Source organism: Sapajus apella, unplaced genomic scaffold, assembly GCF_009761245.1.
Source record: "Sapajus apella isolate SASKATOON/1434 unplaced genomic scaffold, GSC_monkey_1.0 scaffold35, whole genome shotgun sequence".
Lineage (NCBI taxonomy): Eukaryota > Metazoa > Chordata > Mammalia > Primates > Cebidae > Sapajus > Sapajus apella.
In genome coordinates this window covers 20,164,323-20,452,680 of record NW_022436975.1, presented here as the reverse complement: position 1 = coordinate 20,452,680, position 288,358 = coordinate 20,164,323, and the positions used below count along the sequence as shown (strand labels likewise).

At 40.3% G+C, this 288,358-nt stretch overlaps 2 protein-coding genes across 7 annotated transcripts in view; one reads left to right on the top strand and one right to left on the bottom strand.

Annotated features, from left to right (window-relative positions):
- The window catches only part of SLCO5A1 (solute carrier organic anion transporter family member 5A1), a 154,655-nt gene extending 113,878 nt beyond the window's left edge, over positions 1-40,777 (top strand). For both annotated transcript variants that reach the window (XM_032296297.1, XM_032296298.1), the window contains 5 exons: positions 9,653-9,851; positions 30,607-30,766; positions 33,323-33,564; positions 36,533-36,597; positions 39,788-40,777. In XM_032296297.1, the coding sequence (XP_032152188.1) occupies positions 9,653-9,851; positions 30,607-30,766; positions 33,323-33,564; positions 36,533-36,597; positions 39,788-40,245 (1,124 nt within the window). In that variant the 3' untranslated portion in view covers positions 40,246-40,777. The remainder of the gene's footprint in view (positions 1-9,652; positions 9,852-30,606; positions 30,767-33,322; positions 33,565-36,532; positions 36,598-39,787) is intronic.
- A 10,541-nt stretch (positions 40,778-51,318) lies between these two features.
- On the bottom strand, positions 51,319-242,688 carry SULF1 (sulfatase 1). Of its 5 annotated transcripts, none has more exons than XM_032296296.1 (22): positions 242,361-242,688; positions 205,428-205,522; positions 142,695-142,767; positions 142,159-142,390; positions 129,819-130,058; positions 120,016-120,167; positions 117,390-117,559; positions 105,924-106,074; positions 104,784-104,959; positions 103,040-103,168; positions 102,704-102,760; positions 101,422-101,551; positions 84,984-85,200; positions 82,045-82,297; positions 80,655-80,751; positions 80,099-80,193; positions 79,734-79,799; positions 78,286-78,458; positions 72,540-72,682; positions 72,327-72,450; positions 70,426-70,459; positions 52,132-53,686 (listed from the first exon to the last, which is right to left on the bottom strand). In XM_032296296.1, the coding sequence occupies exons 4-22, from the start codon at positions 142,328-142,330 to the stop codon at positions 53,656-53,658; spliced, it is 2,610 nt and encodes an 869-aa protein (XP_032152187.1). In that variant the 5' UTR covers positions 142,331-142,390; positions 142,695-142,767; positions 205,428-205,522; positions 242,361-242,688; the 3' UTR covers positions 52,132-53,655. The 5 variants fall into 5 exon arrangements, with proteins under 5 accessions (XP_032152184.1, XP_032152183.1, XP_032152185.1 ...); XM_032296295.1 differs by lacking the exon at positions 242,361-242,688 and adding an exon at positions 214,707-215,085; XM_032296293.1 differs by lacking the exon at positions 70,426-70,459 and having other exon boundaries at positions 51,319-53,686; positions 242,361-242,683.
- Between the last annotated feature and the right edge of the window lie 45,670 nt (positions 242,689-288,358).

Below are 288,358 nucleotides of genomic sequence, written 5' to 3'. Positions count from 1 at the left end.
ACTATTATTCTCCTGTGAAATTTCCTCTACAAAGGCCCCTACCTGCCTTTCCAGTAGTTTCCTTAGAGCTTTTCACCTTCAGCTTCCCAGCATTAGGGAGATCGGAAGCAAACACTGAGATTTTTGCATTTCATCATTTCAAGTGGTTTTTGCCCTCTGTGGGTTTATCGCTTGGATGCAGAAAGTTCTTTTAGGTTTGTAAGCCATAAAAGATGAAATATTAATTTGATTTGATTTTTGAATCCCTTTCATAAAACAGCTCAGCATTCTCTTTTATGCATTATTTCAGTCAGAGCTTTACAGAAACCTGAAGTGAAAAGCACGGTTGTTTTCTCTGTTGAATGTTCCTTTTTATTACCTTTCCTTCAGTGATCCCCAGACCTTGAATCCTGAGATTGGTTCTCATATTTCTCTCCTACTGCACAGTATCTCCCTGTGTTGGCAAAGAGTTGAAGAAAGGGTTACTATGGGTGAATGAGATCCCTTTGGCCTCAGAGGAGTTAAATGTGGGCTTTATATAAATAGCTCCCTGTTGAAGTCATCGAGGCTAAGGTTTTTAGAAGTGTGTAATTCCTTTGAAAGCCTTTACTAAAAATTTCAGCAAGGCTATGCTAGAAATCTAAGGACATTTTGCCTTGGTTAGCTGTAAGTGGTCCCACGGGAGCCACACTGTGATTGTCACGGGGAACTTGTTAGAGGACACTGAGGCTGATGAAGTCTACTTCTGTCTCTTCTAACTGAAGTTATAGAGGGGCAAAACTGGGGACAGCTGGGGTGCAGCAGCTTTGAACTAGGTGAGCTATCCCCCCAGCTTATCTGTCTCAAAAGAAAATTCCCAAAAGAGCTTACTGTAAGTTCTTCCACTATGCTTAAAGGCTTCTTCAGGCACTGGCAGCTCTGATTGTAGCAAATAATCAACACATACAGGCTGCCTATCCTAATCCAACGTCCCAACAGGGGGCTTTGCTACCCCTCCTTTAAGTTTTGGCTTGAGGCTATGCCATGAAATACTATGGCTTTAAAGAAATAGCTTGTTCTCTGTCTTAAACAGCCACTGAGTTCAAAGAAAAACGTACCTTAAATTAATTATAATGATACATGTTGTTCATTTATGAAGGGATTGCTGACATTTTTTACAACAGTAAGACTGAGATATACCAAAGAGAAAGAGATATACTTTGCTTTTATACTTTGTGGAGTTAACGTATACTTCGTGAGAATACATTCTTACAGTACTGTCTGTTCTCAGAGCAGTTAAAATTTGCTAGCTTCAAGGTTTGGATTTTTAAAATAATCTTTTTAGTTGTTTCCTTCTGACAGTAATTGATACTTATTTCCTATAAGGAAATGCTTGCAAGAGAAAGTGGAAGCTTAAAAGGGCAAAATCATTTATTCTGAGCAAGAGGAAAAGATGTCTTTTGAAGCATCGGGTTAGAAGCTTAGGCTTTAGAAAAGTGAAATAAACTTGGGTTGCTTTCCCTGGTCTAGCACTCTTTATGTGTTTCTTCCTGTGTGATGTGGAGAGAATGCTGTGTTCCTCCTTCCAGTCTAACACACCTTTGCTGGCAAGGTGCACCATTATTTTGAGTTGCTATGAAAGAAAAATGCTTCTAATTAGATCATTACATAAGGCTTGTATACTATTGATTGCAAGACACACTTTGGGTTCAGAGCATAAAAATCTGTAACATTTTGGGAATTAAATGAGATACAATATTTAGAGTAGTTATTACACTACCTGGGATGTAATCAACATTTGTGTGTGTATGCGGTTGTTTGTGGGGGTGTGTGTGTGTATGCATGCCTGTGTGCACTTGCACGTAAAAAGAAAAAGGGAGGAGGGCGGGGGGGGAGAGAGAATGAATGAGTGAATAAATGGTACTTCTTTTCTCAGCACTCATTCTTTCTTGCCCCTCCATATGCCCAGCCAGGCAGCAGCAGAATCCACATGTCATAATGGCTTACAATGATATTCCGTATTTATGGATAGTCTCATGCTTGCAAGCCATTTATTTTCAGCAGAATGTAAGGAAACTTTGGCCACAGAAAACACCGAAAGGGCAGTGTAACTAGAGCAAAGAAGTGAGAATGTCTGAGATTCTGAGAGCCTGTCTGTATCAATTTAATTCACTATGGTGGGACATTCTGCATTCCTGTAATTTCACAACAGAAAAGAGGTTTCAGAGACCTGATATTTTACTCTTTGTTTCCTTTGGGGACTTCGCAGTTTAAGCTTTTGCTAATAATGTTCAATTCAGATTCTTGGTAAAAGATTTTTCAGGCATCAATCTAGATATTAAGTGCTTATCAGTTTTCAACTGATTTTAGCAATTTATTTTAATCTCAAATTAGATCTTAGATTTTCTGTTTGTAAAATGGGATATAGCCTAGTTGCAGGAATAACTGAAAACAGAAATTAACGAGTAAATCATTTGAAGATTTTATATATTAAGTTCAAAGTTATATAAGATTTTATATAATAAGTTCAAAATGAATGTTTGTTTTTTTTACCCAAACACAAACACATGGTGTTGGTCAGTGCTAAAGAAATAGGAAGATGCTGAAAATATAGACAAGAACCTTAAAGTAAGATAACAGAAAGACTGGGAATAAACACAATAGGAGTGGCAGGCGTGATGACAGGGGCTGGCACTGGCTACCATAAAAGCACACCATTGTTATTGTCTTAACAATAGCAAGGACAGCACAACTGAAGCTCCCTGAACTTATAATACATTCCTGATAATGAATGGGTTGCCTAACTTTGTTCTCCTCTTCTTTGGTTCATTTTCCTGTGCTCCAAATCATGCTTTAAGCTTATATGTATTTTCTGTGTCTATTTACAATATACAAATTGGCAAAAATTGGAGCCAAAGAGGAAAAATTCAGCCATTAGCTTTTATATTTGGTAATTAAATAAATATTATTTTTCATAAAGACCTTTCGACTTCATGCAGCCACAAAAGGCAAGCAATATTGGGACCCAGAATAAAAATGTCAAAATCTAATGTTGCGGCATAATAGTGCTTGACAGAGAAAGAAAGGAAGTAGGACAATTAATGTCTATTTGCTTGGATAAATAAGTAGACAACAGATTTCCAGCTGGAAAGCAGCAAGATATTCCCAGATCCTTTACGAGCAAAGCAGAATCTTCTGCATTGTCAGCACTTAATGTTGCAGTGAGTTCTTTAGATTCAGATAAAAGACACGCTGCTAAATATCTAAGAGAGGTTTATGTGTTAAGAACACATGGTAAGTAAATATCAAAGGTTTGTGTATTTCAAGAACATGCTTAAATTCAGTTCTATAGATTAAATAGCATTTGGGAAGTTGCCTAATTATAATTCTGACATATGTGTGCTGAGTTAAACTCATAATATGAGGCAGATAATGAAGTTCATGCTTGTTAAAATGATGATGATGATGGCCAGCATTTGTTGATTGTATGCTATGGATCAGACACTGTTCTAAGCCTTTCACAGGTCTTAATTCATTTAATCCTAACAACCCTAGGAAGAAGATACTATTATAATCCACATTTCAAAGAGGAGAAAATCTGAGGCCTGGAAATTTTCAGTAACTTGCCTAAAGACATGCAGCTTTTAAGTGGCTGAGCTGAGATTTGAACTCAGGGGATCTGGCTACGGAGCCCATACTCTTACCCGGATCTGTCTCTTGAACAACTGGAATTGCATTGGGCTCTCTCCTCTACGGCTGGCACCTTGGGCCTCGGTTGCCTGGGCTTGGTGCAGGCATTCCCATCTTCCCCGTTCTGTCCCCCTCGCCCTCCCCATTGAACATACCGAGGTGTCCTTGGGCATCCATCCATCCATTGATGGCCTTTTCCCCACCTGCTTCTCCCCCACGCTCCCCAGGTCTTGGCCATTAGAGGGCGCGGAAAGCAGGAACTCCGGGGTCCTTCCGAGTCTGGGAACCCGGCAGGGTCAGGGGCAGAGGCACAGAGAGGTGAGGGGTGCAGGGGTGAGAGGTGCAGCAGGCTGACTCTCTGGGGTCTGGGGACAGAGTGAAGGGAAGGAGGGCACCAACCAGGGACGGGAATTTGAGCTCAGAAAACAGAGCTAGCGGGAGACAACAGACAAAGTAACTTCTGCCGGGAGAACCCATCTTTTTTTTTTTTTTCCTTTTTTTAATTGCATTTTAGGTTTTGGGGTACATGTGAAGAACATGCTAGATTGTTGCATAGGTACACACATGGCAGTGTGATTTGCTGCCTTCCTCCCCTTCACCTATATCTGGCATTTTTCCCCATGCCATCTCTCCCCAACTCCCCACCCCCCACCGTCCCTCTCCTATTTCCCCCCAACAGACCCCAGTGTGTGATGCTCCCCTCCCTGTGTCCATGTGTTCTCATTGTTCAGCACCCACCTATGAGTGAGAACATGCGGTGTTTGATTTTCTGCTCCTGTGTCAGTTTGCTGAGAATGATGGTATCCAGGTTCATCCATGTCCCATCTTTTATATTAATTTTTTCCAGCCCCAACAGGGAATGGGCAGGCAGGGTGGTGGGTAGAGAAACTGACTACCAGCCCCTCCATAAGCTCACCCAGAACTACTACTACAGCTGCTGTACTTGGAGCCAGGGGCTTTGGGGGTGGGGGCGGGCAGAGAGAAGGCTCTAACTGTCTGACCCCATCCCCACTGCTCTTCCCAAGATGCGTATGATTCCCCAAAGCAAACTTTACATCATTCTCTGACCGGGGATCCGAGCAATGTCCATATTCGCGTAATGAGTGGTCAGATCTTTCTATCTTGATAGTGCAGTGAGATGGAAATGATGGAGGCGCAGAAGAACATTTCCATGGGTTTTCACTCTGTTTGATGTACCCTCATATTTACTGATGACAAATGTTCTGTTTTTGAGGGCCTAATGCTAATTAGGATGCATAGGCAAATAAATTCTGCTGCTTTTTAATCATGACTCAGCTGCCAGCATGGAGATTTGTTGTTATCCTGAGGGTCTAGTACGGTATCTGCCGCTCCATAATTGCTCAGTTGAAATGGAAATTTTATGAATAAAACATTTTCATTCTAAAGGCAAATTAATCACATTGATAGTATGTATACGTTTTCTTGGTGAGGAGGGTACTTTCCCTCACCAGCTCATCTCACTCCAGAGCTCTGGGTGAGATTTCACGGAGTGGTTGGGTGTAAGAGGCAGCTGTGATAATGTGGGCCCAGTGTGGGGCTGGGAACGAAAATGTCAGTTTCCATCCAAACTCTCCCTTTTGTGCTGTGCATTATAAATATAAGCAGGCCACTTTCCTGAGCCTTCAATCTCCTCATCTGTAAAAGGGCCATTGCCAGCCAGGCTCACTACTGTAATCGCAGCACTTTGGTAGGCCGAGGTGGGTGGATCACCTGAGGTCAGGAGTTTGAGAACAGCCTGGCCAATATGGTGAAACCCCATCTCTACTAAGAATACAAAAATTAGCGGGGCATGGTGGCCAGCGCCTTTAATCCTAGCTACTTCAGAGGCTGAGGAAGGAGAATCACCTGAACCTGGGAGGCAGAGGTTGCAGTGAGCAAAGATCGCACCACTGCACTCCAGCCTGGGCAACAAGGGTGAAACTCTGTCTCAGAAAAAAAAAAAAAAAAAAAAAAAAAAAGCCATTGCCGATTTCACAGGACGCTGGTGAGGATTACAGGATGAACACTGGGTGCCAGGCAAAACTGGCTTTCAGTTAAGCTCCCTGTCTTCCTCTGCTCCTCTTTGTGGGTTGCTGAACATGCCGGAGCATGCAACCGTGCACGCGAATGCAGCTGCAAACTTCTGGTGTCCAATATCGTCTGGACCTGTGTAGTTCTGATTTCACTTTCCCACCATGGTTTTTCCAACCCTTGGCCACATTTAAAGTTCTCAATATCTCTTCCTTCTAAGAGTTGGTTTTATTTTCAATTGTACAGAAAAAAAAAATCAAAGCTATAAAAAAATGAATCTCCAGCATGTTATGAATTCTCAGACGAAAAGCGTCTGCAATGAAATACGCCAGAATGCAATCAGTGGATTTTTGTTCCTTCCTATTTTTCTGTTTTCCTTCTTACTTTTCTGTGTTTTTCTTCCTACTTTTCTATGTTTTTCAAATGTTTTGTTACAGCATGTACTACATTATGTTTACAAAATAATGGGAAAACATAACAGAAAAACTAACACTGTAATGCTACTACTCACCCATGGATTTAACCTCTGTTCTAGCCCAGATGAAGGAGTCTCTCTCTCTCTCTCTACTAAGGGCCAAGTTGATTATCTGTGCTGTTAATTCTATATTATCCTGACTTCTCAAGGTCTTGCATTGCCATTCCCTAAACTTTCCCCTCCACATTCAACCATTCATTTCCTTTTTAGTTTATTTTCCTCAGTATATAAATATGCTTAAGTCCTCTCTGCATCCTAGGAAACAGATAAAACCCTCTAAACCCCAGCCCTACCTTGGCCCCAGCCTAATTCGAGACTCATATCCCTTTTACATGCAAAGTTCTAGAAAGGGCTGTCTGGATTCCCAAACTCTAGGTCCTTGTGACTGACTACTCCTGCATGACACTCTTAAAACTGCTCTTGTCAGAGGTCCAGTGACACATTGTCTCACTTCAGTCTTTCTTACCGGACTTCTCTAAGGCACTTGATAATGTTGTCATTTTCTCCTTGAAACTCTCTCCTAGGTTTCTTGGTTTTCTTTCCTTTTCTTTTTTCTTCTCTTTTTTTTGAGATGGAGTCTTGCTCTTTCACCCAGGCTGGCATACAAGGGTGCGATCTCAGCTCACTGCAACCTTGCCTTTTGGGATCAAGCAATTCTCCTGCCTCAGCCTTCTGAGTAGCTGAGATTACAGGCATGCACCACCAAGCCCCGAGACAGGGTTTCACCATGTTGGTCAGGCTGGTCTGGAACTCCTGACCTCAAATGATCTGTCCCCTCGGCCTCCCAAAGTGCTGGGATTACAGGCATGAGCCACCGCGCCCGGCTGAGCATTTCCACCTGATTGTTCCTCAGGTCCTTCACCATCAACAAGTCTAGAGTGGTGGCCATTGAGCTGCTCTGCACACACATTTCCTCCTCATATTCCAAATTTTTCCCACCATCTGGTGTCATGCAGGCATCCTTCCTGTCTCCCTGTCTTATCTAATTTATTGGGCCATCTTTGTAGGGCCCTACTGTGGCTCACAAGGACCTTTGCAGTCATCCTCCTGACCATTTCTCTGAGTCGAGTTTTGACCCCATCTAAGCTGTCTTGCATCTCACTTCAGAGACGATCTTTGTAATACACAGCTTCCATCCTTTCAATCACAGCTCAGAATTCTTCAGCGGCCTCCTTTGTCAGAGCTACAATCTAAGCTTCTTTCATGGTCTCCTTTTTCCCTCTCTCTCTTCTCCAGGTCTTTCCACCTCCCAGCTGCTTGCTTTTCATACTCAATATTTTGGATTGTGTTGAATCCTCAGCTTTGTTATCTCATGCCTCTGTGCATGTATTTTCTTTGTGCAGATACTTTCTTTGTGTGGGACTTTGTCTGTGCTGGTTCATTGGGCATATTCTATCTCATCTATTGAGAGTCAACTCAAATACTGCCACTTGTGTGAGGCCTTCTTGGATTTCATCCAGGGAAGACTCTTCCTGCACTTCATGTAATTATTTTATTTCATTCTATTCCCTATTAAGTAGTTTGTTTCTCTTTTAGATTGTAAGGTTCTTGGGGGCAGGCATCATGATGATTTCTTTATTTTATTTTATGTTTTTGAGATGGAGTCTTACTCTGTGGCCCAGGCTGGAGTGTAGTGGTGCCATCTTGGTTTACTGCAACCTCTGCCTCCAGGGTTCAATCAAGGGATTCTCCTGTCACAGGCTCCTGAGTAGCTGGGATTACAGGAATGTGCTACCACCCTTGGCTAATTTTTGTGTTTTTAGTAAAGATGGGGTTTTGCACGTTGGCCTGGCTGGTCTCCAGCTCCTGACCTCACCTGATCCGCCAGCCTTGGCCTCCCAAAATGCTGGGATTACAGGCGCCAGCCGCTGTGCTTAGCCAATTGCTTTATTCTTTACGGTGAAAAAATAACATACCCAGAAGTACATTAAACACAATTTAGAGATAATTATAAAGTGAACACTGTGTAACTGTCTTAGTTCATGCAGGTGGTTGTAACAAAATTACCATCCACTGGGTGGATTATAAACAACATAAATTTATTTCTCACAGTTCTGGAGGTTGGGAAGTCCAATAACAAGGCCCTGGCAAATTCAGTATGTGCTGAAGGAGTGCCCAGTTTCTTACAGAAGGCTGTCTTCTCACATGTAACCTCCCACCATGTAACTTCACATGGAAAGGCGAGGTAGCTCTTTCAGTCCTCTTTTATAAGGACACGAATCTTATTTATGAGGCCTCCCATTCTTGTGACCTAATTGCCTTCCAAAGGCTCCACCTCCTGATCACCTTGGTGATTAGGATTTCATCGTGTGAATTTTTGAGGACACAAACATTCAGACCACAGCAGTAACTATTACCCAGGTCATGGCATGAAGTATTTTTCAGCACCAGAGGAACCTCCTGTATCCTTTCCTGATACTGTGCATCCCTCTACTATCTTGGCTTTTATGTTAATTACTGCTGGGTTTTCTTCGCAGTTGTACCATCTGTGTGTACATTCCCAGACAATGCTGTTTAGTTTTACAAGTTCTTGAACTTCATACCAGTGTAGTCAGGTCATGTGCATTCTGTTGCATTTGGTTCCTTGTGTTCAACATTGTCTTTGTATGATTCATCATACAAAGTTGTGTGTAGCTACCTTTCTTTCCATTTAATAAGTGTATAGAAGCACTCCTTTATATGGATATACTGTATATGATAAATCTATTAATGGACATTTGGTTTACTTCCAGTTTTTTACTATTATGATGTTTCAAATATCTTGTCCCTATCTTTTACCCATGTGCACAAGTGTCTTCAGGGTATAGATCCAGGAATGGAACTGATTGTCACAGGGCGTGTATATCTTCAACTACCAGATAATGCCACACTGTTTTTCAAAGTGAGTGTTGTGATTTACATCCTGCCAATGTGTTGAGAGTTCTTAATGTGCTACATTTTTAACCTGTGGTATTGTCAGACTGTACAGTTGTTACCAACATGATTGGTGTGTAGTGTATTTCACTGTGGGTTTTACATTAAAAAAATTATTTTATACATTATATTCATACATATTTATGAGGTACATGGGAAATTCTGTGACATGCATAGAATGTGTAATGGGTATTTAGGGTGTCTGTCACCTGAGTATCATTTCGATGTGTTAGGTGCCTCATCTGTATTTCCTTCTGTGTAATGAGGTTGAGCCTCTTTCACATATTTATTGTTTGTCTGGATTTTGTCTTTGGTGAAGAACTTGTCGAAGTTTTACTCACTTTTCTAATGGGTTGCTTGTCTTTATTTTCTTGCTGTGTAAAAGATTTTATTGAAATCTGGATGGGAGTTCTTTGCTGATTATATGTGTTGAAAATTATCTTATAAAATCACACACAATGAAGATGTATTGATTATAGTGGTTTTTGATTCTTTACCCTAGTACTGTGAGCAAGAGACAGAATAGATAAGATGAATAACAATATACACGAGTGCAAATTAACTCTCTCCTTCTCTTCTCCCCAGGGGTTATTATCGTCCCCAGTGCTGGTGTTGGTATTGTTCTCGGAGGCTACATTATTAAAAAATTGAAACTTGGTGCCAGAGAATCTGCAAAACTAGCAATGATCTGCAGTGGTGTGTCTTTACTGTGTTTTTCAACCCTATTTATTGTTGGATGTGAAAGCATTAATCTAGGGGGCATCAACATCCCTTATACAACAGGGTAAGTACCTCTTTGTTTTTTTTTTTAATAGTTACCAAAAATATATGGTACCTTATTTGCTTCTTTAATAACATACTAAGTAATAAGATTTATTGGTGGATCTGATAACTACCATTATTTCAAAGTGGTGATGGGTGTAAATGCGATTTTGAGACATCTGCAATAACAGTAATAAAATATCAAAACATCTGGGATTGCTATCAGTATTTTTACACCCTATTTTGATTTGTTTTATCATTAATTATTACCTATTGCAGATATGAATGTTCCCTGTATGCAAATTATATAAACAAATGTCTCCTACTTACAAAGGTGCATAATAATAATACTAATAATTTTTATACCTTAGCTTTTTGGTGTGCTCTAAAAATAGTCATAGAAATCAGGTCTGCCTAAGAATACCAACTTTTTGTGAGAATTCCAGAACCTTGTATCTAGAGATTACATTTTATTTCGCATAAGGACTTGAGGCCTTTCTTTAGCGGGAACGGAGTTTGATTCTGGAATAAGAAATTTGGGTTGATGAAGTGTATCATATTGCTATTATATGCATTTCGCTAAGAAATATTTATAAGCTTTTTTTTAGAAAAAATTTTTAAAATTGTGTTTTAGGTTCTGGGGCACATGTGCATATATGGCAATGTGGTTTGCTGCCTCCATCCCCCCGTCACCTATATCTGGCATTTCTCCCCATGTTATCTGTCCCCAACCTCCCCACCCACTGCTGTCCCTCCCCCTAAATCCCCCAACAGACCCCAGTGTGTGATACTCCCCTCCCACAACTTACCCTCCCTCTTAAGGGTAAGTACCTCTTAAGAGCCGCCTCATATCTGCATGATGGAAGCGCAAGCCCTGTGGTGTTTGTGCATCCGCAGTCAGACTCGTACCTGTCACTCCAAACTGTCTTCCCTGTGTGTGCTTGGCATGCTCTGCCTCTCCAAGTGGAGGACACACTCCTGCAGGGCAGAAGCCAGGGTCTCGCCTTCCTCTCTGTCCCTTCTGACCCTCACAGAGGGACTTCCATAGCATTTTGATTACAGCGGATGAGGATGAAATGCTTATTGGATTAATGAAAATTGTTCAGTTTTTATTGTAATGTTTTCAATAGGGAATGTGTTTCTGTAGCTCAAAAACATAAAATTCAGTGAAAATACAAGGTACGATGAAACCTCTTGCCCTTACCCAAGTCCTCCATCCACCTAGCTCTTCCCATTCCTCCGACCGAAGATGAAACAGGTAACCCCTTTAATTTATTTTTTGCATATCCTTCCAAGGCTTCTTTATATAAGATGCTGTGGGTATGTATTTTCAGTTGTCCCTCTTTTGTATCTAAAATAGAGCATTCATACATGCTTTGCTGAGCTTTAAACAAATGGAACAATATAGCTTGGAGATTTTTCCACCCTGGTAGTAATAATCTGAAGCATAACCACCTCTTACACTGGCTGTATTGCACGCTGAGCACTCTCCTAAATGCTTTACATATGTTAACCCATGAATCCTCTTAATTTGGCTACAGCGTCTGTGCCCATAAGCACTGCTTTTAACCACTGCATAGCATTCCATTATATTCCACTTTGTATTTAACCTGCTCACCTTTGGGTTGTTCCTAATCTTTAATTTTATTTATTTATTTATTGACATGGTCTCACTATGTTGCCCAGGCTGGTCTCGAACTTCTGGTCACAAGTGAGCCTCCTGCCTCTGCCTCCCAAGTAGCTGGCATTATAGGCCGATGGCACCATGCCCAGTTAATTTTTAGTTATTAAAAGCAATGCTGCAATAAATAATTCCAAGGCATTTATCACTTCTCTTGTGTGCTTTGTATGTGCAGGACAAATTTCCAGAAGTGAGATTGAATAAATAGTACCAAATTATCTCCACAGGTGTTGTACCAATTTTTGCCCTCACCAGCAATGGATGTGAGTGCCGTTTTCCCCACAGCCTCACCAAAAGAAGGTGGAAAGCTCTTCTTTGAGAGTTATGAAAACCTTAACTTTTTTTTTTTTTTTGAGAGAGTCTCTCTCTGTCCCCCAGGTTGGAGCGCAATGGTTCACTCATGGCTCACTGCAGCCTCAACTTCCCAGGTTTGAATAATCCTCTACCCTCATCCTCCTGAGTAGGGAGGGTCTACAGGCATGCACCACCGTGCCTGGCTAATTTTTTATAGAGACAAGGTCTCACTTTGTTGCCCAGGCTGATCTCAAACTCCTGGGCTCAAGTGATCCTTCCGCCTCCACCTCCCAAAGCACTGGGATTCCAGGAGTGAGCCACTGTGCCCAGCCAACCTTTACTTCTTAACTACATGTAGTTTTGTTAGGATCTGCTCATTTAACAGAGCTTCATTGTCCAAGTTTTGGTGCTTGGTGCCAAGGAACACTTCTGTTTCCTTTTGTTTCTCAGTGGGGTTTTATGTCATAAAATGTTCCACTTTGCATTTGAATAACAAAAGCTTTGATTTCATCTAGCCAATTTAGAATGTTTCGGGGGTGAGGAGAAGGAATAGCAAATCAGAGTTTATTTAGATTACAGAATACTGTGCCATCTCTTGTCCTGGGAGTTATTTTTCCACCAGAAGATGTTGGTGTGTATGTGTGTGTGTAAGATGCATGTACTGGGTATGTGGCTTCTTGATAGTGCCTAAGAGGATGGTCTAAACAATAAAATCTTTAAAAATGGAAAAGCAGTATAGCATAAGAGCTCAGGTTCTGCAGTTGAATTTGAATTCGGATCTTGACTCTGCTTGGCTGGTGGCTTAGCACTAAACCTCAATATTACTTCTGTAAATTGGGGTGGTGTTAGCAGCAATCACCTTAGAAGGTTGTGGGCAAGGGTTATGTGTGTAACACATGTAAAGTTCTCAGCTCAGTGTGAGGCACTGAAGGCTAGCTGTGGTCACTAGTCATCACTAATAAGAATAATTTCTATTTCTATCAAATTATTTTTCTTAAAAATAGAAAACACAAATGGAATTAAAAGTTCATAGCAAAAACCCAGCAGTCTTATAGCTAACTCTGATTTGCAGGGGCAATACTTTTAAATTCTTTTTAGCTATTTCTTCTGGATGTGTCTCTGTATTTTTCAGAAATATTATATAAATTATCTGAACTAAGGTATTATTTGTGACTTCCTAGCTTGGCAAATGAGGAGCTTAACTTTCTCTTTACAAATTGTTGTCAAATCCTTTTCTGGTACTTTCATGTGGTATTTATGACATGCGTATTGTCGATGAAAAGAGCCAAACTGTAAAATATTTGAAGAGATTTATTCTGAGCCAAATGTGAATGACCATAGTCTGGGACACAGCCCTCACTCAGGATGTCCTGAGAACGTGTGCCCAAGGTGGTCGGGTGCAGCTCGGTTTTACACATTTTAGGGAGACATGAGATTTAATCGAATACATTTAAGAAGTACATTGGTTTGGTTCAGAAAGGAGGGACAACTTGAAGCAGGGGCGTCCAGCTTATAGGTAAATTAAAAGATTTCCTGGTTGACAACTGGTTGAGTTTCTCTAAAGACCTGGGATCCATAGAAAGGAATGTCTGGGTTAAGATAAAGGACTGTGGAGACCCAAGTTCTTATTTGCAGAGGAAGCCTTCAGGTAGCAGGCTTTAAAGGGAATAGGCTGTAAAATGTTTCTTATCAGACTTAAAGTCCGTGTTGATGCTACTGTCTGAGAGGTCTAATGAGGCATGTCTGACCCCCACTTCCCATCCTGGTCTGAACTAGTTTTTCAGGTTACGTTTTAAAAGAGCCCTAGCTAAGGAGGAAGTATTCAGATGGTTGGGGGGCCTTAGAATTTTATTTTTGGATTACAGTATCATGATTAGATCTCCTCATTTGTGTAACATTGATTTTCCTGGAATTAATAATTGCCTTATTTTCATTTACTTTGTTTTCTTTGAATCTGCATCTAGCTTCCTACACCTTTTGAGAGCTCAAAAACTATCTCAACATGACCTTCCAGCTATTTGATGAGCTCCTGGTTCCATTTCCACTCCTTGCAGTCATCTGTGCAAGGCCCTCAGTCCCCTACTGTCGTCTGGACGCGGCGTTTCTGGGCCGGCTGCCCTGTTGACATCCTGAGAATCCCTTTGCCTCTTTCTGTATTGATCCTTTGTTTTTTAGACTCTGTGGAGCCCTCTTTTTTGATTTACTCCCTCCTTTTGATGGAGTACATCCTCCAGTACCTACAAAAAGTCTGTATAGGCTGTAACTTTGTTCTTTTGGGAGACTTTTTATTATATATATTGATAAATATTACATATAAATATATATATATATACACATACACACTGTTACATTTGATTGCCAAGTTGGCTGAAATTTTGAATGAGTCATTTTTACTCAGAACTTTGAAGTTTTTACCCCATTGTCATCTAATTTCTAATGCTCTTGTTGGAAGTCTGGCTTTTCTTTTTCCCAATGCTTTGTATGTGATGTATTTTTCCTTCCTGGGAGCTTCTTTTTATTACTAGTATTCCAGAATTTTACCATGATGTGTTTTGAGATGGATTATTTTAATTTTTTCCTAGGCACATGATGATTTCTTTCTGACTGAAGACTATATACTTCAGGTCTGTTTTTAAACTTTAATTTCCGTTTTCTCCTTGCCATTTTTTTCTCTTTGTCTCCTTCATTGATCTCTTCTTTTCTTATTCTTGTTTGGAGATACCAGAAACTTTTTGTATGCCTTTGACCAAATAATAATCTTTCTCTATCAGGGAAGGTTGTTCTCTTTGACCAAGTGTGCAGCTTCAGGGGGTTGTGCGTGGAGCACAGAGGGAGGCAGGGGACACCCATCTATCCAGCCAGATCAGCCAAATCAACCCTGACATCAATGTGGTGGCAGGTGTCACAGCCAAATTACTCTCATATCTTCCTTTCCTTATTATTTATTACCTGTTTCACGTGCCCTTTTTTGTTCTACTTAAAAAAAATTTTTTTTTGCATTTTATCTTCTAAGTCCTCTGTTGAATTCTTTATTTTGGCCATCATTTTTATTTTTTTGAAACATAGTCTTGCTCTGTCACCCAGGCTGGAGTGCAGTGGCACGATCATGGCTCACTGCAATCTCTGCCTCCTGGACTCAAGTGATCCTCCCATCTCATCCACCTGAATAGCTGGGACAACAGGTGTCCACCACCACACGGGGATAATTTTTTATAGAGATGGAGTCTCTCTATATTACCCAGGCTGGTCTTGAACTCCTGAGCTCAAGCAGTATGCCCACGTTTGCCTCCCAAAGCGCTGGGATTATAGGCATGAGCCATCACACCCAGCCTATCATATTTTTTAATTTAGAAAGTTCCTGCTTGATTTCAGATTGTTCCTTGTTTCTAGCCATCTTGATTTATGAGTGGAATATTTTCTCTTACTTTTCCAACATTATTTAGAGTTCCTTTTCTTTCCCCGTTTGTCTCTGTGTCCTATGAGTGCCTACTTTCTGTTTATTTTGCTGTCTTGATTGTGTTAGCAGCTCTGTTCAAATTTCTGGTGATCCTTAACTTGCTTTTGGTATTAAAGAATGAGAACTTAAAAAGTTGAGTAGTTGCTGTGTGTGTGAGGGCAGGGCTTGTCATCTGCTGGGTCTTGCTGCGGGAGGTGGATACAGCTGGAGCTTTCATCTGGGTGCTGCAGTACCAGAACCCGAGCTTATCTCTGAGGTGCTTCCATTCCTCAAGAGACAGATGCTCCTTTCTCTCCTAATGGGGCCCTGCTGGGGAAGGCTACAGGAGTGTAAGCCTCACTGCTGGCAGCCTAGAAGTGAGAGTTGGGGAATAGGCCTAAGTTCTCACTGATTATTTTGGGCCTAGGTCTTCACTGATTATTTTGCAGGCTTTTACCTATTTCCCTGTCATCATTCTAGCATCTCACCGAACTTCTCCTTTATGTGTGGTGCTCTTAAGCCAGAGCCTTTGGTTCATTTTCTCCGGAAAACAGGGAATATGAGGGAAGGAGCAGTTACCTAAGTAGAGAGGGGATGGGAATTTGCTTCAAGTTGTGTCAAAGTTGGACTGTATCTTTTTTGTGTCACTGTCTTCACGGTCTAAGGGCCTTTGCTTTCTCTTGCTACTTGCCTTGATCATGCCCATATGTTTTTCTAAGTTCTCAATCATGTCGTCTGTTTTACTGAATCTTCCTCTTTCCCCGAACTCCATCTTCCTGCTTCACTGTGGACTGCTTGCTCTGTTGACGTAACTTACATCCTAGGACCTCCTTTCAGAAGTTTCCTCAGTTGTATCCACTAGTTTTTGTTTGTTTATTTGGTAACTCTTCATTTTGCCAGAAAAAAAACTCAGATAACTTCCTTAGAAAGGGTACATGGGAGGAAAAACTTGCTGAGCTTGTGAATATATTAAAACATCTTTGTTCTTTCACATTGAAGTGGTAGTTTAAGCAGCCATAAAATTCTAGGTTAAAACATTATCAGCGCCATTAAAAAGTGAGTAAAGGACATGAGCAGGCACTTTTCAAAAGAAGACATACACACAGCTAGCAAGCATATGAAAAAATGCTCAACATCACTAGTCACTAGAGAAATGCAAATCAAAACCACAGTGAGATACCATCTCACATCAGTCAGAATGGCTATTATTAAAAAGTAATAAAATAAAAGATGCTGACAACGTTGTGGAGTGAAGGAAATTCTTATACACTGCTGTTGGAAGTGTAAATTAGTTTAGCCATTGTGGAAAGCAGTTTGATGGTTTCTCAAAGAGCTTAAAACAGAATTGCCATTCAACCCAGCAATCCTATTATTGATTTTGTATCCAAAGGAATATGAATCATTCTACCGTAAAGTCTACCATAAAGACACATGCATCACAGCATTATTCACAGCATTAGTCACAATAGCAAACACGTGGATTCAATCTAAACACCCATCAATGAGAGACTACATAAAGAAAATGTGGTACCTACACAACATGGAATATCATGCAGCCATAAAAAGAATGAGATCATGTCCTATGCAGCAACATGGATGGAGCTGGTGGCCATTATCCTAAGCAAGCTAACACAGGAACAGAAAACCAAATACTGCATGTTCTCACTTATAAGTGGAAGCTAAACATTGAGTACACATGAACACAAAGATGGGAGCAACAGACAGTGGGGCCTATACCGGAGGGTGGGAGGAGGGAAGGATTGAAAAACTGCCCATTGAGTACTGCGCTGATTACCTGAGTGACGAAAAATCTGTCCACCAAACCCTCTTGACACAATTGACCTAGGTAACAAACTTGCACATGTACCCCTGAACCTCAAGTAAGCTTAAAAAATAAATTTAAGCAAACAAACAAGTAAAAATAAAAAATAAGTATCTTTCTGGGGACTTGGAAACCATTGTTTTATTTGCCATCTAGCATTTTCTGTTGCTGATAAGAAATGTAATTTCAGCCCTAGTTCTCATTTCCCTGGCTAACTTTATTTGGAAGTTTTTAGGATACTTTTTTTCAAGGTGTTGTGAAATTTCATAAGGAATACTTTACCCTCAGATTTTGTCATGGCTGGACCCTTCTTATGATCCCAATGCCACCTTCTCAGAGAGGCTTTCCCTCTCTGCCAAGTCTAGGGGAACCTACTGTCCCCCCACTCTTGATCACATTATTTCTCCTTCGTTTCCTCATGACACTTAACATGATCTGAAATTATCTCATTTAACAATATGCTTTGCTTTTGTCCCTCGTCTGAAATATGAGCTCCTTGGGCACAGTTTGTAGATCTCTCTCTCTCTCTCTCTCTATATATATATATATATATATATATTATATATGTATATATATATACACACACACACATATATATATACACATATATATATGTGTATATAGATGCACACACACACATATATATGTGTATATATATGCACACACACACATATATACATATATATATACACACATGTATATATACGTATATATATATAATTTTTTTTTTTTTGAGACAGAATCTTTCTCTGTCACCCAGGCTGGAGTGTAGTGGGATGATCTTGGCTCACTGCAACCTCCATATATATATATATTTATTTATTTATTTTATTTTTTAAACCTTGTTTTCTATCTTTACGTACATTTTTTATTATAAGGATTTTTTTTATTTGCTGTATTCTGAGCATTCCCTTTCCTTAGTACTCTGGTGTTGTTTTATGGAGTAGTGTCTTCTCAGATCTCTCTGCACATATAATTAGAATTTTTTTAACTTTGTTTTTATGCCTTGCATTTATCATTTGGTTTCAAGGAACCAGTTCTTCTGTTTGTTTATTCTGGGCTTTGCAGCGGACAACACTCAGCCTAGCTTCTCTCAGATGATGTCTTTCCTCTCCCTATACCTCAAATACCAGAATGAGGGGATTTTATTAAGAGTTGTTAACATCTAGAGTAGAAGTTCCGCTTTTAAAATTTCTTCCAGTTTCCTTAGAGAGGCACTTCCTGATGAATTTCTGGGCTCTAAATTGGAGATTGGAGGGAACGGATAACTGAGACTGGAAGGGCTCACTGATAGTGTTTTCTCTTCCCTAGATCTCCAGGAAGTCCCACAGTTTTCCCTCCACGTCTCATGTTTGGCTTTGTCACATCTGCTGACTTTGAGCTTTGAATCCGTGGAGATTCCAGTGGGCAGGCTGGCTCCTCTTTCTCCAAGGCGGCCTCTGCCTGTTTCACGTAAACCCATGCCTGTCTACTTGCCATTTTTGTGAAGTTTGGTGCCACGCTTTCCTTTTAATCTTACTCTGCTTTTATTTCAAGTGTGTTCTCAGAAAGGAATGCAAGGCACAGTCCACGTCTTACCTGCTTTTAAACAGCAAGTTTCCTCAAGACTCTTAAAGCCCTGGCTTAATACCACGCCTCCCTCTTCCAGCCTGAATGAACTGCTGCTGGGCTTGCCCAGCAGCACTGGGAAAAATTATATAATTGTGCTGATTGGCTCCATTACAAATTTATGAGTTCCAATCTTAGCAGGCCCTCATCTTTGCTGAGCAACCCATTTACTTCATCCCAGTCAGCTTCCTTTCTCATGCCTGTGACAGTGGCTCTGTTTTTATTTTTAAACCCATTTCTTCAAGTCCTTTATCTTATCCTGGCCTTGTTTTTCTTAGCCGACAACCTAGTAGCCAATGTTAGCGACAGATGAAGTTATCAAGAATGAACTTTCTGAACTTCTTTCTTCTATCTCCTCAAACTGATTTGTCTAACACAGTATTGTTTTCAAAGGCAAGTACTGGCTCTATCATTTTCTAGCTGTGTGACCCAGCAAAAAAATTACATAATATTGTTGAATCTTGGTTTTCTCATATATAAAATTGGTGATAATGTCAATCTTTCCCGGTTGCGAGCATAATTAAAGTTCATCTCTCCTGGTTACAAGCATAATTTGCAAATACATTTGGTTGAAAATATTAAAATAGTGCAGAAGGGTAAAAGTAAAAGTCAGTGTCTCCTTCTCTTATCCTCATCCTTTAGTTTATTTATTTAAGACAGAATCTTGCTCTGTCACCCAGGCTAAAGTACAGTGGCACAATCTCGGCTCACTTCAACCTCTGCCCCCTGGGTTCAAGCAATTTTCCCTGCCTCGGCCTCCCGAGTGGCTGGGATTACAAGCACCTGCCATCATGCCCAGCTAATTTTTTTTTTTTTTTAAGTAGAAATGAGGTTTCACCAAGTTGGCCAGTCTGGTCTTGAACTCCTGACCTCAGATGATCTGCTGGCCTTGGCATCCCAAAGTGCTGGGATTACAGATGTGAGCCACTATACCTGGCAACCTTTAGTTTAAATTGTTTGAATATTTTAACCAAATATTTGTAGTTTGGATAATGAGGATTGTAAAGTTTATTCTCTGTAGGTTTATTGCCGAGTTAAAAACGAGGAAACTTGAGGCCAGCACACGAAAATTAGATACTAATTTATTCAGCTCCCGGGTGAGGTTCTGTAGCCCTGGGGAGAGGGGCCAAGGAAGTCGCGCAGGACTCCTCGCAGGAGTGGGGTTTTATAGGGAGTGAAGGCGTTTGATTGGATTTGGAGAAACAGGATGTGGACGGGGTGAGCTGCTATTGGTAGGTGGGTGGGATTTCCGGTGAGCGGGCTAAGGGCTGAGTGCAGAGGGGATTTCCAAGGCGGGCTAGGTGCCAAGTGCAGAGGGGATTTCCAAGGCGGGCTAGGTGCCGAGTGCAGAGGGGATTTCCAAGGCAAACTAGATGATGGGCATATTCTGATAATGCAATTTTCAAGCGGGAGGGAGATGGGCGCGTCCAAACTCCCGGCAAAGAAACTCCCGGCAAAGCAACCAGCCTTACAAGGATGATATGGGGAAGGTTCGCATATTTCCTAGCACAGAATCTAGCACTTTACATATGTTGAAAAAAGGTAGTTTCTTATCTCTACTCCCTTCCCTTCTAGATCATGCAAAGCAACTCCGTTTTCTTCTTTAATAGATGAATGAATGTGTGGCACCTGTCTCTGCTCAGGGATGTTACTCATATAGTGAAGCTGCAACTCTTATGAAATTGACATAAATTTACATCTTTATGATCTAATCCATGAATTATGGTACATCTTTTCTCACTTAGTTGTATTCAATCTAGAAAAAGTAACCTGATTAAGAGTGCTGGAAGCTGCTTCAAGGACCCAATTGTTTAAATATTTGCAGTCTGACTTTAAAAGAAGTTTATACATTGTAGCAAAAGAAGAACCCAGTTTCTATGGAGAATTTGTCAGGTTCCCCAAGTTCTACTAATATAGTCTAGAATGAATGAATGAAAACACCACTGGGTGCTGCAGCTGAGTAGGCATGCCACTTTTAGAGTAGCAGATACCTTTGTGTGAACAAAAATGGAATCCTTTCTCCAAGCAGGGTGTGAGCTACATTTTATCTTTGTTCCCTTAGCTGGGTGCCTTTGTGCAGTGTACAACCTGCTCAACAGTATGGGTTGGCCTGCCTAGTTTCTTGTTCTGCATGATTTTATGACTTGCATGTGGCTTTTTTTCCCTTTGAAGTCAATAAAGAGAAAGATGAAGGGAGTGGCAGCGAAGAGAGGAGTCTTTGTTAGCTACATGTTTGATTCAGTGTGATTGGCACTTACACAAGTCTTATGCTTACAACATCCCTCTACTGTTCATATTATTATCTATATTTTAGTGAAAGAACCTGAGGCTCAGAAATTAAGTGATTTGTCCAAACTCATCAGTTAATAAGGAGTGGAGCCGAATCAGATCTAGATGATTTCTATCAGAGTTTGTGTTCTTTCTGAACACCACACTGAGGTGCTGTTTTAAATTGTGTGTTTTATAGAGGTATGCACTTGCATGCACACACCACCTTCTTGCTGAATGAACTATTGGGGATGTATCTACTTCTCGGTATTGCACAGTTTTCTGGTATTTCAAAGCAGCTGAGTGACAGGCATCATGCTACTTGTTCTGCATGCCTACCGCATTTGCTCTGTGGCTCTCACATCAGCCAGTCTAGATTTTCACCTTAGCCTTGCCACATACTGGCTGTCTGTATATAGGCAACTTATTTGGCTTTCCTGGGCTTGGTTTCCACATCTTTAAGGTGAGACTAGAGATAGCATCTATCTAGTTGGATTGATGTGAGGATTGAATAAAATATTTGGCCAATTCTTTAGGCTTTCTATGCTTCAATTTCCTCAACATTAACATGATCAATAATAGTACTCATCTCTTAGATTAAAGGAAGGATAAAATGGGATAAAACACACAAATAGCAAGCAGTTGATAAATAAATATTTAAGGATATTTTTCTCTTTATTAGTGAGGAGAAAGTCTCAGAGAGGTTAAGTAACTTGCTTGAAGTCACACTAGAAAATGGCTGAGCCAGGGTTTGAAATCAGGTTTCTTTGATTCTGGATGCAACACTGCATACTTTTGATTATTAAACTATTCTGACAGAAGAAAAAAGAAAACAACAAAGAAAGCTACTATACAAGCCAGTTCCATTCATTAAAGTTTATGTGAGGGGCTCCAGGTTTACTGGCATGGTGAATTTTCTAACATTAAAAGGACTTAATGACTGACCTATCTTTGATTAGCATCAAGTACTTATGAATCACCTAAGTACCTGGGATGGAGTTGGGATGTTTTGGGAGAATAAGCTTTTCCTGTGGAGCCAAAATGGAATCATGGTCTTTTGTAGTATGAACCTGATGTGTTATTAGTGGTTTTCTAAGAAAATTCAGATTTGATAGCCAAAATATAGAAACAACTTAAATGTCTATAGACAGGTGAATGGACAAAGAAAATGTATGATCATGCATCACATAACGATGTTTCAGTCAATGATGGGCCACATATACAATGGTCATCCCATAAGATTGTAATGGAGCTGAAACATTCCATTGCCTAATGATGTTGTAGTCATAAGGTCAAAGTGCAATGCGTTGCTCACAAGTTTGTAGTGATGTAAAAAAATCCTACTGTGCTGGCAGTCCTACAATGCTACTGCACATACAATTGTGTAGAGTACATAGTACTTGATAATAAACAACTGTGTTATTGGTTTATGCATTTACTATACTATACTTTTAATCATTATGTGAGTACACACTCTTTCTACCTATTAAAAAGTCACCTGGAAAACAGCCTCAGGCAGGTCCTTCAGGAGGTATTCTGGAAGACAGCATTGTTGTCTTAGAAGGTGACAGCTCCATGCATGTTACAGCTCCTGAAGACCTTGGGACAAGATGTGGAGGTGGAAGACAGCGATACTGCTGATCTTGGCGTTGCGTAGGTGTAGGTTAATGTGTGTGTTTGTGTCATAGTTTTTAACAAAAAGTTTAACAAGTTAAAAGAGAAAACTGTTTATAGAATAAGAATATAAAGAAAAAATACTTTTGTACCGCAGTACAATGTGTGCTTTAAGCTAAGTGCTATTACAACATAGTCTAACAGCTAAAAAATAATTACAAAGTTAATAAAGTAAAAGCTGATAATAAGCTAAGGTTAATTTATTATTGAAGAAAGAACAGCGGGGTTTTTTTTTAACAGTGGTTTTTAATAATTGAGCGTAGCCTAAGTGTGCAGTGTTTATGCAGTCGACAGCAGTGCACAGCCATGTCCTTGGCCTTCCCATTCACTCACCACTCACTCACTGACTCACCCACTGCAACTTCCAGTCCTGCAGGCTCCATTTGTGATAAGCGCCCTATACAGGTGTGTCATTTTTTATTTTTTATACTTTATTTTTCCTGTACCTTTCCTATGTTTAGACACACAACTCCTTGCCATTGTGTTATAATTGCCTACAGTGTTCAGTACACGAACATGCTGTAGAGGTTTTTAGCCTGGGAAAAATAGTCTATACCATATAGCCTAGGAGTGTAGTGGGCTAGACCACTTAAGCTTGTGTAAGTGCATTCTATGATGTTTGCACAGCGGCGAAATAATCTGATGATGCATTTCTCAGAATGTCTCCCTGTCATTAAGTGACACATGACTATATACATACAATGGAACACTATTCAGCCCGAAAAAAGAAGGAAATTCTGCAATATGCGACAACATGGACATTGACGTGGATGGACCTTGAGGACATCATGCTGAGCGAAAAAAGCTGGTCACAGATTTCACTTACATGTGGTATCTAGAAGAGTCAAATTTATAGACTCGGAGGGTTAGAATGGGGGATTGGGATATGGGCTGTTACTAATCGGGAGCCAATACCGTTTTGGTCAAGCAAGATAAATAAGCTCTAGGGATCTGCGGTCCAACATTATGTCTACAGTCGACAATACTGGATTGTACACTTAAAACTTGGTTAAGAAGATAGATTTCACGTTAGGTATTCTAACCTCTATAAAATAAAAAAGAAACTTCAGTCTTAAAAATCTGATGAGTTTTCATTTTGAAAGATCCTAAGAGCTCTAGCAAAATCCTGGCCCATTTCCAACTCACGTAATTACATTCCCAGCGCCCACAATTTCCCTCCAGTTTTAATTAGGAAATATGTTTTTGCTTCCTATCTGTGGCTGCCAGACTGTACTTCACACAGGTGTGTCCTAATCATTTTGGACCCGAAAGAGCTGGCATTGACCGTGAAAACTGGTTAAGTGATGCGTTACATAAATGCATCGTGTAATGTGAGTTATTGCCCCCCACTCTGCCTTTTCTTCAAATAATTGTTTTGAATGGAGTTAAATGTGATGTCTGTGTGAAGACTTTATAACCAGCACTATGTGCTGATACATTGCTTAGTAGTTCCAGCTTTACTGTCTACTTCTTTCATTTATCAATTTCAATCTTTTTGGACTTAAAACAAAATCTATTATATTATCTGGTTTTGTGACTTGAGCTACTGAGCTTAAATCTTTCCAGGGGTGATTTCTTGAGCTACCAAATGACCAGGAAGCATTTTCTCAGTTTTTTGCTCTTGGCAGAGACTGTTGGACAGGATGATTCACTCAGTCCCACCCAGCTCCAAAATTTTTCCCTAAAGTGTCTTCTTTGAGTATAGCTTTATTGCCCCATCATATTCAGACTATAGAAATTAAATGAATACAGTTTGTTAATTCAGACCTTTGCCACTGGCACAAGTCCGCTTCCTCTTCACCACACCTGATTTTACCACAGGACAACACGGTGTCTTTAGACAGTAGACCAGCCCTCCCAGGTGACTTGCATTTCTGGCCAGGTCCGTCCTAAATTCTCCAATTATATCATTCAAACCATTCATCTCCTTGCTTGTGTCTCAGGGGCAGCTTAATCTGCTTAAGTTTTGTTCTCCATTGTTTAAATATTTTGGCACCATTCAAAATCATTTATTGTAGATATCAGTAATTTTCACAGAAGTTTCTGAGAATTAGAGGGAAAAGAAGTTTGTTTGAAAGATCATAGATATACATGTTTTTGAATGATCCTAGCTACTTTTATTAATAGGTTTAGAGTTCATTTCTAGATGTCAGTACATGAGTTCATCTTTTTTTGGCTCTATTTGGAGACACAAACAACATTTGTTTTACTTCATTTCAGGAGTATCAAGGGGATATAAAGTATAAGCAAATTTTCTTTCTGCTAAGTATTACATTTTGTAACCCAGATATAAACAAATCGGCATAACCTCTGTAAGGTGTATATCTTGAAACATGATAAGGCTTTTTATTTAAAAAATACCTATGAATATTATTGAACTTAGGACCAAGTTTGCCAGTCTATACCCTTATATTAACATAGCTGATAGAGAAATGTTTGTTATGTAATGTTATCAGGGGATAAAATAGAATTTAAAACTTTACATATAATCTTGGTAGCAATATATTATTAATGTTATTCTATATGCACACTGAAAAAAGACCAGAACAAAAGATACTAAAAGCATTAAGAGTGGATATACCTGGGTGTAGCACTATGCATAAGTTTAATTTTTTAGTCTTTGTGTATTTTAAAAAATTTCTACAATGAGTAGAAATTTATTTAATAATAAATAAAGGTATTTTGAAAAGCCATATAAGGGACACATTATTTTATTCAAATGATTCTAGACTTAAAGAGATAGTATGTACACATTGTGGGTTATTACATGTAAGTTTCAAGTTATACCTGGTTTAAATTTGTCATCTACAAAGCCGAGGATGCTTTCACAATAAAAATAACAATTAGACACAGTAATCACAACTTCCATGAATACAGTCCTCTTCTAAACCTATGCTAGCACATATGCTATTATATACTGTGCTTTGTTGATCATTCTCACTCTCCTTCATGTAGCCTGGAGGGGTATTTAATAGCAATAGACAGAAAGATTTGGTCCAAGGTCACATAGCTACTAAATGGCAGGCCTGAAACTAGATCTTCATCTAGTGTTTTTCCCACCGTTCTCTTTAGGAGTAAATTAAAAAACTACTTTTTCCTTTTTGAAAGGAAAAATGTCATGGTAGCCTTTTGCACTCCTCACATTTGTGATTCTGTTACCTCTGTTCATTCATGCTTCTGTTAAGTGTGGAAAGACAGCACACCAATATCTCATTGCATATTACGTCCCAGGCACAATGCTGGACACTGGCCATACATTCACCCACCTAACGCCCCACAACAACCGTGTGATGCTGACATTTTGATATCTGTTTTACAAATATGAAATCTGAAGTTCACGGCACTTGTGAATTGTGGATATGACATTGAACCCAGCTCTTTCTGACTCACACTCAGAAACGCTGAAAGCAGAGTGCCAGAAAAACTGCATTAGAACTTTCTCCGGGAAGAAAGCAAAGTAAGCCATCTGGAAGACCTGTGCGAGAGGAAGTAAAACTAGGGACAGTTACACAAAGCTTCCCTGCCAGTGTTGGGGCTTACAGATGCACGCTATGGTGAAATAAAATTGGGTTTAAACCCATTTCTGACCCTTACTAGCTGTGTGACTTTGGCAGTACCTACCCCCTCAAACCTTCAATTTCCTCACCTGGAAGATGGAAGCATGGCAATAATAATGACAATTCTCACAGGGAATGAATGAGACAACTTACTTTGAGATCTCGGGGCGCAGTTCATGGAGTAAAAACAGGGTTCTGCTGATGTTAGTTTTAAATGGTAATGATGATTATGATGATGAGAATAATATTATAAACCTGAAGTTGCATAGCTCTGTAGAGCCAAGGAAGGGTTCTAACATGAAGCCAAAAATTTAAGTGGAGTTGAAAAGAAACATTCTCATTGAAATCTTCTGGAAGACTGAGATAAATTGATGTTAAGAAATTATGAGAAAGATATTAATTTTTTTCTAGCTCATTGGTATATTTTGCTAAAGAGGTTTCTTTCTTTCTTCTTTTTTTTTTTTTTTTTTTTTGTGTGTGTGTGTGAATCATGCTCTTCTAGTCCACATGGCTTGAGCATAGTATGTATGGTTTTCTACTTGTCACATCTTTTAACAGAGAGAAACTTGAAAGGAGGCAGAAGTCCCTTAAGAAAGTTAGGGGACTTCTCTTTGATTTATAGAGACCAATAGAAGTATGTAGTAGAAGTATGCTTAGATGGGGAAGTTCAAGTGTTCTTTAGTCTTGGGGCAGGGTGATGGGACACAATTGCTGGGGTGCGAATGTGGTTTTTTAGGGCCACTGTATTCTTACATACGTAGCTGTAATGGCCCTATCGCAGAAATGGTTTGAATTATGTTTAACAACCATCTGTCTTGCTGTTATATATTACTTTAAATACGTGATGAATTTGACTAAGATGGGATAACAAGATTGTTGTTTTTACTTCTTGTTTTCTTTCTTGCCGTCTCCCTAGGGGTGGTTTTCTTGAGGCCTCAATGATTGTGGGGCTTGCCATGATACCTCTTATAGCTTCCTGTTCTTTGAAGTCAGCAAGTTTGCCGGATTATCTCGGATTTCCTCCCTCTTTCTAGCTCTGTAATTCCATGATTTTTATGTAAAATATTGTGGACCACGCAGTTTTAAGGTATTTGCTATCGAGGCCCTGTGCCTTACTCAAAATTAACACTTATATTGATTCTTGAGTTAACATGTGCCTCTTATTTGGAGGACTACCTTCAACAAGAAGCTTTTGTGCAGTTTTCTATCTTGCCAGAAATGCTTTTTGTTTGTTGGGAAGGTGATGCACCGTCCCTTTGCACAAGGCCGAGTGCAGCTTTCAGTAAGTAGTCCTTGTGCGTTCTGTGCTCTCATGATGGGTTCACTTCAGGCTAATGAGAGATTGCTTGGTGTTACTCAGGTTTAAACTTGCGCTATTATTAGAATCCAGTCTGTTTTCTGGAGAGTGAATGACCACCAGACAGGACATTATTATTCTTAAAAGTGATTTTCAGCACCGTGAAAAGGATAAACCATGTCAGCAGCTTTTTGTGTGTGTAACATGATCACCTTCTCTCCTAATAACTTTTCCATGAATGCCCACTTCCTTCCATTGCTATTTATATTTGTTCATGTATTGATTTTCTTAGAGCTTTTCATTTGGTAGCATTCATTCGTATCAGACACCATGATCTCATAAGAAAAGCAAACATACCCAAGGGTGACCTGGGACTGCGCTAGCTTCCTAAACTCAGGAAAGCTTTTTGCTTCCCTGCAATCACTGTGTTGTGAGCATCTGTTAATATTTTCTTTAGGTTGCTTTCTCTTACATGGACATACTCATAAAGGAGAGGCGTTTGGAATCTGTGGCTATCACAGATGAATGCAAAGCATGCTGTTAACAGGCAATGCCGTATAACTTCTAAATAACAATGATAATAACCACTGGTACGGGACTGTAGCTTGTCATTTTTATGACTAAGCATCCAGACACATAAAAGTGCTTTTATTTGGTTATGACTTGCAGGTTAGTTCTTCAAGTGCTGGTGAAGAGAATACTAATGCACGCTGAGTACTTTTCATGTGACAACAGCTAGCGTCTTACTGACCAGCTTCATAGTGGATCGCTTCGTTTGCTCAGACCTCAATCTCATCATCTGAACAATGTGAAAGTTGGTTTAGAACAGGGTATCTCATCCTCAGCGCTATGGACATTTGGGCCAGATAATTCCTTATTACAGGAGGTGGTGGGGGCCTTTCTGTGCATTGCAGTGATGCAGGCAAAACCCCAAAATTGGGTCTCAGTTTGGGAGGGTTCTTGTCTTTGCACAGGAAAGAATTCAAGAGCAAGCTGGCAGTGAAAGAAAGCAAGTTTATTAGAGCAGCAATGTGCAGCTAAATGGCGCCTCCATAGACAGAGCGTAGGCGGAGTGGCCCAGAGAAGCACTTGTGGACTGCTGGCTGGCTATATTTACATCCAGTATTAATTATATACTACATAAGAGGCAAGTTATTCACAAGCTTTCTGGAAAAGGGGCAGAGAGTTCCCAGAACCATATAAGGGAACTTTCAGGCCATTGCCATGGCATCATTTACAAACTGCCAGGGCGCCGGTGGGAGTGTCTTATGTAAATGTATCATAATTAGCATATAATGAGCTGTGAAGGCAAGTAGAGGTCGCTTTGGTTGCCAATTCTTGGACCTTCTGGTTTTGGCCAGTTTCTTTACTACATCCTGTTTTGATCAGCAGGGTTGTGACCAGGGCTCAGAAAGCGGGTGCCACTGATCTCCTACCTCAGTAGGAACTAGTGGCCCATTAGATGCCAGTAGCACCCCCTCAGTTGTGAGAACCAAAATTGTCTCCTGACATTGCTAAAGGTCTCCTAGGGGGCAAAATTGACCCAGTGGAGACTCACTAGTCTAGAATAATATATTTTTAGGCATATACAAACTTTAAGATGGTATGACACTAGGAGTTTGTGGATGTAATGATTATAAGAGTCTTGCAATAATTTTTATTCTGTGGAGTGACCTGAATGAAAAACAGAATTCATTTGCCTTTTGCCTTGTTAGAAGGCTTTCTTGATAAGACTATAATATTGTTTTGGATTTGTTTTCCCCATTAAAATTTAAGGACTCAATTATCAAAGTATGAAAAAGGCCACAGGAGAAAAACTTTGAGAAAACAACACTCACCGATTAACATGCATGGGTGGGATGAGCTATACTACTGTACACGTGGTACTAGCATAGTCATTAAAGATAAATCTTGGTGGCGGGGGAGGGAGTTGAGGGATGAGAAATTACCTATTGCGCATAATGTACATTAGTCAGGTGATGGGTTCACTAAAAGCCCAGACTTTACTACACAATATATCCACACGACAAAACTGTACTTTTACCCCCTCTAAATCTATTTTAAAAAATATAAGACCTGGTACATAGCAGACATTCCAAAATATTTGTTGAATGGATGGATAAATTGCTAAAGGTCTTTGATAAATGGATGGTTGGATGAAGGATCTGCTATTGCTAACTCATATAGTTTTGGGAACAATATTTCATCTGTGAAACACAAAAATGGTAGTCACAAAAGCAAAGAGGTCATGGGGTATGAGCAGACGGAGCCCTTTCCTTCTGCTGTGGGTCCCCCAGGTGCTCCTCTGCTCTACCACCGCCCTTTGTTTCCACGTCTTTCCCCGGCCCTATATCCTTACCTGCCTTTCTTTCCCTCTTTATTTGTTTCCTGAATTTATTTTCTTCGAGCTTTCCATATGGTATCATTTCTTTGTATCAGACACCACGATCTCAAGAGAAGAAACCCACCATATGTGATTGTGGATCCACACCTGGGCATTCCTAAGTGAAGAACTGCTTAATCTTTATTCTCTGGTTGTTTAAGTCAAACTAGCAATGTGATTCCTAATCATCTTTGAAAATACTTCCTTTTGATTTTTGAGAGTCCCATGTCCCATGTCTTTCTTTGATAATTTATTATAGAATAAAAGTTTTTGGTCAAAGGAACGTATATTAGTAACCGTGACAGATGGCTTTTAACTGTAATCATATGTTCACAATGATGTTATTGATTCAATACTAAAAAGTATTTCCTCCGTTTTATAAGGAAATTGAGGTACAGGTTTGTTAAGATGTAGAGTCAGGTGCCTGCAGTAAGTGACTAGTTATATTAGGGTTAGATTTGCAGAGCCCACATGTTGAGAGCAGGTTCATAGCACCAAGAGGGAGGGTAAAATTGAGGTGAGGCAGTCATTTGGTAAAAAGCATTGAATCTGTAGTACCAGACAGTTAAACATTTTTCTTTCTGTTTTGTTTTAAAGTCACAAAAATAATTGTGGAGGGTGGCTGCTTCAGATATCATGGCTTTGATTTGATAGGAAGAATATTTTCTCTAAATGTACAAATTATTAATTTCAAGACCTTTCCTGTGAGTTTTATTTTGGTAAGTGTTGCTCATGATCTGTTTCTCTTCTCTCTTAGACCTTCTCTCACCATGCCCCATAGGAATCTGACAGGAAGCTGCAACGTTAATTGTGGTTGTAAAATACACGAGTATGAGCCAGTCTGCGGATCAGATGGAATTACATACTTTAACCCGTGTCTGGCTGGCTGTGTTAATAGTGGTAATCTTAGCATTGGGGTGAGTATATTTCACAAGTTCCTCTTCTGTTAGTCCAACATCCTGTGAGAAGGATGTGATGAAATTCATATGCAGCCACAATGACTTCAGTCTTTCTTTTCAAGAGCTTCCAAGTAGCCTACAAAATGCCTCTGATGCAAACCTAAGAGGAAAGAAAATTATGCATTGCTATTATTTTTTTTTTCCCAGGGATGACTGGAACATTTGGATGCAGGGATTTGGTTTCATATCAGCTTTCTCCTACTTTACATTCTGTGCCAACTCAGTGAAACTTGACAAGGTTGAGCTCCAGGCCTCCCATTTGTTTCTCTGACAGTGCCCTTGTGATGGATTTGAAGGTCAAGATGACCACATTTGGTGCTGATAGAAGAGAATAGGAAAGCACCTCCCCTGACTGCAGTCTGTGAAGATGGGCGATGGCCATTTTTCATAGACTATCAGTTTAGTTCAGGCTTAAAAAAAAAACCTTTGAAAGCAAAGATATTTCTGACAGTTCAAGAATAGGCTATTTTGAGAATTCCCTTTCCTGTAAATTATAAATGGGCTATAATGCTGTGGGAGAAGGTTTTCATATTCTACTCAGTTTCTTATTAAGCCTGGTTTGATTCTTTGCGGAAGAACAGATGGTAGGAATTTGCTTTCATTAAAAGGTTCAAATGCACGTGCTTGTTCTGTTCAGGTGATAAGGGACTATACCATCCACTGAATGTCTTGGATATTGTTTTTGAGTCTCAGTTTTAAACTACAATGATAAATTGAGAATTCCTGTTGTTTGTTCCCCATTATATAATTGGTGAGCTCCACTGTGTCGCCATGTTGAAAGAGACAGTGAGATCTGTTCTTTTGGTGGCTAAATCCTTCCTTGTGAGTCAGTGCTCATCCTTTAAAAACTGCCAAGCGGTCTTTTGAGCATGACAGCCAAACAGTGCCCCATCTTTATACTTTTTCTTGCTGCTGCTTCAAGTATTCAAAGGTTGCAATGGGAGCCAGTTCAGCTGATGTCCATTCAGTGAAGAGAAACATAGTAGTAGGAGGAAGGTTATCGGCTTATTTAACATTTGTTGGTTTTGTTTGTTTATTTATTTGGTATCCTGTGACACCCTTCAGTGTTTTATTTGTCTCTTTTTATTTGCCTTAAGTAGAAATTTCGGTAGTTAACACAGAAGACTTGGACTCTTGCTCTTCTGTATCCTCAGTCCCCTAGAATGACACCTGGCATGTTAGTGTAGGGGCTCATGAATATTTGTTGGAAAAAGTGAACAAGTGAATTTGAGCTCATCGTCTGACTCTGTCAGAGTCCAGGAGCAGTACTGGGAGGAGGCTAGAGTAGGTAGACCCAAGTTACATCCTCAGAGTTGGCTGCGCGTCTAGAGGGTGTAGGGCACCAGCTAACTAAAGGGACTAAGAGGATGTTTAAAATGGATGCACCCAAACGTACATTAACTTAGCCACTGTGGAAAGCAGTTTGGAGATTACTCAAAGAGCTTAAAACAGAACACTACTCAACCCAGCAATCTCATTACTGGGCATATATCCAAAAGAAAACAAATCGTTCTCTCAAAAAGACACATGCACTTGTATGTTCATTGCAGCACTGTTCACAATAGTAAAGACATAGAATGGAGCTAGGTGCTCATCAGTGGTGAATCTGATAAAGAAAATGTGATAATATACACCATGGAGTACTACACAATCATAAAAAAGAATAAAATCATGACCTTTGCAGCAACATTGGTACAGCTGGAGGTCATTATCCTAAGCAAATTAATGCAGGAACAGAAAACCAAATGTCACATGTTCTCACTTGTAAGTGGGAGCTAAGCATTGGGTACTCATGGACACAAAGATGGAAACAATAGACATTGGAGACTATTACAGTGGGGAGGTGGGGAGGGAGGTGTGAAAAACTACCTGTTGGGAACTGTGCTCACTCCTTGGGTGATGGGATCATCTGTACAACAAACCACAGCATCACACAATAGACCCATGTACCAAACCTGCACATGTACTCCCATATCTAAAATAAAAGTTGAAAAAGAAAAGAAAATGGAACACCAATGCGATGTTCACTAGTATTGGTGCTGAAGTCATCATGGTTGCATTATGAACTATCTGCATTTACTAGATTGTTTACTTTAGGGCCGACTGTGTGACCAGAGTTGTGCTAGGTTCGTGCTCTGTGAACACAAAGAAAAATAAAGTTGGTTCTGTTTTTTGAGGGGCTTCTCTAATTGGAGAGCCCAAGAGTGAACAGCAATTGAGGCAGAATATAATGATGACAAAAGCAAGCGTGCGGAATGTGAATGGTTTTGAATGTTGAAAGCTTCTCAGAAAAGTTTAGGTTTAAATAATTTTGACCAGCAGACTTTGGTTTTGTTAGACACACACTTGAGATCCTTACTGTTATCAATGAGGAAGCTATTTTCAATGAAGTATTTTGTGTTTTAAAAATTATTCGAGCTATTTAGAGTATTTTTACTTAACTTCCTCTTTACATTCCTATGCCACAGTTAGCTTTCGAGGGGCACACCACTGATCTTTATTTTGCTCACTTAGATACGGAATTATACAGAATGCACCTGTGTCCAAAGTCGGCAAGTGATCACTCCGCCCACTGTGGGACAGCGCAGTCAGCTCCGTGTGGTTATTGTCAAGACGTATCTCAATGAGAACGGTTATGCTGTGTCTGGGAAGTGTAAACGGACCTGCAATACGCTTATCCCGTTCTTAGTTTTCCTTTTCATAGTCACCTTCATCACAGCATGTGCGCAACCATCAGCCATCATAGTAACACTCAGGTGAGAACAGCATTCATCTTCTAGGGTGGGCTCTGTACTTAGAATTTCCAGAGCACATACTCCAGGACAAGGGGGTGATGTGGTAAATCAGAGAGCAAAGCAAAATTAGCTTGTGCAGGAGGGCACTCATAGTTGCCTGGTGAACTTAAGAGGGATTTTTCCCTATCAGGAAGGGAAAGGAAAGTTGTGATGTTTCATATTTTGGAACTTTCTTTATTCAGTTGGGCTATTCTTACTGTGTAATGAAACTTCTTTGGGGTGTTTTTGATTCCTGAAGTCTCTGCCCTATGAGATTCAGCTTCAGGAGTTGAAAGTCATCACTCTGTGAGAAGCTGGACCCCAGAGGAGGGCAGGAAGTAATTTGGGAAAGTTGCTAAGTCGTGCATACAGCAAAGGCTATTATCTTCAACCTTGGAGATAGTTAATACCTTCGGGATCAGTGGTGATTTATGCTGGGCCTGCAATTTGAAATGCTGAGTTCATTAATTTTACTATCATATAAAATTTCAGAGTTCAGAAAAGGGTATATTGGGGAATGTAATTTCTCTCTCTCTCTCTTTTTTTTTTTTTTTTAGTTTTTCAGGCTGTGCTTTCTTTGCAGTATCTTGTTTGGATTTTTTGTTTATAAGAGGACATGGAAGCTACTTTTGTCCTATTAAAAATGATGGCACTGATGTTCCTGGACCAAACTGAGGGTTGGACTGCTATTTTCTGCATTGCAATAATGAGATGCAGATGAACAGGGGAGGAGGAGAGTTTTTATTTCTGCAACTGGTCACAGGGAGAAGGCCTGGAAATTATCCCCAGACCAACTCAAAATTACAAAGTTTTTAGAGCTTATACGTATACCTTCTAAGCTATATGTCTATGTGTAAATGTGCATTCATCTAAAGACATAAGTGATGAACTTCTTTTAATCTATAACTAAGGTCAGAATCCCGAAGACCTTCCTCTGGAGCCTCAGTAAATTTACTTAGTCTAAATGGGTCCGGGTGCTGGGGTGATTACCCTTATCTTGTCTCCTGGTAAATCACGGAGGTTTGGGGAGTTCCTTCATACTCCCAATAAACTTGTCTGTGGAGGCCTGGGGAGTTTTTCCAGATCCCCAATAAAACTTGTTTAATCCTAAATGGGTCCCGTTAAGAATTCCTTCATTATTTTGTCATGCTTTAAGGCCCAGAAAAGGCCTAGAAAAAACTCTTGGTGGGCTTTTTGTTATATTCCAGCCTTTGTATAAGGACACTGGCTTTTCTTTCTTTTTTTTGTTTTTTTGACAGAGACTTGCTCTGTGGCCCAGGCTGGGGTGCAATGGCATGATCTCAGCTCACTGCAACTTCCACACCTCCCAAGTTCAAGCGATTCTCCTGCCTCAGCCTCCCGAGTAGCTGGGATTACAGGCACACGTCACCACACCTGGCTAATTTTTTGTATTTTTAGTATTGTATTGTGTTGTATTTTCACTATGTTGGCTAGAATGGTCTTGATCTCTTGACCTCGTGATCTGCCTGCCTCAGCCTCCCAAAGTGCTGGGATTACAGGCAGGAGCCACTGTGCCCGCCGTAGGCACTGGCTTTTAATATTCAACTTAAACAGTCAGTACTGAAACAGTTGTTATGGAGGCCTGTCACACTGATACATTCACATCAGTGCGTTCATATTTGCAGTAAGGACTGCAGTGGACAAAGGAAGGAACTGGGTGGCGTGGTGAAGCCAGAAGAACACACCCATAGGTCTGGGCAGCTTCAGGGGATTCAGGGGGTACAGTGCAAGGAGGGAGTGAGGAAAGGGAGTCAGTCCTTACTCTTCCTCCAGGCTCCTTGGATGCCACAAGGTTGGGCACCTTGCAGGAGGCGCCTGCTGCGATGTCACTGCTTAGCAAGGGCAGTGGGCTGAGGCAGGCATGTTCTGGCTTCTTTTCTGCTTGGTGCTGAATCAGGCATTTCCCAGCAAAGCTGTTCATTGACAACCAGATAGTAGTGCATGAAAGGCCCACCGGTTTTTTATTCAGTTCTTCCAGCAGCAGATATTTATGGAATAACAACCTGTGTGCAGTGCCGTGCAAATTGCTATGAGAAATAAGGAAATTGGGGAAAAGGTAACAAGGGCACTGGTCTTGGCAAAGTTCCCATTATATACCATAGTCTCATGGGTATGCGATGGAGAGGATAAGGTACTGCAGCATTTAAAAAGATACATGAATCATTCATAAATATACTCAAATAATCTCATTCTTTGCACTTTAATTCTTCAAGAGATGTTAAATAACTCATAGACAGGCTGCTTTTTCTTTCAGTCTTCAAACATGGCAAATCACCAGTTGGCTTCTAACCTAAACTTTCAGAAAAGGAGTGCTTTAATCTTTGCTAATTACAAAACCAGTAGACTTCAATCTTCCTGTCACATGGGAATAACTTGGAGCATAAATTTAAAAAAAAGAAAAAAAGATGCAGTTGGAGGGCTTATGCTTTCTCGGATGTTTGACTTGTTTCCTATATACTTTTGAAGATACTTTTATTCTTTACTCTTTTTACTTCCTGTCCTGGAGGAATTATTGGAGTAATTTTCACTGTACATATCTACTCTTCTGGAAGATGCAGGTACACAGTGAAAAAAAAAAAAAGACCCAGTAGTTAGGATGAAATTCTATAATTAAAAAAATAGATCTGATTTTGGATGCTCAGTTAGGGGCAATTTCAGCTTCTTCAGCCAAGAGCCTTTGACCCCCCTCCACCAGTATTTATGTAAAAACAATTAGAGTTAGTTTCTTTGGTGTCTTCGGTGGGGAGACCTTTATTCAGTGATTTAGCCATCAGCAATCTTGGGTGGCTATTGTTAGTAAATTCTAGTGAATTAAATATTTTGGTATGGCATCTCTTTAGTCCCTGCTCTGCACAAGGGCAGACTTGATTTATCATTCATTTTCTTGGGGCTACTATTTAAAACATTTCTTTCTTTCCCTTCACTGTAGGTCTGTAGAAGACGAGGAGAGACCTTTTGCGCTGGGAATGCAGTTTGTTTTGCTGCGAACACTTGGTACGTCCCTGAATTTCCAAGTGTGCCTCTTAGTTCCTCTTTGCAGATAGCAAATTTTCACTGTCTTTTAAAGATGGCAAGTCACGTCATTTATTACCATTAGTAAGATTTTACAGGTTAGTGATGAGGGTACAACTTCCTTCTTTTCTGATTTGAACTAGAAGCTGACAGGTTCTGTCGTTTGATGAAACAAAGCATAACCAAAGTTAAGTTAGTTTCTTTTTCATTATGAATATAAACTTGGACAAAATTCCCCAGAGTTTTACACAGTAAGAAATACGAAATCAAGCAATGTGTCATGGATTTTTTATTCTGGCATTTTGATCCCTTTACGGGTTAGTATGAAAGCAACAGAAATTGGTGTTTATTTGAGAAGTTTTCAATTCCTTCCTTCTTTATAGTAATTTTATTGGACCAAGCAAAAAGTATACCTATCAAGTTTTCTGAGAAAAATAAAAAACTGTAGAAAGGAAAAGCAAGGTCCCCTAAGTGACATACAGGGACTGCCTTATAAGTCTTTACTTGTCAACAAGAGAAACTCAGTTGTGCTGCGTCCATGTGATAAACCACAGAGTACATGTGTGCAGGAGGAATATGGGTCTTATTTTTACAAACACCACATCACTCTGTGAGTTATTGAGATAATGAATGGGAAATAGTCATGTAAAGTACAAAGTTCCTTTGATCAATTTCAATGTATTTTTAATTGACTTCCTTGTCATCAAGCTTATTTTTCCTTTTACAATTTTTTTAAGTGGCAGTCTGTCATTTTCTTCAGCTGTATTTTCTCCCCAGTAAATAGTATCATTGTCTACAAGACAAAAGAAAATTGTTTTTTGATTCAAATTTCTTATTTCAGTTTTGAAGAGGTAATGTTTAAAAAGGGCATTGTCTGACCCCTTGAAGCACTAATCCCCTGGCATTCTCCATTTGTCATATGTCGTGGTTGACAGCTGAGTCCAAGAATAAGCACTTTTCAACAAGCCCCAGAAGGAAAATGCTTCTAGTTCCATTTAAAGAGTGGCTTGTTTTGTCAGTACTAATAAGACTTCAAGGGTACCATTTTTTAAAAAGCATGCTGTTTAAGGGAAATCCTGACACACTTAGATACAGTTAAAAAGTCTGCCTTGGGCTGGGCATGGTGGCTCATGCCTATAATCCCTGGACTTTGGGAGGCCGAGACGGGTGGATCACCAGAGGTCAGGAGTTCGAGACCAGCCTAGCCAACATGATGAAACCTCATCTCCACTAAAAATACAAAAAAAAAAAAAAAATTAGCTAGGTATGGTGGTGCATGCCTGTAATCCCAGCTACTGAGGAGGCTGAGGCAGGAGAATCACTTGAACCCAAGAGGCGGAGGTTGCAGTGAGCCAAGATCATACCACTGCACTCCAGCCTGGGCAACAAGAGCAACACTGTTTCAAAAAAAAAAAAAAAAAGAAAGTCTGCCTTATAGTTCTTGTTAAAAGTTAAACAGTATTATTTAGAAAGAAGAAGATTTGTTAACCAAAGAGGTGACTCAATAAAAAAAGAAAAAAAAATTTTTGAGATGGAGTCTTGCTCTGTTGCCAAGCCATAATCTCGGTTTACTGCGACCTCTGCCTCTAAGGTTCAAGTGTTTCTCCTGCCTCAGCCTCCTGAGTAGCTGGGATTACAGGTGCTCACCACCATGACTGGCAAATTTTTGTAGATTTTTTTAGTAGAGATGGAGTTTCACCATGTTGGCCAGGCTGGTCTTGAGCTCTTGACCTCAGATGATGCGCCAGCCTCAGCCTCCCAAAGTGCTGGGATTACAGTCATGAGCCACCATGCCCGGCCAGAATAATAATTTCTTCTTTTTGCTGTGCCCCTCTCTGATGCCATGGAGTTGGGGTCATTTGATATGATTTGGAGGTGAGGGTGAGTCGATATATGTTTGCCACAGCATCAAGAATAAGTGGAGGGAGGGCATTTATTATTTAATTCAACTTTATTTTAACTTCTATGGATTGTCTAGTTGGGGCAACAAGCCAATTTTCATTTCCCCCCAAATTTCAAAGCCGAAAAAGAGTTAAAAAAACTTTAGTAATGTTAAAATTAAACCAATAGACCTTATTTTAAATAAAAACAACTTATTAAAAATGTATCAATCACAGTTTCCTGGGTTATCAGCTCACCTATCCTCTCTGCCTTCCTTTCTTCCTGGCTCTCTTCCTCTTTCTCACTTTTTGTTACTTCCTTCCTCCTCCCTTCTCGCATTATCTTCTGTACATTTTTATTGAGGTCCTTGGGATGCGAAGAATAAAAGGCACGGCCCCTCCTTGAAGAAGCTTACGGAGTGATAGATTTGCAAACATTTAAAATACTATGTGATAGTTAATAAAACAGAGGTAGATAAATGCAGTGACCATATGATGGCACCTGAATGAGTCAGGAATTTAAAGGAGGTGTAGATGTTTGCAAGGTGAATGAGTTTGGGAACATTTTGGCAAAGGGAATAGCATGTGATAAAGGAGTCGATGTACTAGGTAGACTTTTTTTCTTATGGGTAAGGAAATGTCTATATCATAGCCCAAAGGATGAAGCCACTATTCATCTTAGATGCTTTATAAGCTTCAAAGATGAAATTTATGCCGTAATAAAGTTTCTTTACAGCTTCTTAGATTTATAAGTGCTGCTATAAAGTTGCCGTTTCATGTGGTGTCTGACTTACAGGAGAAGCGCTTTTCTCATACCCTTCCTGCATCTGAGGACTAGAACCCAACCCACTAGAACTAAGTGTATTGAATTTTGGTGGGTAATAAAGGATTCTAGTGTAGCTTCTTGGATATTTAATGACAAGATCCAATTTTTAACTTTAAAAGGATTCACTAGTTGTATTTTTAGCCATACCCCTTTTTTAGCTTTACTGTGGTATACATGACAAATAAAATTGCATCTATTTAAAGTAAACACCATGGCGATTTGATCCTAAAAATCAACAGCACATTCAGGGTTGCACAGTAGAGTTTGAGTGTTTATCATGTAGTGAATGCTTTTGTGATAAATCTATTGTGATAAAATGTGATGTGTCTTAAAAAGAATCAGGTAACACAAGAAAATCCCCCCCCTCAACTGGTTTGAGAGGACACAAGCTGCTTGCCAGTTTACGACTGTGTTCTCCCTCGTCAGAGGCGCTGAGTCTTGCGTCTTCTTCTTCCCCACCCCGCAGCGTACATTCCGACTCCCATCTACTTCGGAGCCGTCATTGACACCACCTGCATGCTGTGGCAGCAGGAGTGCGGCGTGCAGGGCTCCTGCTGGGAGTACAACGTGACGTCGTTTCGTTTTGTCTATTTCGGTTTGGCGGCCGGCCTCAAGTTCGTGGGCTTTATTTTTATTTTTCTGGCCTGGTACTCCATAAAATACAAGGAGGATGGCCTGCAGAGGCGGAGGTGGAGAGAATTCCCCCTGAGCACTGTCAGTGAGAGAGTGGGCCACCCCGACAGCGCCCGGACGAGATCTTGCCCAGCTTTCGGCACCCAGGGAGAATTCCACGAAGAGACTGGTCTGCAGAAGGGGATCCAGAGCGCGGCGCGGACCTACCCGGGGCCCTTCCCGGAAGCAATAAGCTCCTCCGCAGACCCGGGGCTGCAAGACAGCCCCGCGGCCCTGGAGCCGCCCTCCTGAAGCCTGAGGATGGAAGTGATTCGTTTTGTTGGTTGAGTTGGAAATGGCGACTTGAGAAACAACCGTGCCTTCTTTTCTTTCTTTCTTTTTGTAACCTCTACAGACACAAGCCTCAAACCAACAAAGCTCAGTATACACAGCCGCTATTCATGGAGGGCTGGATACCTCAACGAGACTGAGAGCCTTTCCCCGCTTCTCTCCAAGGAGACGTTCAGCTACCTTTGTTCCCATTTCCGTGGTGTCAGTTTCAAGCCCGAGCTCCCCTACTGTATAGGCTGAGGTACACGGTTAGCAAAATCATGGGTAGGGGAATGGCGGTGCATATCATTACCTAACACTCCAATCAAAGGGGAGCGTGCCTAGGACTCTGCGTTTCCAAATCAAAGTTTTTAGAGATGAACACCTACTGTGAGTTCTGCTGCAAAGCACAAATGAATTTGTCTCAACTATGCAATTTGATGGGGAAAATGTATGTGCAGCATGTTGCGTTTACTTTCACAGAATAAAGCAGATCTGTCTTTGAAAAGAGGAAGCTGAACTTTCCATGCAGTACTGTTAATAGCATTTTAAGCCATAGCAGACTTATAAATCAGGTAGAATTTTTCAAATGCTTCAAAGGAACCATAGGCATAGTGTGGAAGAAGGAACAGCTATTTTATGTCATAGAACACATTCTCTTCTAGTCTGCCTGCCCCATCATAAGATAAAGAGGCTGCTGAATCATAAATCTGATGGCTTGAATATAAACTCCAGTATTCTTTCATAAGGGGCTTTAAAACTAGTGTGCTAAACAATATGGCTAGAAACTGTAATTTGAAATGCATAATAAGGAAAGTAAATGAAGGCTTTCTTATCCAAGGAAATTGTTGCAGAAATTTTTTTTAGCTCTTATGGGCCCACAAAGTCACTGAGAAAAGTCCCACTTGAGTATTTTTGTTATATTTTGAAAGCACTGGTAAATCTGTATGGTTCTTTTTCTGGAGAGAAAATTGCTGTGGTTGCTCCTGAAAATGAGCATTTATATCAGGAAATCTGTGCCTGGGATATGAAAACCACTTGGAGGCTGGGCGCGGTGGCTCACACCTGTAATCCCAGCACTTTGGGAGGCCAAGGCAGTTGAATCACCTGAGGTCAGAAGTTTGAGAACCAGCCTGGCCAACGTGGTGAAACCTCATCTCTAGTAAAAATACAAAAAATAGCCAGGTGTGGTGGCGTGCGCCTGTAGTTCCAGCTATTCGGGAGGCTGAGGCTGGAGAATTGCTTGAACCTGGGAGGTGGAGGTTGCTGTGAGCTGAGATGGCGCCACTGCATTCCAGCCTGGTGACAGAGCGAGATTATGTCTCAAAAAAAAAAAAAAAAAAAAAAAAAAAAGACAGAAAGAAAGAAAAGAAAAAAAAATCAATTTCAATATAGGATGAGGGAGATCTGTGCTCTGGACCAAAATATGATCTTAAGTAATTGTTGAAAATTATGTAAAATAAACCAGTCCATCCTATTGGACTCTATCATAGTTAGAATCGTTTTACACTCCCCTTTGATTCCTTCCTACTGTAGGTTTCCGGCAGTGATTCCGAGAGAGTTTTCTGTTCCTAAATGCACTTTGGGTTCATTATCTATCATTCTTTTCAGTACCTCCCAGCACATCGCTTTGACTTAAACACCATACAGAATGCTTTCTACATGGCTCTTAAGATAGATGCTTCCTGACGCCACTAACGGATTGATAGTAAGTTAGCTCATGGGTTCTGGCTGCAAGGGAGCGTAAGGGCCAAATCCTGATATAATTGTGAATTATTTTCTCCAAGGAGCCTATGCTCGTGGAAGCCTAATTACGGAATTAGCCTGTTTTCCTCTTCCGGTTTACCCTTATCCCCAGAAGAGATGTGATTGACAGGCTGTTCCATGATTGAGGCTTCTGCTGTCCATCCTTGCTTGACTGCACAGGTGGAATTGTGCAAATACTCCTGGATATAAGGCTGTTTTCCTCTCTTCCTAGGAAGGACATTGGTCAAACATTTCTCTTGGTTGCATGCAATTTGTGTTAATACTGTTAGGCTGAACAGTGTCTACAATGGGTGGAGCTAGTGGTCTCAGGGGCTAAGGGCTTCCTTCTGGCTCTTGGGCTTGGCTCTCTGGGAGGTGAGGAGTCTTGCTTGGCTAACACTGTAATTGCAATGGTAACTGTCAAACTCTGGCCAATGTGGCATATATTGGAAGTATTTAAAAAATCTTGCTGATTCAGAAAACCTTGCTGATTGACCTAGTTTCTTCTCTGGGGCCTCAGGGTTCCTCTTTATGCTCTATAGGAGAGCCTTGGTCCTTTAGAGGAGACAGTTTCCTTTGGTGTGGGAGTTAAAGCCAGTTCGGCGATCACTGACCAGGTGCCAGGTATCTTCAGGTGTCATTTTACTTGATTACCATCTGACACTGCATGAAATCCTTTGGGATGATTAGGCCAGAACTCAAAGAAATGGGTCTGAAATGTTCACCACAGTGTGAATATTGTCCTTCCTCAAGTATCTGCTCCTTATAAATAGCAGGCATTTCATTCATGTGTTGTTGGCAAATGTAGACTAAGTAGTAAAAATCATGAGAAAATAAAGTTTTGGAATATGTACCAATTAAGAGTTGTGCTCAAAACACTTGGGGCTATGGTAGCATCTTTGGAATATGACATAGTCAACTGAAGTGACTATTTTGTAGATGATACCATTTAATTGTATATATAGGGTCTTATATGCTTGTTGATAAATTGATTATGTGACTTTATAGTCACAGCTCCTTTTAGAAGTTTTCATGAAGACTCTCCATGAGCTTAGGTTCAAATTACTTGTTTTGGAAAAGGTCATCTTGTTCCTTTATAAACTGTTAATTCATATATTATTTAGCTTTAATATGCAAATACAATATCCATGAGTTCAGCCTATTAATTTAGAAACTACCAGGAGGTTAGATGGGTGGTTGGGGCATATTCTTTGGTTATTTTCATTAGCATGACATCCTTATGCTTTATAGGTGGATTTAATTCTTGAAAATATTCAAAAGTCATTCAGAATCAAGGTGTTGGGGATGGAGAGAAAGGAGAAACAGACCGGAAACAATTTAGCATTTGCTGAGTGTTGACGATTTGTAGAGCATTTTGTCAAGCACTTAATATACATCATCCATTTTAATTCTCTTAATTACCTTGCAAAGATTTGCTTTTTATTTTTTGAGACAGAGTCTTGCTCTGTCACCCAGGTTGGAGTGCAGTGGTGCAATCTCAGCTCACTGCAACCTCCACCTCCCGGGCTCAAGCGATTCTCCTGCCTCAGCCTCCTGTGTAACTGGGATTACAGGTGTGTGCCACTGCACCTGGCTAATTTTCTTCTGTTTTTGTTAGAGAAGGGGTTCACTGTGTTGGCCAGGCTAGTCTTGAACTCCTGACTTCAAGTGATCCACCATCTCAGCCTCCTAAAGTGCTGGGATTATAGGCGTAAGTCACCACACCTGGCCGATTTTACTTTTTTTTTTTTTATAAAACAGATATGAAACAAGTCTCAGAGAGGTAAAAGAACTCATTTAAGATTATACAGAATGGCAAAGTCAGGATTCAGACAGATAAATCTCACTCCATTATTCATTTGTTACACTACAGAATGCATACAGTAGCTTTTGGTTAACAAAGGCAAGGCGTGACTATAAAATGGTAAGGTTAAAGCATTTCATTTTTTTGGGTGCATTACTGTTTCTGAAGAGTAGAGAGGTTTTTCGTGTAAATTAAAAAAAAAAAAAACAAAAAACTCTAGGAAACATCTGTAGGAAATACCAAAATTTAATGTTTAACTAGATTTTCAAGGTAAATTTACATGTATCTAGCTAAGTGTTATATTAAAGTTGTTTGTCATAACATACCTCAAATATTGATTTATAGTTCATATTTAATACAGAACAAATCCAGTCTTCCTGTTAACATCAGGTCTTGGCAGAGTTCCTGAAATGAAACATTATGAAGAACGGTAGTTCAGATTTGTTGAATCTGAGCTTTGGGGATTTCAGGTGTATGATGTTTTTTTTCTTTCTTTCAGAATATTAACATTTCTATTAGTTTTTTGATGAAAATGAGTTTTAAGATTCATAATGAGGGTTTTAAATGAACGCATACAAAATACATATCAAACCACTGATCCCGATTGTTCCCTTCAGTCGCTGTGACATTGTTACCTTTAGTGGCATGCACTTGGAAATGTCAGCCTTCAGAGAAGGGGGAGTTAGTTACCTTGAGTAAGACCTCATGATGTCATGGCAGTCCTCCATGTTCACCAACCACCAGGAAAATTGTTCTTCAGTCCACGATTCCAGCTCGCGTTCTTTGGTGGACGTGGAGCCAGAACGTTTCTTTTTGGCCCTGTTTTGTAGAAATTGTGCATGAACCAAGGAGAAGCTTTAGAGTTTGGATAGAGCTGAAGGGAATTCCCTAGTACACCCAGGAGCAGGAGGCAAGCCCAAACCTCGGGTGGTAGCCAATTTTATTTTGTGATCGTGTATGTTCTTAAAACACAGAGATGGCACAGCACATGAATATAACTATCGATATATAGGGGCATAGTGAGCATTCTAAGTAGCAGATAGATACCAAAATGCTGTCTAATCCCAGAATTGCCTAAACGGCAGGGTTTCTCGTTCTCTGTGACACAGGCCAGTGGGTAGCCTTTCCACACATCCGTGTTTCCTCCTCCCAGTAAGAGAGTGCCGTGGCTGGCAGACAAAGTTACTTGCCTCCTGCACTTTATCTTTTTGTCTTTTTCTCTTCTTCACCTTTTCGGATGCTGCTGACTGTATCTGTCCCAAACTTCTTTTTGCATTAGAATCAAATCTGTGTATGTTTGAGGAGATTTGATTTTAAAGACTTCATTTTTACTCAGCCCTAGGAAGGGTCAAATATGACAAAAGTTAAAAAAAAAAACCAACAAGAAAAGCCCTCCTTAGGCGTTTGCTTTGGCAACATTAAAAAAAATGCCTTGGTGCTAAAAAGTATTTAATGATGCATGTTCACCACTAAAATACTGAATTCACAGTATTTCACTGCTAAGAGGCTGCATGTACTTTGTGTTTGGAAATCTGAAGAATTTTCCGGAAAACAAGCACCCATTACTCTCATTTCAACAGTTAATCCATGAACTCTATGCTGCAAAAATGAAGCATGTAAGGGAGAATACTTTTCTATGGAAAACTCAGTGCTTTTGATATTTATTTTAGCAAGAATAATCAGATGCTAAAAATAATTTCAGAGAGAGGTAGAAAAAATATTTCAGATAATCTTTCCTTATTTCTCCTCCAAAAAGCTGACACCCATGTAAGGTATTTTTTAACACTGGGGTTTTGAAGGTGTTGTCTTTTCTGGTATCCTGTCATTACATGCTAAAATTGAAGGAGAAAAGATTATTGAAAATGAAAGGAATTGTAGGGACACATTAAACCAAAGGGGTGAACAAAAGAGGTTTAAAGTTTGTATCTAGAAATAAAAAATAAGAATAATTAGTAAGACTAGTACAAATTATTGGCGATTGGTAATTGATAATTGGTGAGTAGTACCAAATAGTGGGCGTCGTTCTTCAAATACATACCTCTACCCCAAACCCCACATGTTAATTTAGAATCATGAAACAGGCAGATTATACTCTGACTTTTTTGTTAAAAGAAATGTAATACTGTGTCAACGAAACTGGCATTAGGTTCTTAGTGGAGCGTGTGTGTGTGTGTGTGTGTGTGTGTGCGTGTGTATTGTGTAGACGTGTGTTTGTGATGAAAGGCTGTTTTGCATTGTTGCATAAAGAAGTTTGATTCTGTGATTTTTAAAAGGATATTTATTTGGAAACTTCTTAGGGTAATTTAAAAGATGTATAATTTCCTTGTGTTTAATGAAATCTATTGTCACTGTACTAATAAATCTTGGTTTACAGCATCTTGAATACTTGATAATTGAAAATTAAGAAAAAAATTTAAAAATGAATAAAGTGTGTTGGACTGAAATGAAATTGTTTCTAGAACTTTGTTGTTTGAAGAGATGAAGCAATGAGGCCAATGCAACTGTCCATCTCTCCCACAAAATTAACTCTTTACCTAACTGTTAACTCTACCTCGAAGCAGAATGTTCTAGGAGTATACTTTTAAGAGCAATATCATGTTTTTAAATTGAGTCTCCAAAGATAATAATTTAAAGTAATTCATCAATTATCTATTCAAATTCAAAACAGACTTTGAGAACACAAAGCTATGTATCTTGAATGTGATTTGTTACATTATACTTGTATGACATGCTAACCCTCAAATCTCAGTGGCTTCACACACAGGGCTGTTTCCCATTTACTTATATATCTATTATGGCTCTGTTCCACATAGTCTTTCAGGGATCCAGGCTGACAGAGCCTCCACCATCTTGAAGCGGCAACACCTGGAACTTTCAGGGTTAATCTTGGCTCCTGGAGAAAACAAAGGAAGTGCCCAGAGAATGGGCACTTTCTCAGCCTGAGAGTGCCATGTGTCTATCCTCCCATTTCATTGGCCTTAACTAGTCTCATGGCTCTGCCTAATGGCCTGAGGTCCTGAAAATATAGAGGAGTAAATGGTGAGAATTCAGTGGGTATAATTCTTTGCCACATGGTTGACTTTGATAGATTAAAAATAATTTCCAAAGAAGTCCAACTCATTATTCTAAAAACTGGTGAGCAAAGGCAAAATCTGAAGCATAAAAAGGAATAATTTCCAAAGGAGTGAATATCAAAACTTGATCAACAAAGCCCTTAAAAGGCCCCCTCCTCCTATTTCCTAGTTTGCTACTGAATAGCAAACTAATTCATTGCTAAAGTGGCCCAGAAGCCAGTGCTGTGAGCCAAGAGTAAGAAACCTGCGTATGTACTCCTAAACTTGTGAAGTTAAGAAGAAGAACTTGATCTCAGATTTCACTTAGGGAGAAAAAGAAAAAACACTGGATTTGGAGGTCTCTCCTGACTAACAGTGGAGTTTTCTAAACACACTGGCATCTAAAACTTTGGGGTGAGAGGTGGAAGGAGCTAAGGGAGTCATGACCCACAGACTGAAGCACTATGTGGGTATTTAGAGAGTCCCGCCTTGAGCACTTTCTAGGTGGGAAGCAGCGTAACTGATTTTTCATTCCCTTAAATGAAAGGGTCGCAGTGGCCTAAGCTACATGAGTTATTGGGGGAGGGGAGTACAGACGTCAGTCCTTACTTCTTCCCATGGCTTTCTGCATGCATCAAGGCAGGCTTTTATGCAAAGAGCAAATAGTTACCCCTGCCTGAATCTACCATCTTCTGCTTAATTATGTGTGCATGACTTAGGCAAAAAGATTTCTGCTAAAATTCTTAAATTGGGCTTTAAAAATAGGCACATTAGAAAATGTTTCTTTTCAAGAAATGAGGAGGGGGAAGGGTTATGAACATGGTGACTTGTCTTCCTTGCTTTGGCACCAGACTTGGTACAACCTCAGTTTTAAGAGCTGTTAAAAACCATCCAGTTCTGCTCTTCTTTGTAAAACTGCCAGCTAGGCAGAGATGGCCTCGGCTGCTTCAGCGTGTGGCAGCTAAAAAAACATTTTTAATTGCACAAAGACTTTGGAAAGCCGGGAGATGGATATTCAGTGCTCACTTTTGAATTGAAACGTCAAAGTTTGATGCAGTTCCAATTTAAAATACCAACATAAATCAGTAGTAAGCAAAAACTGTTCTTTCGCCTGCTGGAATGGCTAAGATCCTAAGCACTGAAGAAAGGGCAAGCCTGCCATGGATCAAGTTGTTCTAGATGTGTTCTTGTCAGAACGGTAGCACTGAGAGGCGCCCTGCTGCTTTGGAAATCAAAGCAGCCTCTTTTTTTTCCGATTGCACTGATGAAATAATTCAAAAACTTTATTGACCTATAACCTGATTAGAATATGCCAGATGAGAATCAATATTGTACAGAAAGTTGTACAGAATTTTTTACATAGAAAACTTTACATCTGTACCATATACATTTTATCCATCTGAAAAAATTTTCTACATCCACTTAATACGGAATGCAAAGCAGCCTCTTTGCAGGGGTACGGCCTGGAGCCAAGCAAAGGTGTCTTTAGTTGCACTAGACTGCCACCTTGTGGTCATTACGGAAACCACATGCTAATCTCGGGTCTCCCGGTTCTTGGGCTGGACCAGGTGCTCTCAGCTATGGGGACACAGACTAGGGGGGCAGGGTCGGTCCATGACCTCTCACCTGCTGAAACTTACTAGAGCTTGGGTTGGTTCCGCTCTGGTTCTGAGTCACCCGCCCTGTTGGGGTTGGAAAGTGGGGAAACGTGGGGGAAGGAATGGGAGGCGGGTGACTGTACCTGAGTCCAGGAAGGAGACCCACTGATATGGGGACCAGGAAATTCAAACAGAAGGAAATACCTTCGCCAGCTGAAGGGAGAAATAGTTCGGGTTCCTCTGTCCCCTGTGTCTCTGTAGTGCTTCCCCCAACATGAGGGTCAGGGATTCTGTAGTCTCAACTGAGAAAATGTGATTTTTAAAAGTCATCCTCTCTACCTACTTCACACAGCAGTGGGGTCACCGCAAGGCCCAAGCTGGCCCGTCCTGCGTGTCAGCACCACCGCTGGGAGAAAGGCGGCTTAACTCCACCACAACCAGCGGTGGCCACCTGAGGGTCCGTGTCTTGGCCAGCAGTGGGGAAGGGTGAGGTGACAATCACTGGACTGTCCTTCCATTGGCCGCGGACTCGGTACGACAGCAGCGCTTTCTTACAGGGGAGCGTGTCAGGTAGGGGAGGTGATACTTCCAGGGGTCGGGAGTCCAGGAAGGTGTAGGCAAAAGGAAAAGGACAATTTTGAGCTGATAGGGGAATTAAGGGGTGGACAAGAGTTCTCCAGGTGGAGGTGGGGCTGGAGGATATTATAAACAGGAGAGGAGATGACAGGTGAGAGAAAGTTCTGGCCTAGGAAGGCGGCGCTGACCCAGGAGCAGCTGAGATTCAGGTGAGGCGCAGCGGGAGCAGGAGCGGGCTGGGGGCTGGGTTTCTTCTGGCTTCGAGTCCAGAACACCGAGGGCACTGGGAAGCACTGAGGGCTCCTGAGCAGGAGGCTGAGCTCTGAGCCAAGGCGGTAGAAGACCCCTCAGGCAGAGAGCGTGGGATGTCCCCGGAGTTGGGAGAGGCAGGAGGTGGGAAAGGGGATTGGGGACTGCTCCTATGTGCCCTGGGGGCCTAAAAGCCCCAGCGGGTAGGGCATATCCAGGTATTAATTGCCCTCCTTAATACCTAATTTAATTATCAACTGAAGATTTTTTTTTTCTGTTAAATACCTTTCAGAAATATCAGGCAGAATTGGACTAATTTGGGGAATGGAGGATTTTTAAAAAGCTCAAAAAATAAGTATTTAAAACACTTAAAAAAAAAAGAAGCCAATATATTTAGATGTATTTGGCAAAGGGTTGGAGTATAAAGTACTCATTCCTTCTCTTGGAACCAAAAAACTGCCCATACTGATGATCATAGGTTTGGTTATTTTTAAAGGGCCAGGAGGGTCTCGGAAATGATCTAGTTTGTGCAGGGAGAATTGGTTTTTTTCTCACACACCAATCTTATTCAGCAGCAGGGCTGGCTGGAGACGTGGTTGCCCGCATTGAGGAGGCGTGAGGCCACCAGTGCCCTAGCTTAAGGGTCAAGCGTCCCGTTGGATTAGCCACGTCTTCCCTAGGGACATATTGGGAAAAGAAATTACACATGCTATGTATTTGCCATCCTTGACCCAAATCTCTTATTTTACAGTTGAGAAAGCTGTTTTAGAGAGGTTTGTGTGATTTTTGAAGCTCACAGAAATAGTAAAAATTAGTGTTGGAAGTTAATTGGGGTCTTCTTCAGTTTCATGTTGATGGTTCTTTCCACTAGTCCTTGCAGATGGGGCCCCACGATGGCCTCTCTCTTCCCGGATCTGGTAAGTGTGTGTGTGTGGGGGGGAGGGTGGCGGGGGGCGGGTGTGTGTGCATATGAGTTTAAATGGAGAAAGTGGTGAGGGCTGGCCTCTGAGAGATGTCTTCTTCTTCTACATCTGGAGAAGTCACTCATCTCTTCTGAGTCTCAGCTTCCTCACAGATCAAATGAGGCTACCTGGGCAGTCAATCTTTAAGGGCCTTTCAACATCTGATAAGCAGCTCTGGGAGACATACGGTTTCTCTTATGCCCTTGCTACATAGTAGGCACTCTATTCGCAGCTATTGAATTGAACTAAAATGAATTTTTCTCCGGGACAGCAATATTTGGCCCAGGCACATTTTACAGAAAGGAACAAGGAGCAAGGCACTGGGATGCGCCTTTGGACAACAGTGCTGTTGTCTTAGGCTCTGTTCTCTTGATGAAAACTTGATTTCCTCAATTATCCAAGGGTTGGATTGGTAGGTGCCCTGACTCTTTGCTTTCTTTTTTTCTCCTTCTTCTTTATTTTTAACCTTCTACTCTCTGGACATTTCACAGGCTGTTAGCCCCTCAACCTGAAGGCTACATTTCTTCAGGAGATTTGTAACAGACGGAAGGAAGCATATGGAATTGGTGAATGAGAAAACTCGAGATCTTGACGGGTGTTTAGCTTTCCACCCAAGTTCATGGTTCCCAAAGAAACCCCCCCCGGCCTTTGGTGGGTCCGTTCCCTTGGTTTTAAAAAATTCCATTTTGCTGCTCAGGACCAATGACCTAATTTGCAGGGCCCCCGTGGAAAATGAAAATGTGGGGCCCCTTGTTAAAAAATTAGTGAGGATTTCAAGGTGGTGACATCAGAGCATTAAACCAAGTGCAGGCCCTTTGTGACCATCTCGGTTGCCTGCCAGGAAAGCCACCTCCACGATGCCTCTGCTGCCTCCCCCGAGACAGCAATGAGGTAAATCTGTGGGGAAGTCATTAAGCCCAGAATGTTCTATAACACACTGACTTCAGCTCAGCTTTATAAGCTTGGCTAGTATTCACTCACGTGAATAGAGATCAGGACTCAATTTTACTTGCAAGGAATGGGTGCACCACAAAAACTTGGTTAAGTTCATTTCTCTGAAACAGAAAAAAGTTTAAACACCTTTTATTTGAAGAAATATTGCTTCTAGACTTTCCTGAAGCCAGAATTGTTCTATAAAAGTATCACGGAATATTATACATGATTAAAAAAACACAGTATGCGCCCTAATAACTTGAAATATTTTTACAAGCACATCTTTCTTGACCATAAATATGTTTGTTCTGTCATCCCACTGAAGATACGCACATCAGGTAAGCAGTTAATTTGAACATATGTACAGAGTCGATGATGAAGATTTAAAGTTACCAAAAAGATTCAACTATAACATATTAAATTTTCTTTAAAAGAGTTTACCTTAAACACTTAAAGAAAACATAATTTATCTAAGTGCTTGAATTATCTAAAAACAAGAAGAAAACCACTCTTAAGCAGAAGCACATCTTTTTGGGGATGCTGAATAGGAGGATACTGGTGACTCAGTGAGGTAATCCTTTAGCTGGTATTTAAAAATCTAATACACAACAATAATATTTTCAAGAATACAGATTTTCAAAAGCAATTTTGAACTACGTCTTTAAAAGATATCAGAACTTGGTGAAGACCTTACAAATAATCATAGAACACAATATTAAGAAATTCACTTTCCTTATATTGAAATTGTGGAACATTCATGATTTTATTTTATTGAGAAGTTCCTGGTGTAAATTCAAAACTAACCATGTTTTGTCAACATTTAAGCTTCTTAGCCATGCTAAGGAAACTAAATAAAGATGAAAATAAAAGATCAAATAACTCACAATATAGAAATCTTAAAGATATGGTACACAAGTTGAGTCTAGGCACAGAGAGAGGAGGCAGTCTCATTTTGTTTATTTATTTATTTATTTTCACCACCAGCATTATTAGCCATGCCTTTCTGCTAATCAATTTTAGCAAGTCGAGGTAAAACACATGCAACATTTTCTGGCAAAAGCTTAATGTCAAACAATATGTGACCCATACTGTATGTCGTCCTTGGGGGTTTATTTTACTTTGTCACAATGACAGCCAACAGTGAGACTGAGAAGCCTGTAAAAATAAAAAATAAGACGAGTCAAATAGACATGGCATTTTAATCTCAAAGTGCAAAATCACTGAACTAAAAATGATGTCATTGAAAAATTCCAGTGGTTTAAAAATGAATCAGAACTTCCTTATGCAGGCAGTGGAAGTGTGTTGAAAGATCTAGCAGGGGTGTCAAGTTTTAGACACTCAGAAAGGCACCGTTCTAGCTTCTTGATTGGATAACATGTGTATACTTATGTCCCTACATGGTTCAAAAGATAATACTGTTTTAGTACAAAACAAACGAACAGGCAACAAATCAAAACTAAACCAACCAAAATATCTCCAGCCTTTCTTTCTACTCTTGGCAGATAGTAAATGATGACGATGAGTCTCCGTGTGCAGGCTGCTTGTTCACATGCACACTGTCTTCTACTGCACAAAGGTACCCAGGGTAGCTTGGAATGTTGGTGGCTATGATGACCTCTATTAAGTCTACAAATAAAAACGTTAAAAAAGAAATACTGTGTTTAGGGTAAGGTAGCCATTTCATCTAATCAGAGGAGAATGGAGAGGAGGCGCTGCCTTCTAGATGCTGTGACTTCTCCTTTTCGTGATTCTTCTCCACCTTGGTCAATGTCTTCGCCACTATGCTGGAATTAGCTGGATGTTCTGTGGTGGCCATGGTGAACATTTGAGGAACTGAAATTCTATCGGAATGCACAGGAAGATACAGCTGATCTTCAAAAATGTCCTCTCCGGGGCCACCATCCTGGGCAAGTGCTTTCGGGTGCCTGCCAATGGGCTGCACCCTGCGGCTGGGCCTCCGCACTAGCTCTATCATGCCATCGCCACTGAAATCGGTTTCCAGATGATTGGTCCCCTCATGCCCCATCCATTTTTCAGTTTTTCTCCAGTGTTCGGAATTCAAACGATTAACTTCTGGAATGTCGTTATTCCATTCAAGTTTACGCTCTGGACTTAATGTTGGTCGGTTCAAAGGCAGGGTTCGATGGTTGGCTGGCAAGGTCGAATGAGGTGCTTTCCCAACCGTGTGCCTTGGGTCTTCATCTGAGTCAGCAGAGGCCATCTCCACAGACACAGAGCGCTCAGCAGAGCCAACCGGGAACCCATCACTTTGAGCACTTTGAGTCTTATTTGTCGTATTTTGCTCATAGTGACTGTTCAGCAGTGCAAATATTCTATCTACATCCTTCAAGTAATTAGTCCAGTCCAGCAGACTAAGTCTGTAGTTGTGTCCGTACTCATAGATGTTTTCATTCACACTGTGTAGATCCTCTCTGCCTTGCCAGTTGATGTCTGCCGTGAGATGGGGCTGATTAACCTTCCCATCCATCCCATAACCGTCCTCTGAAAAGAGAGAAGAAGGTGAATCATTAAGAGAAGTTGAGAAAAGGTTTCCTACTTATCTGGACAAGCAACTTACATTGACTTTACAGAGTTAATCAATGAAAAATATGACACTCAAAGGCATTTTTCCCTAGTCATTTGTTACCACAGAGTGGCCTTAGGTTACAAGTGATTGAACAACAGAAAATTGGGGAAAAAAGATCACAGTTGTGAAAACATTTATGACTAAGCATGATTAGTGCTGAAAATGGCACTGTCCTTTCAGTCAGGTGATTTGGGTTTCACTCCTGGCCCCACTCAAATCAACGTTGCAACCCGAAGAGCATGTGTGAGTCCCTCTGAATCTTGCTCCTCATCAGTCAAGTGCAGAAAAGTTGTGTAACAAGAACAGAAAACCAAACACTGCATGTTCGCACTCATAAGTGGGTGCTGAACAATGAGAACACATGGACATAGGGAGGGGAACATCACACACCGGGGCCTGTCGGGGGGTGGGGGGCTAGGGGAGGGATAGCAGGGGGTGGGGGGATTGGGGTGGACTAACATTAGGAGACATACCTAATGTAGATGACGGGGGGATGCAGGCAGCAGACCACCAAGACACATGTATACCTATGTAACAAACCTGCACGTTCTGCACATGTGCCCCAGAACTTAAAGTATAACAAAAAAAAGAAATAGTTGTGTGATAAAATCATTACTACTAATCAGGTTGCTGGGTGAATGACAAATTTGAAAGTATTTGAATGTAACAGGCAATGCTTAGTACGAGATTTTCATTTTATATTCTCTGACACTCAGTATAAAAGCAAATCTGAATGCAATTAAGTTCTTCAAATCAAATGCCTGGATTTATTTCTTTGATCGTATTTCTGCCCTGAAAGTTCTATGTCCCAGATATATTTGTGCCTTAGATAACTGCGTGGCTTTCTTACATGCTAAGAAGGCACCAGCTTTCTCTCTCTAGATCTTTCCATATCTCCAGGATGACTGTGACCCAGCAGAAAACAGCACTTGTTCTCTAGTTGTGCCTAAGTACCGTTTGGAAAGAGGTGGCCTAGATCAGGGCAATGAACACCCATAAAGCCATACAGATCAGCAAGAAGAATAAATAAAACTACACCAAACCCACACCCTTAGTCTAGCAAGAAGACAGAGAATCCTACAATCTTCAGATCACCTGTAAGTAAAAAAAGTTAACACCAAATTCCAGCAGAGCTGAATGTCACCCTTTGGCTACAAGTCTTGGGAAAACAGTATGGAAGACAGAAGAGGGAAGTGTCAGTGGAGTTAAAGATTGACTGGAAGCTGTTGGTGGAAAGAACGTCAATCTTTTGCATAAAATACTGTAAAGGGTCCTGGTGAGCCATGGCGTCACTGACGCTGAGGATGGGACTTAGGGATGCCTGTCCACGATTCAAGGCAGCAGTCTGGAAGCCATTGCTTTGGGAAGAAAAGGGTACAAAGGAAGATTGAAGGGAGAAACCTTTTGGAAACTGGGTGGTAAAAGAAGGAGGAAGAAAAGGTGGAAATTTCAGGTCCTGCAAGAAAAAAGAGATACGAAAAGTTGGAAGACATACAACCTCTCTCACTTTCACTCCCAAATAATAATAAAATAAAAAGATAAAGTATACTTAGTTACACTCACAGAAAAGAATTCTCTTAAGCTAGGAGACCTGTAAATACTACATATCCATGAAATAAAAGCAGCCTAACTCTATATCAAATTACTATAAAAGAAAGTAGAACAATGAGATACCATCTCATGTTTAATGGTGATTATTAAAAAGTCAAGAAAAAGCAGATGCTAGCAAGGTTGCAGAGACACAGGAGCGCTTTTACACTGTTGGTGGGAATGTAAATTAGCTCAACCACTGTGGAAGACAGTGTGGTGATTCCGCAAAGATTTAGAACCAGAAATACCATTTGACCCAGCAGTCTCATTATTGGGTATATATCCAAAGGAATACAAATCATTCTATTATGACGACACATGCACATATATGTTTATTGCAGCACTATTCACAATAGCAAAGACATAGAATCAACCCAAATGCCCATCAAAGATAGAATGGATAAAGAAAATGTGGTACATATACACCATGGAATACTGTGCAGCCATAAAAAGGAACAAGATCATGTCCTTTGCAGGGACATGGATGAAGCTGGAAGCCATTATCCTCAGCAAACTAACACAAAAACAGAAAACCAAACACTGCATGTTCTCACTTATAAGTGGGAACTGAACATTGAGAACACATGGACATAGGAAGAGGAACATCACACACTGGGGCCTGTTGAGGAGTTGTGGGGGAGAAAGAGAGCATCAGGGAAAACAGCTAATGCATGTTGGGTTTAACACCTGGGTGATGGGTTGATAGGTGCAGCAAACCACCATGGCACACGTTTACCTATGTAACAAACCTGCACTTCCTGCACATGTACAATGGACTTAAAAAAATAAAATCAACAACAACAACAAAAATAAAGTAAAAAAAAAAAAAACAAAAGAAGAATTTAAAAAATCCTCTCAAGAAAATGCCCCTGGCAAAATAAACTATAAAGTGCAGAAAATCACAGCATGCCAGTGCTGCTTGAATTAAGTGTTCTCCATCAAGCATCTGAGATGGAAAAGCCGTCTCAATCAGGGATTAAAATATGAACCCAGCATCTTATATTCAGTCCAGCTCTCCTTCAAGTATCAAGGCAACAGAGGGACAGTTTGACACACATGAGAAAGTAGGGGATACAGTGCACATCAGCTCGTCGTCAGCGATCTTCCAGAGGATGTGACTTGTTGGTCCAAGAAATCACTGGGGAAGCTGCAGCAAAAATATAAGGGTGCACATTTAACAGATGTATCAGATCTAGGATAAACATAAAGGTAGAAGAGGAGTGAAAAAATAATATATGCATTTTATAGAACACAGTTGAAATAATGCAGCTAAAAATGTGAGAGGTAGCACAGACCTAAGAGAATAAGCTCACTAAGTAAGTGTCAGGTCATAGTTGGGAGTGAAAGAAGGCCATTAAAGATTGTCCAATGAGATAATGAAAGGTTAAATAAGATAACAGAGATTTAGGCCAGGCGTGGTGCCTCACGCCTCTAATCCCAGTACTTTGGGAGGCTGAGGTGGGTGAATCACTTGAGATCAGGAGTTCGAGACCAGCCTGGTCAACATGGTAAAACTCTGTCTCTACAAAAAAAGAAAGAAAGAAAGAGAGAGAGAGAAAGAGAGAGAGAGAGAGAGAGAAAAGAAAGAAAGAAGGAAAGAAAGAAAGGAAGAAAGAAAGGAAGGAAGAAAGAAAGGAAGAAAGAAAGAAAGGAAGAAAGAAAGAAAGAAAGAAAGAAAGGAAGAAAGGAAGAAAGGAAGAAAGAAAGGAAGAAAGAAAGAAAAGAGAAAGAACCCCCCCCCCCCAGGGATTAAGGGCATTAAAAATGTGTAAGTACAAAAACAACTACCAAAATGCAACTTACTAAGTTCTGAAGGAAAAAGAAAAGAGCAACTATCTTGATAAAGAAGAAATTATAGAATATGCAATGAGAAATATATAGAAACACAATAGGCGATATCAATCCAAGGCAGATCAAATGGAGCAAAAATAAATAAGAATATGTATTGAAATATTATCAGAACCATCAAGTGGAATTTGGTGTGCTCCCTTGTGGTAGCCACTGGGGCTCATAAAATGAGTGGGCATGGGGGGTGGTGCTCCAGCCATGCAGAGATAGGCTAAGTCTAGACGTATTCCTCATGCACTCTCAGACACCATTCCAAAAAGAGAGCCAGAGATTGCAGATGGCTATAGGGCAGATTCCCCTGGGTTAGGCATCCTGCACATAGCTGGCAAGTGGATTACATGGGAGCAACAAATGTCAGCAGCCCCGAGAGGCTAGACAAGGGTCCTAACAGAAATATACACTTACCCTGGGCTGGGCTTTGTAGACCCAGTGGTAGATGCAAACACTTAAAATATTATTACAGGATAGGAGCAGAAAATACTACACTAACTTGGACCACCAAGTTACATTTCTTCCGATCAAAGGACACATTCTATAGTCCACAGTGTCCAAAAGTGAGCAAAGATGGCTCACATGAAATGAACATATAATGGTGCACATTAGCCTTAGAATAACAGTTCCATAAGAATAGGAAGGAATGGGCAGTAAAACATTTGCTGTCTAAAATGGGGAGACAGGGGAGATAAAAGCATTGAAGGCTGGCTTACATATTGTTACACTCAACATGAGTGGGGCTAAGGGAGGGACCCTCACTGGACAGATTTCTCTGCTTTGCAGGGGGATAGAAGGAGGGGCAGGAGAGGATGCTGCTGTGATGATGCAGGTCTTCTGCACATCGCCTCGTCACCTCATCAGCTGCACCTGATGCAGAGATGCAACTGCTGATGTCAGAAGCAGGGATGCTTCCTAAGCAAGAAACCCTCATTATACTTTGAAATGATGTCAGAATTCCTAAGGGCCTGATAGAGCAGGTTGTGCCTTCACCCCATTTGGCAAAATTGGGGTTAGCAGTGAATGCAGATATATTTATTGCCTGGCGGTTAAAAACAGCTCATTAGCTCTGCACCTATGTAACCTTGCTCTATTTGAATGGGAGCAGACTGGGCAAGACTAATTGCTAGACTAGTATTGCTAGTCTAGTAATAATCCTAGACTAGTATTGCTACCTGAAGTGTAGAGCAGCACCGTGGCTGAATCTAATGTCTCTTCCAAGGGTGGAAAAGTTTGGTTATAAATGGAGAGATGGAAGAATAGTAACAAGCTGAAGGAATGAATAAATGGATTTATGTCATGAGTCATGAGAGAAATCCAATATTACATTAACAACTCAAAAAGGCTCAGAACAGGATATGACATTGACTCTTAGCTCCATTATACAGACTCCTGAAAGGGTGAGGTCATATATTGCTAAGCCACTCCTGACACAATCCAACACTGACTCACAATCAGGCTGGCAAATTCAGAGTGGCAAAATTCAGGCTGGCAAAATCAGAGTGGCCTTGCCCTAGGAAGTATTTTCATATGACAGAATGATGGACTGGACTAATTATTGGTGGCTGAATGAAACTCTAGGAATGTGCCAGTATCTTTTCACTTTTGTAATCTTTTTACTAAGGGATTCATGGCCAGAGGACTGGGGCATAATAAGAAAGATGTATTTGGCCTACCCCCAGTTGACAGAGATCCTAAAGCCCTTGCAGTCTCCAGGGAGATAAGAGTGTCTTTCACATGCTGAGGAGACGGCTAGGGAGCTGGGCTGATCATCAGAAAGACTTCGGCATGGTTAGAGAGTTGGGACTCTCTAACCCTCCGACCTCTGGGGGGACAGGAGCCTGGATATTGAGTTAACCACCAATGGCCAATGATGCAATCAATCATGCGTATGTAATGGAACCTCCATAAAAACCTTAAATGGTAACAGGGTTCAGAGAGATTTCCAGTTGGTGAATGAAACCACATGCCATGAAGGTGACACACTTCAAACCCAAGGACAGAAACTTCTGCGTTTTCTGCACCTTAGCCTGTGTTCCTCTTCGTCTGGCTATTCATTTGCATTTCTTATAATGTCCCTTATAATAAACTGGTAAATAGGTAAATAATTTAAATATCGTTGAAATATACAAAATTAAAAACACAAGCGATGTGGCTCATGCCTGTAATCTCAGCACTCTGGGAGGCTGAGATGGGAGGACTATGTGAGCCCTGGAGTTTAAGAGCAGTCTGGGCACCATAGCAAGAACTCACCTCTAATAAAAATTTAAAAAATTAGCTGAGTGTGGTGTCGCATGCCTGTAGTCCCAGCTACTCAGAAGGCTGAGGTGGGAGGATCGCCTGAACCCAGGAGGCCGAGGCTGCAGTGAGCCATGATTGCCACCATACTCCAGCCTGGGTAACAAAGGGAAACCCTATCTCAAAAACAAAAACAGAAACAAGAGACTACTTTGCAGACCTCAATGAGAATAAATTCGAAAACCTAGATGAAACGTAGTTGCTCAGGAAAATAGTTTGGTGAAGTTTACGCTGTTGAAAGAAAAACCTTAGCTGAATTAAGTTTAACAGGGTTTAATTGAGCAAAGAACGATTTGTAAATCTGGCAGCCTCCCAAGCCACAGTAGGCTCAGAGATTCCAACGAAGCTGCATGGTAGAAAAAGATTTATGGACAGACAAAGGAAAGTGATGTACAGAAAACAAAAGTGAGGTACAGACGCAGCCGGATTGGTGAAAGCTCAGTGTTTGCCGTGTTTGAACAGTTTGAGCAGTTGGCCACCTTTGATGGGCCAAAACTCAGTGATTGGCACAAGAGTAGGCCACAGTCTGTATATAGCTCTATTTAGGTTACAGTTCACAATGTACAGAGAAACCTTGAGGCTGAACTTAAAATATGTGAGGAGGCAGATTTAGGCTAAACTTGGTTTAACAACCCAATATAGATAGAAAGCTTAAATAGAACAATTTCCATAGAAGATAAGGAAAGCCTAAAGAACCACTCTGCAAAGATGCATCAGGTGTATATACTTTCACAGGAGAAGTTTACCCAAACCTTCAATGAAAAGAGAATCCTGGTAAACTGTTCTAGAGCAGACAGATAACTCAAGAAAACTTCCAAACTCTTTTTACAGAGCAAATATAACACTGATAGCTGTGATGGGCAGAATAGTGGACTCCATCTGGCAAAGACGTCTACATTCAAATTCCTGGAAACCATGGGCAAGTTCCTTTACCTGGCAAAAGGGACTGAGTGAATGTGCCTCAGTCATGGATCCCGAGATTGGGTGAGGACTATCCCAGAGTATTCAGATGGGAACATTGGGATCTCAGGAGTCCTTATACAGGGAAAGGGAGGTGGTAGGAAGGAGGGTTAGAGAAGATGTGACCCCAGAAAACATAGGAACATAGGAAGGTGGGGGTTGGGGGAGAGATTGATTTGAAGATTGGTTACATTTTTGTTTTTGAAGATGGAGGAAGAGACCATGAACGAGGAATGCAGGCAGCTGCCAGAAACTGGAAAAAGCAAGGACATCCTTGCCTTGAGCCCCCAGAAGATTTTAGCCCAGTAAGATTCATTTAGGACTTCTGACCTCTAGAAATACCAGAGAATAAATTTGTGCTGTTTTAAAGGCATAGTGGTAATTTATTACAGCAGCAATAAGAAACTAATATAATACCTAAAAGATAATGCTAGTAAAAACAAAAATGAAATCAGATTGGTATCATTTAAAAATATGATACAAAAATCTGAAATAAAATAATAGTGAACAGAATTCCATATTGTGTTAAGAAAGCAACACACAATGACCCAGTGAAATTTATTTCAGGAATGTAAGGATTTATTCTTGCCAAATCTATTAATATAACATATCATAATAATTTAATATCTCTAAAGAGAATAATTATCTGAGCATCTTCATAGATGCTAAAAAAAGGCTTTTTGACAAATTCAACACTAATTAAAGATAAATGCATTTAAAGAAAAAAAGAATTGATGGCTATTTCCTTAACATGATAACAGTATATATAAATCAGTCCTAAGGCTTGCCTCTTATTTAATAGAGAAACCCTAAAAGCATTTTAATTGAGATCAGGAGCAGGGTAACATTATGTTGGAAGTATTAGTTCACTCAATTAGATGTATCTCTACATCACTGTAGGTACAAGAAAAGATGTTGAGGCTGGGTGAGGTGGCTTCATGCCTGTAATCCTAGCACTCTGGGAGGCCAAGGTGGGTGAATCACCTGAAGCCAGGAGTTCGAGACCAGCCTGGTCAACATGGTGAAACCCCGTCTCTACTAAAAATACAAAAATTATCTGGGCGTGGTGGCAGGCACCTGTAATTCCAGCTACTCAGGAGGCTGAGGCAGGAGAATCACTTGAACCCTGGAGGCAGAGGTTGCAGTGAGCCAAGATCGTGTCACTGTACTACAGCCTGAGAGACAGAGCAAGAAAAAAGAAAAAAAAGAAAAATCCACAACTTCAGTTCTATCCTGATGACACATCAGACAAACCCCAATAGAGGGACATTTTACAAAATAACTGGAGTGTACTCTTGAAAATATCGTGACTGATAATGAGAAGTTGAGGAACTGTTCCAGATGAAAGGATGCTGGAAAGAGGTGAATTTCCTGCAATGTGTGATTCTGGATTGGATCCCAGGCCAGAAAAGCAAAAAACAATGAATATGACATTATTGGGATAATTGTTAACATTTGAATATGGAATGTGGATTTGGTAACTGCATGTAAAAATGGTAAATTGCTTGATTTTGCATAACAGTTATGTAAGAGAATGTTTTTGTTAGGAAATGCCTCCTAAAGCATTTATATATAAAGGGAATGATGTTTGCGAATTACTTGCAAATGATTCAGAAGAAAAAGGTGTGTGATACTTGGAGAAAGTGAGGGAGAGAACAAGAAAAAATGAAGCAAATGGGGTAACAGTTCTTGGAACTATTCTTGCAACCTTTCTGTAAATGTAAAGTTACATCAAAATAGAAAGTTATACTTTTTCAACATTAAAACTTAAACTTTCCATGTGTCTCCTGGTTTCTGCCAGTCTTCAGTTCACAAAAGGAAACCTTGTTCTTGGGCCATTTGAAAGCTCTTTATTCAGAGAGAAAAGGTATAGATAGGCTTGTTCTGACAGGCGAATTTTCAGAGTACGTGTGGATGATTTCAAGTTACAGGTAATTATCCCCCAAGCCCGGAAACAGAAAAGCTGTGAATCCACTAAGAGAAATTCAAGAACATACCTAGGTCGCAAGTCAAGTCACATTTCTTTCTGGATGACACTTACTTACTTTTAAAAACCTAACCACATAATTACATCATGGTGTATTCTACAGATGGGTAACTTAAGAGAGGTTCATGCATGGAATTTTAACTCTTCCTGAAGCAGTGTTATAATTAAGAGGTGCTGATGGTGTCATAAGAAGCAGAAGGGATGGTTTCTGCAGACACAGGCTGACTCCTGCAGCTTCTCCGGCCTCTTCCCTTCCCCTTTGGCACATCACCTCTGTACCAGCCACAGGAACAAGTGTAATGTCCTGAATGTATCAGGCGCTCTCCTTCCTCACTGTTTGTATTTATTTCTAGAATGTTCTTCCCTGCCTCATTATCCCAGTCAGCTCTCAGCCTTCAAGATTAAGCACCATTCCCTCCACAGAGCCTCTCCGGCCATTCTTCTGGGTTTCCTCAGAACTGTGAGAACCCCTCCATTACGGCATCATCTATACCTGATTCTGGGTACCTGTGCTCAGTTGCAAATTGCATTTCCCTGGGCTAGGTGTCTGCAGTTTCAAGAAGCAAGCAATGGACAGATCAGAAAATCACAAAGCATTATATACAATTTGTTGCTTGTTGCTATCTGGCAGGATATTTTAATTAATATTGCTATTCTCTTCCAAGTCTCACTTCTAATGGTATTAATTTAAATTTCACAATGGAAAGAGCCCAAACAGAGTATTTGCATTAATATATCTGCTCCCTTCTCCTAAGCCTTTCCAATTTTTGCTGTGCTTTTTTTTTTTTTTTTTTTTTTTCTGAAGGCACAAGGTTTTCAATATTTGGACCAAATTGGTAGGCATCTTTGGTGATTTTCATGCTGCTTGAAACATAATATGATTTAGCTTGAAATGGAATTTGATTTAGGTTTTGAAATTTCAGAGAATCTGATTTTGGTGTCCTGCTAGTATCCAAAAGCAAACTGTAAATTTACAATTTGTAAAAAAATTTACAAATTTATAATTTTAATTTTTAATTGTAATTACAATTTGTAAATTTACAGTTTGCTTTTGGATACTAGCAGGACACCAAAATCAGAATCAGAATTGGCCATAGTAAAAAGAGCATAAATATCTTTCTTTCTTCCTTTTTTTTTTTTTGAGTAAGGTGAAAGCAAGTTTATTAAGAAAGTAAAGGAATAAAGAATGGCTACTCCATAGGCAGAGCAACCGGAAGACCATGAATTTCTAACCTACATAATTTTATGGACAAACAACAGGAATAGCTATTTATTTTACAAATAAAAGCCAATTGGCCGGAAGCGGTGGCTCACATCTGTAATCCCAGCACTTTGGGAGGCGGAGGCGGGTGGATCACCTGAGGTAAGAAGTTCAAGACCAGCCTGGCCAACATGGTGAAACCCTGTCTCTACCAAAAATACAAAAATTAGCTGGGCATGGTGGCAGGCACCTACAATCCCAGCTACTCAGGAGGCTGAGGCAGGAGAATTGCTTGAACCCAGGAGGTGGAGGTTGCAGTGAGCAGAGATCATGCCTCTGCACTCCAGCCTGGGCAACAACAGCAAAACTCCATCTCATAGAAATAAATATAATGTATGTCATTTATCTATAGATGACTACCTGTGTGTGGTCAATGGCTGATCATATCTGCTTATTGGTAAATGCACATAACTTTTCCTCCTTATTAATATAGCATTGACATTAAAAACTGCAATTTTATCATCCATTAATGTGAAGATAAATGTCTTTCCAAATTCCTGGGCTTGACCAGGTGCAGTGGCTTTCATCTATAATCCTGGCACTTTGAGAGGCTGAGGTGGGAGGATCATTTGAACAGGAATTCGAGACCAGACTGGTCAACATGGTAAAAACCCATCTCTACTAAAAATACAAAAGTTAGCCAGCCGTGGTGATGCGTGCCTGTAGTCCCAGCTACTGGGGAGGCTGAGGCAGGGCAATTGCTTGAACTCGAGAGATGGAGGTTGCAGTGAGCCAAGATTGTGTCACTGCACTCCAGCCTGGGCAATAGAGCAGGACTCCACCTCAAAAAAGAAAAAAAAAAATTCCAGGGCTGTTTGATACAATTTATCTCTCACTATTCAAATTTATTATCAAACATTAATCATAGAATAACATGAATTCAGGGCTTACTTTTCAGGTACTATCTCATGAAATCCTTGTGTATTATTATATATATGTATTATCATCTTTTAAAAGATGAGAAAATTCAGCCATAATAAAAGAAGTTAAATAAATTGTCCAAGAAAATGAGTATAGTGTAGAGACGAACAGCACAGCTAGAACCAGACTCCTGGGGTTTGAATTTCACCATTTATCAGCTGTGTAATCTTGGGAAATTTACTTAAGTCACTCTGTCGCTTAATTTCCTCATCTGTAAAATGGGGATAATGATAGTAGTGACCTCACAGAGGGTTAAATACATTAATATATGAAAGCACTCAGGAGAGTCCTGCACCATATAAGTGTTGTAATACTGTTCGCAAATGGTCCTCAAATCGGGAAGCAATAGAGCCAGAACTGACCCACAAACCAATGTGACCCACAAAACTATTCTCATAACTATTTATGTCCCCTAATCTCATCAACCCAAATCCTCTCATATTATTTTTCCTGGTTTAATGCTCTTGAATGTCTGCCTATTGCTTTTAGGACAGAGATTGCATCCTTTGATGTCACATGTAATTAGGGTGATCATATTTTTGGTTTGCCTGGGATGGTCCCAGTTTGTATCTGTTGTACTGGTATCCTGTTCAATTTGGCATTTGTCCAGAATTTTTGACATTTTAATTTAGAAAATAGTTTAAAATGCGACTGTTTTATAGATCTATTGACTAGTTCATTGGTAAACAAATATATATCAATATTTATATAGAATTAATATAAATAATTAACTATTTTTAGTCCTCCTCCCCCATGGTCACAACATCCCATTTGGAAGATAAATTATATCATATTCTTCATATAACAAGCTCCATAAAATAGGCCCTGGTTGCCTTTTCAGCTCATCCTTCTCTCCTCCTCCCCTTGCACCATCACAGAACTGATCATAAGTTCCAAACGAGTCTTGCCTTCTGGTTGGACTGACTTCCTTTTCCATCCTGTGTTTGGGTTGCTCCAATGTTGTCTTCAGGATGCGGCATAAACCAAGTCCTTGGAAAGCTTCCCTTGATTCCTCGGAGTTGGATTGGAGTCCTTACCTGGCTCTTACGGCGCCACATGTTGCCTGTCAAAGCACTTTGCCCTGTGCATTCTAACACCAGACTGCACTCCCTGTGGATAGGGGGTTTGGCACAGACGTGGTCCTTAGATTCTTTCTGTCTTTATTTGTTGCATGGATGAATGAGGACTCATCTTTCCCTATTATCTTCCCCCTATATATCAAAGCTGATTAAAGCTGCATTTCATTCTGCAGTCTGGGCAGGATCTTAAGGAGTTCTGCACATGCTATACTTTAGTTTCTTCTTCTTCTTTTTTTTTTTTTTTTTGAGACAGAGTCTCACTCTGTCACCAGGTTGGAGTGCAGCGGTGCAATCTCGGCTCACTGCAACCTCCGCCTCTTGGCTTCAAGCAATGCTCGTGTCTCAGCCTCCCAGGTAGCTGGGACTATAGGTGTGCGCCACTACATCCAGCTATTTTTTTTTGTATTTTTAGTAGAGACGGGGTTTCACCATGTTGGCCAGGATGGTCTCGATCTCCTGACCTCAAGATCCGCCCACCTCAGCCTCCCAAAAGTGTTGGGATTACAGGCATGAGCCACCACGCCTGGCCCTTTAGTTTCTTATATAGCATAAGAAGCAATGCCTTTAGAGTAGAATCACTATTGGAAAGGTAAGAAAAATGATGAGCATTCTCTGACAGCTTAGACTAACCCAAGTCTGACCTTAACCATACCAGGGTGGCCACTGTTGTCAGCCCTGCCATTACCCAGCTCTCATGGCAGAGCTTTGGCTGGAATTTGGAGCCTACTTGCCACTCCATGACACACCTCCATGCACGCAGTGGCGCTGACTCTGACCTACACCCTAACGACCTTCACCCCAAGTCTCCTCAACACCTTAGGGGTCAACCTCATCTCCAGCCCATTTAACCCCAAACCCTGCCCCTGCCCCATCTCTTGTCTGAGCATCTGAAACAGAAAAGTCCAACAGTGCTAGTAAGGCAGCTTTAAAATAAAATGGAGTCCCTGAGACGTGACAGGGAGAAGAGAACCTGGGAAGCTCTGTGAGAGTAACCTAGAGCAGGACAGTGAAGGTTTGGTTTGTTCTTCTCATCTCAAGAGGTTCAGGCAGTTCAGAAGGTGGGCTTGCATGCTCAATTCTTGGTTGCCTGTGACTGATGATGGAGATTGGTGGTGCTGGTGAATACCTTTTTGTCTTTCTTATAACATATATTAACAAGCTTTAGAATTCACACCACTTAAATTCCCTTTCCCATACTCTTTCATTCATATAAATGTCCTGCATTCTGTTTTATTCTTTACCAATGATGTCCACCACTTATTGGGGCTTGCCCCCTGCCAGGGTCTGTTCTAAGTAGGCCCACCAGCCAGGCTGGGATTTGAACTCAAACTAGTTGACGGATCCAGCATCCAGCCCCGTGATCATAGTGCTGTATGGCACTAACACACGGCTATGTCACTCACAGTCACCTTTGGCACATACTGTCACTATGGGGGAGATGAATCAAAATGAGCAAAACAATGTGGTCAGAGTGTGGCTGCTGAGGGTGGAGCTCAGTGTGGTCTAACAGCCCAGAGGGCGTGGAGCAAAAGGATCAAGAAGCATCCCTGCCAGAGGAAGGCCGCCAAGAACTGACCGTCTGCTCCACACAGTCACGGGACACATGGCCACAGCTGCCAGGAGCTCTTCTTGGCCCTCAAAGGATGGCAGGCAGTATCAGCTTTTGTACACAGTGGGAAAAATAAATACCCATCAACCTGTTCATTTTTCTCTATTTTGCAACTCACTTAGAAGTTGTTGCTTTCAAATCAAGCCAAAAATTATTTCCAGAGTCATAAGTGCTACTTTCTGAGCTGTGCTCTCCCTCTGAGTTTGTCCTAATTGGAAAATGACCAGGGAGAGTATGCAAGGCATTTCAGCTGCCTCTCCTGCCTCAGGCACAGGGAACAGGAAAAAGAAAGAAAGGAAAAAGAAAAGAAAGAAAAGAAAAGCAAAAGAAATTGAACAGCAACAGAAAAAAAAAAAAAACAAACCCTGCTTTATGAAGGCCCTCTAAATAAGTCTGAAAATTAATTTTTGAAAATCCACCAAAAAAAAGATAGTTTAAAAACATTGATTTAGACCATCTTGTACAAAATACATTTTAAAAAATGCTCTGTTGGATTTTCGAATTTCAAATTCTTCAGATCTGGTTCTTATCATTTCTCTCAAAGTATTTTGTAATCAAATTTCATGATAAAAACACTTTTAAATTAGTTTTTTAAAAACTATCAAAACCTGAAAGAATGAAGGCACTGAAATCCCATAAGTGATTTCATCAATGGAGGGCTTTGAACTGTTGAACCCCATTGGAAGACAGCAGTTTTCCTGGCATTTCTGTACATACAGTGGCTTATTTTGCATCTGTTCTCATTCAATCCAATAAGAGACAAGGAGCGGTAAGGCCACATCAAACACTGCATTTGGGTGTTTAGTGAGTTCCCAGGTGTGACTAGGCAGACACTTTCTAAGTAACCCACATCGAGATTTCCTGCCTGCCATGTGGATATCCACTGAAAGATGGCTTGCTTTATGGATTATGAAATGGCAAAGTCTGAAAACGCCAGTTATTCTGAATAAAGTATCCCTACATCTGCTCTCTGGTAAGGAACTTAGAAGGAAAAAAAAGCAACAGGTAATACCATGTTGCCCCTGCACACATGCTTTCAACAACTAAAGTTGCCAAGATTATGTGAAAATGATCTCAGAAATAATTAACCGGCCATTGAGTGGTGGTGGCAGGGCTCAGGGATGGGGAGGGTCCCAGATGCTTGTCATTTACCCCCAAAGTGCAGTTAAACATTCTTCCTTTCAAAGTTGGCCAGGGGTGACTTCATGGAGAATGACTCTCTGACTCATCCCTGATCAGCCTTATGTCTTAAATAATCTGTGAATACTCATTTATCTTTTCCATGACACTAGACTGAAAATCCCTTAGCTATAAATTGAGTTCCCCATAAAATAACTGCAAAGTTAATATTTAGAGGTCAGCCCATTTATAATAGTGCACTTTGGAAATGTCTTAATGTGCCAATGGGGCGGGCAAGATCGTCCTGGTGTGCAGGATATCACCTCACCAGCCCATACCCCGAGGAGACCCGCTCAAGGGTGGATTCTTCTGCTTTGTCTTATGTTTGCTGGGAATGACACGGGGTTGGTGTGGGGCAGGTTGAGGACAGTTAAGATGAAGAACAAGAGAAAATAGAAAAAAGAAGACACACATAAACGGCTATAACATGTCCCCAAAAGTCCAGTTTCCTTTGTTTTCATCTTCCCTATCACCTTTCCTGTTGTCATTTGGCTTCTTGTTAGACTAATGACCTGCTCTCTATAAGGAGGCATCTAAGACTATAGCTCTGGAAGTTGGAGGGGCCGAACAGGGTGCATGGGAACAGCAATATTCTTTGGTATGTTAATTTTAAACATCTTAATACAGATGAAGAAAATATTAATGCAGAGAAGATATTAATATAGATGGCACCAGTTAAGTCCACACATCTTTGATGGACGTTTTTCCCGCAGATCGATTCATTAACTAGGGTACTGTTAACATCCGTGCCTCAGTTTTGCCTCAGTAGAGGTGGTAAGGACAGTACCCAGCTGCCTTAAGTGACACACCTACCTAAGGTCTGTGCTCAGAGTAGAAAATTTGCAATGGTTAATTTTGCCAGCTGAGCAAGTGACATGGCCACCAGGAGTGTGCGTCCCCCTCCAGAGCACAGCGAGGGATGGATGAGGATTAGAGGGGGATTAAATGATGGGGCTGAGGGTTGTTTACGGAATGTTGGTGTGTTGTCCTGGTGCTATGTTGAAACTATTGAGTGTCTTTATTTAATTTTAGAGACAGGGTCTCACTCTGTTTTTCAGGCTGGAGGTCATTGGCTCTACCATAGCTCACTGCAGGCTCAACTTCCTGAGCTCAAGCGATCCTCCTGCCTCAGCTTCTTGAGCGGCTGAGCAGCTGGGACTACAGGTGTGCATCATTACACCTGGGTAATTAAGAAAAATTTTTTTGGTCTCACTTCGTTGTCCTAGCTAGTCTTGAACTCCTGGACTCAAGCGATCCTACCTTTTGGCCTCCCACAGTGCTAGGATTATAGGCGTGAGCCACTATGTGCGGCCGTTTATGAGTGTCTCGACTCCCGATACCCTGTCCCCAACTCCCAGCACCTTATCTTTATTCATCACTGCTCTGCAGAGCTTTCAGTCTTACGGCTGCTGCTTTTCACCACCAGAGTTAACAAATGACCATCAACAAGGAAATTCCTTGTTTCCTCCAACTTCAGCTTTAGAGTGCTCTTAAAATTCTCATTAGTCCTTTTTGTGCCTTTGATGCTATATTTAATAAAATCTCCAACCCATTTCCATGAAGCTCCCCCACCAAATCAATGTTTAAGTACCTCAAAGAAGATAAATCTCCCACCCTCTCCCGGGGCTCCCAAAGGCCATTCTGTTTTTTCCTTCACATCATTCCATGCTTTAAAGCATCATCCAATAAGCAAACAAGCATTGGTGTGAGTAAATGCTCTGGGACGTCTTGATGGGACAGTGAGCTGATTTGAAAGCAAAATGACAGATCTGTGATCAATGACAAAACATGGTGGAGAATGCTGTTAGAACAAGCATGCACCCCCAGCTGTGCTCTGAGCAACATGGTAAGAAACAGAAATTAGTTGAAATGACTGGATCATGCAATTATTGGGGAAGAAGCTGCCGAGGAGAATAAAAAAGTGTGAATACCTGTGTAGGTCATAGCTTCCTCCATCTTTATTTCCTGATATAGGAAAATACAAGAGTAATTTCTGTTAGCGTTAGAACTTATAAAACCATTCACTATATAGTTTTCCATGCACAACATCTAAATCCTAGGAAGAAACACATGGTGTTAAATACAGACAGTGCTGAAGCCCAACAGAGATTTCCTATCAGGTTCAAAATGAGAATCGAAAGCTATAAATGAAAAGGTTTAAGATAAAAAAAAAAGAGTTCATATGAAAAAAAATGGGTGGGTGTTAAAGGAAGGAGAGCCCACTTAAAAGCACTGGGAAAGGTACTTCCAGAAATCCATGTAATTCTCAGAAAATGTTAAATTTTGGTTATTTTTAGACAAAACACTTGAAAAAAATGAGCCAAAAATCATCTCTCATAGGAATAGTCTGGAAGGTGGAGAGGACGGCTTGAAGCATAACAGCATAACTAGCTCCACCCGGTGTGTCATTTTACCATTAAGGGACTTGATCAGATTTCACTAAGTAGAGTTGGTATGTCACCACCAATAAAAGTCCTATGTTCTTTTGGGGAGAAATATCTGGGTATAATATTTCTAGTGCCTCTAATGGTTGGTTAAGATTCCAAGTCTTTGCAGGCTGTTTCTTTTTTTCTTCCTTCTTTTCTTTCTTTCTTTCTTTTTTTTTTGTAAGATTTAAGGAAAAGGTCAACAGATAAGCAGGATATTTGAAAAGATTTGAGCTGAGTGGGGTCAGTGACCAAAAGACCTACTTTGCAAGTCCAGTCTGCTCTTGACTGACAGCTGATTCCACTAGGTGTTAACTGAGAGGTGTTGATTGAGAACTGAGGATTTGTATTTTCTTATGGGACTCCCAGAACTCAAAAGCCTTTGTGACCCTACAGTGGTGAAGATGACAGGTGGTGATGTTGATCATTCTGGGATGGGAATCCCTACCCCCTTCAAGACATATGACCCAGGAAGCTGCCCACTTTTACTGCTGATGATGCTGGCTCTGCACCAAACCCACAGAGAAAACCCAGCGGCATCACAGAAAGCTCCTGCAAACTGTACCCAAATGCCTGTGAATTCAGCCCTTCACCATTTTGGAGTTGGCATGCTGTGCCGAGGTCCATGCCCTTGCCAGCTTTAGTTCTTTCTCCTTCCTTGTATGGACAGCTGGTATTTACATTTCTGCAGAAATCTTGAGGAGGAAATGAGTATTTTCATTAACCAGGAAAGATCTGGGGCCGCCACTGAAAAGAACTGCATCTCCATGAACCGAAGGAGAAATAAGCCAGTTTAACATGCAGAGCTGGAAGGGAACATCTGGCTGATTCCATTCAGACCCTCTTATATTTTTAGATCCCAAGTTAATGAGCTGCTCCAATATCTCTAGTTTCAGATTGGAAATACTAGCAAAAGAAATGTAATTCACTGTGTCATGGGCAGGGATCCAACTGGGAGAACTCCAAACTGGGACAGCAGAAATAAGAGTATTGTGTCTTTCCATCAAAGTTCTCTTAAAAAAAGAGAATATCTTAGTTTACTTAGAGTACATCTTCTGATGTTGACAGCAATAACAAACAAGTCCCTAACACTTTTATCTCATCTTCTAACAGATGCTTCTATCAGGAATCAAAGTTTACTAATAGAATAGGCCTGTGGGAGCTATTGGGAGGAAATGCTCACCAAAGCTTTTGGTGGATTAAGTTTTTCATTATTATACCCAGAGCTAAACTTAGAGATCAAATTTTATTTAGAATTGCCTGGAAAGTGTCTCCTCTAAGTATCTTGAAGTTAGTATCTCTAAGTATTTATGTTTCTATGCATTTCAATGTTCCCAAGGCAGAAAGCTCTGTAACACAAAGAATTTTCCAGGTAATACAGAAAAAAGAGTATTTTTTTTCCTTACCAACATCAAGATTCTTAGGTCTTGGGTTGCACTGCTTGTACCCTTGACAACTTCTGAGCTCCATTAGTTGTACATGTAGCTGATTCAAAATGCCTCGTTCTACCGTGTGCACTGTATTTGTGAGCTGTGAATGGAGACAGGACAATCTCTTTAAGCTTATGTCTGGTTATCCTGTTTTCACAACCTTCATAAAAGGCATGCATATGGTCTTACCTGATAAGGATCTGTATTCATATCAAAATACTCCAAAAAGCCAGTAGCAAACTCACAGAAAAGAAAATTATGCGTCTCATTAACGGTACGCAAACACCAGTAGGTGTTGTTGTTAGAACTCGTGCAAGCACAGAAAGATCCCACTGTTGGGTAAAAAAGAAAAACACAACAAAACAAAAAGAGTGAAAAACCTTAGGCAGGCTTGCCATTCCAATGTTCCCTTATCTTTACACTTTAAAGTTCACAATTTCTTTCTTATAAATACTATGGTTTGATGTTAAGAATAATACGTTTACCCCCTTCTATGTGAGTTTTCTGTGCAACTAGGTGAAAATGGGAAAGACAGAGATCTCTTATAGGCTGAAGTCTAAGGTGAAGTTTCAAGCACATTAGTTTAACCTCCCCTTAGCTGTGTTGTGAAGTGGTTTCCAAAGAGGGGTGAGTGAGTAAAGCATGAGAATAAAAATATCAGAATATCTATCTCTCTATCAATCTATCTCTCTATCTCTCTATCTATCTATCTATCTATCTATCTATCTATCTATCTATCTATATATCTATCATCAATCATCTATCTATCTGTCTACCTATCTATTTTTTGCCAAATCCTAGTCACTAGACCACCAAGGATTATTCTCTTTTTAAAAAGGAAAAATGGTAATTTAATAAAGATATGCAACTAGTACCCTCTCTCATTCTCTAAGGCAGATAGCTACATGTCACCAATGGGGCATGAAAAGATGGGATTTTGCAACAAGGAAGGGTTTAGAAAAGCCTTGAGCCCAGCTTGGGGATTTGGGATGGTCTCTGCCACACCCTAGCCTGAGCTAGACTGTGACCACAAATATCTTTTATAACTACATAGCTCCCTGGTTAATTTGTAGAAGATATGCTGAAGAGATGTCCTATTTATAATAAGCTTACCCCCTCTTCTACTTACAAAAGGGCAAATGTTCCACATTTGCTGACCTTTCTTGAATTTCAGAAATGTGCTGCCTAAGAAATATTTTTTTAAAAGACGGGGTCCGTCTATGTTGCCCAGGCTGGACTCGAACTCTTGGGCTTACGTGATCCTCACCTTCCCAAGTAGCTGGGACTACAGGCATGCACCACTGTGCCTGGCCCAGCAAAAAATTTTTTAAAACAACTCTTGGGTTGGTGCAAATGTAATTGTGGTTTCTGCCTTGTTGAAATTTGCCATTTGATATTGGAGTACATTCTTAAATAAAGGTAGTTATGTTGATCATCATTTTAATGGGCATTTCTTGCTTTTTTTTAGCTAATAACATATTACTTGCTGTTTATTTTAGACTACGGAATGGTGTTAGACAAAAAGTAAATTCGAGTGATTTTCTTATTCGAGTTCAAACTGGGTCATAAGGCAGCGGAGACAACTCGCAACATTAACATAGCATTTGGCCCAGGAACTGCTAACGAACGTACAGTGGAGTGGTGGTTCAAGAAGTTTTTCAAAGGAGATGAAAGCTTTGAAGATGAGGAGCATCGTGGCCGACACGGGAAGTTGACAAAGACCAACTGAGAGAAATCATCGAAGCTGATCCTCTTACAACCCCATGAGAAGTTGCGGAAGAACTCAGCGTAGACCCTTCTGTGGTGGTTGGGCATTTGGAGCAAATTAGAAAGGTAAAAAAAGTTCCGTAAGTGGGTGCCTTATGAGCTGAGGGGGGAAAATCGTTGTTTTGAAGAGTTGTCTTCTCTTATTCTATGCCACAACGACTAACCATTTCTCAATCGGATTGTGATGTGCAATGAAACGTGGATTTTATACAACAACCAGCGATGATGAACTCAGAGGGTGGACCAAGAAGAAACTCCAAAGCACTTCCTAAACTCAAACCCACACCAGAAAGAGGTCATGGTCACTGTGTAGTGGCCTGCTGCCCGTCTGATCCACTACAGCTTTCTGAGTCCCGGCCAAACCAGCACCTCAGGGAAGTATGTTCAGCAAATCGATGAGATTTACCAAAAACGGCAATGTCTGCAGCCGAGATTGGTCAGCAGAAGGGGCCCAGTTATTCTCCAGGACAACCCCTGACTGAACGTCACACAACCAATGCCTCAGAAGTTGAACAAATTGGGCTATGAAGTTTTGCCTCATTTGCCATATTCACCTGACCTCTCACCAACCGAACACTACTTCTTTAAGCGTCTTGACAACTTTTTCCAGGGAAAACGCTTCCATAACCAGCAGAAGGCAGAAAATGCTTTCCAGGAGTTCATGGAATCCTGAAGCATGAATTTTTACGAATACACACACTTATTTCTTGTGGCAAAAATGTGTTGATTGTAATGGTTCCTATTTTGATTGATAAAGATGTGTTTGAGCCCAGTTATAACGATTTAAAATTCATGGTTTGAAACTGCAATTACTTTTGCACCAACCTAATAGGATTAGGTACATGTAATGAGCATTCCTTGTGCACTAGGAGCTTGGACAGTCCATGATGACATGTATCTGCCATTGTATCACACAGATTAGTTTCGCTGCTCTAAAAATCCCGTGTTCTGCCTATTCACTCCTCTCTCCCTCCAGGAATGATTTTTTTAGTTGATTAGCTAATTTAAATATTTTTACACATTATGTTCGCCAACTTAACATTTTTGCACCCTCTCTCTCTTTTTTATTTTTTTTGAGACAGGGTCTCACTCTGTCACCCAGGCTGGAGTGCAGTGGCATGATCTGCAGCCTCTGCCTCCTGGGCTCAAGTGATCCTCCCACCTCAGCCTCCCAAGTAGCCGGGACTACTGGCGGGCAGCACCATGCCCAGCTAATTTTTGTGGTTTTTGTAGAGCAGGATTTCACCTTGTTGCCAGATTGGTCTTAAACTCCTGGGCTCAACTGATCCTCTGACCTCGGCCTCCCAAAGTGCTGGGATTATAGCCTCTGTGTCTGGCCTTTTAATTTTGTATGTTTTCGTAATACATAGGCACATTTGTATAGTAGTGTAATTAAGCATAGAAGGTGTGTTTATTTTAAAGATGGATATGGGTACATAGTAAAAAAATGTTTAGAGACCATTGCATTGGAGGATCTTGTATCTGGGTGGATTTGACTTTTGTTTCCTTCTTCTCTTTTCATGTTGTTGAGTATTACTATGCCAAAGGCTTAAGTTGACATAGTAAATATCAGGAGTATAGCAATAATATCATTAAAATATGCAATAGAATGGATAAAAATATTAAAGCATAGCATACATAGTACTACTTTTTGAAATTTTTATTTATTATTTATATTACATATATACACAGATACACCCATATACTTGTGTGTGTGCATATATGTGTATAGGATCCTGATATAAAGTGCATTTTTTACTGTGGCTTGTTGGAAAAAAATTCTGAAAGCCATTGTCTTAGGATATCGGGGCACCAAGAATACATTGTGAGTTAGAAGGAGCATCAAATTTGGTATTGAATGGTATCAGTTCCTATTCGCTCCTGTGTACAAGAGCAGAGTGATGGCAGGCACATTCCTCTCTCACTGGCACAGTGACACCCAGTGGCTGGCACGCAAAGCTTTGTTAAGTTGGCATGATTTGATCTGAACAGGGTGCCTTGCTTGTTGGTTTATTTATTCACCTAGTATTGACTAAGCAATTCCTTTGGGTCAGGAATACAGTATCACACAGACATGGTCTCTTATCTTGAGAAACTTACAGTCAAGTGGAGAGGACAGCAGTTAAGCAAAAACAAAAGTGAAAAAGACCTATGGTTACAAATATGATACGCCCCATAGGGGAGAAACAGATTTTGCTGACAGAGCATATCAAAGGGGCGGACCCTAGTCTGAGGCACAGGGAGGGTGTCCATGAGCAGTGACATTGCAACTGAGGTCTGAAGGGTGAGTAGTGTTTGCTGGGCTCGGGGCTGTGGGCAAGAGGCTTCTAGGAAGTGGGAGCAAGTATAAAGGCCCGATAGGGAGCTTGAGATGCTTGAGGAATAAAGAGAAGCTGAGTGGCTGAAGTAGGCAAGAGCAGGAGGCAATGGTCCCAGCCCAGGATTGGATGGAGCACGTGGGGTTTCGTTGGATATATTAGGGATTTTTCTACATTTTACTTTATTTTTGAGACAGGGTCGCACTCTATTATTGCCCAGGCTGGAGTGTGATGGCACGATCACAGCTCACTGCAGCCTCAGCCTACTGGGGTCAGGTGATTCTGTTCTTTAGCTTAAGAAAAGCAGGTGTTATTAAAAGATTGCCCTAGCTCCGCTGAGCAGGATGGACTGGTGAGGACCAGAGGGAGCCTGGAAGACCACAGAGGGGGTCTGGCAGTGGCCGAGGTAAGAAATGGTGGTGGCTTGAGCAGGATGGCCTCAACTCAGATGGTGAAAAGCAGATAGAGGTGTGAAGGGCCTCTTTATGCCATGAGCGACTATAGCCTCGTGTTTTGCAACGCTGCAGCTTTCAAGGAGCTTCCAGTCCTGGATACACCAAAGGCATGACTTCCTCAGGACTTCTGCTGGTGCCGTTCCCTCCGCCTGGAACATGCTCCCTTCCACGGGGATCGCTTCTCTCAGAGCATCCTTTGGGTTTCAGCCTAAATTTCACCTCAAAAGCCCATCTTCCCCACCTTCTCTAAAAGGGTCCCAACTAAAAATGTTGATCACTGTTTTCTTCATAGCATTGCTACAATTCATAATTATTTATTTCATTTACTTTCATTGCTTTTTTTCTACCTGCACCCCACTAAAATATATTATGAACACAGAAAATAAAGTGTCTTGCTAAATGATGTGTCCTCAGCGATTTGAATAACCCTCAGGGATTTCCACACCACAATTTCAGAAACTATATTAAAAGTAAAATGCTGTGACTTTAAGAGTTTACTCAGCCTCGATGTGATTGTAAACAGAAATGCAAACATGGACCCTGAAATCAAGAGGAAAGGGAAAACATAAAGTCTCCTGGACAGGCCCTAGATCACCTGCAAGAACGGCCTATCAGTTCTTTGGAGTCACCAAATCCCAGTTTGAGAAATAGTGGTCCGGGCGGTCTCTAGTGAGCTTCTCAGCTAGAAGGTTCTGTGTTTCATCTGCTCTCTAGGCTAGTAAGCCTCCATCAGAGGATGTACTATTAGAACATAGGGTATGACTTCTGTGTGGCCTCAGTGAATAATGTGCACAGGCCACTAGAGGAAATATAAGTGCTAATTTAAAAAGTGCACAAATGTTATTATTCCCTATCCTAAGCATTTCATTGTAGAACCAGGTAATTTTGTGGAGTATTATTCTACAAGTCTAGTGCTGTTACTGAGGTGGACTGAGAATAAGTAGAATATGGGCCTTGCATTTAAGAGTCTTTTATCATTCTTTTACTTCCTTTTATTCCACTTACAGTATATACTTGAAAGAAAGCAGGAACAAAATCTATCTGGGGCAAAATTGTTCATCCACTTATGGGATGTTCATCCATTGCGTTATTTAGCTACAGAACAGTCCCACTGGTAAAAACTATGCCAGATGCTGCGTATTATATGAAACAACATAATCGGGAGGAAAAACCCAGGGAGAAGCTTGGCATTACCAAATAAAATACCAGAAAAAAATTAAAGAAAACAGTAATGCTTGGCAAAATGATTCGAGTTGCCAGTATAGAATAGAATATGATGCCTTTCTCGTGAGTCTTTGTAGATTCCTGGTTTTATGCTGCTGAATTTCTGATCTAGGTTATGAGCCGCTGTCTCTGCATGGTGGCAGGAAGTGGCATTTAGAACAAGCAACTTACGGTTCCAGAACGGGGCTGTCTGCCAGTGGTTGTTGTCGTGCGTGAAGCAAGTGAGGCCAGGCAGGCTGCACTCTTCCCCCTTCCTCTGCCGCCTCTTCTCCTTCCTCTCCTTCTTCCGCCTACGATTCTCCTTGAAAAGTTGCAGTTTACTATCTACTTCCTGAGCAGCCTCCCTGTTCCAGGAGAAGGGATTTTTTTGAGTGTTCGGAAGGCACTTTCTCAGTTAAAAATAGGCTTATTGCTGTGAGTCTTACACAAATATTTAGATGCTCAATAAGAGATAATAATAGACGATCTTCACTTTGTATAGAGTGACTTAAAATAGAATCAGGAATAGTGAGGGCATGCTGGGCATGGTGGCTTGTGCCTATAATCCCAGGACTTTGGGAGTCTGAGGCAGGCGGATCACTTGAGGTCAGGAGTTCAAGACCAGCCTGGCCAACATGATGAAACATTGTCTCTACTAAAAATACAAAAATTAGCTGAATGTGGTGGCGCACACCTGTAGTCCCAGCTACTCGGGAGGCAGAGGCACAAGAATCACTTGAACTCAGGAGACAGAGGTTGTAGTGAACCAAGATTGCACGACTGCACTAAAGCCTGGGCAACAGAGCAAGACTCCGTCTAAAAAATTAAAAAAAAACAAAAGGAATACTGAAGGCAAATGCATTTAGTATTCAGTGACAGCTTTCTTAGGACCTTATCTACCTAAGAAGACCAACATTTTCCTCCTCATGTGCATGGAAACATCGATGGAAAGAAATGTCAATGTGAATGAGAGGATCCTGTTAGCCACAGTCTTTGGACAAATGGCTTTTTTTTTTTTTTTTTTTGACAGTTGGGTACAAATCAGCTATCGAGTCAAAGGTTAGATGCACCAGATGGTTTGGATTAAAAGGTTTAAAAAATTCTTTGACAAATTCTACTAAATAAGTTTGGAAAGCCTTTATTTTCTAATATCTTTTTTTTTTTTAATATAAACGGTTCAAACTTTGTTGAGGTTCAAATACTAAATCTCCCTCACATGTAAATTTTGCTATTATTTTAAAAAGTGTATATTGCTTCTCACTCTTGGAATTCATCACTATTCCAGGCTGCTCTAGAGAACACACTGACCACATGCAGAGAATCTGTAACCCTCAAGCATTCTCCACAGAAAGCAGTACATGGAGTCAAATCTGGTTACTGGTCCTATCTGGGAAGTAGGGAGCACATGGGGAATGACGGTGGAGTTTAGCCTGATTCCAGACAAAGGATGCTGAGAGCATTGCCATGGTCCCTTGGTGACGTAGGGCTTTGCTTTCAACTTCACGAGCTAGGTGCCCTCCTAGACGGACCTACTTCTTCTGGACCCCTGTACTTCTACAGGGGTCCCTCCAGCCTCTCTGAAGTGCCAAGTGGACAGTCACTGACTCCCAGCAAATGTGGAAAAGAAAAGAGTTACTCACTTGAATGGGTGAAGATGGCTCTTTAATTTCTCTTGCTTTTTTACACCTTTCTCTTTATTGTAATAGCTGCAGGTGAGAAGAATAAAAAGCGAGTCTACGTAACCTTGCATTTGATCAAAGTGTTCATTTTATAGAAAGAAAGCAAAATAGCAGGCAGGCAGTTAGGTTGTAAGTGTTTTAGCTGAATGAGACTTTTCACTTTCTGCTTAAGTTTAAGCATAGTCAATTTGACTTAAAGAGCTTGGGTTATCATACTCCATGACAACACGTTCTGTAGGGAAAAGGGGAGAATGAGGCCAGTGCTGATCCCCCTAGCTTGTGTAACATGATTTCGGAAAGTGCAGCACCGAGGGAAACAAGCTCACCTCTGTTTATTGCAGCTGCATTCCTCAGGCTTCCTTCTCTTCAGGTGTCCTCTCACTTCTCTTAAATTCTTAATTTTATCTTGCAGAGCTTCAATCTGGAAAACATGTTTTCGGGCAATTACATGTTAAGATCAGAACTTTCTTTACAAGGTACCTTTCTTTCACCTTGTTTTCTCTGTTCTGTAATAATAGCTATTCATTTGAGATGATGCTAAACATGGAAACAAACTGGGCATAGAATATGTCTACCTCTATATTCCAGTGCACATGTTGTAGATAAACATTAGTGGATTCCTCTTTCATAACTGAATCATTTTCTCACAGAGATTTCAAAAGGCCATTAAGTCCGTTCCCAGTCTCTTCTCACACTCTGTATTGTTTTCAGTAAGACTATCACTAGTTCACTGGAGAAAGACAGACAACTTTTTTTTTTTTAAATTTTCATGTAATTATAAAGAAAATGATGTGTATCCATGGTATGTCCCACCAGGCACAGCAGGGCTGGCAGGCGAGTTTGGGCGTGGAATGTATCTGACAGTACACAGCCCTGGCTAACCTCTTTGTCGATGTATGCCTTGTGGTCCTTCCACGCTCTGGCTGATTGGTACAGTTCTCTCTCACAATGGATTGTGTCGTTGGGAAGAATAAAGCACCTGCAAAACAAACCAAAACCATGCAAAATAGGTTTATGTTCTAAGAGTAGAAAACACAAAAGATAGCAAAGAGAACTTTTAATCCTCAAAACTCTTAATGTTGACACATGCAGTAGCATTGAGCTGATCCAAGGCCAGCATCGATGGGAATACATTCTAGCCACCAGTGAGGACAAAATGTCACAGGGGTGGATGGTGTCACAGCTCTGTGACTAAGATCATGCCTGAGATCACTTTTCAAGGCAGTTCTCAACACAAACACCCCCGTGAAGAGGATACCACCAAAAAACTCAAGATCAAATAGACAAAGTATAAAAGGGACTTTTCACGTAGTGATACAAATGGCTCGTTTGAAGAAAAGCAGATTCAGAAGAGTCTTCATTCCACTAATTTGGTTAAAAAGAGAGTGCCTTAAGTACCTTACTTGGTTTTGAAGTAAAGAAACAGCCCCAGGGATAGACACTAGGTGGGATGTAGGGTTAATCCATAATGTAAGAGAAATGAGTTCTGGTCTAAATCCCTTAGTATGTTACTGTACCATCCTCAGGCACCAGGAAACCGTCTTAGAGATAAAAATCCCAGCAGAGCTCACAGTGCCCCATCTCCCCAAAGTGATACAATTAGAGAGAACACAAAGATCTTGTTAATAAATTCAGAAAGAAAACATTTCCTAATCAAGAGAGTAAGTAGATTTTAGAAGGAGCCCAAGAACAAAGTGAGTTCATTAAAGCTACGAGGAATCATCTCCCTTCCCTGTCTCCATGACTTCCAAGGCCCTCACTGTGATCCGAGACGGGCTAGATGTTTGCACATCTTACATCCGTTCATAGCCTACATCATCTTTCTGGAAGCATCTCTGGGACTCACTGTCCTCCCTTGGGCTGTGTTTCATTTCTGAGGCCCTGACTATACAACTGCTCTAAGTGATAGTGATTGTGCAACATGGAAGAACTTCCAGCCTCTGAAACTGTTTCCATCTGTTTTCTAGACGCCTGCAAAGGTAACTGCTTAGGGCATGAACTCCATGCCCGCTAAGTCAAGATGTGATGGAATTACTCTGGCTGGATTCCTAGCTGATCAGTCTTAATGTGAAATCAAACCCTAAGCACGCATCCAAGCCTGTGATTGCATGGACTCACTGTTTCTTTAACCCCCAGTTGCTATGTAGCCGGACCTCAGGCCCTGTATTGCCATTTGATACTACTTTTTTGCCAAGTGCGAAATCGTGATAATATGGTGTGTTGTGGCAGTAACTCTGAACTCAACCCTAATGAACAAATAAAGCCTTCTTACTTGTGTGTCACTCGGACTGTGGTAGGTGGACCCACAGCATTGCTGCCATCTGCCAGCATCTCGCCCCTATTGCCACCACTGGAAGCCTGGAGACCTCTTGGCCCCTTGTGGTCTTCATCATGACGCTTAGCAATGTTTCTTGGTTGCAACACTTGCAACTCTTCTTCTTCCAGATTTATGTCATATATTTCGCCTTCAAATTCGACGGATAAGGAACGTGTCTGCCGAGTATGGACAAATCTGGGCTTGTACTCTAGAAGTAAGAGAAGATACGTTACTATGGACATCCTGACATAGTTTAGGAGGGAAGAAAGTGATGACCTGGTCTGGAAAGGATCCTGGAGAGGGGAAGGCAGTCTGTGCTGCATTGCTGAGCACCATTGTGGTGCCTGCAATTCACGGCAGCAGAGGTTGGGTTCTTGTCCTGGCTGAGTCACTGCCTGGTAGTGTGATAGATGACTTACTTCTCTGGGCTTCCAGCCCTTTATCCATCAAATGAGGGGGCTGGTCCAGGTGATCACTAGGATCCTTTTTACTCATGGCAGGCTGTGATTTTCTACGTTGAGTTTTCAACGTGAACTGTTCAGGTTATTTCTTTGGATAAAATCATATTCCCAATTATGGTATTATTAATAATGACTATCCTTTATTGAGCTTATATACTTTGTATTTATCTCTAATCCAGAGTCTGGAAAGACAGGTATTATAATAAAAACCCTCATATACAAAAATGTCAGATTGTCAATACAGGTTCATGAATTTGGCATTATCATCTTTATTTTATGGATGAGAAAACTGAAGTTTTATATGTCACATACATTTTGCAAGGTTATGGATCTAGGACTATAATCTCTCAGACTATGAAACCTTGCCACTACATTGGGCTGCTTTTTCAAAAAGGCAAATGCTTTAGACACTTTCTATTTGTACAAATAGTAGAGGATTACTCTACGAAAAATTAAATTTTGCTAATGCTTTCATCAGCCAACTCACTTTTATACCTGGCAGAGGAGAGATAAGGCAGGGGGCGGGCAGGCAGGGAGGGGGAGAGGCCAGCATGCTTTCTGGTGACTGTGGAACCTTTTCAAGAGTTTACGTGTACCAGATAAAAACTTTCATGCGCAAACACTGGATGCTCTTAGGCTCTGCAGAGGCATATTCATCTGGCCTTACCTCTCTAGCTTGCTGCTAACATAGAAAGAAGGGGGACATATTGGCTGTGGAATCAGAATTGTCATGCTCTGAGATGGCTCTCAGCAGAATCCTGCAGTGTCTACGTCAGGGAGCAACCTCAATGACAGTAAGGGGATCACTAAGAGTGCTTACGGGTTCTATCCTTGTAGAAAGGGTGAAAATCGTCTCCTGTTCTCAAATACACAAGATTCCATACCATTTGAAAGAGCTGCCCTAGACTTCTGTTTGTGCCTAATCCTGAAAAATCAACGTGCTTTATGTTCAGTGCCTGGGAAACAAGGTCTAACTTTCTGGAAGAGAAGAGTGCACTCTTACTTCTAAGCCGAATGTTGCTAATCAGCTTCTGCAAAAGGAGCGTGCCAGGGGTCCTCGTCGCTTAATGATTTTTTTATTTGATAGAGTTTCACTCTGCCATCCAGGCTGGAGGGCAGTGGTGCAATCTCGGCTCACCGCCACCTCCTCATCCCAGGTTCAAGCGATTCTCCTGCCTCAGCTTTCCGAGGAGCAGCTGGGATTACAGGCGTGCCCTACCACGTCTGGCTAATTTTTCCGTAATTTTAATAAAGACAGGGTTTCACCAGTTTGGTCAGGCTGGTCTCAAACTCCTGACCTCAAATGATCCACTCACCTCGGCCTCCCAAAGTGCTGGGATTACAGGCATGAGCCACTGCACCCAGCCTTATTGATTTTCAGAAATTTGATATCTTTGTGTGAGTTATTAGACCTGGGATTTTTCTCTCAGGGAAGAAAAAAAATCTCCCAACTCAAAGATTCTTAGCATTTTGGCTTATAGATTCCTTTAAGAATTTGTGAAAAATTGTTGACATTGAGACAAATGCGCATATACACATGGAAAATACTTAACACTTTTGGATGAAATATCAGAACACATGACCCTAAAGCCCATATTGTGGAGCTGACAGTAAAAAGGCCAGTTGGAAGGGCTTCCATTGTGCTAGCGTCTGATTTGAGTTCCAAATCTTTGACATAGAATTTAATTTACTTAAATTGTTTCTTGCCTGACCAGTATAGAAATAAATCACCATAAATTGAGTCATTTTTCATATTACTCCACTAGGTGGTACTAGATTCATTCTTTGGTGGAAGGTGTCAGCCTGTGGTTTTTCACATTTATCTAATCATAGGTTTCTCATAGCTGCCTGATAGAGTTTTTATCAAGAAAATGCTAGGAAGTGCCTTTTCTACTGAATTTGTCTAGCTTGACTCTGCCAGTCAACAAGATCCAATAATTTGACAGAATTAAAAAATATATATATTGTCCTAAAACAGAGATTAAAATACGTGCCTTAAAAAAGTGTGAATGCTTTTCCTCTTAAAATTAAATGCATACACACTCTGAAACCTTGTATTTACTATTTTTTTAAAAAGCAACTTAAGGCAGACAAATCAGGACACTGGCATTACGGTAAAATAAAATGGACTTAAACCATAGGCTTTGCCTTTTGGAATAACCATGTTATAAACTCTTTTATGCGTGCACATGTTTTGCATCTGCTGCTTTTACTAACTATATTTTCATTCTATGCTTAAGTGAAATGTCTACAAAGCAAGATTCCACATTAATCTTAGCTTTCTTATTTTAAATAGAACAACAATTTGCTTTTAGCCCAAAAACGGTGCATTGATAATATCTAAAATGTAGAAGGAGCAGCCCTTTTGGCTCTCTGTCCTTTATTCCCACAGGCCTAGGCCACCATGGAGATGGTCACAAAAGCGTGGCTTACTTGGAGTCCCCTGGTTTCTCAAGAATTGCCGTTGACTCTTTCTCTGGCTCCTGCTGGCACGATAACCGGACTCCCTACAACTGCACTCTTTGTCCTTGTCACGGAAGCCGCGAGCATAGAGGTTCCGCGTGCTCTGCCGGACTGAGAGCAGGTCACTGGGTCCCTTACATTTGTGAATTCGAAGCTTGCCAGACGTATCCTCAATGCATTGCCACTTCTGCAAAAGCCAACGTGAAAGCAGTTTACCGATTCTGGTCCAGGTGTTATTTATTAAGAGCCGCTGCCTTAGCTTTTTTCTTTTTCGGAAGCACTGGCAATATCATTAAGGAGAGTGAATGGAGAAAGGCAAGCTCTTAAGTGACCCTGCAATAACTGGACTCTCAGTCATTTCTTTCACTGTAGGCAAATACAGATGACAACGAAATCATTGGAAGTCAAACTACCTCAATGACACTAGAATCAAAGACTGATATATGAATCCTCAGCATGCAGACTAAACAGTCTTGAATGAAACACGTAAAAGCCCTTAGTTCACCGAGACACACAGTGCAGCTGTCAGGACTGCTTTCACCAGACCCCTCCTGCTCTGGAAAAACAAACTTGGCTGCTTTGTTCTCTGCTCCTGAATTTCTAATGTGAGCCGGGGAAGAGTGGCCCATGAGGAAGACAGAGATGAGTTTAATTGGGGCCCATGATGGGGCGAGCCAACTCTCATATACGCCAGACATTAGCAAACTTGTCAGGGTTTCTTTTGCGTCTTTTCTTAACCTTCTAAGAACACTGTGATGTGGACAGGGGACAGGGAAACGCTGGGTAGAAGAAGGTGGTTTCCTGGCAAAGGCCCCACCCTCAAGCCCGGGGAACTACAGCCCTAAATGGGGACAGGCATTCCTGTTTTTGTGCCCCAAAAGTTGTTTTTGGCCCACTATGCCCCCTATCCTGTATCCATATAAACCCTGAACCCCAGGCTCCAGAAGCAGACGACGAGGTGAGGAAACAAGCAGACAAATGGTGGAACAAGGTGGCAGAGAAACACAGGAGAGGATGAACCTTTGAACACCTGAGATGAGCTTGGTAAGGGGTGGTCAGAGAGGAGTCTGGCGGTCCAGTGGCCAAACTCCAGGGGAAGATCATCTTCCCTCTCCATCCCTGCTTCTGTCTCCCTTTCCCATCCATCCCACTGAGAGCCACCTCCACTGCTCAGTAAAACCCTGCACTCATCCTTCAAGCCCGTGTGTGACCTGATTCTTCCAGGATGCTAGGCAAGAGCTTGGGACACAGAAACCTGTCATATCGGCCCTCTGCCCTTGTGTAAAGGCAGAGGGTCCACTGAGCTGGTTAACAAGCTGTCTGAGGACAGCAAGGCTAAAAGCGCATTGTAACGCTGGGGCTGCAGGCACCCACCCTTAGACACTACCACAGTGCTGGAGCCGGAAGCACTCACCCCGGCTCCTGTACCTGCCCATCTGCGTACTCCCCCTCTCGTCAAGGGTTTGAGCAGTGGTGGTGACCTAACAGGTGTGCCACGCCCCTGTTGCACATCCTGTGAAGGGGATCAGGGAGCCCTCCAGTTTCAACTGCACACTCAACAGAGAGTGGGCATGCTCCTATGTAAGGCAGAGTTCACCTTCCCAACTGACATATACGGGGAGCTAGCATTGACTTTTTTAGTATGAGCCTTCTAACATGCCTGCACAGAGTCTGCAGGCTTACGTCTGAGTAAATATGACACTGCCTCAGGACTAAATGTCCTCACACTTACTGAATCTCAACCTGGCTGAAATAATAACTCTTCACTTTGGGGGTCATTTCCTGGGATCCTCCACATCTAACTTCAAGACTGAATAATTTCTTTTACATTTTATTTTTCCCCTTCTCCCCACAAAATTAATTTGGAAGGCTGGAAGAATATTTAATTTTAAGTTGGCCACAGTTCTCACAGAGTTAAAATATGGTGTTATCAAACTTTTGTCTTTTTTTCCTTTCCATAGAGGTCTATCAGCTGTGTACTATCATCTACTGAAACTTCTCTTTATTCTTTATTTTTCTGTTCGTATCTAGTTAAAGAGTGAGAAACTCTTCTTTAAAAGGGCACATTTCTAAACTATGGACAGCACAATACTATCTGCACTATAAAATATGTTCTTTTTTGTGCCACATACATTTCCAAATATATTGGAATAAAGAAATAATTATTAAATGAAAGATGCTTTTTCATGCATCATCTGAATGGATTTCATATCCCCCTGTTTTATCAGTACCAAATTGAGGTGACATCTTGATTTCAAAGTGCCTTACTGCAAGGTAAAGTTTGGCCAAGGGTCTCAGATGACTTTATAGACAGCTGACACTCGTGTACAAAATGACATGCAACTATTCATGATGAAGCAACATGCAGAGTCATGGTTTGTTTTCTGTTAAGGGAGTTGTATATCTTCAATATATGTTGAATTATCAGGGCTGCTGGATTATACTATATAATCTACTATTAACGATTATATTAGTAATATTAAAATACTACTATTTTTGGATTCTGCTATATAATCCCCAAATCCTAGAGATCAGGGCCTCTTCTGTGATTTTGCTTTAGCCCCCTATACTCTTGGTACTACTGAATTTGGTTATTTCAAACTATATCAGGTTACAACCTTTTTTTTGTGGATTGGCTAGAATGTATTGAATGTTTAACATCTTCATCCAGAGAAACAGGAGCTCAGGGGACAGACAGGCAGCAAACAAGTCATTGCTCAGGATCCACTGGGAATTGGGTCCAGGATGCCCTAGAAATACCCAAGTCCATGAATGCTCAAGTCCCTGATATAAAATGTAGTATTTCCATATAACTACATACATACTCTTGTATACTTTATCTCTACATTACCTGTAACACCTAGTACAATGCAAATGCTATGTAGATTGTAGTTATTCTGCAGTGTTTAGGGAATAATGACAGGAAAAAAGTTTATGCAGGTTCGATACAGATGAAATCATCTTTTCCTTTTCAATTCTTTCAATCTGCAGTTGGTTGAACCCATGTATGTAGAACCCATTGATACAGAGGGCAGATTTTACTTACACAGACACAAAAAGGCAACACAAAAAAGAACAGACTAAGTTGAGATGATTTAGCTTAAAAAATGTGCAGTCAACTTAATTAAACACAGGGAGTTAAGTCAGATGAGTGGTTCTCAAACTTGGCTGGACACTGGGAATTTCAGAAGCTCCCCAGATGATTCTAATATGCAGTTGGAGTTCAGGCCACTGCTTTACATTAGCAACTGCTTACTGGACAGTTTTGCAGCTGAATTCTATGGGGGAAGGCAGGAGGGATATATTTAAGTGTAAGTAGCTCAGATGCATGGGTCTTTGAGAGGGATGCATGTAATTGGTGGGAGTGGTGTATGCAAAGGAAGCTGTGTCTAGAAATGTACCGAAGTAAGCAGGTCAGAAAATGACTCCAGTTGAATGAATGAATACTACCAGTGCACCTCTGCTTTCAGGACTGTGTTTTATTTAAGTGAAGCCAGTTATCGTTGTGCTCTCTCCACAAGGATAAATGACAGAATTTTGACTTAGCTGAAAACTGCATGGGGCCTGTTCCATGTTTCTGCCATTTAATGTGGAGATCAGTGGTTTCCAGGCCTGGGTTTGTGGCACTCACAGACCCACTTACAGCATTCATGGCTGTCCATTTAGCTTGAGGATGTGCCATGAAATGATCAAAAAAGTTCTCAGAACTGGGTGTGGTGGCTCACGCCTGTAATCCCAATACTTCAGGAGGCCAAGGCACGTGGATTGCTTGAGCCAAGGAGCTGGAGAGCAGCCTGGGCAACATGGTGAAACCCTGTCCCTCCCTGCACACACACACACACACAAAAATTGCTCAGCATGTTGGCAAATGCCTGTGGTCCCAGCTCCTGGGAGGGAGGCTGAGGTGGAAGGATCGCTTGAGCCCAGGAGGTCAGGGCTGCAGTGAGCTGAGATCATGCTGCTGCGCTTCAGACTGGGCTCCGAAACTGGCAGACAACTCCATTAAGACATAATTATATGACATGTAGAATTCTTGCTGGGGAAAGTATTGCCAAAATAAATAATTTTTTGTAACTTCACAAAGTTTGGGAATTAGTGGCATTTGAGTATCTGTCTTTATCTATATCTGTCTTAAATTGAAATGGTTTAAGGCTTATCCATCTACCTGGATGATCTCTGCCTCTAGCATTTAAAAACCAAGAGTTGACTGCTTAATGCCTAGAGAAGCAAAACAACTGGCTACTGAATTCACAATCCACAGCTAAGTGGAAGCATAAGAGGTGCTCTTTCAGACAGGAAAATGTGGCTAATTTTGTTCTTGAGGCTGGGTGCGGTGGCTCATGCCTGCACCCAGCACTTTGGGAGGCCAAGGTGGGCGAATCGTATGAGGTCAAGAGTTCAAGACCAGCCTGGCCAATATAGCAAAACCCCATCTCTATGAAAAATGCACAAACACACACACACACAAAAGGCCAGGCACAGTAGTTCAAGCCTGTAATTCCAGCACTTTGAGAGGCCAAGGTAGGTGGATCGCCTGAGGATGGGAGTTTGAGATTAGTCTGGACAACATGGTGAAACTCTGTCTCTACTAAAAATACAAAAATTAGTCGGGTGTGGTGGTGCATGCCTGTAGTCCCAGCTACTTGGGACACTGAAGGAGGAGAGTTGCTTGAACCTGGGAGGTGGAGGTAGTTGTGAGCAGAGATCAAACCACTGCACTCCAGGCTGGGTGACAGAGCAAGACTCCGTCTCAAAAACAAACAAACAAACAAACAAACAAAAATTAGCCAGATGTGGTGTGCGTGCCTGTAGTCCCAGCTACTTGGGAGGCTGAGGCAGGAGAGTGGCTTGAACCTGGGAGGCAGAGGGGGCAGTGAGCCAAGATTAAGCCACTGCACTCCAGCCTGGGTGACAGAGCAAGACTCAATCACCAAAAAAAAAAAAAAAAAATTATTCTTGAAAAATAATGGCCTAAAGTGTTTTTCGGGATCCAGTTTATATCAACTTTAATGCAAATACTAATTTTTAAAGCACATGTCTATAGTGAAAACCTGTGGTTTTATAATCGCAATGCATTCAAAGAGTTCTGCCTATTTTGTTTATTTTTGGCCTGCAGGAACTGAGGGTACAAGTACATTCCTGTGGAACACAAAGGTGTAGGCAGAAGTTTTAGTGACTTAGGCTATTTGGAATCCTAGTTCAATTTCCCATTAGCCAAATTCCTTGTTGATTTCCTATGGGATAGAGATGAAGGGAAAAGGTGTTTCCTTCCTGAAGAGTTGAATTTAACCACGCTGGATATCTGGCACTGTCAGACATCTGATGATGTATCACATGAAATCAAATATACGTGATGATGATGTATCATACGAAATCAAATATATATACATATATGCATATATATCTACACACATGCATACATACATATATTATCTATACGTACTACATATATACAAATATCTACACACATACTTGGATAAAGCAAGAGCCACAAACAAAAATGTCAATTATTTTTCTACCATGGACCCTTTGAAAAAGTCAGAGATCCTGTTAGATAAAGTAATTAACTAGAGCCTTTGAAAATCTTCTTACTGGCAAGCACACTAGGAATTTTAATGAAATGTAATTACCACGTATTGCCACAGCCATTTTAGAACTCGATATCATGACAGTTTTTACGACTGCACAATAAAACCTTGAAATAGCTGCAACTAAAGTGGCGATCTTACTTAGAGAGTTTATAGAGGGAGGCAGAATAAGAGAATTTTTAAAAGAATTACTCTGAAACTCACGCAGCAAGCCATTTAAATAGTCAAAATAATGAGAAGAGATGGCATTTGGATGGCAGGAGACTTTCAGGAATCAGATGAAAGCCTGAGCTCAGGTGAGGCACCTGCTAATGGGATGTGTGGAGTCAGCTTCAGAAATGGGCTTTGTTGAATAAGTGCCCTTGCGGAAACATAGCTGTCACATGGTCTCACTTTTGTCTATGCTCTTGAAGTTTATCAGTAAATCATTTAATTGCCAAATCCGATTCTCTCTGTCTTCGCTGATGGCTCATTCCTTCTGCAAATTCTTTTCCTCGTTTCTGCAACTACAATTATTTCAGTTCTCCTTCTGTCTGTCTGATTTATCAGTCTGTGCCAATAATTTAGCACACAGTAATTCCACAAATGTTTCTGCACACCAACAATGGGCGAGGTGCTTGATAAAACTATTTGAGTAATTTCTTCAGTTGTTATAATTTTCTTTTAGCCTTTCCAACTACACTGGAAGTTGGAATTAAGGGCAAGAGCCATGTCTCATATTCCTGAGTCATTCCCAGATGTTAGCTCAGCACAGAATGACTCAGGTATTATGTGTTGGTGTTTTTGATTGATTATATCTGCTTTTATATAAATAACACTTGATGAAGAAGAGAAGGCTGGCAATTTTGGTATGAGGATACAAATAGTGTGCAACTAGTTTGGTGGAATCATATCTAAAGAGAAATATGTCAAATGCGTTTCAAATAATTTCATTAATCACCATCTTGACCACCATGTTTATGACCATTTATTGAACTCTTGCTTGGTAGCAGGTACTGGTCTAGAGTGCTCTTTATGAATTTATTCATTTAATCCTCACAACAACCCAGAGTGCTGTCACAAGCCATTTACTGAAGTACGATTTCATAGTAGTGAATATTACCTATATTCTGTTTGGACTTGGAATGGTGCTTTGTACTCATCGGTGTGGCTTAAAGGAAAAAGTCTGGACTTGAAAGTTTAAAAAGCCTGAATTTGAACACCAGCTCTATTATATGTCTGTGTGGTCCTGAACGAGTAAGCCATGCCACATTAGCTTTCTCAGGGTCATAAGCATTAGAGATAACACACAAGAAGAACTCAGCACATGGTAGGCACTCAACAAAAACAGCTGCTATTATTGTGCGCACGTGCGCGCGCACACACACAGACACACAGTTTATTACTTAAAGAATGTGATCTAATGTATACTTGATAAGGGGTAGCCATTTTTATGAAGATGAGTATTGGGGTGGGATTCAAACACCTTAGTTTTAATTTTCTTTTGCTGCTCACTCTATGGCTTTAAGCAAATTGTAGAATCTCTTTGTTCTTCTATATGCCACATTGGATAAAATAATACTTGCTCCTCCTGGCCTCATGGATAGTCATGAGAATAGATTGCTTGAGTGTTTTGAAGTTCTAAGGAAAAGATGCACTATAGGAACCTAGAGCAGTGCTATAATTGGCCTTTAAAAGGTTTATCCAATCCTGGGAAAACTAATGTTTTCTGGTGGTAAACTGTATAAAATAATTATTATTTAGTGAGGGAGACAGAGGCTTTGAGTCACCAGGATGTTGGTTTGAACTCAGGTTTGTCATTCTTGTGACTTTGATCAAGTTACTTTCCCAACTGAGTTTCAGTCTCTTCATATCTAAAATGGGCATAATATGTATCTCATAGAACAATTTTCCATGTAAAATACTTAGTGCAATATTAAATGACCTCTGGTTGGTTTTCTTTCCTGAAGTATCCACTAAATAATCATAATAATTTCTGCATTTTGAATTGCAAATATTTCTCAGATTGGTTAAGGATGTTGTTTTCTGTTCTTACTTATGTCTACTTGCGCCCATTTTCATAGTAAGAAACAAAACAACAAAAAATTGACTACACCAAAACAATACTAAGCAAAAAACCCCAAATTTGTAGGCATCACATTACCTGACTTCAAATTATACTACAAGCCTATATCAAAACAGCATGGTACTGGCATAAAAATAGGCATATAGAATGGAACAGAATAGAGAACCCAGAAATAAATCCAAATACTTACTACTAACTGATCTTTGACAAAGCAAACAAAAATATAAATTGGGGTAAGGACACTCTACTTAATAAATGGTGCTGGGAAAACTGGCAAGCCACATGTAGAAAAATGAAACTGGATCCCCATCTCTCACCTTATACAAAAATCAACTCAAGGTGGATCAAAGATTTAAATCTAAGACCTGACACCATACAAATTCTAGAAGACAACATCAGAAAATCTCTTCTAGACATTGGCTTAGGCAAAGAACTCATGACTAAACCCCAAAAGCAAACATAAAAAACAACCCAAAATAAATGAATAAGACCTAAATAAACTAAAAAGCTTCTGCTCAGCAAAAGAAATAATCAGCAGAGTAAACAGACAACCCACAGAGTGAAAGAAAATATTTGCAAACTATGCAACCAACAAAGGACTAATATCCAGAATCTATAAAGGAACACAAACAAATCAGCAAGAAAAAAGACAAATAATCCCATTTAACAGTAGGGTGAAGAAAGTAATAGACAATCTCAAAAGAAGATACACAAACAGCCAACAAGCACGAAAAAATGCTTAACATCACTACTCATTAGGGAAATGCAAATTCGAACCACAATGAGATACCACCTTACTCCTGCAAGAATGTCTATAATTAAAAAGTAAAAAACAAAACAAAACAAAATAAAAAACATGTCGGTATGAATGTGGCAAAAAGGAACACTTTAACACTGCTGGTGAGAATGTAAATGAATGCAACCTTTATGGAAAACAGTACGGAGATTCCTTAAAGAACTAAGAGCAGACCCGCCATTTGATCCAGCAACATTGGGTGTCTACCCAAAGGAAAAGAAGTCATTATGTGAAAAGGACACATGCATAGGAATATTTATGGCAGCACAATCAGCAATTACGGAAATATAGAACCCAGACTAAATGCCCATCATCCAATAAGTGGATAAAGAAAATGTGGTATATATACACCATGGAATACTACGCAGGCATAAAAAGGAACAAAATAATGTATTTTTTTATGCAGCAACTTGGTTGGAGCTGGTGACCATTATTCTAAGTGAAGTAACTCAGGAATGGAAAATCAAATATTGTATGTTGTCACTTACAAGTGGGGGCTAAGCTATGAGGACATGAAGGCATAAGAATGATGTAATGGACTTTCGGGACTCGGAGGGGGAAGTTGGGAAGCAGGTGAGGGATAAAAGACTACATACTGGGCACAGTATACACTGCTTGGGTGATGGGATACACTAAAATCTCAGAAATCTAACTAAAGAATTTATCCATATAACCAAAAGTCTATTGAAATAAAAATTTAAAAAATTGGCTACAACTTTTTCAAAGGTGCACTGCAGTAAAAGCTTAATTTTATACATAAACACACACTAGTTCTTGGTTATCCTATGTCTTATGACATAGATTTGGTCATAATGCAGGTCAAATCATGTTCTCTGAAATGTCACAACTGTACCGTAATTTTGTGATAATCTGATTATTCTTCATGCCAAAATGAACATCATAAAAAACAGTTACCTGCATGTAGACATGTGCTTAAAATATTTATCTTAACACTGGGGAATAGACAAAGACCATATTCACATCTTTGTCCAAACTGCTTCTTAGCTCAAGTCATTGTCAAATTGTCTCTCACGAATATGAAATACTGTTACTTGTGCCCAGGAGATTTATCTCCTGTTTTCTTTGAGATGGTGTAAGATGGGAAAGAAAAGGGGAGGGAAAGCAGAAAGGGAGAATCAGAAGAGAGAGAAATGTTACCTCTTATACATTTTAATCTGGATAATTACTTGTAAAAGTCAACACTGGAATGTTGGAAGACATATGATTCTTGCAATTTCTAGAAAATGAAATTGGTAAACTGATCTTGGCCAATGATTGACAACCAGCATTTGTTGAGTGTTTTCTATGTCCTAGGCACTGTCCCAGATGCTTGACACGTTTAACTCATATAATATTTACAACAACCAATGAGGCAGGAACTATTATGATGCCCATTTTACAGATGAAGAAACTGAGGCAGAATTAGGTTAAGAAACTTGCACATAGTCAAATACCAAGAAAATGGTAGATCCAGGATATAATCCCAAACACCTTGATCAGGATACTGATGGAAAGGAGAATGGTATGAAGGTAGTGTGAGTCTTCAGGTTGGCCTTAGGTGAGAAGAGAGAGCTAAAAACATCCATGCAAGTGAGAAAGTGGGATTCACATGTAACGTTTAAGAAACCATAGAGGAGGACCTGACTATGGTGATCTGTTAGGAAACGGTGGAAAAGAAGACACAGTACAAATTAAACAGAATGGGACTGTATTATACAGTTCATGGGTGAAATGCTTATTCTCATGTTTGTTTTTTTCTGACTTGTTTGCAGTGAATGCACAGAAACAAAAGATCTAATTAGATGCACAACTGTTCAGACATGAGTTTCAGCATGGGTTGAAGAGGTAAGGAAGCAAGGTTTAAAGGCTGAATGGTCCACAATGAACCCATGCACAGAGAATTCAGCAAGAGGATGGCATTGGGAGCTCAATCCTTCTGGATGTGCCCTCTGGAATCAGGTAGGCTGGGGGAGACATCGATGAGTCATGCTGCCATTTTGACCAGGCTTCGGTGAGTTTCTAGAAACAAGCTGTCCGCTTCTGGAAAACTAACAATTCTAGGAGGATCTCAGTGGTAAATTATTCATGCTCTGCAGCTGGTCATAAAGGGTCAGAGGGATATACGGTGAAAGGGGTACATTTTGGATAAGAGCATAGATCCTGGAGCTAACCCAGTTTCCACTCAACAAACTACATTCTATTTCTGGCATAATATTATCAGCTTGCATGATGTTGAGGTCCTCACAGATTTTTAAACAAATGTTTGATTTTATATTGATCCCATAGCCAAAAGACAAACTAAGTTGTAAAGATGTTGGAATTCAACAATCCATCAAAATGACTTGATATTTGCCTTATCGAAACAAAGCAGGGTGCTTTTTTCCTCTTAAATGCCAGATAATATATAAAGTGCACTTCAAAATCAGATGCTCAGGGAATTTTGCTTTTATGTAGCTCCTATTTAAGACATCAATTCTCATGCCTAGAAGAAGAAGAAGAAAAACCAACCCAATAATGTTCACTTGACATTTGTGGATCTCAAGCTTGCCTGCACGTGAGTCATCAGGGGAACTTGAAAAAAACACTGATACCTGGGTCTCACAACCAGAGGTTCTGATTTCACTTGTCTGGGCTGGGACTTAAGCATGAGCATTTCTAAGGCTGCCCATAGGATTCTAGTGTGCCCATATGATTCAAATGTGCAGTCAGGCAACTGCCATTCATAGTTTCAAAGGGAAAATCTGTCTGGCAATTTTGCAGTGGCAGCATGTTACAGGGAAGAAAGTACTCAAAGTGAAGTGAAGAGACGCAGGTTTTGGCTTTGGGTTTGTAGCTTAACTTTTCTGGACCTAAATTTCCTCATCAGAAAAATGATACCAATCAACTTAGAAGATTTCTAAGATTCCTTCAAACTTCGATATTCTCTGGTTCTAGACCTCGTTTAAAAATACAGATTCCTTGGCCTCATCTCCAGATGTTTTAACCTGGATGGTCTGAGGTGTGCATCAGCATTTTTCAAATGCCACCCAGGTGAGTTTATTTTTTATTTTATGTTATTTTATTTTTGTTTTTCTGAGACAGGGTCTCCCTCAGTTGCCCAGTGTGGAGTGCAGTGGCATGATCATGGCTCACTGTAGCCTCGACTTCCTGGGCTCAAGCAATTCTCCCACCTCAGTCTCCTGAGTAGCTGGTACTACAGGCACACACCGCCATGCCTGGCTATTTTGTTTGTGTGTCGAGATGGGGTCTCCCTAAGTTGCCCAGGTTGGTTTAGAACTCCTGGGCTCAAGGAGTCTAGAACTCCTGCCTCAGCCTCTCAGAGTGCTGGGATTATGGGAGTAAGGCATGAGCTGCGGTGCCTGGCCCCAGGTGAGTTTAATGTGCCGCCAGCATCAAGCATCACCGCTCTTTGTTCTCTGTGGAACAAACATGCTTTAAGACAGAGGTTGAGATTTGCTCATAAGTATACACATGTGCATGTTTGTGATTGTGTGGGGGGATGAGGCGCGCCTGTACATAAACGTGCCTATGGGTGCAATGCCCAGCTGAGAGAGTGGTGGGAATTCATACTCCACCTCATATTAATTCAGGAACATGGAAGTAATGCAAACACATATGTCCATGTTGTCTTAATTAGTCCCCGCTGGTTGTTGTGTTCACATAGTCAAGAAGTGATGCCAAGTCTCTGGGATTCCAGCCCATTTTAATTCTTTTTTTTTTTTTTTTTGAGATAGAGTTTCACTCTTGCCCAGGCTGGAGTGCAATGGTGCAATCTCAGCTTACTGCCACCTCTGCCTCCCAGGTTCGATTCTCCTGCCTCTGCCTCCTGAGTAGCTGAAATTACAGGCGTGTGCCCCCATGCCTAACTAATTTTGTATTTTTAGTAGAGACGGGGTATCTCCATGTTGGCCAGGCTGGTCTTCAACTCTTGACCTCAGGTGATCCACCCGTCTTGGCCTCCCAAAGTGCTGGGATTACAGGCATGAGCCCTGCGCCCGGCTTCAGCCCATTTTAATTCTTACTGGCTTCATAGAATTGAAAACAGCCTGTAAGATGGCCTGGAACAGTAACAACGCCCAATATTTGCACACTAGAGAAAATCTCAGTCTCACTTAGCACACTACACATACAATATCACTTATTTCTCACAAGCATGAGGTTAATTATCTCCATTTTAGAGTGGAAAACCTGTGACTCAGGAGAAAGTAAGTGACCTATTTGAGAAGACACAACTAGAAAGTGGTGGCTGCCAATGTTCTAACCAAGACCTTTGGATCTCTTTCCTTCATTGACTTACTTCATGCACCTGCATCGACTCCACCAAACAGGCTTTAGGTGACCCGGCGCAAAGATGTGGCAGGAGGGGGGCATTCACTGTCTCTTTGGGATTAAGAGTGAAGAGAATAAGGCTAGCTGTGCTGATTTTCCCTTTGTACCTCATGAAGTGTCAAAACCCAAGACTGTGTTGCCTTGGAATCAAGGCCATTAACCTTGTTAAGAAGAACAGAAGCAGGGCACGTGCCAGGAGTGAAGGTGTCGACACAGAGGATTTCAAGCAGGTCTGTCCTAGCCTCAGCAACCACCTCGAACCTGAACAATTCAGTATTATTATTCTCAATTTTCTTCTTCCTTTTTTTTTTAAAGCCAGTGATACTATTGCCAAAAAGGATAATCTTCAAAGTATCCAGAAAGAAAGAGCAAAAAGCCAAGATATAAAAAATTGATGGCCAGGCACAGTGGCTCACACCTGTAATCCCAGCACTTTGGGAGGCCGAGGCGGGTGGATCACAAGGTCAAGAGATCGAGACCATCCTGGTCAACATGGTGAAACCCCGTCTCTACTAAAAATACAAAAAATTAGCTGGGCATGGTGGTGCGTGCCTGTAATCCCAGCTACCCAGGAGGCTGAGGCAGGAGAATTGCCTGAACCCAGGAGGCGGAGGTTGCGGTGAGCCGAGATCGCGCCATTGCACTCCAGCCTGGGTATCATGAGTGAAACTCCGTCTCAAAAAAATAAATAAATAAAAATAAAAAAACACAAAAATTAGCTGGATATGGTGATGCACACCTATAGTCCCAGCTACTCAGGAGGCTGAGGCAGGAGGATCGATTGAACCCAGGAAGTGGAGGTTGCAGTGAGTTGAGATAGCACCACTGCACTCCAGCCTGGTGACAGAACGAGACTCCATCTCAAAAGAAAAAAAGAAAACAAAATTGATAGAACACAAAGAGCCGGCTGGGCACAGAGGCTAACCCCTCTAATCCCAGCATGTTGGGAGGCCGAGGTAGAGTCCAGGAGTTCCAGACCAGCCTGGGCAACATGGCAAAACCTCATCTCTAAAAAAGCACAAAAATTACTTGAGCATGGAGTCGTGTGGCTGTAGTCCTAGCTACTCAGGAGGCTGAGGTGGGAGGATCACCTGAGCCCAGGAGGGCAAGGCTGTGGTGAGCCATGATTGCACTACTGCACTCCAGCCTTGGTGACAGAATAAAACCCTGTCTCAAGCACAGCAAAACAACAACACACAACACAGCTAGCAGGTTTGACCCACAGATTCAATAACTGCTTTAAAGATTCAGGCTCAAAATTTTCTTGAAGTTCTTAGATTCCTCAGCTATGGTTTGAGGACCACCAGTGAACACAATCGTGGGCTAGAATAATGCTTCTCAAACTTTCAGGGGTCATCAGAGTCACTTGGAGGACTTGTTAACATACCAAGATTCACCCTTTGGGGTTCTGATTCAGATCTGCAATAGCCAGAGAATTTGCATTTTTGACAAACTCAGGGATGCTGATTCTGCTGGTTCAGGTTTAGAGTAACAATTCACTAGTGCTGTGGACACACTGAAGCTAGAGGCAATCAGAAATACACCCCAGGTCTTCACTTCTAAAGCTCACTCAGGCCCAATATTAAGAAATTCTATAGAAAGAAATCACGAAATCACCATCAGGGGCATAGCCTAATTCTTTGTTCCATGAATTCAGGCCTTTCTAAAACAGACCATTGCTGACGTTTTCATCTATCCATGCGATGGATCTAAATTCAGGCTGGTTCACAGAGAAATCAAACAGTGGAGGAAAATTCCAGATATAAAAGCGTTTCATGGGGCCAAAACAAGCTTAGAAAAATATGAAAAAGCAAAAGTAAGTTTTTAACATAGTTAGCATTCAGCTCATGAGTGAAAAGCTTGTACCAAAGTACCATAATCTAGTTTACGTTACATTTGCCCTTTAGGACCTATATTAAAATTTTAGGGCAAGCCATATGGAGAGGTTTGTAAAATTATACACTGAAAGGTAGGCAATGCACCTTATTCCCAAAAGGCTATAATGTTCACCTCTTAGAGCTAAAAGAGTAACAAGATCACCAATTTGCATGAGATATATTTAACACCGAATATTTGCAACTCCTGGATAAAAGTAAATTAGCCTATGGAGGCTGGCTCATAAAAATCATCTTAGAGCTACAAAACAATTCTGAGCTTTTATTCATAATAATACTTGGAGCTTTCACAAGAAAGATTTGAAGCCTGCAAATTAAAATATAATGAATAGTTCTAAGCTTTTCTCCACTAAACACTTGAAAATTAAGACATACTAGAATGCAGTGAAGGCTTAGATTTAGCCCTTCCTTCAACGGCTCTCCCTCCCTATCCTCTTCTATTTCAGAGGGATTTTGTGTACAAGAAAGCATGAGGAAATACAGGGTATAAGGATCAAGTTGTTTGTTATGAATGTCTATTCAACAAGCTAGATACTATATAATAAGCGTATAATGAGTCAGGTCATTTTAATAATAACTTATCTACCTACTCATTCCACGAGTCTGACATCTTGAACTGGTGTTGGCAAATTGTGTGGGTATCTAGAGGTCAGTTAAATTAAAAAAAGACTCACAGAAGATTTGAACTTCTCTTCACCTGGTTATTGTAACTCACCTTGGAAGGCAGCAAGTGGCCTGAGTTTTTGAATCTGACAACTCCTGTTTGAATCGCAGTTGCCCATTTGTAAAATGGGGATGCCAATGCTCACCTCACTCTACAGATGTGAGGATTAAATTCAGTAAATGCATACAAAACCCTGTGTACCATGTATCACGTAAGACAAATTCTCACGATGTGTTAGAGTTTTTCACTTTCCTCTGATTTTGTTCTAAGCTGCAATGATTTGGGCAGAAGTTCAGTTCCTCCTGTCATGACAGCATTTTCTTTCAGCTAGCATACATTTCAATCAAGAGCATTTAAAACCATTGGTTCTAAACTGGTTTAAATTCATATGTTCTTGCTTTCTTTAAAAGCAATGTTAATTCACCACACAGTATTTCTTTTATTCTTACTGATAAAAGCTGGTGCTCTGAGTAGCCTGGCTTCTACAGTAATATTTCTACTAACAAAGAGGATTTATTCGAATGAAATATTTGATGTCAGAACCTTTGTGAATAGAAGTAGGAACAATAAACAAAAGGAATATGGTTTCTCTTCTCATTCCGCAAGCTTGGTCACAGGCTCCGTCCTCTACTGGGGGTAAGAAGACATCTGACTTTAGCCTAGCGTGAAGGCCTCATCTTATCTCTTGGGGTGCTTCACTGCCCAGAGGTTCAGCATGCACCTGTGCTTTGACTAAGGAGCCTCTCAGCAACTCTTCAGTGACTAGTTAACTCTTCAGTGACTGGTATGACAGAAATCTTCTTCTCAGAGGAAACCAGTGTCTTTTGGCATAGAATTTTCTCTGAGATCATCATCTTTGTAAACTGGAGGAAGCCCAAGTAGCAATGGGGAGGCCCAGCCTGGACCAGTTACATAATTCTGTTCACAGAGATGTGTCTCTGAGCTTGCCCTCATGGCCATTAGGAAAAGCTTATTTATACACAAATGTACATTTTTTTATGTGATGAAAATTTTCTAAATTAGAGATGGAGAAGCGCATGAGTGGTGGTAAGAAAAGCCAGTGTGACTCACCTGCCCCGGTTGTTCACAGGCTGTCTGGTACCTGGCCTGCTGGCATAGTTCTTTGACCCGCTCGTATTTGGGCAAGTGATTTGACTGTTGGATATTCTTGCTGGATTCTTCCTTCTTACGTAGAAATTTGCTTTGACAAAAAGGGAAAAGCTTCGTATGTGAGAAGTGATCTGAATTACCACCTCTGAGTCCTGCCTGTTCTTTTTTTTTTTTTTCCCATCACATGACTTCACATTCTTTAAACAGCAATAAATAGACGTTAAAGCTCTGTCTATAGGAGTTCAGCATTTGATGGGTCCTTTGTGAAAACGACAAATTGGGTAGGATGAAGATGAGAGGTCAGGAAAAGATTCATTCCTCCCAAAAGCATTAAATTCAAAATTTGGGATTACGTGTTTCACTTATTTGTTCAAAGTTCTTTTTGTTAAAAAAATTAGTTGAATGTTTTCTCTCTCCTAATTTATGTACAGAGAAAAACAAGGCAATGGGCATTGAAGAATCAAAAGGGAAAACCCAGAAATGACACTGGAAATAATCACAATGGCATACATTTATCTATTTAAAACTAGGAAAAGCACATAAGGGAAAGAAGTAGGAAGTAGGAAGAGGGGTGCCAGGTAAGCCTTGGAGGCAGCTTAGAGAAGAACGTGGGGAGGATGGTAGAGAAACTCAATCCACTGGTCTGATTAGAAACCAACAGTGAGAAATGCAACAGTAAATCTACACCCATGATAAAGGGTTTGGTCCAATCTTATGAGCATTTGTTCTTTTTGGGGGGCATGGAGTCATCATTGTCTTGCTTTTTTGGTATTTTAAAAATTGATATATCATAATTACACATATTTTGGGGGTACGTATGATATTTTGATACCAGTCTACAATGTGTAATGATCAAATCAAGAGAATTGGGATGCTCATCGTCTCATTTATCTTTTCCCTGTGTTGGGAACATTACAATTCTTTACTTCCAGCTATTTCAAAATGTACCATAAATTATTGTTAACGATAAGGTCCCAACTATGCTATCAAATACTATAACTTCTATCTAACTGTATTTTTGCGCCAATTAACCAACTTGAGAGTTTATTCTTTACAATTCTGATCCAGCAATAATTAGTCTACTGGACACTAGAGAATAAGTAGCAAACCACTCAATCTTGTAACTAGGCTTACAAAATCTGCATGCTTAGTAAACAAAAATAAGGAGGAAAAAAAAATACCCAGCAGGGAGAGCTGCCCACTAGGACTGGTTCCCAGAAGCACCCTAGGAACCAATAATTACCCTCTTTCCACTAGGAATGTATCACGCCAAATTTTGGCCTTCTTGTTTGTTCGAAACCTGAAAGCAAAATGATAATATTTACTGTTGGCATCTGGACATTTTTCCAAACCGATCTGTGCTGACAGCTTATTTAAAGAAACACCTCTCACTTCCCATAGTCCACGACTGCATCTCCATCAATATGCTATTCACAAGCAGCTGAAAATTGCTCAGCTTGGGGGTGATTCTTATGGGCAAGGCATATTTTGCCTCCATGTCTTCAGTTGCTGGCTGGCTCTGGGCACCGGCTGGAGCTCAGTGTGTTTGGGGCTGGCTGAGAGAGGAACAGTGACGCACCTGTTACCTGGCTTTTCTGGGTCCAGAAGCTTGAGGACAGACTTGCCGTCCACATCAGGAGGTGTGTCGAGCCCAGCGATATCCAGGATCGTGGGGGCCAAGTCAATGTTGAGAACGATCTGTGGGACTCTGCAAAGGGGCGGATGGTGATGGCTGAGATCCAATGCCAGGGGAAGGTGGCACTTAAGGCTGCTTTTTCTACAGCAGTGACTCAGTGGCCTTCCACTCTTCTCACCCCCTCATCTGGTTTCCTAGGCATGGGTGGTTGCACTTGGCAAGGGTGGGTATGTGATCACAGCAATGGCACTGAGCAAGATTAGCTGACTCTCATGAGGGTCAGGCTGGAGAGATGCCTGCCTGATCCTTCTTTAAACAGGAAGAAATAGACGCTAAAGCTCTGTTTACAGGAGTTTAACATTTGACGGGTCCTTTGTGAAAAGGACAAACTAAGTAGGATGAAGATGAGAGGTCAGGAAAAGATTCATGCCTCCCAAAAGCATTAATTTCGGAATTAGGGCATACATGTTTTATTTTACATGTTCAACATTCTTTTTGTTAAAAAATTACATAAATTTTCTTTTTCTCCTAATTTATGTACAGAGAAAAATAAGGCAATGGGCATTAATGAATCAAAAGGGGAAACCCCTGTGGTCTGACCACATCGCCAGGCAAGAGGCAGCCTGATACATGGTTTTTGCAGTATGCATGCTCTTGTTTAAAACTCAATAGTCTATAACTCTTCTGTTGAACAAGGGCTTTAAAATCAATATTTAAAAAAGGGATGTACAGTTTTTACAGTTGAATTCAACCTTTGCTACCTCGTCTTTAAAACATAAAGCCTTCTAGATATAGAGCTGACAATTCCCAGGGTGTTTCTAATAATCTTAGGAAGCATCCTTCAAAGAAATCCTTCTTACTTCAATCGCCCTTTCTCCAGGATGTAGTGTGATGCAGTAGCACATGAGGTGGATGGGCAAGATTCAGAACACCTGGGTTCTGGGCCCCACTGCCACCACTTCCATAATTAGGGATCTGAGACGAGCACTGACGCTGCCTGCCTAGCTTCACTATTACATCAGGGGTCAGGCTAGATGCTTTTTAAGGGCCATTCCAGCTTCTGGATTCTACTTCCACTTTTTCTTTTAGTCTTTCCATAATACTTTCATGGATGCAAGCCCATTTTATGCAAAACATTCTGAGATGATTGGCAAGGCCATTTTATGATGGGAAAATAGAGATGCAAAGAGATGCAGTGGCCTGCCTATAGTGGCAGAAATAGCAGTCTAGTCCTTCAGCTCTTTTCCCTTTAAAACAAAAGCCAGCTTTAAAAAATTTATCTTTTAAAAACAGTTCTTGAGTAATAATTTTTTAAAAGTTAAACACTAAAAGGATGGCATCTTTTTTTTTTTTTTTTTAATGACAGGGTTTCTCTGATTCAAAGAAGGATGATGTCCCAGAAGATCACACCCTGTCTGTGTACACAGACCAAAACGACACGGATTCCAGTCGATTTGAGAGAATTAGTCATTGATTCAGTTATTTTACCTTTTTCTTCTAGTAGTATACTTCAGCTAATTTAAGATGTGGCAAGGGGGAAAAGGTTTTCATCTTCTAAATTAACCAACCCACATACATCCTTTTTCATTTTGGATGAAAGGAAACCAGATATGGAGACTGGTAATTGAATTATCTTAGACACACATGAGGTACGACAGTTGAATGTTGCAAACAGAGAAATACGTACATTGATCCTGGTTCTACGCTTGGACCACGAATAAAAAAAGGCACACGAATATCAAAGTCATATGGCATGGATTTCCCCTTGACCAGTCCAAACTGCCCGATATGGTAACCGTGGTCGGCGGTGTAAATGATGTAAGTGTTCTCCAGCTCCCCTGTCTCCACAAGCATGTTATACAGCTGAAATACAGCACAGGAACAAGTCAGAATCAATTGTGCTGGTGTAAGATGATGCTCAGTAGTGTTGCCACAATCGCCCCCAAATCTTTTTCCTGCTATTTTTAAAAGGTAAGAGTTGCTTTAATAATGTTATCCACATTTTCTATTTGCTTACAATCTTGGAGGGAAATTGTCCAATGGTAAAGCTAAAATGTAACGTTTTGGAATCTGGCACATTCTACCTACAGGCTTTTTTTTTTTCCATATATATAAATATATATAGTTATAGTTATTTATTTATTTGCTTGTCTGGTAAAACAAAAACAAAAACATGCCGCCTTCCCCCCAAATACAACAACCTCTATCACCAAACTTCATAGGTTATACTTTGAAAAATCCATTGTTAAAGCAATTTTATCATCACATATCTAATTACCAAGGGTTAAAAACAGGCTGCTTCAGAGCCCGATCCAGTTAAATCCAGCCTGAGGCGTGTCGTGTTTGGCTTATATTATGCTTTAAAGTTCAGAAAATTTCAAATAAAGTTTTTTGTTTCTGGCTTCTTTTAAAAAGTCAGAAGACCTGCTGATACTTGATCTACATTTCCACATGGCAAAATTTAGCTGGAGCTGAGTAATTGCTGTTGCTTTAGATGGGGCCCTTAAGTTCAAGTTCAAGTTCAAGTTCAAGTTCACCACGCGCTCCATCATTCCTCATGGATGTGGCCCCTGATTTGCACTGATTTGATTTTTCTCTCCTCTTTTTTTTACTGGCTCCGTAGGAAACCAACCCTGGAGAGGTAGATGGAATGAGGACAAGATAGGAGAGGGATGATTAAGCCACTAAATGCATACTCTCTCTTTCTTTCTCTCTCAACGTCTTTCTGGAAAACGAAGGGGAAAAAACCAAGCAGGATTGGCAAGAATGAATCTACACAAAGGACGCTGGACCAAAAACTGTCACCGAGGTAGGTTCATGTGCTTACCCTCTCCACAGAATCATCCACTGACATCAAAGTCTGGAGCCTTTTGCGCTGTAGAATGTTTGTAAATTCCATGTGGATGGGCAGCATGGGTCCTGTGTACTGCATAATCCAGTGTTTATCCATATTTGGTGCATAGTTATAACTAGGAGTTCTGAAAATATCCAGAAAGAAATCTTACTATATATATCTAACTTAGTCATTTAGGAAAATATCTCGAGGTTGTGAAATAATCATTAAGGAGAGACAATTGAGACCCTGCTAAAATATTTTCCTCTTCCAACTATTTTCTGTTTGCATTTATAAGAAGATGAAGTCTTCACCACCCCTAACAGCAAATATCCTCTGAAGGTATACACATTCAAACATATAAAACCACGACTGGCAGCTGAACATGTCATTAGAAGTTCGTTTGGGTTCACTGAATAAAATGTGTAAGAAACACATCGAGATGATTATGGTTACATTACGAATCTACAGATAAAATCTCAGTAATGTACAAGGGAATAGTCTTATTGACGTTAACTTGTAAAAATTTTATTGCTAATGAGGCTATTAAATATAGTCACAAATATGTTATTTGGAATGGTGAACCATCATTTCAACACATTTTTTCTCTTGAATACTTGAGAAGAGTATTTTATTGATTACTTACATATCTAGTCTTTATGAGTTTTGTATATAGATACTATAAATTTAATTGGATTTGTGGGAATGATAACAAAGTCTGCTTCTGCAATATACAGGTTTAACAATAAAGCTATTCATGGCCAGGCACGGTGACTCATGCCCAGCACTTTGGGAGACTGAGGTGGGCGGATCACCTGAAGTCAGGAGTTCGAGACCAGCCTGACCAGCATGGAGAAACCCTGTCTCTACTAAAAATACAAAACTGGCTTGGTGTGGTGGTGTGTGCCTGTAATCCCAGCTACTCGGGAGGCTGAGATAGGAGAATTGCTTGAACTCGGGAGGCAGAGGTTGTGGTGAGCTGAGATCAAGCCATTGCATTCCAGCTTGGGCAACAAGAACAAAACCATGTCTCAGTAAATGATAAATAAATAAAGCTATTCATTTAATAAACAAATCAATATAGGTGCAGGGAGTAATTTCTGTAAGCCACAAGGAAATGGTCCCATTGTTCCAGGATAGGTTAGTTAAAGTCTATAATCTACGCAGAGATCCATGTGGCATCCCATGCCTTCCACTGCGTAGTCAAAAAATGTCACCTTCTCTTTGATGTTTTACTCAACTCCCTCAACCATTTGATACTGCCACCTCATGCTCTGGCAGGGGTACATAAGATGTCTATGTACCGCTATGTCTATGACAATTCTCACTCTGAGAATTATTTGTTTATATTTGAACTCTTTACAGACTATAATCCATTTGAATCTTCTCCTTCAATGTTATTAAGCACATAGAGGTTGTTTAATATTAAAAGCTGAGTGAGAATTTAACATGTGTTGGGTATTGTGCAAACCGTTTTATATGCATTAACTCATCTAATTGTCTCAGCTGTTCTGTAAAATAGGGTTATTATTCCTGATTTACAGCTGAGAAAATCAAGGCATAGAAAAGTTAAGGAATGCCTGCAAATTGAAAACAGTAAGTAAATGGTAGAAACAGGACTGAATTCCAAAGCCCATTTTCTTTAACAAAATGAATGAAAAGTAAAGTGAGGGGTGCTTCCTACATCTGAGATTGCTTTTAATATGAACCACAACTTTACAAATAGGCAGCCTCAAAGAATGAGCAACAGTTTATGTGACTGAGAAATCTGATTCCCTGTTTCTGTTCTGGGGAGGATCCCATCAGTGAAATATTGTGGATAATGATGGCTGAACACGACCCCCTGCCATTATTTATATTATATTATAAAACTAGGGAGAGAATCAGTCACTGTGAGCTCATTGATTTCCGGAGTCTTGATGAAGTCCTCCACTTGTCTGTGGTGTGGATTTCCCATGAAGAAAGCTTGGAGTTTCTGAGATTCATGGCGGTATGCTAGGACACTACCATGCACACTGGGCCGTAAAAATGCTACCTGCTATTATACACATTCTCTTCTGCCGGTAGGTTTGCAGAACCTCTCTTTTAATAGTAGAAAATGCTGGTTTGAGATCCTTGGCCTTCTTGGTTCACAAAGTTACCTTGGTGACCAGCATGGGTGCTGATTACCCAGTAGAAGACAGCAGCACCAATAATATAACATTGAGCTCAGAAGACGCTGTCTGTAAAAGTGGCTCAGTTGTGTTCAGAAGTATAAGAAACTCACCTTTAAAGAGAAAAGATCAGTAGAGTGGAAAAGAGGGTGTGGCTCAAATGTGCTCATCTGTAAATGGAGTTAATAGTACTTTTCTTAAAAAGTTGTTTTGGTCCAGGCGAGGTGGCTGATGCCTATAATCCCATCACTTTGGGAGGCCCAGGCAGGCAGATCACCTGAGGTCAGGAGTTCAAGACTAGCCTGGACAACATGGCAAAAACCTGTCCCTACTAAAAATACAAAAATTAGCTGGGCGTGGGGGCAGGCGCCTGTAATCCCAGCTACTAGGGAGGCTGAGGCAGAAGAATCCCTTGAACCCGAGAGGTGGTCACAGTGAGCGAGATCATGCCACTGTACTGCAGCCTGGGTGACAGAGCGAGCCTCCATCTAAAAAAAAAGCAGTTTTGAGGAACAACCACCATATATACATAGCACTTAAAATGCCTATAACAGAGGCACAGGAATTTCCTCCATGAGTCAATAAACAAGTAACTCCCATGTATTATCTGGGTTGGTAAAAATCCATAGTGTTCTAAAACAAACTCTTCACCTGTCTTATTTTTTTTTTTTTTTTTGAGACACAGTCTCGCTCTCTTGTCCAGCCTGGAGTGCCGTGGCATGATCTCCATCTCAGCTCTCTGCAACCTCAGCTTCCCGGGTTCAAGCAATTCTCCTGCCTCAGCCTCCCGAGGAGCTGATATTACAGGCATGTGCCACCATGCCTGGCTAATTTTTTGTATTTTTAGTAGAGATGGGGTTTCACCATGTGAGCCAGGATGCTCTCGATCTCCCGACTTTGTGATCCGCCTGCCTCGTCCTCCCAAAGTGTCAGGATTACAGGCGTGAGCCACCACCCCCAGCCTGACCTGTCATTCTTAAGACAAACTTTCAACATAAACTCTCTCCTGCCTACCAAGGTAAATGATTCATGAACCAAATAGCCCATTATTTTTTATTTTTTGGCCTGAAAGAGTTCATCATATCTAAAAGTAAACCACAGTCAGACGGGAAGTGGGGAGGGACCTAAGCCCATGTTCTTATTCTTCATGCAGCATGTTGCGTTACAAACAGGATTAGATTAAGAGGTTGAGGAGGAGAAGAGAAGGGGCTTCTAAATCCCCTCAAAAAGAATTTTTCACCCATGGGGGTAGTTAGAGGTCACAGAAATATAGAAAGTTGGTCGTGAAAGGCCCCTAACCATTTAATGATACATGTCCTGAAAAAGAATACAGCTATAACAGATTACACAGGGTTTCTTTATAATACCTCAACATCCTTCACTTACTGCCTTTGATGTTGGGTTGGCTTAATTTAAAAATGAATCTAGTTGACTTTTTTAAAACCACAAAACCTCAACACAAATAAAAATTACAATAGGGAGCTGAAATGCAGGCTCACAGTGGGCAAATTATGTCTTCCACCAGTTACCTTGATGTGCTTGGCATAGCTCCACCCCACTTGCAGGAACAGGGAAGCTTGCAGCAAATTATAAGCCTGAAATTGGACTCCCGGATTTACAGAAGGACATATGTTAAATCTGGCTTATATTAAAAGGGAGAGTTCAGGGACTGTTGTCAAAGCTGTCCTCCCCTGCCCCCCTCTTATTTTTCTTAATTTCTTGATATGGGAGATGACCCCCAGATCTGGGGATGAGGTCCCAGGTGGGATCTCAGCAGGCAGCAGGGACAGCGTGTGTATGTGCCTTTTAAAGGAAGACAGACTGCCACTGCTTCCCACAGAACAGCAGCTGTTCAGGGACCTGCAGGTGGAAGGTCGGGGGTCACTGGAATTGACAATGTTGTTGAAAAGTGATCTTTTGCCAAAGGCCTGTGGTTGCCTCCTGCTGAGGTCTGCCAAATTCCTCGAAGATGCAGCCTTCTGTTCCCCAGTGATAATTAAGGCCTGCTTCCCTAACTAAGGATTGACTTCAAATTATTCAGATAGGGCCTGGAGCTGTCAGCTGGATCACAAGCCACTGAAAAAGGTAGGTAACTGTTATTGGGAGAAATGGAAAACCACATATTGGGTTATTCCAGAATGTTTTGGAATTAGACTCAAATTTTCATCCCAGCTCTGTTCCTTAATAGTATGTGATCTTGGACAACTTTTTGTCTAAGCCTCAGTTTCCTCATCTATATAATGGGGATAACAACTTTAAAGAGTTCTTGTGAGGGTTAAGAGATTTCTGTGGTTCTAGAGAGCAAATCCTGGAACCATACCATACTCATTCTCATTGGTAGCTGAAAAAGAGCTTATCCCTTAATAGCTCATTGGTTTGTTGCAGCAACTCTGAGGATTCAGCAGGGCATATTAGTCCCATTTTACAGATGAGGAAGTAAAGTGCACATAGGTGGCTCAGAAATAATGTACCGCGGCAGCTCTTCGTCAGTGCCCATTCTACGACATCACACCCCACAACGTGCCTCAGAAATCCCAGTCATTGAAAGGAAAATTGATGTATCTATTTCTTACTATCAAAAGTAAGTCCTAAAATCTTAGCCTTCATCCTGATTTCAAGTACCAGCTTCCCATTCAAGTATCTTCCCGTCAGTTGCTGTGTCTACTTTGTTGCAAATACAGAATAAAGTCTCACCCTCCTAGGCACACTGGATGCATCCATGAAAAGGTAGATAACACAACACTGGCTATTTGCTTTATAATTGAGAGGCCAAAAGACTAGACTAGCATTTTCGAATTTCTGTTGCTTTCTTAAAAAAATAAAAATCTGTGTTGGAGGTAGAGTCACATGTACCTAACCTGGGAAGACCTTTCTATTGCCTGTTAGATAAGGGCTTCACCTAGAGCTGCACACTCCAGACCTTACACTCCCAAGAAAGCATCCTTGTAATCCTCCATAGACTATTCCCCTATATAAAAGTTCAGCTTTTCCCAGCAAGGCCTCCCTGCATACTGCTTTCCATAGTCGCTTCTCGTTTGGATTTATTGCTCATTATGCTGGATCATGGATACTTGAGTCCACTGTACTTGTAAGCTCAACCTTCACTGTCATGCCAATTCTCCTGGATGTTTGATTATCTTTCTGGTATTGCTCATTGATATGACAGAACAAAGAATTCTGAAAATCAATAATGTTACCTTTCTTTTTCACAGGTGAGTATTTTAGGAGAATAATTCTTACTAGCAAAGAAAGAGTTTCAAGAGTTGCATGCGTTATATATGAAATCTATATTTGGGAAATTGCAAAGAACTTAGGAGTTCATTTTTACTGCTGAGGGCCTTTGCTGTCACTCCAGAGAAAATTGGTATATTTCTAGTGATTTGTATCTAAACATGTGTTTTCTTCATTTGTTTAGTCTCAAACAAACAAAAAGCCCTAATATGTAACCCTTAAAGGGTACTGACAGCAGGCCCATCATTCTCTGAGAAATGAAGTAGGCTTCAATTCCCAGAATAAGCCAGCGATACAGATTTGAGGCACACAAAGCATTAAATTGGAAATTCTATGCTTAATCTCCCAAGCTGCACCATCTCAGTTTTCACTAAAACTCAACTTACCTAATTGGCTTTGTGGAGATATTCCCCACCCGAGTTCAAATATCTATAGGCAGGTAACATTTGAACATATGCAAGATAATACCAAATGCTCTTGATTATAGCTATATAGGTATATAATGCTCTTTTAATGAATCTGTAAACACCAGTTAGAATTGTGCAAGTGCATAGAATGGTTTATAGCTCTAATCTGAATTGTGGCTGTGATGTAAACTGAGTAAGTCTGGCCAAGAGAATTGAGTTTCAGTTTAGTTTTGTCCCTAACTACTCATGTGACCTTCACAAAACCATTTGGGTCTTCATTTAAAGAATGTAGACTTTGGGTCTTTGTTTTTTTAATCTAAAAAACTATGGAATTAGAGTATCTCTAGGTGTCCTTTAAATTCATAAAGCCAATTGTTTAAATAGTTTTGATATGATTTAAAAAATGTTCTCACATCAGCTATTTAGGGAGGTGAACATGTTGATTCGCTAAATACAATGAAATGTGCAACTACTTTGTCTGAAGGCATGCTCACCAGGCACTGGGAGGTAAAGAGCATTTTTGTCCCTGTCTTCAGGACAAAGCTAAACTCCAGGGTATTGTTCCCATATTTTATTTGAATGCTGCCCCCCTGGAGTTGTGCAACTTGACTTCAGGGAGGTGCGTAAGCCAGCAACACCAACGCTGACAGTGTAAGTAGCAAATGATCCACCCAGAGAAGAACAAAGTAGAAACAGAGAGAAAAGGGAGCAATGAGTTCTGCTCAAATCAGAGTTCTTTTTTGTAGAATTTAAACTTTTCCCGTCTTCAAAAGCATGTCCTTTCATGTATTTGTGGAAAGAGGTACGAATGTGCAAATTCTTTTAAGGCAAGACATTTCCTTCCAGCTTTAGATAACAAAGGTGTTTCAAAACCTTTGTCCTGGGGCTTACACAGAGGGAGTTTTTCCTTTGACATCCTATGTTTATTCACAAGCTCTACCTTCACAACAACTGTTGCAAATTAGTGCACATGGGCTGTTCTACCAAGAGTTTAGATTTCACTTGAGCTTGTGTATTTGTGTGTGTGTGAGTGTACATGCACACACACACAGTCACACACATTTATAGCTATGGGAAGAAAGACCTGTTAAATTGAAATAACAACCAAAAATGTTTAAAGTTGGCGGGGCATAGTTTGTAGAGAGGTGATAAGGAGGTCCCTTAGCTTCCCGTAGAATCATCAGGGAGGTAAATGATGTCTCTTTCCCTGTCATAGCTTTTGTCCACAGGTGTGTATCATGACATCACCAAGGCCAGGAGAGAGAAGTATGTTAAAGTGGAGGTGAAGGAATTGCATCCGTATGGCAAGTCTGCGGAAGTAAGTTACTGAAAAGTAGAGTCTTAGCAAAGGGCTTTATGATAATAGGATTATTATGTGTGTTATTACGACAGAGGCTTCCTCTGATTTCTCAGAGGCCATGAGTAGCTGAGTTACAGTTTGATTAAACCATTTTCCCTGTCAACAAGTGGTCGATAATCCCCTCTCATTCTTCCTTGGTAAGCATAAGCTCTACCATCAGTTTGTAAAGCTAAGGGGCCAGTAGCGAACTGGCTTCCTCTCTTTGTTGGGAACGGCAAACACCTTGGAAAGATGATACATTCCCCCCAGTCTGAGAGGGTCAGGTAGTTATAACCTGATGCCAGATGAAAGCTATCCAGATGATGCCTGACCACCAAGGAAGAAGATCGAAAGCAAAGTGTTCACGTTACTTGCATCCCTGCAATTGGGGAGAACCTACGACTTCTTGCTCAGTGTTCGCAGGGCTTGCCAAATATTTCTGCTAAGTACTTAACGTCTTGCATCCCTTTGCTTGAATGTGTTGCTAATGTTTTCACTAAGGAAGCTGGTCATTGAGTAGCCCCACACACTGCAATCGGCAGCTTGTCTTCAGTTTGTCTCACTCCTTTTGTCTGAAGACTGAACTCTGAACCTGTGCACACACTCACTCCTTCCAGCCCCTTCCTCCAGCAGCAGCCAGCGAGACCTTCACAACAAAGATGCCAGGAATTCAAGGCTTTCAAGGCCTGCAGGAGACCACATTCTAGGTGCACAAAACCCAAGGATTAGCAGCAAAGAGAAGCTGAATCCCTCAACCAACCACGTGAATTTTCATTTCCTGTGGCTGAGGGAGTTCTCCAAACTGGCGCATATCCACAGCACATACTTGCACCTGGAAAAGATAACATAGTCCAGACTGGTCCTCATCCTGTCTCTTCTATTGGAATGGCCAGACGTGAGAGGCTCCTCATCCTGTCTCTTCTATTGGAATGGCCAGATGTGAGAGGCTCATCACAATGTGAGTCTTAGCCTGTCAAGAGGTCTGTCATGTCACAATGGACAAGAATCAAGTTGTTATTTTTGTAACTGCTTTCCCTGAACCTTAAGTTGAGCCATACGAAATTGCCCTTTTGTAGGTCAAGAACGATAGAATATTGGTAGTTTCTTAATACAAAGGATCAATAAGAACCCTTACTAAGTGGCTTCTATGTCTCAGGCTCTATGTGGGGACTTTACCTACACTATTCTCTTAATTTCTCTTCATGACATCACATTAAGGTGCTAGTATTATCCCCATTTTGCAGATGAGACAGTGGAGGTTTCCAGAGATTAAAGAAAGTGCCCATAGACTTAGTGAGAGTCTCTGAGACAGGAAACCAGGCTTGTTAGCCTCTAAGGCCACACTCTGCTCTGTGTAGTTTTTACTCCATAGAATCACTAATAAGGGCAATAGATGGTTCATTTGAACTAAAAAGGAACAACTGAATCTATTTGCATGTGGCAATATCTGAGCCATCTCCTGTTTTGCTACTACCCGGCCTCTAGTGACTCCCTGCTTGTGGTTACATACAAACTCACTGACATCCTCAATATCCTGCGACAGCTTCCCTCTGCAGCGTTGTTCCTTACTGCTGCTTTCTTTGTAGCCCATTCTCCAGTTTCTAGGACACATCTTAGATTGCCTCCCTTATATAGTGACCACATGGCCTTGCCAAAATCTTTTCCTGAAACCCAATCTCTATACAATCATCTGCAGAAATTTCACCCATCCTTTGAGGACCACTTTGGAGCCTTGGTCCATGAAGTTTTCCTGGTTTCCCTCAAAGACATGAATGCTTCTCCCTCCCCGCTCCACAGCCCTGGGAACGTCTGCTTTGTGCTTGTCACTTCTGGCCCTACTGGTGATATCACCATTGGGACACATGCCCGTCCTGCCCCTAGAGCAGAGGTTGGGGCAAAGTCATTCTATCAAGGATGAGATAGTATTTCCAGGCTGTACAGTGTCTGACACAACTATTCGACTTGGCTGTAGTATTGTGAAAGCAGCCACAGACAATATATAAATGAACGAGCATGGCTATGTGTCAATAACATTTTATTAACAGAAACTGGTGGCTATCTAGGTTTGGACTGCAGGCCCCAGTGTGCCAACCCCTATCTTAGCTTATCAGTCCCTAAATGTTGGCAACTGTGTCTTCCTCATGCCTACTTATATTCCTGCTGGGCTTCATAGCGTCACAGGTGGCACTGATAAATATTTGTGGAATGAAATAGAATTTTTAATTACTAGAATCAGAGATGCCTTTCAAAAGCTATTGCTGAGACCCTGAGAACTCTGCAGACCCCTCCACTCACGCTATATTGAATCCATGCAACTGAGCTGTCAGGACCTCTTGACCTGAGGCTGATTTTCCTGCAGGCTTAGGGCCTTGCCTGAAATCTTCAAAAGCAGGCTGACTTTTAAGGAGCCATAAAACACCCTGTTTTGTCAACCCCTTCTCCTTGAGCTTGGGGAACACCTGTGAAGTTTAAAGTGTAGGAAGTCACCTTAGGCTGGGTTTCTGCTAATGCAATAAAGAAAGGTAAAGTGATTTCTCATTCAACAGAAATGGGAAAAGAGGGGTTGGAGGATATTGAAAAAGCCCACAGGACTTTTTCCTTTCATTGAATCAGTTGGCTACTAAATTTGTGAGTGAGCTGTAATGGAGAGCCACTTGCCACACACACATGGGTTTCATTCATGAATTTAGTTGCAGAGTTATAGGCAGTGGAAGATCTTCAGAAGGTTAAATATCCACCCATAGCGTCGACTCCAAAATGTAATGGCTTATCCCAGCTATATTCCCAGATGCTGGGGCAGCCTTCATTATTTGTTGATGATATTTTGTGCATTAAAACACTTCCATCCTCTGAGTTCCTGGGCATGCTCAGGAGGTTACCCACCCTGGCTTCATATTGTTAGTTCTTGTCCTGAGTCAGCTCTGGCCTCCTTCTAAGTCATGTGATGTCATAGAGATGATCTGTGTACTACTGATCAAGGGTCATCAGTCAATTAGTTACATTAAAGTACAAATAAAAATATTTTATAAGGCTGGGTGCAGTGGCTCATGCCTGTAATCCCAGCACCTTGGGAAGCCGAGGTGGGCGGATCACTTCAGGTCAGGAGTTTGAGACCAGCGTGGCTAACATGGTGGAACCGTGTCTCTACTAAATATACAAAAATTAGCTGGGCGTGGTGGTGTGCACTGGCAGCCCCAGCTCCTCAGAAGCTTGAGGTGAGAGAATTGCTGGAACCCAGGCGGAGATGGCAGTGAGCCGAGAGTATACGACTGCACTCCAGCCTGGGTGACAGAGCAAGACTTTGTCTCAAAAAAAAAAAAAAAAAAGAACATTTTATAAAAAGTGACTAGCAACTAGCCTGCAGTAGTTACTTATCTATTTTCATAAGGTTCTTTCTGCCTGGAATCTTGGCTAATAACCAGCGTGGATGAAAAGAGATGATATTTAAGTACCAAAGAGCTTAAGAACCAATTTTGGAGGTTTCACAATATAGGAAACAGTTATCAATTTTCTATTCCCTGTCTTTCTAGAGAAACTTTCAGTAGATACAGAGCCAACTTTGCTTCTCAGTGTGGAAGACTGAATATTGATGGCAAAGCTTGGGAAGAAATGGTGTCGACAGAGTGAACAACAAAATCGTGTCCTTTGCTGCCAAAGCATCCAGATTTTTCCACCTTCGGCTGGCGAGAATTATGGGCACATGGCAGCCCTCTGTTCTGTCTCATCCCCCCATGCCATCAGCCCTCTTCCTCACCCCTCACCTCAAAGACTCTTGCTTCTTAAAAAATCAGGCTATTTTAAAGCTGTGACCTGAGAAGCCCTCTTGTGCAAGCCACTCAAGCTGCCTTCTGCAGGAATCCTAATTGCACATCTGCAGCAAAGCTGCTACGGTATTCGCCTGGAAAATAAACTCATGTTTCTATAACCAGACCAGGGGTCCCCACTGTGCTGCTATGGAAAGCATAGTATTTGATCATCATTATTATTAGATCAGACACACGAATATTATTTAAGACAACGAAAGGGAACTCTTGTTAAAATTGCCCCCATTTGCTTCGCTCTATATACGTCTCTTCCTTTCTATTTAGCTACTTGTTAATGCTGGAAATGTGATTCCTTCTCAAACCATCCAGATAAGGTGCTTTCTTTCAGGCTCTGTGGCTTTGCCTGTTCTGTGGTCTGCACTTAAGTTACCCTCTTATGAAGGAAGCCTTGTGGACAAGGAGGATGGAAAGAAACGGTGGGGGTGGAGAGGTAAAGGGGAGGAGTGGGATGGGGAGAAAAGGGACGGGCATGTTTGGCCGGTCGCAGAGTTGAGTTTGTTACTCACATGTGTTGGGAAGCATTGGGGTACAGTTTAGAAAACTGTGGGGCTGAGTCCTCGGGGCCGTGGGGCGCAGCGTGGCTGATCACCATCATAACGGGCCTATGGGGATACATTCTCTTAGACATTTTGAAGTAATTAATGCTCTCGTTAGTGATTAAGTCTGTGAAGTAGTCCTGAAACATACATTTGACACAAAACAAAAATTACAAAAGGTGGCATTGATCAGATCACATTTGAATAACTGCTTTCCTCAGAAGCAAGTCACTGCATGAAGAGGTAAGGTCTACAGTAGGAAGGAAGGCTGTACCGCCTAAGGCAGCAGAACATCTTCGATAATAGAGGAAGTCAGCTGCCAGTTGCTTTCTAGAGTTGCTAGCTTGGTAACACGTGAAAAATGTATTTTAAGTAATACACAACTTAGCAATCAGGAAAAAATTGTCAAGTTGTTTGCCCAAGATAATGATTAATCTGGCAATAAAACTCTAAAACACATGAAACACCAGACACTGGTCTCAGTCTCAGGTTTCGTTGATGTAATTCCTTGGCAAAAAATTTAATTACTTCAAGGGCAGGAAACACCCACGCCCACTCCAAATGTACAACTGCAAAATACACACACACGCACACACACACATGCATGCACACACATACGTAAACACAAGAAAAGATATTTCCTTCAAATGAAAAATCCACCTGTGGGAATTACAGTAATCACTAATCAAAGCCATGTCCAAAATCCGGGAGCACAGGGAAAAGCTGTAACATTTGATCAGTTAATTTACTTGAAACACTTCAATGGGGAACAGTTGGTTTCCTGCAGATTATACTGTGTTAATTGCACAACTAAAGCAATACAGCTGCTGGGATTAGAGCCTGACTTGCTAATAAAATGACTTAACCCACAGTCAGGGGGGCTGATGCAGGTCTGTGAGAGGGAGGGAGGAAATGGAATGAAAAGGAAAGAAAAGATGAAAACTTAAACCACCTGCTTCTTTTAAGTGTGTGCCATTGGTTTGGCGCTCCAGTATAAACTTTATTCAGAAAGCGTTTAGGCAATATTTGCAAATGTTGAACACTTCCAGGCATGGCTAATCACATGTTGTGGATTTAAGGACCAGAACAGCTGCACAGGCAGTATCAGAGGGATGGTCTGTGTCACATGTCATTGTTAGGGCAAGTCTACAGGCTATCCCCTTCCTCTTCCAAGGGGGTGTCTGTTTCATTCTTTTCCTCACTAAAAAAAGAAATATATTCTTCTCAGACACAGTTGTCTTTGACACTTAATCAGCTGTGGTAATGAACAAGTTACGCTGATTTAATATTCAGAGAGAATCTTGATTACTTTGCTCTCTTTAGGACAGCAGGGAGAGAAAGGTTAATAACTTGAACAAGGAGCATGAAAAAGCATCCCTACAGACAGCAAACGAGAGCAGCGACAATTAGTGCACGTGGTCTGCACTATTTGCATGCAATGATTGTATCCACCACCGGGGATGTGACCTAGGGTGAGTGGCTGAGCCACTCTAAAATGCTTTTTTCTCATCTTTGAAAATGAGGATATTGCTCAAATTTGCCTCCAAGGTCTCTGCCAACTTTGAACTTTCATGAGTTTGGAAGCCTATTAGCAATGCTTATTAATTCGTTTGCATTGTTTTCTGAAGGGTTTGAAGGAGATGGACTTACATCTTATCTCCCACCAAGTCCCTTGTGCTCAAATCAGGGCAATCATAAAGACAGCACTGTGCCAACATTAAATCAAGTTCCCCCCTTCCGATTTCTACCAAGTGCTCTAGCCTGTTGGGAGAAGTTGCTAGATAGAGCAGATTCTCGGCTTCTTTTAGACAAATGAGGAAGAGATGGGTATGGCTGGAAGGGAAGGGGATCTTTTAGGCAAATTCGCAGGCTAAATTTGAAGATACTTGCCCCTTTATTTTTATGATTTGAAAAACAATTTAAACTTAAGTCCGCTAGCATAAAATCTTTCTGAATTTTTAAGTCAAAACTAGAATCCATTTGTCAAAGAACCATGGGGCATATTGATTTCAGTTTCTCTGAACAGATTTGAAAATCCTAGGATTGAGAGAGCATTAGAGACTTCTGTGGACTCTTGCTGTGATAGGGCAGGTGTCTTTGTCACATGTGCTAAGTTTGGTCATACAGGAGTAAAAGCAAGGAATGTGGTTTTTCAGCCTTTAATTATCGTATTTATTTGCTCTTATGATTGTGCCTAAATCTGAAGCTACAGACAAAATATACTTTTATCCCAGTGAAAAGTAAAACAGTACAAGATGAACATTTGATTATGTGGACAAGTTCTTGGTTGGGGCCAGGAGAGCTGCAGGACAAAAATTATCACAAGAAAGAGCAGATAATTCTGATTTTCTTGATGATGCTTTCATCAAAGCCTGATTGCCTTTCATCCTAATGAGAGAGGGAAATCACTGTACAAAGACAGTGTTCCTTGAGAGTATTTTCCTTGCCTAGAGTTTAAAATCACCTTACAATTTCTCATTTGAACATCGTGAGAATGTGGAAAGCCAATCTTGTGGATAGTTTAACTCACTGAAAATGGCTTTCCCCCATTTTGCACAAAGTAAATTGATGCAGTGTAAAAGTGCCTGAAAATTACCTTTGCATAATCAAATCCATGCTTTTCTTTGATGCCATTTCGACAAACAGTGTAATTATAGAAGCGAGAATTCTTGATTAATCCAAGCCATTCACGCCACCCAGGGGGGATGTAGCTGCCATTATATTCATTGAGGTATTTTCCAAAAAAGGCTGCAGTGGGAAAAAAGAATTATTTTTTTCATATAAAATGATTAATCATAAATAAATGGATAAGTATAAAATTATGACATGAAAAAGAGATGGTTAAACAAAAGTTGACCTAGGTAATAGTGAATGCCAAAATGACATTAGTGTAATACTCCAATCCTTTGCAAAGTGACATAAACACATTTTCCTTTAGAGTAAATAGAAGTGGCACCCAAGTACACAGATTACAGCTCAATAAAACCATCATAATGATCACGGCACTCTGGGTTCTTTTGTTTCTCAGGGTCCTACTGGAGTAAAATCAGAATATGCCCTTTTGTTAAGTTGATGGAACAATCAGAGAAGTAGCGTAAGATTTGGAATGCAACCATTGGGCAAGTGTTGGAGAACTGAAAGTTCAGTCTTTGTGGTAAGCCTTCTAACTTACTATTTGAGAATTGTGAATTATAATAACACTGTTGAAAAGCTTGTTTTTGTTTTTACATATCCGGAGTGTACACATTTTCCAAACCAGGGAAGCATGGTCAACTCCATTTTTTGAGATACAGTCAGGGCTTTCTATCTTGTATAGTATGTAATGGGTATTTATGTTATGTGTATTTTATGAATGTACACATCTATTACTGATCATAAAAATTCTGTCAACACAGAGTCACTATATAGATTACTGATTTTCATAAAATTATAGTACAGTGGAAGTATATGTGTTCATATACAAAAACACCACGGTTCATTAAAAAAGCCACTGAAAGGCCTTCACACTTATAACTTTGGCATGTCACCTCCAAGAAAGACCACTGTGCCACAGGGCTGACTGGGCCTTTCTGAGAGGGTGACTAGAAATTTGGTCTTCTGCCAAAGATGTTGACAGGAGAGGGGTGGGAAGAAAAGGGGAAGTTGGGATTCCAGGAACAATATGAGTTCGTTCTTGAAGTGAAAAATACATTACAACCTAGCAGAATGTTAGTCATAATGTACTGGAATACTTCTGAGAGAGAAAGAGGAGGCTATTTGTAATTGCTTTAACTACAGAGGAGCAGGTATAAACAAGCACTATTCTGGGTAAACTTACATGTTTGGTCACTCACTCTATTTAGCCACACACATAGCTTTCCCTTCAAGTAAAAAGGGCTAGAGAATATTTTTTGGATGTCTGTATAGGTATATTCATGCGTGTGTGTATGTATATATGTGCACACACACCCCTATACATACAAACACATATGCAGGCAAGTTCTAGTTTTTCTGATCTTATAAAGCTGTTGCCAGATGTCTTGTATGTCAAAGCAATTTCCTGGCTTCATTAAACAGATTTTATAAGTGCCCTTGCTTACATCCATGGTAAAAGGCAGTTCCTGGAAGACTGGCTTGAGATAATAGAGATGAATCTTAGAACTGGGGCACTTTGTTGGCATTGGTCTTAAAACACACATTCGAAATTTTAAACTTACTTAATGTACATCATTTTGGTGTCTCTATGGGATACCTATTCAGCTTGCTTTTATCCTTGATATACAACTACAGACAGTCCCTGACCTACAATGGTTCAACTTCAGATTTTCATATATACAGTAGTGTAAGGCTGATATCCTCTCAGTACAGTGCTCAATCAATCCAATGAGATACTCAGTACTTTATTCCAAGCCTATTGGCTTTGTGTTTGATGATTTTTGTCCAACTGGAGGCCAATGTAAGTGTTCTGAGCACATGTAAGTTAGATTGGGCTAAGCTAAGCTCTGGTGTTCAGTAGGTTCAGTATATTAAATGCATTTTGACTTACTGTATTTTCAACTTATGCTGGGTTTATTGGGATGGGACCCCATCGTAAGTCAAGGAGCACCTGTACCTATAGAATATCTCTGTCTGAATGTTTTACTGGCTTCCTAATGCTGTTGCCCAAAATGGAATTACCGCTTTTCCCTTTCTGCTTACTCCATTCCTCTGAAGGGCATAATCACCCTCCGTGAACCAGGCTTGGCCGTCCAGAGCCTCCTTTGTTTCCATCTGCTCCTGCACTCCCCTTGCTGGGAAGTTGCCACCCTCTATTGGTTCTACTTTGGAAACAGCACTCAAATCCCTCCCACCTTCCCTGGTAACTTACCACCCCTCACAGATGCTCATGATCTCACGGACTTTCCAAGCCAGGCTAGAGGAGTCTTTCCACTCGATTGTCACTAGTTAATCTTCCCAAGGACCCGCTCTGGTCTCTTCACCCTCTTCTTGCAATCTCAGATAACCCTCATTGCCTGCGGAATCAAGTGTATTCTGCTAGCTTGTCATCAGAGGCCTACCTGGAGTTTGGACAAAATCCTTTCTTTTCCAACCCCATCTCCCATTTCTCTGATAATTGTCTTTTTCTCCAGCTAATGTTTCCTCTATTTGCTTTCTGGTTCCCACCTCTCTACTTTTGCTTGTGCAATTCTCTTTATTTGCCTCTTTACATCAAGGCCAGAGCAAATGCCATTTCACTCACAGTCCCTGTCTTAATTACACAACACTGTCTTTGTGGCTCTAATCCCATCTTCCCTTTCTCCATTGTGGTATAGTCATGTTCATACAGAAGCCGAGTAGTCCGTAGACTGTAAGCTTTTTGAGGGCAAACATTGCTTCTGCCTCAAGTCTGAGGCACTCTCCACCCTTGCACGGAGTACAGGGCTCCATCCTTTTTGTTTCTTGAACTTGGGTTCATGAACCCAATGTATTCTGGGGACTTGACGAGGTCTAGATTAAAAAATTGTGTGATTTTGCTTAAATTATCATTTTTCTTTTCAGAGAAAAATATTTTTATTTCCTTCTTTTTTTTTTTCCAGTTGAACATTTTTTTTTTTAATTTTCAATTTTAACTTTTGTGGGTACATGGTGTACCTATTCATGGAGTGCATGAGATTTTTTGTTTTTGTTTGTTTGTTTGAGATGGAGTCTCACTCTGTTGTCCAGACTAGAGTGCAGTGGTGTGATCTCAGCTCACTGCAACCTCTGCCTCCTGGGTTCAAGTGATTCTCCTGTCTCAGCCTCCCAAGTAGCTCGAACTACAGGTGTGCACCACTACACCCAGCTAATTTTTTTTTTTTTTTTTTTTTTAAGTAGAGACAGGGTTTCACCATATTGGTCTTGCTGGTCTCAAACTCCTGACCTCAGGTGATCGATCTATCCACCTCAGCCTCCTAAAGTGCTGGGATTACAGGTGTGAGCCACAGTGCCCAGCTGAATTATCATATTTTTTAAAGCTGATTTGGCCTTCAAAATATTTTCATAGACGAGAGCTTTAGAGTTTCTGAAATTGTTATTTCTTGAGTCTAGATTCCAGTCTGAGAAACATAGCAATGTTTGTTTGTTGAGTGAATGTTTATTTGTTGACTCTATGAATGAGTGAACCAAGTAGGTCAGCCAAGTATCCACTGCTTAAGGACTCTGCCAGGCACCCTGAGCAGGTTGATCAGTATAGGGCAAAGTGTCAAAGGGTCCCACATCAGGTGACTCAGGATTTCCTTCTGGGCGATGTGCAGTAGGAATTCTTCTAATGAGGAATTCCTGTCTTAGATCTGACCTTTTTACATAGAACCACAAGATAATTTTCCTTTTCTGACAAAATGCAGTATGACTTGAAGCCACAGGCGGCAGACCAAGGCCACACCCCACTAACTTTCAAAAGGGACTGTTTCCAAAAAGCTTGCACTTAACAACCTCAGGCCACATGCTTTCCTTGGCCTCCTCCTCATCCCTACGGGTTTATCCCACTTTTCTCTCCCCCTTTTTTTTTTCCCCAAAAAGTCAAAAAGCATAGTGGTTGAGAATATAAACCCTAGGGCCAGCCTGCTTGGGTTCAAATTCTGGCTCTGCTACTTGCTAGGGTATCCACCTACATGCAAGCTACTTAACTCTGTCTCCTCCACTTCCCTTCTGTACAGTCACTGTGGTGGCAGGGCTGTTTTGAGGATTAAATGTATCAACACGTCTGTAAAGCACTGAGAACAGTGCCTGGCACAAAACAAGGATCTTATTAAGTGCTCCTACGACCAGTATTATTATTAGCCTCATCATTATCATTATCCTTTTGGCCCTGTCTTTCAATGATTTTCCATTCTTCAGTATAAGGAAATCTCGTACTAGAATTCTGCACTTGCGCACTTGAAAATGTCTCTTCAGAGTTACATGCTTTCTTCCCCACTACCATTTATTTTGTGGCAACAAACTCCTCTATTTGGCTTCCATTTTCCTGCTTAATTAGTTTTAAATTTTTTTCTGCTATTTTTAGTTACTTCGTTGTTGGGGCTTTTTGTTTCCTCTCCCCGCCAAGTCATTCCTGCTCTTTCCTTGTTTTACTTTGTAGGATATTTTGTACTGTTTTCTACCCATTGCCATGGCTATCACCCTTTGACTTAATCCTTCCCTTATAAACGATTCCCTCAAATCTCTTAATAGTCCTTTTGATTTGCTCCAGAACTCCCTCCAGGTTTTGAGTGTCTCTCTGGGTTAACAGAGCATAAGAAATGTACTCAGTATTCCAGATGTGCCCTCACCCATCACACTCATTCCAGGGCTAACGGGGGCCTTGGGTGTCAGGGTGCAACACTGTCAGCCTCCAGTTGCTCTGGCCTTTTTGTTGCCTCATGACATTGAGACTCGTTTGTAATCACCCCTGGCCTCTTTCAGCATGATGTTTCCTGGCAACGCTCTGCAATTGATTATCTGGCCTTCTAATTATTTTCCTCCAGATGTATTAAATCTCTTTCTCCCTCCGTAAGGTGAATTTTGTTTTCTTGCCCATAATGCCATTATGTCTATGTGTAGGTTACGTATAGTTTAACGTTTTTCTATCCTTCGGCACTGGCAATTCAACTCAACTCCTGCTATCTGAAGACATCACTAATGTCTAATGTGCCATTCGCCCAGCCTCTTTTTTTTTTTTTTGGACACCATGAAGCACTTCCTTTCACAGCTGTTTAAGAAGGTGGTAGAGGTTGGGAGGCAGGGGGAAAGATCAGAAAACCTGATTGTAATTATTGTTGGCTTTAGGCCATACTACTTCTGTCTAGGACAACCTGTTCCATAATGCTTAGAAAATTTTCCTGGAACTATCTGAAGCCAAGGCATTTATTTTTGAGCCAGCAGTGGTAACTAACCCAAAGATCTGATGCTGCAGAAAAGTCAAATCTTATTTAATGCATCAAAAGATATATTGAGATTTTAATCCATGTAATTGATAGGATGATGGGGTTTCATGGTAGTAACTATAAATATAGATAATTCTGAACCAAGTTAAAATTATGATTTATGTCAGTTTGTATACAGCAGCCTGTTTTCCCCAACCAGATTGTAAGTTTAGTGAAGACAGGAAACTTACTTTAAACGTCTTCATCCCAATGTCTAGTGTGTTCCAAGCACACTGTGGTTCAATAAATGTATGATATATCTCATCTTTATGTACTTACCAATAATCTATATCATAATAAAATTAAGAATATTAGTTTGGGTTACTTTAAGTGAATTCTGCGTTTAAAAAGTCTCATATTAGAAAATAAATATACTTGCTATAAGTAACATAAATTGTGTAACATACAAAGACATAAAACAGAATAATTTATCTAAAATTTTTGATCCAATATTGTATTTACCTTTATTTGACATAATTTTTCTTTGTCAGAACTAAGGCCTATGATTTTGATTTATTACAAAAGAATTCTTCATAAAAAGATTTATTGCAGATGTCTATTAAATATTGTTCCATCTACCTCAGTGATATGAGGTAGAATTCATGTGATTAAAATTTAACTCATATGTGATTTTATGTACCATGTGTTAAGGTTATAATTCAAATACCACAATTGTTAAATGAATCAATATTATAATTAACGAGTATAATAAAGTTACAACATACAGTAATTTTGGACAAGAAAGAAAACTTAGGAATCATTCTAGACGAATTTCTGCATCATACTGTCTAAATCCTCAAAACAAATCAAGGTAGGATGTGATTCCATGATCTTCTCAGTTTTTTTTTTTTTAATTCTTAATGCTACCTATCAATCATGGATAATTATTTTTACCTTAAAACCTATGCCAGGTTTTATATTAATGTCTATATCCTCATAATAAATTTAAGCTAATTTTTTGGAGCTGATTTCAGGCAAGATATTCATTTTTATGATAGATAATCCAATCTCATTCCTGTTTCACTTGTCAGAATATGAAGTGCAGTAGACATGTTACTGCATTTTCCGCATCTTGAACATTCAAGCTCTCACAGACTCATATTTTCCATGAGTAAAGTTAGAAAAATTTAGGCTATAGCCAGTCCAAAAATATGCCTCAGTCTGAAAGAGAAAACTCGTGTTATAAAATGGTAAATATAATATTGGGTCAATTTAATTCATTTAAATCCATGGATTCTGGATGCCTCCCAAAATAAGCCCATTAGTAATTTGTCTTCTCTGAGTTGTTCTATATAAAACTTACTCTCTAGATGGATATTTATGTATAATACATATTTCAGTTTCCGTCATTATTTTTCTTAGGTGTGCAGTTACATGTTCCAAATAGTAAATTTCATTATTAAGAAAACAATAAAATCTTTATACATTGGCATTCTCCCTGCTAGTTTAGTGTCTCATAAATAATTACATTGGTTTAATACCTACCTACCAATTCTCTTAATTTTCTAAGATGCCTGCCACTCATGTGTACTTACTTGTGTATTTTCAAATGGGTTGTTGTCCATGGTTGGCTCGATAACTATTGTCATCAAGGCATTTTTACTTCCTAATTGTCTGAGACACTGTAATGTTTTCCCATGAAAGACAAATTTAAATTATAGGGGTCTCTATCACTGCCATTTCAGTCTTCTAACTTTTTATTTTTTGAGACAGAGTCTGGCTTTGTTGCTCCGGTTGGAGTGCAATGGTGTGATCTTGGCTTACTGCAACCTCTGCATCCCAGGTTCAAGCAATTGTCCTACCTCAGCCTCCTGAGTAGCTGGATTACAGGTGCCTGCCACCACACCCAGCTAATTTTTGTATTTTCAATAGAGACAGCGTTTCGCCAACTTGGCCAGCTCGAACTCCTGACCTCAAGTAATCTGCCCACCTCAGCCTCCCAAAGTGCTGGGATTACAGTACAGGTGTGACCACTGCACCCAACCTCACTTTTTATTCTTTCTGATTTACTAATAAGCAAATCAAGATTTGTTTTCCTGAGCTCATATTATCCTTTTTCTACTCTTAGCTAAGTATTTGGAAAAGTATTTCCCTTAAAGAGTGCCTTTTGTTTTGGAGGATGGCTCACTATAACTTGTATTATTACCTAAGTGTCTAAACCCTTAGGTTTAGAATCAGATTTAGTTTCCAGGAGCATCTCTACTATCCCCGGAGATGACACTGACTGAAGCAGACTCCCTGGGTTGCACAAAAAAGTGACAGTCCTCAACAGGTAAGCCTTACAATATGTACACAGTTTCAGCACAGATCCAATTCTTAAGGTTTGATCAGCACACTGGAGAGAGCCCTGAAGACTAAGGTCCCAGTGCCCGCTCTTTCCATTAGAATGTCAGTCAGATCTGTCATTTCAGTCACTTTATTCTTGTGGGTGTCAATTTGCTCCTCTAAAAATAAGGAAATTGAACTAAATTATCTATGAGTTTTAGTTAAACTCTCTCAATCCATCTTAGGGTGGATACAGCACAGTAGAACCAAAGCATGTACCAGGAAACATTATGCTTAGAGGCAACTGAATTGTTTTTATCCTGGTGACTGGGTGAATTTTACAATGGATGGTGTTTCCATTTTTGCTCTTACCATCTGGATGCTTAGTTCTAAACATTCCACTTTTCCCTACGACTCCACAGCAGGCAGTTTGTACACCAGTCTTTGCCTTGACTTTCACTAGTTCTACCCTTTGTTTCTGTTTGCCAGGGTCCTTATGGGTCCATAGCCTATAAAATCTGTAACTCTGTAAGGCATTTTGGAATGAGACAGGATAGAACCATTATACAGAAGAAAGACTGTGGAGTCAGATGTGCTGAGTTCATTCCACCACTGACTAGCTCATGACCATAGATAGACAATTCATCTTTCTGAGTCTTGTTTTTTTCATTGGTAACTCAGGGAATTCCTTTCTTTCAAGATTGCCATAAGAATTAGGTGAGATAATGACAAAAACTAATCCCCTTCTTTCTTGCCATTCCTGATTTAGCCCTGAAACAAATTAGTAAACCCTAGGTGACTGCCCTAGGTCCTGGCAGAGCCCTGTCTCACCCTAAATCTCTATTTCTTGTGACAAATGTCATCTGCATCACTCTGGATATGTGAGATCCCAATCCTTCCAGTTCTATGTCTGCTACTAGAGATTAAATTACAGGGAAGCTGGGAGGTGAAAGGCACTGATTTCACACAACACTTCCTATGAGCAAAACACAATTTGGTGGTTAAAATCAGGAACCAGGCATTAGAGAACCACTACTGATTCTGTTTCTGAGCTGGTCACACAATATTTGAAATCCCCACCTCAGTTATAAAACAGAGCCAAGTACATTTGCCGTCTATGAACTCTACAGGGATGTTTGATGGATTTGCAAATTGCTTTAGAGTCCTCAGATGAAAGGTGCTATAAATTTAAATCACTAATGTGAGAAAACACACTGAGATAAGGCACTCTCTGTAACCTCTCTGTAACCTAGTTTCTTTCCTAAGCATAAGAAAACACCCTTGAGATGCAGGAGAGGAGCTGCTCCTGTGAGTTGAGATCTTGAGCTGTGCGAGTGACAGTGCTATCATATGCACAATCAATATTTTCATCCATAAATAACAAGTATTAAGTGCCCATAGAGCGCTCTGCAAAGAAGCAAATGGCCATATATTTCCTGAATCCAGTGGGAAAGATTAATTTCACTTTTAAAAGAGATTCACGAGAATATTTATTTGACATCCTTTACTTTTAAATCTTCAAAATGGAGAAACTGTAGACCTGAAAGTCATTTGAACAAGCTTTAATCACAGCATCTTTAAATCTTATAAATAAGCCTAGGCGATTCTGGAAAAAAAAAAAAAATCAACAACAACCCATGTCTGCACTGTAGTTCTTCTATCAACAACCTTGTGTTTTTTCATGAATGCTACAAAAACCCAAGGACATCATCTACATGCTGGGAGGATAGGGCCTTGGTGGTAACATTACCAGAAGGAGCCTTGCTTTTTTCCCAGAAAGATTACCATGATATTCACCACTCCTCTTGAAAGAAGTCCCCAATTTTCAAAAAACCGATTAACCAAAACCTTTTCTTGCCATGTGTAGGTTAAACAATAACAGTAGGTATAGCAATTAAAATGGCTTTTTTTCCTGAAAGGTAGAAGTGAATATTTGCGACCTAAAAATGACCACAAGCTAAAGAAACTTTCCAAATCCTATTAATTATGAATGAACAAATACATGAATCAATAAGGTACACATGTTTAATTTATGCATCAGTTATTCATTAATTCAATAAATTATTTTGATCATCTACTGTGTTCCCAGACCCTGGGGTAGATGCCAAGCAGTTTAAAAACACTTGATCCTTTTTTAGATATTTATTGGAACTTTATGTATTTCATTACACAATACTTTTTCCTGAGTCTAGGATGTATTACAAGAGGTTCATGGGCTAGAAATGTCATCCCTTACCTGTTCTGTAGCCAGTGTTGTTAAGATATACAGCAAAGGTCCGAGGCTCATGCATCGCCTGCCACGAGGGCGAAGAGCAGTTCTCGTTGTTGGTGTAGACGTTGTGATTGTGCACATACTTCCCGGTGAGCATGGAGGACCGTGACGGGCAGCACATGGGGGTAGTCACAAAGGCATTGATGAAGGTGGCCCCCCCATGTTCCATAATCTTTCTCGTTTTGTTCATGACTTGCAGGGACCCTGAAAGGCACAGTGCCAGCATTCTTTAGCAAAGTGCAGCACATGAATGCCCATTTCTATTGTGCCCCCCAGTGCCTCTGTTTCCCTGACTTCTTCATTTCCTTTCCTTGGCTTCAGATGGTCTATACATCGATTAGTTGTCACTTCCACAACAAAATTAAACATTTAGGATCCTACCCTCTTAAGTATTTTGCAGAATAATAAACATACTTCTCCCCTCTGTAATCACAAAGAAGAAAACACAGGCTAATCTGATAGTTAAAGCTAGAATTTTAGATATGGAGCAGATTCAAAGGCCAGCAGCCCTTTGAAGATTATCAGAGAACAATAGCCTGATGCACAGAGCATAAAACCCCCAGCCCAGTACAAATGCAATCTAGTAGTGACATTGCTACTAGATTACTAGTATAGATTACTACTATAACATTTTAATCATATGAAAAAGAAAAAAAATTCTTCCCTATGAAGTCCCATCAAAATGCCTGTGTTTAATAATAATTTAAAAAGATCTTCAATGCAAGTTGCTATCCTCTAGCAAGCTCACCAAATGTCTGCCAGGTTTTCTATTAGGATAACACTATCAATTTATATTTCAACCTATTTATGCACAATTTTTAAGAATACGTTGTTTGCTTGTGAAAGAGCTACAATTTGATTGCACTCAAAAGTATTGCATGGTTGTAAAATATTCCATTTTAACTTTAAGGATGAAATGGTGACACAAGATTGCTGAGGAAGGAAAAAAAAAAAAAAAAACCTATTTCGATCACTCTATCCAGCCAAACACTGCAGCTGAAACACATCCAAACACTGCAGAAAAGCACAGGCCAGAATTCAATAGTCTTTTCAGGACTTGTCAAGAGGCGCACTACAGAACACTACAGCCAAACCCATTGCCTTTGAATCTTGGAGCCTCAGATTTCCAACAGGTCCCACTTCTTCCAAAGAAAGGAAGAAAATCTATGTTTTCCAGCAAGGAAGGAAATCATAATGCAAACCAGGCAAGCATTCAGGGCAGAAGAGAAGCATGCAACAGTCCAAAAAGCCACAGTTAGCCCCGTGTCTTCATATATTAGCTTTTACCATTCACATGATGCATATGAGAACAGGAGAAAGGTTTCTAATTGGGTCTCATTAGAGTTCCCTAAAATATGCTTCAGCGAGGAGCAATCCTAACTGCTCTTTCTCTTCTGGTTGTCTTCAGGGGATCAAGCAACCTTTTGTAGTCAGTGAATAACATGCAGTGAGTGACTGCTTCATGCAAAACATTCTATCAACCTCAGCATTCCAGGCTGATCTCCCAAGTGTAGCATAAACAAAAGAAACGGGAAATTTTCTGCTTCTGGTCTTCACTAATAAACTCTCTAGATAGAAAAATCACTTGGGGATATTTGCAAAGCAATGCTCAGGTGACAATGTGAATATAGCAGTAGCAGGGCATATAAAAATAGAGGGAACTTGGAGTGAAAGCTTAATAAGAGTTCTGAAATGAGAGATGAGGACAGAAGGAGGGAAAGGAGGTAGAAAATGTCTGAAGGGTGAAGTATATCATTGGGAGATTGTGGCGAGTGACATGTGGGATGCTCTGGAGGTGGGGAGAAACAAGTAGAGTGATGAGAACAACACATTGATTTCCTGGCAGGAAGAGAAATATGGAGAATTCTCTTCATGAAATGTGGAAAGCAGATTTAGCAAATAGCTCAAAGGCTGGGCAGAGATACTCGATGTGATAGAATAGAAAAAGCAAAGGTAGAGTTAGGTTCCGTGTCAAAGCCGTGAATGGCATGTTCAGAAAAAAGCCTTTGAAAGGTGTTGCTGCTGCAGTGGATTGCAGATTGCAGTGGATTGCAAGCCCCTCGAGAGGTGTTGCTTTTGCAGTGGTGGTGTGTGGATTGAGTAGGGCTCACCGCTGGGCTGCAAAGGGTACAGAGGAGTTCGCTGAAGCCGTCTGGCCCTAAGGAGAGAAGAATTCAGACGACTATGCCTCTGACCAAAAGCGACCCTAAGAAGCAGATCCAAGTGATGCGGTGGTGCATGAGAAGGCTGGGAGTTGGCTAACACCTTGAAGTTTCCACCATGAGAAGAAAATTGGAAACCAATAGTTTCACTGATGGTGAAGAAGTAACTAAAGAGGAATATGCCTTATAGGAGATTTAAAAAGTCAATTTCAGAAATGTTGCATTTTCTGTTTGTGTTGTGATCACACAGGGGGAATATCCTGGAGATAAGTAGATGAACGGAGATGTGGAAGTGGAAGGAGAGTGAAAGGTGACACTGAAGATATCCATCATGTTTCATTGCTCCTCTTTAGATCTCTGCAGTAGTTAGTTACTGAGTATCTTGAATTTGGGGAAAACAGCAAACACTGTTGATGGATTTTCATTGCCCAGTAGTTTAATTCAAAGAACACGCTTTCAGAGTTTCCTTTAAAACTCTTAACTGAATTCAAGTAAAAGAAAAAGGCAGCTGAGGCCATCATCCAATGTCCTGAATTGCAGCACTATAATCTCTAGTTTACAGATTCATTTAGGCTACAAATACGGGACAGAGGAGGAAATCTGATTTAAAGTCAAAATAATATAAAAACAGGGGCTAAAACGTATCCCAATTCATCCCTGCTGGAAGTGCCCCAGCCAGGATTCTCCTGTCATTCTCAGTATCACCCTTTTCTTGACTAACTGAGCTGATTGTGTAGGGTTCCCAAGCAATCCCTCCAAATGCCCTGGTTCCCACCAGTCAGTCCACATGTCATAGGGAACCAAGATGACATTGGATCCCCATAGGCACTGTTAACAGTACAGCTCCACCACTGGGGTCCTTGAAGTGAGAATCTTGGGCCAGGTGTGGTGGCTCACATCTGGTAATCCCAGCACTTTGGGAGGCCAAGGTGGGCAGATCACCTGAAGCCAGGAGTTCAAGACCAGCCTGGCCAACACGGTGAAATGCCGTCTCTAGTAAAAATACAAAAATTAGCCGGGTGTGATGGCGTGCACCAATAGTCCAAGCTACTTGGGAGGCTTAGGCAGGAGAATCACTTTAACCTGGGAGGCAGGTGTTGCAGTGAGCCAAGATTGCACCACCGCACTCCAGCCTGAGCGACAGATGAGACTCTGTCTCAAATAAAACAAAACAAAACAAAAAGTGGGAATCTGGCTTCAAGAAGCTCAGTGAAGAGAAGATTCTGAGACAATGCTTGTCCAACTTTGAAAATCACCTGAAGGGCATATTAAGCCCCAGAATCCTGTACCCACCCCAAGATACAGGTTCAGTAAGTCCAGGATGCAGCCTGAGAATTTGTGTTTCTACCAAACTCTGAGTGAAGCTGAAGCTGCCTCTCAGTGAATCTCACCTGGAGAAGTCTTCTGGGTTGGTCGCAGAATCAGAGAAGCCTAGAGCTGGAAGAGACTAGTGGGTGCCTCATTTTGAGTGATCTAAGTGGCTTAGACCACTGCCAAGACTATAAGGTATACTGTAGACAGGAAAAAGAAACATTGATTTTCTACTTACTCTCAGCCAGGTTCTCTTCTAAGTGCTTCACATGAGCAATTCATTTGATCCTGACAATAACCCTTTGTGGTGGGTGCTAGTAGCTATTATTCTTATATCACAGATAATGAAACTGAGGTACAGAAAGCTAAGTCATGATGTGCCTAGGGCCACACAGACCCTTGGTAGCAGAACCCAGAAGCAAATGCAGCCAGTCTGCCCAGAGACCATGCTCTTGAGTGCTGGCTGTGACACTGACATTTTCAAGATGAGAAACGGAATTGGTATCTGCTTGCGGTCGTGATAGGTCTGTCTTTCCACGGTCACATGTTTTGATTCTTCTCGCCTCTTAGAGGAGATATGGACTGACATTAACACCTGTCTCCTACCCTCCCCTCAGAGCTGAAATGGTCTCGGTGGCTCAGGCACTGATGAGGCATGAGTAGGCCGCAGATCTGTCTGTCTTTAGCTGCTGACGGCCACATTGGCGTTAATTGTTGCCTCTGATCTCTGTGGATTCTCTGGGTAGAGACAGATAACGGTGTGCAGGAATCTGAATCTCTTCACTCCACTGTGTTGGTGTGTACCAGTGAAGAAAGCATCGAGCATCTTTTTTATGGCTGTGCAATGATTAATGTCAGTCAATAACACTGCCTTACCCTGTATATATTCCCACTGTGATTGTGCCATTGATTTTTTATTGGTAAACCTTAGGAAAAACGATTCTGTAATAAAACTCATGGTTATTTATTCACAGCTGTTGAGAGCGGTGGACAGGACAATGTTCTGTCTGATAGGTGGAAGGGCTCGGGTTTGTTTTAAGCTAAAGCTCTTTACTTCCGTAAGTTTCAGGCCTTTGGTGCCTGAAATGCAAATGGTGCTGATTCTCAGTTATTAGAACAATTATTTCATAGGAACGATATGAATTATGGGGCCGAACACTCATAACCAGATTCACAAGGCAGGGCTGACAAGGATAAAATTGAGAGAGGAAAGACCCCTGGGCTTGAACATATTGGAAAACATTTGGATTTTGCCACAGATGAGCTTGAGCAAGTCATCTATCCTCTTTTGGTTTGCGTTTCTCATCTGTAAGACGGAGCTTATAACAGCACTCCCCACTCCCACTAGTTTACAAGATTGTCGCTGAGCAAATGGCATGATGCCCTCAAAGTACTTCCCTCAAGGAGTGTGGCAACGTGGCTGTCATTGCCCTATGTGCTCACCTCAACCCCATCACATTAAATTTTCTCCTGCCTCTTCCATCTTCTTCTCTGTAATCTACATCTGAAGTACAAAAGCTGGAGGAGAGAACAGAGGTTAACTTTGTTTTCTGTGCTTTAAGACTTAAAATGTTGATACCGTTTTTTAAATACAAATATCAGCCCTTCCCCTTTTTACACACACTGACTCCACACCCCAAGCAAAAAGCCCAGCTTCACGGTTGTTTTAAGTTGACCCATGGGGTGGGAGCCAGACACACAGGCTCTGAAGCAACCATGGTTATGTCTGTGTAGTTGGTGTACACGCACTGCTGACTGGACTGGCTTGATGAGAGGGAAGGTCTAGGCCACAGCTGAGTCCCAGGAATGCCAAGATACACTGTCCCACTGCCCCAGGTCCAAGTTGGGATGGAGAACATCTGTGATTGCTCCTGCAAGATGGGGGTGCTGTGACAGCCATCGGCTGTGGACCAGGATGCTGAAGAGGTCAGTGGTGGCTGGGAGAGGGGGAAGTGCCACCCTTCAGAAATCCATCAAGATCCACCATATTTGCAATTTTGGCACCATTAAAAATCAAGGCTCCAGGAATAGTGCTGGCTGGAGTATGTGATGAGGCTGTGGCTAGACAGAACCATAGTGAGGAATTTAAATCACTCTGTATATTCCAACTACTTGATTCCCAAAACATTTCATACAAAATGACTTCATATGAAAATCTTTTGTATGAAAAAGGATGGGAATAAATGTCCCACTTATTTGAATGACTTTGCTAAAATCACACAGAGTTTCTGAAGTACTTCACTGACATTTTAAAATTTTAAAACAAAGGTGGCCAGGCTCAGTGGCTCATGCCTGTAATCCCAGCATTTTGGGAGATCAAAGCGGGCTAATCACCTGAGGTCAGGAGTTCAAGACCAGCCTGACTCACATGGAGGAACCCCCATCTCTACTAAAAATACAAAATTAGCCAGGCATGGTGGGTGCATGCCTGTAATCCCAGCTACTCAGGAGGCTGAGACGGTAGAATTGCTTGAACCCGGGAGGCAGAGATTGCAGTGAGCTGAGATCCTGCCATTGCACTCCAGCCCGGGCAACAAGAGTGAAACTCCGTCTCAAAAAAATCCCAAAAAACCAAAAAACAAAACAACACAAAGCTTCACCTTTCCTGATACACATATCTTAAGAGTTTGAATATGCAACATTGTGCATTATTAAACATTAATTTTTTCATCAAGCTTGTTTGTCATGTCCAGAAAAACTTGCAGAGCCAGAAATTCAATAATAAATATTGTCATCCTCACTTATGGAAGTCCCAGGCATGTGAGATTCAGATATACCTGGCTTCCTAGAGAGACACTTCCTTGTGGATTGCAGCATTCATGGTTCGATGAGTGACTAAACAGGCAAACCCAGCTCTTACTTATTGTGTGGGGATGTTTGTCGATGTCATTCTTTTATGATGCAGTAAGGCTAATGCTTTAAATATTTAAGCCGTTTGTATTAAATACTTCCCTGCCATTTTCACATGCCAACAGTTATTTTCACAGTAAAGTATGAAACATGAAACAGTGATATTTCCTATATTAAAATGCCTGTATGATCCATTGAATATTCTAATTCTAAAAGCACACGCATATAAAAAATAACATAATTAAATGATATTTTTTTCTACCCAAACTATGGAATTGGTAAGAAAGAAACCAGATGTTATTTTAGCTAAAACCAAAGACGAAAAGCTAGTTGGAAGAAGAAGGAAAAAAAGAGAAGATAATACATTAGTCTGGAATGTTTACAGGTCACTAAGACTCATTATTTCCTCCTGGCCCCTCGGAAAGAGTACAAGGCCATTAAAAGCTACTTACAGGAATGGAAGCTCACATGCCTACAGGGCTACACAGATATGGCAGGGAAGTGAAGGCAGCCAGGTATGAGAAGAGTCAGAGGGCCTTTGTGTCTTCTCATTGTTTTGCCTTTGACAGAGACAGTTTATAGAACCTTTCCTGACTATAGCAAAAACAACAGTATGGGCACGATGATAAATGGCACCTGCACCTTGGTGTAAGTATTGAGGAACAGCAGAATAGTGGGGACCCCAATGTCTGAGAGCAGCTGCAACTCCTCTTCAAGCATCTAACTGATGACCGCTTCGTGGGAATGAAAGCCTTCATTCTTTTGAATTTTCGGGAAAAGTTAGAGTCTGATTTTTTATATGTAATATATATTTAAAAATCTGATTTTAAAATATTGGCTTACTTTTGAAAACTATGCTCATCAAACAACACATATCTGTGGGCTAGCTCTGTTCTGAATACCTTGTGTTCTGGCTTCTGCTTTAAAGAAGTAAAGTATCTCCATGTACTCATAGCTTCCCTCTACATATGATCTAAGAGAAACATCCAGTCAATGTTACTGAGACGTTAGTGTCAGGCCAATTTCCTAGGAATGCAAGAAATGCCATATTGAGTCACATCAATGGTCTAATCTGCTCAGCATTTTGTTTCTCAGAGTGGCACCAAGGGCCATTTGGGAAAGATTTAGAGCCCAATTTCTTTGATGCTAGTCTCAGAAAGTTAGAGGAGACCCTCAAACATGTTTTATTTTCTTCCTTCTGATTTATAAAATATTTCAAGTGTAGGGTATAACAGAATAAATAATGCATCTCCTAGCTTTAACAAAATTTAACATGATTATAATCCTTCGTATATATATGTATATTTTTAATTTAAAAATAAAATGTGAATGTACTGATGCTCTTGGTCATCACTCCTTCCCCAGTGGTAGCCATTATCCCGAACTTCCTGTTGATCATTTCCACGTGTGTTTACATAGCTTAAAACATTGTAAATCTGGCTGAGCGCAGTGGCTCATGCCTGTAATCCCAGCACTTTGGGAAGCCGAGGTGGGCAGATCACGAGGTCAGGAGTTTGAGATCATCCTGAACAACATGGTAAAACCCCGTCTCTACTAAAAAAAAAAAAAAAAATACAAAAATTAGCCGGGTGTGGTAGCGCATGCCTCTAATCCCAGCTACTCAGGAGGCTGACGCAGGAGAATCGCTTGAACCCTGGGAAACGAAGGTTGCAGTGAGCTGAGGCCACACCACTGAACTCCAGCCTAGGTGACAGGGTGAGACTCCTCACAAAAGAAAAGAAAAATTGTAAATCTTTCATCCATTATTCTAGCCTAAAAACCTGAAGTATTTACAGGTATAAGCACAATCTGACCAACTTCTTAAGTTGTGGGAAAAGCAAATTCAGAAGGAAGGAGACCCTGGTTAAGCCATTTAATCTTTCCACAGTCTGTTTTCTCCTGGGATGATGAATTTTGTCCTACCCACCCAACTTGAGTGAGATGGCAATATTCATTCACAATAATGTGAACAAAATGTTCTTTGGAAAAAGATGAAGTGTTATCCACATACAAGGTTCTAGCACTCTTATTAATGAATTCCTTATGTGTCTTATTCCCTTTACAGAGTAATTGTTTGTCCTGAAAACGAAGGGAAGGGCTCCTGCTCATAATGAACTAATGCTTTCCTCCCTGGTTTGATTTTATAAACTTTGATTACAGCCCTTCTCAGCCTTCATCTTTCTAGACAAAGAGATAGGATTGTTTTATACTTTCCCAATGAGAAAAGCATTCTATTAGAATTTTCACAATTGTTCTTCTAAGTCTTTTCTAAGTCTGTTATTTTCTTTTTGGAGGCACAGTAGCCAAAATTGCCTACAGCATTACAGGTGCAAAAAGGTTTGCATTAGGTGAAGATTTATTAAAGCACTTGGCAAAGAAAATTACACTGGAGCAAAAAACAAAACAAAACCCAACCTCATCAAAGCCACAATGAGATACCATTTCATGCCCATCAGGATGGCTACTATTAAAAACAAAACCAGAAAATAACAAGTGTGGGCATGGATGTGGAAAAATGATGACACTTGTGCACAGTTGGAGGGAATGTCACATGGGGAGTTGCTATGGAGAATAGTAAGGTGGTTCCTCAAAATAATAAAAATAAAATTATACAATCCAGCAATTCTACTTCCGGGTATAGCTCCAAAATAACTGAAAGCAAGGTCTCAAAGAGCTCTTTAGATACCCGTGTTCACAGCAGCATTCTTCACAATAGAAAAAAGGAGGAAGCAACTCAAGCTTCCAACAGTGGATGAATAGGTAAACAAAATGTGGTACATACCTACAATGAAATGTTTTTCAGAACTAAAAAGGAAGGACACTGATACAAGTTACAACATGGAGGGACCTTGAGGACATGATGGTAAGTAAAATAAGGCAGTCACAAAAAGACAAATACTGTATGATTTCACCCATATGAGGTACCTAGATTAGTCAAATTCACAGATACAGAAAGCAGAATGACAGCTGCCAGGATTGAGGGAGAGGAAAAGGGAGTTGTTGTTTAACGGGTATAGAGTTTTCCTTTTGTAACATGAAAAGAGTTCTGGAGATGGGTTGCATATCAATGTAAATTTGCTTAACAGCACTCAACTATACACTTAAAAATGGTTAAGATGGTAAAAAACAAGAGCAAAACAAAAAACATCCAAAATCTAGAGCAATAATGTTCAAGAAGGATTATGAGCAGATTACAGAAAAATGAGGAAAAGTCTCCATCAAGCGGGAACCACTACCAAGAGCATGACTTTTCTGCCAAGAAAGGAGGTTTTCTCTGGACTTCCAACGCACAGTTCACTGTGGTTCCTAGTCATTTTGTTTTTGCCAGTGGCCCATCTTTTGCTTCTGTTCTCTCTCTCCCAAAACGTAGAATATTATTAGGCATTTGCAGATGGTTTTTGGAAGGTTAAAGAGTTATCTCAATAACTTGGCTGTAGATGGCTGATTAATGGGAGGGATAGTGGTTTAAAGTGTAGCTGTGGAGACTCAGATCTAATACATGCCTGAGTTTCACAGTTTACTTGTTCACCACAAGCTACATGACTTCTCTAAGCCTCATTTTTCTCATACATAAATCGAAGAGAGAATAGTAACTACTTTGTAGAGTTACAGTGAAGGTCAAATGAGCTAGTAGTTCTTAGCATGCTGTCTGGCTAGAAAATCAAGGAAGGAGTTAAAGGTAAATATGTAGGAAACATCTAAGTGGACTGAGACTGGTCTACAACCTTTCACCATGATATTCACATGCCTCCAACAAAAGGCAATACTTAGTAACTTCTCAGAAAATATTTACTGAATGAATAAATGAACTATAGGACAAGACTGAAAATTTGAATTCTATTAAAAATAAAGTCCTTGAGCAATTCCTTAATATATTTTAAAGATAGTGCTGTAGAAGAGGTAGATCATGATGAATACTTATACTTATTTCTGGGAATTTTAGCTTGTTTAGAGCCTTATGGGTCTATTTCAAGTTAGTTTAGTGCCCACTATATTCCCAGGCACTAGGAGTGCAATATAAAACATACCCTTGCTCTTGGGTTGATTTCGGTCAAGGACAGGCATGGGAGGGCATGGTGGAATGAGCACCATGCTGGAGTCATGTTCTTGGGGTGCAAAGGGGAGTTCCATCCGTGCTGCTGGAGGGGAGGGTGGTTTGGGAACATTAAACCCATGACATGAACTGGGTTATGAGGAACAGGTAGGGTTTCTTCAGGTGGAGATAGAGGAAAAGGCGGAGGGGAGAAGATGTGCAAAGGCATGGATAGAGGTGAGGGTGCTGAGGCCACCAGACGCCTTTGGGGAGGTTGCAATTGTGCGTATGAAGCACAAGGTAAAAGTGGGGGAAAGGAAAACAGACTTAGGGAGGCGGGGGCTGCATGGCTCAGAACCCATTTGCCCGCAGAGGAGAGGGGCTTAATCCTCTTGGCAAAGGGTAGCCACAGAAGGGATTTAAGCAGAAAAGTGATCTGATCAGATAGATACTTGAAAGATAACTCTGGCAACGGGGTGAAGGGTGGGCAAGAGAGGCCAAGACTGGAGGAGACAGGAAGTCCAGGTAAGAAACCAGTGAGGAAAAAACTGGGAGAGATGAGGGGATTCAGAGGTCTCAGCTGTAGCAAAAGCGATGCACGGGTGAGATGTTAAGGAAGGTGAGTTCAGGTGTGAGATCAAGCAGAGGGCAAGTGTTTAACATTGCAATCCTCATGCAGAGACTGTGCTATTAACATAATAGGGACTAAACTAACTTGAAATGGACCCACAAGGCTCTAAAAAAGCTGAAATTACTTGCTCTGTAAGTGAATGAAAACATGTAAACCACCACTTACATACAAACTAACATCATATTGCTAAATACATACTCACGTACATGTGACACCTTTCATTTTGGTCTGTTGCCTGAAAATCAATACCCTTGTTAAACAAAAAAAGTGCATGGACTCCCCAAACTGGCTTCAATAATAATGACCTCTGCTGGCTTTGAGCTCATTTGCTTCCAGCTGAAGCCAAGGAATTAACTTTACTGGGATCCCACTTTCGGTTTCAAGTGGGAAACCAAAATCCCCTTCCATGGAGACCAAGTGCCAGCATGGAGAGTTTTATCCTAAAGAAGCTGAGCCGCAGGAGCCCAGCATGCTCTGCTAGAAGATTCGGCTCTCGGTCAGGTTGAACGTGATGGCTAAGCAAGCTGGGTGATCCCTGAGAGCAAGGAATTTGGGTTCAGGAAAGGAAATGAGCAGTGACAACTTGTAGGGGCAAGCTTTCCATCTGCCTTGCACTAGGTGCACTAGGAGAATTGGCCCTCGGCTTATGAACACGACCCAGGGCTGGGCCATTGAAGAAGTGAGAAAATAAGAAACCCAATCAGACGGTATAGAAGGTACGTTGGAATCACTAGGTTTTGGCAGGCGTCTGGGTGCTCTACAATTAACCCAGGCAAGCTAATTAAAAAAGCGTCATATCTAAGGTAGTAGTAGCCACAAGACATATAGAACACTGCAACTTTCAATTACCTAACAGTTTACTATAATGAACTGTGAATAGGTAATCCACTCTAATAATAATAACCATTGAAAATTCCTTTAGTATCAGTTTATATTCACATCCATTGCATAGAATTACAGTTACCTCCTCATACTCTTTGAAACAACGTTGCCCAAATATTTTTACATTTCTTAACTGAGGGTTTTCAGCCCTTTACTTCTACAGTCTTTGGTGCTGACCCTCTTCCTCCATTGTCCTACTCCCCCAGGCTCCTTCTCCGACCATTTCGAAAGCATAACACCAGAAAAATAATGCTGAAACACAGAACGAATGCTTTAGGATCAATACAAGTTCACTTCATAAACTAGGGCGTTGGTTAAGGTACAAATAATTAAGGGCAAAACCTCCAAATGTGGACTAAGTGTTACTGAGAAGCCTGAGACTCGATACATTATCTGAACAAAAGAGACTAACAAGTGAAGAGTTCAGTGTCTCACCCAGCTCCACATCTTGATCATCCGTAAGCACAAGAATAATGTTGGGTCGGATGTTTTTTCGTTCCTGCTGTATCCGTCCTCTGAACCTCGGGGATCTGACAGTCGAACAGAGGCTTCCCAGCAATTCTGTGCCCAGGACAGCCAAAACCAGAGCACAGCAAGAATACTTCATTGTATTTGGTCCAATGTTGTAAAACTGACAAAATATCTCCGTCTCCTGATTTCTGGAGTTCTGGGCAGTCAGAGAAAAACGGAGACGGTGAGACTAAAATGAAATCCAAACCCCAAGCACAGTTGCAGAAAAAGGGCTACAAATAAGTCAGTATTGGCACATAAGCTGGCAGAGACAGGGTTGCACATGAGTCAGAAATAGCAAACGCTCACAAGTGCTGGGTAGTTTTTTAAGCACTTGATTATTTTGCAAATTCACTTTTGTCCTTTATTCTCATTCCAACTTTTCCTATTTCAATTCATTGCCAAAATAGAATTTCCAACACAGAGCTCAAACGTAAAAGCTTTCTGACAAGAGCTAATACCTTGAATTAGGTATCCTGGTTGAATAATCAATTTCTATTCTCAGAGGTATTCAGAACATCTGCAGATAGGGTCCTGGAAGGGAGAGAAAAAAATACAAAGGAAATATCAGTCAACGATTTTAAAAACAGATTTTTGATCTGAAGTAGTCCCTTGCAACAGCATATTATATGTGTATATATTATATATTTTTTTTCTTCTGTGATCCAAAAGGGAGGAACAGAAGGAAACAAGTTTCAGAACTGCTAACAAATGACTCAAATGCTGTCTTCATTTCATAATCAGATCCATAAAAGGGTGGTAAGGTGTCGCCCTGCTCACACTCCAACAGTACTTTACATATCCCCAAAAGAGCTGACGATTAGGAAGAGCCAGCAGTGCCAGGGAAACCAGAGAGCATTGGGAAGGAGTGTTTGCATGTGGGGAGCAGATGGTGCAAGGGGCGCGTTGGGGAGTGCTGACTCACCTGCGTGTGATGCTGTGTACCTAGCAAGCAGAACGCAACACACATCTGTCATTTGTCCTCTGCATTATGTCATTCACTACCCAGGAGAGTCCTTTCTGCTGACAAAGATTTCATAGTAAGTGACTGGGACAATTTTTTCCAGCCTCTGAAAAGCTCCTCTCTGTCCCCCATCAGTCACCAGAAGGAAAAGGTGCTTCCACTGTGCAAGGCTGGGTCCTCTGTCCCACTAGTGTCCTCAGCTTGTGCCGGCACCTAAGTGGACAGAGCCTCCTCTCGACTGTCAATTATTAGGCTTATCGTTGACGAGACCGGTACGGCGGGGCTAGCATAGGGGTTTTGCTTTGCCACAGATCTTAAACCTGCAAAGCAAAATGATTGATTGGCCCCAAGCCTGAAGTTAGCGGCTACCCTTTCACATTAAAAAATAAATAAATAAAATCCAGAAGGCCGAGCTGCAAAATCTTTGCAAAGCTGCACAGAAGGACGCTTTTGAAAGGGTTGGAAGAATGCCCCTCTCACTTTGGAACACTAACCTGCTGAAAGCTTTTCTCTTGGAAAGATAGCAAAGGGCTCATTAAAAAAATAAAATCTTTCTCTCATATGTCATGAGGGAACCTCTTGATGGGAATTTAAGCTGTGCTAAAATTAATTAGATAGCAGTCTGTTTCATCAGCCACTCAGTCCCCATACACCTGAGAATCTGTATTTTTATCTGCAACATAAACTGGCATTGGATAAGTAGGCATAACTAATTAAGTGTAAGCATTGCATAGCAGGAGGAAAGGACTCCATCTCTCAACTTCATGCCCTTAATTCTGGAGGGTGACAGGGGGCACTGAAACAAGAATGAAGAAAGACTGGATACTGTTTACCCCTGCCATACACATTATTTTGTTTTACACAAACACACGCACGTATCCCTATTATTTTAAAGTTTATGAGCTGTTTTGTAAACAGCTCTAATGCTTTTCACTCTGCAGCCTGTAATTATACTACAAGAGAGAGAAATAGACAAGAAGAAATCGGTTTTTATACAAAACTCTAGTGTCTGCAGCCAGGCAGTCCTGACTACATTATTTGCCACAAACAAGCCAGCTCCAATTGATCCTGTAGCTCTGTAGAAGTCACTCATGTAAGATTTGGGGCTTTCTTCTTAAGAACTCAGGGCTATTCCACAGTGATTGCTGTGCATGCTGAACACTGAAAGCCTGCAATTATTCTGCACTCACAGTTTGGTTTCTGTGCATTTGTTTTAAATCGCTAGAAACCTGATATAGGCACGAAGGGACAGGAAAACTAAAGGAATAAAATGGCACACAGTGGCTTGTTCTCACAAAGCATGGGTCAGGCTAAATAGTTAAATACAGAAATTTCTTAGAGGTTGGTTCTTTAAGTAGCAGAACTTTGCTTACCTCGCAAAGCCTGCAGAGGTGTGTGAAGGGAGACTAAAGAGGGCCTTTTCATCACTATAGTGTGAACCAACCTCTGCTGACAGTAGCAACTTGGGAGGAACAGTCACAGCCTCACTGCATTGGACAGACAGTGGCATTTGAGCTTAACCAACCAGTGACACAAGAAACAGAAAGTTCTTGACAATTCAGATGCTGAAAGCTTTGTGGAACGCAGTCAACATTACTGGTAATTCTTTTCTTTATCGTACTTATTTGACTTCTTCCTTTAGGAAAAAGCAAATGAGCTTTAATGGTACTTTTGCATAAGCTACATCAAAAGTCTTTTTTTTTTTTTTGAGATGGAGTTTCACTCTTGTTACCCAGGCTGGAGTGCAATGGCGCGATCTCAGCTCACCGCAACCTCTGCCTCCTGGGTTCAAGCAATTCTCCTGCCTCAGCCTCCCGAGTAGCTGGGACTACAGGCGCGCGCCACCATGCCCAGCTAATTTTTGTATTTTTAGCAGAGATGGGGTTTCACCATGTTGACCAGGATGGTCTTGATCTCTTGACCTTGTGATCCACCCACCTCGGCCTCCCAAAGTGCTGGGATTACAGGCATGAGCCACCGCGCCCGGCCAAAAGTCATTTTCTAATATGGAAAAGGGAAAGTGGTTTATGAAGTGAGCTTTCCTTCTGGTGAATGAAAAGTGCATAAAAGGTCTCCATTTTTTTCTGCCACAGTTTATCTTATTTTTTTAACTAAAATTCTTATTTTTATTGACAATAATTGTATATATTTATGGGGTTCAATGTGATGTTTTGATATGTACATTGTGGAATGATTATATCAAGTGTATATCAAGATAGATTATGTGTCTATCTCCTCACATGCTTATCAGTTTTTTGTAGTGAGAACATTTAAGTATTCATTCTGTAAATGTGGCACATATACAGCATGGAATACTATGCAGCCATAAAAAATGATGAGTTCATGTCATTTGCAGGGACATGGATGAAGCTGGAAACCATCATTCTCAGCAAACTGACACAAGAGCAGAAAACCAAACACCACATGTTCTCATTCATAAGTGAGTGTTGAACAATGAGAACACATGGACACAAGGAAGGAAACATCACACACCGGGACCTGTAAGGGAGTGGGGGGATAGGGGAAGGATAGGAGGGGGTGGGGGTTAGGGGAGGGATAGCATTAGGAGGAATACTTAATGTAGATGATGGGGTGATGGATGCCACCATGGCACATGTATGCCTATGTAACAAACCTGCATATTCTGTACATATACCCTAGAACTTAAAGCACAATAAAAAAAGAATCTATTCTCCTAGCATTTTTGAAACATACAATTAATTCATTGTTATTAACTGTGGTCACCTTGCTGGGCAACAGACCTTGAAAGCCTATTCCTCCTTTCTCACTGGAACTTTGGACCCTTTGGTCAGCTTCTCCCCACCACCACCAACAGCTTGTTATCAATTCAGGGAATTCATACCTACAAGGATATACATTAAGTGGTCAGGAAAATGGAATCTTTTGACTAGTCTGACCAGCAAGAGTCCTCTCTCTCTTTTATCTCACCTTCCTTCACTAAAACACACCCCACTCTAGAAGCACTGCACACAGACAATTTTTTTGATTCAAAAATGACCTTTTAAAGCCGGTCATCCTCTTACCGCCTGGTTTCCAGCTCCAGAAGGAAAAGGAAAAATGTAAAAAAGTCCTGAGGGACAAAAATGCAGAGCTTGACAGAAGAGACAAGGATGAAGGTTTGAATTGGATACTTTGTGATAGACAACAAGAGTCCTCGCAGACTAACAATTTGTCTTGAGAAAGTAGAAAATGAAAGTAATGTCGAAAGGCTTTTCTCACACGTGCAGGGTGAGTTTGAAGAACAGTGTTGTATTCTTCACCAGTGAAGACCAGAATATAAGTTGCTTTTACTCCAAGTCATAAAATGAAAACAGCAGTTCTAGTTATGGTCAATTGGTGTGGAAAGTTTATAGGACTTTGTTTAGGGAGGTCAAGCCAAACTATAAAAGTGGCATTAAATGTTTCAAATCACATGTTAAAAAAAAAAAAAAAAGACTGAAAAGATGTCCAGCCAACTGGATAGAATGTTTAGGTCACATATGCTTGTCCTGCAATACTCCAATCTAAATTGAAACCCTTGTTGCTCCCATAGGTTTAAGGGGACCTCTGTCTTCCCGAGTCCCCACTTTGGCAGCTGGTTCCAGGTCTCTAGAGGGGATGGTAGCCAATACATCAAAAGCACCCCGCTTTTGTCCATACAGCAATGTCCAAAGTATAGTTTGGGACATTTGGGGACTCTATGACCCTTTCGGGAGGTTCATGAGGCCAGAACTACTTTGATAAGAATACTGCCCCATTATTTGCTTTCTTCAATATGCTGAGGTTTCTACAGATGGCATAAGAGCAGTGGTAGGTAGAACTGCTTTCTGCTTTTGTCTTAGCACGAATGATAAAAGTTTACATGCAGTAAAACAAAACAAAAAACAGCTTCACTGAAGATGAAGCAGGAAAATCACTCATTTTATTAAATCTTGACCTTGAATACACATCTTTTCTTTTCACTGTTCTGTATTCTGAGATAGGAGATTGACACAAAGTCCCTTGCTGGCTCGGGGAGTATGATGGGTGTCTTGAGGAAACGCATACGGTGGCCGAGCTGCAATCTAAAGTGGCTTAAAAAAAAAAAAAGAAACTCGACTTTTACTTAAAAGAATTTTTTGGTCTTAGATGTTTGGCAGACATTTTCTCAAATAATGAATGAAATAAATCTTTCATTTCAAGGGAAACAATTGACAGTGTTTGTTACCTCCCTTCTCAGGGAGGAAGAAAATAGATGGAGTTGAGAGTGAGAAGGATGAAGTGATAAATGTGCCTTTGAGACTTTGCCTCTTAAAAGCAGGGGCTAAAGCCATATAAAAACAAGCTTCCCAAGGGCATTTTAGAGAATGCATAAAGTCCAAATTAAACTTTGTCCAGCTTCTTTCAGATAAAATTAATGACAAAGGAAACCAAAGCGATCTGGATATTATGAAAACCACCTAAAGAACTCAATATTCCTGAAGCATATGTTACAAAGTGTCTAAAGGGCCTAATAATGGTCATTGGTGACCAATCATGGTCCAAATGGTCAGTGGATTCAATGGTGGCAAGAGAACGAAAACAAAGAGATAACTGGATTTCCAAAAGAAGAGGCATGGGAAACTCCAGTTAGAGTGGGTTTGCATAAAATACTATGCAGCCATAAAAAGGAACGAGATCATGTCCTTTGCAGGGACATGGATGAACTTGGAAACCATTATCCTCAGCAAACTAACATAGGAACAGAAAACCAAACAGCACATGTTCTCACTTATAAGTGGGCGGTGAATGATGAGAACACACACATGGACACATGGTAGGGGAAGAAACGGCACACACTGGGGGGGGTCTGTCAGTGGGGCGGGGTTAGCGTGTGGGGAGGGAGAGTATCAGGAAGAACAGCTAATGGATGCTGGGCTTAATACCTAGGTGGTGAGATGACCTGTGCAGCAAACCACCATGGCACACGTTTACCTATGTGACAAACCTGCACATCCTGCACATGTACCCCTGGACTTAAAATAAAAGTTGGCAAAAAAAACGTGGGTTTCATGGAAGGACAGCAATATTGCTAAAAAGGACTAGAATGTGGTCTTTGCATCTTAGTTACATCTTAAAATACATGGCTGATTACATTAAATTTCATTAAATTTGACTTTGGTTTTATATATTTATAGCTATTTTATTATTTGTGTTGAAGTACCTTGAGATATTGCATTAGTCATCAGAAATAGTTTGTTGCAATAACAAAGAAATTCCAAATGTGATAAAAACAGCATATTTGTCATTCATATTACAAGTCACACACAGGATGCAGAGAGCTCTGCTCCGCCTAGTCATGGATGGATGCACACTGATGGGGACAGTGTTGTCTTGTTGCTGCAATAACTAGACCAAGAGGCAAGGAAAGAATAAGCTCAAGAATTTTGCAGGAGCTTTTATGGGCTTCAACCTGGAAGTGACCCAGTTCACTTCTAACATTTCATTGGATGTGACTAGTCATGTGGCCCTGCTCAATTGCAAGGAGTTTGGAAAATTTGGCGGACCCAAGTGTTTGCTGAGCACTAATGTCTATGCCACAAGCATAGTGTTTCATCAGTACTTTATATCTTTCTCTTTACATACACACACACACGTGCGTATGCCCACACACTTAAGATACGTGTATAAATAAATATATGTACCCACACACAGACACGTATCTCGAGTAACAAAGAAACATAATCTTTCTCACAGTATAAAGTTCAATCATTCTTAGGTACTAAAAATATACTTTCGACAGATTCGGGAATTTTTTAGACACGTTTCATTTTAGTCTGTTTTCTCGATGTACAGTCTGGCGCAATGCAAATTTGTTAAAGTTCCACAATCCTTGAGATACATTTAAATCGAAGTAAATATTTTTAAAAAGACAATTAGATGGTATATTTATGTTTTGAAAGCATTTCTGGAAACACTATCTTGTACCACAAGAAATGCTTTTGAAACATCAGTATACCATCTGAAAATCATTTCTCGAAACAGTATCTTGTAGTTGTATGTAGGAAGAGGAACACTTGACTTTACTATATAAATGAAGCCGCAGTCTTCATTTATATAGTAAAGAGAAACATAAATGCAAATTCTTACTTTTTTTATATATTGTTTAGAGACCCAATGGCAGAATTTCTTTCTTTCTTTCTTTCTTTCTTTTTTGCGATGGAGTCTTGCCTGTTGCCCAGGCTGGAGTGCAGTGGTGTGATCTTGGCTCACTGCAACCTCCACCTCCCAGGTTCAAGTGATTGTCTTGTCTCAACCTCCCAAGTAGCTGGGATTACAGGTATGCACCACCATGCCCAGCTAATTTTTGTATATTTAGTAAAGACAGGGTTTCACCATGTTGGCAGGCTGGTCTCGAACTCCTGACCTTATGTGATCTGACTGCCTTGGCCTCCCAAAGTGCTGGGAATCCAGGCATGAACCACCCTGCCCAGCCCACTGGCCTATTTTCTATGCTACCAAGTTCACCTCCAATATAACACTCTCTAACTTCTAAGAGTTAAACACAGCAGAATGGGGACAACAATTTCCTTCGTCCTGCTGGCATCACACAGAGGCAGACTGAGGACCAGGAAAGAATGCTCTGGGAAACAGTGTGAAGGATGCATTTGTATTTCAAAAGATAATTCTGGTTCCTAGCTCAAGGCAAATTATGGAGATTAGCTGTGTTTTTTTCAAAATGTATTACTTACAGGAGAACCTTAACAAAAATCAAACATTCTATTAAAGCCAATGCCTTTGCTTGGAGACATTTTCAAGGAAAGTTTAAAATTCAGATTAGTTCATGTATTAATATTTTAAAAAATCCTCCTTCACAAGTTGTACTGGGAAATACTGTTTGAGATCTTTTGTCCTAACAGTTAAATACGTAATTCTAGGTCTTTAAACAACAAAATCATCTTCAACATGTCCCTAAATCCCTGTGCATCTTCAGATACTGGGCCCCCTTCAGCTGCGTACTCCTCTCCCAATGACTAACAAGCACAGCTTTCCATTTATCAAATAAAAAGAGCAACTCTACTTACATTTCTAGTGAAATTCAAGTCTGTAGTCTTGGAAAATATCACAGTAGAATAAACTAAGTAACTAGTAGGCCCATCTAGGAAAATTAGTTTACTATATTAATCTTAGGAATAAAGCATATAATGAATAAGAATTGTCTGCCTGTTATCATCAACACTAGCGTAATCTATGACATTCTTATTCAACCAAATTCGCCTTCCTGTCCTTAAATCACTATCTGAACACAGACAAAGATAGAGATATTTATAAATTTCTTTTCTTTAACTAATTAATTAATTAATTAATTAATTTTTTGAGATGTGTCTTGCTCCACCCGGGCTGGAGTGCAGTGGTACAATCTTGGCTCACTGCAACTTCCGCCTCCCGGTTCAAGCGATTCTCCTGCTTCAGCCTCTTGAGTACCTGGGATTACAGGCACGCACCACCACGCCCAGCTAATTTTTGTATTTTTAGTAGAGATGGGGTTTCACCATGTTGGCCAGGCTGGTCTTGAACTCCTGACCTCAGGTGATCCGCCCGCCTTGGCCTCCCAGAGTGCTGGGATTAGAGGCATGAGCCACCACGTCTGGCCAGTTTCTTTCTTTCTTTCCTTCTTTCCTTCTTTCCTTCCTTCCTTCCTTCCTTCCTTCCTTCCTTCCTTCCTTCCTTCCTTCCTTCCTTCCTTTCCTTCTTTCTTTCTCTCTCTTTCTTTCTTTCTTTTCTTTCCTTTTTTAAGAAGAACTAACAACTCAAGAGATACAACAGGAGATTTCTAAAACCGTAATTTTCCTAACATTTATAGATTAAAATAATGAATCTATAGTGACTTGAAATTTTAAATATTACATCTGTCTTAGTTTACTGGCTTGACAGAAGTTGGGAAATATTTTAGCTAATAAAAACTTAGCATTTTATTATAATGTTACAAAAGAGTAATCTTTATGAAGTTTTATACATAAGAATTTATAGAATGAAAATTTTAAGAGCCACATTAGCATCCAAAAGTGTTGCTTGTCTTATACGTAAAATATATCTTCCTGAAAAGGCTCAGATTATAATCTATGTCCATGGACATTTAAAGCAAATTTACACTTACTGTCACTGTGGAGTATCTTTATAAATAGATGTTTATAGGTAGACCAGTCCTTAGAATTCTTCTGGACTTTTAAACTACAAACACCCAATGGTGTTCCACCTCTAGAATTTATTTTTTCACTCATTACTTTGCTGTAAACCTTCATTTCTCAGCATACATAAGAACAGCACTTGTCACACAAAAGAGCTGATATTATTAAACCAGATGATGGGCCCCACAAGCAAAATCAGCCATTCATGAAAGCTGGTCACCAGAGGCCATTTCAAACAATGCATATTTTAAAGTCATCTAAAGTAATCCCTTCTCTTCACTGGTTTGGTTTCCATGAAGTCTTAAGCACATGTGTGCTATAAAAGGAGGTTTATTAAAACCTGATGTGATATTAGAGATTACAATGCAACAGGGTTGGGCTGATTTTAATATCTCAGCCTTCAAAAAGAAAAGCAATCTTTAGTATATTTGCAAGCTCGCCAAAACATCATGCATGGAAAAGAAGAGAGATGATGATTATTTATTAAGGAAAAACAAAAATAAAGAAGGCACTCATGTTCTCTTGATTAGGGTATATATAAATTTTGCATAAAATTGCGGGAAACTAAAGCAGTTTTCACTGATGGATGGATTAGCCAAACACAGCAACTATTTTCCAACTATAGTGAGGAGCTTGGTTTATCTGAAAAATGCCTTTAGAGTTGTGAATCTGAAGTCTAACATTCCCCTGGCTCGCTATGGTGAAACGTTGTGAAATGTGTCGTAGAACAACATGTGACAATTTCAAAATGTTAATAGTTGTTTTCGTTAATAGAAGTCCATTAAGTCTGGCTGCCTGCAAAGTTTACCAAGGCCCCTAAAGTTTACCAAGACCTCCAGTCCTGGTGGACCTCTAGATGTTTTGTTCATTTGTTGGTTCTCTCTGATCTTTCTATTTCGTAATTGTATTTAGTTTCAATCAGAAATGAAGATACAAAGGCTTGGATTTCATATGCCTCAGGTCCTCCATATCAGGATCTCCTGCATACAGCATATCCTTGAAGTACACACAAAAGGAAGCATGTCAATGATCAGAAACTGTTTTTGAGAAATCAGCAGAAGTGATGTTCTGGCACGCAGGCCATCTGCTTTTCCTTCTTGGAATGTGGCTTCAGGGAACAGATTGTATATGAGAAAGGAGGTTAGCAAGCCCGATGTTGGAGAGCTAATGTGAGGGAGGTGTTCCAGAAAACACCTTGTAGATTCTCTGAGTCTGAAAGGGATCTGAAATTTCACCTCCATCAACCTTTAGTGAATAAAACTTCTCACTCATCAGTGAATAATGTCTCTGTGCAGGTAACAAGAGACTCTCTAGGCTACCTGTTTAGTTGAGGATGACATTTAAGATTAGGAAATTCTCCCTTTTATTGAACAAAAATATGCCTTCCCCTCTCTTCTAGATGCTTAGTCATGCTCTGTTCTTCTGAGCCACGCAGAATAACTCTATATTTTTTTACGTAACAAATGATTTAAATAATTCAAGATTGTTTCTATCGAACTCCTAAATCTTCGCTTACAAAACATACCTAGGTGGTGGCTTACTCGTAATTATGGGGGAGAATTGGAAATGATTATTTTTAATTTGGACATGGTTGATTAAGTATTGGATCAATAAATCCTATAAAACTGTAGTTACACAAATAGCAAGCCAGCATATTTAATGCCCATCTGGCTCAAAGGGATTTTGATTACTAGACTACTGTAAATCAATGGTTTCCAAATTCACTAAGAAAAATGTCCTTATGTACCACTATTTTCATGTTTGGACTCAATCCAACTCAGAAATCTTCCAAAATTTGCATAATTAAATTGCTAATTAGTTTTATTGGAGAATAAAGTCAGGCAAGAAGGACGAAGATCCAGGCTTCAGAGTCATAATCCAAGTACTGATTTTTTTTAAAATTCCTTGACAACTTATTGATTTCCTTCTAGCAATTAGGTTTTGAGGAAGCTTTTCTTCCGAAAAGAAACATCTTTACCACACTTGGCTCCTAACTTCAGAATACTAGATACTTCAAAAGAGCTATGTAAGAGAAGAATAACCATTAAACAAGGGCCCCAGGCTCAAGTACTAAATTCACAAGGTAAAGCAGGGGTTCATCAGAATCACCTGGCGGTCTTGTTAATTATGCCAGCGTTTTTGATTTGGGAATAAGGCCCATAAAATTGCTTAAAAAATTTTTTTTTTGAGATGGAGTTTTGCTTTTGTTGCCCAGGCTGGAGTGCAGTGGTGGCGATCTCAGCTCCCTGCAACCTCCGCCTCCTGGGTTCAAGTGATTCTCCTGCCTCAGCCTCCTGAGTAGCTAGGGTTACAGGTGCGTGCCACCATGTCCAGCTAATTTTTGTATTTTTAGTAGAGATGGAGTTTCACCATGTTGGTCAGGCTGGTCTCGAACTTCTGGCCTCAGATGATCTGCCCGTCTTGGCCTCCTAAAGTGATGGGATTACAGGCATGAGCCACTGCACCTGGCCTTAAAATTGCATTTCTAGCAAGTTCCCGGGTGATGCTGATGCTGACGGTACTGATCTAGGGTGCAACGATCAACCCACTAGCACGAATGAAAGGAAAGGTGAAACCCAGCCAAGCAGGTGTTACAAGTCTCTTCCATGAAGGTTGGCTCCTCAGACGTTTGCATTGGCTGAGGCAGCTAAGCATTTACAAGATAGGATTATTGATACTGCCAATTATTTTGTAGCTGACAGGACTATGTTTACGATCATCTTTCCCAGAGCTGCCGAGAAGGCAAACATACCAACACACGGTCTATCCTAGGCATCAACAACTGAAGGTGTTTTCCATGGGAGAGCCTTCCCCTTCCTTCAACAAATATCCAGAAGTGTTCTTTTGAGTGGTTTTCAAACCAGCTAAGGTCCCTTTCTATGTACTCTCTTTCCATGTCTGAAGGAATAAGGTTGCTCAAATCCTTGACATATGTGAACTAATGGAATCTGACAGGGGCCAAGAGCAACGCTGGAGTTTGTTACATTTATTAAACAACTCCTTAGCTCAAAGATAGCTTCACCACTCTCAGGCTGAATTTCCCATCTTACAGTAAATTATTACCAGAGATTAAGGAGGCAGGGTGAGTTACTTGACTTTTGTTTTTATAAAGCCCAGACTCAGTTTCCCAATTCTGTTCAGCCGTATCTGCCAATCACCCCCGTGGGCTTTTTACCACCTATGGCTTCCTCTTTGAGACAGTGGCAGGTGAGTGTAGTTGCAGTGGGAAACAAACTTGGAATGATTAAACAATATGATCCAAAAAATGTATCCAAGCATCATGACAGGCACTACGCTGTGACTTTAGTGCTCCAGGGAACACGGAGCTAAATCCTTGCACACTGCAGAAGAGTAGCGAAAGGGATGCGGCCACACAAAGTGAGCTGGAACAGGGGGGCAGAACTCACCAGGACCAGGCGCAGTGGGCTGAGGTCAGGCCAAGGTCATGTTTGCAACCTTCCAAATGACTTTATCTGCCTCAATTCTTGTCGTGGCAACTCCTCGGAACCGCAAACTGGGACACGTGGTCTGATACTCGGTTGAGAAAAACAATTTTGGAGGCTGAGTTTCCCCGTTGCCTATTCCAGGGAGTAACTTCCAGCACCACATAGACTAGTGCCAGGACTGGGCACAGCGGAAAGGGTGCACATCTGGTCTTCTTTCCTTTTCTCTTTCTGCTCCCCTTTCCCCTCAACCCCTCATTTGATCGCCAGCTCCCCCTTCATTCCTCAGATCCTATAGCCCCGTTCTGCCCCCAACTGCCAAAAGTCCCCCACCACTCTACTTTTTTCTTTTTGTTCTCTTGAGTTTCCAAATTCCCACAATTTACACGATGTGGATGACACTCAACTATTTATCAAGAAGCAAGAACTTTGCCTCATATCCAATGAGCACGTGCCATGTTTTAAATCTTTCATTGTTACTAGTTCACTTTATCCTAGCCACACACCTGTGAAGTAGGTACTGTTTTTACTCATTTTTTTTTTTTAATGAGGAAACTGAGATTCAAGGAAGCTCAGGGATCTGTCCAAGATGACACAGCAGGGACAGAACGGGGGCGACCCCACATCAACGTCTTTGTTCATAAGTGTTCTGTTTTTGCATTTTTCTTGAAGTGCATTTTCGTTCTACAAGATCTTGTAAGCCTAGAGAATTTCAAACTGGCAAAATTAATGGGGAGAAATTTTGGGGGACAAAAATGAGCTTCCGATGTTGCTCCAGGAATCTGCCACTGCGCCTTACAGTATCTCCCTATGAGAACAAAACAGGGCATCAGTATTGCAGCCACATACCACAGACAGCCCTTCTTTCACCTTCCAAACAGAAGGGGACCCCTCAGAACTAAATAAAACAAAGAGTCGTTGCTGGGTGAGAGAGTAGACTGGTGTGGTTAAACATGAATATTCAAGACCACGCGTCACAGCTCCGTGAATTCGAGGGTGTCTTCTATTTGTATTTACATTGTGGAGCCTCGAGACAATCTGCAATGATTAATTCATCCTTGGTGACAAGGCAGAAGGTGAAATAATTTGTGCATAGTCACGCAGTTGGTCATTCTCAGGCTCCGAGGTAGTACTGGGGTGCTTGGTTTTCCAGAAACAGAAAGCTGTCCTTAACCCACACCCTAATGAGTGACATCATCTTCAGTATTCCCAGTCCAGGAAAATTCCATCCTCTGAGATCCTTCTCCCAACCCATCCCCAGCAGGACTTGTCTCCCCAGCTTCCAGGAGACAAGGCCGGACGGCCTGACTTGAGGGGTGCAGTCTAGTGAACACACTGCATTTGGCTGCCTGTGGCTGTTTTCCCACCATCTCCTCAAGCACAATTTGAACTGAGGCTATTCACAGTAATACCTTAATTATCCATCACAGTAGGGGAAAAGAGGGTCACTAGATATGTGAATTTCCATACTGCCTTACTTGAACTATTTAAAGGCTCAAGCTTAAAACAAGCAAATAAAAATAAAATATTTTAAAGCACACGGAAATTGCACAAGGAACCCCCTAAAGCTCACAACAACAACAAAAACGGTTATTTCCTGCTGTGTTTCATGGAGGGGTCAATGGCTCCATGCTGCTCAGAGCTGTGGCTTTTCTCACTCCAGGACTTGGGCTGAGGCATGGCATTGTCATGCATTGTCATGGCAGGATTGCTGATGGAACCTGGGACTGCTGTTCAAGGCATCTGCTTACACAGGGCATCTGGCACACCTGCTGACCTGCCATTGGCCAAAGCAAGCCATAGGGTCGAGCCCAGGGTGGGGTGGGTGTAAGTTCTGCTCCCCTGGGAGCCTTGGGTGGGGATGTTGATTCCCTTCACTTCTCTGGTTTGTGCGTGCGGGGTGGGGTGGGGGTAAGGAGGATTGGTGACCATAATTGGGGATTGTGACAAAATCTAACATACACGCTTTCAAAAATTAATTACATATTTCCTGGTCTTTGAGGAGTACTGCAGATGATGTCATTGTTTCGTTTTGTTTTGCTTTGTGGCTCTGGGTTATCAATATTAACATCCAAGTCTGGGAGTGATGGCTCACACCTGTAATCCCAGCACTTTGGTGGGTGGATCATGGGAGGTCAGGAGTTCAAGACCAGCCTGGCTGGCATGGTAAAACCCTGTCTCTACTAAAAATACAAAAAATGTTAGCCAGGCATGATGGTGCAGGCCTGTAATCCTAGCTACTCAGGAGGCTGAGGTGGGAGGATTGCTTGAACCCAAAAGGCAGGGGATGCAGTGAGCTGAGCTCACGCCACTGTACACTTCAGCTTGGGCGACAGAGCAAGACTCCATCTCAAAAAAAAAAATAACATCCAAAGTGCTCTAGGGTATGTTTTTGACTTTTTCTAAGGAATACTGGGATGTGGAAAGCAGTTTGCCCAACACATAAATGACACCAGACCCACACTGTTTGAAATTCTGTATGGATATTTTTCATAGCATTGTTTTTACCTCCTTTGCTATCAATCAGTGATCATTTCTAGTTATCATTGGTGTGTTTGCACTTGTCTTTTAATGGGCTAAGGAGAGTGTTCTCCCACCTTCTCCCTTCTATAATAACATGTGAGGGAGATACCAGGAGGTGGCTTGTTAGACCTCATTAGACCCATGTTGAAAATAAAAACGAAGGCATGAGGGTCTCTCTCAAGTCCTTTAGTGTATGGGCATGGTGGCAAACGTTTGTGTGTGGGGGCATCACAGGTTTATTAGCATCTCGCTTGCTTTTGCTTGTGTTTCCCTGTTTTTGCAGGCTGGTTGAGGGTGTTAGATAAACTAACTTAGGGAAGATTGAGCTGGATTAAATTCCAAGCACTCCTGCTTTGCCATTTTCCATATTTAACAGATTTTTTCCCGGATATTCAACTAAGCATTAACACTGCTTGCAATTTGTTCACTTCCACTTATTCTAATTTCCAGAAACATTTTGATTCAGCAACCCTTTGCTGAGCACCTGTATAAGGCACTTCATCAGGCACTGCTGAGATGACAAGAAAAGAGTCCTGTCTTCTAATGGAAAGTCATATGCTATGCTACATATAATGCACTTTCAAAATGTGTTGGCAACTGCCTTCATTCTAAAGGTAGAGCAGATGGCACACTTTGAAAGGCCCTAGGGCTTCCTGGGATGTGTGTGATACTCTTTGTGGGTTGACATTATCCTGAACACCACAGTGGAGTGCAGCGCTCATGTTTTTCAAATGAAAACAAACCCCACAGAGCCATATTCGCCAGTCAAGGTAGATGAAAGTCAAACATTTCCAACTTGGTTAGTGCACAACTATTTCCTAGTGAGTACTTTCCTCTAATACATATTGAGTTATCTTCTGAAAGCCTGGCCTTACATTAATAATAATTGAACTGTGAACAAGATTTTTCATATGCTCAGGTGGTTTCTTATATCTCAAATCCCAGGGGAAGATACATTTCTTCTTTCACATGTTCATAAGGCATCAGAGTTCAGGAAAATATTTTGGTAGAAATCATCAAATTTGCTCTTCACAACAACTTATATGGGAAATTAGAGCAGGCTTTATTATCTCTTCCCCACTCCACCCCACCTCTACCTGTCACAGCAGCTTGGGAAAGCATAACCTGAAATTATAGTCAGGTCTTCTGACTCCAAGGCTGGTAGCTATTTTCCATCATAAATCACTTATTTTCCATTTTATCTCATCATTTGATAATTGTCAACTTGATCATTCATGGATATAGATGGTAAAAATATACAATCTAATATAATGTACAGACAAACAAAGAAAAGATGTGTTTGCGCTGGTTTCAAACTTTTTCACTGCTACTTTTCACAAAACTCACACAGCTAGAGGGTTACTTATTCTTTCTGCACAAACCCCCCCAACCAGTGAAAATACAAAGAGGTAATAATTTCCTGAGCCATGAGGATATAGTGAGTTAAAGTGTTAATGCTGCTTTCTAATAATTTTTTAGCAACATTATGATGTTGCTCAGAGCACTCTTAATAGAATCTGATGTTTTGAAAAAGTATGCCAAAAACAATATTTTGGTAAAAATATGTCTATAAAATAGCTCAGATTAAATCACTGGAGGATTAATAATTTAAGGAAAGGCTTGAAAATATGTTGATTTTAACATTTAAAAAAGTCTTTTTACAAAAATGGATTAGGAAGTTAGATTAATTACACTACTGGAAATGCATTTGTACTTGACATGAAACTCAAAATTTTAAATAGAGAAGGACTGCTTTATAGGAATTTAACATCTTTCCAGTGGACAGCAGCTGGAAAACTTGTAATTTTCTAGGTAGGACTCATGGGGGAGAGGGCACGGAACCTGCTGCATTCCTGGAAATTGATCTCACCTTGAATCATAGCTTTGCCTGACTACAGGGATAAATGTAGAGGATAAAATAGTTTTCCATACAACAATGAGAAGGCACAACTTTATTTTGTCTGATAGCAACAAGCTATCTTCTCCAAACTGTGAACTCCTCTCATTTCTGCTACTATTTCTTGGAAACAATTACATTTCACTTTCTGCTGATGTAGAGTCCTAAATGATGTGGCACAAACTGCTAACTGCCTGCCTCATCATCCACGGTCTTTTATAACAAAATTCCAATTTTATTTGCATGGCCAGCTATAGGTGACATTCCTTAGCTGCCTTAGTAACTCTATGTGACCACACGACTGATTTCTTTCCAGCGAGACGTAATGAAAGGATTTGTGGGAAAGTTCTATAAAAGAGCATGGAGGCTGAACACGATGGCTCAGGCCTATAATCTCAACACTTTGGGAGGCTGAGGCAGACGGATGACCTGAGGTCAGGAGCTAGCCAACGTGGTGAAGGCCTATCTCTACTAAAAAGACCAAAAAAGAAAAAAATTAGCTGGTGTAGTGGCATGCACCTGTAAACACAGCTACTAGAGAGGCTGAGACAGGAGAATCTCTCGAATCTGGGAGGTGGAGGTTGCAGTGAAGCAAGATTGCGCCATTGCGCTCTAGCCTGGGCGAAAACAGTGAAACTCTGTCTCAAAGAAAAAACAAAAATAAAAACAACCCCCCTTCCCCCCCCAAAAAAAAAACAAATAAAAGAGCATGAGTGGCCTTTGTCATATGTTATGACTGGAGCTTCTGCAGCCATCTTGGACCATGAGAAGTTCTCACAGATGGAATGCTCCATGGTGAGGTGAAGAGAGAAAAGAAGCCTGGGTCCCTAGTGGCCAAGGTCCCAGTCTTGGTCCCCTGACTCTGAATTTTCTTTACTTTCTTTACATCTAGTGTGTGCTATGAAATTTATAGAGGCAAGCGGGAACAAGACATTTTCTCAGCAGACATTAAGCTCCAAACTCTAATGAACTAATGTTTCAGGCAGTTTAAGGTTTCTGTGTCAAATAAAGAATATTTAGGAATCTCTCATGAGCCATGGAAATGAAAAAAATGGATTCCTCTATCTTTTTATAATTTTTTTAGGATTCAAGTAAGTTTTATTACGCTATGAATTACTCTTTAGTTTCCTCAAAAAAAAAAAAAACAAAAAGCCTAGAGTCTTTACACATGCAATCTACCTGGACACTACCCTGAGTTTTCTTAAATATTCATATGATGAATTTTCATATTTTATATCAAAAGAGGAATTTCAATATTTTCAGAAAATATTGCTAAAGATATTGTATATTTTCTTACCTAATTGTAAGATGTTAGTGTCGGATACCAAGACGATAATAAAAACCACTCCATAGGAATGTTAGCACACGTTTATTCAAAAGTAACACTTGGTTTTCTGTCTTCATCTGCAGACATTTTCCCCATTTTCTGTCTCACCCATGCAAATATGACTTTTATTTTCAGTTGAAAATAGGAATTTTGCCTTCACTTAAATAGCAAAGGAGCTTTTAAAAAAACAAGGTTTCTATGCTTTCAAGGAGTTTTAAAAACTGATTTGTTTTGCATAAATGTCTCAGTTTTACCTCAAATTAGGATTTCAAAAACTCACATTAATACATTACAGCACACTATTCTTAGACTTGAGAAAGTGATTTTATAGTAATTCTAAGCTCTAAAGTTCTTAATAAACTAGCAAAATTTAGAAAGAAAAACACCAATGAGCAAATTGAAATACCTTAGCCAATTTGATTTATGCATAACCACCAGGAAATGGAAATAATTTGATTAACTTGATTAGTTCAGACTATGATCCCCAAACTGTTTTCTGTCATGGAAAATACTAACATTGATTATATACAGCACACTGGGATAAGCAGACGAGGTCACTCACAGTATACCAGGGGCTCTGGCCATCCCAGGCCTTCCCAGCCATCCTGAGGCTAAGCAGGTAGATATCTTTGTACACCTATAATCCACATCTTGACACATCTATAATCCATTTATAGTCCACTGCCAACACAGAGTGAAGCTAGGTTACTGCAGCCTAGAGTATCAAATTGGGCTATGAGGATTCCTAACTGATGAGGCTACTTGCCAATAAAAAGATCTAAAGATATTGAACATAGATGATCAAAAAAACCAGGGGCTTCTATTTACAATAGCAAAGACATGGAATCAACCCAAATGCCCAGCAGTCATGGACTGGATAAAGAAAATGTGGTACATATACACTATGGAATACTATGCAGCCACAAAAAAGAACAAGATCATGGTCCTTTGCATGGACATGGATGAAGCTGGAAGCCATTACCTTCAGCAAACTAATGCAGAAACAGAAAACCGAGCACTGTATGTTCTCACTTATAAGTGGGAGCTGAGCTATGAGAACACATGGACACAGGGAGGGGCACAGCACACATTAAGGCCTGTCGGGGAGAGGAGGGTGAGGAGAACATTAGGGAGAATAGCTAATGCATGCTGGGCTTAATACCTAGGTGAGTGATGATAGGTGCAGCAAACCACCACGGCACACATTTACTTAACTATGCAGCAAACCTGCCTATCTTGCACATGTACCCTGGAACTTAAAAAACTAAAATAAACAACAACAACAACAACAAAAAACCAAACAAAACAAAATCAGGGGCTTAATTTACATATTTGCAAGTATGGAATGTGTACAGTGGTGTTTTTAGAGTAGTTAAAAAAGCAAATAGTCTGATTTAATCAATAAGAAGTATCAATTGGATGGTTGCTAAATCTCTACCTCACAGAACCACAGAGTTGTAGAAGTTTGTCATGCGTGTCAGAGGAAATGCCGTGTTGCCTTTGCCTAGGTTAAGACTAGTTGGGATGTGCTCCAGTCTCACAAGTGGGGCCATTTCATGTTAATTTGCTTTACCCTCATTCTGTGTTATGCGGATACCATCTGTGGCATTTGGTTGAATTCAGTGGGAAATTAATATATAGACCTGGAGACGTTATCTTTTCTTCCCTGTTAATTTCACCACCTTCCTTTTCACTCCTGCTCCATCATTTTCTCTCATGCTTCTCTCTAGCCCACACTTACTTTCTAATTGTTTCTTTCCGTTTTCCTAAATTTCTGTCTTCAGCAACCAAGAATGGACTTCAGAAGTCATCGTATTTGACTTATTTTAAAATTGAGGATGCTGAGGTCTCGAGTAATTGATAATATCATTTGTGTCAATCTTACACTGTACAAAGGTTTCACATACTTGTTCTAATTTGGATCCTCCAATAACTGTCGGCGGCACTGCTGGTATCCCCATTTCTCAGGGGTCAAACAGATTCGGAGAGGTGAAATGGCTAGCCCAAATCACTGTTTCTCAAAGTGGAGAAGGAAGCCATACCTGGTACATTTCTGCCACACCCCAGAATACTCCATCATGACCACACTGGGGACACACACTGCACTTGATGCAAAGCAGTTTCCTTCATGTTCCATGAATATTTTCACTGCAGCCAGTTCTGTCTTGAGTTAAGGATTTTTCTCAGATGAGTAAGTTGCATATGCTGTGAAGAAATGTCTTCTGCCCCCCTCACGCCCACATATCTAAACTTTTTTAAACCCTCCCAATATTTTTCAGAGTATGCAAAACTCTCACGGTCTTAAAGTAGTGACCTCCAGAAGTTATGTCAATGAGGAAGGTATGGGAAGAAGAATGGAATATAACTGTATGTCTCCAGCTCTCTGGGAAGAAGGTATTAGAGGACCTGCCTATCCTCCAGACCTTTGAATGAATGACTATGTTGTAAAGAAAATGTATAATTCCAGGTCAGTAAGCCTCAAGTTTAAGTAAGGCACACTTTCCTCATACTCCTCTTCCACTCCCTCTCCAGTTCCTTCCCATCAACGGCTTGGATGCAGAAGTGTTGAGAAAGAATGGAAGATCAAATATTTTCAGTGATCTGTAAGCTGGTGACTTCACAGTTCTGAGCTTAAAACATTTCCATCTTTATTCATTTTTTAATTAAAAAGTAAGTCTTATAGTATCCACTCTGGAAAACAAACATCATTATTTACCCTTATGTCATACACTCATAATACCCACATATTTCATTTAACGGCTTCCTTTTCCTAACAAATATTTGGAAACAAAGACATTCTTCCTAAGCTCTCCTGCCTGTGAGAATTTTGGGTTTCTGTGGTACCCAATTTGAAGAACAAATCTGTACTTTCAAATACATGTTCAGAGATTACTGTGCTTGCTTTAAAAACGTCACTGCTAGAAGTGGACATCTTTCGTTTCTACTTTCTCTTCCTTCTCTTTCACGTATGATGTATTTGCTACATTCCCTCGTCCTCAAATCATATGCTAGGGTAAACAAGTGATATAAAAAGTGAGAATGCATTTCCCTTATTCCACTGCCTTGGTTTTTCTGAGTAAAGACACAGATGGACTTAGATGCTTTTTCATGTTCCTCCAGCAACACTGGCAGGCTTACCTGCCACCACGCTTCTCAGGGGAAGTGTCATGTTGCCTTTGCCTAGGTTAAGACTAGTTGGGGTGTCCTCTGGTCTCACAGCAGGGCCATTTCACCTTAATTTGGTTTTACCCTCATATTTCTGTGTAATGTGGATGCCATCTGTGACATTTGATTGAATTTAGTGGGAAATTAACATATAGACCTGGAGACATTATCCTTGCTTCCCTGTAAATCCCACCACATTCCTCTTCACTCCTGCTCTGTCATTCTCCATCATGCTTCTCCCAAACCCACACTTATTTTCTACTTGTTTCTTTCCTTTTTCCTAAATTTCTGTTTTCGGGAATCCTTTAGCTGTGCCATATAGGAAAGGCTATGACCTTTCAAGTTTAGAAATTCTTATTGAAACCCCAGATTTTTGGGATCCAGGTTAATTTGGGTTAGTTTCAAGTGAAGTTAACAGAGGCATCAGTAAGTCCCTACTGACTTCATTTAATAGAATGCCTGCGGTCACCTAGAATTTGACAGGTCTTATGAAAGTTACAAAAAGTACATTGGCTCCAGGGATTTTTCATTGGTCTTCCATTTGTGGATTTTATGTGACAAAAGGAAAAAGAAGGTATAACACATATATATCTCAAGTGGAGCCCTAAAAGAGGATCCTACAGCAAGAACATCCATTCCTGACCGTGGTCAGCAATGCACGGGGCTACTGATTACAGAACTCGGGCAAGAAGGCAGAAAACGCTGTCACCAAAGCAGAAACAGCTTGTCTGTGTCCTGACAGGGAGACGGCTTCTCACTGAAAGAACTGAACCTGCTACAGGGAAGGAATGATGGATTTGGAAGGGAGTTCTGAATCTGAGTTTCTGCTCTCCCACTTACTAGCTGTGTGATTTTTAGAAATAGATGTCCTCTGTGAAACATAATTTCTCATCCATAAAATATAATAGCCCTGCCTTTCAGCATGGTAATTATTACCAAATGGCTTAAAATGAGTGAAACATTTTATAAATGTGAAAAAGCACCCTACAAATATTAGATACTCTAGGATTTTGGTCTCTATTTATGGAAAATAATTCATGTTATTGTGTCAGGAGGAAAAGTGACTTAGGGTCTTATTAGTGTCTTTATCTCATTCAGCGGCAGAACTATGGTTTTATGAATGGAGAGGTGAATCTAGTCACTTTCTCCACTCATGAGATCTGATTAATCCCTTATCCTGCTGATTTTATCATCAAAATGTTTCTCGATTCTGTCCCCTTTTCTCCATTCCTTTGGTCACTACCACGGTTCATGCCTTTATAATTACTTTTCCAAATCATTGTAATCACTTCTAATGGTGTTTTTGCCTTCTGTCTGTTACTCCTGAAATTACCCTTAAATTCACCCAGGTAGCAGGCCCATCTTAGATGCTGGCCTAACCATGTGTTTTTCTTGTTCCCCAAAACAGCCCTGTTTTTACAAACACCCCTGGGCTCATGAACCTGCAGATATCTGCCCAAACAACTCCACTTCCACCAAAATGGTTGCACCATTTTTATACCCTAAGAAAGTTCAGACCTCAGTGAGGCCTCCATTGGCCTCCACTGCCACGCACATACTTAATTCTCATCCCTAGAAATTCCCTGTTCCTCCCCAGGACTCTACGAATGCCCTGTGCATACCACTATCTTAGGACAGTTATTTTCCCCCTAGAGACCTCCTGGAATTTGGTATACCATAGGGACTTAGTCATTGAGTTTGGAATTGAAGAATGGATATCTAGATGGCAATGTACTCTTTCATGGGTATTTCTTCAACCTAAATGTAAAATACTTAATAAAATGAACTGGCTACCTCATCCCTTTATATTTGCTTCCATATTGAAATATCTAGTTAGCAATTGCCAAGTACAGGATCTTTTCATATTTGTACATTTGCATAATCTGAGGAATATTAGGACATCTAAATGTCTTTTTCAAATAACATGAAATCTTTCATCTTTAAAAGCCTTTCCTTTTTCACAGAGCCCTGATTTATCAAAAAGATCATTTTCATTTGGTAGATTAAAAAAAAGTGAAATGTTTTGGAAGTCTAGTTGTATTCCCAATTAGTCTGAAAGCCATTTCTTAGCTTTTAAGTTGTTCTTTCCAAGAACAATGGCTAAGGATTTCCACTTGGAAGCAGCCCCCTCAGCCTACCAGCAGATGGGATGACAGAGGTAAGTCTGAGCAGTGGGAAGGAGTCACTGGCAGATGGACCTCTGTTGTCTTTTCAAAGACAGCCCTAGACTCTAGAAGGGATTCAGCAACACGGCTTAATCCTGGCATATCTCATTTTGTTTTGAAAATAAGTTAAACTTTGCAAAAAGAGAAAAGACAATAGTGTTTGAAAGTTTGACATGACAGGACTTTCTACTTTCTGTCATGGACGAATTTTTGCTCTGTGCTTTGTTTCCAAGCACCTCTCCACGGAAACCATTACCAAGTACTCCTGCTCACCTTCCAGACAGGTGCTCTCAGACCAACCCAACCTCTGGACTACCTAGGGCAGACTCCTGAAGGCCGACATCTCCAGAAAGGGGATGGCCTTAGTGCATTACTTCACTTAACCTAGAAATCTCAAGTCAAACTGACAGCCACTGACTGCAGGGAAATGAACACGGCTGCTGAAGGGTTTACTGTTCACGGCATTGCATAGAAAGATGGGATGAGAAGCATGTGTCTGAGCAAGAGCCTAATGGCTCAAAAAAACGGCAACAAAAACATAAAAACCAATAAGCAAACAAAACAAAAAGCAGGCTGAGTACCTTTTTCCTTAAAAAGTATAAGTATATAAAAAAGTATAAAAGCATATGAAATGTTATACAACTTGAGAAAAGGACTTTTTTTCTGTTTTCTATTCTATTTTTATTTTTTGGTTTTCTCTTTTTCTTCGATTTCAGTTCCAGACACATGGTTAAAAGGGCCCTGAAAAGACAGCCTTGGAGGAATTTGGAAGTGAATGAAGAAAGCGAGAAGTTGAAAGCCAGAGTTGCCATCATCCTGCATTGTGCAAAGCACTGCATGTCACACACTCGCATTCCAAACGCGCAGACGTTAGCCTCAGTATCCCCTGACACGTGGCAGGATAGTAAGTGTTTCTGCAGGCTGCTTCGCTATTTGTGGTAAAAATGGTAAGCACCTGAATTTTAGTCTCAGAGGATGGCTTAGTCATGAGGACAAATCATCTTGAATGGTTCACATTCTTGGTAGTACCCCTAAGATGCCCACATTCATGGTAAGGGTAGAATTAAGAATTTTTAGATCTATTTAATAGGGTATACTCTTGGAGACCAAAAGCCATTAAAACAACAACAAAAAATCTCATGCATAACAGAATATGCATAACAGAATAATGCATATTTCATGACAGTTTCTGGCAATCGAACTCTATTTCATAGAACACAGGGCTGAGGTTATTAAAAAGAAATGTATGAAACTATTAAGTGCTTGATGCCTTGGGGATGAGATGCACCTTTCTGCCAGGGTACTGGCATTCATCCAACAAACCTCTAAGAAGCCCTACTGTGTACCAGATGCTGTCAGAGAGGCCCAGAAATCCCTTTGCTAGCTAATCTCCTTCCACCAACAGAGACAAACAGAGAGTGTTCTGAAAGCCCAGCTGGAGGGTTTCACTCTCTCTCCAGGGCACAGACACTCCTAATGCAGTGCAGTGAGTCAGAGATGCTAATGATAGAAGCTTATGTTTACTGGGCACAGAGTATGTGCCAGGAGCCATGCATTAACTCCCTACAAAACTGAGGATGTAGGACTTGTTCCACCATTTTAGCTGAAGTCACCATAGTACAGAGGTTGAATAGCTTTTCCAAGGTTACAGCTAGTAGGCAGGGGACTGGCATTTAACTCAGGTAGTCAAGTGCCTAGGTCCTTTTACAGAACACCATCCTTCCTACCTGGGAGGGCCGCTTTGAGCAGGAACATGACTTTTGATGTTCTCATCAGACTTCATGGCAGTACCACTTCATGTCTTGCATATGAAAGTGTTAGTTCGATACATTGGCCTGAAAAATAGCAACTATGTCTGCCACACTGCTCTAAGTGAATAGGAGTTAGTGGGTCAACATGCCAAAAACTCCTAGAAAAAGGAAAATATTCTCAGGTGTCTGTGCTTCAAGGCTCCATCCTCGGTAATTTAATGTGTTAAATGATTATCCTAAAGCACAGCCCACTTTAGCCTGGGAAATGTGGCTAATAGTTTATACCTGGACCATCCTCCAACCAAAGTACCCAGAAGCAGAATGTCTTGCCAATCAAAGATATTAATAAACACAAACAGCAGGCTGCAAAGAAAGCCCAGTGCCTTCTGATATGCAGTAGTAGTGGTACGACATCAGCTATTTTTAATTTAACTTGCTAATGATACGCAGGATCATGGAGTTTACACAAAATATAAACAAAATTAATTTCTGTGGCATGTTTGATGAAAGGGAACAACATTCACTTTCTGGTGCTTTCATGTTGTTTGAATATGAACTAGGCAACCCCTTCTTAAGAGCTGCAAGGTGAGTTTATGCATGTAGCAGGTATACAAGCATTCTTTGACACCAAACAGACAATGGGATGGGTGGTTATCGTTAACCAGCAATACCATGAAGACTAATGAGATGATCTGCACAAAACACCTGGGCATAAGTGCTATAAAGAGTACATCATCAAATTAAATTGATTAAAGTTTCTGGTATCTAAGTGACATTCACCACGAAGAAGAGTAAGTGAGGTGCTGGCGATTGCTTGCAGGGATCTTATGACTTTTTTTTTTTTTTTGAGATGGAGTCTCATGCTGTCACCTGGGCTGGAATGCAATGGCGCAATCTCAGCTCACTGCATCCTCCGCCTCCTGGGTTCAAGCCATTCTTCTGCCTCAGTCTCCCAAGTAGCTGGGATTACAGGTGCCTGCCACCATGCCTGGCTAATTTTTTGTATTTTTAGTAGAGATGGGGTTTCACTATGTTGGTCAGGCTGGTCTCAAACCCCTGAATTTGTGATCCTCCCCAGCCTTCCAAAGTGCTGGGATTATAGGCGTGAGCCACTGCACTCAGTCTCTTATGACTTTTCTTTGGATGAGGGTGGTTGTGTTGTTCTTCGGCAGATAGCATGCATTTTCTAATACCTGCTCCCCACTGGCTCTCCTTAGTTGGCACCCTCATCTTATCTAAGCCCATTTCATGGATTTTATATCAATCCATAAAAAAGGTTAGAGCTTTACTCCTTACATCTTAATGCTAGAGGCCTTATTTGCCTTTTTCCTTACCAGGAGCTGCACTTTATTCTTGTAACTGTCCTTGATTTTGTTTTGAGGAAATAATTTCTTCCTGTTTGCTATCCCATGTACTTCCAGGAATAGTCGCACCCCCCTTCCTCTCCCATAGAGCAAACTGTCTGGAGTGCAGCTCTTTTCTCTTCCCTCCAGCAAGAGTGATTGTTTCAAAGACTGATCAATGCCCAACACCAGGTCACTCAGAGCCAGCGAGACTCACTTGAGAGGTTTCTTCGTTTGAGCAGTGGAGGAAGTCAGTACTCTGTTGCCCATTGACTTCAGGCTGTGAAGATGTGAAGCTGGAGCTGTAGCAGCCGCATTGTAAACACAAGGGCCTAAGCATGCCTAAATGTGGAGCTCCCCACAGCAGACAGAGCCACGAGAGGTAGGGAAGGAAGCAGAACAGGTGGCCTTAATGGAGCTCCAGTGCAGCCCCAACTGTGGCATGCCTTCCTTATTCTCTGGAATTTTCATTTGTGAGCCAGACATTGCCTTGTGGCTTACCTAGGACAATTTAGGTTGAGGTTTCTATTTCAACCCAAAACATTCTAATTGATATATCATGCAAAATTTTAATTTTAAAAGCAACTTGCTTTTGTGATTGAAACAATAAGTCTTAAATTATTTCATACCCACACAGTACACTCTTAGCTGGATTATTTTTAAAAATTTCCTTTAAGTATTAATTCATTATGAATGATGACGTTTGTGTTCAGGGCAGTTCTCGTTAAATCTGTATTATGTCAATTGTATCAATGTAACACATACATTTCATAAACTCAGAGATTTGTAATCTTGCCAACTTCTCAAATTGCCTTCAGATCCTGCTATCTTGTCTCAAAAAAGTGGTGGAATAAAGGTTATAATTAATTCATTTGTCAAGGAAATGAAATCTGTGATACATGAAAGATCAAGCAGACTTCACCAATGTTGAAGTTTGAATTGGTAATAAGACATATAAGTAAAAGAAATGTAATATTCCCACCTTCCTGGAAAGAATACTTGTTCTTATGTGTTCTAAAACTTCAATGATTGGTGATGTTTCTAAATATAACCTTATTCTTCAGAGTTGGCCTCTTCAAATGCCATACAAGATTCTTGTTTTTTAAGATATACAAATAATTCTCTTAAAGACGGAGTTAAAACTAACCCACCCAGAAAAATATTCACATACACAATGTAGTGATCTTAATTAATTTCTTAAAAAATTATTTGACTCTAAAGATGTAATATTATATTAAAGACATTTAAACAAATTATTTGTAAGTGCTTTCTGAATTTTTAAAGTTTCATCTGATTCTTGGAAAGCGCCTATGTAATTAGGAGCTACTTCCTATAAGTATTTTCAGTGAGCAAACCTCAGGGTTCAGTAATGTAGAATGTACAGTACTCAGCCCCCAGGATGAACTTCCATGATGTTACTCTCAATGAAGTCAATAGCAAAAAATTTTCCCAAACCATCGACAACGTCTTTCTCATTTCCATTCCGAATCACAGTTTTTGTCATTATCATAACTGCTAAGAATAAAATTCCCTTAAGCCAGGAAAAATAGTTGATTTTAGCACTGAGCCTTGCAAATTTTTTTTCTAGACTATTATTTGCCTTTTAACTTTGTTTAAGGGATTTTAGGTTATTTGCTACAAGTCTTTGATTTTAATATTACAATAGAGACAGATTGGAGGTAAAAAATACCCACCACATTTTGATTCCTTTAGAACCAGAAACACCATTTGACCCAGTAATTCCATTATGGGGTATATACCCAGAGAAATATAAATCATTCTATTTATAATAGATACATGCACATGTATGTTTATTGCAGCACTATTTACAATAGCAAAGACATGGAAACAACCCAAATGCCTAACAATGACAGACTGGATAAAGAAAATGCTGTGCGTATACACCATGGAATACTATGCAGCCATAAAAAGGAATGAGATCATGTCCTTTGCAGGGACATGGATGGAGCTGGAAGCCATTATGCTCAGCAAACTAATGCAGGAACAGAAAACCAAATATCACATGTTTTCACTTGTAAGTGGGAGCTGAACAATGAGAACACATGGACACAAGGAGGGGAACAACACACCAGGGCCCATCATGGGGGTGCGATGGGGAAGGCAGAGCATCAGGATAAATAGCTAATACATGTGGGGGTTAATAACTAGGTGATGGATGATGGGTGCAGCAAACCACCATGGCACACGTGTACCTGTATAACAAATCTGCACATCCTGCACATGTACCTCAGAACTTAAAATAAAATAAAAATGCACATTGTTTCCAACTTGTTTGCTTTTGAAACAAATGGTCCAAAGGCCTTCAGAGTTAGGTTTTATCACTTTCTACAGACCAATATGACCCTCTCCTTGCTGGGATTATAGGTATCAGTAATCTGGATTTTAAACAGCTTTTGCACAAAAGCGAGCATACAGAAAACTATCAGAGGCAGTAAGAGCCAAGCAAGTGTTCTTGATCATGTGGCAACACTTGATTTTCATTTGTTTGTCTTGATATCAGTACATCCAGATTAATAAATTTGCACATCTAAATCTTATTTGTATCCAAATTGATTCTAATTAATTTTACTGTATGATTTCACTTATATGAGATATCTAGAGTAGTCAAATTCACAGGAAAGAAAGTAAAATTGGTGGTTGCCAGGGTCTGCAAGAGGGAGAGGAGGATGGAGTAGAAAGGGCACAGTTGCAGCTCAATGAATGTGGAGTTTCAGTTTTGCAAGATAAAAGAGATCTGTTGCACAACCATAAACTTAATAAAGGTTAAGATGGTAAAAACAACAACCACAAATAAATTGATTCTAATTAGTAACAAATCTATTACATATATATATATATGTCAAACAGGTAGTTGTCCACTTTCCTCTTACATTTTTTTCATTCTCTTGCTATAGAATGAGTTTAAAGATCTTGTGATGTGTCCTCTTTTTTCAGAGAGTCATGAAAACACTAGTTCCTTTCTGTGTTTGAGCAGACCTTCTAACAGTTATTAAAACCAGCAAAGTATTTGGTGTTGTTTTGGGAATAAAGAAGGGGTTAGTGACCTGTTTCTCACAATGCTAATGGATCTATTACATTCATATTGCTGTCCAGTTTCTTTAAAAAAACAAAAAAGAATTGAAGGGTTCCCTCCTCAAATATTGAACACTCTTTTAAGGCTCAATGAAGCTTAAAATTTTCTCATGTGCCTGTTTTGGTTTGAAATAATTATTTTAAGACATAGAATAACTTGTTTCTTTAAAAGACCCGCAGACAAAAAGGAATTTTTAAATGAAAAGATAAAGTTTGAGGTTTTATGAGTGACTTGATAGACAATTTTGTAATTTAAATGGGTATGATACTTTATTTAATGAAGAATAGCCATGAAGCTTTGTTTCTCAGCATTCTTGAATAAAGACACAGTGGCTTCAGGAATAACTCTTGCTTCCTAACCCTTCACTTGTTCCTCTTGGAGTTTTAGCAAAGCTAGAAATTATCCCATCAAAGGTCATCAGCTGGCAACTGAGCCTCAGGGCTTCTGCTAAAGAGACATAGCTGCTGTTAAGGTGGCGAATTCTTAAGCCTGACAGCAAGGCGGTTTTGCCCTTAGAGGGGTGGCCACATATGTAATCAGCTTAGAGCAGCCACTCTTTCCTGTGTTGATACTGAGCTGTGGAGCTACGGCAAGCAGAAATGAAGAGGAAATGGTCTTCTTGAAAATTACAGAGAAAGGCAAAGAAGCAGCATCAATAATAATGTGCTTACATTTAAAGATATTTCCAGAATAAAAAATGCTTCTAAAGTGAAATTAAGTGAAGATGCAGGTTATCTGCAGAGACTTCTCTCATTCATAATAAATCTAATGTTTCAGCTTCCACATTAATTACTGTAATCACAATCCTAAAGCAGACAAACGTATTGACTGGTTAAGAAAGACTTTTTGCGGATGCACAATAGGTGCACGTTTGGAGGGAAATAATGTGATATTAAAAAATCGAAATGATTTATTTTTTCTCCACCAGAAGAAGAGAACACTCAGTGAGTTGAGGTAGAGGAGATATGGGTGGTGGTATGGGTGAAAATTTGTCAGGAGAACAAAAACTATCTTCAGAGCTCATTGTGGGCAGAGCGTAGTACTCTACCCTATGGGTAGGGAAGGCGAAATTTAAAAACGGATACTATTATTAAGGACATATCAATGTATTTGAAACCTGTTCATTTACACATATACATATATATGCAAACATAAAGTTAAAAGAGTTTTTAAACCTCAATATTCCAAAGCAACAGGAGACAATGAGAGGAGACAGAGTACAGGTGTGAGCTAGGCGTGTTCATTGAGAAGTCGGTTCTGAGTGGTGTTTGGGCAGCTTGGTGAGTCAGAACACAGATTCAGACAGATCCAGATTTACGTGCCAAATATGTCTCTTGCTCCCCAAGCATTTTTGGGTAAAATACCTTCTCAGTTTTCTCTTTTGTAAAATGGGATAATCATCATGCCTCCTACCTCATGCCATCTTTTGGGAAATTAAAGAGTTGGCCCCGGTGTGAAAGTGCTAGCATTCTGCCTGGCGCACAGTAGGTCCTCAATAATACCTGTTTACCTTGTTCCATCCTACCGCGTTTCAGCTTTTACTTGTGCAGGACACCAACAGCTTCAATCCCTCTGGAAAGGACAGTTGTCTTTGACATGTTGGCTAACCAGATAGAAAGTTGTTATTTATAGGCCATTGTTAGTATTGAGGTTTAGTTAGATTTTCCTCTCTCTAAGACAGAAAGAACAGAGTGATGTCCGTAAATAACTTATGGCTCTTGGACTGAACTCTGGAAAGAGGTACAGTTCATTCATATAGTTCATCTGGTTACTACAGTAAAGGAAAAGCAATGAAATCCATAGAGAACCTCTAAAAACCATTTTAGGCAGTGGTTTTGATGATGATTCCATCAATGAGAAGTTAAGGCAGAACAGGCATAATCATGTAACAATAAGCAAATTTTAGTTTTCTAAGGACTTCAATGTTTTAATGTGTGATAAGGAGTGGTGATTATATTTAATTATCTCTAAAGCTCATTTTAGTGAAAGATCTCTACAAATAGCAGACAGAGCCTTCCTAATGATCCATTATGCCTAAGATTCTGCATAGACGGTGGCTCTATCCATCAGCAGGCATCTAAAAAATATTTTTCAGATAACTGGGTGTATATGTAGGGTAGCCCTAGATGTGCATATTTTTTCTGTTTGCTCCAAGAGCCTTATGGTTGAGTATCCCGGTGAGCCTGACATTTAGTGACAAATCCTACACTTGAAACAAGCAGCAGGGCAATAGAATGACTGGAGTTAAGAGTCCAGCAAGACTCCTCAAGCTCTAGCTCTCCTGGGAAGATGCAAGGGCAGACTGTCCACTGCAATGATAACTGAATGCATTTGCTGCATTTATTTCATCTCTCTGTTGGTCTTGCCCTAAAGTGGAAAAATGAGACCAAGTCACCAAATAGGATCATTAATAAACTGATAGTAAATGTCGTAACCAGCCTCCAATACAGTCTCCAGTCATTCTCACCTCCTAGTGTCCAAACCTCTGTGCAGCTCCCTCCCACACTGAATATAGCTGACCTGTGTAAGCAATGGGATTACAGATATGACAGAATGTGACTTCTGAGGCTAGGTCCCAACAAACTGCAGCTTCTGCCTTGTTCTCTCAATCACCTGCTCTGGGAGAAGTCAGTGACCATATATGTGGTGAGGACACTCAAGCAGCTCCATGGAGAGGTCCACATGGCAAGGAATTGAGGCCTCCAATTAACAGCCAGCACTCACCTGGCAGCCATGTGAGTGAGCCATCTTTGAAGAGGATCCTCTTACCCTAGTGAGTCCCTTAGAAGATGGTAGGGCCTGCTTTATATCTTAGCCTGCAGCCTCACAAAAGATTCCAAACTAGAATCATCCAGCCAAGCTGCTCCCACAATCCTGATTCACAGAAACTGTGTAAGAGAATCGATGTTTATTATTAAGTTGCTTACTTTTTTTTTTTTTTTTTTTTGAGACAGAGTCTTGCTCTGTTGCCAGGCTAGATAGAGTGCAATGGCACAATCACAGCTCACTGCAACCTCCGCCTCCCAGGTTCAAGTGATTCTCCTGCCTCAGCCTTTTGAGTAGCTGGGGCTACAAGCATGAGCCACCATGCCCAGCTAATTTTTTGTATTTTTAGTAGAGACAGGGTTTCACTATGTTGGCCAGGATGGTCTCGATCTCCTGACCTCGTGATCCACCCACCTCAGTCTACCAAAGTACTGGGATTACCAGGCATGACCCACTGAGCCTGGTCATATTTTTTTTTTAATGCAATAATAGATAATACAATAAGTTTCTAAAAAAGAGCAATTTTGTAAACAACGGATGCGATTCCGTTTTGTAGTTAGAGTTACAGAGTGAACTGTTGATTATTCATGAGAATAGAGAGTAGAGCGGTTCTGAAATTTAGGAGGTACATCACCATCAGTGACAGTGCAAAGGAATTTCCTAATGGCTTTTTCAGAAGAGTCTCACCTCTTCTCCTTTTCATATATCCCAGTGTTCTCTTGGCACCTAGCATAATGGTTTCACAATAAACACAGGATTTGGGGCCTGACGTGAGTTCTGCCCCTTTGCTAGCTGTGAAACCTGGCACAGGTTAAACTTTCTGGATCCCAGTTTCCTTATTAGTAAAGTTGGGGTAAGAGTATCAACCTCACAGACTTTATGAGGCTTCAATAACTTTGTATATGTAATATACTTAGGAGAAGAGCTGATACATAGAAAGTTTCTAATAAGCATTCCCTTTTTTATTACCAATTTATTTTCACAACCCAAACATTTTAACTCTGCTGTAGATCCTTCTTTTTCTATGATCCATGAATTCATGTGCCTTTCATTTAGTCAACTAAAACATTTTCCAAATTAAATGTGAAATCTGAAACAGACAGGAAACTACTACCTGCAAGAAAAACCCACTGCCGTTCCTCAGCTATCTTGCCTGCTGTCTTCTCTGGTTTGACCAACTGTGAATCTGTCTCATCAGGACTGATGCCTTAAATGCCATGCTGTGGTTGTCTTAGCTCATTCCCCAAACTGAATGACACCCTATCTCAGGACACACTTTTATGACCCTTTCTTCTAAGAGCTGTATGTCCAAAAGTTGGATTTAGATCACCAAATATTCCAGTTTTCTGGTCAGAGTTTATAATTAAAGAAAACCAAGTTTCATAAGAGAAAATCAAGGGTTGTTTCGACTTGAAAAGCGCAATACTAAATCGACCAATCTTTTGAGAATTTGGATTTTTGCACTTTTTCCATATGAGAGAGATCAGAGTCCACGGCTGTCTACATGATCTTCCATTCCCATTCTTATTTGGGAAGTGGTGGGAGAATTCTTAACTCAGACCCATCCCTACAACTGTCCTATCGCCCAGGAATTGCTGTGTTGGGGATTTGGTGTGGTTCAGAATATTAGCATATATATACCCTCTACCGCTCTATTTGAATTCAGTGGTGGGGAAAATGGTAGAGAAGAACAGCAGGTGGTTTCATCAAAATCTCCCTGAAACTCTGAACTCCTCATTTTTGAGGTCAGGAGGCAATATGCCAAAGGTCCTGTGGGGGCAAAGGGCAAGGAGACTGAAAAGGATTAGAGGAAGATAGAGACTGTGCAGTGGGACATAAAAGAGTTCCTGGGAAAGCAAGAAACTGGCTGGAGAGAGCACATTTTTAACTTAAACTCTATCCTCTCCAAACTGGTCTTTTAATTTGATGCATTATATTGGAGGAGGGAAGAGGACAATTTTTAGTCATACTCTTTACAGATTCCCTCTTTCTCATTTCCTCCATCTTTGTCTCTCTGCTTTCAGCCAGTGAAACACATAGAAAATTTTTGTTATTTAAATATCATTTTTCATCAAGCATATTCCCTGAAATTCTAAAGAAAAAGACACACACACACACACACACACGCCCACACCAAATGAGTAGAAACCGCACAATGAAAATCTCATTCATTTTTAAATATTTAAGTCTGTTTGGATAATGGTTGGTTATTTTTCGTTCACTCTTTCTACCTATCCTTGGGTCTATCCTCTATTTACTTAGGAACTTGTGCAGAAACACATCCTGTGGAGATGCCTGCAATGCTGTTTTTTGTGTAACTGGTATTTTCAGTAAACCAAAGCCCTGCGCTTGCTTAGTCCCTAAGCTGCCCAGGAATCCCCCGCTGACACCACCATCCTCTGTCTTTGAGCATCTGGAATGAAGTCTTTCGTCCTCTCTGCAGAGCCCTTTGTGCTTTCTGACCTCCAGTTCTCTCCTCTGGCTCTACTGGTCATCTGCCTTGTCTTTACGCTTGCCCACAATGACATGGCTATTGTGTATTATTTTGGTTTCTACAAGACTTTGTAGGGAAGAATCTGTCAGCTAGGGTTTTTTTTTTTTTCCTGTTATTTTCTTTTTACATCTTTTCTGTTTACAGACAATTTACAGACTGATAATATTGTTGTAAATTGTTAAAATGAAGCTCTGAATCCAAGCTACCTTTGCCCGTGCAATTGTCTGTCCTGAACAGTCCTTGTGTATTCTCTGTCTGCCTGGGATGCCGTCCTCAGCAAAGCAGATAGTGAGCTGTCAGCAAACCAGAAGGGAGTTCTCAAGAAGAATATACTAGCTAAAGCCAAACAAGAAATGTTCACACTGAAATTTTATTTATTTACTTATTTATTGAGATAGAGTCTTACTCTGTTGTCAGGCTGGAGTGCAGTGGTGTGATCTTGGCTCACCGCAACTTCCACCTCCTGGGTTCAAGCAATTCCCCTGCCTCAGCCTTCCGAGTGAGTAGCTGGGATTACAGGCACACACCACCATGCCCAGCTAAGTTTTTTGTATTTTTGGTAGAGATGGGGTTTCAACATATTAGCCAGGATGATCTCGATCTCCTGACCTTGTGATCCACTCGCCTCGGCCTCCCAAAGTGCTGGGATTATAGGTGTGAGCCATCACGCCCAGCCCACACTGATGCTTTATTATTTGCATTTCTAGAGTGTTTAAAGTATTTTTGGATTAGTTCTCTCTTTTAGGCACTTACAAGACACTATTTTTTTTTTTTTTTGCTATCTTTCTCAGGAAGCTAATCCTGTAACTTGAGTAAAACTCAAGTGGCCTCTTCCTTCCTTCCTTCCTTCCTTCCTTCCTTCCTTCCTTCCTTCCTTCCTCCCTTCTTCCCTCCTTCCTTCCTTCTCTCCTTCCTTTATTCACAGGGTCTCACTCTGTCTTCCAGGCTGGAGTGCAGTGGTGCAAACGTAGCTCACTGCAGCCTCAACTTACTGGATTGCTCAAGCAATCCTTCCACCTTAGCCTCCCAAGTAGCTGAGACTACAGGCACAGGCCACTGTGCCCAACTAATTTTTTCTTTCTTTCTTTCTTTTTTTTTTTTTTTTTAAATGTTTTTGGAGAGATAGGGTTTCACTATGTTGCCTAGGCTGGTCTCGAATTCCTAGGCTTAAGCAATCCTCCCACCTTAGCCTCCCAAAGTGCTGGGATTATAGCATGAGCTACCATGCCCAAATGGTAGCTATAAGCTTTTTCTATAAACTTCAGGAGACAAACATCTTGAAATGGAAGAATTTTTTTAAAAAATTGACTAATAAAAAGTCAATCATTTGAATAGACTAATAAAACAAAATTTAAGAATAGATTGATCTTTATTTAAATAAAAAGAATTTAAACTCTCTTTTGCATCAAAGCACAGCTAACAGCCTTGGGAGAAGTCCTTTATCTTTACAGGGAACTAATGAAGAACTCCGTGCCTGGATAGGAGAGGGATTTTGTTGAACTCAAAATACAGATCAGTGAGAAGGTTCCTGAGACATACTTCCACAATACTGTGTGTCCTTAACCTGGCATGGGCTTGCAGAAGCCAGATATTTGGTTATGAGCAATTTGTATTTCCAAACTTTACAACTTTGGGGAGGATCTTGCACATTTTGATTATTTACTTCAAATCATTTTCAGAGAATATATTATATGCTCAAATTGATGTAAAACCTGCCCAAATAATAGAGCTAGGTGTTGCTACACTGAAGAGCTTCAAGAAATTTGTTCCAAGTGCTAAAGACTCTTCATCCCTCCCCCAACAACCTCTAAAGTTGCACAGTCGGCCAGGCATGGTGGCTCATGCCTGTAATCCCAGCACTTTGGGAGGCTGAGGCAGGTGGATCACAAGGTCAGGAGTTCGAGACCACCCTGGCCAATATGGTGAAACCCCATCTCTACTAAAAATATAAAAATTAGCCGAGCATAGTGGTGGGGCGCCTGTAGTCCCAGCTACTTGGGAGACTGAGGCAGGAGAATTGCTTGAACCCGAAAGGCAGAGGTTGCAGTGAGCCGAGATCACTCCACTGCACTCCAGCCTGGGCGACAGAGTGAGACTCCGTCTCAAAAAAAACAAAACAAAGCAAAACAAAATGCACAGTCTTCAGCAATCACACCAGGAACTTCAGTGCCGGTCACTTGCAGTCACAACTTCCGCTCACACAGTGACAGTACTGTAGTCATCTTAGAATGTAAGCTACCTGAGAGTGGAACCTGTGGGCCACATCCCACCATTACGGCCTCAGTGCCTAGACACTATCCTGCACATGTAAGGCATGCATTGAAGTTTGCTGAATGAATGAATTATTGAGACTTGTCATGTCAAATGAAGTCCACAAAATCCACTCTGCATAGAGTTAGGTGCCTGGGAGGCTTTTTGCGATATTTATAATATTGCTATTTGCAGTAAAGAAGAAGCAAGAACTTAATTCCTTGGAATTAATATTCTTTTTCCTTTTGAATATTCTTTCTCCCCACCCAATTCCTTGCAAACCAAGGTTTCCTCTGGTTTACTGATTTGTGAAATGAGCCACCTGCTATCATCCTTGCCTCTGCTCACCATGGGCAAAGACATAATTCATAAACATGAAAGGGAAAATCACTCCAGGGAAATCCTACCTGGCCATGTTTCTCTATTTTATTCCAAACGAAAATAGAATTTGTTTCACTACAAAATTGGAATTACTTATGAAACTTAGTCCCATTGAGCAATTTCAGAGCATCTGTGAGCCCAAATTGGTGCAGAACCTGCCAAAAGTGCCATTCCTGATTCCCAGGATATTAAAAAAATACTTCCTTGACATCAAAAATGAAATATGGCTTAACTATGGAAATATAAAAATTTGATCATCTCCTCTGACCTGTCACCAGGATAAATACTATGAATTACTTTTGTGGGCATAAAGTCTGCAGGTATCACTGAAGTAAGTTCACTTCTGAATGATCTTTTGTCAAAGTAAAGAGAAGATGCAGAACCATAAAAGGGTAATAAAGCCAGTATTATACATTATAAAGCTATCCCCTGTCCTTTGGAGATTTAAGCTCTCTTTCCTAGAGAAAATACTTGCTTTATTATTGTCATAAAATAAAGCCTACACCATTTATGTGTAAATTGGATTCCTTTTTCTACAGTATCATTTGGCACCTTTCTAAGGATTTTCTTGTTTATTTCACTATAAAAAGGAAGCAGCAAGTTACTGGGCACCTTGACAATTTCTGATGGCAGAAGAATCTCATTTTGGCAAACTTACTTTATACAAAATGCAATGATTTATCCAGGTTTGTCTATAATTACACTATCCTTGAATAGCGTAAGTCTAGAAGATTCAATGCGAATGTGAATGTTATCCATTTGATGAAGTTTGGAACTTTGTTCTCTCCAAGTCTCATGATGAAATGTGATTCCGTGTTGGAAATGGGGTGAGGTGGGAGGGAATTAGCTTATGGGGGCAGATCCCTCATAAATAATTGGTACCATCCTCATGGGAGTGAGTTCCTGCTCTGAGTTCATGCAAGATCTGGTCGTTTAAAAGAGCACCTCGCCGCTCACTCTCTTGCTCCTTCTCTCACCATGCGACTTGCTTGCTTCCTCTTCGCTTTCCTCCCTGACTGTAAGCCTCTTGAAGCCCTCACCAGAAGCAGATGCCAGCACCATGCTTCCTGTACAGCTTGAGGAACTGTAAGCCAATTGACCCTCTTTATAACTCACCCAGCCTCAGGTAATTCTTTATAGCAAGGCAAAAATGGACTAACATACCTTTGAATCAGTGTCATGCCAAAATCTTTCTTAAAGCCTGCCGTCCTGTTTTTCTTCTTCTCTCCCTTTCTTCTCCCTTTCTCCCTCCCTGCATCCCTGTCTATTGTCCACCTTAAATCTGTTAGCTTTCTCATTTCTAATCTTATCACATCACATAGCCTAGTACTTCCCTAGTTACTGACTGATCCTAGGACATTGTCCCTAATTTCTAAATGATTTTAGCTCCTGATTCACTGTCATTTCTTCCGGAGTTTTTGAAGATTTCAAAGCTCATGGATGTGATTTCACCAGCACTATTACCTCTTCCTTTCTGGACCACCCTTCCTCTCCCCAAGCCACTTCCTGGCCAATTTAGTCAATGCTAGCTCTTATGAGTACTGGTAACTGCCCCACTCTGTCATGTGGGTTCCATGCATCCTGCTCTGATCATTGCTCGTAGTATGCCAACCCTAACAATACTTTGACAAGGCAGGACTCCTCAGTCCTTTGATTCTTCCACTCCTTCACTGGCCCTTGATGTCTTAATTCTCCTCCTTAGCAGAGGAGGGTAGTGAATTATAATTCCACAGACAGTCATGATCATCAGTCCTTTGTAAACCTTCTCGACCTCCTTCCCCCTCTGTCGCTTCACCTTCCTTGCCTGGTATCCCCAAACCTGAGTTAAATCCAGCTCTCTGCTTGCTCTGTATCTGCACCTGTGCAATTCTACATGCCTGGAGAAGAGCACAGAAGTACCCTGAATGGTCTCATGTTGTGTTCTGTGCCATGGACCTCAAAGAGGCCCTGATGCTGCCTCGCAATCATACTTTATTTCCCTAGTCCCACGGCTCTTCCATTCTCTCAGCTGTCCCTTTCACAGCACCTCATCCCTCCTCACACTTTTCCCTGACCTTCACTCATAACCTTGGTTTATACTTCATCAGGGAAAAAGAAGCAACTGGAGGAGAACTTCCACAGGTCCCCCAACTCCTCAGCCTGTTCACCCGCCAGTGTCTCCTCCACTATGGGTATGTTCTTCTCTTCTATTGGAATAGATAAGCTCTGCATATTTGCTCTATCTGAAGCTGATTCTTCTACCCATGGGCCAGGTCACACCTCTTCTCAGCTTTTTGAAACCACAGCTCCAGCAATACTCTCCTCTTTTACCCAGATCATCATGCTGCTCCTCAAAATTATATCGCTTATGTTACCATAGAAACAGGAGGTTATGTCTTCCATTATTGAAACACATTTTTTACTCTACTTCTCTTAATGGCTGCTGTGCTGTCTCTCTGCTCCATTTGCGGCAAACTCCTTGAAAGAGTTGTCATATTCCTTAGTTTTTTCTTCTTCCATTTTATCTTTGTCTTAATAATCAGGCTTTCTGTCTCACCACTTCACCATTGCTGCTTTTATACATGTCACCAATGACCTCCAGTAGGTAAATCCAATGATCAGTTTTCAATCCTCATCATACTGGACCTGCCACACGCAGGTGATACATTCTCCTCTTTGAAACACTGCCTTCATTCAGCTTCCAGGGCACCAAAACCTCCTCCCCTTTTTCTTCATCCTACTTTACTGGAGCTCTTCTCTCCTCTTCTCTGACTTCTGAATGCTGAATTACTCTGGGGGTTAGACTTTAGTGCTTTTCTCTGTCTATACTCACATATTTGTTGATAGTATCCTAATGACTTCCAAATGCAAGGCTTTATTTCCAAATACAGACTCTCATCAAGCTAACTGCCTAATTAATGATATTTCCATTCGAAGGCCTAATAGACATCTCAAACTCAGCTTCCAAAACTGAATTCCTTATCTATCTCCCCGAAGCTCTTCCAATTGCAGTCTTTCTAATCTCTGTTGATAGCAACTTTGTCCTTTCAGTTTCTTAGGCCAGTATCTTGAATTTGTCCTTGGCTGCGCATGGTAGCTCATGCCTATAATCCCAGTAGTTTGGGAGGTTGAGGCAGGTGGATCACTTGAGGTCAGGAGTTCAAGACCAGCCTGGCCAACATGGTGAAATGCTGTCTCTACTAAAAATACAAAAAGGAGCTGGGCGTGGTGGTGGGTGTCTGTAGTCCCAGCTACTTGGGAGGCTAGAGAATTGCTTGAATCCAGGAGGCAGAGGTTGCAGTGAGCTGAGATTGTGCCATGCACCCCAGACTGGGCAACAGAGCGATTATTCATCTCAAAAAAAAAAAAAGTCCTTGATCCATCTCTCTTTCTCCCTATCTCTGTCTCTGTTTTCCTCTCTTTCTCTCTTTTTAACATCCAGTTGATTAGGCAATATGTAGGCTCCATTTAAAAAAAATAGCTAGCCTCTGATTACTTTTGTACTTCTATTGCTATCACCAAATCTAAAGCACTCATCTTTTTCAATAGGCTCTTAATCTTCCTCCTTCTTTCCTTCCTTCCTTCCTTCCTTCCTTCCTTCCTTCCTTCCTTCCTTCTTTCCTTCCTTCCTTCCTTCCCTCCCTCCTTCCTTTCTTCCCTCCCTCCCTCCTTCCTTTCTCTTTCTCTCTCTCTCTCTATCTCTCCCCCTTGACCCATCTATCATCTATGCAGTACAACATGATAGATAGAGTCTTTTGAACTTTTATATTCTTATAAGTCAGAATGTGTGGTTCCTTTGCACAAAATCCTGCCATGGCTTCCTTTTCATCTAGAGAAATAGCCAGAATCCATGGCCTCAGGCCATGTGCTAGCCTACCGTGACTTGCTTGACCTCATTTCCTACCACTCTCCTGCCTGCTCACTCCATTTATGATGTAATAGTCCCCTGTGGTTCCTGTAATATATAGGTACACTTTCCTTTTGGGGCTTTCACTCTAGCTGTTCTCTCTGTCTGGAATGTTCTTCGTCAAGATCTGATTGCTACTTCCTCACTCTTTCAAGTCTTTGTTCAGATTTTACCACCATCTCACTGAGTCTTCCTTTGTAAATCCTCTTCAACACAGCAACGCAACCTGATCTCTAATTTTGCTCCACTTTTGTTTCATAGTACTCACTGCTTTCTAATATACTACGTATATTGTGATTAGTCTTATTGTCTGTCTCCTGCTATCAGAATGTAAGACCTACAAAAGTTGGGAACTCTAAATATTTTGTGCATTAATGTATCCCACACCTAGAACACGGCTTGGTGTGGCATATAGTAGGTGCTCAAAAATATTTATTAAATTAATGAATGCATAAGTAAAGGAAAAAATAAAGGAAAGGATGAATTAACCTGGTCTTTCTGAGCTATTTACTTGAAAATCCTTTTGTTGAGACTTCTAAAGATTTTTTTCCCTTAAGTGTTATGCTTAACACTAGAGCCTCTATTAAATCTGTCTGGTTTTCAAATTACAATAGGTTCCAAGTAGCTGAGAAATTCTTCCCCATATTATACTGAAAGAAAGTGCTGCCATGCCTCAGTCTCTAGTAACCACTATGTATACTCTGGGGACATTATAAGAAGAGCTTTTTGAAAGACAGAATTAGGTGAGTAGCCTCATTTTAGGGTCTGATATAAAATCAAAACTCAGAGCAGGTTCATCTAATACCTGGCTAAGTTTCATGTAAACCTGGCTCACACTGAAAGAGAACCCAAGCTAATATATCATTTCAAATGGAAACGATGCAAAATTCAGTGGCTTCATGTGGTTTCAACCCCAAACCAGGTGGAACCTGAGGTTTTGGCAAAGATTCACTTTAAATTCTTAACTAGCAAATGTAAAACAAAGGGGGAAATGTTGGGAAAAAATACGGTGAAATAAAACCTATAGTTTTAAATAATTTTGGAAACATGAACCTAAATCACTATTCTTTAAATGTAATTTCACTTAGTTTTAAACAAGTACAATCATTACGTTGAAAAATTTCTCTTCATAATGCACCAGTATTTTTGTTATCTTATTGTAAAATTTCAGGAGTTCTTAACTCTTGTGTGGAGATCAAATTATTATTCCTACCTGGTAGGTTGTGTAATCAAAGAACAAAGATTAAAAGGTGACTTGCTGAAGGTAACTAGAAGAATGAACCAACAGAGTTGACAACTCATTCACAGCTGAGTTCCTTAACCTAAAAACGTCTTCTTTTCATTGGAAAAAAACCAGAAATATAGTCACAAAGGAACCAAAGGGAATTTTAAGAATCCTGTGGATCAAATAAGATTAAGTATTAAAAGACTGTGTGATTGATAATAACAATATTGCATGAACCCTGTGTTAACCTATGAAGTAGGTACAGTTGTGTGTGTGTGTGTGTGTGTGTGTGTGTGTGTGCGTGCATGTGTATGTGTCTATGTGTGTGCATAACTGGAATTTTAGAGGCCCTTTAAACAATGAAGTACAGATACTTTAATTATAGATGTACCCATATCCACAGATTTTAAGCATCCTAGATTTTTAAAACTTCATTCTTCTAGATGCAGGTATTTCTTACGTGAAACCTCTTGTACAGATGTTGTATTAAGATTTCAGAAAGAAACCTTTAATGTGAAAATGCAAGACTTCTTTTCTTCTCAATTTCTGTAATTTACAGCAGTCTGACTGTAATTCTTATTTTGTGAGTCTACTTTTAATTATAGGAAGATAGCTACATGGGGTTTTAAAAGACCAACTCAATGTATCTTGCTATTTAAATTAAAAGCCACCATAGTCCTTTAGAAGAGTAACATAAATGAAACTATAGTCTGACAATTTTTTACCCTTTTGCTTGCTTAGAGGCAGAAATCTCTGAAGGTAGATACTCTATTTGTCAACTTCATGGATTGAATACTGAAAACAGCCCTACTACTTTTAATTCTAGAATGACTTGTCATTATTATCCTAGAGATACCTGAACACATGTGATCTTTGCTTCTGGACACACTAGCATCTTACAGCTATAAGGAATGCTGCATCAGCTTAGCGTAGAACTAACCTGACCCTAGCATTGATCTCCAGCTTACATATATTCAGTCATTTAACAGATTATTCTCAGTTGCTTAAAGAAAACCCACGTGTTACAGAAGCACTTAGGTATTCATGTCAATGACTTAACTAAATATAGATACCATAAGTATTATGGATTGGTTTAACAAACGTCAATTATTCTTTTATCCAACAATATTTATTATGCCTGATATGTGCTAAACCTCATGTTAGACATTGAGAATGCAGAAATGAATGAGTCCCTGTCACTGCCTTGAAGGGTCTCACTGCCTTGTGGGAAGAAAAGAAATAGAAACACAGTTTGAATAGAAAGGTGGTGGGACTTATTTTTCCAGTTATGATGGTATAAGTGGTACCAGACTGGTCCTCCCACCATAAACAGCCAGAAAACTGGACAAATGACATACGGAACAACTATCTCAGACATTGAACAGGCTGTGATCCCCAGGAGAAGGGATATAAGCAAGGTATGCCCCACTAGAGACACTTTCTAGACTATGGCACAGAGAGGGGACTCTAAGCAGAGATGAGGATAGAGTGTGTTTGGGGAAGTGAGGTGAAATTTGTGGGACAGAGTTTGAGAGGAGAGAGACATAAAAAGAAAGAGGAGTTCCAGAAATCTGAAGTCCTCAGCTGAATATTTAAGCTGCAGATGCATAGAGTAAGACTACAGAGATGGCCAAAGGACAATTACTGGGGGCTGTACCTTGAACGACTTACATGGCACACAGCCGAGAGACCCTCAAGTTAAGACTAGCTATAGTGCTAAGAACTCACTGATCACACATGAGGCATTTATGTGAACGTAGTAGTAGAAACCTTAGAAAGAAAGTAGAAACCTTAGAAAGGTCAAGCATTAAGAGTAGGCCTCAATGAGACTGAGAGGCAGGCCATTCTAGATCTAACCTAGCATAACTTAAAAACAAGCTTTAAAAGGTCTAGCTCAGCTAATCCTCATGTGAATTAACTGCCTGCCAGAACAAAACCTAATATTCTTTAACAGAAGAAAACAAAATCTAGACATTCAACAATGTTATATTTACAGTTTCCAGTAGCCAATTAAGTATTACTAGACATGCAAAAATGCCGGAAAATGTGATGCCTAACCAGGAGAGAAATTAGTCAAGAGAAAAAAACTCAGAAATAAGGAAACTGGCAGATGAGAACGTTGAAGTAGCTATTACAAATATGCTTGAGCATATTAAGGAAAAGGTGAACATAACGAAGAGATAAGTGGAAACTATTCAGAAGAACCAAATAGAATTTCTAGAGCTGAAAAGTACAGTGTCTAAAATGAAAGGCTAATAAAAAAAGTGAATTCTGTCTCAGTGGAACAATTTCAATATCAACTAGTCTGACATACAATGTAACTTGAGTAGGAGGAGATGATGGTGGTAATGGAAAATTATTTGAAAAAATAATGACTGAAAAGTTTGCAGACATGTTAAAACATGTAAACCACAGATCCAAAAAGCTCAACTAACGAAAAGCCTGATAAATGCAATGTGATTAATGCTATGACAAAAATATACAAACCATATGCCTATGATAAATGTAAAATATATAACTTTCCTTGATTTATTGTGCTTTTTTTTCTTCTGGCAATCACTTGGAGGATTTATCAGTCTCCCACCTTCTTTTATTAGTGTTAGCATGATTGTGGTCTGTGGTGATGAAAAGGGAAGAAATACACAAGGAAAACAAAAACGAAAATATAAACTGTTTTCTATTTCCTCTTTGCTGTCTATTGACTTCTTTTTCACTAGACGCATTTTCTCTTATTTTCTATTCATATCTTAAAATTAACTTACCCTATAGTTACTGTTTAAAGTCTCTAGGACCTGATATCCTCAACTTTTACTGGGCCTCTTCCATCAATGCTATTAATGTTCATTTTGCTCCCACCCATTTATCTGCTTTTTAAATGATAAAACCTTATATCCTTTCCCTACCTCAAGTCTTTTCATCTCCCCTAAAACCCTTACTTCCCAGTTCCTAAATTTATGTCCATTAGAATTTCAAGCAAGAAAATGTCATCAGCATTAGCTTAAAAGGAAAGGAGAAATCTTTATTCTTCTTACAAAAGCTGAAGAAGCAGGAGCTATGGCTTAAATGTCGCATGCAAAACTCATGTTGAAATTTAATTGCCATCGTGATGGTATTATAAGATGGGACCTTTAAGAGGTGATTAGGTCGTTAGAGGTCTGCCCTCATGAACAGATTAATGTCATTATTGTGGGAGTGTGTTGGCTATCATGAGAGTGGGCTCCTGATTAAAGCAAGAAGTTTTGACCCATCCTTTCTATGTCTTGCACACTTACTTGCCCTTCCACTTTTCTGCCATGGGATGATGTAGCACAAGACCTTCACCAGATACTGGCACCATGCTCTTGGAATTCCCAGCCTCCAGAACCTGAGCCAAATAAATAATTTTTCTTGATAGATTACTTAGTCTATGGTATTCTATCATGGAAGCAGAAAACAGACTAAGACAGCAGGGTAAAGGACAGATAAGCACAGATGAGATGTTTTTGGTATTATAGATTATCATATCACATGAAATTTCTTTTCCTACCAAAACTTTAAAATTTATGCTTAGGTTTTTAGGAAGCTTGTTAAGGTATCTGTTCTTTAATGTATCTATAAAACATATGACCCCAATGATAATATTACTAGATAATATTATAATATAGAACCTCTGGTAGATTATTTATAAATTATCTTCTTTAACATTGCTTATTTGTAACTAGGAATTTGCCTCTATTTAGAGACATGTGTATCAACAAATATTCTATCTCAGTTGTTGAGAAATAAATCTAGGGTGAGCTTGAATAGGAAAAAATAAAGTAAAACTTACTTGTGTTTTTTTTTATTCTCATTGCATCATTTTCCTGATAAAACTTAGATGAAAAGTACAAATCTCATCCAAGAGGTATGATACGGTTTGGCTCTTTGCCCCCACTCAAATTTTATGTAGAATTGTGATCCCGAATGTTGAAGGTAGGGCCTGGTGGGAGGTAACTGGATCATGGGGTGGATTTTCCCTTTGTTGTTCTCATAATAGTGAGTGAGTTCTCACAAGGTATGGTTGTTTAAAAGTGTCTAGCACTTCCCCCTTTACTCTCCCTTCCTCCTGCTTCAGCCATGTAGGACATGTCAGCTTCCCCTTCACCTTCTGCCATGATTGTAAGTCTCCTGAGGCTTTCCCCAGCCTTGCTTCCTGTACAGCCTGCAGAGCTGTGAGTTAATTAAATCTCTTTTATTTACAAATTACTCAGTCTCAGGTAGTTCTTTATAGCAATGTGAGAATGAGCTAATACAGAAAATTGGTATCAGAGAGGTGGGGCATGGCTGTAAAGATATCTGAACATGTAGAAGTGACTTTAGAACTGGGTGATGGGCAGAGGTTGAAATAGTTTGGAGGGATCAGAAGAAGACAGGAAAATGAGGGAAAGTTCAGAACTTCCTAAAGACTTGTTGAATGGTTGTGACCAAAATGCTGATAGTGATATGGATGGTGAAGTCCAGGCTGGGGTAGTCTCAATTGGAGATGAGGAACTTATTCAGAACTGGGGTAAAGGCCACTCTTGCTGTGCTTTAGAAAAGAGACTGGTGGCATTGCATTCTTGCTCTAGAGATCTGTGGAACTTTGAACTTGAGAGAGATGATTTAGGATATCTGGCAGAGGAAATTTCTAAGCAGCAAAGTGTTTAAAATGTAGCTTGACTGCTTCTAAAGGCATACACTCATTTGCATAAACAAAGAAATAACCTGAAACTAGAACTTATATTTAAAAGGGAAGCAGAGCCCAAAAGTTGGGAAAATTTGCAACCTGACCATGCAGTAGAGAAGAAAAACCCATTTTCTGGGGAGGAATAAGGCTGCAGAATAAGTAAAGAGGAGCTGAATGTTAACAGCCAAGTTGATAGGGAAAATGCCTCCAGGGCATTTTTAGAGACCTTTGTGACAGCCCCTTCAATCACAGACCTGGAGGCCTAGTAGGGAAAAATGGTTTTGTGGGCCAGGCCCAGGACCCTGCTGCTCTGTGCAGCATTGGGACATGGCATCACATATTCCAGCTGCTTTAGCTCCCAACATGGCTAACAGGGGCCAAGGTAAAGCTTGGACCATTACTTCAGAGGATGTGAGCCCCAAGCCTTGGTGGCTTCCATACGGTGTTGGGCCTGCAGGTGTGGAGAAGACAAGGGCTGAGATATGAAGTCTCCACCTAGATTACAGAGGATGAATGGTAATCAGGCAGAGGTATGCTGCAGGAGTGGAGCCCTTGTGGAGAGCCCCTACTAGGTAATTATGGAGCAGAAATGTGGGGTTGGAGCCCCCACACAAGTTCCCACAGGGGCGTTGCCTAGTGGAGCTGTGAGGAGAGGGCCACTGTCCTCCAGATCCCAGAATGGTAGATCTACCAACACTTGCACTCTGCACCTAGAAAACCACAGGCACCCAATACTAGCCCATGAAAGCAGCCCAGGAGGCTGTACCCTGCAGAGCCACAGAGGCAGAGCTTCCGAAAGCCTTGGAAGCCCAGCACTTGCATCAGTGTGGCCTGGATATGAGAAATGGAGTCAAAGGAGATTATTTTGGAGCTTTGAGATTTAATGACTGCACTGCTAGATTTCAGACTTGCATGGGGCTTGACCCTTTTGTCGTGGCTAATTTCTCCCTTTTGGAACATGAGAATGTACCAAATACTTGTACCCTCATTGTATCTTGGAAGTAACTAACTTGGTTTTGATTTTACAGGATCATAGGCAGAAGGGACTTGCCTTGTCTCAGATGAGACTTTGGACTTGGACTTTTGGTTAATGCTAGAACAGCCCCCACCTACCCCCAACTTTGGGAGGCTATTGGGGAGGAATAATTATATTTTGAAAATTGAGAAGGACATGTGATTTGGGAGGGATCAGAGAAAGAAGGATGTGGCTTGACTCTGTAACCCACCCAAATCTCATGTTGAATCATGATCCTGAGTGTTGGAGTTGTGAGCTAGTGGGAGGTGATTAAATCATGGGGGTGAATTTCCCCCTTGCTGTTCTCATGAGTGAGTCCTCACGAGACCTGGTTGTTTAAAAGTGTGTAGCACTTCCCCCTTCTCTCTCCCTTCCTCCTGCTCCACCCATGTAGGACGTGCCAGTTTCCCCTTCACCTTCTGACATGATTGTAAGTTTCCTGAGGCCTCCCCAAGCCATGTTTCCTGTACAGTCTGCAGAACTGTAAGTCAATCAAACCTCTTTTCTTTATAAATTACCCAGTCTCAGGTAGTTTTTTTTTTTTTTTTTTTTGAGTCAATAGAACCTTTAATAATTTAATTATGGAAAATTTTGAACATATTTGAAAGTAGGGAAAATGGTACAATTAACAACCTTATGCCTATCATTCAGTTTCAACAACGAACAACTAATGGTTGTTTGTTCTTCCCGTACCTCCAGATTGGCTCACTCACATGGATGACAAGTTGGGCTGAGGCCAGGGTCCTCAATTCTTTCCCACATGGGGCTTTTAATTGGGCTGATTGAGCATATTCACAGTATACTGTCTGGCTTCCTCTGTAGTAAACAACGCAGAAGGCCAAATGGGAAGCCACAGTGCTTTTCAGGACAAACCTCAAGTCACACATTCTCATTTCTGTTGTTCCAGCCATGATGTAATATAGTAAGGGGCTGACTACACAAGGGTATGAACACATCTAGATCGCTGTGGATTAATGTGCAGAATCTTCATCCTAGTAGAGTTACTTGTGACTCATACGGCAGTTGGCAGGAGGCTTCTTTACTTCCTCACACATCAGCCTCTCCATAGCCTACTTGAATGCATCATAACTTGTCATCTGTCTTCCCCTAGGGCAAGTGATCCAAAAGAGAGAAAGGCAGAAGCCACACTGTCTTTTAAGACTTCGTCTCTGAAATTTCACATGGTCACTTTCTCTTTTTGTATCTTTGGCTCCTTGTGAGTACTATTGTAATACTGGGGTTCAGAGTGCCCTCAGCTCCCCCGAGAGGACGTTTCTCCAGGTTCTTGGTCTCCTGCCCTCTCACGAAGGAGAGAGGAGACCACGGACTCAAATGTGTTTGTATAAAGTGATTTATTTAGAGAGACAGAGAGAAACCTGAGGAGATAGAAACAGCTAACTTTCACACAGAGTGAGAGAATCCAGAAAGATGGAATCCAGGAGAGGAAAGCAGCTTCCACACTGAGTGGAAGGGGTCTTAGAGGAGAAAGATGGAGTTTAGGAGGGGAAGACAGGCATCCACGAGAGATTGTGGAAGGGGACCCAAACATGGAGTCCAAAAGGGTGTGGAAGAAGGGGACTTTTAACCCAGCTTCTCTAAGACCCTGGGCCAATGAAAGGAGTTCCCTAGAACTTCCCCCGGAGTAATTGACTCTTAGTTTCTTGCCGCTTCCTTTCCCTCAGCTGCACCAGCAAAGGAAAAAAGCCGCTTGCCCTGGTCACTTTAAAAGCCTCATTTGCAGGCACTGCTGGGCGGGCCATGAGTTCCCCTGCCGCCAGGGCTTTTGGTCGCCATGTTGACCCCACCAGGACCAGGTGCTCAGTTGGGCCACGCCCCCAGCCGCTGCCTACACAGCGACCGGCAGCCGGCACAGGGGGACGACCTGGGGAAGCCTTTTTTACACTGCTGCCTGGGACTGAGGAACACCGGAGAGGCCTGCCAAAACCACGCAGCAGGCTGCCGTGCTCCCTGGTCCCCTGCAGGCTCGGGCTGTACCTCGCCCCTCCCTGCTGTTCTCTCCCAGCCCGTGGTGCTGGCGGTTACGGCTTGCTGCACACACCTGGGCCCACCCGGACCCATCCGCGGGACTGGGCTGTGGTCTCCATGGGTCCCCGTTTCCAGCTGACAAGGAGCAAAAGGCAGTGATCCCCTGCGCGGCCCCACAGGCTCCCACAGGAAAAAACTGCTTTTAATCCCGGCCAGCCTCGCAGCTGCTTAATACAGGCTGGGTTGTGCCTCCGAGGCGCTGCCGCTCAGGTTCCCCTCAGCAACCTGCCGCTGCTTGAGGTGAGACAGGACGGAATGGGGCTGGTTTTACTTACGGTTTTGAAGTGGTTCTCTCCGACTGTATCCCTTTCCTGGTGTTCCCCTCTTTCTGGTGTACCCCTCTCCTGGTGTAACCCTCTGCTGGCTGGCTCACCAAATGTAATATTGGGGTTCAGAGTGCCCTTAGCTCCTCTGAGAGAATGTTTCCCTGGGTTCTTGGTCTCCTGCCCTCTCAAGAATGAGAGAGGGCACCACGGCACAGAGCCCAGTAAATGCTGGACTCAAAAGTGTTTGTAGAAAGTGATTTATTTAGAGAGAGAGAAACCAGAGGAGAGAGAACGAAAACAGCTAACCCTCACACTGAGTGAGAGAATCCAGAAAGATGGAATCCAGGAGAGAAAAGCAGCTTCCACACTGAGTGGAAGGGAATAGAGAGAGATGGAGTTTAGGAGGGACAGACAGGCTTCCAGGAGAGAGTGTGGAAGGGGACTCCAGAGGGGAAATCCAGGAGAGAGAAAGGTGGCTTCCACGAAGGGAGTGTATGTGGAAGGGGACCCAAACATGGAGCCCCCCCAGGTAGTTCTTTATAGCAATGTGAGAATAGACTTATACAAGGTGATAGAATCTGGGGTAGAATACAGTAAAAGCATAATCTCAGAGAGTTCAGTCAGCAATCTCAGTGCTGAAAGTGAGCACCCCCATGTTACAGATGAGAAATGGGGGCCCAGAAAGATTAAGTGGCTTGACCAAGGTCACACAGCCAGTTAGTTATGCAGCTGTGACAAAGCCCAGGCCTCCTGAAACTTTCCCTTATACTGTTACCTTTTCATTATCTTTTTAGACAACAACAAAAAGACATTTTAGAGCCTTTTCACAGAAAACTTACTTAGAGTGTGTGTTACTATTTGTCTCTCAACTCTTAGCGTCTGTTGGAACCTTTTCTTTTCCTTTCTGTAATACGGCTGGAATGATGGAAGTCCGATAGGAAACCCTGGCCACACCAAAAGTGTGGGCAGTCTGTCTTCCAGTCCAGTTCATCTGATGAAACAACATGTGGTGGCTGTGGCTTTTTCACCCCCTGGGATTCATAAGGGCTTTGTTCAAATTAAATCATTTCAGGCACCTGATCATGAATGTGGCTTTTCTGCTGCCTCTATCTTGTTATTTCCTAGCCACGAAAGATTGTACCATTCGGGTTAAAGTTGTATATGTAGTGTTCCTATGACCAAAGGCTGGTGGTCTTTCACGGTGATGCTTTGTAACATGCTACTTCTAAGAGGCATTGATGTATGGCAAAGAGCTTTGGGGATGATTCATTCATTATTCTATGGAGTTGTTGCTTTTCACAACAGCAGTGTATGTAGCTGTATTTCTCACTAAACTCTCTAAGACAGATGCCAGCCCAGAGGCTTTTCTTTAATATTTATTTCTGGATCTATTTCCACAGGAGTCTTTTAGATATTCAAAGACTTAAGCAAATAGAAGAAAAATTATGTAAGTGATTTTAAAATTTATCACTAGGGGACTGGCCCAAGCCAAAGCATGGATGCCTCTTTTTGGCATTTCATAAAACTCAGTGTTTTGAAATTTAAGTTGCAACTTTGTTTTTTAAATTAACAGTGAACATTTATTGTGCACTTAACTACATGCAAAGTACTGTGCTAAATCTAAAAATAAACAGATAATATCTTAGTCTCAAAACATACATAATCTAATGAAAAGCACAGATATGTAAATGACAGTATGATACCAAATATGAACCATAACTAAGGTATAAAGTCCATAAGAGGTCACAAGAGGAAATAAATTCTGGCTGTTAGTAATAATAAATTAAGGAAATCAAGGAATATTTTACAAAGGTTTTCACATTTCAGCTTTTCATAAATGAGGTGCAAGGGCATTTTGGCCTATGTCAGTTGCAGGGCTCTACTCATGAAGGGTATGTCCGAGGAAGCAGGAGAAGTCTGGAATGTTGTGTAGGAAACCTGGGGGTCCTAGCCGAGAGGAGACATGTTAGGGCCAAGTCAAGAGTGGGGAGGTGGAGGAGGAAAGAACACTGTGTGCTAAGACAAGGTGAGGAGAAAAATGATGCTTCTTGGTTATATGCTCTCCCACAGGCTCTAGTCTTGACGCTCTGCACGCACCTTCTCTTTGAGTCCCTCACAACAATACTATGAGGTAAACGCTGTTACCCACATTTTACTGAAAAGCAATCTGGGGCCCATAAGAACAAGCAGCTTGCCCAGATTCACAAGCTAGTAGGTGGTGGAGTTTCTCCATTGTCTTTTTACAATACCATGTTTCTTTCCTCACACCGATGGTGTCTGGCTGGCTTTGCAAAGGTTTGAACTGGATTCTGTACATATGAGAAGCCATTGCACTGTTGTTCACTTCAGGCCATGCTGATGATCGCCTTTAATTTTCACTTGGTAGATGTTGGTGGGGTTATGGGGTCTACAGCACTTGCCCATGGGGTACTTTTTCTACTCTCCCTTTGGTGGAGCAGGGACTTGCCAGCCCTTGGCACTCTCACAAACTTAAGACAAAGGAAGAGAAGTAGAGAAACGGAACACTACGTTTGTTACTTTGAGATCCTATGGCAACATTTGATATGTGATTTGAATTTTAAATTTTAAATATAAAGTGTCTTTCTCAAAATTGTAAAATACAAGCAGGATTAGTGCTCTATGCTGTGTGAAACATCTCCAAAATACTTAGGAAACTTCTCTTCATTCTCTATGGATTTTATTTTCATCTTTCAACAAGGGAATCTTAATAATGGCAAAATAGAAGGGTAGGATGCTATTCTGTACAGTGTTTAACCTGGAGCTTTAAAATTAGATCATTTAAATAGCATGGCTAATTATAGTTGTAGCTGTAAAAGAGTCATCAAGTGTATATAACTTGCAAACAAAAGAGTAAAAAATGTTCTGATAATACATGTTATTATACATTTGTCCAAACCCATAGGAAAAAAAACCACCAAGAGTGAAAGCTAATGTGGACTGTGGGCTCTGGGTGACAGTGATGTGTCAGTGTAGGTTCCTCGATTGTAACAAATGCACCACCCTCGTGGATGTTGAGAATGGAGAGGCTGTGCATGTGTGAGGACTGGGGCGTATGGGAAATCTCCATACCTTCTTCTCAATCTTACTGTGAACCAAAAACTGCTCACAAAAATTAACTTTCAACAGATGTTTTGACGAGGCAGATCCATTTTATTCTTTTGTGGAGCTCAGCATGCAGCTCTGTGATGCTGTACTAGGGGAGACGCTGGACCAGAGTGAAAATATCCAGCCTATTGGGGAATAGAAGGCTGGTTATCTTAAAAGTTCCATTGACTCTTAAAACACTTGTCTGAATTCTAACAACTCCAAGTATATAAAACAGTACATGCTTTTTATCTTTTATGTTCAATATTTCATGATTATTAATTGTTATTAGTATTTGTCAAATCATGGTTGAATGTCATGACGTCATTTGGCTCTCAACAACTGTCACAGGTCAGGTGTGGAAATGTACATTTTAAGCATGTAAGCTTAAGGTATTGTTGTTTTTATTGTGTGTGAGGCACAGGCATAGGTCCTGCTCCTGTCTAGCACCAGTTTCCAGCCGGTGGGTGCAGAGCCCTGAGACAGGTTTTTCCAGAGTACCCGATACATTGACTGTGTGTGTGTGTGTGTGTGTGTGTGTGTGTGTGTGTGTGTGTGTAATTATGGCATGCACTAACATTATAAGGCTGGTCAAGGTGGTTCACGCCTATAATCCCAGCCCTTTGGGAGGCCAAGGCAGGGGGATCATTTGAGGTCAGAAGTTTGAGATCAGCCTTGCCAATATGGTGAAACCCTGCCTCTATTAAGAATATAAAAATTAGCCAGGCATGGTGGTGCCCGTCTGTAATCCCAGCTACGTGAGAGGCTGAGGCAGGAGAATTGCTTGAACCCAGGAGGCAGAGGTTGCAATGAGCCAAGATTGTACCACTGCACTCCAGCCTGGGTTACAGAGTGAGGCTTTGTCTAAAAAAGAAAAAAGGAAACAACAAAAGACCATAGACTATTATTTTCTACTTTGTGAATTACTGGATTTTTGAATTTCCATAAATAAAAATAGTTACCATGCATAAAGCACTTACTAATTGCTCGGCATTGTCTGGGCTCTTTATGCATTTGAAATTATCTAATCTTCATAATAGCATAATGAAGTTGATAGTATTACTGGCCCCTATTTTTTTCAATAAGGATACTGAAATATAAGGAAATTAAGTTTCAATTAGCAAATGGCAGAGTGGGAATTGAAACCCCGGCAGTCTGGCTCCCAAATCTGTGCTCCTAACCACTACACCATACTTCTCTCATGGGTCAGTCTAAATTAGGACAAGAAAGAACTTCCCATTTTAAGAAGACAAGTTCACTTTTGTTGGTGATAACTCTTGAACTCCTCCCAAAGGCTCCCTAAGGTAGAAAAGGCTCTTTCTTGCACTACCCTGACATATATCACTGCGTATGCTTCCAGACAGCCACAAAAGCCAACAGCTCGGCTAGTTATAACTAGGTACATACATGGTATTACTGTCTATGTGAGTTATGGAGAAAAAAAAATCAGTGTTTTGATAGTCAGAATTATTGTCTGTCACATTTAGGGGTTGGCTGTCACTAGAACAGTTGTTCAAACATGTATGCACAAGCCATGTCATACAAACTCTGTCTTAATATTTCCACAACCAGAAAGTTCTTTAACCTAAATGGACTTCCAAATGAGAAATGTAAACTACATTCCTCTCCTTTTACCCAGGAGGGACATTTCAGCACTTAAAAACTACTAAGCTGATAGTGTATGTGACATTTGAAAGAAATTCCTCTATAAATCAATGCTTGGGGGTAGAAAAGGCAAAAGGAAAATTGAGTATTTCCCTGTGAGAAAGGCAGTCTCGTGACAGGTACTGACAGTGAGCAGAGGGATGTCATTTTTTGTCTCTGGCCTGCCTTTGGGGAATCCAGATAATGACAATTTCTCAATCACTTTAGTGCCCAACAGGAGACAATAAACAAATATTAAAAGCAGTAGCACCCATCCCAAGCCAGTTAATTGTAGACATGTTTTCCAGTCCTAAAGATGATTTGAAGTCAACCCTTACCTGAATTCTAACAACTACAAGTACATAATACAGTACATGCTATCTTTTTCTCTTCTATTTTCAATGCTTAAGACAGTAAAGATTTTTCATTCTATTTTATTTTGTTATTTTACTTATATTTTATTTTTAATGCACTGAATACATAGTTATAATCCTGGCAATTCTGTGGCCTTCCTTCTTTTCAAGAACATTTTTGAATTTTTGCCAACCATCAAAAAATACACATTGGGATTAGTTTACTGGCAGGCAGAGACATAAAACTAAAAGGATAATGAGAGGGAAATAGGGGGCCGGGAAGAGCACAGTTATGATAGGAAGTAATGATCACCATGCAACACTTTAGCCTTTAAATATTACAACAATAACGATAGCTTGTGTGTGAGTGGCTTCATATGTCTACTCCCCCTATAAGTGCTTTTATGTTCCTTGTTTTTACCATGTCCTAGTGAGGGAAATGGGACAAGTACATTCTAATGTTGTAGGAAATTATAGAGTAAATTAGATGTCTAAAACCAGAGCCAAGATCTTGACTCTCAGGACAGTGTTCTCTGAAGAGAAGAATCCTATGATTCATTATATTATGGCTACTTACCATCAAGAGAGATACAGTACCTAGAACCCCTCCAGCACGGTGCTGACTGCCCTGAATGGCTGCTAACCTTTCTCTTATGGTCACTGTGTCCTGATGGGCATCATCACATCTATACCTCAGGCTAGATCAGGCTCCCATGAATATGGCATGATGGATTTAATCTCTTGGGGTATTGATACTTCGTGTTATAAATAAACACAGTTTTTAATGCAGAATTGCATCAAATGAGTTTCGGGTAAAAATGTAAAACCTAGCAATTTTAAAATTAATTTTATGGTGAAGTCCATTGTCAAAAGCCAGGACTCACTTACTTGCTTTGTACATGATGAATTTGCTTAAAATTATACCTGCATTTTTAGTGCTAATGTCACCTGACTATGGATAATGGACTTGGAGTTCTTTAAAGGCTACTAATAAACAAATAGAAGAGAATATTAAACATTGTCTTGGAAACTTGAGAACTTCTGATAATGCTGATAATTTGTTTAGAAATATTTTAGTTACTTTTTATTTTTAAATACTTATTCGGCCGGGCATGGTGGCTCAGGCCTGTAATCCCAGCACTTTGGGAGGCTGAGGTGAGTGGATCACCTGAGGTTGGGAGTTTGAGACCAGCCTGACCAACATGGAGCAATCCCATCTCTACTAAAAATACAAAATTAGCTGGGCATGGTGGCGCATGCCTGTAATCCCAGCTACTCAGGAGGCTGAGGCAGGAGAATTACTTGAACCCAGGAGGTGGAGGTTGTGGTGAGCCAAGGTTGCGCCACTGCACTCTAGCCTGGGCAACAAGAGTGAAACTCTGTCTCAAAAAAAAAAAAATTAAAATTAATGAATAAATAAATAAATAAATATCCTCTCTCAAAAAACCCCATAGCTGAATTATCTTCTTTTTTAGAAATAAGGGTATCAAAAATCCATGAGGTTCACTTTAGTATCTGCCAAAAAAGGACTCCTTCAAAATGTGCCTCTTTTCATTCTGATGGCCACAATCCAAAGCAGTTTTCAAATATATTTGTTCCGTACACATCTCAACTTCCCCTACACACCAGATTATGACACAAAGTTCTCAAATAATTTGAGAGTAAAATCATAAAACAAATATGAATTTCCACTGTAATCCAATATTTTTGGTACATTTTCATGTAATCTACAAGAGAGAGAAGGACCTCATCTTTAAATATGTACATAGACCTGAAGACCAGTGGTTTAACTAAAAGACAAACCTTTTCTTTTGCAAATTCTCTAAACTGCAGATACCAAGGTAAAAAGCCTATAGTATTTCAATTCTCCTATTATAAATATTCCTGCAGCAAAAATATCCTCAAAAAAAGTCTCAGCCAATGGCTTATTTGTTTTAAGCCCTATTAATGCAATAACGACAGAATCTTAATAACAGGATTTGACCCCACACCTAATTATTCCGGGAATGGCTTCTTAGAAAGTCTAATCTTCATTTATAATTATGATGTGCTCTTGTGAAATCTAAGCAGATAAATGCAGTGAAATTAGGACACCATTGAGAAAAGAAACCTAAAATTGAATATTTGCCATTGGAACTAAGGACTCAAGATCAACATAGATCAAATGCTTCCTCTGTAAGCAGAATTAATCAGCCCTACAAATTCTCTACCATGATACAAGGCAGTATTTCTTCTTGGGAAGTGACTTCCTGAAACCTTCTACTGAGGAATATATTCCATGTTAATTTCAGTATGCCATTTAAAATTATCCTACAAAAAAGGCACCAATTTAAAACATCTGGCCTGATACTAGATTGAACAGCTATATTCTGCTTCTTTGAATTCATGATGTTGTAAGAATCCAGACACTTTTTCTATTCTAAACTGTGGCATGGTGATCTGAAACAAATGTTGTTGGCCCAGTGTGGGCCATTTCAGCAGTGGATGGAATGATTCTGTTCTTCTTGGCCTATCTTTAAGGTGTTTGGGGGAATAGTTTCATGTGAGCAGGGCCCCTTAGGCCATTCCTGAGAGCATCATGGCAAAGTAATGTCTCATACCAACTAGTGCTTTTGGGCATAGAATAAGACCATTGTTGTGTGACCTGATTTTGTTTCAGTGACTGTCTCTGTAAAGAATGACATCATCCCATTCTTTTTCCTTAATCTCCGTTTATGAATGTTCCCCAATCCCCATCATAATTAAACTCCTTTCTTTTAACTTCCTGTGTGAATGTATCATTATGGCAAGAGCAAAGGATTTTCCTTGGGTCGGTCGACATCTCTGGAGTATGCTTCCTCGCTATACAGACAAAGCACAATTTTATTGGCAGCCAGATCATACTGACAGAGCCATCTGCTGGGGCAGGTCTCAGATGGGAAGAGACAGGAGTTTGCAAAAGATGGCACAGCCTGATGGGCACAATTCTCATCCAATTGGAGTTTGGCATTTTCTGTAAGCATAAGCTCATTGGCTTTGAGGACTGTGGTCTAAGCAGATCCATTTAGCTATGTACATACAGGAGTGCAAATTTGTGTGCTTGTACATACTAACATTTGTTTATCACCTAGATTTGTATTGAAGACTCACACATGAAAGTGATTAGTCTCAAAGGGATAAAAGGATGGTGCAGGAGAAGACAGAATTTAAAAGCCAACATTAAAATGCAACTAAACAGAATGGCTGTATGAAGGAAGGCATTGAGAGAGAGAGAGAGAGAGTGTGTGTGCGCACGCGTGTGCGCGCACGCACGTGTGTGTGTGTGTATGTGTGTGTTTTAGTGTTCTCTCTCTTATAGGGAAAAAGCATGAGCAACTTCTATGTCCACATCCATGTAATGAACCACAATGCCCAAATTTAAAAGAACTACAAAGACAATGCAGAAACTGTATGAACCGTTTTGATACAAAGGTAGGTGAAAATAAAAACAATAAAAATTTTACATTCTCCATGCTTCCAATTTTATAAAATATTAGATAGTACCTTGTGAAATCACTGCTTTTGTAGGTCAACAATAGTTTAATAGAAGCAAATTTCTATGATTCCACTTAGTATATATACAGAAAAGACCCATTGGTTTGGGTTAAGTTTGTGATTTTTATAAAAACTCTTGAGCAACTGTTATATGGTTTTTACAAAAATACTTAATTTTAAATGAGTTGATGTTCTGTGCAGTGAGCTATTCTCTTTAATGTGAAATGTTTCAAAATATGTAAGGGTGATCACAAAGGAAAAGAGTCTGCTTTATAGCACCCCAAAATTTAGGTCTCTATATTCTGCAGCAAGACAAATTATCCTTGTCTTGGTATCCAATATACACTTAAAGCAAGACAGGGATAATTTTTAGGGTCTACATCTAATATTGATTTCTTGAAAACATGTACTTTACTGTTATGGTCTATGGGCAATTTTAAAAACCACCTCAATTTAAATTAATATACTAAATTTAGCTTAATAATTAATATAAAAAATAAAGTGCTACAAACCACAGTGCTTCCATTATTCATGTAAAAGAAAAAGAAAAAAAAAAGGAACAAAATAAAAAAATAAAGTGCTAGGCATAGCTAAAGCATCCTTATTATAAAATTTTCCATTTAAAATAGGCATTAACAAGGCTAGGAAAAGTCTTCATTTTCTTACAAACAGCATTGTTGCTGTTCTAAATTATCCCATCTATGTGTACCGAACCTTGTCCAACAGTGCAATATTAGAGTCCAGAAGGTACGATAATGGCCATTCATATTTTGGCAGGTGTATTTTAAGCTGAAAACCAGGCTTCACACACATACACAAAAGCAATCTGTTCCCCAGGTGTGAACGTTTTTGATGAGAACCCTCAAAATCTCCCCCAAGCTGTGAAATTTAATTGTCCTTTTGGTGTCTTCTCATATGTGAATACGACTTATCTCTCCTCGGAACTAGAGACAATCTGGCAATCTGAAAGGCAGGAAATGCTTGGGCAGCTTCTAATACTTGCTTATAATATCTCCTTGTACTTTCTCTTGTGTTACGTATTTTAGAGGTGATGCCAAGTTCAATGAGCTACAGATAAGCAGTTCTGCATATTAAAAGAACTTTATACCCAAATGACATGAGCAGAGAGACAATCAAAAATGCACAGGGCAGCATCTGAAACTCTAAGGTCCAATAAAATGGTCCTTGTTTTATAAACATGACTGTCCAAGCATATACATGAAAAGATCCATTTCTTTCCATAAAATTGACTAGAAGGAGGATTGTGGATATATGAATACAGAGGTAGTGGTGGGAAGTGAATCAGCTACTTATCTAATCCAGCTTAAATACTGGAATTGGATGAGAAGGGGCAGAGATCTCTGAAGTCAAATATTAAATTTGAATTTTCTAGCCCAAATGTGAAAAAAGTAGAATGAAGCTAGGTCTCATATAGCATCCACAGATTTTCAAGAAAAGTTTCTATATGTTAAATTTGAGCAAGTGAATCTAATTGACCCAATATTAGACACTTATTTCTTTTTATTTATTTATTTTTGAGACAGGGTCTCTCTGTTGCCCAGGCTGGAGTGCAATGGCACAATCTCAGCTCACTGCAACCTCTGCCTGCCGGATTCAAGCAATTCTTCTGCCTCAGCCTCTTGAGAAACTGAGATTACAGGCACCCACCACCATGTCCGGCTAATTTTTCGTATTTTTAGTAGAGATGGGGTTTCACCATGTTGGCCAGGCTGGTCTCGAACTCCTGAACTCAGGTGGTCCACCTGCCTTGGCCTCTCAAAGTGCTGGGATTACAGGCGTTAGCCACCGCGTCCAGCCTAGACACTTACTTCTATTTTCCCATAATAAAGATTTGCTGAGAAGGGAAAAGGACAATACTGACAGCGGTGAAATCACACATTAGGGGGAGAAAAGTGCAACATGAAAGATTACCAGCTGGATAATAAACAACACGGCATTGTAGAAAAGTAGCCTCTTCATAGCACAAGAGAAACTAAAACAGATACTTTGAGAAATCAGGTTCTCAGTGATCTCTTGGGAATATGAAGGCTGCCCTTGCAGTATAGGGGTTTTCCAGTCTCTTCTATGGTTAATTTTGAATGGTATGGTACTAAAGGCCAACTCGTTTTCCCCTACATAAATATTGATGCATCAGGCTAGAGTTTCACAAAGAAAATGTTCACGAACTTTATCTTCTTGATAAACTTCGTTATAAAAAAAAATAAAGAACTTCTAGTTCTTTAAAGAAATTCTAGTTCTGTTTATTGAACTTACTACTAAACATATCTTTTGAAGTTTGTTTTAGAATATTTCCCTCTCATGTTAGAGCTTTGAAGTAAGAAGACCTAACTTTCAACTTATCTTCTATTACTGTGGATTCGGCTCATTTATGACAAGCACTGATACAGTGTTGTAATCAGCCATTGGGGCTAACACCTCACACCACCTTAAGACAACAGTCTAAGAATTCTAGAAAAACTGCTGACGCTTATAACTTTATGTCAAAGAACTAACCTGTCTCCCATACACTTTGAAGCATTCCCTTTCTTCACATATAATTTGTAGAATGAAGACAAAAATGTTTAATTCCATAAGTATTAGAAAGAGAAGCTGGATAAAACAACTCTCAAAAGGCAAACCTGAAATTCAGGCCAGACTTGAAGACTTTGTTTTGTGGGTGAGATTCATGAACATTTTGGTGATTATAGGACTTATTCCAAGCCAACTTGGGCAAACAGAAAGCTTAGACTAAAAATCAAGCATGCTGGGCATGGTGGCTCATGCCTGTAATCCCAGCACTCTGGGAGGCAGAGGTGGGTGGATCACTCGAACTCAGGAGTTCGAGACCAGCCTGGCCCACATGGTGAAACCCATCTCTACTAAAATACAAAAATTAGCCAGGCATAGTGGTGCAGGCCCCTGTAATCCCAACTACTTGGGAGGCTGAGGGAGGAGAATCGCTTGAACCGGGAGGTGAAGGTTGCAGTGAGATGAAATCATGCCACTGCACTGCAGCTTGGGTGACAGAGCGAGACTGCCTCTAATCATCATCATCATCATCAAACAAATAGCAATGTTTCTGAAGAGCGACAAATGAAATCAAGAGGAACTGAACAGTTTTCCATTAGTATGGTTAGGGGTGAAGGGGAGCAACTCTCAAAGTTGGCATCTAAAAAAGCCTCATGGGGTTGTACCCTCATATGAACCCAACCCCTAGAAATGTTTTTACAACCAATATTGAATTGCTGAGATGGGTTGCCACAACTCTTCCTGGCTCCATGAAAGCTCTTGGCACTAATGTTTATCTGGCCAACAAAAGAAACTGTGAAGAAGAGCTACGAATAAATCAGGTATCTGCACAGCTTTCCCTCCTGGCACTGTGGAAGACATTGTGGATAACTGTGCATGGTGGGCCTGCCACACTGCCCCCTAATTCCCCTGAGCGTCCTTCCTGAGCAGCTCATAATATGTCAATAGTCATGTGATTCTTTAGATTCTCATTTTCAGATGGTTCTTCTGACATTTCTTAGGACTGATTTCATGACATGGATCTGTCACATGGAAAGCTCCTTTTAGCTCTCTCAGCCAATAAGAATGAGAATGTGATGGGAAGGTGGAGGACCATTGACTTTTCAGTTTCTGCTAGTTCTTAACAATTCCCCATCCATGAAATGTTCCCCTCTTCAAGTGACATAGAGTGTCCAGGTGGCCCTTGGTTTAATCTCGAGATAAAAATTTGATGAGTACCTTTGAAGATTTTCTGCAGTTATTCTGCCTTGAAGAACCTGCATATCATTTGCCAAGTTTACCTTCTTTATATGATGGTGGGTGGCCGTCAGCACCTATGATGGAGAAGAGCAAAAGTGCCATCGGTTATGTTTTATCAGCAAATCCTCTCATCTTTCAGATGTTGCCGTTTCATGGCCTCAAAGGGGGTGATCATTAGGAATGATATTCTCTAAATTTCATCCAGACCGATTTTCCTACAATCACTGGCGAGAGTCTTTGAAGCACTGTGGGCTATTCTGTCCTTTTGTAGAAGTTTCTATTTTGACCCCTTCTCCAACAAGGGAAAAACTTTCCATTAGATTCATTTCATATCATTCTTTGAATGGGTTTCACAGAACCATTAAAGAAGAGTTTCTTTTTAAAAGTTTACAAAGTGTTCCAGGTTTAAAGGTTGAGTGCTGTCTAATTTCAGGTTGGGAGACCTATATTAAAGGAAAACACACTGAATCATAGAATCTTTTAAAGTTGCTGCAAGCTATTATTTGATGAGTAGCAAAGCAAGCATTTACAAGTGGTTAAATTTGTTTATATTCTACATTTTTGACAGCTGAAAAATGTAAGTGATTAAAATAAATCTGGACACTTTGAACAAGAGTAAACACCCATTTTAATGTTTTAAGTATTGGAGAACCACTCTTGCTGCCATGAACATTCTAACATATACACATTGTATGTAAATGTGTATATGATATAAAAGGGAACATAAGATAGAATAGAGAAACGAGACATCTTATTTAACAACTCAAAATTTCCTTTACATTTAAAAAATATTTCTCATGCCAATGTAACTAATAATGTTTAATAAAGCATTTCGTTTAGAGTCTTTGTACTTTTCCACTGGAGAATACAGTTGTACCTTGGTATACATATAGGGGGATCTCAGAGCTAATGGGGGCAGATTTTTTTCACTCGATGGGCCTGGAACCTCTTTTTATTCTGAGCTGGCATTGGTAAGTCAGGTTAAGCCTCAGGTCCTTTGCTTTGCTCTGCATGCACCATTCCTATCACAAGATTGCAGCAGCAGTGCCTCCTTGGAGCTGGTCTGGTGCTGCAGTATTCACTTTCCTCCCACACCACACTCATCACCTCTCTTTCCACTCCAAACGGCAGTGAAACTTCACCTCCACTAGTTTTATGCCACCCTCTGTAATGTGGCCCACCCACCTATTAGGCCTCTAGATCACTCCCTTCACTGTGCTTCCCCTCCTGGGAGTTGAGGAGTTCTAGGAGAACTTTTCCATCCTGTCTCCATGGCGCTGATATCACAAATTATTGTAAGCATCATGCAGATGCCCACTTGTAAAATATGTTCTGAGAGGACATATACATGTTTGTGCTTATAATTGTATGTGCACCTCATGACCTTCTACAGTCACAGTTTACATCTGTGACGTCAAAAGTATCTGGCTGTGGTTTGGCTGGCGCAGTCTGATGTCAAAAGAACACCTTTTCTGAGACTGTTCTGAATATGCTACCAGGTAGCTGCATCTGGAATGAGATGCCTGAATACCAGGCTATGGCATTCACTGGCTATGTGGCCCTGAACACATTACTTAATTTCCCTATGCCTCAGTATTCTCCTCTAATGGGAATTTAAAATGCTATCTACCCCATAGGGTTGATGTGAGGATTACATGAAAACATCCATGTAAAACACTTAGAAGACTGCCTAGCACAAAATAAACGTTTGATAAACATCGGCAATCATTATTACTCGGATTGATTTTTTTTTTTAGACCAGTAATAAAGATACAATTTTCCTTGCATATTTGCAATCGAAAGACATTTTCATGGAATGACACCAGAGTTTTCTTAAATTTTATAAATGTAGACTTTGATTTCTCATCATTAAAATGATAATGTGTAGACCAGGTGTGGTGTATCATGCCTGTAATCCCAGCACTTTGGAGGCTGAGGTGGGCAGATTGCTTAAGATCAGGAGTTTGAGATCATTCTGGGCAGCATGGTAAAACTCCGTCTCTACTAAAAATACAAAAATTAGCCGGGCATGGTTGCACACGGCTGTGATCCCAGCTACTAGGGAGGCTGAGGTGGGGGTATGACTTGAGCTCAGGAAGTCGAGGCTGCAGTGAGCCAAGATTGTACCACTGCACTCCAGCCTGGGCGACAAAGTGAGATCCTGTCTCAATGAATGAATGAATGAATGAATAAACAAATAAATAAATAAAGTAAGTCTGTACTGGAGCTCCATGGTCCATTGTGCAGGTTGAGAAATGCTTCCTGAGCCCAGCTTCTTAGGGGTCCCACTCATAATCTGTCCTCTCTCTGCTTTCATTTCTCTGTTCTTTATCTGGAAAAGTCCACTTTTCTCTCCTCCCCATATTAAAACTCTACGTTTCCCTCTGGGATCGGCTAAAATCTCATTTTCTGACAACCTCGATTTTCATGAGTCCCTAGGGGTCACTAGAACTCATAACACTTACAACCTGGGCCACATAATGTGGCACTTAGTTACACAGTCTCAACTACTGTCTCTGTGGCCCACATGCATGATGGTCTCATCTGTCCAGTCGGGTTTCCGGATCCCTCAGAGTGAGGGTTGTGTCTTGGGCTTTGTCTCCATCTTACCAAAGCTCAGTGCAGCCCCAGTAACTGTCGGAAGATGACTTAGCCTCACTGTAAAGGACAGTCAGGATCTGAGTCACCGATGGAGCTTTGGTTTGTTTTAGAGTTTATTCAAGTTTTGGTTAAAAACAGAGACTCCAAGACTCTGAATGTTTTCAAGTAATAGCAAATTGTCAGCCCACAGTGCTGAAGCTGGGCCACACAAACTTGAAAGGTCCTGGAAACCAGTGGCCTAGCTGTGGGTCATTTTGTCCCTTGCTTTTGCTTAAGTCAGACTTCGGATGTTTTCTGTAAGTAATGACTCAGCACAACTCAGATGTGTGTGTGTGTGTGTGTGTGTGTGTGTGTGTGTGTAGAGAGCGAGAGAGAGAGAGAGAGAGAGAGAGAGAGAACATGAGTCTCAGTTTTTCTGTTCCTAAAATGAAAGGATAAGGTAAAAGTGGAAGACCTCCAACTTCCCTTCTTGCTCTAAAATTCTATAAAGTGTTGGCACATATGGCCATTAATTTGACATTACCATCTACAAATAAGTGTGGGTGTATGCCAGAATTTCACCTGTTGAGAATATGTTGGGAAGTTGAGATTGCTCGTTTAACAGCTGTACTTTAAGAGTTTGGTTTGGCTTCGCTCTCTGTGTCAGTGTGTTACTGCAGTTAGCACTTAGGAATCCATGCTATAAAGCAACTAGATGATTGAACTTAACTCTCTTGGTTGCCTCAGTTGTTCAGAAACAGAGCTGCATTTCCTGGCTCCGAAACCTTGTAAACTCATCAAATTTTGCTGCAGAGAACTGTCATTAAAATAACAGTCCTTAGTGGAAAACACTAGCACCATTCATCACTAGCAAAATGCTGAAACAGTAACTGATATTTTTAAACTGTGAATTGGAGGCGTTTTTATATACTTTACACATACACATATTTAGGCAGATGTGTAAAGTAAACGTTCATTTTTCCTACACAGTTGCCCTTTAATTGTCTCCTAAAAGTGGCTTTAGTCTTGTTGCGTAAGAGCATTCTCTCCTTGCTCCCATCACCATGGAAAGTAATAACTGGTTCCAAATTGCTTTTCCTAAAGGGTTGTTGTAAGGTCCAAAGGGTGCTCATTAGACAACTTGTGCTGAACCACACAAATCTTGCCATCGTGGATGGTGCACGCATGTGTATTACTTCATACACAATGACATGGGGCCAGAAAACATGTGAACAGAGAGCCAAACCCAAGAGAAAGCTGGGGAGCTTCCAGCTTTCCATGGAGCACAGAAAGAAGCAAAATCCAGGAACACTTTGGACTCAGGTGTCTGGGGAACTGCACAGCTGTGACCTGTCTACTCTTCAAACGCTGCAGAGGCAAGCACAGTGACTCAGGCAGCACCCAGTTAGGAGTAAATCATTATGTCAGCAAACCTAAAAAGACTGTGAGGGTGTGGCGCTTGCTTATGAATCCAAGTTCAGCAGGCTTGAGTAACCTAAATGTGGAATGACCAGCACCAAATAAGGAAGCTCAGTATAGCCTTCATACTTCAATTGTGCTAATGGGAATTTCCCCAAATATATCTTGCTCCTTCCTTAAATAACAAACTTTCCCATGGTGCAAACTCATCTTATTCAAAAGCATATATTTGGTGATTATTTTGCATAGCTGAGATATTAATACTTCCTTTTTGGGAAGCTTCATTTTTATGGCAAAAGCATTTTAGCAAAAATAGAAATGTTTTTCATCATTTCAAAAGTCAAAGATGATTTCCAACATTGGGTGAATTTTGAAGTGAGCCATCAGAAGCAGGAAGAAATTTAGATTGTTATCAAATGCTATCTTTCTAATAAGTAGTAAGGCTCTTTATATTTAGAGGTGGAAATGGCTTCTTAAATCTGTTTTTAAATGTGTGGATACAGTTCACCTACCAGAAAGAAATATTATACCACTTTGCAACACTAGCCATAAAGTCTGGGGCTAAGCCCCTTTTATAATAAATGGCATTCTCTCCGAAGTGCTCAGGTAGGGCAAGAGCTCTGAAATGCAGGAAATCCGATAGAGGCTTTGCCTAGAAGATTAAGTGCTGAGCATAGAAAGGTTGAAAGGGTATAAGAAAACCAGGGTTATCAAGTAATCAGACCTCAAGATTTAAAAAGTCATAGCTTCCTGCCTGCTAATCAGATTGATTTCTATTCATTCAAAATGTTAAATTCTTCCAGTTGTCATCTTTAAAAAATTTGCAAATGTTACCCACCTCTCCATTCCAATTATGCTCTGTTCAAGAGTATAGGAAGAACTTACTGGTCATGCTGAAGTAGGATGAAATTATTGTAGACTAAATAATGACCAGGTAAGAAATTACCTCCTTTGCGTTAGTCTGAGTGAGTTCCTTGTTCAAGAGAAGTGAAAAATCCATGTTAAGGAAAGGGCTTATTTTTGATGAGTATTACTACTTTATGCACATGTGCTTTTTACGAATAAGTATTCTACTAGCTCATAGATCTTTAGTCTCTGCTCATTTCTGAACTTTCTGAAGAAGTAAAAATTCTCTCTTTGAGGGTACACACAGCTATTGGCAAGACTGCCCTAGACACTGCCCTAGATGAGCTTCCTATTGAAAGTTACTGAGAAAAAAATCCATTTGGCAGCAGGGGCACAAGATTAAAGCTCTGATTTCGATGAGTCTAGAAGTGACCATTTCTTGGGGGGCATTAGAACATAGTAGGGAGAGCTCAGTTTTTATGTATCTCCTTAAAATTTCCAGAACAAAACTCTAGCATTTGTTTTTTAGTTTTGAAAGATTATTATTGTGTTTTTTTAAATTATACTTTAAGTTCTGGAGTACGTGTGCAGAACGTGCAGGATTGTTACATAGTTATACACATGCCAGGGTGGTTTGCTGCCTCCATTCCCCTGTCACCTACATTAGGTATTTCTCCTAATGTTAGTTCACCCCAATCTCCCCATCCCCTACTATTCCTCTCCTAGTCCCCACACCCCAAAAGGCCCCAGTATGTGATGTTTTCCTCCCTGTGTCCATGTGTTTTTATTGTTCAACACCCACTTATGAGTGAGAACGTGCAGTGTTTGATTTTCTGTTCTTCTGTCAGTTTGCTGAGAATGATGGTTTCCAACTTCATCCATGTCGCTGCAGAGGACATGAACTGATCCATTTTTATGGCTGCATAGTATTCCATGGTGTATATGTGCCACATTTTCTTTATCTAATCTATCATGGATGGGCATCTAGAGCCAGGGTCTCACTATGTTGCTCAGGCTGGAGTGCAGTGGCTATTCATAGACTTGATCATAGTGCACTGTAGCCTGGAATGTTTGGGCTCATGAGATCCTCCTGCTTTAGCCTCCCGAGTAGCCAGGACTACAGGCACATGCTGCCACATCCAGATGGTAATTTTATACTTAAATAATTGCTTTTTATTTTTACTCAGTGTTGCAGTCTAACCTCTTAGTGATGTCTCAACCTGATATTACTCCAACTAACTCAATTTTCTTCTACAAGCCAGTACCTCCTCTTGTTTTATGATATTCTATTACAACTACCCAGTTGCCCAAGCCCAAAACTAATATTATAAGTTTCCTTTTCCTCCATTCCTTTCATCCAGTCCTGAATCAAGAATGTTGTACCTTCTAAATATCTCTGGAATCTGGCCCTATTGTCCTTCTACACTGCTCAGTGCCCAGCAGTTCTCACTGGAACGCTACAATAGTCTCTCTCTCTTTTTTTTCTTTGAGACAAGATCTCACTTTGTCACCCAGGCTGGAGCACAGTGGCACAAGCACAGCTCACTGTAGCCCCCACCTCCCAGGCTCAAGCGATCCTCTTGCCTCAGTCCCCGGAGTAGCTAGGACTACAGGCCTGTGTCACCATGCTCAGTTAATTTTTGTATTTTTTCTGTTTCGCTGTGTTGGCCAGGCTGGTCTCATACTCCTGAGCTCAAGTGATCTGCTCACCTCGGTCTCTAAAAGTGCTGGTAATACAGGTCTGAGTCACTGCTCCTGATCTGCAATAGTCAGTTAATTGGCCTTCTAGAGTATTGCTAGCTCCAGGCCTTTGCCTGGCACACACTCATATGGGATACTAGACGATCTATATCAAATCTTTCCAAAGCTTAAATCACAAGGCCTGTTTACTCCCGGCCTTCTCAGCCTCACATAAAGTCCTCTGATGCCTCCCCATTAATTAAAAAGTAATCCCGAAAGTGCTGAGGCTGGGGGAGTTAGGAGCTCACACTAGAATGCTTCCATCATTGAGATGGGTTTGCTACAAACATAACCAAAATAGTCCATTGAACCAACCATGGTTTAGTGATGTAGTGGATTTATATTTGGGGACAGATAAGCTTCTTATCTCAATGTGACCTAGAAAAATAAACTGTGCAGATCAGAGGCTGGTCCATGGATGATTTTTTTTTTTTTCAGTAAAGTTAATAGGTCCAAACACCTCAGCATGAAGCAGCAAATGCTGATGGTTGGGCCCCTACTGGACCTCCCGCCTCCCAAATTAAACACTCCAGCACCATCTGACCCAGTTCCTGTTCCCTGGCTTTCTCATACCTCCTGTTCTCCAGTGCTCTGCTCTTCTAGAATGTCCTTCCACATCTCCTGATTATCATTTTAAACCTCTGTGAAAAGTTTCTTTGACTCTCACTAGGCAGAGGGAACAATTCTGGCTTCAGTGATGACTCTTAATCTTGAACACATTTCTATTTTTTGCTATTATATGGTTTTGAAAACCATCTGTTGTTTTAGTCTGTCTCCTCAAACTACAAACTCTTTCAAGGTAGGGTGTAAAGCTTATTCACCTTTGTACCACCTTTGTGCACAGCACACGGTACATAGTAGATGCTCAATAAATGAAGTGAATGAAAGTTGAAAAAATAGAGTAAATGGAAAAGCTCTAAAATGGACTGAAATACCACCACTTTCAGACTGTGTGCTAAAAATTTTACATATATTATTTCCTTCTAGGCCTTTCAACAAAGCCTTTCCTTGAGGGAAATAATATTGATCTTATTTTATAGATGAGAAACCTGAGGCTGAAAATCTTAAAGATCTTGCTGCTGGTCACATGACCAGGTACCCAATGACCAAACTAAGCCTCAAATCCAGATCTGATCAAAGTTTGTCTTCTTTCTATTATGACTGAGTATGCCTTTGAGGGTAATGCTGAGATTATGTGGTTCATCTTTGTAATCAAATTAGGTAGAGTATAGAATTTAGTGTTGAAATATCACATTTAAATGTAGGGGTAAAAGCAACTAGAATCCCATCTCATTTTTGACTTTAATTATGCCTTAGAATTTCATGGGAGCCACAGAGAGTAAGGGAAAATATCATTTAAAAAGAATCTAAAAAAAGACATAATTTTGTAATATTTCCCATGTATGTTAATAAATAATGAGTAAATACTGCAACCTGAGTTAACGTGAAATAAATGTCTTCACTTGATCCATTTTGGATGTTACACTATCATATAAAATACTGAGCACTAGGTAAATACATCAAATGTAAGAATTTAAGATAACTAAATACACATATACACACTAACATATACATACATATTATGCATGGTTTTCACATCCATTCATCTAAAGGTAAAGATGATAAAGGCTTATGAATTAATCACAGCACTTATGGCATTAAAAGTGAGAGGCCTTGCTTTTCTACATTATTGCCAATTTATAGTTCTTAGTTTTCTTACCTGAAGTCTTGTTAAAACAAGAAAACTCTGTATCCCATAGCATACCAAATTATAATCATGGTTTTATAAATGCAAATTGTACAACTGCCCACATTAGACCCTTTATATTTTTTGGGTTTGCTCAAATAGCAAGTCATAGTTGCTAAGTATTCCGAAGTTGTGTCTTTCTTCATGTTATTCTAGAATTTTAAATTCACATTTTGTTGGAAAGCAGTTTCTCAAAGCAGTGAGCATCATCTCTGAGAAGAGTACTCTATTAATTCTGCACTCTTTACAGAAACATAGTTTAATAAAAGGACTTTGAATTTTCTTACTTAAAAAGCTAGTGTCCACGTTTCGTTAGTATTAGATCCTTCAGTTATACAGTGAAAAATTTAATAAAAATTCACATGTCCACTATAGTTACAGTGTTCTGTACAGTTTCCCCAAGCCAGTGCAAGTTTCAAGCCTGCACTGAAAGATGGGATTTATTTCATAGTGTGAAAAGAAACTTTCAGCAATTACATGTGACTGAAATTGTGTGTACCCAAGGCAGAGAAACTGAAGACCCAAGTGGTATCCTTTTTCTTGTCTAGCAAGCCAGGTGACTAGGGGCTCCTCTTTAGGGCAAAGAGGTGTGTGTGTGTGTGTGTGTGTGTGTGTGTCTGTGTGTGTGTGTGTGTATCAACAGCCAGACATCACCAGAATGCTGTGAAAGTGGGCAGTTTCAGCACCTCTCCTGGGTGCTGTTTTGTTAAGTGAATTAATTATCAACAGAAGCCTCTTTCCCCTCCTGTTACTACAAGGGACCAAATCTGGGTGGAGGACTTTGGCCAGAAACATACTTTCCACCGTCTGAGAATCTAATGAATAATAATATGATGAATAATGAATAAATAATACGAAATGGACAAGGACAGGAAGGAAAGTTTGTCTTCTTTCTTTTTAAAGTAAAAGCAGAGCCCGATACTTACAACAGCCGCCTTCAAAATCTTCTCTAGAGAAAAAGCTCTGGGAACAGGGAGGAGGCAGAGGAGCAGAGATAAGGTGGCAGCGGGACTTCCTTCCTCCTCCGGAGGGGGAGAGTCATGGTCCTTATCTGCTCTGACCTCCGAGGAGCGCCGGCAGCCGCGAAGGCCTGGCCTCTGGTCCTCGCTGCCCTCGCTCCTGGCCTCCGCGCCTGGGGTTTCCTAGGTGCCGATCAAGCCGCCCCGGCCCGACACCCGCCCCAAGATTCATTAGGGGCGGTCTGCGAAGTGCTCGCAAGATGAAGACGGTTATATAAGCCCGCGTATTATTATCATCACACACCCCCATAGAACCAACGCTGCCAGACAAACAAAAGGCAGTTCCAAGAAGAGGAGGAGCAGAGGCAGAAGTTACACTAGGGGTGAATTTCGGGACACTGCTGAAAGGGCTGGGAAAAAAAAAAAAGGCAACTCAATATGTGCATGCAAACCTCGGCAAACAAACTGGCTGCAGCCGGCCGGCTTGGAGGGCGGCTGCAGGGGCTCAGGGTTTCCAGGCGGGCGGTTCCCGCTCCCCGAGCACCCTGCACAGTAGCTGCCTGTGGCAGGATGGAGTGGATGGGAAGATGTGGTATTTGGAAAGCCAGGCGTTCCAGGGACCAAGTGCTTAGTAAACACTGATGTTTCTTAGACTCAGACCAGGTGTTTCTGCTGCTTCTCTTTATTCCTGGTCTCTTGTTTTCCTAAGGATGGTTGGCCAACAGTTCCCTGGGCCCTGTCGACCTCTCTAATTTTAAACCTCTGTGGGTCTCAACTCTCTCCTCTGTGGGAGCAATAAACGGAACCAGGGCACTCTTTCCACTGAGCCTGGGTCCTCTGAGAAAGTTCTGATTTATCTGAGCACCAAGCTTCCCTCTCTCCTCCCCCAACTTGCTACTCATATTTTCTTTAAATTATTATTATCCTTCCCTGCCGCTGCCACTGCTTCCCAGCACGCAAAGAAATTCCTCAACCTGGCATTCAAAGCCCACAATTTCTGTCTCCACACTAATTTCCCACTTCCCATCCCGCCCTACTGCCTCACCTACTCCCCAGCACAGTAGAATGTGAATCATTCGCCAAAGATGGCCTTTCAATTCTCCATTTCCTGTCTTTACTCATACGCCACTCCTCACGCCCATTTCCTTCAAAGCTCGGTTCAAATCTCGTCACCTCCACAAAAGCCTTCCCTGATTTCTCCTCTTTTCTCCCTGGGACTCTGTTTCTCTGTTGTCTGTCTCCATAGGTTTGGAACCCTGCGTTGTTCTCTCTGGTGGCCCAGGACAGGGCCCCGCATAAAGCAGGTGCTTAGTGAGTATTTATTGAATGAAACCGACAGCTGACCCGATCTTACCTGCACTGTTGTCACCTATGTGGGCATAGTGAGAGCTACCACACGGTCCTAAAATATGCATTGTTGTTGAAGATACGCAGTTGTTCGTGAGGGTTTGAAAACTTGCATAAGCTAAAAAAGAAAGCTTTTATAAACCTTGGAGAGGAGCCTCTAAACTTCACTCAAGTCAGCTTACTTTAGGACATAAGTTCCTGAGGGAAACAGGAATGTTGGCATCTGTTGATCCTTTGCTACTGCACATCAGAGGACCTATAAAGTGGAACTTCCCTTACAGAAGGCCAGGAAAATTCCCCAAAGGTGAGATTTTTCAGACCTCACGGGTTTCGGGGACTGATTTTATGGAGGAACTCCTCCACTGTTGAAAGAATGCGTGCTATCACAACAGCAGCTCAGCAGATGAACAAGTGCTCTCCAGTGAATTGTTTTATGATATGGGGTGAAATATAGAACACAAGCTGTCAGGTACTGAATTTCTTTTGGCTTTGTGTTAAAGTGTCCTTAATGACATTTTCCCTGTTTTTTTTTTTTTTTTTTTTTTTTTTTTGGTGAAAGCAATGTGCTTCAAATTTCATCTGTGTTAGTTGGATCGACTCTGGTGTCATTTAAGAGACTTGGGGTGTGTCTACCCAGTACATGCTCTCCAAGCATACAGATTGTTCAGTGAATTAGAAGAGTTTTCCTGCCCCCACTAATTTGGAACAATCAAAACCAATTCAGGTTTTAAAGAAGTTTGGCCTCAAGTTCCTGAGGATTCGGTTCCAGGAATGACAGAGATCTTACTGCAAATTTGTAGTTCAAGTGCAGTAGCAAAGGATCAACAGATGCCAACATTCCTGTTTCCCTCACGAACTTACGTCCTAAAGTAAGCTGACTTGAGTGAAGTTTAGAGGCTCCTCTCCAAGGTTTATAAAAGCTTTCTATTTTAGCTTATGCAAGTTTTCAAACCCTCACGAACAATTGCATATCTCCAACAATCATGCATATTTTAGAACCATGTGGTAGCTCTCACTATGCCCACGTTCAGTTTCATTCAATGAATACTCACTAAGCACCTGCTTTATGCAGTGCCCTGTCCTGGGCCACCAGAGAGAACAACGCAGGCTTCCAAACCTATGGAGACAGACAACGCGTGCGGAATGACAACAGAGAAACAAAGTGTCTCTCATTTTGTTATGCTCAGGTGAGGGCCATAGCCTTTATTATAGCTACTATTTACAAATCCCTCCTGGGTTTCAGGCACTGGGCTAGGTGCTTTACATGTCTTCTTAACCTAGCAGAACTATTTTTACTCTCATTTTACAGATGGGTAAATTGAGTCTGGCCATACAGCTTAGAAAGTGACTGAACTAGGATTTGAATCTAGGTCTGTCTGACTCTGTAGTCTATAATTTTTTCTATTCTACTGAAAGTTGGAAGAAACCTGAGATAGTATCTCAGCTGGTGGTTTTCAAACTGGGTTCCAAGAAGCTTTAGGCTTTCAAGGGGCACTTCAGGAACCTTGGCGGCGTGTGGGAAGAGGGCGAATGTGAGGGAGGCCAGGCATTCTGGCATGGACTTCATCCATTGGATTAAAACGAAGAAACATTATTTCCATCTGTTTTACAGAGTGACATTGGACTTTAAGACAATGGGTTTGCTACTAAAAAAATATTTTAAAACTCTTATTTAACTTCCTCATTAAAGAGTGTAGCCATGCGTGATGGCTCACGCCTGTAATCCCAGTGCTTTGGAGGCCAAGGCAGGTGGATTGCGTGAGCCCAGAAGTTTGACACTAGCCTGGGCAACATGATGAAATCCTGTCTCTACCAAAAATACAAAAATTAACCAGGTGTGGTGGTGTATACCTGCAGTCTCAGCTACTTGGGAGGCTGAGGTGGGAGGATCACTTCAGCCCCGGAGGCAGAGGTTGCAGTGAGCTCAGATTGTGCCACTGCACTCCAGCCTGGGCAATACAGCGAAACCCTGTCTCAAAAAGAAAAAAAAAAAAAGGAAAGTATGGAACTTGGAGTCCAGAATATAAAATGCTTTGTCCAACATGCTATAACTAAGGGTGATAGACCCAGCATTAACTTCAAATGTCACTTATCTAGAGGATGCAAGAGGCCAGTAGTTTCAGACAGAGCCCGGACAGCTTACGTTTTGTCTTTTAGGTAAAGGACATTTGTTAAATCCCAGGGGAAACGTGTGTCCTGACAGTATTCCTGAAAAATGGAAGGAGGGAATACAACCACGATGGCAAGCTAGACTTATTTTTTTTAGCCCTTTGGCTGTAAGTCTAAAGTTTGTCAACATTTACCTTGTGACAAATTAAAATTAAGTAAAGAGTTAAAGATGTAATTTGTCTGGATGATTTAGGGCTCTCCTATTCTTTTCATTCAAACCAAAGCAAGGAGTGAAGGATATGTCTGCATGAGTCATTTAGCTAATTATATGGTCTTGCCCTGAGAATACTCCTGCTAGAAAAACTGCTTAAATGCCCATTTTATCAATCTAGTCAAACGTGGCTCTTTTCCTATGAGACAAAATAGGTATAGGAAAGAACTTAGATCAGGTGTGGTCAGGGGAACATGGGTCTCATATAAGTCGGCATAGTTTGTATTGATAGGCTTGTAACGCCTAAAATCTCATGTGTTACCTTGGTATTTATTATCTTCGAGCCTCACCAGGACCCCACCAGGACCTAACTGTGAGGTCCCTTGCTTTCACTGGGTATGTCCCCTCCAGCGGGAAAGGCTCCCTACCCGGCTGATTCCTCTGTCAGGTGGGCCAGCCTCATTCCAACAGGTTTTAAGCCTAATGGGTTTTACTTCCTTACCAGCCCACACAATTATTCAAACAAGCCAATCACATCTTCCTTGGGGGGCCTGAGGGCACCGCATCCTCCTGTTGCTGCTGCCTCCTGCAGCCTCTGCTTGTCCAGTCTGTTCCTGGTGCAGACCCTGGGTGCCCTGCATGGCATCTGTTATCCTCCTTCCCTGGGCTGTGAGTTGATGTGACTCATCAGCAGCTGTGGATCTCATTTTTCCACTGTTGGGTGCCATGTGTTTGACCATCCCTCCCTCACCAACAGGGTGAAGAGGAGGCGAATAAACAATGACCAGACGTTAGTAGTAATACTAATGGAATTTTCACTGAGAACTAGTGCCAAACAGCGCATCCGCTGGAGTTTTGCTGTCAGGCTGTTTCCAAATAGGAATAAATTTTAACTGAAACGATGTGAGCTGGAACTGACCTTTATTAATTTCAGGGCCCCTGAGCTTTCTCACTTGCTCTTATTAATTGTTACCATTCTCACCTGGAGATTTTTGGGAGCAATAGCACTGTTCTCTTTCCTGAGATGGCTTAACTATAGTCCTGCCTAGAGGCAAAGGAACAAAAAGATGACCCTTCTCTTCTTGTCATTTAAGTCTTTGCTAACTGCATTATTTCAGTAAAATGTAGCAGGAAGAATTTTTCTCATCTCCACAGGCAAAAGATTATAGTAAACAGATCTTTTTTTTTGCCATCAGAAACAACCTAAAATTAATATATTTCCAGAGTTTCAGCCCTAGAAACAAAGCTTTAGATGTAATTTCTTTTTCTATTCATGAGATTTACAATGGGAAGGTCATGTTTGTCCTAGACTTTGGTTTGAAATTAATCTTCTTTTCTCCTCGGCATTTCTATAGAATCCAGGCACTTCATTATTTAGTCATTTCCAAATATTAAATAGTTGTCATTCTTGAACAACGATCTAATCTTCTCTTTATGGGTGGAGAAACTGAGTTGTGGAACTCACAAATCATTACCAGGACATAGATCACTCTGAAGGTTATGGCTACTCATTGAAATGCTTTTCGACACACATTCTTAGACTATAAAATAAAAATGTAAATTGTTTTATAAACAGCCTCTAGACCATCCTCTGACCATTAGCTCACATTAATTAAAAGCTCATTTGCATTGTACATTATTATAGAAACTTTATGAAATAAATATATGTTCAAACCCCACAACCAAACTCAACACTGAGGCTGTGTTGTAGCCACGTCCCCTCTCTTCTGAATTGTGCCTCCTACAGATCACAATATATTCTTGGTTCAATTGAACAAGGGTTCATTTAAATCACATCTGTTGCTCATCAGACCTCTATTTTCGGAGTGAGGAATTCTTTTTCAGAGATAGATTCTGTCTGGAAGGTCTTATGGCAACAAATAGTCCTCATTAAATTTCACAACATTTTACCAACATACATACAGTACTCGCTGTTACGTGATTATAGAATCCAGGCGAAACCCTGCACCCCCACTTCAAAGGATTCCTCACTTGACTAATTCTAAAGAGTAAATTGATTTTCCCATCATTTGTTGGGGTTGACAATAAAAAGGCTGACGCAGCAACATTGCTAAAATGACAGCTCATTTCTATTCAAGGGGAAGGAATTTGTGTTAATATTCTTAATGACAGGCATCTTTATGAGAAATGTGAAATCATTTATCCTTAGCAATAACTTGACTAGGATTAAAAAGCACTTGGTACTTAGAACGGAAGTAATCTGTCAAGAAAAATTATTTAGACTGATGCAAATTAACCGAATAAATTGGCCTACAGTAGCTTCCTAATTACGGCGTGCAGATTCGAGTTTGTGAAAATCAGTTTGAACTGAACAAGAATCTGGAAACGATCTTTCAAGAAGTGATCTGGCATGCTGTTGGAGGAAAAGATAACATATTTATTTGAGAAATTCTTTTCCCATTTACTAAGAATTTCTGGAAGTGATTTAAAAATCAAGGACGCGTAAATCAAGAAAGAACACATTAAGTAAGTGCCTGCATGCCTTGCTTTTTCAGAACATCAGTAGTAACACCTTATGAAAATACTGAGGCATGTTCATTGTGATGCCCTAGATTCTAAATAACCAGCAGTGTTTTCTGCAGAGGAGGAGGGTCGGGGGAGGGATTGTTCCAGCCCTCTCAGGGCTGGCTTGGGCATGGGTCCAAGGGACAAGTCTGAGACATGAGCACTTGGGCCAGTACTTAACAAGCAATGTATAGACTCGGCTGTGTATTCTGTAGGAGAGTTGTTCTACTCTTAATAGGCACGGTGTTGCACGCCAGTTAACAAGTTTTTATTGGAATCTCCGTCTTCTCTTCCTCGCCAGCTTCACAGCAAACCTTCTTTTAGCTCTTTACCAAAAACTCTAGTAAATTGTGGGAAGAAGCACTTTACCAGTGTAGGAAATTTAATTAGTCTGGAAAAAAAAAAGGTGTAAATTGCAGGAAAATGTAAACTGCTTCCATGTAATTAATGACTGGGTTTTACTGTTTAGCATTTATATAGAACTTTCTTTTGAGAGAACACATTAATTTTTGGAGACAAACTGACGGGTCCAAATCCTAACTCTACAGGTGTGTGATTTTTTTTTAAGGCCTGGTTTCTTTACTTAGAACTAGAATGACCACTATAGGAATTACAAAATCTGAAAAGTAATATCCGCGCCCTGCATGTGTAAGGACTTTCTGTCATTCACTTTATACTTCCTTTTCTGAGAATCTTTTTTGCCATGAATGTTCTTAAGCACTTGTTCCGTATTATCTGCCTTGAGTGAGCAAAAAGCATATGCCCTTTCCCTGGAGCATTGGTGGAGGAGTGACTCTGACAGTTGCCTACATTTCTATGTTTAAATATAAATATTAAATGATATGAAGGCAAAACAACAGGGACCCAAAAAGACGGTGATTGATAATCATGAATAACAACCTGAATGTTGTGACTTCAGCCCCAGGGACAAGGAGTCATTTAAGCAGGTAAACTCAGAGTGTTGGGGTTGGTGTTTGAAATCTTATGAAAGTTTTTGCTAGAAAACAGTGGACTCCAGAAGCAGAAAAAAAAAATGAACCCAGTCCAAGAAATTCAGTATGTGCCAAATCCAGTTTGTCACCTCCTCTTCATGTAAGCAGGTAGAGGCATAAATTACAAATTCAAAACTGTACATACCAGAGGGCAGGAGTGCAGGAAGGCCCAGGAGCAGGCACTGGGAGGAGAGGATGAAGAGGAAGCAGTGGTGGAGACTAGGACCCTGGACACAAGCCAACTGCAGAGGTTGCAGTCTGTGAGAGATGCTGATAAGGATGTACTGAGACTTAGGAAGAATCCTCGTTCTGCAGAATATGCAAAGAACCCATGTCTGGGGTGGCAGGTGCATTAGGAAGAAGAAGCTGAGGCTAAGGCTGGAGCCTGAGGCAAGGGTGACAGACAGCCAAGGGAGTGATAACAGGCAGCGCCTACAAGGAATTGCTATGAGGCTTTGAGCCATGCCAGGCTGAGTAACCTGAGCCCCATGTGTGATTGACTTTGAGAATGCAGTTTTTACTCCGAAATTCCTTTATGTTGCAATGAAGTTAAGCTCTGCACTTAAGATGTCTGTCTGCTGTACTGAAATGCCCAGGATAGAACAAAGATGTTATTACTAAAGAGGGAAGGGAGGTAGGTGAATGTGATCCTCTCAAGATGCCTAGTCATTCTTATTTGGGGGAAAATGTATGCAAATAAATATCATGGAAAATTTTGGAGTGGGAAGAAACCACGAAAGGAAGAGCTAGAAGCATGGGTTGGAAGAAGGAAGTTGCAAGATGTATCCTAAAACTTTTCTTGAGCTCCCATTTTCCCTCCAACTGGTCTCTTCCTGAGTCATTGCTCAGTGGGCAGTTGTGAGGGGCATCTTGGAAAGCTGGCTATAGCTGGGTGCTGTAACATGCACCTGTAGTCCCAGATACTCAGGAGACTGAGACAGAACAATTGCTTGAGCTCAGGAGTTCCAGATCAGAGTGAGAAACATAGTGAGACCCCTGTCTCGAAGAAGAAGAAAAAGGAGGAAAAGGAGGAGAAGGAGGAGGAGGAGAAGGAGGAAGAGGAGGAGGAGGAGGAGAAAGAGGAGGAAGAAGGAGGAAGAAGAAGAAGAGGAAAAAGAAGAAGGAAAAGGGGGGAGGAGGAGAGGGGGAGGAGATGAAGGGGAAGAGGAAGAAGAAGGCAAATGGGAAGAAGAAAAGAAAGCTTGGCTCTATATCCTGGAGGTGGTTCTCCTCCTGTCCTGAGCCCATGGTCTTTGCTTGACTGTTTGTCCTTTTTTTTAATCCTATCTGGATATGGCAAAGGGAAAATCATGAAATGCAGACAGTGGTGAGCATGGGCATCACTTTTTGTCATGCAGACAATAGATTATAATCTAAAAAAGGTTATCCAGATAGTCAAAGGCCACATTCTTTCAAACATCCACAGAGTGGTTCAACTTTCCAAGGGCTGAATTAAAAATTTCTTAAAAGTGAAATTTGTTTTCTGCTTTCATTTATTTATTTGTTTTCCTGGCACCAAAACTGTGTGCTTTGCTATAAAGTTGGGATTTGGTGACTTGAGCCAACTTAAATTTTCGGTCTTGTGTTGAAGTATTTAGATCATGATGTCTTAAAAGCTTTTTAATAGACAACTCTGGACATCATTCATTCATTTAACAAACATTTGTTGAATGTTCCACATGTGCCAGGAGCTGCTATTGGTGCAGATAAGATGTGGTGTCTGCTTTCAAGAGAGTGCAAATAAGAAAGAGGGTCTATTTTTTCATGCAAATGCTTTTCCATATAAACTATGTTTCCAGAAAGGATTATCTTAATTTCAGAATTGAAAAATTACTAAATGTGAGGAAAAGACATTTATTAAATAGTCAGCTGAGCTTAAAGGAAAAAAAGGAAAATGTGGAATAAAGACTAGTTTCTTAATGGTAGGGGGTCTGGAGTCAGATTGCCTGGGTCCGTATCCAACCTTGGCCCCTGCAAATCTGTAACCTTGGCCAAGTCAGTCAAACTCTCAGAGCTTGCTTCCTTGCTTGTAAGATTGTGACCAAGAGAATTATATGTCACAGAAATGTTACATAATTAAATTAGATAATGTATATCTTACTTGCACATGGTAAGTGTGTATTTACTAAATATTAGCTGTTACTGTTACATATAATGTTATTAAGTAAAACCAACATCTTTCTCAGTCATTTTGTTATGTTCTTTAAGAGGATGTTTTTGTTTTTTGCTTTGTTAGGGACAGGGTCTCACTCTGTTGCCCAGGATGGGTTGTAGTGGACACAATCATAGCTCACTGCAGCCTGGAACTCCAGGGCTCACGTGATCCTCCTGCTTCAGCCTCTCAATTACCTGAGACTACAGGGGAGGTGTGAGTCACCGTGCTGGTAAGAATTTTGTTTTTTTTTTTTTTTTTTTTTTTTTTGAGACGGAGTCTCACTCATGTTACCCAGGCTGGAGTGCAATGGCGCGATCTCGGCTCACCGCAACCTCCGCCTCCCGGGTTCAGGCAATTCTCCTGCCTCAGCCTCCTGAGTAGCTGGGATTACAGGCACGCACCACCATGCCCAGCTGATTTTTTGTATTTTTAGTAGAGACGGGGTTTCACCATGTTGACCAGGATGGTCTCGATCTCTTGACCTCGTGATCCACCCGCCTCGGGCTCCCAAAGGGCTGGGATGACAGGCTTGAGCCACCGCGCCCGGCCAGAATGTTGTTTTTCTATAGCCAAACACAGTGTGAGCCCTAAAAGTTTTAGGTATGGTCATTAGGAGTATAAAAAGGCATTAGAATGCTAAGAAGGCATATTGGAATTGAAATCCTAAATTCCAGAACCAGTGTTCTTTCTGATAGTCTCTACTGGCATCCTTCTAAACTCTGCCATTTAGTAGCTGTGAACATTAATGGCACAAATAACCTTCACAGCCTGTTTCTTAATCTGTAGAATGGGTCCCACAATACCTGTCCTATCTACTTCATTGGAAACATTATGAAGATAAAATAAAGTTGGTGAAAACAATTTGCAATGAGTAGTATGATGTATAAATAAAAGTTATTAATAAGTCATCATTATGAGTTTTCCCTCAGCTATGGTACTGATTATTGATGACTGACTGGCAAAACGTATGGTTGTGATTTATAAATACAGTCTCCCTCGGTCTCCTTGAATAATTGATTCCAGAATCCCAATGTAGATACCAAAATAAGGGATGCTCATGTCCCTGATATATAATGACAGAATATTTGCACATAACCTACACACATCTTCATATACTTCCCATATACTTTAAATCCTCTCTAGGTTACTTATAATACCCAATACAAGGTAAGTGCTTTGTAACTATAATAGTTATACTGTATTTTAAAAATCTGTATTTTTTTAATTGTTGTACTTTTTTTTCCTGAAAAGTTTTTCTATCCAAGCTTGGTTTAATCCACTGATGTGGAACTGCAGCTATGAAGGCTGACTATGATTTAAGCGGAAATTACTTTCAGTTTACAGAAATAGATTACAGGTAGAAGACCTGGATTCTAGTTCTTCACTTTGCCTCTAATCAGCTGTTTATTCGTGCAAATTACTTAATTCTCCTGTACTTCCTTTTTTTTTTTTTTTTTTTTTTTTGAGACAGAGTCTCACTCTGTCACCCAGGCTGGAGTGCAGTGGCATGGTCTTGGCTCACTGCAACCTCTGCTTCCCAGGTTCAAGCAATTCTCCTGCCTCAGCCTCCTAAGTAGCTGGGACTACAGATGTGTGCCACCACACCTGGCTAATTTTTGTAGTTTTAGTAGAGAAGGATTTTCACTATGTTGGCCAGGCTGGTCTTGAACTCCTGACCTCGTGATCTGCCCACATCAACCTCCCAAAGTGCCAGGATTACAGGAGTAAGCCACTTTACCCAACTGTGCCTGTTCTTAAACAATTTGTATTTGAAAATAATTTTAAACTTATGGAAAAGTTGTAAGAGTCATAGAAAGAATACTTATATACCAGTTACCCATACTCATTTATAGTTAACAACTTGCCCCAATCCCTTGCCTTATCAATTTCATTCCCTCCCCCTTCACTTCTCTCTCTATATATACACACAAAGATTTTATATACATATATAATATATATTCCATATATATATTTCTCCCTTGAACTATTGAGAATAAACTGCACACATCATGATCTTATACCACTAAACATTAATATTTCAGTATATATCACCTAAGATGTGTCTCTGCTTCTAATTCTTTAAAATGGGCACAAGTGCTTAGTTACATGGCATGCTCCATAAGGTTGTCAAAATCAAATGAAATACTTAAAAACATGTTGAAAAGTATAAATTGTTACATAACTTTAAAGGTCGTATATTTCATAAACTATGGGGAAAATCAAATTATTTAAAATTCAAATTACAAATGGTGGCAGAGTGAAAACTAAGAGAGCCCATCATCTGTTTGCATAACAAGCCGATCATAGTGCCAAATTTGTCTCAGCGGTGAGAGCAAAAGAGACCGATGGCCTCATCCTCTGTGTCACCCTTTTTGGGTTGTATTCCTCCTGCAAGGACTTGCATCTTTTCTTGGTGCTCTTTCTCATTTCAACAGTTTGCCATTTTATGTGGTCTTTTTGGTGGAGGTTATGAGCATGTTTGAGGCAAGGTGATAGAAGCTGAAGAGCAGTTGCCACTCGATGGAAAATCAAGAATACAGCTGTTAAGAGTTTAGTAAGAGCTCAGCTTTATTTCTTCTGGCCTTTTTTTGAGTAGTGAAAATGGCACACTTTATTTTCATTAGAAACAACAACTGAGATACAAATAGGAAATAGGGAAGCGTTGTTTTATAGAAATGTTTAATGTATAGGCTTAGTTGAAAATAGCATGAACATAAAAAGGAAAGAGATCATGTCCTTTGCAGGGACGTGGATGGAACTGGAGGCCATTATCTTTAGCAAATGAACTCAGGAAGAGAAAACCAAACACTGCCTGTTCTCACTTATAAGTGGGAGCTGAATGATGAGAACACATGGACACAATGGTGGGGAACAACACACACTGAGGCCTGTCACAAGGTGGGCGGTTGGGAGGAGGGAAAGCATCAGGAAGAATAGCTAATGGAAGCTTGGCTTAACACCTGGGTGATGGGATGATCTGTGCAGCAATCCACCGTGGCACACATTTACCTTGTAACAAACCTGCACATGTACCCCTAATCTTAAAATAAGGGTTGGAAACTTAAGGAAAATAGCATGAACAAAGTACTCTTATGGATCAAAAAATAACTTCCGTAGAATCTCTTTTTCAACAGCATTCACTATTGTAAAGTTTAGCTATAAAAAAAGATAATTATTCTTGCACTTTATCTTCACATTCTCAACAGAATTCACACTTTCATAAGAAGTTGTAATACTGGTAAGCCTGATATTTTTACAATTCTAACCAGATTTGCAATCACATTTTCCAGTGGATTGAAATATGACCAATAACCTAAAAATATGAACAAATATGCTCTTTTTCCTATGACATATTTCTTTCATTGCTCTGAAATCATAATGGCTTTCTTGAGATACTTACAACAACTAAAAGGAAATCTAGAATATATGTTAAAAACAAAACTTTTTTAAAAAGTCAAAACCACACTTAGGATATTCCAAATTAATCTTTTTGAGTTATTACATTGTTTTTCCCAATAGTAAAAAATAAAAAATGGAAGTTATGACTAGGAAGTATATTTGTAATCCAGTAATGACTACCTTTAATTCCTTTACAAATAAATCAGCTTCAAATGTAAATTATACAGATGCATAATTGTATATACAGTCATGTAATTTATTAAGCTGTGAAGAATATTGCTCATATACTTGTCTTTGGAAAGTTCTAGTACCTGAGGAAATATTCAAGCATCGATTTTCCAGTAAGGTGACCTCAACTGTTCTAATGCAGTAGGTGTCCTTAATATTGACAAAATGTGGTATATTTGAAATCATTTGAAGTATTCGGCAGTGAAGTGGGAGCCAGAAGACATGCGTTCTAACACTTGTTACCTCACTAAGGTTTTTAGGCTTGGGCAAATGGCATGCTGTCCCTTAGATTCAGTTTTCTGGTGTACAGAAATGACATATCTGCTTTCCTTACCCAAATATTACAAGTTCCCGTGATTTAGTGCAAATGAAAATTGTTTTGAAGTTGTGATGGTTAATACTGTCATCATCAACAGTGGACAATGTATTCTTTAAGCATACGTTTAAAAAATGCTTTCACAAAGAAGTTTCTCTATGATAAAGCTGCATATTTTCACATGTCATCCATAGCAACAATGCTTGGTGATCTCCATTGGAACAGATTTTCCATAAGGAATTACATCTGAAAAAATAAAAAGCTTTTCCTTGTATTTGTTGCAGTCCCAATCATCCTTAATAATGCCTGATTACTCACGGTAGCCCTCAGCAAGAAAGTCCATGGTCAAATAGGGAGCTGGATTCGTCCCTTCTCCTTGTTGGATCCTGATGTAAAAAGGACACATGAACTCATTTTTGTCCCGGTAGAATTTACTGACTTGCACTTTTTAAAAAAGGATAAAGGCTGGGTGTAGAACTCTGCCTTTTAAGAATAAATTTTGTGATTTTAGGCAGGTCTCGCAACAAACCCGGTCCTATGTTTCTTCAGATGTAAAATGAGAGATTCTGCTTAGATGATTTCTAAGGTACGCCTCCAACATTCTGTGTTTCTATGATATCCTTTCCTGGAAAATCTACCGCATATTCTAAATTACTGAAGCAACAACAAATAAGATTCAGTAGTTTTGATAGTGTGCAATAATTTCTGCTTTCTTCTAAGTAATTTAAATCCTTTTACCTCAGTTGCTAATTGTCCTACAAATGAGAATGCCATTCCTAGACAAAATTTTTACAACCCATTCCCACTGCAGAAAAAAGCCAAAAACCCAGTATGATTTATTGTGAAATTAACAGGGTATTTTAATTTATGCTATGCAGCACATAGTGGACAGGCCTATATTTCTAGCACTATCCATGAAAATCTGGTCTAACTGTAATTTTACTAGTCCTTGAAAACAGAATTGTCACAATCTCCCCAGTTCAGCTCTCAAGACAAATTAATTGATAACATAGAATCCTGAGTGGTTGGCATGTGAGTGACACCCAGCTATACAATTTCACATCTAATCAAGGAAGATGGGAATTCTAGTTGGCCTATTATCTATTTGAATCCGTTTCTGGATGGAATCCAGCTGGCGCAAATGCAGCCCTGGAGAGTGATGTGGACAGAAGATGGGAACAAAAAATCTGAGCCAGAGAATCAGTGCCTGAGATAGTGCCTTCCACATTGTCACAAGAATGCCCGGGGTAGTTGTGAATGTGCTGCTGATTCGTTTCCTAAAATTCTCAATGACTAAAACATAATGTTCTATCCCAGTAGTCCTTGGTCATTCTAACTGTGAACGTGTAATGAAGGCCTTTAGGATGTACTGGCTCTGCCACCTTGAAGCTATGCTTGATAGAAGCAGAGGCTTAAAACTCAATTGTCTTAATGTTTCTAATCATATAAGAGAGAGAAAGCAATTTAAAAAAACGATGAGAATAAGAATAAATGCAAAATTGTACATAATTAAGAGCTAAAATTACATGACAAGATTTTAAGTGGAAAGAGAGCACAGATGAGAGAGAGATTATTGATGGTTGGAAGAATTAGGAAAAAAAAGTGCCTCATGGAGGTAATGAGGCTTGAGTCTTCTTTTCAAGGATGGGTGGAATTTGGACATGCAGAACCGTGATGGGAGGTAGTCCTAGCCCAGAAAACAGTGTGATCACGTGCTTTGTAGCAGAAGTAAAGATGTAAATTCAGGACATGTTGAACCACTTTAGGAAAGAGCAGAAAGTACAGAGGGGGAGTGGGATGGTTATAGTGGAAAAGATCATGAAGGTTCTTAATTGCTGGTCCTTTATTTAGACTAGATGCTGCAGAAAATTGGGAGACAGCTGTTTTAGAGTAGTGGAATGATATGATGAAACAGTGTAGAAACAAGATGAGTTTAACAGGAGTAGGTAAAACGAGTGGACATAAGAAGGAGATAAAGTACAGAGCTCAATTTAGATGCAGAACCGGATTGAAGTCCTTCCTCTTTCCTCCAACCATTCTTTTTAGTTTCAAGGACACTGCTTAGGCTGTGTGTGGTGGCTTACACCTGTAATCCCCGCACTTTGGAAGGCTGAGGCAGGAAGTTTGCTTTAGCCCAGGGGTTTGAGACCAGTTGGGCAACATAGGGAGACCTCATCTCTACAGAAAATAAGAAAAAGAGTTACCCAGGTTTGGTATGTGCTTGCGGTCCCAGCTACTTGGGAGGCTGAGGTGGGAGGATCACTTAAGCCCAGGAGGTCAAGAATGCAGTGAGCCGTGATAACACCACTGCACCCCGCCTGAGTGACAGAGCAGGGCCCTTTTGCCAAGAAACAACAAAGGAGAATGCTTCATTTATTTAAGCTTGTCATAAAGGAGGAGCAGAGTTTGCCAGTAAAGAAGGAGAATAATGTCATCTAGGTAAAGGGAATGGCAGAATGCAGGCAAAGAGATGATGGCATGCTCCTGAAAAGTTAACTAATTTGCTCAAAATCACACTATTTATAATAGTAGCCAAGTTCTGGAATCCAGATTTCTAAAGTCTTTCCACTGTACCACCCTACTTCTTTTTCCTAGCCCAACACTGCTGTCATTATTCAGCAACTTTTATTTCATTGCTAATTGTGTGTTTGTTTTTTCAGACTTGACTAGTTATCAAGGAAATAATAAAATATACATTTTAATTTTATTTGCCCAGCATGAAATATGAGGAAGTCAAGTGGGGTATTCTTTTTCTTTTTTTTTTTTTTTGAGACCGAGTCTCATGCTGTCACCCAGGCTGGAGTACAGTGGTGCAATCTCTGCTCACTGAAACCTCCACCTCCTGGGTTCAAGTGACTCTTCTGTCTCAGCCTCCTGAGAAGCTGGAACTAAAGGTACACACCACCATGCCTGGCTAATTTTTTTATTTTTAGTAGAGATGGGGTTTCACCATATTGGCCAGGCTGGTCTTGACCTCCTGACCTCATGATCTGCCCGCCTCGGCCTCCCAAAGTGCTGGGATTACAGGCATGAGCCACCGTGCCCAGCCCAAGTGGGGTATTCTAAGCTTCCAAAGGGGTTATGACAATGGTAGAAGCAATTGTAGAAACACCTCTAATTCCACTTCTTAGACTACTGTAGTGGTCGACCAAAATGTTAGATCAATAGACAGCTATTTTTGTAGAAGAATGGCTAATGAGAATATCAGTTGCTATACATGAAGTTTTTTGCATAGCTTATTTTTTCCTCTGTTTTCTGTCCTGATTTTTATTTGACATAAGAGGTTTAGTGACTTTTGACATGAAAGGCAGAGGGACTCTTAGGACAGAACATGTTTTGACTGCACTGATTTTTTTTTTTTTCTGACTTCTCCATTTATTCACTTTTCTTTCCTTAGAAGCACCAAACTTCTCCAATTCCAGAAGTCTTTGTGCCTTCAAGACAGATCTAATAGTGTAACATATAGGAGTAGAATCTTGCATTTAAATCTGAATTTAGACAATTCAAAATTAAGAAATTTGGAAATATCAGCTCATGTTTCAGTCCCTAAACTCTGTTAGGCCCATTGACCTAAGCGGGTACTAGATGAAGAGACCAGTTTTAAGCTTGGCAGCTAAGCTCAACTTTCGTGCCTGCTGCAGATGATGTTTATTGATCTAACCATGGCACTCGTGTGTTATTCTTTTCCCTCTGGTTCGTCGCACTGGATGTCTCAACAATTCAGTTGCTAGCCATTAATGGCTTCCAAATATAAACTGGCTCATGTCAATTAGTCCCTCATGTCTGGCAACCCTGAGTGAGAAATAGATTACAGGTGCTGATACTTAGGCTGGTGCTTCTCCCACAGGAACCAGGAAATATGGTTCAGAAAACTCAGTTGGGTAAAATAGAACAGGCCAAAGTCTTCATTAAAAACTTGAATGGAACCCAAGTCACTTTTGAGGAAGCAAAATGCTGTCAAGTCTCCACGGTCAATGCTATTCCCACAAATTTTCAGTACCAGGGTTACATTTCAATTCCAGGTCTTGCTGACTCAAACTCTGTATTCTTTCAATCATGCTGCCTCCAACATATAATGCAAGAGTTTGAAATGGCAAACACAGTCTTCTACTTCTAAAAAACCTATACTTAATCCTAAAAACAGCCCATCGATTTAGTAGGAAGACTTGACTAAAGAATGGCCCTCTTCTTTTGAGGAGGAAATGGTTGAAACAAAAAAGACAAAACAAGAGAGGATAGAAAGAAAAGCAGGGGAATGGGGAAACCTTTCCCAAATCATAACATTAAGGATGATTTGTCTTTGTAGTGAGGAAAGGAACGTGTATTGCATTTGGAAATAAGTCGTTGGTACATTCTGTGAGAGGATGCCAATCAGCCCCCTCCAAGGTAGAATATGAAGGTTTATAGGCACAGGGAACTTAAATATTTCACCTCTTCTTGCCTCTAGACTTTTAAAATTTCATGTTCCTCTCCACTAGCATTCTTTTAGTAAAAAGAAGGGAATTATAAGAGTTATGCATATGTAGAGTGTTCTGACTTGAATATCCCTAACTTCCCCAAAATTTTAGAAACGTTGGCTTGTTACCTGGCCAACCATTTCTTAATATGAGAAAAGATCCATTTTATCTAAGGAGGAATATGTCGTATAAAAGTCATAGTTGTGTATTCTAATGCCCACCAATGATCAGAAAATTACATTTTATTTGCTTAAATTATATTATTAAACATTGAGTGCTCTCTTTGGCAGCACAATATTATTAAACATTGATATACACATATATTTACCTATGTTTGCATTATAAAGTTATATCGAGTGTAGTCTGTTTACAGATAACGGATAAACATTTTTTCCGTAATAAGCATTGTCACTTTGGAAATCTATTGTGTCGCTGAATGAAATTCCACTTTCAGTAGCTTTAAGTTCAGTCACCCTTTCCCTGTGTCCTGGGCCTGATACCTCAGTAGTTCCCTCTCTTTTGTCCTCTGTTTGACTAATCACCAAGTTGTGTTATTGTTATTATTTCTTCACAATGTTTCTTACACCCATCCTTTCCTCATTCTCACTGCTTCAATGAGAATAGACAATATTTTTTAAACTTATTTGGACTTCGGGGACCAATTGTCTTGTTATCCCCCTCTCTCTTTCTCTCTCTGTCTCTACTCACTCACTGTCATTCTCATTTTTTCTTAATCTCCTCATTTTTTAAAAACCTGCTTAAACTTCGTAAGGCATCTGTTTAGCTACCAAGTCCAACCTTTCTACCTGATGTGTCAGGACACTCTAGGATCTGACCTGACTTAGCTATGACATGAAATGCTTATTATAGCAAGGCACAGAGCAGAGGCAAGAGAGGATCACGATGTTTCCTCTCCTCTTCCTTTCCCTTTTTTCTCTTCTTTGCCTCTATATCCTCTTTTCCTCCCTCTTCCTTTTTCTTTCCTCCTTCTCTTCTTTGCCAAGTGGCCCCCTTCATTGTATCTCCAAATTGTGTCATAAAGATCATCAGAGTAAAAAGTGCTATTTTTATGTAAAAAGGACATACCCAGTTTATTACTAAGCCTCAGCTCAACCCATTTCTTTTGCCATCTTGGAACAAAAATGCAGCTTTTGTGTTTTGTGTTTGTGCAACTTCTCTGTTCTGCCTTCTGTGTTTAGCATCTTATTTTATTATCTCATTTAATCTTTATAACAACCTTTTGCGATAAACATGGCTCCATTTGATAGAGCAGGAAACTGAGTCAAAGTAAAATAAAGAGATTTAATCTGTTTGATATGGGGGTCCATACCATAAATCTCCTTTACTAAATTTAAATATCACATATGAAAAAGAATGTAATAATACATGTAAAGCCTCTAGACTTCTTTTTTTTTTTTTCTTTTTTCAGACAGAGTCTCACTGTGTCACCAGCCTGGATTGCAGTGGTGTGATCTCAGCTCACTGCAATCTCCGCCTTCTGGGTTCAAGCAATTCTCCTGCCTCAGCCTCCCAAGTATCTGGGACTATAGACACGTACCACCACACCAAGCTACTTTTCATATTTTAAAGTGGAGATGAGGTTTTACCATGTTGGCCAGGATGGTTTCGATCTCCTGACCTTGTGAAAACTTTCTTTTCTTTTACCAGTGTCAAGTTCTCAAAAGAGAAAAGGAGAACATGATTTGCAGGGGCCTCTCTTTTCTGGGATGCACTTTTTATAAGATGAAAGCTGGCTTCAAGAATTTCTAGATGCATGGTAAAGCATGTCTGTTTACAGGAACATTCTATTCAGGAGAAGACTGATTATTGGCAGATGAAGGTCAAGGGTGAAACTTTAAATTGGCAGGAAGTCTATTCAGAGCACATGTTATATTATAGAAAGGTGATTGGGGTGCAAAGCCATATTTGTGATAGCAGTTTGAAGCTAATATCTACAGGTGGACACTTCTAAAGTAATTACCAATAAATGCTTACTCTGAATGCAATTAGTCTTTTCCCACCATAATTCTAGTATGGCTAATATCTTTCAATCATTAAACCTTTAGCGTTACCTTAAAATAACATAGCAGATGTTGCTGTAACACCATACTACAAAAGTGGATAGTAAACAACTCTTTGAATTTCAGATTTCCATTTTGGTTTTTAAGAATCGGGCCGGGCGCGGTGGCTCAAGTCTGTAATCCCAGCACTTTGGGAGGCCGAGGCGGGTGGATCACGAGGTCAAGAGATTGAGACCATCCTGGTCAACATGGTGAAACCCCGTCTCTACTAAAAATACAAAAAATTAGCTGGGCATGGTGGCGCATGCCTGTAATCCCAGCTACTCAGGAGGCTGAGGCAGGAGAATTGCCTGAACCCAGGAGGCGGAGGTTGCGGTGAGCCGAGATCGCACCATTGCACTCCAGTGTGGGTAAAAAAGAAAAAACCCCCTTCAAAAAAACTTGAACAACATCCGGTTGAACAAAAAAAAGAATGTGCTCAGTGTGCTAATATTGATCAGAAGAATGCGAAGACACTTAGATTGAATAATCTTTGGGCCTGTGTCATTAAAGAAATACAAGGAGATTTTCCTGAGTTCTTGAAACAAACCTGTTTCAGATCTTCTTTGTATTCTATGAATGGAAAAAGTTGCATGTATTAGTAACCTTATTTACAAATTGGAAAGATCATAAGACAAAATAAAAAATTAGTTCAGAGTTTCCATTAATTCTAGCAACAGAACTAGTATCTGGCTACAGCGGTTTGTAACTCAGCTGAAGATTTGGTCAATGCCGACAAAAGAATAGAGCAAAAATAAGAAGAACTAGAGTAAAGCTACATGACAGTAGATGAAAATCCACATCAGAGTCCATTGCTTAAGAGCAGACAGTTCAATTGTTATCGTTTTAGAATGTGATTGGGTATATAATAAGACAAATCCCTATCTTACATGGATACTGTTTTGTGAAAATGTCTAGGCTTGCTCATGAATTTATTGTCCATCCAGCTTAGAATCTTTTTTGTTTATATGATACAAGAGCCATCTGGGCTCTTGCCAGTTCCCAAACTCCACTCCTATCACCAACCTTCTATTTATTTTAGAATTTGATTAGTATGACCTGAAATTTATAGATTTATTTTGAGAGACTCTACCTTTTACAATTAAAACTTTTGATTGAGAAACACAATGTGTCTGTTCGTTTATTCAGCACAGAGGTTTAATATCAACCTCCCCCACAACAATTAAACAGTGGCATGTCCAAGTCCCTTAGATTCACATTTTATAAAATGTAGACATAGTTCCCTATGGGTTTGTACTTGTGTAGTAAGCAAAAGCAAAAACAAAACAGTGTAAGAAAAATTTTACCTTTGGAGGTAAAGTGAAGAGCTACATTAAAAAAAAATTAAAAATGGTTTAGGGTCAGTGTGGTTGCTCACAGCTGTAATACCAGCACTTTGGGAGGCTGAGGCAGGAGGATCACTTGAGGCTAGGAGCTTGAGACCAGCCTGGGCAACATAGTGAGACCCAGTCTCTAAAAAATAAAGATAAAAAGTAGCTGGGCATGGTGGTGCGTGTCGGTAGTCCTAGCTACTCAGAAAGCTGAGGCAGGAGAATCACTTGAGCCCAGAAGATGGAGGCTGTGGTGAGCTATGATATTGCAATTGTTCTCCAGCCTGGATGGCAGAGTGAGACATTGTCTCAAAAAATTAAATTAAATTAAAATTTAAAAAGTTTAATACACTATTGTGCAGGAATACATGGATCATATATTTAGCGAGCAAAGAAGACTAGCTTAGCTGCTGCAGCTGAAGATGATGTCAAAAAATAATTGTCGCCGGGCGCGGTGGCTCAAGCCTGTAATCCCAGCACTGTGGGAGGCCGAGGCGGGTGGATCACGAGGTCAAGAGATCGAGACCATCCTGGTCAACATGGTGAAACCCCGTCTCTACTAAAACTCCAAAAAATTAGCTGGGCATGGTGGTGCGTGCCTGTAATCCCAGCGACTCAGGAGGCTGGGGCAGGAGAATTGCCTGAACCCGGGAGGCGGAGGTTGCGGTGAGCCGAGATCGCGCCATTGCACTCCAGCCTGGGCAACAAGAGCGAAACTCCGTCTCAAAAAAAAAAAAAAAAAAAAAAATAATTGTCAAAGCCTCTATTTGAAAATTTGATAGATATGTTTGCTAGAAGAGGGAGGGATCTCCAGAAATACCGCCTTGCCCATCATCCTAGGCAGTTGCAGTTTCTTCCCTCTCCCTGGCTGAGGGCAGGTGCAGGCCAGATGATCAGAAAGCTGGCATTGAATATCCCATGTCTAAGGACGTTATTTGCTAAGTTGCACCTAGTGCCTTGTTAGAGAATTTCGCAGTCAGCTGCCCTTCCAGGGAAAAGGCACAAATAGAAGGTTCAGTGTTTGATGATGGGTGCAGAGTTTGGGAACGGTAAGGGGATCAAGCTAATTGCTTTCAGCTTTTTTGTTAAATTTGGTTTGGAGGTAAAGTCTAAATGGTATCTTGCTTTATCAATTACTTCTGGAAGCCCGATCTGACTCTCTAAAGTGTTTTGCCGAGTTATTATTAACATTTCTTTCTAGATGGTGAGCGAGGAGGAAAGAAGGGAAGCAGATGACCCTTAGTGAATCCACATCCCTGCTGGGGTCCACAGATAGGGTCCTTTGTTCCCCAACAGCACGGCGGCCCAGGGCCTGCTCTTTATTATCCTTGGTGCAGAACCCAGGGCTTCACTCCTCCCTCAACGTGTATTTAACTGTCACTACTGTCCCCTACAGAGCCATTAGCTCTGTTGCTCCAAATCCCTAAATGCCAAGAGCACCTCCCTCCTTCTCTCTCTTTCTCTCACTCTCTCTCCCTTGCTCTCTCTGTCTTTTCCTTATTCCCCTGCCTTTGGTGGCAGAAGAAAATGCTTAAGGAAGACATAACATAAATACATAGGATTAATGACTGACATAGCTGAATGATTATCATTCTTGTATCCTAGGTCTGAATCTATGTATGCACCAATCAACCTTCTCTCACTTCCATTTATTGAACATACAATACTGGATATGCACTGAGCTAGATGATTTATGTGTTTTCTTTACATTTCCAAGATAAGTACTCCTATCTCTATTTTATAAAGGAGGGAGCTGAAACTCAGAATGAGTCAGTTTCCTATCCAAGGCCACATAGCCAGAGAGATGGTCCCTGGATTAGAGCACAGGTATGTTTGAACGCAGAGCCTGTACTCTCCTGCTACAAAGTCACATTTGAGATTTTGTGATAGAGCAACAGCCAATACATATCATTTCTACCATAGTTAAAGCTGAATTTGATGGAGATTTTTCATATAGTGCTTAAGCTTAATCTGGGACAATTATTTCACTTTCTGCCTTAGGGGCATTTTCAGTAAGGTTCCCCAAAATAAAACCTACCAAGTCTCTCTCTCTCTCTCTTTTTTTTTTTTTGTTTCCTGTCCTGGGTGGGAAGGAAGCTACTGGAGCCATTTAATGGCTCTAAAGTGGAGTAACTAGAGAGGAAAGTGTCTTGGGTGTTCGAATATCGTGTTGAGTTAGTAAGCACACTTATTAGGGTCTTCTGTAGGTCACTAAAGTGGACCAGGCCAGTCCCTGTCGCCCTTCCTGAGAAGTCAAGGAATAAACAAACAAACTATAAAGCAGAATAAAAAGTAAAGCAGTTGTTTTAAGTGCAATCCGTAGATAACCAACGGTCAACATAAAGGGAAGAAAAGTATTGCTGGAAGACGTAGCAGTCAGGGAGGCTTCTCAAAGGAAGCACTTAAGCTGAAACTTTGAAGGCTGAATATATAGAGGTGATGGGGATGAACTGGGTGGGGTATTCTACACACAGGCTTATGAATGTAGACGTAGAAGGAATTGTGCACATGATGACAAACTCTCATTTTAAAGACAAGATAGAGAACTAGAGTGGTTAGGGCTGAAAGCAAAGACTAGCAAGTGGAGGCGCTGTGCTGGCTGCGTTAGCTGGAAGGAAGGGTAGGCTTCTGAGGTGGTGGGGACCTGGTGGGGAGATACAGTCGGAAAGTTCGGGCCAAATAACAGAAGGCCAGCACATTAGAATAGAACTGAACTTCATTTTGTGGGTAGTGAGGGTCCACGTGGTAATTATCAGACTAGAAATGCTTTGATGAAAGTGGCGTTTTAGGAAGCTAAGTCTGCAGTAGCAGACAGAAGAGGGAAATGGAGGCAAGTGGAGCATTTAGGAGGCTGTTGCAGTGACCCATATGTGAGACGATCGTTGTCCTGGGATGGTAGCTGTGGGCCACGTGTAGGAGACATTTTAAAGGAAGGACTCACAGAATTTGATGACAGATTGGCTATGGGGTAGAGGGGGAAAAAAGGCTAACAGGTGAATTCCCCACCTCCCCAGGATATTAAGATAGATTAAAAAATATTTTAAATAGGAAACATATTTCAGGACAAATTTTTTCCATAAAATATCTCCTTTCAAAATTTTTTTCATGGATCTAACCTAAATAAAAGGTAAATTTATCACATGAACATAGACCTAATTTCATATGAGCCTCTTTCTCCCCAAAATCAATAATGATAAAAAGTAATTGTCTATTTAGAGTCTGCTTTAAAAAATTTTAATCCCCTTAAATTTACTTCATGCTCTCCATGCAAAAATATTGCACAGGGAGAAAAAAAACAGATGTCCTGCACTGACCCTTTGGTTGGCCCCATCCATGTGGTGACGGTTGGGGAAATCTCAATTCTATATATAGCTCAGTATCAGAAATCCTGCTTTATGAATTTTTTTTTTTTTTTGAGACAGAATTTCACTCTTGTTACCCAGGCTGGAGTGCAATGACGTGATCTTGGCTCAGTGCAACCTCCACCTCCCAGGTTCAAGAGAGTCTCCTGCCTCAGACTCCTCAGTAGCTGGATTACAGGTGCCTGACACCATGCCTGGCTAATTTCTGTATTTTTAGTAGAGATGGGGTTTTACCATGTTAGCCAGGCTGGACTTGAACTCCTGACCTCAGGTGATCCACGTGCCTCAGCCTCCCAAAGTGCTGGGATTACAGGTGTGAGCCACTGCTCCCAGCCCTAGGATTTTTAAAGAATAAACCCATTTTCAATATAAAACACAGAAGAACCAAACTCTAACTCTTCTAATATGGTTACATAATTAGGAAAGGAAATAGGAAATGTCCCACTTGCCACTTGTTCTACCAGCATGATGGAAATGGCTACAACAACCTGCATGAAGTTGCTTACATTTTCTTAGAAGGAAAACAGAATAGAACCCTTCTAGTTTCCTGATGGAGGCTCCTGCTCATAACCTCCCATGGGTTCAGTCAATTCCTGGACTAATGTATTTTGGTATTGCACACCACCATTAAAATGAATTTTAGAACTTTCACAAATCAAGCTTTCAGATCACTTTTCACCTCTAAGATTTGTCACCTTAGTGCATACTGAGATAGGATGCACCAACAGTGCACATTTCAGATCTCCTCAACCTCCGTTATTTTTCCCTTCTCTGGGAGGGATATCCTGTGCGCTCAAACAGTTTCACAGCTGGTAGAATGCTGATGGGAACTTCATGTGTGTTACCAGCACAAGTGCTGTCAGGAAGAAACCAAATGTCAAACAGGTATATAGAAGTCACCATAAATATGTCTCTGCATGTTTCCCATCTGGGAAAATAGATTTCAATTTTGACAAGAAGCTGGGATTGCCCTGTGGGCACTGTGTTTTAAGCAACTCCTTTCAATTCACTAAGTAACTTCATTACCCTGTTAGGGGGACAAAAACATGACTGCTGTTTCAAGGTGTGAATTTATTATCTCTTCACACTTCCTTTCTTGTTTCTATACTGTCTAATCCTGTGTACGATTGTTTGGGGGCAATTGTCCCATATTGTCAAAATCCTGTCCAGCAGCCCTGTGATCAGTCTGAGCATTGATGTATGCTGGTGGGACACTCACTGCTAAACAGCACCTTGCCTGTGTTAGAGGCCACCGCGCGTATCTCAGGGAGGAAAATCTGATCTGTGAGGAGGAACTTGACTTTCTCCTGAAATATTTCTGTGGTAGTGAAAATGGCATTAGTGGCTGGCATCACTCATGCTATATGCTGTACATGTAGTTCTAATCCTGATATGACACGAGGTGTTAGTTTGCATTTCCGTCTTTATTTTTTTAAATCCCAGTTCCATTGTAAAGCCAAAATGGAATGACTGGAATTCCAAAAGACTTCAGCTTATGAACTTGGTTTTATTTTGGTTATGTAATATTGGGAATCAGATAATAGTCAGAATAACTGCCTGGGTGTTAATGAGGATAATTTCTCATTGAAGGAGAAGTTTGAGAGTATAACTGGTGAATATTCTGAATAAAAATTAAAGGACATATTAAAATATTGTTTTGACCTTAACTTTTTTAAAAAAAGGATTTTCAAAAAGTTAACTGCATGGTTGCAAAAATATATATAATGCAACCTGAAACATAATTTTACAGACATCTTTATGCACTTGAATACTAAAATCACAAAGCACTGGCCATAAATCCTGTTATTCAACCTACTAAACAGCTCTTATTTCAGAAGAGCTTATATATAATATTATTCACAGAATCTCTCACCTGCAAAGGGTGAGGATAATGCTGGCTTTCTCTGCCAAATGTGAAAGTCCAGTAGGAGCCAGAATCTCTGCACACCACAGGTGTACGAACGTTGCAGTCGGAGAGGGTAGCAGAAGTCTCATTGGCTCACCTATCTTGTTAGAAAATTTGGAAAATAAAAAATTTTGTGTTTTGATTCCTGTGAAAATAGAGCCTGAATTTGAAAGGCCTTTTTTAATACCACAGATTAAACATAGCACATAAACTCCCTTGTTATATTTATAAATAGTTCAATTCAGTTTTCGTGGGTGCTTTTGGCAGGGCCGTTACGGCTAATCACATATATGATGACAACTCATTTTATGTTGCCCAGGCACCAGATGACAATTAATTTCCAATGACCACTTTATAATTAAATCCTTTTTGTTTGTCTGTTTATAACTAAACCTGAAAATCTATTTACATTTAATTAACACTTCAGTTAGCCAGTCTAAAACCTATAAATGTAGTGACTCTTAATGATCCATTACAGAGATGCTACTTTAGTTTTCCTTGACTTGTAAAACTTTCACAAACAGATCTGCAAATGAATTACCTCCATCTGCTTTCCCTGCAGCTGCAAGAGGGCTATGCTAAAGAACGTTTTCCTCCTTCCTCCTTCTCTGCTTTTCTTCCAGCTCTAAACATTTTTGTTTTCAAGCCTACCTAGCTGCTCTTCAGAGGGTAGCCCCTTCTCTTAAGGAGTTTCCGAACTTTAGAGTCAATCTCCAAAAATGTTTAAAACACCCTTTGCTGTCATAAATCAGACATAATCTACCTTGCACAAATCGGTGAAGAAAGCATTTCCATCTCTGCCAGCAACTCAGTAACAGACCCTTCAAAGAAAGAATCTTTATAAATTGAGCAGTAAAATGCAACAGTTTGAAAGTGAATTTTAATTTCTAAAGCTGAAATAAAACCTTTCTCAGCCTTATCTACCCTCTACAAGTAATTTATAGCTCCTGTTTTGAGTATACAACAGGGATATGAAAGGGTACAAACGCGGCTCCCAAAGATATTTTCTTAGCTACACCTTCAAAAGCAAGGCATGAGGAGTGTTAGTTCTACAAAGACAGCCAAGCATCAAGCTATGCTCACTGTCATCTGTCAGCCGTACAATAGCAGCATTGATAGGACAGCAACAACTGGCTTTGACAAGTGTGCCGTGCTAGCATTCCATTCAAAACTGTGCTAAAAGAGAGAGAGGGAGAGAAGCATTCAATGTCTTTTACTTTACCTGAAAAAAAAAACTGCTTTTCTTGTGGCTGCTGAAAATGAATTCCTCCTTTTCCTCCAAAGGCAAAGTAGTTCTATTGCCTGCGACTCTCACTTGGAGAAGACCACACAGCTCCAGCAAGGCAGCCTTCCTTCTCTTAATCCCCACTTGAATGTGATGACACACACTAACCCCAACCATCTGTTGAAACACGTCCTCAAGCACTCAGCACAGTGGTGTGTCAAGACAGGCTGCCCAATCCAATTGCTGGGGCTGGGTGTCTCTTACGGATTGGAGGCTGAGGGCAGGGCTGAAACTGGAGGTCTGAGAACTCCCAGTCAAGTAACCTGAGATTTTCGGAGAGAAAGGACTGCTATAAAAAGAGGAGAAGTGGGAGGTGCTACAGAGAAGGTGGAGGGAATGAATTATTCTGATGGCCAGTTGTGCGTTACTTTTCACAACTCCTCGTGCTCCCCCTGTGATGATGGGGACCCTCAGTAGGAGGCACAGAAACCCTAAAAATCTTTTACTGCCAATCTGTGCAAGGGCATTTCTTCTCAGCAAAACATTTTCCCTTCCATAGGAGATAAAATGTTCATCTTGACTTGCTGATAAAGGGTTAATGTAGGAGTAGTTTGCACTGAAATGTGACATCTACATTTTGAAATCTAAACTCCTACCTTCCTTTGATTAGATTGTGGCTGCCTCCAACATTCCTGGCAGGGAGGGGATGGGGGCGCAGCTAAGAGCAGAAACTTCTCTATTCCCACACACAGCTCTTCACTGTTTGCTACAGGCTGAACTTCAGAAATACTCAATGAAAATCATTTTCATTTCTACGCATGTAAAATAGCAGGAGCTCCCATAGATAAAGGTGGCTTTTTAAATCACTTGCTGCTTTCACAGACATCTCTTTGTAAAAGCAATTTGGTACCACAGGACTGCACTCTGTCATTGATTATTTTTATTGGCTTCTAGTTAATTGCACTTATAATGTCCTTATAGCTCAAATAGCTCATTAACAATTTTGCTTTGAAATGTTTTCAATTTTTGGTCATTTCAATACCTCCTTCTTATGTGCATTTCTTTTTTTTTTTTGGTTTTCTGAACTGTTTTATAAAACTAAGTACTTTGATAGCAGTCTGAATCAGAAAATGGCTATACTTGTTACAGTTCTTTAAGATGATACCTGGAAATCAATTAATTGCCACAAATCTCGCAATTTCAAAAATTCCATCAGACTTCTAAGGAATTTTGGTAATCTGAAAGAGAAAATAGGAATTTTAAATGTTATCAACTCCTTGACAGTGTCTATGGGAAGCCAACATTTTAAATATTGTACCTTCTGAATTTCTTTGAACTGGGAGGGGGATTGCTTAAACACACACGCGCACACACACACACACACTCTCTCTCTCTCTCTCTCTTAAACTTATCTAAAGCCTTAAAACTTAGACTATAAAATAATTATCTAATACTTGGAGTGCCAGTATTACAAAGAGGATTATTCCAGTTTCTAGCAACTTTGACTTGACTGGCTTGTATTTTTTTCAGAAATTCTTGTGTGGAATTATATTAAGATACTTAAAAATTATTCCTGGTGCAATTTTCTGAAGCACAAAATTAGAAAACTAATTTTTCTACAGTGCATTTTTTTCTTGTAACTGGGTTATGAGGAAGAAGGAGGAAAAAAAACAAGAATCAGAAGTTAGAGTCCTGATTCATTTGCTCAATTTCTTCTCAGAAGTGATTATGAGGTGTCTGGTCATAATATATTGTGTATTCACTAAACTACTCCTAATCAGCTAAGTCCAGATACATAATCAACACAAACATTTTCAACAATGGCAAGTGGCACAACAGGGCTCAAACTTCCCTTGGGCATCATAAAATTTTTAATAGTGCCAATTATTGTAAGGTTTTTTTTTCCTGTTTTGACGGGAGGGGGGGTTAATCCAACCAGACCCATGTCTGGAAATCTGGATTACCTCAACTGCATAGATTTTGAAGACCCCAGGGACAGTATTAAGGTAGTTTGCATTCTCTTAAACTGTAAATTGTGTTACAAAAGTAAAACCTAAGAAACTGTAAAGATGTCAAATCAAGAACCTTTATCAACGCTGTGCTTGTAACACACCGTCTAGCAGGCATTCCCAAATGGGCCTGGTTCTGACCTACATTATTTTTTAAAGTGCTTTTTAACATGGACATTTTATTCTATTATTAATTGTAGACCTTTTCCTTAAATCCCAGTCAGTGCTTCTCTTTTATTAATAACTTCAGCTATTTACACGATTTAATGCTTGCTTTAAAATAAAAAAATACAAGGATGCAATTGATGTGGCTGTTCGCTATAATCTTAATACTTGCTTCTACAGTAGTAGTAAATGCTACCTTTGGAAAGTATTGTAGGACCGAGTCTACAAAGTCACACTTTTCGTTGTTGTTCTGAAATGCTTTTGTCAGGGAAAATCAACTCAAACAAAAACCTGAAGCTGGTGCTGCAGGATAAGGTCCCAGCTCCCCTTCTCCCTGTAGCCTGCTTTTGTGCTCAGCGGAGTGTCAGTTTAGAAGTTAGGAATTTTCCATTACTTCCCTTCCTTTCTCCTTGCCATCTGCAAACAGTTTATTTTTTAAGGAAAAAAAAAGTGAAATTGATTCTGTCTTGAAAGATCTCAAACTAAAATACAGCACATTCGAAAAGATGATATGCCAAATTTTCAAGTCACATCCAGCAGGGTGAGGTTGTGCACAGAGTGAAGTGCTTCATCGTAAGAATTAAGTCAGGACACTCCTAAAATGAAAGATTAATTGAAGGTAACGGTGATATTGAAAAATAGCCCCTCCTATTCTGTTCCCACAGTTAAAATGTCCCTTTACTTATTAGCTCCAATTAGTTTCCATGGTAACCGACCAGCCCTTGTAAACCCCGCACTCTGAGCTTCACTCATCTTTGTCTAGACTGAGCTCACCAGCCTTCTTCCTCCACAGATGGCAGTTTAGCTGAGTCTATATCTATATCCATATCATTTGCACACACATAACTGGCACGTAAGTGCCTACATTCACTTTATTACTTGCACAATGGTGGCCAAGGGAGAATGGAAGTGGCATTTAATCCCCCAGCTACAACGCGTGCATCTGCTGCCACACTAATTTTTCCCCCTCTTGGTTATTGTTTCTTCCAGTCTTGTTCTATTATCAGCTGTTTGCTGCTCGTAATTTCTTTTCAGGGAAGCCAATACAGTATAATAAAAACCTCATTAAACAGAAACACCTATCAGCCTCAGAGAAAGCCCTAAACTACCCCTTTTTGTGTAAAGAATCATTAAACTGAAAAAGAAAAACCACTTGTTTGTCATGCTTGAAAAAAAGAGAATAAAGCTAACATAAAGGTTTACCAAGCCAGGGGGCTAATACGAAGATTTAATGTGCTTAGGACACCGTGGTTCTTTCCCCCTTGAGCTGTCTGTTGGCCAAGAATCCCTACTTGAGCACAGTAAACAAATGATCAGGGAGGCAGAGAGAGCCAGCCCCTCCACACACTTGGTGGGAGAGAGGTGACGGGGACCTGTGGCATCTTAGTGGTCACAGGCTGCTCTGTGCCACGGTGCCCATGAGGACCAGCAATGCTGCTGGATTCCCCAGAAGTCAACTAGTTACGGAAGAATCAGATGTGGAGTGCAAAGGGCCTTAGGCAAATGCTTGAAATTGTGAGAACTCAGCAAGCCCAAGCCATGGGTTTTTATAGTTTGTGCTGACTTTAGCTCTTTGGACACAACTCACTTTTAATTCGGTGTTATTTTGAGGTAAACCATCCCTTACTTATAAGAACTGGGAAGATGTCAAGCTTAAAAAGCCAATCCTTTGTGATGGTCATATTTAATCTTGGTAAAAGTAAGTCAAAATGGTACCATTAGATTTCTCCTTTTTGTATCACCTCTGCTTACCACCATTTTTCCAATATGCAAATAATGATTGCTAATAAGAGTCCCTCAATTACAACGATGGTATATTTTATTCTTTTTTCTTATTATTAATGAGAGACGGCTGTAGTTTTATTCCTAAAATAGTTTCTGAGGTTGGCTTCTGAGTTCATCTGTAATGTAAATATTAGGAATAGAAAAGAAAAAGTTCCGATCAACAATATTACATCTGATAGGATAAAGGAACCTGTGAAGCTCCTTATACTGTCACATTCTTCTTCTTCTTTTTTTTTTTAATGATTCCTAAGTCTAAGCAATATTTCTTAGGTTTTGACCTTTAAGTAAACGACAAATGACATCTAAAGTTCCATGACACCAGAAGCATGTATAACTGTTAGCTCATTGCCATTTTTATCATAAAGTGTCTGTAGTTACACAATAAATCTTGTAACTTGGAACATCTTGCATATCTAAATTACTCAAGGCTACACAACTTCCAATATTCTCTTATTCTCTTCCAACTAAACTTTACAGCCTTTATTCACATTGAACCAAATCATTCTCAGAAAGAAAAGGGAAATTATTGCTTGTTGAATGAATTCACATGCTATGTAGCAAGCGTTAGATTGCTCATGTTTGCAATGTCTGCATAGCTACATGGGAGGTGGCACTGGAGCCAGTGGTAGTGTTCATACCAGACAAATAGTTTTCTCACTGAAGTGAAGTTCCCTCCAGGAAGTACAAGCCTAAAGCATGCTGAAAAGGGCTGTGTAGCTGCATTGCGAATAATTTTGGGAGGGCAAGGTTGGGTGGTGGGTCACTTGGGAGAAAAATCACTTAGTACAAGCCTAAAGCATGCTGAAAAGGGTTGTGTAGATGCATCGTGAATAATTTTGGGAGGGCAAGGCTGGGTGGTAAATCACTTAGGATAAAACAGTGACCCACACACGGAATAATTTAATGAAAGATGATAGATTTAATAGAACCGTGACAAATAGGATAGTAAAATTTTTAGGAATCTATTCTGAATTCATGTTTGTAGAAATTAGTATTTGGGGCATTGGGCTTCTGTCTTCATTTTAGCATATAATTAAATCTATGAGGCATAGTAATAGAACATATGGATATCAAGTAAGAGGAAAATGTGAATTTCAGCAGTGGAATTGAGGTTTTGTTTGATATACCTGGAGGTAGGGTTGAGGGTATTTGAGATGTATATACCCTAAACCTAATGAGTCAAATAATTATCTTTCATTTGTAATAGATACATTCCCTAGTTAAGGCGAGTAGTATGAATGAAAGTAGAAAACGGAATGGAGCCATGAGTATCACACATGTCTAGCAAATGCAGTCGAATTTTGCTTTTGGAAGGAATAATAGACAAAATCAAATTTCCTTATTTTAGAGAGGAGCAAAGTGAGGCCCAAGAAGGCATAAGCGTAACATCTGAGTCATTGGTAGAATTAGGAATACACCCCAAGATTTAATCCGTTAGCTCATATAGCTTTCCCTCAATAACAACATGTACTTTTATTAGAAACAATATTCAGAACAGCAAAGACTTTCTTAAACTGGAGTAGTTATGTTTTCTTGGTGCTATAGAATTTGAGAAGTCTGTGCGAATTTAGATGTACAATTTAGATATGCAGTATTTCTTATTTTTAATTGTTAGGCAGATGTAATCATAAACACAACAGAGCTTTACTTAATAATTATTGGATAATGTGATTTTTTCTTATAGTTATGCTTACTGTATAAAGTAGACCCCAGGGGATACATCACTTCCCTTTCTTACTTTTATGTATTTTTTTCAATATTTAGGATTCAAGGCATTGGGATTTCTCAGTGAGATTAATGCTATATAGACTTTGGAAGAGATGAACATCTCATCCTGAACTGAAAACTTTTCTTGCTAGACAATTAGAATATAAGGCAGGAACGTGTCCCTTTTATTCACCCAATGTCTGGGAAATTAACACAGGCATGTTGCTCGTTAACCAGGATAGAGTTTTAAAAAGTAACACTGCTTTTCTGATATTTATTTGAAATTTTTAAATGTAAAGATAAGTCTCCGATGAGTTGAAGAAAGAAAAACTTTAGCAGTAAAATCATAATCATTGAACCAACACAGCAGAAGATAACAGAAAGATGGATACAAAGGGCAAAAGAAATACTATTAAAACAACACACAAACAAAAAACTGTTAGTGAAAGAAAAAGAGGAGAGGGAAAAGTTTCTTTCTTTTAGGTCTCAAAGCCAATTTATTTTAAAATCTTAAAACTCTTTGGGAACAGAAACTGTGTCTTATCATCTTTGCAGCCTTTCTCTCTAAAGCATAATGGGTTTACATGATAGGTCTTCAACAAAAGCTTCCCATGTTAGTGGGCTGCTTGTCTTGGGAGAATTTACACATGCTGCTTTTGGAACGACATGTTCAGCTTGTCTAAAAAGATTAAGTAACTTTTGAAATCAGTTTGCTGTAGGCTCTTACTTCTGAGTAAACTACTTGCTAAGTATATAGCTCTTCAGCAGCAGAATATACTTGACATACTTTCCTTTCTCATTTTAAGGAAGGTAATATTTGTCTAGTACACTCAACACTATGGGGAAGTAAGTACCCATGTAAAAGTTTCTGAGTAACAGATGGAAAACAGCTGCCCACTCAAACTTACTACTAAATACCGTCTTTACCAAGAAACCAGGGCTTACAGATGTTTAAAAAATGTTCGTATCCATGAGTATATAGATGTTCTTTGAATAAGCCGCAATGTTTGGTTGCTTACTCAATAGGCCAATGTATTCTTGCAAGCTAAATAAAAGCTTGGATTTTGTTAGATTCTTTTAGGGAGATATCCTACACATTGACGTTATGAACCTATCTGTATGGTAGTCACTCTTACCCATCACACACTAGGATACGCTGAGAAACAACTTTACAAAATAGAAAACTGATTTTTTCTCTTGATAGTTATAAAATGTAGTTTGCTTATTATTTTGACAACCGTGATTTTTTCAGACTGTCAAAAGGGCAGTGACAATAATTTTGCAGTTGCTTTTACAGGCAGATTTGTCAAGTATTTTCCAACAAACTTAAAAAAAAGTACACCCCTAAGCGAGTGTTAACTCTTTCTTATGTTAAATAGCTCTTTCTAGTTCAATAAAAGCTTTAGCTTCAAGTCTAAATATGTCAGAAGCCAAAGTTGAAGTAGTTTATTTCCCCTCTGCTTTGCATCAATGCAGATTTTTAATTAATGGTTTAATTGCCTTTAATGTCATCAGTTACAATGTTACAGCCGGAAACTGTAAGACAATACAGCTTTGAGGTTCATTACCATGGTTGTTATTTATTTTGAAAACAAACAGAATTAATCTAAAACATCTATTCTCTAAAAGAACTTTTTGGATTTTATTTTTTAAATGTATTAATTTTCTCCTGCTGAAGGAAACCTTGCAAAGATTGACATATCCTTTAATGGATTATAAAGATATTGTTTTTTATTCCTGACCATTTATTCCCCTGCATATCCCCCCAAAATAACTGTTTCTTCTTTCAAATTTTTTTTACCATAACAAAAAGAATAATAGCTAATGATTTTGAAGCTCTCACTATAAATGAGACTTTTTAATGTATTTAGCCAAGTTAATTTCATTAACTATCACAATACTCCAATAAGGAAGGTCCTAATATGATCTGTATTTTACAGACAAGAAAACCAAGGTTTAGAAATATAAAGTGCTTTACTTAAGGTCGAACATCTGGCAAGAAGCTGAGCCCGGAATTGAACTCCTACCTTCAGGGTTTATATCACTAACCAATATGTCCTTTTTAAACTTTCTAATTCCTGTTTATGAAAATTTTAAGGTGGTGAAGCCATTATCAAAAGTCACTGCTACAGCCTAACTGCCCTCATGTTTATTTGTATGATTATAAAGTAAAAGGGAGAGGTTTATGCAAATTATGGAAATAACTCCCCATTTTTGCACTGAAAGGAGAGGCACAGGTGAACCCTAAAGAAGAATTTTCCTATAACGATCTGTATCTTGCATTCAATGGGAGGGGTCCCATTTCTGCACAACACCAGCCCAGTGAAACTGGAATGCTTGGATCCAGCAGGTGCTTAGGCGATAATAAATAGCATGGAGACAGGAAAGTCTACCTATTTGCCCTTGAGAGCCCTACAATGTGGCCTTGGTTGCCTTTCATTTCTCTAACCATCTACATTTTTTGCAGGGACTACTAGCTACATGTATTTGACTTTTAAAAATAAGGCAAATATCTCCATGGCAGTCTTAATCATTTCCAATTCCTTTGATTAATCCCAAGGGAAATTAAGTTGGCCTCCATTACTTTCTCAGAACAATGTCATGAGTTCTAGTACCCAAAACATGTTTGATATCAGTTTAAACTACTGTGAACTCAATGATGGGATTAGAAATTAGATTTAAAAGCAGCCAAAGGGTAAACGGTTGCAGCCTTTTTAAAAAACACTGTCTGCAGCTTTATTTTTTTTCTCAGAATTATTTTAAAAATAATTTGTCAGTGGGCAAATTATAATTTGTCACTGGGTTTAAGTTTGTAATCCCAGCACTTTGGGAGGCAAATTATAATTTGTCACTGGGCTTACACTTATAATCCCAGCACTTTGGGAGGCCGAGGTGAGTGGATCATGAGGTCAGAAGATCTAGACCACCCTGGCCAAAACGGTGAGACCCTGTCTCTACTAAAAAAAAAAAAAAAAAAAAAATTAGCCACACGTGATGGCATGTGCCTGTAATCACAGCTATTCGGGAGGCTGAGGCAGGAGAATAGCTTGAACCCTGGAGGCAGAGGTTGCAGTGAGCCGAGATCATGCCACTACACTCCAGCCTGGGCAACAGTTCGAGGTTCTGTCTTTAAATAAACAGTCGAAATAAGTTTAAAAAATTTCATATGGTACTCTACCTACCACTTTTATTACCCTGTCAATACCACCTAGGAAATGAATTTAAGTTGCTTATTTTCCTCAGGAAAAGTCTTCATTTTTCATAGTCTCCTTTATTGACCAAATTTTTTAAAAATTGCTTTCCCAAAAGAAAATATATCTGAGACACAATTTTTTTTTTTTTTTTTTTTGAGACGGAGTTTCGCTCATGTTACCCAGGCTGGAGTGCAATGGCGCGATCTCGGCTCACCGCAACCTCCGCCTCCTGGGTTCAGGCAATTCTCCTGCCTCAGCCTCCTGAGTAGCTGGGATTACAGGCACGCGCCACCATGCCCAGCTAATTTTTTGTATTTTTAGTAGAGATGGGGTTTCACCATGTTGACCAGGATGGTCTTGATCTCTTGACCTCGTGATCCACCCGCCTCGGCCTCCCAAAGTGCTGGGATTACAGGCGTGAGCCACCGCGTGAGACACAATTTTTAAAGTATCTCGATGGACTTAGGAAGGTACACTTTAGCATTTGAGCATGAAGTTGTTCACAGTTTTTTTTTTTTTTAGACAGAGTTGCTCTGTCACCCAGGCTGGAGTGCAGTGGCGCAATCTCAGCTCATTGCAACTTTGTCCTCCAGGGTTGAAGCGATTCTCCTGCCTCAGCCTCCCCAGCAGCTGGGACTATAGGCCTGCACCACCATGAGCGGCTAATTTTTGTATTTTTAGTAGAGAGGAGGTTTTGCCGTGTTGGCCAGGCTGGTCTCTAACTTCTGATCTCAAGTGATCCGCCTGCCTTGGCCTCCCAAAGTGCTGGGATTGCAGGTGTGAGCCACTCTGCCAGCTGAATGAAATATTTTCTACAAAGAGTCTTGTGAATAAATTTAGGGTTTTTTTTTTTTTGGAGGAGGTAAGTTAAAATCAAATAAATCAGTAGACTTGAATTCAAGAAACATTTATGTTTAGAAAAAAGCTCTTACAGGGTATCTGCTGATAGAAAGTTCCAGATGTCCCACACATGGAAAGCTCAAAAAGGAAGGAGAGGGTTCCAAATCCCTATATTCTGATCATCTTTCACAACAGAAACATCAATCGAGTATTTGTATTTTGTAAACTTGGAAAGCAAAAATCTTTAAGAGGACAACTTAGTGTATTTTATTATTGCCTTAAATGCTACTGTTAGCTACTCTTTAGTGTATTATGTAATCACAATTATCAGACACTAGGCTCAAAGAGTCAGAGTCTGTTTGTCATGGGTAGTAGCCATGGCTGCAAGACAGGAAATCAATCAGGAGAGAAATATAGAATTAAATAGAAAAACACACTGGGCTCTATATTAATTAGGGCTGTCCTCATTAAAATAAATTCAGTATAATATCAAGCTCAAAATAGAAACCCAGCCTTCTAGGGGAGAGAGAAAAGGGCTGCTTAGACAGTCTTTAACGAAGGGACATTTGGTGTTTGAAATTGTCTTGGTGCTTCCCCTCATCCACACTCTAAGTCTCCAAATTTGAAGCCCTGAGAATTGCTGTGAAAACCTTGGAATTCTGGCCAGGTATGGTGGCTCATGCCTCTAACCCCAGCACTTTGGAAGGCCAAGGTGGGTGTATCATCTGAGGTCAGGAGTTCGAGACCTGCCTGGGCAACATGGTGAAACCCCGTCTCTACTAAAAATATAAAATTAGCCAGGCATGGTGGTGCATGCCTGTAATCCCAGTTACTTGGGAGGCTCAGGCAGCAGAATCACTTGAACCCGGGAGGCAGAGGTTGCAGTGAGCTGTGATCATGCCACTGCGTTTCAGCCTGGATGACAGAGTGAGAATTTGTCTCAAAAAACAAAAAAACAAAAAACCGTGGAGTTGTAAAGTGGAAATTTGGAGGACTGATCTTAACAGAAAACTCTTAGCATGGTTGACTTCTGTCTATTTTTTTTTTTTTTTTTTTTTTTTTTTACAGTGTCTTGCTCTGTTACCCAGGCTGGAGTGCAGTGGCACTATCTCAGCTCACTGCAACTTCTGCTGCAACCTCTGCCTCCTGGGCTCAAGCGATTCTCCTGCCTCAGCCTCCCGAGTAGCTGGGACTACAGGTGCCCGCCACCATGTCCAGCTAATTTTTGTATTTTTAGTAGAGACAGGGTTTCACCATATTGGCCAGGCTGGTCTCATACTCCTGACCTGGTGATCTATAACAGGTGTAGTTTTAGAAATAAAAAAGTACTTGCTTGTTATTCCTCAGAAAATAAATTCCTAACTCATGATGAGGATATTGGAGCCAGCATGGAAGAGTTACAGCAAGGAGGGTAGGGATGGCGGGCGAGGCAGGAAGGGAAGTGGAAAGGCTGAAGATAAAATCTTTATCCCCATTTAGAATCAACCTTATCACTAAGCAAGCAAACACACTCAGATGTCTTGTAGCATATTTAGTACTGCATAATTTAGTTAAAGTACACATCAATCAGGCTTCTGACACTTGTCTCAAAGATAACCATATTTATAACATCCTGCCTTTGGGAAAGGGTTTTCATAGTTTCTAGACACCAGGAATCCAAAGTGACTTAGGACACTCTGTGTTTTCTATATTATTCATGCAAGATTTAAAACTATAAATTAGCCTAAAGTTCATGTTAGCAATACACTTTATACATATTCAGGTAGTTCCCAAAGTCTTGCTATATACCCTTGAAAATTAATGCACTTTGAATTTATAAATATTCAGGCAGTTTCCAAACTCTTTCTATATACCCTGAAAATTAATGTGCTTTCTCATCTCTCTTAGCTTTCTCCTTTAGCTCTCACCTCTGCAGTAGTGTTTGGGGACCAGATTTTGCGGACCCCTGCTAGTGATGAAGGAGAATACAGGTTGGGGTAAAGTTTCTGGCACAATAAAAAAAAATGAGGCCAGGTACAGTGGCTCACCTGTAATCCCAGAGCTTTGGGAAACAGACAGGAGGATTACTTGAGGCCAGGGGTTTGAGACCAGCCTGGGCAACATAGCGACACCTAGTCTTTGCAAAAAAAATTTTAAAAGTTAGGTCATGGTGGCTTGCTCTTGTAATCACCGCAATGGTTTTCTGTACTTCTAGCATGAAATTAGTTTTTCTCTCCAATCATCATGAACTGCCAAGTCCAAATCAAACCTGTAACTAAGACTATGTCTCTTCCCACCTAGTTGAGCTCTCTAAGTCATCATGACACCTGGTTACTCAGGAGGCTGAGGTGAGAGGATTGCTTGAGTCCAGGAGTTCGAGGCTGCAATGAGCTATGATTGTGCCACTGTACTCCAGCCTGGGCAACCGAGTGAGACCCTGTCTCCAAACTCAAAAGAAAAAAAAAAAAGGAGATTACTATAAACTAATACATCCTTGTGGTATATATTAAGTATTTACATTTGAAAATTTGTGCTTGTGACCAACAGATGTATAATGCAATATAATTGTTTCACTCACATTGTGATTATAAGATTTGTTAGATATAATAATTTCTATTGCACAACAGGGAGCATGGGCTAGAAATAGGACATGTTTAAGTTCAGTGACAAATATCTTTTTCTAGATCTTTCAGAGTACCTCTGGGTCAGCAAATGTAATTGAATTTGCAGATACTACAAACGGCTGAATTTGGGTGTCTTTGTGGTTGTAGAGCTTGAGCCTGTTTTAGAACAAGGCCATATGCAGCTAAGGAAAAGGACATGTGAAAAGTGTCTAGATAGGGAGGTAGGCAGGGAAAAGAAAGAGGGAGACGAGGGGAGAGAGAGGGACAGAAAGATCAGAGTTTGAGGTCCACGAATTAGAGAAGGTTCAGAATGTAAGTGGGTTGGCAGGAGGCCAGGAGTCATGATGCCCTCGAGAGCTCAGCTATGTGGGAGGGAATGGAGCCTTAGTAACAAGCTTGGATTGGACTTGGGGGGGTTCATGATGATTTGAGAGAAAAAATAACATCATTCCAGGAGAACAGAAAACCATTGCAGAATCTGGAAGAGGTGTGTGCGTTTGCCTAACTAGTATATGATGGCTGTGAAGCCAGCGGCTTTCTTCGCTCTGCCTTGATGTTAAGCACTTTCCTGGAAATGGTGGGTAAAGACTAAGAGGAATGGAATTTTAGTACAGGCTGAATGAAGTGGCATTCCTGGGCAAGAACTCAGGATGAGAGCAGCAAGCTCTGTTGCCCCGTTAGGCCGATTCTAGGAGCTGGGAATGAGGGCCAGTGTTTAAAACGCTGTCAGGTTTCCAGAACATACACACTTTCCTGTTGCCTATCTGTGGAACTCCTATTTATCCTGGAAAATCCTGCTCAGATATCACTTCTGAGAATATTCTCCCCTCTCATAGAAAGACAGTGCCTTTTTTTTTTCTGCTTATTTTATTCCTACCCCCATTATCATATTTAATGGGGCAGAATCTGTGCATGCATTGTCTTCTCAAGTCAGTGACCTCTTTGAGGGCCATGGCAGTTCTTACACTTTTGGGCTCTTCAGTGTGTATGGCAATGAATATTTGCTTGCAAAGGGGTTTTCTGAGGGTCATAAAATCGAAAAGGTGGCAGCCTATGACAGTTCTCTCACCCCTGGGGTTGACAGGAATGGAGTTTGTGGAAGAGAGAATGTTGTGGATAATAGAGCTGCTTGATATTTTTCAATTGTTACTCTATTGGGACTACTGCCCTAATAATGACAGACTGATATAAAGCATATTAGTAAGGTAAACTCCACTAATTTGGGAAGCAGGTAATCTTGGTTCTATTTCAGCCCTGCTACCAGTTGTCTGAGTGATCCTGGGTGAGTTACTTTATGTATCTGGGCCTTGGTTTTCCCATCTGTAAAATGAAGATGTTAGAACACTTCGAGGTCCAGTTGAATGTCTTCTGCTACCCCTAAGGACCCTCCACTAGGCAGCCACATACTATTGAAGTGTCACTTCCAGATTCCACAGCAATAATCCTGGAAGCCTTCACTTTCGGGCAGTTCCTATGTTTACTTCATTCTGATGTTGCATACCCAGTGTGATGGGAGAAGTGCAGATGGTACCCAGACTGCAGAGCTCTTTTTTTCTTTCTTTTAAGATAGGGTCTTACTCTGTTGCTCAGGCTGGAGTGCAGTGACACAGTCTTAGCTTACTGCAAACTTGACCTCCCAGGCTCAACCTCCCAAGTAGCTGGGGCTGCAGGCATGCACCACCACCCCTGCCAATTTTTTTTTTTTGATAGAAACAGGGTTTGACCATGTTGCCCAGGCTAGTCTTGAACTCCTAAATTCAGGCGATTCTCCTGTCTTGGCCTCTAAAAATGTTGGGATTATTGGTCTAAGCCACTGCACCTGGCCATTTGCAGAGCTCTTAAAATCACAACTCTGAGTTGTCTTCGGGTACCCTGTTGTGGGAGTCTATAGAACTGTACTCCTTGCTGGTCCTTTAGGCATGAGCCTGGCCCTGCTGAGAGTCTGTGAGGGGCCATGGCCATCTTGAAATGTGTCCTTTATTGCTTCTTTTCCCCTATCTTAGGAGTTGGGCATTCAGCATGGACCCAGCAGCATGCAGAGGTTTGTGTTGGCTCTCACATTTTCTCTGTTTAGTGCAACAGATTTGATGATCTCCCAAATCCTCTCTGTGCAAACAAGCTGTGGTTTGAGGCAAGCGACAGAGGCCTGTGTGCAGGATGGATTTAGAAACCTGCCAGGAGCTGCCACAAGCAGTGAGGCGCGAGGTGTTGAAAACCTGAACTAGCAGGTTGGCAGTAGGGATGGAAGGGTGCAGATGGATACAAAGACCATTTGAAGGAAAGATCAACACAATTCAGTGACTAACGGGAGATCCTGGATGAAGGAAGGGAGTGAAAGATGACTGCAACCTTTCAGAGTTGAGATTGCACTAAGCCGGCTATGTGGCTTTAAAAACTCACTCAAACTCCTTGGGCTTCAGATTCTATAAATTAAGGTAATTGGTGAAATGGGTATAATAGTAAAGCGGTAGATGGAGATTGTTTTTGGGGAGGAATTATGAATATGTTAAGAGATAATGGTGAGATGTTCCAGTAGAATTGCACAAGAAGAATTGGCATCCCATCTCCACGCCCAGCAGCGAGGTGTGGACTAAAAATACACGTTGGGTGACAGCATGTGGAAAGAGGAAGTGTCTTGGGGAGGAAGAATATAAACAGTAGGTCCATGCCCAGGGATTAGTTTGGAAGAAGCACTTCTTTTTGTCATGGAAGAGTCCAGGAAAGTTTTAGAAGACTTGATTGCCCATACAATCAAGTATTAAGAGTTGTCCCCCACTGAAAAAAAAAATCTGGGTAGCTTATTTTCACAATAAATAGGCACCTTTCTTTTCTTTTCTTCTTCTTCTTTTTTTTTTTGGATGAAGTTTTGCTCTTGTTCCCCAGGCTGGAGTGCAGTGATGCTATCTCGGCTCACTGCGACCTCCACCCTCCCAGTTCAAGCGATTCTCCTGCCTCAGCTTTCCAAGTAGCTGGGATTACATGTGTCCACCACCATGCCTGGCTAATTTTTTGTATTTTTAATAGAGACGAGGTTTTATCATATTGGCCAGGCTGATCTTAAACTCCTGAAATCAAGTGATCCACCCACCTGAACCTCCCAAAGTGCTGGGATTACAGGCGTGAGCCACTGAGCCTGGCCAAGCATATTTCTTAAAGGATAACACTTTTATCGTGGTTTCTTTGTCTTTATCTCTTGTTTCTGTATGCTTCTCTTTCCTTTTACTTCTGCTTCTGCTCCTCCTCTCCTTTTTATTGTACTATACACATATGCATAACAAAATTTACCATTTTAGCCATTTGAAATTGTACAATTCAGTGCCATTTAGTACATCGATTTATGCTGTATAATCATCTTCACTATCTAGTTCCAGAACACTTTTATCACCCCAAAGGTAACCTCACACCTATAAAGCTATTCCACTTCCCTTCTCGCCTCCCCACAACCCCTGGCAAGTACTAATCTGCTTTCTGTCTCAATGAATTTACCTATTCTGGACATTTTATATAAATTAAATGGAATATGTGGCTACTTGTGTCTGGCTTCCTCCACTTAGGATAATGTTTCAAGGTTCATCCACATTGTAGCATGTATCAGTATTTCACTTTTGTTTAGGACTGAATAATATTCCACTCTATGGATATGCCAGTTTGTTTATCTGTCTGTCTGTTGATGGACATTGGATTTTTTTCACCCTCTGTCTATAATAAGTAATATTGTTCTACACATTTGTGTACAGGTTTTGTGTGGACATACGTTACCCTTGGGCACTTACCCAGGAGAGGAATTGTTGGGTCATGTGACGGTTTTATCTTTAACTTGTTGAAGAACCATCAGCCCGTTTTCCACCGTGGCTCTATCATTTTACATTCCTACCAGCAGTGTATCAGGGCTCCAGTTTCTCCGTATACTCATGAGTGCTTATTATTATTTTTAAATTGTAGGCATCTTGCGAGTACAGAGGGTTATGTCATTGTGGCTTTGATTTGCATTTCCTTGGGAGCTAATGGCATTGAATATCTTTTCATGTGCTTGTTGGACATTCGTTTATCTTTGGAGACACATCTATTCCTTTCCTTGCCCATTTTTAAATTGTGTTGCTTGATGAATTGTAAGAGTTCTTCGTATATTCTGGATATTCCCAGTGGGATTATCTTTCAGAGCCCAGTTCAAAAAGGGAAGTGGGAACCATCCCACTATACACATTTGCATACAAGGTTTTGTGTGGACATGTATTTATTGAAGACCTGAACTGGAAGAAGTCCTGCTTCCTTTTTTGAACTGGACTCTAAAGGATAATTGGAAGTTAACTTGGTGACTAGTCCTGGGAAGACCTTTCCAGGCAGAGAGCACAGTGCGTACCTGCTGTATTTGTCATCTTGGTAGCATGGGTGGCTTACACACAGAAATTTATTTTCTAACAGTTCTAGAGGCTGGAAGGTCAGGGACTAGCATAATTGGGTTCTGGTGAGAGTGCTCTTTTTCTGGCTTGTAGACAGCCACCTTATCACTTTGTTCTCACATGGAAGGGAAAGAGAGGGAGAACCCTTCGGTGTCTCTTCAGCTGGTGAGGCTTGTGGGGGCCACACAAGAGCCAGAGCATGAAGATCAGCCCTTCTCAGTCCTTGTCTTGGATCGAAATCATTCGCGATCTTGTAAAAATGCAGTCTCTGATTCAGCAGGTCAGGGAAGGAGTAGAGATGCTATATTTCTAATAAATTCCCAGATGATACCAAGGACATAACTGCATGGAAGTAGCAAGGACATAAAGCTCCAAAGAGCCTGCTAAGGACAGTGATATTTTATAAGAGAAAGAAAAGTGACTGAATGGTTTTAAAAAGGAGAGTGACAAGATCAAGCTATTGAAAGAACAATCTGGTTGCTCAGAGGAAAAAATTGGAATGGGACAAAAAAATTGGGGGAAAGAGTAATTGAATTGATTATGGTTAAGTAAATTAAAGTCTGTATATTCATATGATAGAATGCTCTATAAACACAATGGTTATGAAAACATTTTCATGACATGGAAAAATATCTGTGACATAATACTAAATAAACAGAAATCAAACTTATGTATACAAATTGGTTTCAGTTTTGTATAACAATGTGTGTATGAAGCAGCAAATGGAATAGTTTGTTAACAGAGACTCTTGGGAGGTTGGATGATGGGTGATTTTTTTTTCCTTTATTTCCCTGTCTCATTTCTATCATTCTCACTCTGACATTTTATTTGTTTAGATTGTTTTCCAAACAGCCACCAAACATTACTAAAGTTGTCAAAGATCTAAAGATTTCTATCTGTGAATCTTAAATAAAACTCTACAAAACCGCAGCTCTAATATAGTAAATAGAAATCCCAGTTGAGTTCATTTCCTGGCCCCTCTTATGGTGCCATGCTGTTGCTGGTTGTCAATTTCACACATGCAATTTCTGTCCATTCAGAGCTGACAGCTTGGATTTCCCCCTCCATTGTAATAGCTGTTCTCTCTCCTGGCTTCCGCAGTCTTGCATTTGGTAACCTTTGCCCTTTTATTTGGTACAAGCCAAAATACCATCTTTGGAAAACTAATGTTCCAGAGAAAATGGTAGCATGAAGCCATATAACCTACTGTTCTTTTTCTTTCTGTTTGTGAAGGTTATTATTAGAGCTCATTTGAGAGAATTTTAAATCCATTCAAAGTATCATGGGTTTAAATTTTTCTAATGGAAGCAAAGCTTTTGATGTTTGGGTTTAGAAAGCTGCCTGGTCTCTTTAGAGTTCAAATTTTCATACATTGGCACAATTGATCAAAGACTTTAAGAGAGAGAAAAGGCAATTTACCTATAGTTGTTTTGTGTTCTCAACATTATTATTATACTTTTGTTTTCTGAACCATCTCCCTGTTTGAAGGTCTGCTTTTTAACTATCATGTATTGGTTTTACCTTCTTTTTGATCAGCCTGAGAAACCATCTGGAAACACTTGAGAGTGACGTCACAAGTCTAGCACTATGATTTCAATGTAGGATCAAAGAATAGAAGGGAAAAAATGAGGAGTGGAGAAGCTTGATTTAACCTTTAAGTACAAATATCTAACAGGGAAGGAAAAGGCAAGAATACATGACAAAATGAAAGGATTATTGATGGGCAATAAAGCACAAGCATAGTAAGTTTACCTTGAGATTTAACTGAGCTAATATACTGGCTCCTGTTTCTATGTTTATTGTAGGGAAAAGAGAAAAGCATTCATTCAGGGATAGGGCTGACTAGGGATGCCCAAGTCAAAAAGACTTTGTGGTCAGTATCTTATTTTTTAATACTGTTATTGTGCAGTGGCACCATCATAGCTCACTGTAGCCCCAATCTCTCAGGCTCAAGGGATTCTCCTGCCTTAGTCTCCCAAGGAGCTGAGACTACTTACTCTCCCAAGTAGCTGCAATTCTAAGTAGCTGGGTTTGGCAGAGTGCCCTGAAGCTAAATGCAGAAGCTAAATGGGGGAAACGTCTTCAGCTGGGGCTAAAGGTTGTAAGCAAGGACAATGAACCTGGAATTTGGAGGAATTCATACTCCACTGAAGAATTTTTAGACCCCTCATAAAAACAGCAGTTACCTACTCACCAGAGAATACTCAAGATGAAACTAAGCCGCCCACAGAGAGTACGCAAATGATTAGAAGGGCAGATTACAGGCAAGCAAAGGGTGAGAGCCCAGAATCTCCATGTGAATGACCCTAAAATTACAGCTAATATAGGAAGTGGCTTCCTTGTACCTCTAGAAATTGAACTCTCAGAACATGACTGACATTCTGCTCTTAAAAACATTAGCTCAGTCTGTAGAGAAATGTGGGTTTTGAGCTGGCTAGAAAAGTTCTCCTTCTATCAATGGATTTTAGCCAGAAGCAGAAGGAGGTGAGTGAATTTCAGGGAGAGTAATGGGTCTGGCAAGGTGTAAAAAGTTTTCTTTGGAGAAATCAGAGAGCAGCAATTCCAAATTCTTTTTCTGTTATTTAAATCAACAGCACTGCATTTTCCAGAATTGTCAGCAAATATACTGTAGTTATATATTTTATCAATAAAGGTGATTTATTTGAAACATCCTCACATGCTATTTAATTTTAATATCTTTGCAAAATACCTTATACCAATACATTTAGTTATACATTTTTAAAATCACGATGAGGTCATACGTTCCAATTTGAGTTTGAAAAATATGCTCACTGTACCAGCTCACGAGCTCCTTTGGCCACCAAGCTATGCCCCCCACATTTTCCTCTACATTAGTTACTCTTATCACAATTGAAGTTATGCAACTATTTAAGTCATTCTTAGCTAATAAAACATTTCTCACATTAAAGTGTGGGCATTTCCAACTCTTGATTTTCTGTTGCCTCTCCTTATTTAACTATAACATGTCCCAAATGAGGCATCAACACAATCTTATTGTTATTATTTGTTCTTTTAGAGACGCTGTCTCACTATGTTGCCTAGACTGGGCTCAAGCAATCTCCCCGCCTCAGCCTCCAGAGTAGCTGGTACTCCAGGGGTTACAGGTCACTATGCTCAGCCCAGTATCTTATTTTTTAATAATATTATTGTGCAGTGGCACGATCATAGCTCACTGTAGCCCCAGTCTCTGAGGCTCAAGGAATTTTCCTGCTTTTGTCTCCCAAGTAGCTGGGATTACAGACATGCACCACCATACCCAGCATTTTTTTTTTTTTTTTTTTTTAAGATAGAGACTTGTTCTGTCCCCAGGCTGGAGTGCAGTGGTGTGATCTGGGCTTACTGAAACCTCTGTCTCCCGGGTTCAAGTGATTTTCCTGCCTCAGCCTCCCAAGTAGCTTGGACTATAGGTGCCTGCCACCACGCCCAGCTAATTTTTGTATTTTTAGTAGAGACAGGGTTTCACCATGTTGGCCAGGATGGTCTTGATCTCCTGACATTGTGATCTGCCTGCCTTGACCTTCCAAAGTGCTGGCACTACAGGCGTGAGCCACTGTGCCTGGCCCTACACCCAGCTTTTAAAAAGTTTTATTTATTTTTATTTTATTTTTTTTAGTAGAGATGCAGTTTTGCTATGTTGCCCAGGCTGGTCTTGAACTCCTCAGCTCAAGCAATCTCCCAACCTCAGTCTCCCAAAATGCTGGGATTACAGGTGTGAGACACACCATGCATGGTCTCAGAATCTTATTTTTTAAAGTGAAAAAGCAAGTGGTCATATCTATGAAAAAAATGACGTTAAAAAGGCATATACACATAACCAAATTCTGCTGCCCTCACTTTAATGTGAGAATTGTTTTTATACTATATGTTTTGTAGTATGCTGCTGCCAGTGTATATAAAATAATTACCCTTGTGAAATAGAAATTCATGAAAATTCAGAGAGGTTGATGTGAAGGACTAAAAAGGCAGAAGTGTGTATATTATGGCACTTATGTTATAGGGGTAAGCTTTTGTACAGGCTTTGAATTTCTAGCTCTTTTGAATATTCACTGGTTCATGAGAAGTGGTTTGGGAAACCTTGGAAAGGTTTATTTGACCACAAAAGGGAACAGACTTTCTGGAGTCTGGAGGGATTTGTACTCGAAGATACTCCAGTCAGCGAGGAGTCATGTGGAGCATTCTGCAGACAGAATTGCTTCAAGTTTGAAGTTGCCTGGGTACTTTGATACAGCTGAGCCCAGCCTCCAGCCAGAGTTGTTGATGCACTTTCTTCATAGCAGCAACGCTGGCGGAACCAGACATGGCACAGGTAAGAGCTGAGCCAACCTGTGGGGTGGTGGGTTGTGGGTAGGTGGGAGCAGACAGCAGGGCAGTGTGTGGCCTTGATGTGATAATTTTTAAAAACATTCAAACTTTAGAATCATTTAGATCAAGGCTCTAGAATCATTTTCAACACAGTACTCCAGGAGCCACTAACAATTGACTGGAGTTTGCATTTAAGTTCAAAAATCATTTGTCATCCCGGATTGAGATGAAGAGCATATCACTTTTGTTGACAATTTTGGAGGATATATATGATTTTATTTAGATATGGAATGATTTCATATTTTTGCTTAGCACAATTGTAAATTTATAAACATTCCCAGTTTACAAATATCCCACTTCTAGGTTGTTTAAAACTCATAACCTACCAGCCAGGTGTGGTGGCTCACGCCTGTAATCCCAGCACTTTGGGAGGCCGAGGCAGGCAAATCTTGAGGTCAGGAGTTTGAGACCAGCCTGGCCAACATGGTGAGACCCTGTCTCTACTAAAAGTATAAAAATTAGCTGGGTGTAATGGTGGGTGCCTGTAATCCCAGCTACTCAGGAGGCTGAGGCAGGAGAATCACTTGAACCTGGGAGGCGGAGGTTTGCAGTGAGCTGAGATGGAGCCACTGCACTTCCGCCCAGGTGACAGAGTGAGACTCTGTCTCAAAAACAAAAACAAAAACAAACAAACAAAAACTCAACCTATTAAAACAGCAGTGGGAGTGAGAGAACAAAGAAAGGAGACAGAGTATGTTTATTTATTTCTATCAGCACAGCAAAATACTTCATAACCAAATCTCACAGAGTCTGAGTTTCTGGTTTCAGCTTGCTTCATCGCCATGTATTAAAGCTGTGTGACTTCTTTTTTTTTTTTTAAATTTGATTCCTTAATTTGTAAAATGGGGTTCTTTTCAAAATTAAATATGAGCTTAGGCAAAACACTCTGCTTAGTACATAGTGCATACTAAGACCTCCATAAGAGTTAGCTTTGATTAACAGAGATATTTCTGTTCCTGGTGAAATGAAGAAAATCCTAGCCAATTCTTAACTTTTTTTTTTTTTTTAAATAGGATTCTTGGCAACTTAAATTTTTCTAATTAGACACCACCTGGATATCAGTGTGTACTAATGCAATGCAGGTGGTGGAAAAGGAAGTTTACTATGAAATAGGAACCATTGGCCCTTGGCCCAGTTGTTTTTCAACAAATTGTTGAGCAAGTTATTTACCTTTTCTGGGTTCTTAGTTGCTCACATGTAAAATTGTGATTCTACGATGTTATGATATCAGATGATATTAGAGGGATTTGCAAATTGGGATATTAGTGAAGTAAGTCCCTTCTCCTTACTGTTAACGCTTTCCTTTGATTCCCTCTCCTCTTCCTTTCCAGGCACAGAGACACCCATCCAAGTCATTTCAGATTCAAGTCTAGTCTTTATTAAGTTAAAATGTGTATGTGAACACAAGAGAAATGAAAACATACATCCACACAAGGACTTGTACACATATGTTCATAGTAGCCCTCTGAGTAATAACTAAAGGATAGAAATGACCCAAATGTCCATCAACTGATGAATGAATAAATAAAATGTGGTATATCCATACAATGCAATATTCATTGTCTGTAGAAGGGAATGAAGTAATGATATATGATACAACATGGATGAACCTTGAAAACATTGTGAAAAGTGAAATTAGACAGACACAAAAGAACAAAGATTGTGATTCTATTTATGAAAAATATCTAGAATAGACAAATCCATGGAGACAGAAACTAGATCAGTGGTTGTCGGGAACTGGGGAGGGGAAGGTGGAGAATTACTGTGAATGGATATGAGGTTTCTTTTGAGGGTGATTAAATGTTCCAAAATTGATTGTGATGACAGTTGTACAACTCTGTGAATATACTAAATATCTTTAAATTGTACATTTTAAAAAGATGAATTGTACAATATGTGGATTATAGCACAATAAAGCTATTATTTCAAAATCAAATTCTTTTTGAAAGATGCAGAAGACAAAATGGTGACTCATTTGGCTTCTAGTTGAGAATCTAAAGAACCTCCTGTGATACAAAACTCTGAACGGGTCTGTAAGTCAACATTGAGTCAGGAGATATGTCTTTGGAGTCTTCTGTTAAGAACAAAAGAAATAATTCCTTAGGAAATAAAGACAAAGCAAAGAGAGTATCTGAATTTTGTAAGAGGATACGAGGCAAATCAAAACTTTCATAGTAAAAATGAAGGTGAATAGCCAAGCAAATTCAGGTCATGTGTTCTCAGATTTTCCCTAGAGACAAATGAAAACAAATCAGCTTTGAGGATTCTAAGCACTTAATTTGCTCCTCACTAAATTTGTTTATTTATTTATTATTTAGTTAGTTAGTTATCTTGCTCTGTTGCCCAGGCTGGATTGTAGTGGCATAATCTCGGCTCACTGCAACTTCTGTCTCTCAGGCTTAAGCTATCCTCTCACCTCAGCCTCCTGAGTGGCTGGGATTACAGGCAAGTGACACCACGTCTGGTGAATTTTTGTATTTTTGGTAGAGATGGAGTTTTACCATGTTGACCAGGCTGGTCTCGAACTCCTGACCTCAAGCTATCTGCTCACCTTGGCCTCCCAAAGTGCTGGGATTACAGGTGTGAATCACCATGCCCAGTCCTCTCCAAATTTAAAATTTCAAAATACCTTATTGACTATTTCTAAAGACAAAATTTTCTACTACTAAAACCAACCCAAGTAATATATAAATTTATAATGAAACAGTCAGCTTTTCTCCCTCTTGAAGACACAAAAACATCAAATGCAAGCACCTCAGATTTCTGTTTTAGCTTTTTTTTTTTGAAACAATGTTTTGCATTGTTACCCAAGATAGAGTGCAGTGGCACAACCATGGCTCACTGCAGCCTTGATCTCCCAAGCTTAAGCAATCCTCCCACCTTGGCCTCCTGAGTAGTTGGGATTACAGGCAAGTGACACCATGTCTGGCTAATTTTTAATTTTTTTGGTAGAGATGGGGTTTTACTATGTTGCCCAGACTGGCCTTAAACTCCAGTACTCAAGGAATCCTCCCACCTTGGCCTCCCAAAGTGTTGAGATTATAGGCTTAAGCCACCATGCTTGGCCAGAATTTATTTTTGTTTGGAAACCTACCATAGATTTTAAAATCACTTTAACATGATTTTACATACATGAGTGTAGCAGGCAGTTAAGAATCATCTATCTACTCATTAATGCTAAGTTCCTAAGACTCTTCTGCAATTCTTATCACTAGCTTGTTCTAATTATTAGGCACAGTTCTTGCCTGCTGTGGCTAAGAAAAACAACCACAAAACTTCCTCAGAAATTAAGAAGTCTCGCCCGATCAGCAGATAAAGGCAAACACTGAGAAATAGGGAGTGAACAGATTACCTTTACTGTCACTCTTCTCAAGAAAACTGGAGATGGAGGTGGGGTGGGGAGGAGTCTCAAACCCATGCCAGCTCTGAGGCGCTGTCCACTCCCAATGACCAAGGAAACTTGGACCTCTTCCTTCCACCTCTGCTGGCCACACGTGAGAAATCTCTCATCCTTAGGAATCACCACTTGGGTCTCTGCCTCTTTGTTCATCTCAGTGAAGAGCTATGTGGGCTTTGTAGCCCACAGAGCCCTGGAGATAATATTCTCTTCCCAGAGTAAGAGAAAGGAGAGCAGGCAGGGCTCCAAGCGCAGGGTGTGTGTGTGTGTGTGTGTGTGTGTGTGTGTGTACGTGCGCACGCGCACGCGTGCATATGTGTATGTAAGGAGACTGGAATCATGGAATGAATTGGAATGAGATTGCAGCTATTTATATTTAAGAAACAATTTTAATAGAAACTAAAATATTTCAGCAGTTAAAATAAAGGAAGAATTTCAGACATGGAGACGGGAATAACTGGATTGTCCATGGGGACTGCTTGCAGAATATGTCACCCAGGTAAACTCTCCTCTTAGAATAAGCTGTTTTGGGCACCTTTTTCCTACAGTTTCAAGCGACACCCAAGTGCTGCCGAGAGTGCAGCCTTTACTAAAGGCCTTTCTAAAGGCAGAGAAGAGGAAGCTGCCTGGGCAAGTGAGAGACGGTGGGAGCAAAGGAAGTGAGACTTCTGACAGAAGAAAAAGCAAGCATTATTATGGCAAATACACAAAACATGACATTTAGTATTTTAACTATTTTGAAGTACACAATTCAGTGACATTAAGTAGATTCACGATGCTGTACAATCCCAATATCAAATTTCAGAGAATTTGTCATCACCTCTAAAGGAAGCCCTGGACTTAGTAAGTCACGTCCCCTGGCCATTTCTCAAGTCCCTGGTAACTGCCAATCGGCTTGCTGTCTCCAGGGAAATTTGTAAACAAATGTCCATAGAAGCACTATTTACAATAGCCAAAAGGTTGAAGCAACTCAGAGGTTCATCAGTAAATGGATAGATAGACCAAATATGATCTATCAATGCAAGAGAATAGCACTCAGCCACAAAAAGAATACAGTACTACCGCCAATGGGTATAAGGTTTCTTTTGGGGGCAATTAAAATGTTCTACAATTGATTGTGGTCATGGTTGTACAACTTTGTGAATCTATTTGAAACCTTTTCACTTTAAATGGTTGAATTGTATGGAACGTGAGTTATATCTCAGCCAAACAGCTTAAAAAGAAACTAAAACAATGAAGTAAAGTGACACATGCTACAACACGGATGAACCTCCGAAACACTGAGCTGCTCTCTTTCTGTTCTTAGAGAGTGAAGGGATGGGCAGGGAAGTGGTGGGGTATCACACAAGGACCCACAGGCTTGGGGCCTGGGAAGGGTTTCTTCTCAATGGGGCAATCTATTTAGCACCATTCAGGCTGTCAGAATATTCCACCCAAGGAACGCAGAGGAGCCACCAAACTTCTGCATAGGTTTATTTTGAGAATTTTTTTCCAAGTGCTTAAAATTTTCTAAAAGCAGGCAATAATTTAGGGGTTAGAGGAAGTTGGGAAAAATAAAACATGAAGGATAGTCATCCCTTTCTTCTTTGATTTTTATGACTCATCTTTTCTTGCCGCCTTTCTCCTATCCTCCCTTCCTGTTCTCCCTTCTACTCCCTCCTGTACACCGACCCGGCCAGCCGTCTCCTTTCTTTGGACTTGCTCTGTGATGTCTTCCTTTGCTTGTGTTCAAGTATACACCCTGTATACCGAGCCCCAGCCCAGTGTCTGGTACAGAGTAGGTACTTAATACATGGCAGTTGAATGAAGGAAAGCATCATGAGTGAACAGATAAATCAAGTATGCTGCTTCTGGAATTCAATAAACAGTTACTTAGTCAGGACCCACCTCTCAAACTGCACTTTCTCAAAACTCCAGATTCCTTCTCTGGGACAACTCTCTGTGTCTACTCTCCTGAAGCTCTCCGAACTTTTATGTCAGTGCTTATTTTACTCTCTTATATTTTGGGCCAGCAGTAAAAACCTTATCCTCATTCATCTTCATGTTTCCTATAGCCTTCGGTAGAGTGATCTGCACAAAGATATACTCCTTAACCTCATGTTACCAAATTACCTTGAGAATCTACAAAGTAAAATAAAAATCTACATAGTCTCCTCTTTCAGGTCTTTAAAATCCCTTTGTGGAACTTTCTGAGATATTTTCAGACAAATTATCCCTGTCCTGTACTCTTCTGACACCTTTGCTATTCTTTCCTTCAGGCAGTTGGGGGATTTAATTTTTAATTTAATTACAATTTAATGTAATTTAATGTTCCCTCTGAGGTATGGTGAGCTCCTTTAAGGCAAGGTTGCCTTGATATCTATTTATTGATTGAATAAATAAATGAATGAATTGTGCTAACGCTAATTTTGCTTTAATGAAGACAGGTTAGGCTCCATCAAATGATGAAAGGATTTGATGGAAATAAGCTTTGAAGAAATACCCTTCATCTCATTTGGGAATCAGAATTGTAAAATGTAGTTTAGTAATTCTATTTTCATAAAAATTATTTCAATTTTCCTTTACTTTTATTGCAATTATGTGTACACATAGTTTAAAGAGCCAGATAATTCTACAAGTTGTGTTATGAAACATACCAGCCCTCTCTGCCCTGCCCCGCCCTGATTTCTCCTCTTGGCAGGAAACACTTTCAATTACCGTAGCTGATTTTAAAATTTGCCTCCATATCTCTAAATTCCATGATTTTCTTGTTGTTTCTGACTTTGAGCTGAGGTATTATGCCTGCCTCTACAGATGTGAGAGACTGAATTCTGTTTCCTCCTGCTGTCACCATACAGGTGCACTTTTTCGTCTTCATCTTCGCAACATTGTCCTATGATTTAGATTGCATCAGCATTCAGTGTTTATATTATCATAACATGACAGTTGTAAATGCTATTCAAAGCTAAGCCATTGTATTAAGTAATTCTTTCTTTTCCCAACTGGTATGTTTTGTTTTCTCTGAAGAAAACAATTGCCTTGTTTTTGTCCTTATCAATAATTCAGCTTCAAGGCCAGTCTAAATTTCGTGCTATGGGGAAATTAGTAACCTGAACATCTAGAGGAGTCAGTAGCACAAGGAACAGAAAGAAGCAAGAACCACAGTCTGAAGACCTTCATATGGATCAGCTCTTCTCCCATTTGCATCTTCTTGAAAAAATACCCATCACAGCCCTTGGAGCTGGGCGCAACTGGCCTGCTTGGCTTGCGTGCCAGGTCACAGCTGCCATCCTGGGTCTTCCTTCTTCATCATTCTTGCCTCATCTCTTCAGTGTGCCATCTCCTGTTTCCTGTATTTTATTATTCCTTTTTCCTGTGTTGCTCCCTCATTTTTGTGGTATGTATCCTTCAGTAGTTTTCATAGAAAGGGTGTAAGCAAGGGAAAATTTGGATGTTTGTCTGGAAATGTCTGCCTTGGTCTTCTGGCTTGACCTGTAGTTGGACTGGGAGTGAAATTCTAGATATGAAACATGTTCCCATCTGAAGTTTGAAGGAATTGCTTCACTGTAATCCTGCCTCAAGTGTAGCTGTTAGGAAGCCTGAAGTAATTCAGATTTATGGTTCATTACATGTGATCTGTTTTTCTCTCAAAAAGCTCTTATTACTCAGTGATCGGCAGAAATCTGAGGATTTTCTTTTTTCTCAGTCTGAAATCTGAAATTTTGTAATATCTATTTCATCCACTGTGTGGGGCATTTAGTGGATTCTGTACTTTAAAGTCATGTGCTTCAATTTTCTGAAATTCCCTTGAGTATGTTTTTGAATGTTAGAATATGTTTGTTTCCTCCTCCCTGTTTCTTGGCTATCCTTTTGGGACCTCTCAGACTAGTCTTCTGTTTCTCGTATTTTTACTCTTATTTTCCATGTCCTTCATTTTTGCTTTACTTTCTGTGAGACCTATCTTCCTTCTTTTCTGTGGAATATGTATAATGTCTGCAGTTTTAATTTCCAAGAGCTTAAGACTTGTGCTTTTTGTTTCCAGAATCCCTTTTTTAAAGAGCATTCCATTCTCTTTCCATGGCTACAATGTTTTCTCTAATTTCTTTGAGGACATCATTGATAGTTTCTGCTTTTTAATAACATTTCTTTCCCTACATTGTGTCTGCTTCCATGGAGTCATTCTCTTGTTACTTTGGGTCTTGTCTTATCTATCAGGTTAATGGTGTTCCTCAGATGCCTGATGATCCTCCTTGCTGTTTTGTATGGAAGGGTGGGGTGACAGAAGCTCTGGGTCCAGAGGGGTTTGTCAAATGTGGTGCTTACTCTTGGTGACCTGGCAGGGCCATTTCCTTGGGTGGGTAGCTTCCAAGTTAGCATTTCCAAGTCTTCACTTTTGTGCTAGTCGAAATCCAAGAGATGACTTCCTGTCTCCTGCTGTGTTTTGGGAGCTGAGGAGGTAAGAGGATGGAAGGCCTCATCCCCTGCCCATCTGAACCTGCAATCCCCTAGTTCCTTGGTCCCAGTGGCCCCTGAAGAGGCCACAGCTCCAGCCTCCTGTCAAAGTGGGCTGAGATGGTGGCACAGTGTGGAAGAGTGGATTAAGGGATGAAATCCCTGGGGTTTTAACGGTCCTTCCTTATGTCAGGGCCGCCCCAAACATCTGACTTCCAGAAGTCCCCAGTGTCACCAGTTTGTCACCAGTTTCTGAGCCTTGGGGGAATTTTCTGGTGTAAACTATATTTCTCTCTGATAAATCCTCTGCTACTTACTCATCTATCTGCTTTCCAGCTTCTAAAATTTTGTTTTTCTTGCTTTCTTTCCTGTTCTTTACGGTTTCGTTGGGTTTGTGCGTTAAAGAAAATCCTTTTATTCTTATTTCAGTGAAGTTTCAGGAGGGATCAGAGTAGATACAGGTGTTCAACTCACCATCCTTTTCATGATATAATTGTTGTATATTCCATAAGACACTTAATATAATTCTATGACAAAAGTCTGCACAAATATTTATGGATTTAAGTTTGAGAAAGAATTGAGGTGGATGTAATAAAAACATAAACTTGCAAAGCTAAGAATACTAATGTGGAAAGAAAAAGCACAATAGTAAAAATATGTGAAAAGCACATTCAAATTAATAATAGTAGTTTACATTTACTTAATGCTTATTATGTACCATATATTCTTTTAAACATTCTGCACTTACTAACTTAGGCTATACATATCACTGTATTGACGTAAGATTATATGCGAAAAAGTGTACACACTTAATGTATACAACTTGTTGAGTTTGAGGATAAATATACACCCATGAAACCATCATCACTATCAAGGTCATAAACATATTGTTTTTGTTTTTTGAGATGGAGCTTTGCTCTTTCACCCTGGCTGTAGTGAAATGGTATGATTTCAGCTCACTGCAACCTCTGCCTCCCAGGCTCAAGCGATTCTCTTGACTCAGCCTCCCGAGTAGCTGGGATTATAGACCCTGACCACCACGCCCGGCTAATTTTTGTCTTTTTAGTAGAGACGGGGTTTCACCATGTTGGCCAGGCTGGTCTTGAACTCCTGACCTCAAGTGATCCATCCACCTTGGTCTCCCAAAGTGCTAGGATTATAGGCATGAGCCACCATGACTGCTGGCCATAAACATATTAATTGCCTCCCAAAGTTTCCTCTTGCCACCTTTGTTATTGTTATTGCTTTCTTCTTTGATGAAAACACTTAACATAAGCTATATTCTCAACAAACTTTAATTGTACAGTTCAGTATTGTTAGCTATAAACAACGTGCAAGAACTTATCTTGCATAAATAAAAATTTGTGCCCTTTGACAACCATCTCCCATTTCCCCTCATCTCAGTCCCTGGTAACCACCATTCTACTCTCTGCTTCTATGAATTTGACTATTTTGACCCACATATAAATGAGATCATACATATCGTATCTGTCTTTATATTTCAGTTAGCATAACGTCCTCCAGGTCCAGCCATGCTGTTGCAAATGGCAGGATTTCCTCCTGTTCTCTTCTCTTCTCTCGTCTCCTCTCCTTTCCTTTTTTTTTCATTTCCTTTTTTTTTCTTTTTTCCTTTCTTGAGACAGAGTTTCGCTCTTGTTGCCCAGGTTGGAGTGCAATGGTGTGATCTCGGCTCACTACAAACTCTGCCTCCCGGGTGCAATTGATTCTCCTACCTCAGCCTCCCAAGTAGCTGGGATTACAGGAGTGTACCATGTCCAGCTAATTTTTTTTTTGTAGTTTTAATAGAGACAGGGTTTCACCATTGTGGCCAGGCTGGTCTCAAATTCCTGACCTCAGGCGATTCACACGTATCAGCCTCCCAAAGTGCTAGGATAACAGGTGTGAGCCACCACACCCATCCAATGTCCTTCTTTTTAATAAGCTGAATAATATTCCATCATATGTATATACCACATTTTCTTTATCCATTTGTCCATCAGTGGAAATTTAGGCTGTTTGCATATCCTGGTATAGGCATGCAGGTATCTCTTCAAGATCCTGATTTAAGTTCCCCTGGTTAAATACCCGGAAGTGGGGTTGCTGGATCATATGGTAGTCCTGTTTTTAATATTTTGAGAAACCTCTTTAATGTTTTTTTTTCCTAATGGCTGTACCAATTTACATTTCCACTAGCAGCGTATCAGGGTTTCCTTTCTTTCATATCGTTGTTAAAGCTTATTATCTTTTGTCTGGTCAATAATAGTCATCCTCATAGGTGTGAGATGATATATCATTATGGTTTGGCAGGTTTGCATTTTCCTGATGATTAGTGATACTGAGTAGCTTTTCATATACCTGTTGCTCATTTGTATGTCTCCTTTTGAGAAATGTCCTTTTAGGTCGTTTGGCCATTTTTAAATCAGGTTATCTGTTTTCTTACGTTGAGTTGTTTGAGTCTATATATTTTGAATATTAACCACTTATCAGATATATTGTTTGCAAATAATTTCTTCTATTCTGTTGTTTTATCTTTTCTTTTTTCTTTTTTTTTAAAGACAGGGTCTCACTATTGTTGTCCAGGCTGGAGTAGAGTGCTGTGATCATAGCTCACTGCACTCTTGACTTCCTGGGTGATAAGATTTGGCTCTGTGTCCCCATCCAGATCTCATCTCGAATTGTAATCCCCATAATCCCAACATGTCAAGGGAGGAAACTGGTGGGACGTGATCGAATCATGGGGATGGTTTCTTCCATGCTCTATGCAAGATATTGAGTGAGTTCTAATGATATCTGGTTGATTGATAAGTGTGGGGGTCTTTCCCATTCATGCACTTTTTCTGTCCTTTTGTTGCCTTTTGAAGAAGGTGCTTACTTTCCCGTCACTTTCTGCCATGATTGTAAGTTTTCTGAGGCCTCCTGCCATGTGGAAATGTGAGTCAACTAAACCTCTTTACTTTATAAATTACACGGTCTTGGGTATTACTTTACAGGAGTGTGAAAATGGACTAATACACCAGGGTCAGGCGATTCTCCCACCTCAGCCTCCCAAGTAGCTGAGACTACAGGCACTCACCTGACTACAGGCATGCACCACGCCTGGCTAATTTTATGTATTTTTAGTAGAGACAGGGTTTTGCCATGTTGCCCAGTCTGGAGTCTTTTCATTTTGTTGGTTGTTTCCTTTGCTATTCAAGCTCTCTGGTTTGATGTGATCCTATTTGTTTATTCTGCATTTCTAGCTTGTGCTTTTTGTGCCTTATCCAAAAATTCATTGCTAAAATGACTCAAGGACCTTTTTCCCTGTTTTTTCTTCTACAAGTTTCATTTTTTTCCCATCTTACATTGAAGTCTTTAATCAATTTTGACTTGATTTTTTGTGTATGGCATAATATAAGGGACTGGTTTTATTATTTTGCATGTGGATATCTAGTTTTCCCAATACTATTTATTGAAGAGGCTATATTTTCCTCATTTTGTATTCTGGGCATTCTTGTCAAACATTAGTTTACTGTATATGTGTGGGTTTATTTTTAGGCTGTTAATTCTGTACCATTGGTCTATGTGTCAGTTTTTAATGCCAATATCATGCTGTTTTTATTACTATAGCCTTGTAATATAATTTGAAGTCAATAAGTGTAATGTCTTCATCTTTGTTCATTTTGTTCAAGATTGCTTTGGCTATTTGGCTATTTGGGGTATTTTGTGGTTCCACATGAATTTTAGGAGATTTTTTCTCTGGTTCTGCAAAAAATAACATTGGAATTCTGATAGAGATTTCATTAAATATATAGATCTCTTAAGGGAGTATGACTATTTTAACAATATTGATTCTTCCAATTTATGAACACGGCATATCATTTCAATTTTTTTGGGTCTTTTAAAATTTCTTTTCTTGATGTTTTGTAGTTTTGAGTGTACAGATTCCTCATTTCCTTGATTAATTTATTCCTAAGTATTTTATTATTTTAAATTTTATTTTATTTTTTGATGGAGTCTCGTGCTGTTGCCCAGGCTGGAGTGCAGTGGTGTGATCTTGGTTCACCATACCTCCACCTACTGGGTCCAAGTGATTCTTCTGCCTCAGCCTTCCAAGTAGCTGGATTACAGGTGTGCACCAATTTTTGGCTAATTTTTGTATTTTTAACAGATAATACTAAAAATACAAAATACAGATTTCACAGTGTTGGCCAGGCTGGTCTCTAACTCCTGACCTTGTGATCTACCCACCTTGGCTTCCCAAAGTGCTGGGATTACAGATGTGAGCCACCACACCCACCCTATCTTTTTTTATCCTTGTAATCTTTGCCTTCTGATTTTTTAAAAAAAATAGTTCTCCAATCTGGGGTAAATATAAGAAGTTGGCTTGGGTCTTTCTAATATTGGGGGACCAGCAGGGGCTCTTTTTGGTCCACTCAACCTTTGATAGGGTATTAAGGCCTTTGTTTTTTTTTTGTTTTTTTTTTTTTTTTTTTTTTTTTTGAGACGGAGTTTCGCTCGTTACCCAGGCTGGAGTGCAATGGCGCGATCTCGGCTCACCGCAACCTCCGCCTCCTGGGTTCAGGCAATTCTCCTGCCTCAGCCTCCTGAGTAGCTGGGATTACAGGCACACGCCACCATGCCCAGCTGAATTTTTGTATTTGTAGTAGAGACGGGGTTTCACCATGTTGACCAGGATGGTCTCGATCTCTTGACCTCGTGATCCACCCGCCTCGGCCTCCCAAAGTGCCGGGATTACAGGCTTGAGCCACCGCGCCCGGCCAAGGCCTTTGTTTTACATAATACATTTCCATTTATTTCATTCCATTTCCTAATAATCATCTAAAGATTCCCACCCTGCTGGGATGGGTCTCATGACCACCCCGCTTCTTATTTCTCTGAGTTTCAATCCTATCAACTTTTTTTTTTTTTTTCCTTTAAGCTCTGGTATACATGTGTGGAATGTGCAGGCTTGTTATATAGGTACACATGTTCTATGGTGGTTTGCTATGTCTGTAAACCCATCATCTAGGTTTTAAGCCCTGTATGCATTAGGTATTTGTCTGAATGCTTTCCCTCCTTTTACCCCCCAACTTCTGATATGTGTGATGTTCCCTTCCCTGTGTTCATGTGTTCTCATTGTTCAACTCTTACTTATGAGTAAGAACATGTGGTGTTTGGTTTTCTGTTTGTTTACTTAATTTATTTTTTCAGATAGTTTGTTGTTAGTATATAGAAATGCAACTGATTTGTATATTGATTTTGTTGATCAATACAAATAACGCTCATCCTACAACTTTATTAAATTTGTTTATTAATTTTGACAGTTGTTTCTTGTGTGTGGAGTCTTTAGGATTTTCTAAATATAAGACCATATCAACTGCAAGCAGAGATAATTTTACTTCTTTCTAATTTTTATGCTCTCGATCTCTTCTTTCTTTCTTTGCCTAATTGCTTGGACTAGGACTTCCAATACTATATTCAATAGAAGTGGTGAGTGTGAGAATTCTCATCTTGTTCCTATTCTTGGGAAAAAACTTTCCACTTTTCACCATTGAGTGTAATATTAGCTATGGGCTCATCATGTATGTTCTTCAATATGTTGAGGTGCATTCTTTTTATACCTAATTTGCTGGGGTTTTTTTCTTCTTAATCATGGAAGAGTGTTGCATTTTGTCAAATACTAAAGCTGGCATAACTTGTTCAAAGATGGTAAAATGGCCATCAGATGCTATGAAAAATGGGCTCAAACTGTCTGTGGCAAAATATATGACCATTTAAATATCATAAAGGATAATAAACACAGTGGATGGAGACATATGCTTATATATGTTACAAATATGTTTACATCCATAAATTTGTATTTACACTTAGAAATTATTGGACATCTTTGGGGGCTATAAGAAATCTTATTCATTATTTCGAAAAGAGGTAAGCAAAGGGAAATATTTAAGCATTTATTCTCTCTTTCCTGTACAAACTCCTCCTCAGAGTAAGAAAGTTGTTGATGAAAGAACTTTTCTTTTTATAAAAGTATTCCAGGTAATAAATCAAGAAGAAGTTGTATCATTAGACCATTACAATTTTGCAACCACTAATGAATTAATAGAACTAGGCAATGATCATCAATGGTTGCTAATATCACCAAAAAAAGAGACTAGCAGATGCGTGCATTTGGGAGAAATATACAAATCCACCTGTGAGTTATTCCTGACCAAAAAAATCCACACTGTGAGAAATTCTGTAGGAGTATAAGACTTGATTTATGAAAAACTTGGACATTTGAATACTGTCTGGCTATTAATTTTCATATTGTTAAAAGGTATTATGGTTGTACTAAAAATACTCATCATTTATATTAATTAGCTTTTTTACACCCATATTTATGACCGAGGTGGCATGATGTCTAAATTTGTGTCAAAATAAGGAGTAGGGAGGGTAAGATGCAAAAATATATTGTCTTTTAGTTGATTTTTGTTTAAGCTGGTTGATAGGTCACGGGGGTTAATTATACAAGTCTTTCTACTTTTGTATATGTTTGAAATTTTCTGTAAAAAAAGTCATCATACAAATCTTACGTGAATTTCTATGACATATTTTCAAAATGATTAACACAATTTGCAGAAAACCCTTATGATATGATTATTTTTCACTTAAGCTTTACCTCCAAATCTCTCTATATGGCCACAGGGAATATATAAACATGGCAGCATAAAAGGGTATATCAGAGGGTGTCAACACTGGTTAACTCAGTGGGGTGAGATAGTGGTAGATGGATGGAGTAAGGTGGAGAGTATACAAAAAATTATTTTTGTTACCTCTACCTTTTATATTATACTATTTAATTGCAACAAACCCAATACTGATGTCATCTGAGAAAGATCAAATAAAGAAATTTTTTAAGAATAAATGTATATATGTATAATGCATGCAGCTGTGTTTTTATTTTTTAATTACAATTTGTTATTTGTTGAAAGATTTATTGCTTTTTTGAATTAAAAAAAACCCTTAATTTCTTTTGAATGTGACTTCCCAAAACAATGAAATATAAGCAAGCTAAATTGTCACAGTGAACTTCAAAGAAAGACACAATCATATATATATAATGAAGCTACATCACAGAAGAAGACAAAGAAAAATCAAACAAAAAGTTCCAAGTAACGGTCAACAATAAATTTAGCAATATGCACTCAGTGTCACTAATTCTGAAATCTCTCATCTTTGAAAAGTTATTTTAATGAATATAAAATTGATCATTTTCTCTTGTTGATCCACTCAGTTGATGAAACTCCGATTAGGAAATTTTCTCTTTTTTTCCTTTTCTTTTATCACCAAACAGCCTAAAAAATGATGAGAGAGCAGCATGACCTGAAGGCTGGGGATGTCCCATCACCCTGAAATTATTTCTATTTCATTCAAAAGCATTCTCCTTACAAAAGAATAGAAGGATCTAAATTTCTGTCTTAGCACTAAATGCATCTCAGCGCTGTGAAAACATTTCATTTTCTAGTGATTTCAAGGTCTGTATATCCCCTGCTGTTTGTAGTCTTTATTTAAAAAAAAAAAAAGGAAAGGAAAAAAGAACAGAAGAAAGGAAAGAAAGGAAGAAACTACATGACAAGAACATGAAACTGTAAGGGTGGTTCATTTGCATTTTGAAGCCTTTCTTCACTACTACAGGGATACTTATGTCAATGTCTTAATAGGAGAAGTAAAGCAACTTTATACGCCTCAGAGCACGGGTGCTCAAACCAGAAAATCACTGTGAAGGGGAGAAGGCCAGCTCTGCCTTGAACCAATGGAAACTACATAGTCACGGGCCTCTTCTTTTGATGACCAGATGGCACAATTTGCAGAGGGCAGGTTTAATGTTGTCACCATTAAGACGGGAAGGAAAACATCTTTGAAGAAACATTTGTTTTACACCCCCTACCCCCAATCTTGAATTCATCTCTTACATATGTTGGAAATAATCCTACCCCAACACAATTAAATTCTAATTTTATATTGTTGGAATAATCTTACACTGTAAATTGAAAAGACGTTTCTGTAACCTAGAGTCATTTTGCTGTAATAAGTGCTGCTATATCAGGCATAATATTTTAATTTTGACTATCATGAATTACTTCTATGTATAAATCAATCATAAAACATGACATATCAACAACATTGTCCTTTTGCATTTTGATAAACATAAAAGCAAATGGAAAATTGAGAGACATTAGTTTGTTGGAGTTTTAAAATATTCTATGAGTAATATTAATATTTATATCATTCATTATTTTCATTGCTCCATTTTTTTCCTTTTGATTTTTAGGCTTAGAGGTTCTTGGTCCTAACTTGCCAAAATGAAAGAGAATTGTGAAAAGAAAATGGAGACACTTCTTCAGGTATTTTAAAGTGTACATTTCCTATAAAGGTGTTTTTTTCTTTTTTTCTCTTTTTTTTTTTTTTTTTGCTAAATCTGCCTAAATGAAACAGTTTAGAAGTTCAGAAGGTTAGGGATAGCTCACTCAGGCTAACACCTTGTGGGACTTACCTACAGGACACACTAGTTAATGACAATCTCCTAAAGGATAGCAACCTACATATCCTTGGATTAACAAATGATCTTTAATGGTCAAGTTCAAATACAATTTTAAAATCTATTTTGTATATTAATGAAAGTCTACAAAGATCCATTAGCTAGAATTCTTTCATTTGCAAGTGACAGAAACAAAATCAAATGGACATTAATGGGAAAAGGACTTTTCTTGGCTTCTCATAACTAAGAAGTTTAGGTTCAACTGACTGTATGTGTGGCTAAATGTAGAGACTAGACTGCTTGTTTCAATTTTCTCTTTCCTTATTATTTTTTTTTTTAGGAGATGAGGTCTTGCTCTGTCACCTTGGCTGGAGTGCAGTGGTACAATCACAGCTCACTGCAACCTTGACCTCCCTGGGCTCAAGTGATACTCCTGCCTCAGCCTCCTGAGTAGCTGTGACTACAAGAGCAATCCACCACACCTGTCTCCTCTATCTTTTTGATATGTGTATTGGTTTTAATGTCAGATAGACTTTCCTCAGTCATAGTAGAAAAATGCTATCAACAACTTTGGATTCATGTCTTACAACTTTAGCAATTTCAGAAGAAAGTCTCTCTGACAACATTTTCAGCAATTTATTTTGATTACCATAGTGTGGTACATATATCCATCCCGAATCCATACCATGTCTAAAAGAATGGAATATTGTAATTGGCCACGTCTAGGATATATACTTACCTCTGAAACTAGGATGTAGGCTTGGCTTCATTTGAACCATAAAGACCAGAGTAGAAGAAAGACCACATCAATGAGTTGGATGGCCAATACATATTATTATTGATCATGATTACCAGTTAAAAAAGCAAAATAAGAGTGTACTAGGATCCAGAAGACCAGAGTCTTTGTTTATTAGCTGATAGCCTTTAGGTAAATAACTTTGCAAACCTAAGTTTTGTAATATGTGAAATGGACCTCATCTCTATTTCATTGTTTGACTGACAATTCAAATGGGGGTAACTCCCCAACTAACTCACCAGATCAGATCTCCCTCTGATTATTAGCTGATAGACCTAAGATATTCTGGAATATCCTCTTTGGAGAATATTCTCTGGATCTCTGAATCTCCAGGTCTACCTTCCTCCTTCTCTACCCTGCTACAGGTCCTAGAAGACCTGCGTTTATGGACATATTAACAGGCTCCCTTGCCCTCTGGCTTCCATTGTGTTTAGTAAATGAAAACCAATGGCAAGGGATTACATGGGAAGAGAGAGAGTTAAGCGTATTCATTCCTTGGCTTCCTTTCTCTTGGCCAATGAGTTGCTGTTGGTGGTATTCCTGTACAGATGACCATAGCTCCTGCCTGTAGTTAAGCTGAAGTTCTCACTTGGTTGGCAACTGCCCCTTTGCCTTATTCCTTCAAGCCTGGGTGTGGTAGAGGCTCACTTCTGATTGCTAGACATGGGGTACTTCACCAGCTCTTGTTGGTTTCCTCAATGTTGCTAACAATTTTGCATTAATTTCTCAATTAAAATCTAGTCAAACACCTTTTTTTTCAGTACACCATATATTTGGTGATGAGATGCTGTCTGGTACAGTTCTAGACAAATTTCTGGCTGCAAAGAAATTTTGCCGGGATATACCTGGATGTCAAAGGCGTGCCAACATCAGTGTTTGAAAAATGGAATTTATAATCTCAGTTCAACTCTGGGGTATCTCTTCTTTCTTAGATGCAGTACCATCCATCAATCGTTCAAGCTTAAAACCTTGATAACATCTTCAAATGTTTGTTCAATTGTCTATCAAATATTGTCAGTTTCCTATCTTAGTTATCTTTAAAATGTGCTCCCCTCACTACGTCCCATGTCTAATTGGCCCCTCTGCTGCTTTATTTTTAACTGTCTTATATTCCATGCTACCACAATATAACCATGTCCTTTTTCCTCTATAACATGTTTCAGTGACTCTAAGTCACTTACAAAATAAGTCTGTGATCTGTCTTAATGCTGTCAACATCTTTCATGATAGTGGTTATTCTAGCCTTTTAGACTGTACAACTATGAACATCCCATTCTCGTTCACGTTCTGATGTATAGCATATACATCATGTTCATAGCATATACTCTTCCTTGCCGAAATGCTGTTTTCCTTTCTCTATTCAAGGTATGCTGACTTGCTCTTTAAATCTTACTTTATATTTACCTTATCTGTGAAGAATTACCAGTGTCCCATTGGTCATTTGTTTTCCACTCCAAAAATATTTTGTATATATATTTTTAGAGTACTAGGTCCTTGCGATGTAGTGCTTAGTTATTAATGTCTGTCCTTCAACTCAATTGCGGATCTGATGAGGGCAGGAACTATGTCTTGTCTATTATCATACTACTGATATCTAACACAAAGCCTGGTCATAAGGGTTTCTTAAAAAAATCAAGCACATTTAAGAGAATGGGAAGACCAGTCACAGATTGAGGGAAAATACTGGCAACACATATCCGCTAAAGAAGTTGTATTCAAAATATACAAAGAATGATTTAAACTCATCAATAAGAAAATAAAAAAGTCAATGAAGAAATTTGCATAAGATTTGAACAGACACCTACCAAAGAAGATATGTCAAATAAGCATATAAAAAGTTGCTGAACATCATATGTCATCAGGAAAATGCAAGTTAAGACAAGAATGAGATACCATTACACACTTATTAGAATGGCTAACATGCAAAGCAACGACAACAACAAATGCTGGTGACGATATGGAACAACAGGAACTCTCATTCATTGCTTCTTCAACCTTTGGAAGACAGTTTGCTTGTTTAATTTTTTTTTGAATGTATATTTTATTGCATTTTAGGTTCTGAGGTACATGTAAAGAACATGCAGGCTTGTTGCATAGGTACATACATGGCAATGTGGTTTGCTGCCTCCATCCCCATCACCTGTATCTGGCATTTCTCCCCGTATTATTCCTCCCCAACTCCCTACCTACCCTCCACTGTCCCTCCCCAAGTCCCCCACCACAGACTTCAGTGTGTGATGCTCCCCTCCCTGTGTCCGTGTGTTCTCATTGTTCAACACCCACCTATGAGTGAGAACATGCAGTGCTTGATTTTCTGTTCTTGTCCGTTTGCTGAGAATGATGGTTTCTAGGTTCATCCATGTCTCTACAAAGGACACGAACTCATTGTTTTTTATGGCTGCATAGTATTCCATGGTGTATATGTGCCAAATTTTCCCTTTCCAGTCTATCATCCATGGGCATTTGGGTTGGTTCCAGGTCTTTGCAATTGTAAACAGTGCTGCAATGAACATACGTGTGCATATATCCTTATAATAGAACGATTTATAATCCTTTGGATATATACCCAGTAATAGGATTGCTGGGTCAAATGGAATTTCTATTTCTAGGTCCTTGAGGAATCACCACACTGTCTTCCACAATGGTTGAACCAATTTACACTCCCACCAACAGTGTAAAAGTGTTGCTATTTCTACATCCTCTTCAGCATCTGTTGTCTCCAGACTTTTTAATGATTGCCATTCTAACTGGTGTGAGATGGTATCTCAATGGAGTTTTGATTGACATTTCTCTAATGACCAGTGATGATGAACATTTCTTCATATGTTTGTTGGCCTCATATATGTCTTCTTTTGAAAAGTGTCTCTTCATATGCTTTGTCCACTTTTGAATGGGTTTTTTTTTTTTTTGTAAATCTGTTTTAGTTCTTTGTGGATTTTGGATATAAGTCCTTTGTCAGATGGGTAGATTGCAAAAATTTTTTCTCATTCCATTGGTTGCCAGTTCACTCTAATGATTGTTTCTTTTGCTGTGCAGAAGCTCTAGAGTTTAATTAGATCCCATTTGTCTATTTTGGCGTTTGTTGCTGATGATTTTGGTGTTTTAGCCATGAAGTCCTTGCCTATGTCTATGTCCTGAATGGTTTTGCCTAGGTTTTCTTCTAAGGTTTTTATGGTCTTAGGTCTTATGTTTAAGTCTTTAATCCATCTGGAGTTAATTTTAGTGTAAGGTGTCAGGAAGGGGTCCAGTTTCTGCTTTCTGCACATGGCTAGCCAGTTTTCCCAACACCATTTATTAAACAGGGAATCCTTTCCCCATTGCTTGTTTTTGTCAGGTTTGCTGAAGATCAGTTGGTTGTTGATGTGTGGTGTTGCCTCTGAGGCCTCTGTTGTGTTCCATTGGTCTATATCTCTGTTTTGGTACCAGTACCATGCTGTTTTGATTACTGTAGCCTTGTAGTATAGTTTGAAGTCAGGTAGTGTGATGCCTCCAGCTTTGTTCTTTTTGCTTAGAATTGACTTGGCTATGGGATCTCTCTTTTGGTTCCCTGTGAAGTTTAAGGTGTTTTTTTCCAGTTCTGTGAAGAAGCTCATTGGTAGCTTGATGGGGATAGCATTGAGTCTGTAAATTACTTTGGGCAGTATGGCCATTTTCACGATGTTGATTCTTCCCAACCATGAGCATGGAATGTTTCTCCATCTGTCTGTGTCCTCTCTTATTTCATTGAGCAGTGGTTCACAGTTCTATGTGAAGAAGTCCTTTACATCCTTTGTTAGTTGTATTCCTAGGTACTTTATTCTCTTTGTAGCAACTGTGAATGGCAGTTCATTCTTGATTTGGCTCTTTTTAAGTTTATTATTGGTGTATAAGAATGCTTGCGATTTTTGCACATTGATTTTGTATCCGGAGACTTTGCTGAAGTTGCTTATCAGTTTCAGGAGATTTTGGGCTGAGATGATAGGGTCTTCTGAATATACAATCATGTCATCTGCAAATAGAGACAATTTGACTTCCTCCTTTCCTAATTGAATACTTTTATTTCTTTTTCTTACCTGATTGCTCTGGCTAGAACTTCTAATAGTATATTGAATAGGAGTGGTGAGAGAGGGCATCCTTGTCTAGTGCCAGATTTCAAAGGGAATGCTTCCAGTTTTTGCCCATTCAGTATGACATTGGCTGTGGGTTTGTCACAAGTAGCTTTTATTATTTTGAGATATGTTCCATCTATACCTAGTTTATTGAGAGTTTTTAGCATAAAGGGCTGTGAATTTTGTCAAAGGCTTTCTCTGCATCTATTGAGATAATCATGCGGTTTTTGTCTTTGGTTCTGTTTATGTGGTGAATTACGTTTATAGACTTGCATATGTTGAATCAGCCTTGCATCCCTGGGATGAAGACTACTTGATCATGATGAATAAGCTTTTTGATGTGGTGTTGCAATCTGCTTGCCAGTATTTTATTGAAGATTTTTGCATCTATGTTCATCATGGTTATTGGCCTGAAGTTTTCTTTTCTTGTTGAGTCTCTGCCAGGTTTTGGTATCAGAATGATGTTGGTCTCATAAAATGATTTGGTGAGGATTCCTTCTTTCTGGATTGTTTGGAATAGTTTCAGAACTATTAGTTTCATACCAGCTCCTCTTTGTATGTCTGGTAGAATTTGGCTGTGAGTCCATCTGGACCTGGGATTTTTTTGGTTGGTAAGCTATTAATTGCTGCCTCAATTTCAGCCCTTGTTACTGGTCTATTCAGGGTTTCGACTTCTTCCTGGTTTAGGTTTCAGAGCGTGTAAGTGTCCAGGAATTTATCCATTTCTTCCAGGTTCACTGGTTTATGTGCATAGTGTTGTTTCTGGTAATCTCTGATAGTGGTTTGTATTTCTGTGGAATCTGTGGTGGTATCCCCCTTACTGCTTTTTATTGCATCTATTTGATTATTCTCTCCTTTCTTTTTTTATTAATCTGGCTAGTGGTCTGTCTTTTTTCTTGATCTTTAGAAAAAACCAGCTCCTGGATTTATTGATTTTTTTGAAGGGTTTTTTGTGTCTCTATCTCCTTCAGTGCTGCTCTGATCTTAGTTATTTCTTGTCTTCTGCTTGCTTTTGAATTTTTTTTTATCTTGCTCCTCTAGCTCTTTCAATTTTGATGATAGGGTTTCGATTTTAGATCTTTCCTTGCTTCTCATGTGGGCATTTATTGCTATAAATTTTCCTCTAGACACTGCTTTAAATGTGTTCCAGAGATTCTGGTACGTTGTGTCTTCGTTCTCATTGATTATGAAGAACACCTTTATTTCTGCCTTCATTTCATTGTTTATCCAGTCAACGTTCAAGAGTCAGTTGTTCAGTTTCCATGAAGTTGTATGGTTCTGAGTTTGTTTCTGACTTCTGAGTTCTAATTTGATTGCACTATGGTCTGAGAGACTGTTATGATTTCTGTTCTTTTGCATTTGCTGAGGAGTGATTTACTTCCAATTATGCGGTCAATTTTAGAGTAGGTATGGCGTGGTGCTGAGAAGAATGTATATTCTGTGGATTTGGGGTGTAGAGTTCTGTAGGTGTCTAGGTTTGCTTGGTCCAGGTCTGAGTTCAAGTCCTGGATATCCTTGTTAATTTTCTGTCTCGTTGATCTGTCAAATATTGACAGTGGAGTGTTAAAGTCTCCCACTATTATTGTGTGGGAGTCTACATCTCTTTGTAAGTTGTTAAGAACTTGCTTCATGTACCTGAGTGCTCCTGTATTGGGTGCATATATATTTAGGATCGTTAGTTCTTGATGCATTGATCCTTTTACCATTATGTAATGCCCTTCTTTGTCTCTTTTGATCTTTGTTGGTTTAAAGTCTATTTTATCTGATACTAGGATTGCAACTCCTGCTTTATTTTGCTCTCCATTTGCTTGGTAGATCTTCCTCCATCCCTTTATTTTGAGCCTATGTGTATACTTACATGTGAGATGGGTTTCCTGGATACAGCACACTGATGGGTTTTGAATTTTTATCCAATTTGCCAGTCTGTGTCTTTTGATTGGGGCATTTAGTCCATTTACATTTAAGGTCAATATTGTTGTGTGTGAATTTGATCCTGCCATTTTGATGCCACCTGGTTGTTTTGCCCATTACTTGGTGCAGTTTCTTCATTTCGTCGATGTTCTTTACCATTTGTTACATTTTTGGAGTGGCTGGCACTGGTTGTTCCTTTCTATGTTTAGTGCTTCTTTCAGGAGCTCTTGTAAAGCAGGCCCCGTGTTGATGAAATCACTGAGCAATTGCTTGTTCATAAAGGATTTTATTTCTCCTTCACTTATGAAGCTTAGTTTGGCTGGATATGAAATTCTGAGTTGAAAGTTCTTTTCTTTAAGGATGTTGAATATAGGCCCCCACTCTCTTCTGGCTTGTAGGGTTTCTGCTGAGAGACCTGCTGTGAGTCTGATGGGCTTCCCTTTGTGAGTAACCCGACCTTTCTCTCTGGCTGTTCTTAGCATTTTTTCCTGCATTTCAACCCTGGTGAATCTGCCAATTATGTGCCTTGGGGTTGCTCTTCTTGAGGAATATCTTTGCGGTGTTCTCTGTATTTTCTGGAATTGAATGTTGGCCTACCTTGCTAGGTTGGGGAAGTTCTCCTGGATAATATCTTGAAGAGTGTTTTCCAGCTTGGATTCATTCTCTCCATCACATTCAGCTACACCTATCAAATGTAGATTAGGTCTTTTCACATAATCCCGTATTTCTTGGAGGCTTTGTTCATTTCTTTTTACTCTTTTTTTCTCTAATCTTGCCTTCTCATTTTATTTTATTGAGTTGATCTTCAATCTGTGATATCCTTTCTTCTGCTTGGTCGATTTGGCTATTGAAACTTGTGTATGCTTTGTGAAGTTCTCGTGTTGTGTTTTTCAGCTCCATCAATTCATGTATATTCCTCTCTAAGCTGTTTATTCTCGTTAGCATTTTGTTAAACGTTTTTTCAAGGTTCTTAGTTTCTTTGCACTGCGTTAGAACTTGATCTTTTAGCTCAGAGAAGTTTGTTATTACCCACTTTGTGAAGCCAGTTTCTGTCAATTCATCAGACTCATTCTCCATCCAGCCTTGTTCCCTTGCAGGTGAGGAGTTGTGATCACTTGGAGGAGGAGAGGTGTTCTGGTTTTGGGTGTTTTCATCCTTTTTGCACTGGTTTCTTCCCATCTTTGTGGATTTATCTACCTGTGGTCTTTGTGGTTGGTGACTTTCAGTTGGGGTCTCTGAGTGGACGTCCTTTTTGTTGCTGATTAAGTTATTTCTTCCTGTTTCTTAGTTTTCCTTCTAACAGTCAGGTCTCTCTGCTGTAGGACTGCTGGAGGCCTGCTCCAGACCCTGCTTGCCTGGGGATCACCTGCAGTGGCCTCTGCATTTTCACTGGGAACTGCAATCCAGAGCTGTTCCTATTCGGCCATCCTGGATCTAGTTTTTAAAATTTTTTATTTTTATTTTTTTTGCTAAGTTTAACTTTATCTTACTACATGATCCAGCAATCACACTCTTAGATATCTCCCCAAATGAGTTGAAAACTTACATCCACATAAACAGCTGCACACACATGTTTACAGCAGCTTTATTCATAGTTGCCCCAAACTGGAAACAACCAAAATGTCTCAGTAGATGGATGTATAGATAAACTGTGGTATACCAATATAAGGGAATATTATTTAGCAATAAAAATAAAATTGGCTAGCAAGCCATGAAAAGACATGGAGAAATCTTAAACATGTATTGCAAGTGAAAGAAGACAATATAGAAAGACTGCATACTGTAT

Excerpts from the sequence above, each read along its gene's own strand:
- SULF1 (XM_032296293.1), bottom strand. The coding sequence starts at position 142,330 with ATGAAGTATTCTTGCTGTGCTCTGGTTTTGGCTGTCCTGGGCACAGAA. Across the intron at positions 120,168-129,818 it reads CAACACTGGCTACAGAACAG|CCTTTTTTGGAAAATACCTC; the intron begins GTAAGGGATGAC and ends TTCCCACTGCAG. Across the intron at positions 82,298-84,983 it reads GAGAAACCAGGGGACTCCAA|AGTACAAGCCCAGATTTGTC; the intron begins GTAAGCCACGCT and ends TCTTACTTCTAG.